At 39.4% G+C, this 226,462-nt stretch overlaps 6 protein-coding genes and 1 pseudogene across 7 annotated transcripts; 2 read left to right on the forward strand and 5 right to left on the reverse strand.

Annotated features, from left to right (window-relative positions):
- Nucleotides 1-17,359: 17,359 nt before the first annotated feature.
- On the reverse strand, nt 17,360-39,754 carry LOC139715265 (uncharacterized). Of its 2 annotated transcripts, none has more exons than XM_071626847.1 (10): nt 39,733-39,754; nt 35,126-35,261; nt 30,786-30,893; nt 29,802-29,982; nt 29,032-29,187; nt 27,928-28,323; nt 26,932-27,198; nt 24,747-24,946; nt 19,463-19,738; nt 17,360-18,263 (listed from the first exon to the last, which is right to left on the reverse strand). In XM_071626847.1, exons 2-10 carry the CDS (start codon nt 35,241-35,243, stop codon nt 17,413-17,415), a joined length of 2,553 nt encoding a protein of 850 aa, XP_071482948.1. In that variant the 5' UTR covers nt 35,244-35,261; nt 39,733-39,754; the 3' UTR covers nt 17,360-17,412. The 2 variants fall into 2 exon arrangements, with proteins under 2 accessions (XP_071482948.1, XP_071482947.1); XM_071626846.1 differs by having other exon boundaries at nt 26,932-27,210.
- A 4,805-nt stretch (nt 39,755-44,559) lies between these two features.
- Nucleotides 44,560-53,576, reverse strand: LOC139715259 (2-hydroxyacylsphingosine 1-beta-galactosyltransferase-like). The gene is made up of 3 exons (XM_071626841.1): nt 52,812-53,576; nt 45,377-45,419; nt 44,560-44,657 (listed from the first exon to the last, which is right to left on the reverse strand). Exons 1-3 carry the CDS (start codon nt 53,574-53,576, stop codon nt 44,560-44,562), a joined length of 906 nt encoding a protein of 301 aa, XP_071482942.1.
- An 18-nt stretch (nt 53,577-53,594) lies between these two features.
- On the reverse strand, nt 53,595-67,223 carry LOC139715260 (uncharacterized). Its single transcript, XM_071626842.1, has 5 exons — nt 66,747-67,223; nt 59,001-59,078; nt 56,566-56,726; nt 55,899-55,965; nt 53,595-53,639 (listed from the first exon to the last, which is right to left on the reverse strand). The coding sequence occupies exons 1-5, from the start codon at nt 67,221-67,223 to the stop codon at nt 53,595-53,597; spliced, it is 828 nt and encodes a 275-aa protein (XP_071482943.1).
- A 1,089-nt stretch (nt 67,224-68,312) lies between these two features.
- LOC139715258 (large ribosomal subunit protein uL3m-like) lies at nt 68,313-160,578 on the forward strand. The gene is made up of 8 exons (XM_071626840.1): nt 68,313-68,364; nt 155,598-155,925; nt 157,418-157,519; nt 157,868-157,967; nt 158,117-158,177; nt 159,025-159,136; nt 159,454-159,531; nt 160,318-160,578. The coding sequence occupies exons 1-8, from the start codon at nt 68,327-68,329 to the stop codon at nt 160,549-160,551; spliced, it is 1,053 nt and encodes a 350-aa protein (XP_071482941.1). The 5' UTR covers nt 68,313-68,326; the 3' UTR covers nt 160,552-160,578.
- Nucleotides 160,579-165,029: 4,451 nt separating this feature from the next.
- LOC139715262 (uncharacterized) lies at nt 165,030-186,644 on the reverse strand. The gene is made up of 23 exons (XM_071626843.1): nt 186,440-186,644; nt 185,670-185,920; nt 184,919-184,930; nt 181,358-181,489; nt 180,334-180,426; nt 179,447-179,533; nt 178,139-178,212; nt 177,294-177,426; nt 176,624-176,697; nt 175,858-175,954; nt 173,029-173,153; nt 172,366-172,453; nt 171,661-171,759; nt 171,221-171,305; nt 170,551-170,614; nt 169,822-169,993; nt 168,930-169,073; nt 168,145-168,320; nt 167,437-167,540; nt 166,584-166,967; nt 165,966-166,073; nt 165,561-165,667; nt 165,030-165,137 (listed from the first exon to the last, which is right to left on the reverse strand). Exons 1-23 carry the CDS (start codon nt 186,642-186,644, stop codon nt 165,030-165,032), a joined length of 2,922 nt encoding a protein of 973 aa, XP_071482944.1.
- Nucleotides 186,645-186,749: 105 nt separating this feature from the next.
- Nucleotides 186,750-192,046, forward strand: LOC139715263 (short/branched chain specific acyl-CoA dehydrogenase, mitochondrial-like; annotated as a pseudogene).
- An 8,246-nt stretch (nt 192,047-200,292) lies between these two features.
- On the reverse strand, nt 200,293-211,083 carry LOC139715264 (aspartate aminotransferase, mitochondrial-like; the record flags this gene model as incomplete). Its single annotated transcript, XM_071626844.1, has 10 exons — nt 200,293-201,034; nt 202,251-202,401; nt 203,688-203,853; nt 204,707-204,857; nt 206,015-206,050; nt 206,877-206,945; nt 208,621-208,708; nt 209,466-209,599; nt 210,326-210,454; nt 210,930-211,083. Coding segments are annotated over 10 exons (1,201 nt in total), but the record flags the coding sequence as incomplete, so codon positions are not given.
- Between the last annotated feature and the right edge of the window lie 15,379 nt (nt 211,084-226,462).

A 226,462-nucleotide genomic window follows, 5' to 3' on the forward strand; every position in this document is an offset into this window, starting at 1 on the left:
GCTATTTGATGATGTTCGGACTGATGTGATAGGAAATGAAATAGCGTTAATCTGCGATCGCGAAAAATATCTCGAGCTTGGATTTTTAACAGGCTGATGTGAAAACGCCTATTTTGTAATTTCCAAGCGCCCGACGACTACCTCATCCATTCAACGAACAGGCAACGAAAATTCCTTCGACGTTGAATTGTGGGTTCATGTAATCATAATTATACCCGCATATCTTACTGCATGTCATGTGGATACTTTAAACAGTAAATATCGTCGTATTCGAACGTCAAAATCTGACCAATGTAGTCATGTGAGTGAGGCGTTGACTGCGTAATACCATTCCAGATGTGTTGGAAACTGGAATCTCATCAACCGCTCCTCTAACATTTTCATCCGAGATACAGTAATTGCGCGATATATCGAGTTCCGACACACTTTACACGACAGAAGTAGGCCTTACGTCTTTATACAGCTTTAAGACATAATTATTTCTATCGGCGGTCTCTGGAGGAACACGTGATCAAGACAATTTTTGCTTTTGTTTCTTTCTTTTTTTTTGAGGGGGAGGGGTCTTTTACATGCACAGACTACACTAAACGACTCTTCAGTTCTTATTCAAATTTATCCCGCTCGCGTATGTAGGCCTACGCCCATGATTTTTTTTTTATCATGGCTACTACTAAAACACTGATCATTCAGTGCTTAATTACGTCGATGCAGGGTAATTTGTCAATCAGGTTGCAATCTTCAGTTCTTGTTGGTCATACCCACTTTTCACACTTTGCTCCGCTTTTTCTTTGCTGCCTCTGAATATGACTGTTTTGTTCGCATCAACAGCACGCTAAAAACGTGTATAAAGTAATGGAAACTTGAAATCAACGTGCCTTTTTCATGTATGATACATGTATTACGAAGGTGTCTTAAGACCAGGGAGGTGCTAGATAAGACCAGGAAGGCAGTTGATCCGTCCATGGCAGGACCAGGTCCATTTGAAACATCTGTCTAGCGCCCTCTTTTCCATAGCGTCCTGCAATGATGTCCTTCATTCAGTGCTCTGAAATTATGCAATTCATTAACTCATTCTGCTGAAGAACAATCAAGATCAACACAACATAATGAAAATTAAACCGGATATCACACAAACAGTAGGCCTATAGTATCTAGCAAGAAAATGTACAGTGACTATGCACTAATTCACACGTGTCATAAACGTCAAGCTTTTCTGTGACAAGGGTGCGGTGAAAGAGGTCGCCTTTTGTCATATTCTCACGCCAAACTGAGGTGTTCTACAACTTGACATCTGGCCCCCTGTTGCTGAGCTGAAGGCTACACTGTTAATTCCTTCAAGGTGGTTCAAGTCGCTTAGACTGTAGCATAATACGCTCGAATCATATCAACTCAGACTCTGGGTAGGGGGTGATGTACCACGCGCCAGGGAGCGAGCACCGACGAGATGCGCCCCGGGTAGTGCTGGCTGCCCGTGCCGCAGCGAATCCGACAGATTTCCTTCTTCTCCCTTTGATTTTACTTGTATTTTTATTTTCGCCCTGAGAATTCAGAGCTTGGAAAGTGGCGAGAAGGTATGCTCGGAGCGCTTCCACTGCAAGATGAGTGGGAAATGTAGGTCAGAGGATATGCCCCATGGGAGCTCAAGTTGAGTGATATTGTTTTTCCTACAAATGATACGTGGTAAGTAGGTCGTTTCTGATGGATCACTGGTCACAGTGGTGAATGCGAACACGATACTCCCAGAGAATAAAATCAAATTTTGGGGTGAAAATTTGAGAAAGGTGATATGCTCAAATAAAGAAAGATGAGCGCAGGATGAAAACATGACAAAAGTAAAAAAAAAAAAGAAAAAGAAAAAGCGTGAAACCAACATTTCCGAGCAGAGTATAAAATAGCTTGTGTTTTTCCCCAAGGAGGGCTTACAGATACTTTATACTCGAGGATCACATAATGACCCGGACGCGCGGCGAGAAGACAACTTCGAAATTCGCCTCGACGAAATAGTTGTCTCGTCGCCTTTCCACTTTCTCGTCATAAATAAAGCACCTCGGCGTTCCCACAAGTCGCCTTTTCTCAGCACCGTTATGCTACGACTTCGATGGTGTCTGTCAACTACGCAAGTTACATGTTTTGGCACGAGCTCATCACCTACTAGTCATACAGGCAACGAGTCATACAGTCCACGAGTCAAAGAGCTCACGAGTTATATAGCTCACGAGTCATACAGCCAGTGAGCTAGACACTCACTGAACAAGGCCCACGAGTTAGACATTAGGCAAATCAGGCCCAAAAGCTTGACGCTAGGCAGATAAGGCACACGAACTCGACACTATGCAAAGCAGGCCCAAGAGCTCAATGTTATATCTAATCAGTCTAAAATGATCAGTATCTTATCAGTCTAAATGTATATATGCAGGAGCCTATGAAGTGTCGAGCTCTTAAACCTTTACGCCCAGTTTCGAACTCGTGGGCCTTTTTTTGCCTTTAATAGTGTCGAACTCATGGGCCTGGCTTACTTGCCTAGTGTCGAGCTCATGTGTTGATATACACCTGTATAGCTCGTGGGTCTGTTTTACTCAGTGTCTATCACAGTTACAGTGCATGGACCTCTTTTACTTAGGTGTATGACTCGTGGAATGACCCGGCAATCATTCAAGCTATCATCTCTGCATCAAAGAAGAGACAGAAAGAAAGAAACAGAGAAGATGTCAACGTTACCTTGAAAACAAAGCCTGTATTTAATATACTAGTAAAGGATTAATCATATAAACAAGATTATCAAGTTTAGTTTCTCCTTGGTCGTAAACTATTTCAATTCGAAGAGAGCACGAAAGCACACCATGAATTACTGAGAAATATGACACATGCAGGTGCATATTTTTTTGACTTCTGTATATGCTATGTTTTGATATGGAAATAAATGAATGAATTAGTAACAGATTATATACGCCTTGATTTGAATGCATAAAGTTCAAAACAAAAGATATCAAGCGTTTTCTGAAACCTGGTTTGTGATTTTGTCTTCTTGTTGGAGGCTTAGAAGCAAGGGACAGAAAATCACGGGCACACACAATAAAAATCATGCCATAGAACTTTTCGTGTTTTTTATTTCCAGCTTTGTCTGTTAAATTAATCTGAGATAATTGTTGTTTTTATATATATATAAATTCAATCTGAGAATTCTGATGTGCATAAACAGGAGGGTGAATAAAAGCGACAATGTCATGAACTGCACTGACATGTTTACAGTGCTACAAGAAGAAGAAGAAGAAGAGGAGAATGAAATGTGCCGAGTGCGTGACAGAACAAACGACAGATATTAGTCTCTGCAATCATGAATAACTCATGAACAATGACATGTTCGTGACCGTACCGGACATTATACCCAAAACGTTGGTTTGATGCCTTTAATTTGCAATGCATACAATACTGTTTACCATTGGGAGCAGTTTATTTAAAAAAAAAAATATATATATGGTATGTTTAAGATACTAGTATCACACTGATGCATATGTGTGGGTCAATTGTACTGTATTGCAAACAAATTTGTAAAAATTTCGCAAGAAAGCCTAAAATATAAGGAAATATCGCTATTTTCTCACTAAACCACAACACTGTAGACGGTTTAGTCTAGAAACATTTCTATCATATAGCTATTGTTCACATTTTCCATATTCAACAATACTTAATATTAATTATACTGATTCAAATTTTCATAATAATTGCTTCTATCCCTCAATCACATCTTAGAACTATTTTGAAGTACTAAAGCTGGCTTTTTTATTCATCTGCAAATGATAAATCTTGCCTTTAACCCACAACCGATGTCGAAACATCACGTTTGACCAGTTTCACCTCCCTGGTTTTGATAGACTCGCTGGTGTAGGTGTGTAGCTATCTAGAAGTGCTACGGTGTTTTTGTTTGTCTGTTTGTTTGTTTTTATCAAACTTTTCAAAACCTTCTTTGTTGTATGTTCTCTTCTTCATTTACTCCTCTTTTTCACCCTCTTCGTCGTATTTTCTTCGTCATATTTTCTTCTTCCTCCTGGTAATTCCCCTTTTACTTTTTCTTGCGCATAAAAAACTTTTTTTGGTTTATTTTTTATCCTTTTCATCCTTGGTGTCTGCGGTTTAATAAGAGGAAGAGAACGATATATCCGACGTTATTGCGACGGCTGATAGGATATTATACATGGATGTGTATAGGCCTATAACTCCACCTCCCTGATATAACCTTACCCCGCCCCTATCCTATCCATCTATCTATACATCTCTTTCTCTCTCCTCCCCTTTCCGTCTCAAGGTGTCATTCAAAAAATTCGTGAAGAGTTCGAACTTCTTCCTGCATTTCGCATAGCCTTCGTTCAAGTCGAGTTAAGGTGATGGTTACTCGGCGACCTCGATCGCGTAAGAAGTCATTTGGTAGCTCTGGACTTGCGATTTTTTCATACTGGACGTCGGGCCAAAGGCACGGTAATATGCTTCAAGGACAAACGATGATAAACTGTCCCGCAGCGTGTAAATTCGGGTCAGTAAGAAAAAACAAAAACAAAACCATCCATCACTGAGAAAATCGCAAAATTAGAAGAGAAATTCACAAACACCGACAAACAGATAAACCAACACACGATCTAATGTTTGCATATAACACTATGATCCAGAGAAACAAACCAGAAAAATGTATAAAAAACGCACTTATTTTCTTTTCCACTTTTACAGGTACATTTTTTTTTGTGTGTGTGTTTACCTGTAATCAGTGCATTTGATTGCATTGATGTGACATCGGTAATAAAATGTGACGTAGATTAAATTGATAACATCGAAGGACATCACCCCCCCCCCAAAAAAAAAAAAAATCATAATTTACATTTTCCTTTCGTGTGGCAGTTTTGTGACATCAATGCGCGCGCTCACAAACAACCTTCACTGTTTATTCTTTTCAAAATCGTTTGTTTAGTTGTCCATTTTTCAGGAACCCATTACAACTAAGCTTATAGTTGAACTCAACACACATCCAATTTCAGATGATAAACAAAATCATCATCACGTCTGTATTAATTATCTATAGAGGCCTATACTACTTAGACCTATTTTAGCATATGGGTCCACGCATTTCTTTTCATTTAAGGCAATAAATACAATCAAAAATAATAGAATCTAGCCAATTATGCAATCTGGTGTGCACTGAATGACCCGTTACTTTTATTTTGCAATGTCGATGAAAAAGCAATCTCACGATACAAAGTATCATAAATCTATGGTAACTTTGTAAATCATGGATTCGATACCACTGTTCCTAGTGTTCTTTTACAAATGTGTGTGTGTGTGTGTGTTGTGTGTGTGCGCGCGCGCGCGTATCCTGTATGTCTGTACGTGTGTGATTAGAGTAGGAGTACATGTATATCCCGTTCAATTCAGCATTGAATTGCCGTGTCAGGATGTATACATTGTATTCATGCGTGCTTCACCACGACTGAACACAGCCAAAGAGCACGTATGACATACTCCCTATAACCTTTGACTCATAACCTCTCTGACTTGTCTTGTCACACAGCGGTATGAATTATGAACTGTGACTGGCTAATCATGGTGGCAAGTGGTGACAATTAACTGATGAACCGTTTTCGATCGCTCTGCGGGAAGGGGATATAGTTTGACGTCATTCTTGACGTCAATTTTTTTTTTTTGAAGTATAGATATTGCAGTGTTTCCACATCGTTTGATAGAGAACGCTGGAAAAACAGGTGATAATTGGTGTCTTCATATTATACAGAATAGATAATCTTTTGTACATTATACTTATATCCAGAGAAACAAACCGAAGAATGTAACGCACTTATTTTCTTGTACATTTTTACAGGTACAAATAATTTGTATGTTTACCTGTAATCATTGCATTTGGTTGAATTCATGTCATATTGGTAATAAAATGTGATGAAAATTAAATTGAAGACATCGAAGGACATCAACCCTCTCTCTCTCTCTCAAAAAAAAAAAACAAAACATAAATAACAATTCCTTTCGAATGGGTGACATCAATGTACGCGCTCACGAACTACGTTCACTGTGTATTCTTTTCAAATCGTTTGTTTGGTTGTTTATTTTTCAGGAACCCATTACAACTAAGCTTATACACGAGTTAAGTTGAACTCAACAAACATCCAATTTCAGATGATTAACAAAATCAGCATGACGTCTGTATTAATTAACTATATAGGCCTATACTATTTAGACCTATTTTAGCATATGGGTCTACGGAACCAAAAACAATAGAATCTAGCCAATTATGCAATCTGGTGTGCACTGAATGACCCGTTACTTTTATTTTGCAATGTCGATGAAAAAGCAATCTCACGATACAATGTATTATAAATCTATGGTAACTTTGTAAATCATGGATTTGATACCACTCATTTATTTATTTATTCATTTATCTATCTATCTATTTATTTATTTATTATGTTTCAGTAGGGTAGCTCTGTCTTATTTTCTGACTCATTCTCAAAGGCCCTACACATACAATACCGCACATCACGAAACTCATACATTGTAGACACGTCACTGTTTCTAGTGTTCTTTCAGAAATGTGTGTGGGTGTGCGTGCGCGCGCGTATCCTGTATGTCTGTACGTGTATGATTAGAGCACGAGTATATCCCGTTCAATTCAGCATTGAATTGCCATGTCAGAATATACACTCAGCAAAAAAAAAAAAAAAAAAAAAAGAGAAAAAAAAAGTAAACGCTTTTTCAAGTTTAGATTTCTCATAGAATATTTGGTTGAAAGCTTATATATTATATTGAAGGTAATTTAAATGGCTATCGTAGCATCAACCTGGTAGGTAAACAAAAAGGGAAACTTAACGCATGAGTGAACACCATTGTTTTTCTCTTCCAGGGCACAAAAGTAAAAATTCCAAAATGGAACAAGTTGTCATTCATGCGTATGTGCTCTTCCATAGAACAATAAGAAGAAACAACAAATTTCACACAAAAAGACATATGAATTAGGTTGCAAAAACAAAAACTTTAATCTCTATGATATCTTTAAAGCCTACAAGACCAATTAAGGCTACAAATAATGTAGGAAAATAAAGCATCTTATGTTAAATTTAAATTCAAATGAAATAAGAGGAGAAAACAAGTAATAATTAACAAAAATGGTACAAATTTGAGCTTATTTTCCAATGAGGAAATTTGTACGTAATGTTAGGTTCTTGATATTGTCACATGGATTTTAAATCACTAGTTTAAAAGAAACAAATAAAGAAATTCTGCTCATATAAAGGGGATGGCTAGTAGCTGATCAGTGGGAATCAGTGGAAATGCTGGGGGATGATTGTTCCAATCATTGTGGGATTCATTTAAGAGTACATTATATATCTATTGTTGTGTGAAAATCATTTGCTTCAGAATGGTCTCATATTCAAGTAATGTGCAGTTTAATCACCCGTTACTGTACAGGCATGTTAACCTGAAAACATTAAACTGCACATTACTTGAATATGAGACCACTCTGAAACAAATAATTTTCACACAACAGTAAATATGATATGTGTACTGTTAAATGAATCCCACAAGGATGGGAACAATCACCCCCCCCCCCCAGCATTCCCACCGATTCCCACTGATCAGTTACTAGCCATCCCCTTTAACCATCTTTATGCTTTTTATTCCCTATGTCGAAGTTTGACTTGATAGAAAATTCTTATTTTTCCCAATTAGTTTCCCATTTCGTTTTTCTTAGAGGTAATGAGACAAAGAAAACAAAATCTTATTTTCCAACTTTATTATTATTATTATTATTCAACTTTTATTGCCTATCATTGTGTTCAACTGGTCTTTTGTTCTCAATGTTACCGTGAAGGGCATTTGCAAATGAAAGAGAACATGTCAATTTTTGCAATTTTTAATTTTGTGCCTTGGAGGACAAAAAAGAATGTGCTCACTCATGCGTAAAGTTTTCTTTTTAATTAACCTATGAACTTAACAGCCAATTAAATTACCTTTAATATGGTATAAAATACATTGATTTTCATCTTCTATGAAAAATATGAACTCGAAAAAGTGCTTACTTTCTTTGTTTTTGCTGAGTGTATTGTATTCATGCACGCTTCACCTCGACTGAACCACGGAGGTGGGAAGAGAACCCACCTCCCTGACTGACCAGAGCCAAAGAGCACGTATCAACATAACATACTCCCTATAACTCTTGACTCACAATATCCTCTCTGACTTGTCTTGTCGCACAGCGGTATGAATCACGAACTGTGGCTGGCTAATCATGGTGGCAAGTGGTGACAATTAATTGATGAATCGTTTTCGATCGCTCTGCGGGAAGGGGATATACTTTGACGTCATTCTTGACGTCAAAGATTTTTTTTTAAAGTATATAGATATTGCAGTGTTTCCATTTCGTTTGATAGAGGAGAACACTGGAAAAACAGGTGACAATTGGTGTCTTCAAATTATACATAATAGACTATATATATTACACTTGTTTCTGCAAAACAACGAAATATGAGTATCCTCGACATGGAGTCTTGGCATCGATCAGGTTTATCTAGTTTATGTTAATATATTACATGTGCTCCGCTGACAACGAGAAAGGGTATACAGTATGTCAAAACTTTCGCACGATGAGCTAAATATTGCAGACGAAGAACATTGGAAAAGTTGCTATAGAAACTCGATGCACTGTACATGTCCAGAGAGGAGGCATCCCTATAGGTAGTTTACGCACGCATAGCTGTATGGTGAGGGGCATGAGCACTCCGTTCATGAGATGGACAAAGACAGCCCTTCATCCTACTATAATACTAGTATCATCTACGTGCATAAATAAAAATGCCTGCTCCCACATCAAACAAACTTTATACCCCTATAGCATTGTTTTCTTTCATCCCAGAAAGGTACTGTCGCTGCAGGAGCTGACGGTATTTCTTTCCTTCCTCATTTGTGAGACACGGTTGCATACCGGAGATGACCAACTGGAGTGCAGATGCCCAAATGCTCATCACCCAAATTCAAATGCGTCGCCAAATTCGCTGTGACAAGCCGAGACCACGGGACTACCTTCCCCGCCCTTCTCGGACCGACAGAGTAGTGTCCGGCCTTGGACGATTTATTGGAGCTTATTAACATCCTACCGTGTTACGATAATCAACGCTGTAAAAAGGTTTTATAGAGAGATAACCCCGGCGATTCCTTTCCCACATTCGGCTAACCCCGTTTCCGCTCACCCCCTCACGCATTCACCATGATCGTGTCAATATGTTTTGACACGGTGCTCGGAACACTGTGCTAACCATGCTAATTACGAAGTTTCCGAAATCTTTGACATTCGTTTCATCACGTATAATAGAAAAGTAAAATCAATAAACGTACTATACTCGTCAATTTAAAACGTTACTCGAAAGATGTTGGTGAGCTGGTTACGAATGTTATCAATGCCTTGTAAGTAGAGTCAATCTGTGTTCTCGAGTTTCGATAAAATGGAATTTACAGTTTTTGAGGACATGTACTGGTCAGGCAAGAATTCGCCAGGTATCGCTGGGTTCAGTTATTCCAATGAGGTACTAATCACCTAGTACCTCACTGGTCATCCCAAGGAGGTACTAAACGAGCTACAATGTACCTCCTTGATCATCCGAGCTTTCGATTCGTTGCTTGGTGAAGCAGCGCAATGACATGTGCGACTTGAGTTGGTCATAAACAAGACGACAGGTGTACGAAACTTCTACCAGAAGTAGAAACGAGGAGGTCATGTAAGACGAAGATGATGACAGCCACCGTAGTTATGTAACGACACGTAAAAAGGTAGACTACGAAGAGCTTGTGTGAGAGAGATTACCATACTATAGGGTAGTCAGGATGACGCCGATAGAGAAATCGAAGGCAGCATGACAACATTCAAAAATCGTAAAAATGGTGTCGATAATCTTACTACCAAAACGTGCTATGTTTCGCTTGGAATAGGTAATCATTGTTCCTCTCTATCTATCGGACATTAAAAAGTCATCTCTACCTGAAAAGTGTTACAGTACTTTCTATGGTGGCATGAAACTGTCGTTGTCCATCTTATGCCGATCTGAGCCTTTTCTGCTGTGAACAATGTTAAAACGCATTGTTGTGATTTCTTTCACAACGGTGAGCAATGAAAGCAATAATAAACCCATGTCTGACCAATGACATAACACGAAGTTGACTTTTGAAGTATGAATGTGGTGGCGCACGACAAACTGAGGCTTGATGCCGCTTGCCCGACCTGATAATGCCCCATGCTCTTGCTGACATCTGGTCATGCGAAAAAAAAAAATTGTTTCCTCCATTTATAGATGTATTGTTCGAGACATCTGATATAGGTAATATATTTGGGAGCAAAGCAAAATGACGAATATTGTGACAACACTTCCCCTACAAGGTTAGTCTCATTGCTGGAGATTCGATTCATGCTGCCCCTTTTTATATATCATCATGCCAAAACTAGAACACGCTTCTATGGAGGCACTCAGAGTTTCTTGATCCACACCCTTAACGTTGTCTACTTTAATATTCATCGCCCCAATCAATATCGTTGTAAGGGGCCGGGCGATAAGTCGTTTTACGTGACCGACGACGCTTTGATAGCTCTCCGCCAAATTTGGATGCACGGAGCGCTGAAAATACGCGCAGCGGGCCATCGCCCGTCGACGGGGCGATCTCGCGTGGGGTCCTGTTAAATCTTTTTGACTGTCGATGTAAACGATACCCGATGCCTACTAATAAGTACTGTTACACACTGTCACGGAAGTCATGGACTTAATTTACAGACTTGCACAATTGTTTTTGCACATCAGGCCCCGTCAAAGACTACGAATAAACATGCGCGACGGGGGCACGACGCGCTCATGGGCCGACCTCTCTCGGGTATGGAAAACAATCATCGCACTATGACACCCGGCGTGCCAGCTACATGATCGGCACATTGTCTGCCCGATATGTTAAAATCATGTTAGAATCATGCAGATTGCACCCACAGCTCTGAAAAAAAGCGGGATGCAGTCCTAAGAATTCGCAGTTTCGTGAAGTTTCATTGTTAGTTAGCAAATACAACTGTACATGCAATCATGAATACTGCATTTTATTATCAGCCAAATCAATAATTAGCTCGTTCTTAAATGCTAATTCAATTGTCATTGAGTTTGCTGGAACATATTTGCTGCTTGCTCATTTTTTCTTTCTCTGTCTCTCACTTAGATTGAAGGCGACAAAGATATCAGTACAGACAGATGTCATGGCGCATGCACAGTTTTGGCGCGCGTCGATTGTGCAGGTGCAGGAATTCGCCAAGATACATAGACAATGATGCTATATACTACAAGATGAAATGTGACGTAGTTCCATTTTCGATACACTAAGCTGCGGTGTCATTGTCAGTTAAGTGTAAATTCAGAGTGCATTGTACATGTATGAATGCACGAACTTCTCAGACTTGCTATATCAAGTTTGAGAATTCTAAGATAATGTAATCTGAGGACGTGTTGAAGACTTCGCGTTGGGTCGGCCTCGGTATCACTTTTACCTGTTGTGCTAAAAATGAACGGACCTTCCATCGTCAAGTCTCGCGATTTATCTCAATCGGGTAACTTGTGTTGCTGTAGCAGACATACAATATTTAAACACTGCGTTTAACTGAGTATAAAGTATTATGTAAGTATGAGATCTTCAGCAAGAAGTGCGTGCTGATAGCTCGATAAATATATATATTTTTTTCTTCTTTCATCATGATGCTCTTGCCGGCTTAAAGTTTTCCAGTACTTTACCAACAGTGTTTTTGCGAAAACTGTCGCATCCAAAGTCGCTGCCGTTTTCTTGAATATTATGTTTGATATTGCAACATGAGAATTTTCTAGTTTATAACTCTCTAACTCGTGTTTACTTCACTTGCTGCACTTGATCTTGGTGTATTCAGGGAAGATGTTTTGTGTATAGAATACACAGTCTCTGTCATCTTGAATGCCGGCATCAATCTATCTTAAAGTAAACTGGCGTAACTCCAGTAAGTTTGAAGGCACACCTTCGAAGCTGAATGTTGAAGTAGCTTTGAAGTCCTGCTCAGTGTGTCCACTGTGGATTCGTCCTTGTCAGTAGGGGCAGGGACACGTCCCCTTATGACTGAGAGTAAATTACGTTTCTCGAGCTTTCCCGTGAGTTCCTCTTCGTCGAAGACATCTTGCTTGTAGAAGCGAGATACATTGTACAGTAGTTCCTCTTCATCGAAGACATCTCGCTTGTAGAAACTCACTCCATTACCCAGAAACGTTGTATACACGAGCGGCAAGGTAACAGAGACTGGTCAATCCCCATTCTTTGACGATTTCGAGGAATGACCCTTTCCCTTTCGAATTCACAAATGTTGTACATATGTATTTCCAAATGTTATGAGATCGATTTACTGAAATGAACAAACTAAACCTATCTGTACAATGTATATGTGTAGCTTCATGTTGTTGTTTTGGTCTCTCAGTTGGCTGTTAGTAGACCGAGGATCGTTGCTACAAACATATAGGCCTACTTTCTTAACTGTATATTTATGGCATATGTACTGCATATATTAATGGTATAGCTGAGTGACATACAGTCAAACCTGTCTATAGCGATCACCCGAGGGAAACGACAAAAGTAGCCACTATAAACAGGTGGCCACTATAGACAGGTCGGTGGCCATTTCAAATTTCAACACTTGCACTGTATAATAGCATAAAAACCGCATGTTATTCGAAGAATACAACAAACAAGTTAACATGAGCACTTATAACATCCGTGTTTGTTTGTTTGTTTGTTTTTTTACAATTTCGTGCGGGGATTTTTCAGTGGCCGCTATAAGCAGGTGGTCGCTAGAGACAGGTGGCCGCTAAGACAGGTTTGACTGTATAATATAGATACTGTATCGACACTCTTTCACAACTTACACGAGACATGCATGCGACAATCAAATTTGAACACTCGCAAATGAGCACATACGCAGTCAAAATACAGTCCTTCCAAATCACACAAACACACAGACAGACATGCACACACACGCACACACACACACACGCACACACACACACACACAGAGTCAGTGGCATAACAACGCTAGTAAGTCGGTGATTGAATCAATCTGCTTTGCAACGTGAAATGCAATGTACCTGTCAATGTCTCTTTTGTGATGGAAAACGTCGAATTGTGAAGCCGGAAGCCGGTTTTAAAATGTGCTACCTAGTGATGCACCGCTACTGTCTACTGATGACGTACACTAAGTGTACACGTTGTACTAATTTTGATGTTTGTGCTATTTTTTTTTTTTTTTTTAGTTGTCTCCGAATCATTCAAAATATTCCACTTTCCTCAGTAGAGCACTTATCGCAAATCGTTCCATATTAAGCTCAGTGTGTGCGTTGAGAATGAGGTAGAACCCTGGACATTCAGCCATGAATAAAGTTAAGCCGCGATAGATAATCGTAAAAACATTTACTGACACGAGTGGCGAAGGCTGACCGCCGAACTTGGATAAGAGGACGACGGACAAATACAGATCAGGTTGGGTGATGTAAATAAAAAAAAAAAGGAAAAAGAAAAGTATAACGAATTCAACGATATCTTTTGACATTTGCACAACTGTGATTACACTCGAGACAGTAACACGATAATGAACCATGGCGCGGAAGTCATAACTTGTCTTCCCTAAAATTGGCGATAAGTGTATCTAACTGTTGCGTAATCTCTGATTCATCTTTCTTCCACTCGTGCCAACTGATGTAACATGCACTCGATACAACCGCGTGAGTTCTAGACGGTACAGAATGCCAAATAAAAAAACAAAAACAAAAACAGAAACATAGAAAAATGCATGTAGGAATAATATGCTTGCTCACACATGATCTCGGTACTGGGCATCGTCCGTAATACATGTACAATACAGTGTACTGTATTTGCCTTTTGCTGTGTACTTTAGTAAAGCCGCTCGATAATCTACGCCAGAGTATCGACTCCGGCATTGCTTGGTTTTTGCAAGCATACAGTCATTGCACTTACAATGTAACAGTAATGTACATTGTATGTGCCATTCGCCAACAGCAGATGTTGTTCGCCAGTTTTTAAAGACAACGATAACTGATAGGTTGTTTGTTTGCTTGTTTTGGAATGTTTGTTTGTTTGTTTTCTGTCAGGAAAATGTATGACACTCGCCGTCTTCGATACCGGTATTGTATCAATCATCGCAATCGCATAGTGTGACATCGTCAGTATGTAACAAATATGAATCGAGAAAATACTCGTAACGAATCGTCGGATACAATACGAGGACTGACAAACTCATGAATTTAGGATTTTACTCTTTCACTACCTGTGGGCAGGTACGCTGTTACGAGTTACTTGCGAAAGAAACTTGAATCATGTCAAACGATAGCTAAGGACCTATGCGTAATTTGGGTTCGTCGTCGCGGACTACAGGATCGTGATCGCGTCGAATGCCAAACAAAGATATATTAATACACTGTTTATCAAAAAAAAAAAAAAAAAATGGTAGCATGGAGCAGTCACTAAGAAAGGGATGGTTCAAATCTTTTAAAAGAAAGACAAAATGGTCAAATCTAACACTGTTTGAGTCCAAAATATTACAGCAACTACATGTGACAATGTGTATGACAACAGAATGTGTGAACTTGATGGCACCACATCAGAGCAAAAACTGGACAAGAAAATTTGACAAAGCCCAAAAATAATTATGAAGATTATCTAATATCCTTGAGAAAAGTAGCTTTGTTTGTGTACATCAAGAATATTCCTGATCTAAAGTGTATAGTAATTGTAGCATTATGCTCTTAAGACAAAATTAGCATTGTACTTGACAAGAAAACTGGAAACATGCCATAATGGGCAATTGTACTACAAGAATAAAAGATAAAAGTTTGTGTAGCTGTTAGAGAGGTGTACCATCTTAGGTCTATTTTGCCCCTTTTCATCAGTCAATCCAAAATCAGTGCTACTATCTCTTGCTCGCTACCTGAGGATTCATGAAAAAAAGAACAAGGAAAAAAATGCTGGTACATGTGTAGAGATGGCTCAGAGAGAATGAAGTGTGACGCTGTTTGGGTGAATAAGGTGTGGGCACTGATCAATTGGTACTGTTTGATAATATTTGCAAGTCTTAACAATAGAATAAGGTCTTCTTTATCCAGGGCAGTCTCTTCAATGTTGCCACTGCTCTACCGCAGGGCCCCATCATTATCATTACCCTCGTGTTGTCAGGTACCCATTTTATTCACCCAGGTCGACAGGAACACTGTAGGTGAAAACATCCTGTCCAAGGACGTAAGCACTGAGCGGGACTTGAACTCGGGCCCTCCGATTGAGAGTAAAGACTTGTCACCTATGTATTGGTCAAGTTGTGGTTTACTGGGTAAGACTACAAGTCCTAGTCTGCTGGTGACAGGGGTTGTATCATTAGGCAAGGCATTCCATCATCGTCATCAGGCAAAGTACTCTATCCTCAATGCTTCGTCCTTCAAAGGTGACTCAAAGCTGTTGGGTGGATCCCATGGCAGCTTGCTCATGAGCACTTAGTGCTTCCTTTGTGACCTCATTAATTACATAAAATCCAAAACAAATCAAAACACACACTCTTACACACCATTTTCATCACACCATCCAGACTGACAGTGTTGATTGGCAAACATTCATTATAAGCAGTGATGATGACATCACAAGCAACTCCTTGCAATATCACACACACACACACACACACACACACACACACACACACACACACCAACACTTGTTTCGACGGACTAAGTTATGATTTGGTAAGACACACATCAAAAACAGAAAAATGTCTTCGATATCGTGATTGAGCAATTGAAATACAAGGGTTAATTTATTACACTCACTAAGCTACTTGTCACATCTTTCATTCAAGCAACATCTAATTCTACACCTAAAAAAAAACTGGAAAGCATCAAATCTAAATGCAATTTTTATGACAATAATCAAAGAGTATCTTGCTGGTTCAAGCTTGAACTTATGCATCTAAGGTGAATTAAGGTATCTAAGACATAATCATAATAAACTGGAATGGATTATGTACAGCACTAAGGACCACAATGAAGACATAAATACTTGAAGCATACAAAAAGCACAAATGCTGCAAATATTTGCCACTTACACAACAAATACATATCATCAATATAATCATGTAGCTGCCAACTTGCCTGGCAAATGTAGCATAAAATTCAGAAGACAACAAAAGGAAACACTTAATGTATCCACTTGCTTTGTGTCACGACATGCTTCATGAGAAAACTCCACAAATATTCTCTACAGATGTTGGTTATACTTTTTCTGGAAGTATATGTATTATTGATCACAGCTTAATAACCAACTAGATTCAAACAAAAACCTACAAATTTCTCCCTTAAAAGGCCTTGCACAGTGTTGCAATGTCACCTGAGAAACAGGGAAAAACCTATTTTCTTTCACAATTATGCAAGAGTTCATATAACTTGTGTAAAAGTATGTCCTAATGCTTTGACAAGTAATTTTCCCAAAGAGCAATACTAAATGAATGAAAATATATACAATTCATTTTCAACAAATCGCAGCCCTCATACTCCTTATATTCATAACTGTGGAATTGTATTTTGGCATACATCCTCCAGTGCATATATAACATATCATATTAATGTTGCTCCACCATAAAAGGTAGAATATGCAGGAATCTGCAGATTTCAAAGATTTAAAACCCAAATTAAGTCTTTGCATCTTGAAATACATGTACGTTCCTTTGTATCATATGTTTGTCTTTTAATGTGGCTAAAACCGAAATGAAGTCTCAGTATGGTATGTACATCTTTCATAAGTTTCTGTAGTTCTGGTATTTTACCTACATACGTGTACAAGAATGATTCATCAGTCATTGACTTCCAGTCTGTCTAGTGACGTAATCAAACTACTACAATTACGCTGAATACCATAATATCACAAGTGTGGTGTGTCAATCCAAGTTTCAAGTAACAAATCAAATCACATTATAACAAGTGTAAACACATCAGTAATAGGACACAGAGATTGCCAGTACGTTGACATCTTCAAAATCTATACATGAAATAATGAAAGTCTTACATGCTGGTTTTCCACATTAGACATACAAGCTTCAAGTGTAGCTTGATTTGCATTCTTCTATAGAAATGGTGAAAAAAAATCCTTGCACAGCAGCAAAGCAATACAGCCTGATGAAAGCAGGATTGCTTTGAATGTAGTGTACATTTACAAAGATGACAAAGTATTTACACAAGACATTACTAGTGAACAAAATTTCAGCATCTTTCTTTACCATAAAAAAAAAAAAATGACAAACTGTTTTTGAAAACTGGCAATTAAAAGAGGCATACTTTGCTAATACTGGGGTCTGCCAGTTGGTGGGCCCATGGGGGGAGGAGGGGGCTGGGCCCTCATGCTGTAGGCCATGCTTTGGGCTTGGAGAGCACTGAACTGTTGAGGGTTCATTCCCCCAGCTGCAAGAGTGTTGGGGTTGAGTCCTGCTGCCATTAGGCTAGCTGCACCTGCCATCTGTATGTTCTGGTGCAGATGGGGTGCAGAACTCTGCAGCTGCTGCATGGTGCGGATTGCCTCGGCCTGGGCACGGGCAATCTGTTGTTGTTCCTGCATGCCCTGAGGTTTGTCGGCAGTAGCCATGCGGATGGGTGTGTTCATCCTCTGGCCTTGTGCCACTCCAGACATAGCGGCCCTGGCTGGACCAACCCCTGGTGGGGCATTTGCAGGTGGGGCCGGCTGGGCCTGCACTGGTACCTGGCCAGCACCGCCGATGGTACGAAGCAGGCTTGGCCCAGTCTGGATCAGGTTATCAAGTGCTTTCTTCACATTGGGGTTATCGAGGTTGAGGGCGCTGGACGCCACCGCAGGGGCATTCTGGGGAGGGGCTTGTGGCGGTTTGGCCACAGCCATCGGCTGAGGGGATTTGCCCAGCATTTGCTGCGAGTTGGGGGTAGCAAGCAATGGGGTCTTTCCTGGAGTGGGAGCTGCTGCCACTGGTGCACGCTGGGCTTGGGAACTCGCAATTGTGGCTGTCTGGGATGACATGGCTGCGAGAGCTGTGGAAACGTTTGTGCGAGAGACACCTGCAGCTATTGATGCTGCAGAGGTATTGTTTCCTATAAGACTGAGAATCTTGGCTTGCAGCGCAGTAGGGTCCTCTCCCTTGGCCTGGGCAGGAGCAGAAGCGGGTGCTAGAACAGTCAAATAAAAAACAAACATTTAAATTGTCATCACATGATTAAAGCATTAAAAAAATAGAATAAGATCCATTTCTGTATAATGTCTGTGTTGTAAAGTAGGAGGAAAATAATATGTACATAAATAATCCTACAAACAAGAATCTTTTTCCAACCATACTACAGTCAATGTGACAGTGGACAAAGCTCACTGGATAAAGAAGCTAAGGAACATGGCAATCCTGGGTTCACGTAACAGACATGCTGAAACGTGAATGGGATGAGTTGTAAGAATCAAGAACTCAGCAAACACTACTTTAGGATGTACAATTTCAGACATGATACAGATCCGAAGAGTCATCGTAATTTCAATGAAGATCTATCACTTGGTCCCACAAAGACTAGGAAAGATATGTACATTTCCTAACATTGTCTAGTGGAAATTAAATTTGATAGGCCTTACAAGAGATTGCATGCAGGCTTGCTTTCAAAAAAAAAAGAAAAAGAGAAAGAAAAAGAGAACATCACGGGGATTTGACCTATTACTTTGTACTTTAAAATAAAAAAAGGATTGGTTCTCTTTGACTGAATTCAATTGAGCCCACTCATTGCATTAATGCCTGTAGAGATCCTTTCTGATGTACACACACACACACACACACACAATCTTGGCCATAATCTTGCGTGATTGCCTGAGTTTAACACTGATAACTTCAGGATGGACAATTCCCATGTCTTGTTTAATTGAAGGTTTGAATTTCCCTGAAAACTGACTTATCAAATCCACACAAGAAAGCCAGCTAGAACTTAATAGTTAAATCAACATTACTTCATGATTGATGGTATATATCAGGAATGCTACTGTCCACAGCATGCATATGAAGAGATCAAGACATTGCAGCCATTCACACAATCATTGTGTGGCAGACTGCTTGCTGCTCCTCAAATAAACCTGCTCTGGAGGTTTCATGGCAAGTGAAATACTCTGCACTGAAGGGATCCTGAGCTGGTTTCATGCTCTCTGCCCCCTTGTTTGAAGGAGGCATCTGGAATGTATGCTAATCTCATTGGAGAAGCAGAATAGAACACATAACAAAATTGGCATGGTACAACACAGCTGACATAGAAGTCTTGCCGTGCTGGGGTTGTTTTGTTTTGTTTTGCTTTTTGGTAATGGTTCCACTCTCAACTTATAACACATCAATTTTTCTCACCTTCGGCCTTCTGTCTTGCAGGGGCACCCTGGTCAAGTGCCATGCGGTCTCGCATCTCCTCAAGGAACTTGATGACGCGGTCAACCTCCGCGAGGGTCAGCTGTCGGCCATCAGCTAAAAGGCTGAATAGCTGGGTCATGGTCAGTTCAGGGGTGCCTGCTTTGGACGTGGCACTAGTCACTGCCAGACCCCGCTTGTCGCGGAGGTCCTGGATGTAGCGCTCAAAGTTTCGTGCCACCAGGTTCAGGGCATCATCTAGAGGCATGTTCCTGTGTTCTAAAGTGTAAAGAAATGTTTGTTTGTTTGACAGTTAGTACAAAAGATCACTGATGACAATCTCCACCTGAAATCAAACAAAAGGTTAAAAAGGCATTTTACCATTTTTCAACACATTACTCTTCACAGACATTTTTTTTTTTTGGTACAAAGAAAAGCACAACAAAAGATATTGCACCCTTGCACAACAGGCAACCATGCACACTGTGATGATTTGGTGAAGACAAATAATGGAATACAATGCATTACCAAAATATCACACATACTGATGTCCATACAGCTTGAAGATTCAACAGAACATATTCAAACACTTTCACACACACACAAATGCAAAATGTTTCAACATAACTTCAAACATTGATTCATAATCATCACTTGCTATCCAAACACCATGCACTCTATGTTCTCAAGTCTCCACATAATGAGAATAGTAAAGGAGCGAATGTCAAAGTACCAGTGATATGATAAAATGTATAAATGCTTTGACAGAAAACAAAAACATCACTTAATAAAGCACACCAGTGGGTAAAGGTTTTATAGTCTCCTCCAATGTCCACACTGAGATTATTTTTTTAATGAACAGCAAATGATAACAAAATCAAGGAAGAAACAAAACATCTTCACACTTTGTTTATGAATTTGTGATAAAAGTAATTTTATTCATACAAAAGAGAGATAGAAGGGCTCAGATTTTCATAACATCACATGACACCATTCCGATGCAGATGATAGAAGTCCATCATCATCAACTTTCCAAGAGAACATAATGCAGTCTAACACCACTCGGGTTCTTGGAAGCTACATTGAAAGTACAAACCCCGAGACCCTGCTCCTAGCTCAAATGGTCACAACATCTAAAACCTTTGTAAATCTTGCACTGCCTTTTGTTTTCCTTGTCTTAGATTTCTTTAAATCATTCCCAGCTACTGCAGCAGAAATTATTTCTCTGTTCTGAAATCAATCTCGAATTCTTCAAGGAGTTTGTTCTTCTTTGTCAGACATTTGATCTGATTTGATGACATGTATGAAGGTAAACACTGAATGTTTGATCTATATCAACAAACTGTGTCCTTCCAGATCTGATGACTTCCCAGACGGATCAACTGCTCTCAAGGTGAAAGTGAATTTTAATAGAATCTATAGACGTTAATCTTAAAGATACACATTCTTCTTCTTTTTTTAACCTCGCCTATACCGGGTAACTGCTGCACAATAATAGAAAGAATATGCGACAGAGATCACATCGATGATTCTTGAGGACTTCTCTTCCACTGTCAGGTCACATCATGAGGTACCTGCTTGAGGAGACTCACATTACTGCAAGGTCAGATACTAGAATCCATGTTTAATACGGTAAATTGTTGGGGTGCAGTGACTACCCCCAGTGATGAGTGTCACATAATATGAGCTACATATTATCTCAGCTCCAACTCACTCAACCAACAAGAGAAATGTGGCCTGTCAATTGCAGGTCCTGTTTACAACACAATTATTGTCGAATCTAAAACGTCTGTCAAGAATAACAGGTTTTTCTTTGTGTGTGTGTGTGTGTGTGTGTGTGTGTGTGTGTGTGTGTGTGAATACTGTCAGCATTTTACCTGTTCATCAATGCTGTGGCATACCATATATACTGTATGTAATCCTATCATAGCAGAACATGTTCATGCAGTGTACCTCTTATCGCTGTGTTCAAAACGTACCGTTGAAACGAAAAGGGTTTGGCTGAAACAAGAAAAATTAGTCGCACCAGATGATGTCATAGTGGGATTCCCCTGTATTTGTACAGATATAACCACTTCAGAGAGTTTATCTGACATCAGTAATGGCTACACAACATGAGAGAGCTGTAATTACTGAATAAATGAAGTAGGGAAAATAAAAACATTAATTCATATTCATAAAGGTGCAGGAAGGACATGAAGGACACACACACAAACAATAAGACAAGCGATACAGGCCTACCCATGTATGCGACTACTGTAAAAGCTGTTACTTTTGTGTACAGATATTTTGAGGCGGCCACGGACATTTTCGCAAGATGTCGTTTTCGCGATTTGACACCAAGGCTATCGTAAGTGCACATAAATGACTGTCTGTTCGCGATGTTTTCATGTGTTGTCAAATTTGTGCTCAGCAGTGATTGGCAAAATTAATGAAAATTATACCCTTGCAAAAATAACAGCTTTTACAGTATTTAATTTCTGCATTGGCCTTTCAGTGTCATTTGCTTCATCTCAAAATATGGCTTCATACTAATTTGTCATTGCGTGTGACTGAAATCTACACATATGCTGACACATATCTTGGCTTTGAGTTATGTTTTTCTTGTTGTTGATTAAAAAAAACCTATGGCCATGGTTTTAGGTACAACAAGTGTCTTCAGCACAACACTATAATGACCGTGTTATATATATATGTGTGTGTGTATGTGTGTGTGTGTGTGTGTGTGTGTGTAATAGAGAGAGAAACTGAACAACAGGCAGACAGTGAAAATATAAAAAGAAGACTTTTAACACACACAATTGTTAGACAGCCTCCACACATACATACATACATACATACAGAAATGTATATTTTGTTTAATTTTGTTCAATTCACACACTCACACCAAGCTGCAGAGTGCAGACACCCAGCAATTTAATATGTATACATATCCATGACATAAATATGTGCAGCCAGTCAATCACTGAAATAGACACAAAAACACATGTGGATACATGAGAAAAATGTATGGACTTTTTCAATGTAAAGAAGTTTCTTGGATGATGACAATTATGAATGAAAAAACAAAGAAAAAAAAGACAAATTTGGTTTTCATTGCTTTATTTTCTTATTTTTATTTGACCCTTTTAACATTATACAGGCAATATCTGCATACAGCAAAACCTAAAGACAAGTCTAGTTTCCCAACAGAATCAACTGCGACTTAAACTTCTTACCTTTCACGTGTACAACTTGCCAACATGAATTCAGCTCAGAATGTAAACTTCTTACCTTCCTTGAGCACCATTTATGTTACAAAAATAAGTCCAGTTCGGAGCTTGAATCAAATTAATTACTACCCATGGTACTTACTTGCTCTGTGAACAATATCCCTTCCAGTGCTTTTTGTCTCATTCATAGATAAAAACAAAGTACTAAGGATGCAAGTCTATCGGCTAACAGACCACAAAGTTCAGCAGTTTTTGCAGTTTCTTTCCTTTTATTCCCCTTATTTTTTTTTACAGTGTGACTGGTTACTTTTTGTGATTTCCCTGTATTTTTTGACCAAATACAGCCAGAAGTCTGTAAAGAGTAATGAAACAAAATGAACACCATCCTTACCTGATCACGATAAAGAATCCTTTAAAGACGATTCTGTATCTGAATGGGGCGCCATATAATCACCGAAACCTTTCACTTGATCCTGGGCTAATATAGGACCAGGCAAGTTCGTGCTGTGAATGTCAATACAACTTACCTTCTTTAGTTTCCTATGCAACAAATACATAGTATTCACACTCTCTTCTGTAAAGGAAGTACCGTAAAGTTCCGTGTATAAGACGCACCCCTACTTTCGGACCTAAAATTAAACAAAAAACAAAAAACACACAAATTTCCACGCAAACATTGTGTGTGTTATACATAGTATTTCAGCTCAAAATTTCCCTAAAATGCAGCATGTATTTGCTTTATTTTTTGTTTCCTTTTAAACTTTTTTTTCACGGTATTCATCGGACATCGGCAAAAAATGGAAGACGCAAAATGCGAGACTTGTTATCGGTACTCACTTGCTATTGTTTTGCCTTTCAATCGTGGTACATGTATCATCAAAGATCGTACTCATGAGTATACGGTACGATCTTTGCATGCTATCGTACATTGATACTACCGTAGACGTGTCTCGCATATTGGCGCATGTCAGAAGCAAAATGTTCATTATGAAAAACATTAACAAGTGTAGCAAAGGGATCGATCGTACGCCGAGACGTACGGTGCATACGGTGCTTAACTCACTGTTGTTTCAGCCGGAGGGATCACCAGTAACACATATGTCTCTTGTACCATGCTTGCATGTACAGTGCTAGCCTTTTGCAAAGGCACGACACGCACACAGAGAGCAATGGACTTGCACACACAGCGCGCAACGGGCAAGCTCACTCCGATCCGATCGCTGTAACTGTACTGTGCACGCTATGCGAGTCCATTGCGAAAGCCCTCTACCTTAGCAAAAAAAGCTAGTGAAGAGCAAAACGAAACGCCATGGGTATGAATACATGCTTGACACATAGTTTCACATCACGATGACATAGGGTCGATCCTACTCTGTATTTTTACAGCTTTTTGTCTATGGCCAGATTGATACTAGTACATCGATAAGTTTTTGCGTCGGTAATTTAGCAATGATACAGAGTACCTGTACATTGCGTATTTTGCAGCTACTAGGTTGGCTGTTTTGGTAGCTTGGTAGACTGATTAGTGATATACATTGGTAGGTACATCATGTATTTAGAGCTGTTGTTTTATGGCCAGATTGATACATCGTTTACTACACTAGGCCGATGTAAGTTTTATCCCGTATTTACAGGTGTTGTGTGTGTCCCAGATTGATACATCGCTCATTTATCAGTAAGTTTTTTAATGATTGCTTACCCTCCGGACGTTGATGGGTGTACATGGCCTCAAGTTGACCTTACAAAAATTAGGTGAAACGTGACAGATTTTTTTTTTCTGTGATTCGACTGTACCCGTGTATAAGACGCGCCCCCCGATTTTTTCATATTTTTCTGACAAAAAAAAAGTGCGTCTTATACACGGAACTTTACGGTATAGTGTTACAGTAGTAACATACTGTTTCTAGGTCCATAGACCTTCAACATGCCTCAATAGCACACACACATGGCAAAGAAAATAATAAACAACAACAACAAAACATCTGACTGACTCAAACACTACTCTTCCCACCAAGAAAAATTCAACAATCACCGAATTTATGAAGGAGAAATGAATATGGTTGCCTCATTCCTACCTTGAGGGGTACCATGCAGAATGTTGAGTGTCACAGATCTGTGGAGCTCATGCTGACTGGATACCATGATTGCATAGAGGGCGCCATTCCGCGTAGCTCCATCGAGGACAGCCTGTATGGAAGCCTCGGGGTTAAGGAACATCATATCTGTTGTGACGTTCAATCCCCTCAAACGGCGTTCCACCATTTCAGCATAGCCCCTGCAATCAAGCAGCAATGAGGTATGATTTTAAATTAAAACGTTTCAAATAAATATCACTAAAAACAACGAGCAATGCAACGAAAGTAAAAATTACATACATTACATGTACAACCTACACACACAGATAAACCATTTAAAAGTTTAAAGTCCAGATTTCAAATGCAAGATGTGCATTGCAACAACTACTGCTCATATCGATCCTCTGGGTTGTGTTCTGATTCAAGTGGCATGTTTTTTTTTTCTTTTCTTTTTTCCCCCAAGCTGTTGCCTAGACTTGGTTCGGCACATCACATCATCATCTCGCCATTGACTGCATTTTCTTCTATTCTCTACCAAGTAGAACACTTCAGAGGGGCATTTCATGAATCGTTTTGTCAGATATTTCGTCTGACAAACTGTTAAAAGCTATGGAAATCCATGCATCTGATTGGCAGAGAGCAATTTTGTCGGACAAAATGCTTCATGAAATGCCCCCCAGATCGTCATAGGCTGAAACAAAAATCAGCCAGTCAGAGTGGTATGTGTATGTCTCCTCCTGCAGAAAGGGTCCTTAACTTTGGGGTCTACTTTGACCGACTGGATTTCTGTAATGTTCTTTGAGCTGGCCTTCCATCTGCAACCTCAAACAGACTTTAAGCAGTACACAATGCAGCAGCACGCTTGCTCACCAGGCTGAGGAAGTACGATCACATCACCCCCGTCCTGGCTAAGTTGCAGTGGCTTCTGAAGTAGACAATTGATTTCAAGATCCTACTGCCCACTTTTAACGTCATTCATGGACAGACCCGAGGACACATGTCTTTCCTAATCAAGCAGTGTCAGCCTTGTCCTGGCCTTCGTTCATCTGGCCTTACTCTCCAGATGCCCATAACACATCTCACAGGATATGGAGACCGGGCATTTTTCCTCTATTGACACTCACCAATGGAACTCCCATCTTTTCTCTGTGTAGCACTTCAAAGCCTCACTCAAGACTCATATTTTTCACCAGGCATTCAATTACAAACTCTTTTGAAGGAGTCTGCACCTTTGAATGTATCCACAACAGCTATTTTATGGGGCTATACAAATGTTCTGGATCATCACAATAAAGAGAACTATGATTTCACAAAGTAGATGATTTCTAGGTACTAGTGTTCAACCCATTAAGAGAAAGAGAGAACAAGATAATGGCTGGAAATGACTACTTAATTTGTAAATAAATATCAACAAAGAAAATTCACAGACACATTCAAACAGAAGATGGCTGATCACTTAGAGAAAATATCAAGGGACATAAAAACACTTAACGCTATGATCCTCCTTGCAATGGAATGGATGAGTAGCCTAAAACTTCGTTCAAGTCATGGTATGCAGAGCTTGAATTACACCGAGTACATGACGCCAATGGACATGATGCTCAACAACCCTTTTCTGGTAAAAGTAAACAGGAAATTGAATAACTCTGATGACAAAAACAGATTTTTCCCATCTTTTAGTAGATCTGCACAATGAAAAAAAAAAAAATGTTTCTTCCAAAATGTGATCTGGGCCTTGTTGTATGAAGACTTAAAATTGATTATAAAGTTGATTTCAACTGTAAGTCTATGGCAGACTGTGTGGTAAGGAAATTTAAAATCGATTTTATCTTTTGATAAAACGGGGCCCTGAAATATTTATATTATCATGCAGTAAGTATCAAGATATTACATCCTAAAACAACAGTGAAAACTTTTGTTGCCAAGCAAAGAAGCATCAATCTCATCAATGTTGGACAAAAGTCAAAACATTATTTTTTTTGAAGTAAATCAATTTCAGCCTGATGCCCTCCTAACTGGCCCTGAGGATGCCTCCCCTAAAATGTGAGATTCAAGGACAAAGTGGGCATGACTCTAATCAAATGAAATTTGAGACCTGATATCTATGAATGAATGGCATTATTGTAGCATGATGAGCTAAAACTATCATATCTTCCATTCTTGCCCCAGTGGGGTGATGCCTCACCTCTGCTGTTTACTGAGCACCAGAATCTCACAGTCCACCGGCTTGCCCATGGCTGGTGGGAGGTAGTCAGGACCAGCCTGTGGAGCAGGTGCAGCTGCTGCAGGTGCTGGGGCCGCAGGAGGTGGTGCCCGCCGGTCAAAATTATCTCCTCTGTCAGGTCTGTCAACTCGGTCAGGTCTGTCAACTCTGTCAGCTCTGTCGGCTCTGTCGCCCCTGTCCAGGCTGCTCCTATCCCGCGGTAGATACGGGTCACGATACGGGTCCCGCCTGTTGGAGAGACTATGATTGGTGAAGCCACCAGTAGAATAACGTCAGGCACAGTGACGCAAGACAAGGGCATTCTACACCTCAAAATCCTTCTAAACTTCTGGCAGGTAATTTGTTTCACGGGGCACAACAAGCAGACTATTCAACACACAAGTTTTAAGCATGAAAAAAAAAACACATAATATATTATTATTTTATTTCATATGCCAGCAGCTTTTATGCAACATCAAGCACATGCAGGCTTTGAGAGCATAGTCTATATATGGCACACTACATTCTGACATGCTTTATGAAGATATATAGGCACAGAGACAAACATGGGCTTGGAAGAAGTAATCATGCATTACATTGATATCTTTTGTGATAATTTTTAAAAAATTGTTATTCTCTTACACAAATCAAAATGCATTAGCTTCAATTTATGCCACTGCACTACATTCCATCTTGTAGAGACTATGCTTCATTCTTTTTGAAGCAGTACACTTCACAGAAAACCTGAAATCAATTTCCTCCAAAAATTGAGCAATACTTTATTGTCTCACCATCCTTGTACAAAAATACAGCAACTTGTTTGATTTACAGTAACTTTTCATGAAAAGTGGAATGTAGTGCAAGCAGAGCACTTCATATTTCAAGAAATTTAGGCTGCACTTCCGCACATGCATAGCAAGGGTTCTTTGAACACAGTGACCAGCAAGTATAGAAGTTGACCACAACTGCTTAACTCACCCATCACCATAGGGATCTCTGTCCCTCTCCTGGAGCCTGTCCCGATCCATGGGCAGCCTGTCCCTCTCCCCAGGTACCCTGTCACGATCTCTATCAACTGAAAGCCTCTCTCTGTCCCCAATTAGTCTGTCTCTCTCCATCCTGTCCCGCTCGCCCCCAAAGCGGTCCCGTTCCCGGTCCCTTTCCCGTTCTCGGTCCCTCTCACGCTCACGTTCTCTCTCATATTCCCTGTAGTATGGGTCGTCCCGGCGATATGGGTCATCACGATAATAGGGGTCGTCCCGGGGATCGCGGAAGTCACGGTCACGCTCGCGCTCGCGCTCTCGGGGAGGGGGAGGGGGCAGACCCCTTTCGTATGGGTCTCGTCTATCATCAGGGTAGCGATCAAAGTCACGTCTGGGGATGAAAAGACATGTAACATCAATGCAATAGCCCTTATCAAACACAACAATTTTCCAAGATGATTACAACAAAGCACCACAGGTGAGAACAACACTATGCCACAGCATACTCCGACCATGCATGTCAGCCAGATGAGATCACTCTAAATGGTAACTTTATTCCCCTACATCACCATGCTGACAGTCTATATGCTGGTGGCGATAGGGTGTCGGCTGACATATAGAAAACTTAAATTAGCTGTGGCTACTTTGTCATCCCACAGACATTTGAAAGCTTTTCTTTACAGAATGCCATCACACATGTAAAAATGATATCATTACGTGTAAGAAATGTGTAAGACAAGCCTCATTGCAGAAGGACAAATAGCTTACTAAGTGAAAACATGGAGTACCCTTCTTTTGGGGGCCACTAAGCAAGTGTCATGCCGACTTCTGGATTTTGTTTGTTTTCTTAAAAATCTGTATAACTCTCATACACATTTCAATAAAAAGTTCCAATGCACCAGAACACGCCATTGAAGGATATTGCATCATGTATAAAAACATGTTTGATACAGGAATTGGAGGCTGCCTGGGAGGAGTAAAAGCTAACTGAAGGTCCACAACATCCTGCAGGTCTTAGAGTCAAGACTTTTGGCTCTATTAAGCATTCATCTCATATTTAAATAAAGGAAACAAACCCTTGTGTTGGTTTTACACATACCTGGGAGGCTCATCCCTGTAGTATTTGTCATAGGGGTCCCTGAACCTCTCATCGTAGCGATCTCGATCTCTGTCACGCATTGGCGAACGCTCTCTCGGTCTAGGTGGGGGATAATCTCTGCCATAGGAGGGGGGTGGTCCGTATGGATCATAGTTTCTGTCATGCAAACACAGGGATAAGATCAAGATGGCACACTGTAGACTCCACACTTTCAGATGCTAAATAATAATTCTTATCAGGGTGTCATTTACCTCTTGCTACAGTGAAAGAGTGATTAGACAAACAACACCTGCAATAGGGCCTACATATTTGAAGATTATTTTTCTTTTCATCATTCAGCAAAACTACAACTCTAAAACTTTTGATAAAAAAAACTGTTCATTAATGTCAATTAGCCTGGAGCACATGTTAATTCAAGACTACAAGTTCTTGTGACTGATTCTATCATCCTCATTTCCTTTGATAGCACTCTGCCATTCTCTACATTACAATAAAATGTTATTGCAAACATACACCAGAATCTTGGTTGGACATCTCAACAGCAACATCCCCCAACAGTAGTTATGACAAAATAAGATTTTCTTCATAAACAATACACCATCAGCATAATCAACCACACTGTTGGATCTGGTCTACAGCATGTGAGGACTGACAAAGTTATTTTCATAAATACCATTGCAGCTGGGGATCAATTGTGATAAAATGCATATTAAGTTGTGAGGAGTTGGAGCAAGCTCTTCTGAAGGATGATAAAATGGGAAGGAACAAACCTGTACTTGTCACGATAGTAGTCATCATATCCAGAGGATCCACCAGGAGGAGGGTCAAAGTTTTCATTTTTCTCTCGCGCCAGCGCTGCTCCCATGGAGTTTGCAACACTGTTAGCGGCGCCTCCTGCGCCACCCGAGGATTTATCCTCACCACCTGGCTTCCTCTTTGCAAGGCTGCATTCTGGAATTATATGATGCCACGATGGTGTCAACGGAGAGAGACAGAATGGGAGGGTGATCTTTGAGATTTGTACGGACACATGGCTCATCATATGGGAATGGCTGTGTTAAAACAACTTATGGGATGGCACTGCGTGTCATGTATGATCAAATACCATCAACCTATTGTCTGTGCTCAGAGAAGTATTGCTCTATTCCCCTTGAATGTAAGTTTCCACTAAAAGATTTTTCTTTCCCTGTTTAATCCATACACTTATGTCAATCTAGCTGGCCTTCGCTTTGCTTTCTGTAACAAATATCATCCTGACATAGTGACAGACAATGTTCATGTTTGCAGTGAATATTACAATCAGATTATGACTTCCTGTTTCAGTCCATTGGAGGAAAGTTTCCAGGTTTCACACATATTCTGCTCATTTCAGTAAAACGATCTTTGCTACAAATCATGTTAAAAATACATAATAATCAAAGTAATTTGCTGGAAAACAGTCACTGTGAAGAAGTTTCTTTTATGCCTTATCCAGGATAGCATCATAAAGATGTCCCTCTAAAATATTTGGAGCAGTCAAATCTGACCAAACAAAGAGGTTCACTACCAATCTTTGCAGATCTATGCATGTCTAAACACGACCTTTAGTGTTCAGCCGCCCACAAAGAAATGTACGAGTAAGTGAGAAGCCACTGACAGCAAAATCTTTATCATCATTCATCATGGTGCCATTGAAAGTACAATATAGCATAATAGCTCTCAGAGCTCTATGTAAAAAGTGTACTTCAATCATCGTCGACATACACAGTAAATACCTATTCTTTTGCCCATAATGGTCTGTCCAGATTCATTGTTGATAGCATCCTGTGCCTCTGCTGGTAAATCATACTGGATAAAGGCAAAGCCTTTTTTCATGAAAACATCTGTAGAAACAGGAGGCATATACAGAAAAAGACAGTTATTCTAGATGATTGACTCATAATTGCAATAAATATGCTTTCAGTTGAACTGTAAGAAAAGAAAAGAAAATGATATGCACATCACAGATGGTTTCTTTGTGTGTTTACCAGAGCAGCAGTAGAAAAAAAAAAACAAAAAACACACACACACACATACACACGCACACACAATTTGAAATACTACGTACATTGATGTTATCTTTATAAAACAAGAATTGTCTTCCACAGTGCACTTTTGTACAGAATACTGATTTAATCTCTTCTGACTCATCGATATAGTTGGGAAGTAATTGGTATAAATCCATGAATTAAACCTCAGATGATTTCATCTGACTTCAGACACATGAGGTTGAATATATTCTTAATGTATGCATCAATTTTTACCCACGCCGATGAAAATCGGCAGGGGGTTATGTAAAGGGTTCCGTATGTTTGTTTGTTTGTTTGTTTGTTTGTTTGTTTTTTTGTTTGTTTGTTTGTTTGTTTGTTTGTTTGTTTGTTTGTTTGTTTGTGTACAAGATAACAAGAGAACGGGTTAACGGATTTGCACGAAATGTTCAGGGAATGTTTGGATAATGACAGGAAAGAATCGATTAGATTTTGGTGATAATCGGTTGACCCTTGCAAATTCTGTGTGACCTTGAAGTTTTGACCCCATGGTATAGTGACCATTCCGAAAATTTCCCGTTTCTCACTTTGCGATTTTCCGCTACCATACGAAGACATAAACTCCCCAACGATCCGACTTCGCTGCTCAAATGTTCGTAAGAATTCCGAAATTTACGTTTAGGCCTATTTGAGGGACTATGTCCTTCTAGATTTATGAAAGTTCGTTCTCCGTCATCACAAACTGGCCCGTATTTTGATGATTTTTCAAATTAACATTGATTGTTTTTTTCGTTGGAGGAGCATTTTGCTCGGTCGCAGTCACACTGCACGATATGCGTGCTCAATGTCAATGCGTGTGCAAGGCCGCTGAAAATGCATCGCGCTCTACACTGTTGGTGCAAAATTGCACCGGGGACGTTGCGGCGCTCGTTGGTGGCCGAATACTGGTGCAGTAGACATTTGCATTCAACCCTTGCATTGAATAATTCCCGTAGACACTAATCATAGGGGTAATTGCCTAGGGGGTACGTAAATTTTGTTTTTCTTTTTTGCTTTTGTGGATACCATCAAAGATCGTACACTCATACGACCTTTGATATTTGATGATTTTTCAAATTAACATTGATTGTTTTTTTCGTTGGAGGAGCATTTTGCTCGGTCGCAGTCACACTGCACGATATGCGTGCTCAATGTCAATGCGTGTGCAAGGCCGCTGAAAATGCATCGCGCTCTACACTGCTGGTGCAAAATTGCACCGGGGACGTTGCGGCGCTCGTTGGTGGCCGAATACTGGTGCAGTAGACATTTGCATTCAACCCTTGCATTGAATAATTCCCGTAGACACTAATCATAGGGGTAATTGCCTAGCGGGTACGTAAATTTTGTTTTTCTTTTTTGCTTTTGTGGATACCATCAAAGATCGTACACTCATACGACCTTTGATATCATCACACTCTCGGCTTGCTATAATCAAAATATCCCGCAAGAAAACGGCGTATTTCTCAATTTTTAGCGCTTTTTCCGCGACCCGTCGCGTAGACAATACTCTTAAAACTGGACTTAGAGTAAGAACCCCAATTTTCGGCCGGCCTCCAATATCCGGACACTTACCACTTATCACAAGGCAGCAAAGTCGACTGTCACAGCACAAGTATATCACATCGTTTCACACACTAGCACACTCGTTCACCACGCGAAAATGCCCGAGTCACCTCCAAAAATCCAGCTAAAATCCCAAATTTTGCCGTCAAAATCGCGGAATCGCCGCGACTTTTCCAAAGCGCGCGCAAATTAGGGCCCGTCTAAAGATCGGTGTCGCCGAAAATGCGCTAAAATTTGAAAAATTACGCCGTTCTGTTGCGAGATTTTTCGCTTATCGCAAGCTCAGAGTGTGATGGTATCCTCAAAAACACAAAAGAAAAACAAAATCTCCGTACGTGCCGATGCAGTGAATAAATGTACAGGGGCTGAATGCAAGTGCAGAGTCCCCAAAATTCGGACACGAACGGGCGCCGCAACATCCCCAATGCAACCTTGCGTCACGAAGGTATGGCGCGCGCGGATTTTTCAGCGGCCTTGTATGCGTACTGAGATTGCACGCGTGTCCGGATTTTGGGGAATTGACAAGGTGATAATATTTGGGGATTTTGTGAAATTTTATGATCGGTTTGAGAAAATCAATATTAAGAAAAATTAGTTTGATATATGTAACAAACATTATCATAGATTTTATTTTGTGGAAAATTTTTTCAGTAGAATAAATATTGCAAAAAAGCTTAAGTGTCCGAAAATTGGGGCTTTTACTCTAATTCGCGCGCGCTTGGAAAAGTTCCGATTCTGCACTTTTGACGGTGGAATTTGGGATTTTCGATGGATTTTTGGAGGAGACTTAAGGACTTTCCTGTACGTGAATGAGTGTTAATACCGTATGTGTAATTATGTGATTTGCGTGTGATGTGACTGTAGAACCAAAGATCGTACACTTCAGTGTACGATCTTTGGTAGAACTCACTGGCTGGTGATAAAGCACACTGGCAATTAAGTGGCCGAATTCTGGTAGATGACCGAATGCACATTATGTTTACCCCGACTTTGTACTTAGGCGTGGGTCTGCCGCCTTTGACGGCCCCTCTCTAGTTTTCACTGAATTGATACCAGGTCAGGTTAAATTCTGTGATTCATTTCAAGCTATACAAGGTGAAGTTCAAGAAATCTGTATTGCCAATGACCAACACTAAATATTTGTGAAGAATGCAGTGGGAATTGCTCTTTGATAATTCAAAAATTGTTTCTTAGATTATGCCAGTTATCCTAATGCTAGTAATGATTTAATACATGAAGTCATTTGTCCCTATCTACCAAATTGCATACTATTCTTTGAACAATTGCAAATACAGTGAAATCTTTGAAACTACCAATGAATGAATCATTACACTGCTCTGTCAAAGTGCCCTGATGTTCAAACTCTTGCTGACAAAAAAAAAAAAAAAAAATAGTGTCTCTTTCACTGAAGTGTTCTCAAATTTCATAATTTCATTGTCCAGTCATAGCTCAAATACAAAGTTGACAAAATATATCCTTTTTGAATGACTGCATAAATACTTGAAACACAGTGACAATGGAATCCAGAGGCCCGTTTCATAAAACTTGTCATCAGTGACAAGTTGTCATAGATGTGACAAGCTACGGAAATCCTTGCATCTGATTGGCTGAGAGCAAATTTGTCATAGAAATATGGCAGTAATCACTGATGACAAGTTTTATGAAACGGGCCCCAGGATGCCATTAGTTTCACTTCCCATAACAGGCAAGGTAATATGTGAAGATACAGGGCTCAACATAAGCGGGGCCCTGTGGCCTGTTTGGGACACAAAAATTCATTGCCAGGCCACCAAAAGAAAAAGTTAGGGTCGAGCCTTCAGATATATAACTATTTTTTTTATTTTTTATTTTTTTGGCTGGGGGGGGGGGGGGGGGGGGGGGGCAGGTATGAATCATGTTCAGCCCGATATATGACACTAGTCTAGCATAAATTTGTATGTGATGCATCTGTCCCAACATTCACACTGGACCACATGTCACAGAACTGGGACTTGTCCCCCCATCCCCCCGAAACAAGTTGGGTAGGGGAACAAAATTTGGAGGGAGAGAGTGACCTTGGATTGTAATTGATAGCTTCCAGCTGTATTCATCAAATGTGTGCATGTGCAAAGTTTGGTGTCATGTAGCAGGCTTGCCCTAAACCCTGATTGTCCCAGTGGCAATGGCTTGGAGACCTCGAAATAACAGTGTGGACAATCAGTCATTATCAAGTTAAGATCTTTGGTGGCTGTCCCCATGGGATCTAGTGTGAACACACACACAGGGGGAAATCTTATTCTAAGAAAACAATGTACACTGTACTATAACTTTGTTTTTTAGTCATACAGCGGGCACTACAATCCATCACAATCAGGGTCACGACACGGAACAAATATACCAGTACCACTACCACGGTACTCCTAAAACTAGATTTTGCACTAGATTGCGCTTTGCATCCAGTGGAAAAGGTGCTCTATAAATGTCTACAATTATTATTTAGCACTTACCTGATATCTTGCCATATTTTGCGAAACGCTCTCTGAGCTCTTCTTTATCCATTTGGTCTGTGGGCAAATTAGCCACGAAGACACGGGAGCCGAGGTTGATTTTTATGTCATCAGCCATCTTGTTTGAATTGTATATCTGTTGACGAGCAGAGAGAAAGACAATATATATCACAACTACAGTCAAACCTGTCTATAGCAGCCACCCAAGGGAGACAGAAAAAGTGGCCGTTATAAACAGGTGGCTGCTATAGACAGGTTATCCAACTTTGTGTGCATTGCTATACATGTACACGTATCATTGTCATATACATCTGTAAGTACTTACATTTAAGCGTATAGATACATGTGTGTATGCACACCGTCACATGTGTTTCATGCATTAAACAATGCCGGTGTTTATGAAATTGTTGCACAGTAGCATGTGTAAAGTCATTACAAAAGCTTACCACTAGTACATTATCATGACTGAATGAGTGCTGAAAGAAGCAGTGGCAATCACTGAACGTTGCCCATGAATGATTGGCACGGCTAAAAAGCAGTAAAACATGCTGAACTATCAGCTTGGCTACGGCTCCATCGGGTCTGTGGCCACTATAGACAGGTTAATATCTACTGCGGGAAACAAAATTTTGTAGCTGCTGGCCACGTTAGACAGGTGGTCGCTATGCACAGGGTCTATAACAGGGCTTTTCTCTCAGGGGGGGGGGGGGGGATTTTTCAGTGGCCGCTAGAAAATAGACAGGTGGCCCCTAAGGCAGGTTTGACTGTATTTCAACACCTTTGATGTGACAACTTTCATATGGCAGGTAATCATTGCTACAAACGCTGCAACATGTTTGCAAGATAGTGTACATTGTACATGTACTACTATTTCAAACCTGGCGTTCATATGATCCCGAAGCGGGGAGAGAGGGAGAGATCTAATCTTTTTTACGATCGACCGTCCACATGTGTCTTGAAATCCCCCGCTGAACGGGGGACAAATCACGACTGGTGGTTTCAGCTGTGTCGTAGGTTATTCGCCACCACATTTTGAGCATTCACACTTCCGAAGAAAACAGCTGCGTGCTCTGTCCCCCGCCAGAATTGTTGCCGGACTCGACAAGCTTTCCGGGGAGCGAGGAATCTCCCATTGAACGTCCACACGATGGGATTGCCGGGGGATGTCCTGGCAAACGGGAGATTCCCCTCGAAGCGGGGGATCGTCTGAACGCAGGGTAAGTAACTTTTCCCTACTCGTACTCCCCGTCTGCTGCATTGCCCTGGGCCACATATGGGCCACCCACCGTGCAATAGGACCATATGTACAGGTTGTAGGTACGCTAAAGGGGCACAATTTGCACAATCATCTGCTCTTTATGCCAACCTCAATACGACTGTGAATTATTGTTAAATCACATCCAAAACATTCATAAATTTGGGGACATTGGACAAACTCAGCAATTTTCCTGTTAAAGTCTTTTAATGGAAAATTGCTCCGTTCTCAAGAGCAGTTCACAGATGCTTGGAGTGTGGTTGCTACTCAGCGAATCAGTATCCCATTATTAAAGCATAGCAGCCATCCAGTGCCACCAGCATGTGCTCACAAATTCTGCACTCACATACTAGGTACAATGTATGTCATGCGATTGAATAGCGAGCGACTACTGCAGTACATGTACTGGTAGTTTCACTATTCTGATACAAAGTTGAATTGTTATGAAATATCAATCATGACATAAGCTGAAACATGTGAGAATGAAATTCTGTGGCCAAAAAATATCTCAGAATTTAGAGGTTGAAATTTTGAGTGGCCTGTGCATGTTTCACGTCTTTGTTCAGACAACTTGGCTGCATACTTTCACCTTCATTTTCAACAATCAAAGGTGTGTGGAAGTTTTGCATTGTTGCTGCGATTTGTAAGAATAACATTATGATGTGTTAATGAAAGCTGAAATTCATCATTTAGGCCTATACCCAGAAAATAATAGCACTAACACGATGATCTAGAATTTAGAGTAAACTGATGAAGTGATGTCACATAAACGCCGTCCCTGTAAAGCTGTAAAAAAATGTGTACTTTGCAGTGCTAGCAATGCATCACTTGTCCTCTGAGGGAGGGCGTCCTTCAGTTACTGAGGACAGTGCCGTACAAGTGTATATAAAGAGTCAGGACAACTGCTAAATCAGTCACCATGTCATTTACTCAGCGTATGTTAATTGTATTACCCATTTCTTTGGAGAGGGTTGGCATGTATGCGCAGACATCTTCTCATATTATGAACAAGCCAAATAAAATCTAATACCGTTACTGTGCCATGTTGTAGTTTAGAATAGTGAGTGCACATTGAAATGACAAGGCTCCACAAAATCTAGACAGAAAGACCCATCTGTCTTGAGGAGTCTTTTACTTTTTTCATGACATTATCGCTTTCCTACGGTAAAGGAAGGGATCCGTGAAGCCAGACACAGTCTCCATGGAACATTTCCCCGACAACCATATAGACAGATCTTTCAGTCAACACGAAATCATGACTTCTCTAGTCTTAAGTTAAAGTTACTAAGTTTGTATGGGACTAGATGGCAGATATTCATTTACTTCCGCCAAGGAAGGAGGTTATGTTTTCGTTACCGTTGGTTTGTTCGTTCGTTGGTTTGTTCGTTTGTCCGTGTGCAAAATAACTCAAAAAGTAGTTAACGGATTTGGATGAAACTTGCAGACAAGGTTTAGAATGACACTAGCCCGACCAGACGCTGTAAGTACGCTGTGTCGCTACATACCTACGTACAGCGACTGGGCTGTGTATAGTTAGAATGACACAAAAAGTAATTGCAAACGATTAAATTTGGGCAGTGATCCCAGAATTTTGGGGGAATTTATGAAGGATTTTTGACATTTTGGCAGGTAGGGTCAATGAACTTGGGAGTTCAGGCTGCGCATATTTCAGGTTCACATGCGCGCACTATAAGGCGTGCTCTAGTTTCTGCTAGAGCGAGGTGCGCCTTGCAGCTGAGGCTTTATGACGTAGCAAAGGCTTCTATATTGGGAAATCGGGCGACTTTCAGCACACAGTGCTATAAGTACGTATACGTATGGGTGGAATCACTGATATCTCTATGGAAGAACAAGATCAGTGGTGGAAATGAGCTGTCTGCTTGGCGGAGGTCTGCGCTGTTTACTATAGGCCCTAGACAGTATTGGCTTGCACTGTTGTGTTGGCCGGGTTCATATTTACCCATAATCATACGTTTTTGTGCGAGGATACATGTAGATCGTGCACAGTGACATGTCACATGGTATAGTAGCCCAACCAGACGCTGTAAGTATGCCGTGCGAATACAACGACGTACCTACGTACAGCGACTAGGCTGTGTATTGTTCAGTCCGGGAAACCCGCTCATGAGGACTGCCCCGCCTCATGAGGACCCCCTGTACGCCTCATGAGGCCCCCGGGGGAGGGCCTCACCGTGCGCAAGCTCGCTCTGAAAATCTCACAGCTTGCGCGCTGTCTGCATGTGCTAATGGGTATGGGGATGCGTGATGTGATGTGACGTCTCGTCGCGGGATTCCAGAAAAAGCGCCCAAAGTTTAGCGGACGGCGGAATTGACGAAGAAAGTGAGCCCATCATACCTACAAAGTGATTAGACTAACAAACTGGAGTACCCACCTACTCTATCAGTGTGGAATAGCAATTTGGAATATAAGAACAAGATCAGGTTAGTACTGATTTTATTTTTCTCGTTACGAATTTGTGTCAAAAGATGTCAGACTTCAGCTTCACGAGGCTGATTCGCGCGCAGAGAGGTGAGAGCCGCAGAAAAAAGCACCGAAAATATTCAGTCGGATCAGGCCGCTAGGTGCGGCAGTCTTGCATTGTGCGAACACGCTGGCGCCCGTGTTTTGATGGGTGCTCTGCATCGGTTGATTAAAACTCGATTTTTGAAGAAAAAAAAACAGACAGGATTTTTTTCTTTTCATCATGGATAGTGGACATGTGTGTGTAACAAAAAATCACCGTAAGAAGTTGCGACAATTTATACGTCAGATGTGAGATGAATAAGAAGTGAATAGGGGTCCTCTTGAGGCCCTCCTCCGGGGGCCTCATGAGGCGGGGCAGTCCTCGTACGGGGGAGCAGTACAGTCCTCATGAGCGGGTTTCCCGGACTGTAGTTTTGTAATGGTATACAACGTATAGTATACGGTTAGACTCCATAATCTAGACGATTAGTTCTCTCCTCTACACAACTGATGGGAACCACCGTAGCACACAATTACAACCTCCCTGATTAGGAGAAGGGACGTAAATATGGCATAGAAGCAGGCCCCTGCTAATTACTAGTAATACATGCTACTAAATCTACAGTAACAATCAACACTCACACGCACACTACACTAGGTCTAGTCACAGTCACACTGTCACACTCGCAGACTCTGCTGACTCGTGAGTGGTACAGCAATGTCAATGACCAATGAATGTAATTGCGTACATGTAACATGAAAAATTCTGTCCATTTGAGCAATAATACACAGCTAAGTATTGACTGAAAATATACATTTACAACACGGCATTATGAACACTGAACGAAGTCATCATTCTATAGTACTTCTTGCAGTAATTTCTCATACCTTGTTTCCTCTTTCTTGGTCAAGGTAGTAGCGGTAGACAATGTATTCTAGTGTACAGTGTGTGAGAGACGCTTGATTGCGTGCGTGTGTGTGGTACGTATGCGCACATGTCCCTGTGCATACAGATCGCGGTTACTGTACATCACACATGACATGCAAGGAAGGCACAGGCGAGCGAGCAGCAGGTGAGCCCACGCGCATGGCCACCTGCTAGTCTTTGCATAAAACCATTGAATGAATATGTGATAAATATATAAATTAAAAGATATATATTTGTTTCGGTGTATCTGTTTAATTTTGTTTGTAAAGATGCCGTAATTTTATGTATTGTCAACATAAGTAAAAAAAAAAAACAAACGTGAATTTTTCTTGGCAACACTGTGGATCATCTCGTACATGGCTGACGTCTGGCAACCCAGAAGAAAGTCTAGAAGATCCACTTATACTAGTAGTACCACGGTATCTAAAAAGTAAAATCTGTGTACTCAGTAACCGATCGTTTCAGAGTACTAGTACTAGCAACTTCTCCAAAGTATACTCTGCTCCAAAGTACTGTGGTACAATTTTTCTCCAGCAAGCTTTTCACGAGACTAGGGATTGAGGTGCACCTCCTGATAAGCATGCGATGAGACAAGTCATCAGGAATTTATCTACCATGGAATTTTTGTGAAAATTATGTTTCACTTTTTCTAATATCAAAGTCATTTCGCTTAGATCATGCGGGTGCTTGCCTAAACAAACATATATGCAGTCCAACAAGAACTTGGGGCCTACTTATCATTCCTAGGATAAAACAAAAGGGAAAACAGGCCAATTGTCTCCATAAATTAAAATGGAGAAATGAATTAACTCAAAACTCTTAACAGGAATAAATATTACAAGTGACATAGATATGAATTTGTATATGATCTGTACAGGGAATCCAGCAAGCTTGCCCATAAGGTAAAGTCATTTCATTTATCCTTTAACCATTTTGATAACATGGAAACTGATGAATCTAAAGTTGTATCATGCTGTTTGTGAGTGCATGGCTGTCTTAACACATAGTTATGTATTGCTTGTTCTCTCAGATACATGTCTACGTGTACAGTATGAAGGCTTCTTCAAATATATTCAGACTGTACAGAGAATTCTGACTGTGCAGTGTATTTCACTATCTTTTAACATCACTGAGCCTTCAAGGGAATACCTGAAAATCAGACTTCACCTCATCAATTTTTAAAGGTAATTGCAGCTTCAAAAGAAGAGAAAAATCTCTATAATGCTGATCCCTTTAGTCCCTCATTCATAAATGTAATAAGTTTTCTAAATGAACTCAGTAGGTCCCTATCTCATGTAGGCACCTACTGCACTGCTCTAACATCCTTGGTATACTGAAGCAGCTCTTACAAATCAAATTGATTCACTTGCCCAGGTCCAATCTAAAACCTACGCACTAGTACCCATCTCTCCATGCTTTTAACATAAAATACACATTATATGCACATGCACAAACACACACACACACACACACACACACACACACATATATATATATATATATATATATATATACATTTGTATTACAATATAACAAATATATGCATACATACACACAGCCTACGGAAGTGAAAGCTTCCAAACTTTTGTAAGTAACCAGCATCTCATCATTCTTCATGCATCTGTATTGAAATATCATTCATGTTGAGTACAGAATGATCAAACTACTGAAATTGGGTAGCCAGAAAGACCAACAAAGACATGTGCAGACATTTGCTCCAATTAAAAATATTTTCCTTGTTTTATTTGGTCACATCCCTTAGGGTCTCCATTTCAATATCAATTACTGTAACAGTGGAAATTTTCGCGGTGTTGAAATTTTCACGCATTTCGCGCAACCAGAAACTAGCGCGAAAATAAAAGCGCGCGAATATTTTTGCTTGCCATACGTTCCTGTGCCTGCTGTCTTGATTCCGCGAAATCAAAAACACGCGAAACTCTTCTGACCCGGCCAAGCACGAAAAATTAGTCGCGCGAAAATATCCACTTTTACAGTAATTGATTCTGATCATATACACTGGTACCTTAACATGATACTGTGTATGCCTCAAAATTTGAATTTGCTTGCAGGTGCACTACCAGAGGACATCTTGATAACTGTGCTCTTCTTTGTAACTGATCATGTTATATGCCTATCTATTATGGATTTGTTTTCTTATTCACATTCTGGGAGAGACATTACAACAATCACAAATTCCCCTCCCCCCCCCCCCCCCAAAAAAAAAAAAAAAAAAAAAAAAAATCTTGCAGACAAGAAGAACATGATGCCCATCTAGTACTGCAAGTCTTCTCAGTTATAAACCTGGTAAATCCCTTTATGCTAGCAAACTTATACTAGTACAGGTAAAACATCTCATATAATTAAGAAATGCCCCAACACTATTTGCACTTTGATTTCATGTATGTCAGACAAACAGCCTGATGAAAAATTTGGAAGTTAAATCAAAATTTATCTGTGAAAACGCTGTTTACAAATCACAACAGGGATTTTTGAAGACAAAATCTGAGCTGGGCTAGCCTTCCCACTACATGGTACAGGTGTATCCCCACACTGCCCCGTTTTATCAAAAGATAAAATCGATTTTAAATTTCCTTACCACACAGGCTGCCATAGACTTACAGTTGAAATCAACTACAGTATATAATCAATTCTAACTCTTCATAAAACAGGGCCCTGGCCCCGTTTATCAAAAGATAAAATCGATTTTAAATTTCCTTACCACACAGGCTGCCATAGACTTACAGTTGAAATCAACTATATAATCAATTCTAACTCTTCATAACACAGGGCCCAGGTCTTTAAGCTAGAAAAACCTACAGATACATGCACAGGCATTTGCTACTGATTTAAAAGGCACATAGACCTGGTGGTTTAGTCGAATGCATACGCAATTGGACCATGTAAGTTTCAGAGACTTAAGCTATCGACTCCTCTTTCATGCTTACACTTTGACCCATTTCCATGAGTCCAAAAGAGTCTGATCCATTGTAATCAGAGGTCCAATCACAGTTCGGCTCGTGATTCGGCTGATGATGACAACTTCAACAAACTTCTTCTGTGACATCATACTAAGAACCACGCACCCTGGCATCACTTCAAACTGCGTGATGTGCAGAGAAGACAACAAAAGCAACGTTACCTAGCAACACCTACGTGCTTCACTCTTGATGACAGCTCAACTTTGGCAATCTTTGATTGATGCTAATGGTGAGGGGCACTATCATCCAACAGTGCCCCCTCAACTACCGGGTCTATGCATCTTTGAAACAAAAGTCATCATATTGAAACATTTGTTTCCTATGGTTCGTTCTATCAACAACAAAACAACAACAACAACAACAACTGGGCTAATACTGTTGTTCATATTCAGCAGAGTACAAACAATTTGGATAAATGACATTTAGAGACAGGCATTCAAAAATCCTGTTTTTTTTTTCTTCTTGAGCAAAAAGTAGCCTTCAAATTAAGACAGATCATATTGTACTTTCAAATTGAAAACAATGCATGACATGTACAATGCGTAATTCAGTGGGTTCAAAGCTACCTGTACGCTGTACCTGTATTTCACATGTTAAGAACTGCTTTATTCATATTCTCTTATAACTCTTATTCCAAAAATGATTTGTATCCATGTCTGTCTTGAAGGGCGATTTTCAATACTTCTGTGCGAGGCCAAGTACAAATTTGATGTCCAGTTTAGCTATTCCACAATGGTAGCAGACCCGTTCTGCATACATTCCCATCTTTGATGATTTTGTCTGACAGTGGCATTAGACATCACAATTACAATACAATGAACTATTAATTGAAAGCTCAGTGTAACAATTAAAGAGACAATTAAAGAAATTCTGGACCTCTTGCCTCAGCAGTTTCTTCAGATGCAGGAAATCTGACCGCTTCCACAGAAGAAGGTCTATTTTGATTGAGTGACTCAAATGTTGTGAGATCTGCCCTAATTTTTTTTTTTCCTGACATAAAATTTTCTTTTGAGATCTCCAACATTTTAAAAATAAGGGCTAGTATAATGAAAAGAAAACTTACTTGCAACCCTGAGAATATGTGCACCATTTTTGTTCACTTATACATAACAATGTATGTTAAATGGGTTTTTAGTTAGGAAAATGACTGCAGTAGTACTTCCAAATCACTGAATTCTGTGTACTTCAAACAATAACTCCAGTAGAATCATCAAATCAAGAGCAAGACAATAAACATTAACTGATGACAATTTCCTTGGATGAAGCTTTTTTTTTTCTTTCTAGATTTGTTTGAGAGTCAAAGGAGATGGGAGGGGAGGGCAGACTCACAAACTCACTATTACTGGTACATTTTCAGTCCAGAGGACTAGAAATGTATATTTGAGTACTCAGACAGCACACATCTCTCCCATCTAAACAAATGTAAAGAAACTGGTATGAGGACATCTACTTATTAGCACAATGATGCATCACTGACCAAGGAGAAAACACAACAGGTCTTATGTACAATGTATAGCAATTCTTACAAGGCCTCTACCACAATCTTGGGTCCTTCAGCCTGTCGGCATTCTCTGATCAATCGGAAAGATCATGTTGCACTGGCAAAATACTTCTCCAATACAATGTCCAATGTCAAAGCTGTTTTCCTGTACTGTGGTCAAGCTTGCATGATCAAATCAGGTATACACGTTCTATGGGTTCCAAGCTGTGAACAGAAAAGAGCATCTGTTGTTGACCAACGTGTCTCTCAACTTTGCCATTGTCAAAGTTGCATCATCCAAGCAAGAGCGTCCAGAGTGGCCCAAGATGTTAATATACAGGTGTTGGCTGCTGTGTTAGGAGTTGACCAAAGCGCTTCTTGATGGTCACCCTCTGTCTGGAGTACTTGTCATCTGGGGAGAATCTTGCTGCAAAGACAAAGGATGATGTGGCACAATGAAGACTATTTGTATCATAATTACCTCCGACACATCATGCTAAGGGGAAATCAAAAGTTCAACTGTGAAATATATAACCTTAAATACAATGTACGCTTTTACACTATACACGTTTGAAAGCCCACTCAGCTGCTTGCACAAGGCAAATGTTCGGTTGAAAAAACATTGGAAATACCACTGCCAATTTAGTCACATACAATACTTACATGTACACTATCTTATTGTCGCTGGGTTGACAAGACCTTGTGTCCCAAGTTTTGGTGAGAATTACTTTTTTGGATTAATGGTCAGATAATCAGTCAAGTGATGTCCTGTCCAAATCCTAGCCATCTCACCCCAAATTGAAGCCACTACGGTATGTCAAATGAAAGGCTATCTCATTTGACAGTCCTTTGGCTGCAATGTTTTTTGGCTCTCCTGAACATTTGACATTTTATAGATCATATATAAGGTCTTGTGTCCCCAGCGTTGTTACATGTACAATTGTTTGTCTTCTTTAAGTAGACATGTCTTTTAAAAAAAATTTCTTTACATCATTTGCTTAGAGATAATACTACTCTATTTTCCATAATGAAAAAAAAAATGATTATAAAAACACAATATCACTAGTAAAACTAAGACCTGAACAAAACCCATTTTAGTGTTGCACATAATGGATTTATAGTTATTTTATAGTTCACGACTCTTACCAGGGTGAGCTGATAACGTTGGTTTTCCTTTTGGATCCACTTTCTGTAAGAAGAAGAAAAGACAAACAAGGTTTAAATCAATTACCCTGGACTGAAGGCAAAGTCCATCATTGTTGTTGTTTTTTTTGTACTGTAATAGTGTAAACTACAGCACAGTGCCACAGATTCACATTGGGAAAGTCATCCACTGAAGTACTGTATATCAGAGACAGTGACGACGGGCACAAAAGCAGATGCTTTACGTCTCCACACCCAAGTAAACCAAACTAAATCTTTTTACGGCATACTCGTGAAATAGGCCCCACCACTGCGTGTCTGTACTAATACTACGGTGGCTCACCTGTTTATAATCGTGATTTCAGCCCCACCGTATGGCGTTCAGCGAGCATATCATCTTTCCTCCTCCCTTTCTCCCGTTTTTTCCGTTGTTCTTTGACATTTTATTCTCGGAAGGACTTCCTAATGACAATGTCCTTCGACTAATTTAACGGCCACTTTAAACGGCATACTCGTGAAATAGGACCCACCCCTGCGTGTCTGTACTAAATTACTACGGCGGCTCGCCTGTTTATACTCATGGATTCATCCCCACCTTGTGGCGTTCATCGGTAGGTAAGCACGGCGGTGGGGCTTTCTTCCACAGTATAATACTCATGAATGCGGCCCCATCAAATGGCGTTTTCCCCACGCGAGATTGATACAGCAGTGGGGCCGATTTCCACAGCACAGCATAGCATCTTTCGTGGTCCCTTTCTCCCGTTTGTTGCTTTGGTCTTCATTTTTTTATTCTCAGAAGGACTCCCTAATGTCCCTCGACTAATTTAACGGCCAATTTAACCATAAAACCCTAACCCTAACCCTAGGACCTACCCTTGCTTGTTAACTGCAAACGCACGGGTGCACGCGCACTGCCACTGCCCACTGCGGTGGGGCCTATTTCACGATTTTGCCATTTAAACATAAATTTTTTAATAAATTTACAACCCTAACCTAAACCTAACCCTAACCTAACCTGCTTGCTATTAAATGCATGGGCCACGGGTGCATGCGCACTGCAGTGGGGCATATTTCACGATTTTGCCTCTTTTTACTCTTCTACAATCTAATAGCTATTTAGGCAATGCGGACACCGAGTACGCAGTTCAGCTCATGAGCCAACCCCAACGTCGTCATTTTCACAGTGCAGGACTACTGTATTAACGTAGTCCCATTCGTGCATATTTGCGTATCATTTTGAGCTTCCAGAGAGGTTTCACTCATCTCACTGACTACTAAAAATATATCTAGAATGATTATGATTTACCTGCAGAGTGTAAACCCGATCACCGGCTTCATTAACATAATACATCAGATACATCTTGATTTGTCACTGGATCAATATGGAGCACAACATGCTCTTTTGCGCTTGTATTGAAGTTGCAACTGCGTACGAATTTATGGAGCTACTGCACAGTAGCTCCATGGTGAATCTAAATATTTAGTATGAATATTCATTGCCAGTGTTTAGGGTACGAAATAATGTACTAGTAGCTCAACTAAGTACATGTACATGCAAGTACTGTCGTATTGAACAGTGTGTTTGAGGTACATACACAGCTCTTTACAAGTAAACGTTAGGACCGAAGAAACACCCAATTTTAATTCAACTTCATTCACTTGATTTTATTTCCATACAAAGTAATGAAAGCAATGTACATAATGCGTACATGAGTGCACAGTTTATTAAGGAACTTTGAAACACACATTTAAGTTTCAACAAAACATGGATACGATATTATATCAACTTTGGTTTTTTTAGATGAATAAACAGGTAAGCAATACAATCCCATTTTGTAACTGATGGAAAAGAGGGATTCGCAAGAGAAGCAAAGATCATGTAACTAGGAGTATAATTTACGAAATTAGGAATGAATCAATCTTTTTTTCCCCTAATGAAGAACTGAATGAGATGCTTCGTTACCGTGCTGTAGGCCCTACTATAGGAAAAAGAAATATCCTCCCTTGCATTTTCTTTGAATTTGGATATTACATTTTCAAATAATAGGATCAATAACTGATGAACTCACTAACTTCATGGCAATTAAAGAATTTGCACGCTTTTTTGCTAATCATATTTCGACAGGTTATCTTATTGCTAAAAATGAATGGTTTTCTGTAAACTTGTCACCTTGAACCTTGAACCTTGAAGTAGTAATCCCTTTCAGCAGTTCCTTGAAACTATGCCAGGCGCGATGGTAGAAGTGTCGTGCGTCAGTGAGAGGTGACATGTTGAACAGGCTGATTTTAAATGTCACTAATGTACAATAAAAGTGACGGTGCATAGTGCTAATAAAAAACATGCATCTTTTCTTAGAGCATGTGTGACCGGACAGGAGGCTGCCGCATGACTCGGATGACTGGAAGAGCAGCCTCTCTGAATGTTAATGGGTTGGTAATTGTGACCACAGGTCCTGGCAGATGGTTCCAGGTTCTAACAGCTCGGGGAAAAAAGGAAAATTTAAACACATCTATGGTCGCGGTTGGAATTATGTATACTTGAGCTTATGGTCATGCCTTCCTATGTAGGTTAGCTGGGAAAATCACATGTGGTAAACATTTTATTCACAGTCATATATCTTGTCATTCCTTAAGAACACTATCAATCTTAATAATATGGCAGTGAAGACGCTCACATCCATGTATAGAATACTAGTGGTAGGCCAGCGGACAGATACTTAGGCATAGCGATTCACATTTCCCTGAATATTTATTCTTAAATTTTATTCAGAATCTCCCGGTCAGTCCACTACACTCCTCTTGAAGTGCATTTGATTATTGAATTTTTAAGGGATGATGATTGTCTTGATACGGCTAAATTCAAATGTTGATCTTTTCGCTGTGATATGAAATGTTAGAGAGCATATATTCTAAAAGTATATATACTCTAAAGGTATTGTAGTCAAAATTCATTTGATGAAAATCGGTCTTGAAATGCCTGCTTTGACATACTCGTATCCAAAAATAAAGTAAAACAAAATTTTCCAGTTGAAGCCGTGGGTCTCATCAGTTCTATCAGGACTTTTTTCTTACTTTTAAAACCAATTTTCATCAAATAAACTTTGAATTCCTCTTAAAATCATGTGCTTTTCATATTTTAGAGGTTTCTCATCTCACAAAAAGTTTGAAATCTGAAGCTCCATCCCAACCAAAGCCATACATCACGCTTTTAATATGCAAAAGCTCCCCTGTCCCTCGTTATTTGGTCACTAATCATGCATTTGTATATTACCTTTGAAATTATTTTTTGATTGAGTATTGAGAAAATCACGCGAACAACTATTTGTTTAGGGAATTTTCTTTTATCTTAAAACAAGTATAAACTATCGTCTTACCTTTTTATTGAAAATTTCACAGATGTAATAGCAAAAGTGTGCCGCATGAGTAGGCCAAGGACAAATTCTAAGAACAACAGCAGCAGCGGCATCAGCAACAACAAAAATAACAACAAGATAATAGGATGCCCGTTCCACACCCTCTCCGGATCCGCTCATGCTCGGTGGCTGCAATATTATTGATTTTATAGAAAGATCAAGTCAGTTACAGAATTTCCTTGGTGACTATAAGAAGACTTTTCTTGTGCAACCTAAATAACTAACCATTATTATAACCGTTATTATAAGTTATGATTTATCATTTTCCCCTTTTCTTTCCCTTGTATCATTTTCTTTTGTTATCATTTGCTTGTATGAACTAATATGCGATGTTGTTGTTATTTTCTCTCAATCTATGTAATAATAATGATAATAATAATAATAATAACAATAATAATAATAATAATAATAGAAAATAATGTAAACGCCATTGATCCACTTACTTTCAAAAGCCAGAAACGAACAGAAAGATCTGCAAAGTGGAGAGAAAAGCAGCTGCACGGGCAGTTTTGCAGAGAGACGGAGAACATCAGCAGTAATGACACATGGTTATGGCTGAAGAAAGGAGAACTGAAGAAGGAGACAGAAGGACTGATCATCGCTGCCCAAGAGCAAGCACTGTCAACCAATGCTCTGAAAGCCAGGATACAGAAGAGAGATGTGGATGCCACATGCAGGATATGCCGAGAAAGAGACGAGACAGTGCAACATATCGTATGTGGCTGTAGTAAATTGGCGCAAAAGGAGTACAAAAGACGACATGACAAACTGGCACAAGTCCTTCACTGGGAGCTTTGCAGAAAACATGAAATACCATGTGAGAGCAAATGGTATATGCACGAACCACAGAAAGTTTCTGAAAATGATCAAGTTAAAATCCTGTGGGATTTCGATGTTCAAACTGACAATGTCATCCAGCACAGGCGTCCGGATATCATCGTCGTAGAAAGGGCTCGACAGATGTGCACAATCGTCGATGTCGCGGTACCGGGAGACAGCAGAGTAGCCGAGAAGGAGAAGGAAAAGATAGAGAAGTACCAAGACCTTGCCAGAGAGCTTCGCCGCCTGTGGAATATGAGAACGAAGGTGATCCCTATTGTCGTTGGAGCACTCGGAACAACGCCAAAGCAGCTGCGACGGCACTTGGACGATGTTGGTGTGCCAAATCGAGTGCAAACGCTCCAAAAAGCAGCATTGCTGGGGACGGCACGAATCCTGAGAAAAGTACTGGAAGTCTAAGGTTCCAGGATGGAACTTGACGTGATATTAATCTCCAAGAGATATCTTGTGAAGATAGAGATAACAATAATAATAGACATTTATAGAGCGCCTTTTCCACTGGATGCAAAGCGCTATGACATATCTCCATGTTTTCAACATATGCGTTTCATAATTTTATATTGTATGTGTAATTTTTATGTCCTGGACCCCACGGAAGACCAGCGATGCCATATTGGCATCGTTGAATATGGCTCATCCAGCTGTTGTTATTTTTACACGAAAAATAAAATCAATCTATAAAAACACACTGCATGCATCCCGGCACTGCACGTGCAGAAAGTGATTGAAACTGATGAGGTCATGATCTTTATCCAGCAACACCATTCCAAGAGGGATGATGCTGAACACGTATAATGATTAGAGCAAAGTAGAGTTGGTACTAAGAAGATCATATTAATTCTCCTCAGGGGCGGATCCAGGAATTCTGTAAAGGGGTGTATGGGGGGGGGGGGGGGCGCAACTAATATTTCTTTATAGCGCCACTTCCGGGTTTCATTTAATTCTTTAGTTTTATTTCTTTTGTTTTTATAGATAAATAAGGGGGGCGTGCGTCTCATGCGCCCTCTCTGATCCGCCACTGCTCCTTTATGGCCGAGACATGAGCTAAATCCTATTTAAAGGTGAAAAATAGCGATTTTTGTAACATTTTCAAATTTTATTCATAACCTTATAAACATGCAGAGGCTGTTCTTGACAACTGGTGTCCGAAAATCCGAGGCTCATCCGACAACACGCAACTATGCAAATATGCAAACTGGGGTCCAGCAAATGATAGCAAAGCTCTAATTTTTTAGGAATGAAACATCCATGAATTTGAATACACTAAGAAAATTGATTTCTTATGTTCAAAAGCATATTTTACCTCCATGACCTTATCCCCTCCGTCTCTGTATAATCACTCCCTCAGAAAAGTCCGCTGTTTCTAATTTTGATCCCCCTCTTATACTCTAATATATAAATGAATATATATATATATATATATATATAGAGAGAGAGAGAGAGAGAGAGAGAGAAAGAGAGAGAGAGAGACAGAGGGAGAGAGAGAGAGACAGAGAGAGAGAGATAGCATTCTTGTTACGAACTGCGATGTTCAATTACTATTACAAAGACCTGCTTTTCCTAGTAATGCAGTCAAGTAAAAATAACGAATAATTACTTCATAATGTTTACAAGTTTTAGAAAATTGTGACAGCAAAATAGACCTCCAAAAGCATACATTGTACTAACATTATACATAGATATACAATGTACTTTGCAAAACAGAATCAAGAGCATGCATGCAAAAGCACCTGCACTCGTGCACTCCTAGGCCTGAATCTTTGTGATCTAGGGGTTATAAAGTGAAGGAAATGTGAAGTTCATGTGGTAATTTCATCAGGACAACGAACGTCTGAGCAGGGAGGTATGAAGGAATCTTTGTATAAAGGGATTGTATAGGGTGAATGAAGTATGAAGTGTGGTAATTTATGCAAATTCTAAAGATTCGCAGCAGACACTGTACAATGTACGTGCGTGAGGTCATGAATATGCATTTTCGATGGTACTGCACTGTCGATCCTCGCTACTTGCTCATTTTCAGACTGAAATATGGCTTTCCGAGGGTGCATGTGTGGAAGAGAGGCAGTAACGATGTCGATGAACATCTGGAGGCGATTGGACGAATTCAGGTAGGCTAGGCCTACACATTATGCCTCTACCTGTTGTTTTATTTTAGGCAGAGGCAATCTAGACGTAGAAACTATGTAGATAGGTCCTACTGTTTTAGAGCTTCAGTCCTTGGGTCCTTGCTGGTGCAGTGTACAGTAACTCACTGTGCACATGTACAGCCCTGTCGCTGTACACAAGTGTCACGACAACACGCCGTGTTGAAGCACAGCGTCTGGTCGAGTGTAGCCCGACCAGACGCTGTTACGCTATGCGAAAACGCTATGCGAAAACACACTGTGTATAGTTCATGAGTTAGGTCGAGTGCAGCAGCGTAGCCCGACCAGACTCCGTCGTGCCGTGGTGAGCTGGGTCGGGAGCTGTGAGGGTTTATACATAACAATAATACAAAACCGATACCAATTGATTTATTGCAGTATATGTATCTCAGAACATTTTTTTTTTTTTTTTGGTCACAAGGTCTACACCTTTTCTCGCTTTGAGAGGGTGTAACCTAAGACTTAAAGGAACTCTGCAGTACTGGTTGAGGTGAAGATTCAACTTGTATCGTTTTGCGAGATATGTAGAAACCACTCTTTGAAATGTTAAAGAACATTCAATTCTAAGGGGAATCAAAAGTTTATTATTTGTATCTCAGAAGATTTTTTTTTTTTTTTTTTTTTGTCACAAGGTCTACACCTTTTCTCGCTTTGAGAGGGTGTAACCTAAGACTTAAAGGAACTCTGCAGTACTGGTTGAGGTGAAGATTCAACTTGTATCGTTTTGCGAGATATGTAGAAACCACTCTTTGAAATGTTAAAGAACATTCAATTCTAAGGGGAATCAAAAGTTTATTTGATGAAAATCAGTTTTTAAATGTCTAAAATATCTAAAAACAAGGTAAAACAAAGAGATTTTAATAAAAGGTATGCACCTGTCACCTTTATTGGGATCGCTTCTTTCAAGCAATTTCTAGGTCAATTTTCATCAAATCAACGTTGAATCCTTCTTGAAATTACATTCTCTTTCATATTTCTTTAGAGGTTTCTATACCTAAATCCTCCCCTCAACCAGTACTGTACATTCCCTTAAATTCTTACCTTGTCCAGCGGCTTGGCGATCGTCACAGTAAGACCACCGACACGGATAAGGTTGGGAGGTAACGGTCTGGGGAAGTCCGAAGACGCATCCATGCTTACTAAGAACAGGTCTTGTTCAGAGATGGCATAAAATGGGTGAACTGAAGAACGAAGTCCAACTTTTTTCTCCATCCGTCGGTAAGATGGAACCATAGATGTTTCGATATATACACGCAAGAATGATGCATGCAAAACATTAATTATTCTTTCACGGAAGGTCATTTCGGGCGAGTATGCACTCATAAGTTCCGGATTAATGGCAAAGTTGAAGCCAGACCCGGCTGCTTGTAGAAAGCCACTCCAAGGTGGCCCTGGTGATATCAACACCATAGTGATATTTCCAGCTGTGTCTCTGTTTTGGTCCAACATTGCCTTAATGTGCATGCCGCACATCCAAGAGTAGTCAGTGACGATAGCATCCATGGAGGCCAGTCTCTCCATCAGTGCTTTGTCGGAAATAATTGAACCGCAATCGTCTACCATTTGATCTAATAGCAAGTCAATCATTTTCATGAATTGGCCAAGAATCCACGTCTCAAAGGCGATGTTGTTGAGTCTGTCAAAATTTCTCTTCGCGATGTCAGGGGAAACAGTGTGATTGAAGATTTCGAAGGAAAACATAGAATACCTTGGGTCCACAGCCCGATGACCGTAGGCCTTGCCGACCAGGAAAGTCACATTATGGCCCCGGTTGACAAGGCTGCGACCTATGGCAGAAGCTGCCATGAAGTGGCTCCCCTCGCCTCAAACTGCATTTATCAGGATGTTAGCCGCGTAGCCATTCTTTGTCTGGATCAATGACCCAAACAGCATCAGCACAATCAAGGACAAGTCTAAATGGAAACTCATCTTTACTCCCAGCAATAGATTGTGAGAAATCGTGCCTATCCCTGCCGCGAAGGAGGAAGCTAACCTCGTGAAGTGTGCCTCAATAATGAGAAGTCTATGCACATCGAGACACACAGGTGGCCGCATTATGCTCATTAATGCGTGACGCATCTTTTTGTCCTTTTTGGTGACGTTTTCTCCTTACACGCTTGACGATGTAAAAGGTAGGCGCGGCATGGATTTTCACCGACAGTGAGGAACAAAACCTAGACACTGTGAGTATCCATGAACATGTGCCAGATTGTTCGAAATGTGGGGGAAAATGTTTATTTTTCGTATACTCGCGTCACAAAGAAAATTGTAGTCAGTAAATCACATACATAGGTGGTAATGGGATATTAAGCGGCGATCGGTATGGGAGGTAGTCTTGGCTTCGTCTCCTTTTCCTTGGTGCGATAAACCAAGAGAGGACGCAGATTTTCTGATTGCGATAATCGTGAGACGGGGCGCGATTTTTTTTTCCGTAACCCTAACGCGTCGAAATTGCCCATTGTGTCACTTGAGCAAAGACTATCAGTGTACAAGTTGGTTTTTGTACGCATGTGCGTGGACTTCGCAGTTAGGCGTTGAGTTCGTACTGTTACACAGTATATATAGAGTACCATTGGCATGGTCGTCTGCTAACCACAGAATCAGATTACTAGTACAATGTGAGAATGGGACACCGTCCTTCAAGCAGAAACATAACAACGGGTTTGTGTATGGGTATGTGTATGGGCGTGTGTCGAGTGTTTGTGTGTGTGTGTGTGTGCGTGTGTGATCTAGGGGTTATAAAGTGAAGGAAATGTGAAGTTCATGTGGTAATTTCATCAGGACAACGAACGTCTGAGCAGGGAGGTATGAAGGAATCTTTGTATAAAGGGATTGTATAGGGTGAATGAAGTATGAAGTGTGGTAATTTATGCAAATTCTAAAGATTCGCAGCAGACACTGTACAATGTACGTGCGTGAGGTCATGAATATGCATTTTCGATGGTACTGCACTGTCGATCCTCGCTACTTGCTCATTTTCAGACTGAAATATGGCTTTCCGAGGGTGCATGTGTGGAAGAGAGGCAGTAACGATGTCGATGAACATCTGGAGGCGATTGGACGAATTCAGGTAGGCTAGGCCTACACATTATGCCTCTACCTGTTGTTTTATTTTAGGCAGAGGCAATCTAGGCGTAGAAACTATGTAGATACTGTTTTAGAGCTTCAGTCCTTGGGTCCTTGCTGGTGCAGTGTACAGTAACTCACTGTGCACATGTACAGGCCTGTCGCTGTACACAAGTGTCACGACAACACGCCGTGTTGAAGCACAGCGTCTGGTCGAGTGTAGCCCGACCAGACGCTGTTACGCTATGCGAAAACGCTATGCGAAAACACACTGTGTATAGTTAGGTCGAGTGCAGCAGCGTAGCCCGACCAGACTCCGTCGTGCCGTGGTGAGCTGGGTCGGGAGCTGTGAGGGTTTATACATAACAATAATACAAAACCGATACCAATTGATTTATTGCAGTATAAGAATCTCAGAACATTTTTTTTTTTTTGGTCACAAGGTCTACACCTTTTCTCGCTTTGAGAGGGTGTAACCTAAGACTTAAAGGAACTCTGCAGTACTGGTTGAGGTGAAGATTCAACTTGTATCGTTTTGCGAGATATGTAGAAACCACTCTTTGAAATGTTAAAGAACATTCAATTCTAAGGGGAATCAAAAGTTTATTATTTGTATCTCAGAAGATTTTTTTTTTTTTTTTTTTTGTCACAAGGTCTACACCTTTTCTCGCTTTGAGAGGGTGTAACCTAAGACTTAAAGGAACTCTGCAGTACTGGTTGAGGTGAAGATTCAACTTGTATCGTTTTGCGAGATATGTAGAAACCACTCTTTGAAATGTTAAAGAACATTCAATTCTAAGGGGAATCAAAAGTTTATTTGATGAAAATCAGTTTTTAAATGTCTAAAATATCTAAAAACAAGGTAAAACAAAGAGATTTTAATAAAAGGTATGCGCCTGTCACCTTTATTGGGATCGCTTCTTTCAAGCAATTTCTAGGTCAATTTTCATCAAATCAACGTTGAATCCTTCTTGAAATTACATTCTCTTTCATATTTCTTTAGAGGTTTCTATACCTAAATCCTCCCCTCAACCAGTACTGTACATTCCCTTAAATTCTTACCTTGTCCAGCGGCTTGGCGATCGTCACAGTAAGACCACCGACACGGATAAGGTTGGGAGGTAACGGTCTGGGGAAGTCCGAAGACGCATCCATGCTTACTAAGAACAGGTCTTGTTCAGAGATGGCATAAAATGGGTGAACTGAAGAACGAAGTCCAACTTTTTTCTCCATCCGTCGGTAAGATGGAACCATAGATGTTTCGATATATACACGCAAGAATGATGCATGCAAAACATTAATTATTCTTTCACGGAAGGTCATTTCGGGCGAGTATGCACTCATAAGTTCCGGATTAATGGCAAAGTTGAAGCCAGACCCGGCTGCTTGTAGAAAGCCACTCCAAGGTGGCCCTGGTGATATCAACACCATAGTGATATTTCCAGCTGTGTCTCTGTTTTGGTCCAACATTGCCTTAATGTGCATGCCGCACATCCAAGAGTAGTCAGTGACGATAGCATCCATGGAGGCCAGTCTCTCCATCAGTGCTTTGTCGGAAATAATTGAACCGCAATCGTCTACCATTTGATCTAATAGCAAGTCAATCATTTTCATGAATTGGCCAAGAATCCACGTCTCAAAGGCGATGTTGTTGAGTCTGTCAAAATTTCTCTTCGCGATGTCAGGGGAAACAGTGTGATTGAAGATTTCGAAGGAAAACATAGAATACCTTGGGTCCACAGCCCGATGACCGTAGGCCTTGCCGACCAGGAAAGTCACATTATGGCCCCGGTTGACAAGGCTGCGACCTATGGCAGAAGCTGCCATGAAGTGGCTCCCCTCGCCGTAAACTGCATTTATCAGGATGTTAGCCGCGTAGCCATTCTTTGTCTGGATCAATGACCCAAACAGCATCAGCACAATCAAGGACAAGTCTAAATGGAAACTCATCTTTACTCCCAGCAATAGATTGTGAGAAATCGTGCCTATCCCTGCCGCGAAGGAGGAAGCTAACCTCGTGAAGTGTGCCTCAATAATGAGAAGTCTATGCACATCGAGACACACAGGTGGCCGCATTATGCTCATTAATGCGTGACGCATCTTTTTGTCCTTTTTGGTGACGTTTTCTCCTTACACGCTTGACGATGTAAAAGGTAGGCGCGGCATGGATTTTCACCGACAGTGAGGAACAAAACCTAGACACTGTGAGTATCCATGAACATGTGCCAGATTGTTCGAAATGTGGGGGAAAATGTTTATTTTTCGTATACTCGCGTCACAAAGAAAATTGTAGTCAGTAAATCACATACATAGGTGGTAATGGGATATTAAGCGGCGATCGGTATGGGAGGTAGTCTTGGCTTCGTCTCCTTTTCCTTGGTGCGATAAACCAAGAGAGGACGCAGATTTTCTGATTGCGATAATCGTGAGACGGGGCGCGATTTTTTTTTCCGTAACCCTAACGCGTCGAAATTGCCCATTGTGTCACTTGAGCAAAGACTATCAGTGTACAAGTTGGTTTTTGTACGCATGTGCGTGGACTTCGCAGTTAGGCGTTGAGTTCGTACTGTTACACAGTATATAGAGTACCATTGGCATGGTCGTCTGCTAACCACAGAATCAGATTACTAGTACAATGTGAGAATGGGACACCGTCCTTCAAGCAGAAACATAACAACGGGTTTGTGTATGGGTATGTGTATGGGCGTGTGTCGAGTGTTTGTGTGTGTGTGTGTGTGCGTGTGTGATCTAGGGGTTATAAAGTGAAGGAAATGTGAAGTTCATGTGGTAATTTCATCAGGACAACGAACGTCTGAGCAGGGAGGTATGAAGGAATCTTTGTATAAAGGGATTGTATAGGGTGAATGAAGTATGAAGTGTGGTAATTTATGCAAATTCTAAAGATTCGCAGCAGACACTGTACAATGTACGTGCGTGAGGTCATGAATATGCATTTTCGATGGTACTGCACTGTCGATCCTCGCTACTTGCTCATTTTCAGACTGAAATATGGCTTTCCGAGGGTGCATGTGTGGAAGAGAGGCAGTAACGATGTCGATGAACATCTGGAGGCGATTGGACGAATTCAGGTAGGCTAGGCCTACACATTATGCCTCTACCTGTTGTTTTATTTTAGGCAGAGGCAATCTAGACGTAGAAACTATGTAGATAGGTCCTACTGTTTTAGAGCTTCAGTCCTTGGGTCCTTGCTGGTGCAGTGTACAGTAACTCACTGTGCACATGTACAGCCCTGTCGCTGTACACAAGTGTCACGACAACACGCCGTGTTGAAGCACAGCGTCTGGTCGAGTGTAGCCCGACCAGACGCTGTTACGCTATGCGAAAACGCTATGCGAAAACACACTGTGTATAGTTCATGAGTTAGGTCGAGTGCAGCAGCGTAGCCCGACCAGACTCCGTCGTGCCGTGGTGAGCTGGGTCGGGAGCTGTGAGGGTTTATACATAACAATAATACAAAACCGATACCAATTGATTTATTGCAGTATATGTATCTCAGAACATTTTTTTTTTTTTGGTCACAAGGTCTACACCTTTTCTCGCTTTGAGAGGGTGTAACCTAAGACTTAAAGGAACTCTGCAGTACTGGTTGAGGTGAAGATTCAACTTGTATCGTTTTGCGAGATATGTAGAAACCACTCTTTGAAATGTTAAAGAACATTCAATTCTAAGGGGAATCAAAAGTTTATTATTTGTATCTCAGAAGATTTTTTTTTTTTTTTTTTTTTTGTCACAAGGTCTACACCTTTTCTCGCTTTGAGAGGGTGTAACCTAAGACTTAAAGGAACTCTGCAGTACTGGTTGAGGTGAAGATTCAACTTGTATCGTTTTGCGAGATATGTAGAAACCACTCTTTGAAATGTTAAAGAACATTCAATTCTAAGGGGAATCAAAAGTTTATTTGATGAAAATCAGTTTTTAAATGTCTAAAATATCTAAAAACAAGGTAAAACAAAGAGATTTTAATAAAAGGTATGCGCCTGTCACCTTTATTGGGATCGCTTCTTTCAAGCAATTTCTAGGTCAATTTTCATCAAATCAACGTTGAATCCTTCTTGAAATTACATTCTCTTTCATATTTCTTTAGAGGTTTCTATACCTAAATCCTCCCCTCAACCAGTACTGTACATTCCCTTAAATTCTTACCTTGTCCAGCGGCTTGGCGATCGTCACAGTAAGACCACCGACACGGATAAGGTTGGGAGGTAACGGTCTGGGGAAGTCCTGTTACGACCAAAATCACTCTGAGAATGATCGCACAAAAGAAACAATCAACTGATGTTCAGGCTGTTTATTAACAGTGATATTGTGGGTACAGACTGGTAATCGGCGTCACATCAGTACAATAATGATCACAAGAAACAAATATAAGTCAGTAATGGAATTACTTACGTAGGCATTACACGCAATATATCACTTACATGCATTAAGTAATCCTTTGAAAGTGTCCAAATACGATGTTCAATGCACAAATGAATGATCCGCGATGCACCGATGAATGATTCCTTCGACGTAAATCCAAACGCAGGTTGCGATAATCCTTGGTATTAATCCAGGTATATGTCCATGTGATAGGTCCACGGTATAATGTTCACAGCGAAATGTGCAGAATCCAACGACCACGTCCAGTCGATGCGTTGAAGGATGATTCACTTTATATTGTCCAGCTAGGAATCCAGCCCGTCACAGCTTTGCTGTAGCAATGTCCATTGACATAAAAACATGGAGTCTATCTCCAATGAAGAAATTCTCCGCAGGCAAAATGTCTCCCAGGCCTTATCTCCACAAACATAACAGGTCAGCAGGTAACACAGGACTGACTATAACAAGTCGCTTCAGAGCCAGAAGTGACGTAACTCTCAGAGCAGAGGTGTTGGGTACTCTGCCTACTGCAGAATTTCTCTGGCTTATATACTATCCATTCACCCCCTTCTAGCACATTCTATAACTCTCTCCAACCTACTAGCCAGTCCAAGTTCCAGGAAACCTGGATGACTCACTGCCTAACTATGTACAAAACATCATTACCAAGAATAACTACCAATCACATTGGGCTACAGGGACAGTGCCTCACTCAGCCAAATATGTTAGCACTTCCCAGAACATTCTGGAAATGGGTGAAATCATTCTAGATTGAGTGAGCTATAATGTTTTTCCTATTCCATGCATGTACTGTATAGCTACATTGTATACCACCTAGAAAATTCTCCACTGATCTGGTCAGCCTGTATGTACTATATGTATACCACATAGAATGTTCTCCATTAATCTGGTCCACCTGTGTACATACACATTAAAACAACCATGCATACATAACTACTAGTGTGTACATTTGTGACACCATCCCCCATGGGAAAAAGAAAGCCTTGCCGTAGCAAGGGTTTCTTTTACCTTCACAATTTCTCATTATTATTTACAATGAATGTGAGGTAAAATCCAACTCAAGCTACAATAATCACATACTATCACATGCCTTTTGGATAGCTGTATTAATTCCATGTTATCTTTTCATGGATACCATTTACAATAATATTGCTTGGATTCTCAGAGCTTATACAATCGTATCAAACTGTTTTGCACACATTAATGAATATGCTAAACACATACACTGGAAATGATATACGGTGAAAACTTTTCACCTTTGATGCTCTCTTCATGTTACACTCTTGACAGAGCGTCGGCAATTACATTGTTCTTGCCTGCCACATGTTTGATTTTGAGTGCATATGGCTGCGTCATCATGCTCCATCTGAACAACCTGTTGTTCTTCATTTTGAACCGGTCTAAAAAGACCAAGGGGTTGTGGTCAGTATAGACCGTGATCTCCCCTTTGCTATTTGTCAAGTACACTTCGTATTGCTGGAGAGCAAGGATGAGACTCAGAGCCTCCTTCTCAATTGTGGAGTACTTCTTCTGGTATGTGTTCAATTTTTTGGAGAAGTAGCTAACTGGTCGTTCAGTGCCTTCTTCATCTTCTTGGAGCAAAACCGCTCCCACTCCTACATCGCTAGCATCTATTGCCACCTTGAATGGCCTTGCAAAGTCAGGAGCTGCCAAAACAGGCTCATTAGCAAGGACTGCCTTTAGTTTCTCGAAGGCTCTTTGACACTCATCAGTCCACGTGTACTTTGCCTTGCCCTTTAGCAGGTTTGTTAGGGGGGTGACTACAGTGCTGAAATTTGGTACAAATTTCCTGTAGAAACCAGCCATGCCCAGAAATCTGAGCAACTCCTTCTTGGATTGGGGGATGGGAAAGCCTAGTATAGCCTCTACCTTAGCTTCTCTTGGCAATACTTGTCCCTGACCGACTACATGCTCGAGATACACCACTTTGGCCTTTGCAAATTCACTCTTTGCCAGATTAATCACCAATCCGGCCTCCTTTAGTCGATCAAAAAGTTGCCGCAAGTGTGTAATGTGCTCCTCCCACGTGTCACTGTACACTAGGATGTCATCAATGTATACTACACAGTTGTCAAGTCCGGCAATGATTTGGTTTGTCAGCCGTTGGAAGGTGGCTGGAGCATTTTTCATGCCGAATGGCATTACTTTGCATTGGAACAAGCCATCTGGTGTAGCAAAGGCAGAAATCTCTCTGGCTTTGTCGGTCAAGGGCACTTGCCAGTATCCCTTTAGAAGGTCTATCTTACTGACATATGCAGAATTTCCGACCCTGTCAATGCAGTCTTCTAGTCTGGGAATGGGGAAAGAGTCTGTTTTCGTCACGGCATTCACCTTTCTGTAATCTATACAGAATCTTTGAGACCCATCCGGCTTGGGCACCATGACGATTGGGGAGCTCCAACTGCTTTTACTCGGTTCTATTATGTCATTGTCTAGCATGTATTGAACCTCTTCCCTTACTTTTTGCAGTTTGCTCGGGTTTAACCTGTAAGGGTTTTGCTTGATAGGGTCAGCATCTCCTACATCAACATCATGTACAGCCAGAGGGGTGCAACCTGGTTTGTCTTTACACAGTTCTTTGTACTCATGTAACAGACTAGTCACATCTTTCTTCTGATTTTCAGGTAGGTAGTTCAGTGCCTCATCTACTTTCCCTAACATCTCTGAGTTAGACAACCTGGCACTAGAGGGCTCACTTCCATTCTCATCTTGAGCTTCCCCTTCTTCCTCTACTTCCTCTTCTACCACCTGAGCTACGCCTACCGGCTGACTAGCCTTTCTCTCATAGTACTCTTTCAGCATGTTTACATGACACACCCTCTGATCTTTTCGTCTGTCTGGCGTACTGATCACATAGTTCACATCATTGAGTTTCTTTTTGACATAGTACGGGCCACTGAACTTGGCTTTCAGTGGTTCACCTTGTATGGGCAGCAGTACAAGAACTTTGTCACCTGGGTTGAAAGTTCGTGCTTTGGCATTTTTGTCTGCCTTTCTCTTCATAGAGTCTTGTGACACTTTCAAGTGATCCCTAGCTACCTCACAAGCCTTTGAAAGCCTTTCACGAAACTTTGACACGTAGTCAAGTAGGTGGACCTCATTATCCTCCGTCATGAATTTCTCTTTGATGAGCTTCAGTGGGCCCCTAACTTCATGACCGTACACCAACTCAAATGGGCTGAAACCCGTCGACTCATTTGGGGAGTCCCTCGTTGCAAACAGCAGGAAAGGGATGCCCTTATCCCAATCCTCGGGATACTCCTCACAGACCGCCCTAATCATTGTCTTTAGGGTCTGGTGGTAGCGCTCCAACGCACCTTGGGATTGGGGATGATAAGCTGACGACTTCAGCTGCTTCACACCCAAACGATACATCACCTCTTGAAATATGCCTGACATGAAATTTGACCCTTGGTCAGACTGCACTTCCTTGGGCAACCCATACCTAGTGAAAAACTGCACTAGAGCATCTACCACAGTCTTAGCAGTGATATTTCGCAATGGGATAGCCTCTGGAAACCGTGTGGACATATCCATGATTGTCAAGAGGTACTTATGACCCGACCTAGTCCTAGGCAAAGGTCCAACACAGTCGACTAGAACCCGACTGAATGGTTCTTCAAACACAGGAATCGGAATCAATGGCGCCGGCTTCACCGAATGCTGTGGTTTACCAGCCACCTGACATGTGTGACAAGTCTTGCAAAACTCAGCCACATCCACATTCAACCCCGGCCAATAAAAATGCCTCATGATCCGATCCTTTGTCTTTCTGACGCCTAAATGGCCGCCAACAGGTAACTCGTGAGCAATCCTCAAGATCTCACCGCGGTAACAGGGAGGGACAACAACTTGACGGACCACCGTCCAATCCTCATCAGCTGGCCTATGGGGAGGTCTCCACTTCCTCATCAAAATGCCATCTTTGACATAATAGCACTCAGGGACCTTTTCAGCCTCAGCCTCAGAACACGCCGTCTGAGACAAGCCTTTCAACTCAGAGTCTGCCTGCTGTGCTTCAACCAAGGAAGACTTGCTAAACAGCCCATCACTGTTAGCCTCGGAGCCTAATACAGCAACCCCATCATTCAAGTCCTTGAAAAAGGTTTCTGCCAACCAAACACCGGAATTCTCCTCCACATCAACAGAATCCGCATCATCTTGAACAGCTCTACGAGCCTGAGACCTAGTCACGACACAATCTGGAAAAATCCCAGGAAATTCCTCCTGCAACTGCTCAGTTTCAGCAACCAGCACTGGTTTCTCCGAAACAACTGGAGACGCAACCACCTTGTCCCCAGCCAAGTCATTCCCCAACAAGAAGTCAATGCCTGCCATAGGCAACTCAGGAACAACTCCAACAGTAACAGGACCAGAAACTAGGTCACACTTCAAATCCACTCTATACAGTGGCACTGACATATAACTGCCATCAACAGTCTGAATCAAGACTTTTGCATTTACTGCACTATCTGGTGGAAAAGTCATACCACCATCCACCATCAACGACTGAGAGGCCCCCGTATCCCTCAGGATAACCACTGGCTTACCTGCCTCACCAGAAGTACATGGGGTCACCTCACCATCAAATAAAAAGCTATGAAAGCTCTCATCCACCTGCTTCATCCTATCTTTGAATTTGGGAGATTGACTTTCAATGGCCTGTGTTTCACTGAACGGGACACTGTTTTCGGGTAGGACACTTTTTGACATGACAAATCCCAAGTCCTTCTTTGTTTTGTTTTGCAACTTCCAACACTGTGACTTTACATGCCCTGTCTTGTTACAGTGAAAACATTTGATGACATTTGCACTTGTACTGGACCCTTTGTCAAATTGAGGCTTTGGTGCCGATGAAATTTCAGAACTCGTGCCTTTTTCAGAACCAGCATTCTTTGGATTACTCAACTGATTTTTGTCTCTCTTGTTTCCAGAGAAATTCCTGAAAGGTGGTCTGTTGTCATTTCTGTGGGTCAGCTCATACTCATCAGCCATCAAGGCTGCTTTATGCAAACTTGTCACTTTGTGATCATCCAAATTTGACCTCACACTGAAAGCAACACTCTTTTTGAATTCTTCCAAAAGAACAACCTCACGTAGGTTATCAAAGTCCTGATCCACTTTCAGGGATCTGTACCACCTATCAAACATCATTTCTTTTTCACGAGCAAACTCAACATGTGTCTGGCCTGGTTTGCGGTACGAATTTCTGAACTTGTGTCTGTACGCCTCTGGCACCAACTCATAAGCATTCAACACTGCTTTCTTGACTGTAGCATAGTCACGTGATTGCTCTTTTGAGAGAGATGAGTACACGTCGGCTGCTTTGCCGACAAACACACTTTGAAGGAGCAAGGGCCAAAATTCCTGTGGCCAGTTCAAACTGTCAGCCACCTTCTCAAATGACACAAAGTATGCATCAACTCTGTTTTCTTCAAATTTTGGCACCAATCGAATGTTCTTGGCCAAATCAAATTCAAAGGGAGCCCTTTCATGAGTTCTTACAGTCTGTGCATGAGCCAATTCCATCTCACGCAATTTCAGTTGTTGCTCAAGTTTCTTCATTTCAATTTCTTTCTCCACTTCCCTTCGTTCTCTATCCCTCTCTCTTTCCATTTCTAATCTCATCTTTTCTTTCTCTAGTTCCAATCGAGCAAGCTCAAGCCGTGTCTGATCAGAAATTTGAGCTTGATCTGGAATGTTGATTTCTCCTTTGAGCTCCATGTGACCAGCTACTAAGTCAAGAATCTCTGCCTTTCTTGCACCTTGTGGAACATCAACATTCAAATGCTGTGCAATAGCAGTCAAATCACATTTGCGTAACCTTTGCAAATCTTTGAGGGACAAATCTGTCCTCTGAACAAATGCCTGAACATCCATTGTACTGATTGACATTGTCACAATGTATTACACACAATATACAATTGAACAACCAACTCAACTGGTATTATGTCTGTACCAATATTCTGGCTTCCGGTACATTCCAAATTCTAAGTTTTGGCTTAAAATTCACTTCTCGGACACAAGCCCCCAATTTTGTTACGACCAAAATCACTCTGAGAATGATCGCACAAAAGAAACAATCAACTGATGTTCAGGCTGTTTATTAACAGTGATATTGTGGGTACAGACTGGTAATCGGCGTCACATCAGTACAATAATGATCACAAGAAACAAATATAAGTCAGTAATGGAATTACTTACGTAGGCATTACACGCAATATATCACTTACATGCATTAAGTAATCCTTTGAAAGTGTCCAAATACGATGTTCAATGCACAAATGAATGATCCGCGATGCACCGATGAATGATTCCTTCGACGTAAATCCAAACGCAGGTTGCGATAATCCTTGGTATTAATCCAGGTATATGTCCATGTGATAGGTCCACGGTATAATGTTCACAGCGAAATGTGCAGAATCCAACGACCACGTCCAGTCGATGCGTTGAAGGATGATTCACTTTATATTGTCCAGCTAGGAATCCAGCCCGTCACAGCTTTGCTGTAGCAATGTCCATTGACATAAAAACATGGAGTCTATCTCCAATGAAGAAATTCTCCGCAGGCAAAATGTCTCCCAGGCCTTATCTCCACAAACATAACAGGTCAGCAGGTAACACAGGACTGACTATAACAAGTCGCTTCAGAGCCAGAAGTGACGTAACTCTCAGAGCAGAGGTGTTGGGTACTCTGCCTACTGCAGAATTTCTCTGGCTTATATACTATCCATTCACCCCCTTCTAGCACATTCTATAACTCTCTCCAACCTACTAGCCAGTCCAAGTTCCAGGAAACCTGGATGACTCACTGCCTAACTATGTACAAAACATCATTACCAAGAATAACTACCAATCACATTGGGCTACAGGGACAGTGCCTCACTCAGCCAAATATGTTAGCACTTCCCAGAACATTCTGGAAATGGGTGAAATCATTCTAGATTGAGTGAGCTATAATGTTTTTCCTATTCCATGCATGTACTGTATAGCTACATTGTATACCACCTAGAAAATTCTCCACTGATCTGGTCAGCCTGTATGTACTATATGTATACCACATAGAATGTTCTCCATTAATCTGGTCCACCTGTGTACATACACATTAAAACAACCATGCATACATAACTACTAGTGTGTACATTTGTGACAGTCCGAAGACGCATCCATGCTTACTAAGAACAGGTCTTGTTCAGAGATGGCATAAAATGGGTGAACTGAAGAACGAAGTCCAACTTTTTTCTCCATCCGTCGGTAAGATGGAACCATAGATGTTTCGATATATACACGCAAGAATGATGCATGCAAAACATTAATTATTCTTTCACGGAAGGTCATTTCGGGCGAGTATGCACTCATAAGTTCCGGATTAATGGCAAAGTTGAAGCCAGACCCGGCTGCTTGTAGAAAGCCACTCCAAGGTGGCCCTGGTGATATCAACACCATAGTGATATTTCCAGCTGTGTCTCTGTTTTGGTCCAACATTGCCTTAATGTGCATGCCGCACATCCAAGAGTAGTCAGTGACGATAGCATCCATGGAGGCCAGTCTCTCCATCAGTGCTTTGTCGGAAATAATTGAACCGCAATCATCTACCATTTGATCTAATAGCAAGTCAATCATTTTCATGAATTGGCCAAGAATCCACGTCTCAAAGGCGATGTTGTTGAGTCTGTCAAAATTTCTCTTCGCGATGTCAGGGGAAACAGTGTGATTGAAGATTTCGAAGGAAAACATAGAATACCTTGGGTCCACAGCCCGATGACCGTAGGCCTTGCCGACCAGGAAAGTCACATTATGGCCCCGGTTGACAAGGCTGCGACCTATGGCAGAAGCTGCCATGAAGTGGCTCCCCTCGCCGTAAACTGCATTTATCAGGATGTTAGCCGCGTAGCCATTCTTTGTCTGGATCAATGACCCAAACAGCATCAGCACAATCAAGGACAAGTCTAAATGGAAACTCATCTTTACTCCCAGCAATAGATTGTGAGAAATCGTGCCTATCCCTGCCGCGAAGGAGGAAGCTAACCTCGTGAAGTGTGCCTCAATAATGAGAAGTCTATGCACATCGAGACACACAGGTGGCCGCATTATGCTCATTAATGCGTGACGCGTCTTTTTGTCCTTTTTGGTGACGTTTTCTCCTTACACGCTTGACGATGTAAAAGGTAGGCGCGGCATGGATTTTCACCGACAGTGAGGAACAAAACCTAGACACTGTGAGTATCCATGAACATGTGCCAGATTGTTCGAAATGTGGGGGAAAATGTTTATTTTTCGTATACTCGCGTCACAAAGAAAATTGTAGTCAGTAAATCACATACATAGGTGGTAATGGGATATTAAGCGGCGATCGGTATGGGAGGTAGTCTTGGCTTCGTCTCCTTTTCCTTGGTGCGATAAACCAAGAGAGGACGCAGATTTTCTGATTGCGATAATCGTGAGACGGGGCGCGATTTTTTTTTCCGTAACCCTAACGCGTCGAAATTGCCCATTGTGTCACTTGAGCAAAGACTATCAGTGTACAAGTTGGTTTTTGTACGCATGTGAGTGGACTTCGCAGTTAGGCGTTGAGTTCGTACTGTTACACAGTATATAGAGTACCATTGGCATGGTCGTCTGCTAACCACAGAATCAGATTACTAGTACAATGTGAGAATGGGACACCGTCCTTCAAGCAGAAACATAACAACGGGTTTGTGTATGGGTATGTGTATGGGCGTGTGTCGAGTGTTTGTGTGTGTGTGTGTGTGTGCGTGTGTGATCTAGGGGTTATAAAGTGAAGGAAATGTGAAGTTCATGTGGTAATTTCATCAGGACAACGAACGTCTGAGCAGGGAGGTATGAAGGAATCTTTGTATAAAGGGATTGTATAGGGTGAATGAAGTATGAAGTGTGGTAATTTATGCAAATTCTAAAGATTCGCAGCAGACACTGTACAATGTACGTGCGTGAGGTCATGAATATGCATTTTCGATGGTACTGCACTGTCGATCCTCGCTACTTGCTCATTTTCAGACTGAAATATGGCTTTCCGAGGGTGCATGTGTGGAAGAGAGGCAGTAACGATGTCGATGAACATCTGGAGGCGATTGGACGAATTCAGGTAGGCTAGGCCTACACATTATGCCTCTACCTGTTGTTTTATTTTAGGCAGAGGCAATCTAGGCGTAGAAACTATGTAGATACTGTTTTAGAGCTTCAGTCCTTGGGTCCTTGCTGGTGCAGTGTACAGTAACTCACTGTGCACATGTACAGGCCTGTCGCTGTACACAAGTGTCACGACAACACGCCGTGTTGAAGCACAGCGTCTGGTCGAGTGTAGCCCGACCAGACGCTGTTACGCTATGCGAAAACGCTATGCGAAAACACACTGTGTATAGTTAGGTCGAGTGCAGCAGCGTAGCCCGACCAGACTCCATCGTGCCGTGGTGAGCTGGGTCGGGAGCTGTGAGGGTTTATACATAACAATAATACAAAACCGATACCAATTGATTTATTGCAGTATAAGAATCTCAGAACATTTTTTTTTTTTTTGGTCACAAGGTCTACACCTTTTCTCGCTTTGAGAGGGTGTAACCTAAGACTTAAAGGAACTCTGCAGTACTGGTTGAGGTGAAGATTCAACTTGTATCGTTTTGCGAGATATGTAGAAACCACTCTTTGAAATGTTAAAGAACATTCAATTCTAAGGGGAATCAAAAGTTTATTATTTGTATCTCAGAAGATTTTTTTTTTTTTTTTTTTTTGTCACAAGGTCTACACCTTTTCTCGCTTTGAGAGGGTGTAACCTAAGACTTAAAGGAACTCTGCAGTACTGGTTGAGGTGAAGATTCAACTTGTATCGTTTTGCGAGATATGTAGAAACCACTCTTTGAAATGTTAAAGAACATTCAATTCTAAGGGGAATCAAAAGTTTATTTGATGAAAATCAGTTTTTAAATGTCTAAAATATCTAAAAACAAGGTAAAACAAAGAGATTTTAATAAAAGGTATGCACCTGTCACCTTTATTGGGATCGCTTCTTTCAAGCAATTTCTAGGTCAATTTTCATCAAATCAACGTTGAATCCTTCTTGAAATTACATTCTCTTTCATATTTCTTTAGAGGTTTCTATACCTAAATCCTCCCCTCAACCAGTACTGTACATTCCCTTAAATTCTTACCTTGTCCAGCGGCTTGGCGATCGTCACAGTAAGACCACCGACACGGATAAGGTTGGGAGGTAACGGTCTGGGGAAGTCCGAAGACGCATCCATGCTTACTAAGAACAGGTCTTGTTCAGAGATGGCATAAAATGGGTGAACTGAAGAACGAAGTCCAACTTTTTTCTCCATCCGTCGGTAAGATGGAACCATAGATGTTTCGATATATACACGCAAGAATGATGCATGCAAAACATTAATTATTCTTTCACGGAAGGTCATTTCGGGCGAGTATGCACTCATAAGTTCCGGATTAATGGCAAAGTTGAAGCCAGACCCGGCTGCTTGTAGAAAGCCACTCCAAGGTGGCCCTGGTGATATCAACACCATAGTGATATTTCCAGCTGTGTCTCTGTTTTGGTCCAACATTGCCGTAATGTGCATGCCGCACATCCAAGAGTAGTCAGTGACGATAGCATCCATGGAGGCCAGTCTCTCCATCAGTGCTTTGTTGGAAATAATTGAACCGCAATCGTCTACCATTTGATCTAATAGCAAGTCAATCATTTTCATGAATTGGCCAAGAATCCACGTCTCAAAGGCGATGTTGTTGAGTCTGTCAAAATTTCTCTTCGCGATGTCAGGGGAAACAGTGTGATTGAAGATTTCGAAGGAAAACATAGAATACCTTGGGTCCACAGCCCGATGACCGTAGGCCTTGCCGACCAGGAAAGTCACATTATGGCCCCGGTTGACAAGGCTGCGACCTATGGCAGAAGCTGCCATGAAGTGGCTCCCCTCGCCGTAAACTGCATTTATCAGGATGTTAGCCGCGTAGCCATTCTTTGTCTGGATCAATGACCCAAACAGCATCAGCACAATCAAGGACAAGTCTAAATGGAAACTCATCTTTACTCCCAGCAATAGATTGTGAGAAATCGTGCCTATCCCTGCCGCGAAGGAGGAAGCTAACCTCGTGAAGTGTGCCTCAATAATGAGAAGTCTATGCACATCGAGACACACAGGTGGCCGCATTATGCTCATTAATGCGTGACGCGTCTTTTTGTCCTTTTTGGTGACGTTTTCTCCTTACACGCTTGACGATGTAAAAGGTAGGCGCGGCATGGATTTTCACCGACAGTGAGGAACAAAACCTAGACACTGTGAGTATCCATGAACATGTGCCAGATTGTTCGAAATGTGGGGGAAAATGTTTATTTTTCGTATACTCGCGTCACAAAGAAAATTGTAGTCAGTAAATCACATACATAGGTGGTAATGGGATATTAAGCGGCGATCGGTATGGGAGGTAGTCTTGGCTTCGTCTCCTTTTCCTTGGTGCGATAAACCAAGAGAGGACGCAGATTTTCTGATTGCGATAATCGTGAGACGGGGCGCGATTTTTTTTTCCGTAACCCTAACGCGTCGAAATTGCCCATTGTGTCACTTGAGCAAAGACTATCAGTGTACAAGTTGGTTTTTGTACGCATGTGTGTGGAGTTCGCAGTTAGGCGTTGAGTTCGTACTGTTACACAGTATATAGAGTACCATTGGCATGGTCGTCTGCTAACCACAGAATCAGATTACTAGTACAATGTGAGAATGGGACACCGTCCTTCAAGCAGAAACATAACAACGGGTTTGTGTATGGGTATGTGTATGGGCGTGTGTCGAGTGTTTGTGTGTGTGTGTGTGTGCATGTGTGTGCGTTGTGTGTGCGTGTGTGTGTTTCCACTTCACATGTCATCGCCATCGCGTTCGGCTTTGCCTTAGGTGGTATTTTTGTAGTTTTGTTAGCCGTCTGCTGACACTTTTCCTGTGTCTCGCGAGACTTGCGTTACTAGGATGCATGCAAACTCGACGTCGTCTTCAATATCTTGCAAAAAGTAAGTTGGAAATCTAATTGAAGCTTGGAATAAATCATAATCAAAGTACAAGTGTATTATATATACGTAGCGACACGTAGCGGTATGTAGGTTAGTGAAGCAACCTTCTTTGTCAAATTTGTAATCTGCTATTCACATGTAGATTAACGTCGTATATCTGTTCATTTTACTCATGTTTGTATTCCCATACATGTATACACTATAATCTTGTATATCTTTTGTGTCATGTGTAATCTTTGAGTATATCGTATTCACTGGTTTGTTATATTGTTATTTATACTCTTTGTTTGCTACTCTCATACCCCGAGAGGAGGTCGGAAGAGTCAATTATATTCACAAAATTCACAAATATTTATACATCTGCAGCGATTGCTATTGCTAAAGGGTGTGTACAGTTCTGGTCGAGGTGTAGATTTAGCTTTTAACATTTTGCGAGATATTCAGAAACCACTCCATGAGATGTCAAAGAGCATGCAGTGCTATGGATAAGGGGTATCAAAAGTTTATTAGATGAAAATCGGTTTTGAAATGGCTGAGATATCCAAAAACAATGTGAAACAAAGAGATCCTAATAAAGTTGTTGCATGTCGCCTTTTATTATTAGCACTTTTTTTTTGATATCTTAGCCATTTGAAAACCAATTTTCATCAAATAAACGTTGAATCCTTCTTAGAGATTACATGCTCTTTCATATTTCATAAGAGGCTTTTCATTATCTCACTTAGGAATGTTCAAAACATGAATCCCTACCTCAACCAGCAGTCCCTTTAACATTGATCATGTTTATTAAGCCCCACAAAATCAGATTCGAAGAGGGCATTTGGTCTTGGGTAACATGGATGAACTCCTAGGTTAATTTGGGCTTATCCTCCAACTTCACAATGATACAGAAAGGCGTAGTAAATAGGCTCCTTTTTAGTTCAGGTTCATATATATCAACGTATATGATTACATTCTCATGCAATAACATCCATGATGAAGATGGGGGAGGGAAGAGAAACTGCGGGAGGGGGGGGGGGGGAGCTATAGTAATCATCGATTTTGATCGATGAAATCTCTCTATAAATGTTTTAATTTAATCAGCTTTAAAAAGGCATTTTGGATCGGCATTTAAAAATCAAAAGATGTGCTATTTCCATCAAAATCAATTCATTTTCCCAGTCCATACATGTGCAAAATTGCTCTAGTTATATCACGGTTTGAATGGCTCTATCAATAATTTTTTGATGTTCACTTTATCATTGCCAACCCTATAGTCCTTCTCATCACTTGCCATCGTCACCTCTATATACCATCACGACCATCATTGAAGGAAACCAAAACCCAAAAAGAAATGTGGATTGAGTGAAAGCAGCAACATTAGTAGAACACATGCAGTGAAAGTTTAAGGAAAATCGGGCAATCGATGCAAAAGTTATGAATTTTTTAATTTTGGATGTTGGAACCACTGGATGCATGACATCATGTGTGGGCAACAACATAAAGAAAATATAAAGAAAACAAACATGTTTCACTTTTCTTGAGTAATGGAAGAGCATTATTTTGATTAACCACTTTCAGAAAGTATATAGGGGGAATGATACCCTTAACATAAGTCAGTATCAATTAAGTTAATGGAATGTATAATTTTATTGATTTTTTTGGTGGAATTCTCTTCATATTTTCTTTACATTGTCGCCCATCATGGTCTCTAGTAGTCTCTTTATTCAGTGATTACAACACAAAAAATATAAAAACGAACAACTTTGCATCGATTGTCCGATTTTTCCTCAAACTTTCACTGATGTATAATGCTACTGTTGCTGCGTTCACTCAATCCATATTGGTCTCATGGGTTTTGGTTTCCTTTAATATCAACCAATCATCACTACCATCATTGCTTTTATTAGATTACCATGCACGACCATAAACATCATTACTATCATTTATTTTCACAACTGGATATCATCTTATCACCACGATTATCACTTGTATTACCATCGTATACATATAACCACAAGCAATATCTTCCACCACTATCAATATTTTTTTCCATGTCATCAATCCACCAACAACTTCACGAAATCTCTTTCAAAGTTCTCAGCATCATCATCATTATCATTAGTCTAAATAAGCATTGCAACTGGCAATATATTCATACTCGATCCCTCCCTTCAATGCGCACATAGCACTCGTAATTGAAATGATGAAGAGAAACGATTGAATATTAAAACACTGATTTGTTGGATTGTTTGTTTGTTTGTAAGAACACTAGCCGCATTCACACGTACAAAATAGCTGGTTACCGAACGCACTCCAAAACTCGAGAGTTCTTGTTATACTCGCAACTTTTTATAAACTTCATGATCGATATATTATAGAAACAAACACCAGGCTTTAACTGGTATCAGATTCCCAGGTGGGTTCATGACTTTAAATGTGTATAAACCATTTGTTGTCGACTGACACCCAAAAAGGGAAGCCATGCGTGATTTGTTGTCTCGAAGTCGTGCAGTATCGTACACATAGAGCTGTGATAGAAGTTTGTATATGAAGTTTATCAATATCAGCATATAGCCATATGTTAACTATGTGTGAGAGAGAGAGAGAAAAAAAAAATCAAACCCACAGCTCCGATTCTCAAGTAAAACACATTGGTATAGAAGAGATTTGAAACGATCGTTTTATAATGTGTTATTTGGCACAAAATTTCACTTATTTTTAATAATATTAATCGATAACCAAATTAAAATCAATTTGCCCGATATTCAGCCAAATTTAAGATCTTTTCATTAAGTTGGAGCAACGAGCATTAGTTCAGAGTCACAGAGGCTACTTTCGAGTTTTTATGAAATACATTCATAGGAAACTGATAACTATAAGTTTGAACGATGATAGCACCCAAAATATCATGGTTACAGTTCGTTATTGAGAAGGTTCGCTATTCAGAAGGCTTTTTATTCCGAAGTTTCGTTATTCCAAAGATTCGTTATTCCAAAGGTTCGTTATTCCGAAGTTTCGTTTTCCGAAGGTTCGTTAATCCGAAACTGAAACAAAGCTCGTTATTTCGAAGGTTCGTAACGGACCCTATTTCATTGTCGGATCAATGAACCTTCGGAATAACGAACCCTATTTTATTTTCGGATTAGCGAACCTTCGAAATAACGAACCCTATTTCATTTTCGAATAAACGAGCCATCTGAAAGCGAACCATATTTTTTTCGGATAAACGAACCTTCAGAATAACTAACCTGCGGAATATCGCCACAAATGTTCGGAATAACATACCCTTTTTGATTTTCGGATTAACGAACCTTCGGAATAACGAATATCCGAAACACACAAATTCCCTATATACTTAGAGGTTTGTTAACCCTAAATTCAAGAAAGGTTCGTTAATCCGAACATTTGTGACGTTATTCCGAAGGTTCGTTAGTCCAAAAATAAAATAGGGTTCGCTATTCCAAAAGGTCGTTTATTCAAAAATGAAAAAGGGTTCGTTATTCCGAGATTCGTTAATCCCAAAAGTCAAACAGGGTTCTGGAATGGGTCATAAGACTTTTTTTGTTCAAAAGTTATCTGGTTATAAGTTACCTTCGGAATAATTCGGATTAACGAACCTTCGGAAAACGAAACTTTGGAATAACGAACCGTCGGAATAACGAACCCTATTTCATTTTCGAATAAACGAGCCTTTGGAATAGAACCCCTATTTTATTTTCGGACTAACGAACCTTCGGAATGACGTCACAAATGTTCGGATTAACGAACCTTTCTTGAATTTAGGGTTAACAAACCTCTAAGTATAGGGAATTTGTGTTTCGGATATTCGTTATTCCGAAGGTTCGTTAATCCGAAAATCAAAAAGGGTATGTTAATCCGAACATTTGTGGCGTTATTCCGCAGGTTAGTTATTCCGAAGGTTCGTTTATCCGAAAAAAAAATAGGGTTCGCTTTCTGAAGGCTCGTTTATTCGAAAATGAAAGAGGGTTCGTTATTCCGAAGGTTCGCTAATCCGAAAATAAAATAGGGTTCGTTATTCCGAATACGAACCTTCGAAGTAACGAGCTTTGTTTCAGTTTCGGATTAACGAACCTTCGGAAAACGGAACTTCGGAATAACGAACCTTCTGAATAAAGAGCCTTCGGAATAACGAATCTTTGGAATAACGAACCTTCGGAATAAAGAACCTTCTGAATAACGAACCTTCGGAATAACGAATATCCGAAACACACAAATTCCCTATATACTTAGAGGTTTGTTAACCCTAAATTCAAGAAAGGTTCGTTAATCCGAACATTTGTGACGTTATTCCGAAGGTTCGTTAGTCCGAAAATAAAATAGGGTTCGCTATAAAAGGTCGTTTATTCGAAAATGAAATAGGATTCGTTATTCCGAGATTCGTTAATCCCAAAATCGAACAAAGTTCTGGAACGGGTCAGAAGACTTTTTTTGAACGTTCCTAAAACGTTTTTAAACGTTCTAGAGGGTTTTCAAAAGTTATCTGGATGTCTATAATGTCCAAACGTTTTTCTGTCGGTCCTTAAAACTTTAGAAAGTTTTTTTAGTGTTATCTTACCGTTTAAAACAACGTTTTTATAACGTCCAATTGAAACGTTTAAATACGTCGAAAACCTTCCACAAGAAGACGTTCTGAAAAAGTTTTGACAAAGTGTTCAAATAACGAACTTGGAATGTTTCAAGAACGTTTAGAAAACGTCTTTGTGTTAGCTGGGTAAAGACGTAAAATTCAAGTCAGTTTTGAGACTCATTATTCACTTCATATTTACGACGTATTAGTGAAATAAAATTTACTTTGCTTTGCAACCTATTTACCACGTCATATTAATGACGTGACGTTAAATTTACGTCAGTTTTGCGACGTCTTTGTGACATCATATGATAAGGTCTAGGAATTATAGTTTTATAGAATTATATCAGTTTGCGACATATAAACTGTCGTCAGAACGACGACAATTTCACGTCAGTCAACTGTCACAAATAAGATTTTTTTTTTTGCTCAAATGGAAGACATAGAGAGACGTCATTATCTAGACTTTAGAAAGGCGTAATAACTGTCGTTTGTTGGCGGTAAATAAGCAAAGAAAACAGACGTTATTATAAGACGTCTCAAACTGACGTCAATAAGTCGTATTGTTGTTTGAACCCATATCTAAAAGACGTCATTTTGTGACGTCTTTCTGACGCCTGGTTGGTTATACGAAGACGTTGTAAAGATGTGTAGATTACTAATTTAAAGTCTTATAGACGAAAATAAACACAGATACTTGACATCATATAAACGTTTCAAACTGACGTGAACATGTCGTATTTTTCAAACTGACGTCAATATATGTCGTATTTTTGCTCAAGTGGAAGTTGTCCCAAAGATGTCATTGGTGGTCATTAGATTCGTCTAAATGACGTGTAAATCACAATTCTAAAGACAAGATTTACATCAGAATAACGTCACGAGCACGTCATCTACACGTTAATTCATGCCTTTTTGATGTATATTGGAAAAGAAAAAAAGGAAGATGTCTGAAAGACGCCTTTTTCACGAAAACTATGTAAACAAGGAAAATGGACGTGATTTTGACGTCATTTTTAGATCGTGGGCGGTTAAGGTCTAATAAAGCGCATGTGAGTACCTCAAAGTACAACCATGATACAAATCTGGGTCCTAGCTGACATTTGGACGTTTCTAAACGTTCTTGAAACGTTCCAAGTTCGTTATTTAGACGTTTTGTCAAAACGTTTTCAGAACATCATTTTTCTGGAAGATTTTCGACGTATTCAAAATGTTTCAATTGGACGTTATATAAACGTTTTTTAAAGGGACACAGTCCTCACGAAATTTAAAAAAATATGTTGTTATTAGTACCTCCATTGAACTACTTTTACCAAAAACAAACTTTAAAATCACCAAATAAGCTCGTACATTTTGGTTGAAAAAGTGTGACTCTGCATGGTGAATATGCTAATGAGCAAGTCTTGGCGGAGAGTCATACGTCGTCGATGCACAACTCTTCCCAGCCGTGTTCTGCTCGTTATCCGTACGCTCCCTAGTTTACCCGGATGCATGAAGACGTCGGTGGCTACTCCGACTCGTATTTGACATTGTTTCTACGTTGTGTGTGTGTGTGTGTGTGTGTGTGTGTGTGTGTGTTTGTGTGTGTGTGTGTATGTATTGTGTATCATATTCGCACGTGTGGACGGTACAACTAGATGATAGATCTACGGTAGATACGCGTACGCACCCCGTACGCGGTTTGCCCTTCGCACTTTTCCAGTCTCAAGCGCAGCTGAAGCCCTACCTGTCGCCGCTCATGCATGTTCTATAGTACGTACAGAGTGTACATATTTAATTGTAGGTAGAAACGATTCTACACAGGCCTGCTAGTACACTACAGGGGCGACCGCATTCAGCGTCGTCTGGTCAGGCTATCTTACATCGGTAGTTTTGCTCGAATCGTGCAGAAAATTTCCCAGGAAAATCCTTTTTTCCGTCCCAGACCAACAAAAGTATCGTGAAAGGTGAGCTGTATGGCTGGGAAATATCGGTACAACGATGCCGAACATAAGAAACTTAGGGCCTACAAAATCTCGAAATCGTGTTGTGACCTACCTGTGCCTGGACAATTTGTGAAGCGATGTTTTTACGTGGACCGGCAGGCTGTGGCCCTCGGTTATAAACCGAGAAAACTCCTGAAACCAGATGCAATCCTGACCATTTGCTCACATGAGTTAAAAAACAGAAACACCTCGAGCATCGACTTCGAAGAGAACCGAGGGAAAAAAGCGTAGAGAGGTAAGAAAAGTGGCTAGCTATGTTTAATTTACCGTGGGCCTGCAGCCGGGGTTGGACTGCAGTACAGTGCCACTGAGCTAGCTGCTGTCAGTGCCGACTGGACATGCACGGCAAAGTGGAGCGAAATCATATCCCTACGACCCCCTGTGTTTATCCTTCCCGGCTCACGTCATATTTTTTTTTTTCGAGGAAAGGCGATTATCTGACTACTTACAGAAATATTGAGATACAAACAATATTTTCTTAAGAATTCGACTTTCTCATGCACAGGTTATCTTCGGTTTGAATGCCAAAATTGACTGGACGGAGTCGAGTGTACTGTGTATTATGTATACATTGGTATGGTAAGGATTTGCGCGCGAGAGTGGTTTCTACGCTAAGAAGTATGCAACACGGACGGAAGCTAGAAAACGACCGTGCCTATTTGATGTCAAGTTCATGGTATATTTGGTTTAAAAATACATATAAATTTATGTTTACAATATTAATTTTTCGTAAATTATATATATCTAAGCTTGAAATATTTTGTTTGAAATTATAAAACCACAAACTTTCACATTATATGATAAAATTGCAACTAATCATTTGAACACTTAAATTGGTTTTTAGAGGCACGGCTGTCAACTTGGTGAGTAGGGCATGCACTACGTAGCATCTTTTTGCCGGCTCTTTCACGATCGCTTGCAGGAATTATTTTTCAAAAATCGCGTACGGAGACAATTTTTGATGTCCAAGCGTATAAATTGGTGAAAGTTTATATTTTTTACTCTTCTTAATTATCAGAACAGTGAAAATCTCAGGACTGCTTCCCTTTAAACGTTAAAATAACTAGAAACCTTTCTAATTCTTTAAGGACCGACAGAAAAACGTTTGTACGTTATAGACATCCAGATAACTTTTGAACAAAAAAAGTCTTATGACCCATTCCAGAACCCTGTTTGACTTTTGGATTAACGAACCTTCGGAATAACAAACCCTATTTCATTTTCGAATAAACGAGCCTTTGGAATAGAACCCCTATTTTACTTTCGGACTAACGAACCTTCGGAATGACGTCACAAATGTTCGGATTAACGAACCTTTCTTGAATTTAGGGTTAACAAACCTCTAAGTATAGGGAATTTGTGTGTTTCGGATATTCGTTATTCCGAAGGTTTGTTAATCCGAAAATCAAAAAGGGTATGTTAATCCGAACATTTGTGGCGTTATTCCGCAGGTTAGTTATTCCAAAGGTTCGTTTATCCGCAAAAATAGGGTTCGCTTTCTGAAGGCTCGTTTATTCGAAAATGAAATAGGGTTCGTTATTCCGAAGGTTCGCCAATCCGAAAATAAAATAGGGTTCGTTATTCCGAAGGTTCATTGATCCGACAATGAAATACGGTCCATAACGAACCTTCGGAATAACGAACCTTTGGAAAACGAAACTTCGGAATAACGAATCTTCGGAATAAAGAACTTCGGAATAACGAATCTTTGGAATAACGAACCTTCGGAATAAAGAACCTTCTGTATAACGAACCTTCTCAATAACGAACTGTAACCATGATATTTTGGGTGCTATCATCGTTCAAACTTATAGCTTTCAGTTTCCTATGACTGTATTTCATATAAACTCGAAAGTAGCCTCTGTGACTCTGAACTAATGCTCGTTGCTCCAACTTAAAGGACAAGTCCACCTTCATATACATAAGGATTGAGAGAATGCAGCAATTATAGTAGAACACATCAGTGAAAGTTTGAGGAAAATTGGACAATCCGTTCTAAAGTTACGAATATATTAAGTATCTGCGCAGTCACTGCTGGGAGAGAAGACTACTACAGTGTATGATGTCACATGCGTACAACTATATAAGGAAAATAAAAAGAGAATTTCACAAAACTTTACTTTTTGAATAAAGTGCACATTTCTTCGACTTGCTATACTGACGTATGCTAAGGGTAATATTATTCCCCCTGCCTTCTTAAAGAGAGAAGTCGAGTGTTCTTTTGTTACGCGAGAAAAATGGAAACATGTTGAATTTTCTTTATTCTTTCGTTATATCGTTGTACTCATGTGACATCACAAGCTATAGTAGTCTTTTCGTCCAACCATGACTGAGCAGAAACTTCAAAAATTCATAACTTTTTAACGGATTGTCCGATTTTGCTCAAACTCTCACTCATGTGTTCTACTAATATTGCTGCATTCACTCAACCCACATGTCTATGAAGGTGAACTTGTCCTTTAATGAAAAGATCTTAAATTTGGCTGAATATCGGGCAAATTGATTTTAATTTGGTTATCGATTAATATTATTAAAAATAAGTGAAATTTTGTTGTGCCAAATAACACATTATAAAACGATCGTTTCGAATCTCTTCAACAAATGTGTTTTACTTGAGAATCGGAGCTGTGGGTTTGATTTTTTTCTCTCTCTCTCTCACATAGTAAACATATAGCTATGCTGATATTGATAAACTCCATATACTGGTAAACTTCTATCACAGCTCTATGTGTACGATACTGCACGACTTCGAGACAACAAATCACGCATGACTTCCCTTTTTGGGTGTCAGTCGACAACAAATGGTTTATACACATTTAAAGTCATGAACCCACCTGGGAATCTGATACCAGTTAAAGCCTGGTGTTTGTTTCTATAATATATCGATCATGAAGTTTATAAAAAGTTGCGAGTATAACAAGAACTCTCGAGTTTTGGAGTGCGCTCGGTAACCAGCTATTTTGTACGTGTGAATGCGGCTAGTGTTCTTACAAACAAACAAACAAACAAACAATCCAACAAATCAGTGTTTTAATATTCAATCGTTTCTCTTCATCATTTCAATTACGGGTGTTACAGGCCATGTGCGCATTGAAGGGAGGGATCGAGTATGAATATATTGCCAGTCGCAATGCTTATTTAGACTGATGATAATGATGATGATGCTGAAAACTTTGAAAGAGATTTCGTGAAGTTGTTGTTGATGGATTGATGACATGGAAAAAAGTATTGATAGTGGTGATATGTATACGATGGTAATACGAGTGATAATCGTGGTGATAAGATGATATCCAGTTGTGAAAATAAATGATAGTAATGATGTTTATGGTCGTGCATGGTAATCTTATAAAAGCAATGATGGTAGTGATGTTTGGTTGATATTAAAGGAAACCAAAACCCATGAGACCAATATGGATTGAGTGAACGCAGCAACATTAGCATTATACATCAGTGAAAGTTTGAGGAAAAATCGGACAATCGATGCAAAGTTTTTCGTTTTTATATTGTTTGTGTTGTAATCACTGAATAAAGAGACTACTAGAGACCATGATGGGCGACAATGTAAAGAAAATATGAAGAGAATTCCACCAAAAAAATCAATAAAATTATACATTCCATCAACTTAATTGATACTGACTTATGTTAAGGGTATCATTCCCCCTACTTTCTGAAAGTGGTTAATCAAAATATTGCTCTTCCATTACTCAAGAAAAGTGAAAACATGTTTGTTTTCTTTATATTTTCTTTATGTTGTTGCCCACACATGATGTCATGCATCCAGTGGTTCCAACATCCAAACTTTAAAAATTCATAACTTTTGCATCGATTGCCCGATTTTCCTTAAACTTTCACTGCATGTGTTCTAATAATGTTGCTGCTTTCACTCAATCCACATTTCTTTTTGGGTTTTGGTTTCCTTCAATGATGGTCGTGATGGTAGAGGTGACGATGGTGACGATGCAAACCGTGATACTAGAGCAATTTTGCACATGTATGGACTGGGAAAATGAATTGATTTTGATGGAAATAGCACATCTTTTGATTTTTAAATGCCGATCCAAAATGCCTTTTTAAAGCTGATTAAATTAAAATATTTATAGAGAGATTTCATCGATCAAAATCGATGATTACTAGCTCCCCCCCCCCCCCCCGCAGTTTCTCTTCCCTCCCCCATCTTCATCATGGATGTTATTGCATGAGAATGTAATCATATACGTTGATACATAATGAACCTGAACTAAAAAGGAGCCTATACTACGCCTTTCTGAATCATTGTGAAGTTGGAGGATAAACCCAAATTAACCTAGGAGTTCATCCATGTTACCCAAGACCAAATGCCCTCTTCGAATCTGATTTTGTGGGGCTTAATAAACATGATCAATGTTAAAGGGACTGTACAGTACTGGTTTAGGTAGGGATTCATGTTTTGAGTAATTTGAACATTCCTAAGTGAGATAATAAAAAGCCTCTTATGAAATATGAAAGAGCATGTAATCTCTAAGAAGGATTCAACGTTTATTTGATGAAAATTGGTTTTCAAATGGCTAAGATATCCACACAAAAAAGTGCTAATAATAAAAGGCGACATGTAACAACTTTATCAGGATCTCTTTGTTTCACCTTGTTTTGGATTTCTCAGCCATTTCAAAACCGATTTTCATCGAATAACTTTTGATACCCCTTATCCATAGCACTGCATGCTCTTTGACATCTCATGGAGTGGTTTCTGAATATCTCGCAAAATGTTAAAAGCTAAATCTACACCTCGACCAGAACTGTATACACCCTTTAACAATAGCAATCGCTGCAGATCTAAATATTTGTGAATTTTGTGAATTTTATTGACTCTTTCGACCTCCTCTCGGGGTATGAGAGTAGCAAACAAAGAGTATAAATAACAATATAACAAACCAGTGAATACAATACTCAAAGATTACACATGACACAAAAGATATACAAGACTATAGTGTATATGGGAATACAAACATGAGTAAAATGAACAGATATGCAGACGTTAATCTACATGTAAATAGCAGATTACAAATTTGACAAAGAAGGTTGCTTTACTAACCTATAATATAGGTTAGTGAAGCAACCTTCTTTGTCAAATTATACCGCTACGTGTCGCTACGTATATATAATACTTTGATTATGATTTATTCCAAGCTTCAATTAGATTTCCAACTTACTTTTTGCAAGATATTGATGACGACGTCGAGTTTGCATGCATCCTAGTAACGCAAGTCTCGCGAGACACAGGAAAAGTGTCAGCAGACGGCTAACAAAACTACAAAAATACCACCTAAGGCAAAGCCGAACGCGATGGCGATGACATGTGAAGTGGAAACACACACACACACACACACACACAAACACGCACACCACACACGCACAAACACTCACACACGCGCATACACATACCCATACACAAACCCGTTGTTATGTTTCTGCTTGAAGGACGGTGTCCCATTCTCACATTGTAATCTGATTCTGTGGTTAGCAGACGACCATGCCAATGGTACTCTGTATACTGTGTGAACGGGTTAACTCAATGGTTAGCAGACGACCATGCCAATGGTACTCTGTATACTGTGTAACAGTACGAACTCAACGCCTAACTGCGAAGTCCACGCACATGCGTACAAAAACCAACTTGTACACTGATAGTCTTTGCTCAAGTGACACAATGGGCAATTTCGACGCGTTAGGGTATTGTCCTTCCGTTCTCTGTCTTGTAGTTGAGTTGGCACTGTGGTACTTGGTAAATTTATCCCGTATCAACTGTCTGTATATTCACTTCCATAAAAACCTGAGCACCAACTGCGGATGCTGGAAAATGTGCCCCCTTATATACGGGTACAACTTGTAGGCTCCCGGAAGGGGTCTATGGGAAGCCATAGCGGGTGTGTGGTGTGCCCCTAGTATAGCCATAGCAGGTGTATGGTACGCCCCGCTATTCCCCACAGGGGTGCTCCTACTACACTCGCCAATGTTGTGGACGTGGAGTCCCGGTAAATAAACTGCACATCCACAATAAGTATTTACCTCTTTCCGTGGTATTGTCCTTTCGTTCTCTGTCTTGTAGTTGAGTTGGCACTGTGGTACTTGGTAGATTTATCCCGTATCAACTGTCTGTGTATTCACTTTCATAAAAACCTGAGCACCAACTGCGGATTCTGGAAAATGTGCCCCCTTATATACGGGTAGGCTCCCGTAAGGGGTCTATGGGAAGCCATAGCGGGTGTGTGGTGTGCCCCGCTATAGCCATAGCGGGTGTATGGTACGCCCCGCTATTCCCCACAGGGGTGCTCCTACTACATTATACAGCTAATTAGTAACAATCTTATTAATAATAACCTAATTAGTACAAATATAGTGGTGGACATAGTAATAAATCCTTCAAAATTCTTTCAAATGCCAAAATTTTATAAGTGATACGGTAAGTCAAATAATTGTATGCAATTATATTTTGGGTACCAGTAGTCAGTACATGTTCATGTACATGTATGCAAATGTCTGCATTTGTAGACTGTAGAGAAGATCATGGTACATACTTATGCACAAATGTGATTGAAAATTGCTGCAAGTGAAACACATTTAACTGATATCTTTATTTTTTCATTGCTTTTTATTACAAGAAAATTGCAAGGTTTATCAACTTACCCAAAGCCAATTTCAGAAAGTGGTATTTGTGCACCTAATTGGCAAACATAAGTTCATTCCCAAGATCAGCTGCAATCTCATACTTGGAAACATCGAAATCTGTAGCATCATTGAAATCTGATGATGGCAGCCAGTATGCCACCTTGTACATGCTACTTGCATACAACTTCTTTGGCATAATCGTGATTGGATAGTCCCCACCGCTGCGTGTCCGTACTAAATACAACCCTACCTAACCCTATACCCTAACCCTAGTCCGCGGGTGCACGCGCACTGCGGCGGGGCCTATGCGGATGGTGGGGACTATATCACGATAATGCCACTTCTCTATCATCCCATTGTATGTTACATGTTCTCTATCGGCTTCTTCCCAAACGTGACATATCATGTGCCCAACAACTCTTCCCTCTAACACAGCTTCAAGTTTTTCTGTGTGTCTGTCGTAGTTTAGGTTTGGAAACTCCTTTTTGGCACCCTCCAGTCCAGACTTCTTCAGCACTCTCTCCAATTTCGTCTTGTCTACCATCTCTTTCTGCTGTTCCTTTTCTTTTTGTCTCCTAACAAGCTCGATCCGTAGATCTTTCTGTCTCTTCCGCCTTTGCTCCCTCTGCATTCGCCCATACTTCACAGCTTTTTTGAGGACCTTCTCTTGACATTCTCCACTAAGGCTATCAAGATAATCAACAGTCTTGTTTTTGGTAGCACGCATTTAGGAACTTAGGAAGCACAACGTAGCATTTGGTGCTTTCTTCTGGGCTGCGCTGTACATTCCAACTATTTCCTCTGAATCTATGTTATGTGAATGGGCTGATTCAACCTCTTTCTTGAGCACATCAGTGATGTCAAGTGAAAAGTACCTCTCATATTGCCGCTCCAACACTTGGATGACTGCCACCAAACAAGCTCTCATCATTGGTACAAATTGTTCCTTGGTAGGTACAGCCCTCAGTTAGGGTGTCATCAACAACTAATGCCTCACCAAAGAAATTTGTTGTTGTCTGAAGGATGGCTGCTGGGTCATCAACCATTGACTTCAACGAGGCTACAACCTCCTTCACTATGTTGATTCCCTCGAGATGGTTCACCTCATTTTCAGCTGAAGTATAAAACTTCTTCATCCAAGGGCCAGTGAGTTGTTTTCCAAGGATACCCAACACCTCTAACTCTACCAGTGCCAGATCACTGCCCAAATCTGCCAGAAGAGACGATCTCAAACCACCAAGAGATGAACTAGTGCTGAGCAGTTCTTTAAAGACATCATGGTGTTGAATGAGGATGCCTGCGTTGTGGAACAGGATGTGCAGCCTGTTGCCCCTATGTCGGGGAAGAATGTTACGTGGGAGGTTGTTTCTATTCAAGAATGTGGTAAATCCCCGTGGGTCACCTTTCCCATCTTTATACCTCATCTTGCTCATCTGAATGATTATGTTTGCTGCTACACAGTCATTTCCATATAGTTTACCTCTTCCTTCTTCAAGCCCTTTCAATGCACCCCTAGCGGATGATGCCATTGTATCTAGTGGGTGCAGATGGCAATTTCATTCATTTAACGTTTTATTCCATTCACTGTTCACCAGACGCAGTGCGGCATGGTTTGCTGCACATCGGTCAGTCATTGACTTTGTGATATTTCCAATCATAGCAGCTCTTGTTTCTTGATAATTTGCTTCTTCATTAAAGAAGCAATATGTCTCAGCCATACTATTAACTGTTTGACAGATATGGTTGGAATAATCCTGTGCTGTGCCGCCAGGAAGTTCATCCACTGCTGCAGAAATACACTGATTTCTGGTTGCAAAGTGAATTTCATTTATATGTGTTCCCTCTTGGGTTGTTGCATCAAACCCTATTGTTGTGTTTTTGTTTGATAAAATAACCTCTGCAGCCTGCAGCTCTGCCACAGCACCTAATTCGGCCACAGCACCTAATTCGCGGGCCATCAGCTCGACTGAACTGCGTTGCGGAACAGCATCAACTTCGAGTCCACTCCGTTTATCAGATTGTCCTATCACAGGGGCGTCACCAGCTTTTTTTCAAGGGGGGTGCGTTTTGACAGTAAATTTAAACTGTGAGATTTTTTTTTAATTGATTTATTGGCTCCTGTGTCATCATGTACATTTACACATACTCTATAGTATATTGTACATATTATACATGTGATTGTATGTATACACGAATCTTTCGCTATGAAGGACTATACGGGGGTACATTATGTGACGGTGTGAGATCCTCGGCGATGATCCATTCCGCTCCTTCAGTGCGGAGGGTGTGGGAGGGGGATACCCCCTCCCACGATAGGAACTTTTTGTAAAAACAAGAGTGTAAAAGTCGCGTTTACAGAGCATAGTGAAAATAAAAATACTATGAAGGACTATTACGGAGGTATATGTGACGGTGTGAGATCCTCGGCGAGGGAGCGAAGCAACCGAGCGGGAGAGGGTGTAGGAGGGGGATACCCCTCCCACGGAGGGACTTTTTGTAAAAAGAAAAAAAAAAGAGAATTGCATAGCAATTAAATGCGAGCGAGCGGAGCGAGCGAGCTTGAAAATTGTGATACAATGTATTTTACAATCCCAAACTGCGGTTTGTAGCTATATTTTTTCGCTTTGGAAATGAAGGGGGCGCACCGGGCGCAACTGCTGGCAATTACTGGCAGCAACATCAGGAGCATGGCACAATAATTAAATGCGAGCGAGCGAAGCGAGCGAGCTCGAAAATTTTGGCATTTCACAGTTTTAAAAATGCAGTTTTTAGCTACATTTTTTCGCTTTGAAAATTTAAGTGGGGGGGGGGGCGCACCGGGCGCAACTGTTGGCAATTACTGGCAGTAACATCAGGAGAATGGCAAAGCGATTTATGCGAGCGAGCTTGAAAATGTTGACATTTTACATTAAAAAAAATTAATTACCGTCTGTAGCTATATTTTTTTCGCTTTGGAAATTAAGCAGGGCGCATCGGGCGCAACTGCTGGCAATTACTGGCAACAACATCAGGAGAATGGGATAACGATTCAAATGCGAGCGAGCAGAACGAGTGAGCTTGAAAATTTTGACACAGTCAAAAAACTGCCGTTTATAGCTATATTTTTTCGTTTTCGAAATTAAAGGGGGTGGCGCACCGGGCACAACTGCTGGCAATTACTGGCAGCAATATCAGGAGAATGGCATAACGATTATATCGTCTGTATCACTTCAGTCAATCAATTTTCCATGCAACGTTTTTGTTACCCCAAAGTTCCGCAATTATGTTGGTTTTTTCAATTTACTTTGTTTTGATTATGCAACCTTATTCTATGTTACCAAAGAAAGTGAAATGTTTATGTTCTTTTCGAAAAATGAAATAAAGTTTGAATTGAATTGAATTGATTAAAATGCGAGCGAGCGGAGCGAGCGAGCTTGAAAATTTTGACATCTTACAGTCTAAAAACTGCCGTTTGTAGCTATTCCTTTTCGCTTTCGAAATTGAAGGGGGTGGCGCACCGGGCACAACTGCTGGCAATTACTGGCAGCAACATCAGGAGAATGGCATAACGATTATATCGTCTGTATCACTTCAGTCAATCAATTTTCCTTACAACGTTTTTGTTACCCCAAAGTTCCGCAATTAAGTTGGGTTTTTTTCAATTTACTTTGTTTTGATTATGCAACCTTATTCTATGTTACCAAAGAAAGTGAAATGTTTATGTTCTTTTCGAAAAATGAAATAAAGTTTGAATTGAATTGAATTGATTAAAATGCGAGCGAGCGGAGCGAGCGAGCTTGAAAATTTTGACATCTTACAGTCTAAAAACTGCCGTTTGTAGCTATTCCTTTTCGCTTTCGAAATTAAAGGGGGTGGCGCACCGGGCACAACTGCTGGCAATTACTGGCAGCAACATCAGGAGAATGGCATAACAATTATATCGTCTGTATCACTTCAGTCAATCAATTTTCCTTACAACGTTTTTGTTACCCCAAATTTCCGCAATTATGTTGGTTTTTTTTCAATTTACTTTGTTTTGATTATGCAACCTTATTCTATATGTTACCAAAGAAAGTGAAATGTTTATGTTCTTTTCGAAAAATGAAATAAAGTTTGAATTGAATTGAATTGATTAAAATGCGAGCGAGCGGAGCGAGCGAGCTTGAAAATTTTGACATCTTACAGTCTAAAAACTGCCGTTTGTAGCTGTTCCTTTTCGCTTTGGAAATCATTAAGGAGGGGTGGCGCACCGGGCGCAACTGCTGGCAATTGATTGAATACTGGCAGCAACATCAGGAGAATGGCATAGCGTTAAAATACGAGCGAGCGGAGCGAGCGAGCGTGAAAATTTTGACATTTTACAGTCCAAAAACTGCCGTTTGTAGCTATGTTTTTTTTTTCGCTTTGGAAATTAAGGGGGGGGGTGCGCCACTGGTAGTCGAGGATGTCGGTTTATGTTCATGATTGGGGGAGGTATGACCAGCGAGGGGGCGTCGAAGTGACCAAGCGGGGGAAGGATGTCCAAAATCTGCACTTTAGAGCATCCCCTAATTGTTTGTGTTTGTGTGTGTGTGTGTTTTATACATGGAAAAGTTGGGAAATAGCCCAGGTCAAGTCTTATTATTGGCAATGCAAGGCATTTTTATATAGACTATAGTATGTAAAGCATCACTCAGTGACTGATCTAGCTTTGATATAACAAAGTGTGAGGTACAGAGGTGTACATTCTACATCACATTGCGCAACATTGCAGCGACTCTTTGCCGTTCGGATGTTCTGAGTACACTGCTCCATCCTGCTTATCATTCAGAATGACAACCAGGAATCACGCTGAATCACAATCTTTTTTCGGCTCCGAGCTTTTTGAACATTCTTTCACGCTATTGATGCCTTTTTAATTATGGTTAAAAGAAATCTTAGAGGAAAAAAAAAATGAATTTCTTGCTCACCCTTTTATGTCAATTTCAGCCAGCTACTAAACAGACCTTCTCAGATCGACCAGCAGGCCATTCAAGATATGCCACAGCGCCCAGTCCTGGCCTTCCTTGATGACCCCCCAATGTTGGCAGAAACCCTGAAGGCAATCAAGCAACTACATGCGGGGAAAGCACCTGGTCCTGACGGAATACCCCCAGAGATCTTCAGAGAGGGAGGTGCAGCCATTGCCATCAAGCTGACCGAGCTGATACAGCAATTCTGGGAAGAAGGATCGGTGCCGCAGGACTTCAAGGATGCCAACATTGTGCATCTGTACAAGAACAAAGGGGACAGAGCTTCATGTGACAACCACCGGGGCATATCACTATTGAGCATCGCAGGAAAGATTATGGCCCGTGTTGTTCTGAACCGCATCTCACACCATCTGCTGGACGACGTGGTCTCTGAGAGCCAGTGTGGATTTAGGAGCAACAGGGGGACAATAGACATGATCTTCGCATTACGGCAGCTACAAGAGAAGTGCCGAGAACAAAACCAGAACTTATACATCCTCTTCGTAGATCTGACGAAGGCTTTTGACACTGTCAGCCGTGAGGGTCTGTGGGCTATCTTGACCAAGCTGGGCTGCCCTCCTAAGTTTGTCAGGATCATCCAGTCCTTTCATGATGGCATGATGGCTCGCATTGTGGCAAACGGAGATATCTCTGACCCATTCCCAGTCTCCAATGGTGTAAAGCAAGGCTGTGTGATGGCTCCTACACTCTTCAGCCTCATGTTTGCTACCATGCTCTTCTGTGCCCTCTCCAAGTGTGATGCTGGTGTCAGTATTCGGTACAGATGTGATGGCCGATTCTTTGACCTTAGACGTCTGAAGGCAAAGACCAAAGTCCTGAAGGCCCTTGTGAGAGACTTCCTGTTTGCAGACGATTGTGCGCTTGCAGCACTGAATGAACCAGACCTCTCAGAACTTGCCACTTGTTTTGCAGAAGCAGCAAAAGCCTTTGGACTGACCATCAGCCTGCAAAAAACAGAAGTGATGCTCCAGCCTGCACCTGGCCTGTCACCTCCTGAGCCTCAGATCGAGATCGAGGGCACAAAACTGAACAACGTGGAGAGCTTCACATACCTGGGAAGCTGCCTGTCTTCAAACTGCAGCATGGACAAGGAAGTCTCCAAGAGGCTCGCAAAAGCAGGAACTTCGTTTGGCAGACTTTGGACACGTGTGTGGGGTGAACGAGGCATCAGGCTTTCTACCAAGCTGGCAGTCTACAAGGCAGTCGTCGTCACATCCCTGCTCTATGGCTGTGAGACATGGACGCTGTATAGGAGGCAAAACCGTGCACTTGACCAGTTCCACCTCCGCTGCCTGCGACGAATCATGGGAATTTCCTGGCAGGATAGAGTCTCAAACACTGAGGTGCTTCGCAGAGCCAAAATGTCTGGGATCGAGGCCCTCATCATGAAGGCCCAGCTCCGATGGGTCGGACATGTTGTCCGAATGGATGATACTCGTCTACCAAAGATGATCTTCTTCTCCGAGCTGGCTTCTGGAGCAAGGAGCATTGGAAGGCCCCTGAAGCGGTACAAAGACAGTCTGAAAACTTCCCTTGTTGCCTGTGGCATCTCAGCCCGTGACTGGCAGTCGCTTGCCTCTGACCGCACCGTCTGGCGCCCAGCTGTCCAAAGGGGTGCAAGACTGTTTGAGGAGAAGCGCCTCAGGAGCTTGGACCAGAAGCGAAAAGCCCGCAAAGAGAGGATCACGGACCCTACTTCTGCTGTGGCATGCCCAACATGTGGCCGCGTCTGTGCGTCCGCCTTTGGGCTCCGCTCCCACCTCCGGCGTCACTGACGTCATTGTCGAACCCGACAGACTTCCATTATTATTATTACCAACCCTTGAATTACCATTTTGATTTTTTTTTTAAACCAGCGGATGGGGGCGGGTGGGGGGGGGGGGGGGTACGTGCCCCCCCCCCCCCCCCCCAGTTACGCCACTGATTGGAGACCTATAGCGGGGGAGGGTGTAGGCGGGTTATCTCCCTCCCATGCGACGGAGCTTGTGTATATTCTGAACTGATAATCCGTTGCACAATGAATGAAATATACCTTACGTATACAGTACGGGCGATAGATAGTAAACACGTGATGTATGTATAGCATCAGTGCTGCCAGAGCCGGGGTGCGATTGTTTTGTTTTTTGTATTTGTCTTTGTTTTGTTTTGTTTTTTGTTTTTTTTTCCTCCTGGTGCAAAATAAAAAAAAAAAATAAGAAGAAAAATTAAAAAAAGAACAATTATTTAGCGTCCGGCGTTGAGGTCGCTTGTTTTTTTGTTTTTTTTGTTTTTAGGTTCTGAAGGGGGGTGCGTTCGCACCCAGCGCACCCCCCCTGGTGACGCCCATGTATCAGCACTGGTATATGATTGTTTGTTGGTGTATTGTTTACAATGCAGTCACAGACATGCATTCTGGTATTTGCAGAGTATGTCTTGTGGTCTACTTTTGCTGATTTACAGGAACCAGCCTCCAGATTATCAACAAATTCTTTTAAGAGCATATTCTCGAACTCCAGTTGTTTGATAGTATCTTCTCGATCTTTCAGTTTTTCTTGTAAGTCTTTGTATTTTTTATGTGATACGGATTGAGCTTTCTTTCTCTTTCCCTTTCTCTTCTGTGTTCTCCTGTCTATCAATTTCTTGTGAGCCCTTTTCAGCCTCAAAAGTTCTGCCTGTGTCTTTGCCAGCTCCGCAGCAACATCATTGGTGCATAACTGGGATTTGAGTTTCTTGATCTGTTTGTCCCGCCAAGCTATTTGATCTTCTTTTCTCTTGATAGCCTGGTTTATAACTCGTCTAGGTGATTTTAACTTTGACCGGAGATCGCTTAGTTGGGCACGATATTTGTCTTTCAGATCAGCCTTAGATTTTGACATAAATTGAAGTCGTTTGTTAAGTTTTGCGTTTCGTGGTGTAAGAATTTCATTTCTTGATCTTGTTGATACAGTACTAGCTGAAGTTGATGGCATTTACTCAAGTGGAACAATGGATGTAGATGGTGTGAGCTTACTTGCAGGTGTACATATATATGGTGTGGGTTCAGGTGAGGAAGATGCTATTGGTGTTACTGCATGACCTGCAGCATCTGCAAGTACATCAGAGGACACTTGGTTTTCAGCAGATGGTACATCTTCAGTCAAAGAAGTGTCTTTAGGGGCTGCTTGAAGTTGGAAACTTTCTTCACAAATTTGTGTGAATTTTTCAAGTTCTTTTTTATTACTGAGTTTCTTGAACTTTAGCAAGGTACGATTAACCAGAGTCTGTATCCTTGACATAACAACAGCTGTTGAATAATTATAAAGTGTCGGACAGAAGAAAATTGGACCGTATTTGTCTCTCAGTATCAGTCCAACTTTTACTTGACAAAATGTACAAGTTCAACACATGTCCATTCTTTAACTCTGTCACAGTGTGGGGTAAAACAGCAAAATGTGATTCGAGGTACACTCTTGCTACACCAGGCTGGGCATGTGGATTGCCAGGTCTGGATTTTTTCTTACGTGGTGGCATCTGAAAAATAAAATACAGTAAAAAGTTTGTAGTCCAAGAAGTATGATTTAATATTTGATATGATATGAATGAAATCTACAGAAAGAGAAAATGAACAAAAGCCCTTGTTCGGGCAACAAAAACAAAATGAAATATTTTGATGATGGTGATAACACTATTCTCAGATCTCATTAACATGATTTAATATTAATAGTTTTTACTGATACTAATAATCATAATAAAATGCCTTTTTCCTGGCAAAAAGTGCCCTTTTCCAAGTGCAAAGTGCCCTTTTTCTGAGTGCCCTTTTTTGCTTTTGCCCCCCAAAACAAAAATTGTTCTGCTGCCCTTGAAATTGCATGGGGGGGGGGGGGGGGGGGGGGTAGGCAATAACCAATGACCGACCGTGAGGAAAGTGTAACCTCCCAAAATAAAATAAATATCACAAAAGAAACCGATCAAAAGTCAGTATGAAAATCTTGTTCACCCAAAACATAGAGGGGATATTTAAATTATTATCTAATAATTATGCCCTAAAAAAAAAAGGCAAAAAAGAAAAAGGGGGGGGGGAGGAGAGGAAAAAAGGGGGGCTCACCTCAAAAAGGAGGGGGTGTCCTCCTGTCCCCCCTCCCAAAAAAACCCCCCAAAAACTGTGTAACTTATTGTGTGTCCTTCAACACCCCCAGTAATTGACTTCCATGTTTAGTCTTTAGATTTCATCTTATTATTTAAATGTTATCCTTCTCTTCATCCCACTCTACAAACAATAACAAAAATAATACTGATTACAATGAAAAGATAAGAGAAAGAAAAAGAAGAACAAAAGAATCATTTATACACATGATAGGATGCCTACAGTATAACATTAAGCATAGCCAGACCCTCTAGAGTACTGTGCATTACTAAATTGTAGAGCAGAACTGCTCGCAAAACATGCAATCCAAATCGTCAAACATCTACTTTTAGAATCATCAAAATCATATTTTTTTACAGTATTGTGTCAAATTAAAGTCTTAATTGTGCATGACTTCAGCCTTTGTGAATCAAAAATTAGTATTTCATACTTAATATTGAGTTTAAAAACACGGAAAATTCATGCATTGATATGAGAGCGAAATGCATGCGCAAACATTTCTACTAATATACATAGCACAAACGCTCCTCAAACATGGTCAAATTTGGCATGACATTTCACATTCAGGCACAAAAAAATACACTTCGCATTATCAAAATGCAATGAAACTTCGTCAAACATACAATGAAATGTTAAATAAACTTCAAACATACCTTTCAGCTTCCTAATACACGTATGTAAGCGGTAAACTTGATCCTCAAATTCAAGACATATGTGCTTTCGAACCAAGAATTTTTCAGCAAATTTCAAAAACGATATGCAAAAATCGAGTTATCGATTATGCTGTCGCTATGATGTAGGTCGAAATAAGACACGATAACCAATGAGAAACCCCCTTATAGGGAGATGGTTCAATATCGCTGTGTATTCCAGACACAGGCAGGCCAGCACATCGCGATCACCGCTACGTGCCGCAATTGTAACGTACCTACATTTAACGTTAATAGGGTACGCGGGACCCCTGTGATTTTCACAGTTCACTGTTCCCTTTTCCCGGACGGACGGACGGACAACCCGAAAACATATTCAATGCCTCCGGCACCATGGCCTGCACCACTTCATGGCGGAGGCATAAAAATACTTAAGGTCCTAACTGTTAGCAGTCTGTTGTTACTCACATATGTTTTTTTTTTAAATTAAAAGTGGAGTAAACGGTCCATACTATCGATTTCATGCACTTAAGTTTTAGTCCTAACGTTAATTGTATTTTTCTTCTGATGGATGCAAACACATAACGTTACACACACACACACACGTATTTGACGTTTAATAGACTCTAGTTAACGTTAGATCTTAACATTAGGCCTAACATTATTACTGTTTAACGTTAGACTAACTATGACCAGCAGCCCTATATCCAGATATCAGTGTATACATGTGAATTAGTATACACGTGGTAACTCTCACTAGATCAAAATCTAATTTGCACAGACTATTACTGTTAGCTAACATTAACTGTTACGTGTCGTTACTAACCGTAAACTAAAAAATGTCTAACGTTAGAGAAAGCTCTATCTGTGAGATTTTACCTAATCATTCAATCTACCATTTTATCACAACTGCTGCATGACTGAGAGTAAGATTTCTAAGAATTGAAGTTATTTACTGCCATAGCTGTCATGACATTCCGTCATGATGCGTTCTTGCCCCTGGCGAGACGGAACGACCCGTCTCGCCGCCCCCGGATCTCCCGTTCCCTTCTCGCCAGGGCCTCCGCCGATGTACACCAGGGTATCCCCGTCCATCTTGAACGAAAGGGCTCTGTTTCTGAGAGCCGTTTTGTTGTTCTCCGTGTATCCTTCTGGATATATTCTGTGCCGTATATACGCCTTCAAACGTGAGCAAAGGCGCTCAAAATCACCGTCCGCCATCTCAACAGCTGATATTGATCTAACTTTGATATGGGTGTACTCTTCGATGAATGCGATACAGATGTAGGCCTAATGGAAAAGTATCAGCTAGCTACATCACATGTGTAAATCATTTTATTTTTTTGCGCCACTTGTTCGAGCGCAATTTAAGTACGAGTCTATAATATAACTCAACTAAAGGGACATTATCAGAACAAAAACATAGGTTTGTCTTTGAAATTATTTAAGAAATGAAGAAAAAGCTTGCCTAGATTTTTTTGGTTTGGTATAGGCACCCACAATAAACAGACTATTGTTTTGTTTTTAATGAGGCCCACTCGCACAACCCGGATAAGATCGGCGGTTGCGGAACGTTTCTGCGTACTGCCTATTGGGCAGTATATTCGTTCCGCGGAACCAATCGACCGACTTCAGCCGGTATATCGGTTCCCCCGGAACCCGGAACGGATCGACCGTGACACCGGCACGAGCCGCACGCCCCAGGTGTGTGTGTGGCGCGCCCAGGCGTGCATGCCACGCATTGGCGCACCGGTCATCGGCGCATCGATCATCGCCCCGCACAGCACAATTGCCTGTTTTAAGCCAGGCACACTGCGCTGCCCGGGCGAACATATTATAAACATACACTGTATATTTCTATGTTGCCTTATGCAACACTGCATTTTGATGGAAGCATTATATGGTGTCTTCCCGTGGTCAGCGTGGAGCATAAGCATTGCTAGAATTTTTAAACACCTTACATAATGACACTTACAAAATACTGAAAATGTAATTTCTTCTCAAACATGATAAATTGAATTGTTTCAAGGATACCACTTCTAAGAGAACAGGGAGTGGGAGAAGGGGAAGTGGTAGATAAATAGATAAGGAGAGACAGGAACAGAAGGAGATTAGGAACCGAGTGAGCGAGTGAACAAAATAACGAAAGGGAGAGAAGCGAGACTCCTACCAAAAGCTACCAGAAACTACCAGAAAAATATGTAGGCCACATGCAAACATTCAACATGGTGCGTTCCCACTACAGACTTTGCTTTGTTTAGCTTCAGACCTGACTCTCTAACCTTCTCATGGAACTTGCCCAACCTTTCATCATGTTGTTCTTTACTTTCCCCCCACACTAGAATGTCGTCAGCTACTACTCTGACTCCTTCGAGTTGACTGAATTCATCAATCATGGCCCTTTGCCAAATTTCGCTTGCCGATAATATACCGAAGGGAAGAACCTTGTAGCAGTATCTTCCGAATGGGGTGTTGAAGGTAGTGAGAAACGAGCTTTGCTCCGTTTATGGCAACTGCCAATAGCCACTTGTGGCATCGAACTTTGAGAACATGCTAGCATTTGGCATTCTCGCTGCCACCTGTTCGAACTTGGGCATTGGGTAATGTTCATGCTGCACGGCCTCGTTCAAATTGTGTGGATCCAGACAATGTGTACTGCGCCGCTCGGTTTCCGTACATACATCATACTGTTTACCCACTCCGTGGGTTCGTTCACACGGGCGATTACGCCAAGCTGTTCCATGCATTGCAATTCTTTCTGTATTTCATCCCGCAGCTTGTGCGGTGTCACTCCTGACACCATGTGATGTTTGTGACGAGCACAAATAAGTATGTCTTGACTCAATCAGATACGGTTACAGAGTGACTTAATTGTGTTCCGTCTTGTACTGCTTCAGACGGCAGGTGGCGCTATAATCACATTACATTACACATACGATCAATGTAAATGTATTGTTTACCATTCGAAGCAGTGATTTAAGAAATCTTCGAACTGTCACATTTGATGCATATGTACTCGTGTAGGTTCGTAGAACTGGAGACGGTTTATTCTAAGACCATTGCTGCTATCACTTATGTTCACAATTTGTGTATTTGTTGCTATCACTAACTCAAATTTCAGAACTATATTGAGGAACTAATTTTGGGATTTTGGTTTGTCTGCGAGTGGGAAGTAAGGTATTTAATTTTGGTTGAGCTTGGAAACCAACGATTTCTTTCTTTTTTCAATTTTGTGTCTTTTAATAGTAGACTTCAACTTTTCCTGCAGGTAGGAATGGAGGTCCGTTTTGATGCCCGCTGGTTCTCCAATCCTTGGTCCACACTCTGTCTACTGTATGGTACCATCGTGGATCAATTGGGTCATTACGTCTCTGTGACCTGCATGGGCAGGAGAAGGAAAAGAGAAAAAGAACACAACTAAACGTGTGTATTCATTGATTAATGCGGCTGGCCCAGTTCTCATACGTTCGAAAATCCCAGTAACGAATTTGTTTACAGCTTCATTACTCAAGTGCCTATGTCAGCACAAACTCACAGCCGAAGAATCTTGAATGACTTGACCGCTACTAGCCTATAATCTAGGCGTAGGATGCAGATTTGCTGTTGCCAAGGACCTTTACTTGCTATTGCGCTAAACATCTGAGGTGAAGGGGCTACTGTCTTTGCCAAATGATACGCCTAATGCGGCGAGACTGCAAACAGCGGAAGCAGGGAGCCGAGACCGAGCGGCACAGCCGCGCCAGTCGGACTCGCGTTCACCCGTTTGTGCTCGCTGGGGCGAGTTAGTCTCAATCTTCAGCCACGAGGCCTTGTCAAAAGGCTAGCTGCCTATCAATATCCACCCATTTTGCTTTAGTCGTTGTGTTATTATTAACTGTGAATCAAAGGCAGGCAGTTTTCCATACGGAACTGCCACCGATTCATAGTCAATTATAAGAAAACAACGACAAAAAAGTAAGACAGTCTGGATGCTCTGCTCTTCTGTCCCCCGTCTCCCAGTTCTATCCCCCGGGTTTTTCGAAGGAAGAGCGACCTTGGCTCGTAATCCCAGATCGCGCACCAGTTTTAATCATAAGTGCGCATGCACGAAGTGTGGATACGACCAGGTCGACCATGGTAAATGTAAACAATTTCGTGACTACAACTCCATCGAGGCCAGTGCAGTGGTACTTTGGTACATGTCATACACTGCGATTTCAGGTTAAAATGTTGACTTTTGCTGATAATAATGTTACAATCATCCGCTGGAAACGTCTGCGATGCTTCAAATTGTATAATTGTCTCAGTTTAAAACTACCGACAATATTAGCATGAAGCTAATCAATCTGAGGAATAATACAATCCCACTCTCATTCATCCTTGATGTAAGCAAGCCCGCTATCAAGTTCGACAATTCAACAATGATCGCCATGCAATTGTTCTGTGCTAATTATTATTACCGTACCGTATATACTGTGCTCGGCTAACTAGCTTCAAGGTAATAGCATGTGCGGGCACGCCTTACGTTACCACGACGATGACCTAGCCCACACATCCCCCAGTGCCCATCTCCTGCACACAGGGGGATGTGTGGATGGTTGGTCATAAAATGAGAAAAATTACTCTCCCTTCCCCCGGGAGACGGGGGACACTCTGAACGGGGTGTACATATCCTACCGAACACGCACTGTCCTTCAACGATACGTCCTTTCTGATGTTTCCTCTTTCCAAATTTGGATTCATCAATTTCTACAGTATGTCAAGGGCCTCCAATTGGTTCAGATTCGTGAAGTTTTGTTTCTACAGCCCACTCGCATACCTCTCTACAGTAATTGTAGTAATCTGCAATTGTCTCCTTACTGGTTGTCACATATTTCTTTTCTGTCTCACTCTGACTGTCTCCTGATGAAATACAGATTTCATGTATTGCTTATTGATATGAAGCTTTATAGTGATGAAACAGTATAGTAATAAACATTTTCGAAAAGAAATATTTGAAGCATTAAACCAAGTTCCTTTCCTGACAGGTACTTGATTCTTCTTTTGCTTACACTTTTGCATATTACATTGAAAACGCAGTTCTGATCGTTTCCTTCCTGCTTTCTTGACTTTGTAAATTGAATTTAAGTTAATACTGCAAGTAGGACATTTTACTTCTTTTGCAATAAGACCAAGTTCCTTTGCAAAATCCAAGGCCGAGTCTTCATCTCTGAGTTTACTGCACAATCTAAAGAAATTATATCCACATGCTTTGCGGGATCCTTTTGTACACTTTGGATTGCTTGATGATGTCTGACCCTGAATCTGAGACTGAGTAGTTGAACTTGAAGAAGTGGATGGTACATCTGCATGAGTGTCAGTCAACGTTCCAACCTGAGGCTGAGGCTGAGGTTGATGGTTGTACTGTATCACTATCAGATGAACAGGTTGCACCGTACATGTCTGTATCATCACTCATCGTTCGGATATTGCACTAAGTCCACATGATATGATGACAACATTATTATAGTTCCAGGAAATTATTAGTAAGTCCAAGTGAAACACACACCAACTCCACGATGCATCATATGAATTAAATCCAATAATTCCGAACTCAAAAAAAGCTGGAAAATTGTCTGCAATAGAGTGGAGAGGATGGTAGCTTCTTCACTCGAGGGGAAGCTTGTTGCACACGCATATGCAGACCCAATGAATGCGACGCCGTGCTGTACCGTGGGTGTATGCATGCATGCATACATGTATTGCATAACCAACTCGTGTCTTCGCAGGTACATCGGTAGAGTGTGAGACTGTGGACCCACATCCCACATGGTTTAGAGTTCTAGCCCACTTGGAGGGTACGTCTTTGCTTTGCTTTATTCCATTATATATTTCAATGTCTGCTTAACATAAACAATTACTAACATTCATGATCACATAACACATTGTTCGAACTAGCAATAGTGGAGAGTTAGAGGTAGATGAATACAGAGAGAAGAGCAACAGATTGACGGAACAAACAAATAGACATCTTTTTTTTCCTTTATAATCTATCTTTTTTTTTTCTTTTAGTACTATAACCCCCCCCCCAAAAAAAAAAAAAAAATACCACGCCCTATTTTTACTCAACCCCCATCAAAAATGCCGCCCTCTTTTAGAATGATAACGAAATTCTTATTGCAGCAAATTAGTGGGGGGGGGGGGGGACATAAGGAACTCTTTCCAATTTCTTTTTTTCATGAAATATGGCCAAACCATATTAAGGGTCTCGGCAGTTTGACTTCATGTAGATAGTATTTACAAATTTCAACAACTTGAGAACAATAATTGCGAAGAACTGGTGTTATGCGGTGGACCAGGAACTTCAACTATGAAGCAACGATGGTTTTGTGAGATAACTCTTCCCATCCACCACTTAGGTCCTTCCTCAGTGTTGTACCAGTGTCGAATTTTCTTGCGCACCAGGCTAAGACATCTTGATTCATCCTCAGTGGTCGTCCCTAGAAGGCTTTCCCGTATTAGAAGTTGCACATTCTCTACAAGCTGTTCTGGTGGCAACTGCCGCCTCTTTTTACAACCATCTTCTTCAGTTTGTACACTGTACCTGGAGAAATGAAGCATAGACCAACTCGTTCTCAAATGCTTGAAGGATATCCGTTGAAGGTTGGAGCTGATAGTGATTGACTGTTTTGATCGATTTGAGTGCATTGATAACAATTTTCTTCAGTCCCGAGTTGTTATATATTAAATAATAATTATAATGATTGTGATTATAATACACCAATGATAATAATTAATAATTATCCTATCTAACAACAATCATATGTATACATGCAGAGGGGCATTTGTAAACATTTGTACTTCAAAGTCAAAACCCAACATCTTCTTCATCAAATTGAACTAATTGAATTAATTTGCCGAATTAAAGCATGGACTTTGTCTACATGTACAGGGTTTTTGCTAATTTTCTGTAAGCAGGTTATTACTAATTCACAGGCAGTTTCCAAATTGGCCGGGGGTCCAGGGGGCCACCTAGGCCCCTGGCGGGGTTCAGGGGCAGCACCCCAGCAGGGGTTCAAGCTGAAAGGAAAAAGGCATGTTCGAGGGCCATTAGTGGCTTAAAATGACACCAGAATTACACTCTCTACAGACTGTGAGAAATACAAAAATACACAAGTTTAGAAAGGAAAACTGCAGGCAAAAATTTTTTACAATCTCCAATGACCATGTCATGATGTGCCTGCTACATCCTATTCCTACTGCTTTACATTTCTAAACACATGAACTATTCTACAATACTTTTTCATGTCATAATATGAACAAAGGGGTATTTTCAAATTGTGTAAAATGGAACATAAATCTGAATAATATTTGATAACACAATCCAGACTTATATCCAGAATATTTACTGAAAAAAAAACACCAAAAAACGACATGAAATTGACATTTGTTTTTGTCTGCGCAGAGCTATACTCCTTGGCAATTTTTAGTCGGGAAACATATAAAGTACGAATTTGAGATAATTGTGCAAAATTCAACTCAAGACTTGTTCTGTTTTTAAATGACTACACCAAAATTACCTTTTTTAAGGCATGAGTATAGTTTTGGTATAATTAGGCAAAATCATGAAAATTTAAAAATGCTCATATCCTCTGAACTTTATTTCCATTGGAAAAAGCTTTAAATTTCCAACAAAATAAGGGGTCTCCCAGCTTCATAGGGTCAGTATAACTAAAGTTATGCTCATTTTCGTGTTGTCATTTTTGCCATATATTGTTATTCATTTCGAGCAAATTTACAGTGACCCAAAGTAGGAACATTGATCTCAATGTATGAATATTGAGCATAATAGCGTGAACCAAAAAACTGTTTTGAATCATCACAACTTTTTAATGATTTCAGGAAATGACATCAAACTTCGAATACTTCGTTGCATGGTAGCATAGAACATTTCCAGATGAGTCCAAGAACGTGACACGCGAATCATCCATCTAATTACGTATTCAAAATGGCTGCCATCAACCTTCATCATACCTGATTTGTATGCAAAAAGTGTAAGTATTCTGTTTATTCAACAAACATTTGAGCCATGTCCTCCCAAAAAGCTACTGCTTTGATTATTTGCAATGTTTCAATAAACAATATCAAAGGTGACCGTCAAAATTCAAATAGGCCACAAAACATTCAAAATGGCCACCATAAATTTAAAATGGCCGTCAAATTCAAAATGGCTACCCTAAATTTAAATGGATGTAAAGAATTTTACAAAAGCTACATGTATGTTATAAACATCACACTTACAAGTTAAATATTGTACACAATGTATTATTACTTATTAATTAATCAGGGTTGGGAAAAAATCACAATATTTTTGAAGAAAAAAAAATCAATTTAATTTAAATCATGATTTTTTTTCGATTTGAATCGATGTTTTCAATTTTTTCCTATGCAAGGCATGAAATTAACTTAAACCTTTCATTTCTGTTAGTTTCTAGCTTACAACATTAACCATTGCTTTGATTTTTGTTAAAAAACGATTTCCAAGGCATGAATTTCCAAGGGGTGATTTAAATTGTGATTTAAATTGCGATTTATATCAAAGTGATTTAAATCGCGCCAACCCTGAAATTCATTGATTATAAATGCTTCTTCTCTTTCAGAGAAACTTGTAAACAACTTTTTAATTATAATAATGCTTCTATTTTTCCCTTTCGTATATGCAAGGAACTTGTTACAACAGGAGAGGACTGTACATCTCTCTCTCTTTATGTGTATCTGGCTGAGGAATGGACTTAAAAAAAGATATAAAGAAATTAATTTAACACTTGTGTCATGTAAACTTAATGTATAATTTGGTAAAGACAATTAAACTCATAGTAAACGTCCAAGAGCTGCCAATATTGAATGTCACTGTCATTCTAATTTTCGTCTTGAAATGTTCATTATGATGCACAGATTTGCATGATTGAAGATTACTTGCCTGTTTTATTCAAAGTACAAAACCATGTCTCCCACCACTAAGTCTGCTACTAACTCAGCTACTGTCTGGTATGCAATTTCTTCCTCAAACTGACACTTGTATTCAGTATCTTTCCCAGATATTTTGACAATTCCTGTTATTGCACCTCTGCAAAAATTCTCTTGCCCATCAGTAACACTGAGGCCCTTGTTTTTGACGATTTTGTAACGCTATTTTACTTAGTGACAATAAGCATCGTACGGAGCCGAATGTTACTGTTTTTCATTTTTGAATGTAGCAATTATCTGACATTTATTTAAATAGCATCTTCCAGAGCAAATGTTATTGCTATTTACTAAAGAAAGTAAAAGCAAACATCTGACTTATTTAATCATCGTACAGAGTTGAATATTATTGTTATTAATTTCCAGACGTAAAAGCAATCATCTAACATTTATTTTGACCAAAAATAAAAGTTATTGTGGAGCCCTGACCAGTATTAGGAATAATCAAGCACTAAAAAGTTAATATCTCATATAATTAAAACAAAAAAGGATGAGATTTTATAATGCTTCAGACCGTCAAATTTTTAAGCAGGACGTTGTTGTTTTAAGCAGATTTTTTCACCTTCAGTATCAGTTGCAGTCATCTCCTTTGCTGGTAGAAGAGCAACTGCACGTACTCCCTCCTCTCGCCACTTCATCACTTGATTAATCATCAAGCTCTTAAGTGGAGTTACCACTATAGTCATGTGGTGCTTTTTGGGATGTATCTATTGAAAAGTACATGAATATATACATTTCTAGTCTATGTGAATATTATAGACAGACTGTACATGTAACTTTAAGCTATCTGAAGTTTTCATTTTGTACGTTAGAAAAATTCTATTTTGCTACAAAGATAACATCTGAATAAATTATGAGAAGTTACAGTGTGTCTCGTGAAGTGTTTCTGCATTGATAATTTGAAATTCAGTCTTCCATGACTATTTCTTCATATTATTAATGTGTGATCTTGCCTTAATCTGCCATGAAGTGTAGTTGAAGCGTGCTTAATCTCTCTATGGGGCCCAGCCAGATGGGGCCTACCAAGTACCATGACATCTATTCTGAAGCTAAAATATTAGCTGACTATCATGAATAACAATTTACTGATCAAAATAGATAGGGCCTACATGTCTCACTATGCAACAAATAGAACTACATAGATTAAAAAAGGATTAACAGAATTTTGATGAACGATTAAATTTGTCAAATTGTTTAATTGTAAGCCAATGAATGTCTGAGGAAAAGTCTTCTCTTAAAATCTAATCAGTATTGCTATTGAGAATAAATTGTAGACCCCCATTCACACATTTTTGTTCTTTTGATGCTGTCTTGCTTGATTAATACCTTATTTGTAGCCTTTCTATTTATGCTCAATCAATAAAAATTCTTCCTTATCTCATAACCATTCTTGCTTTAATTAGTCAATATTTTATAATTCCTATGCCATCAGAGCCTGCATTGCTTAATAAATGATATAAGATTATGATAATGATAATAATGATTATTATCATAATTTGAAATATCTACTCTGCATAGCTTCAGGTTGCTACACTGTATTTACTGCAGAAAATTTACTAAACTCATTTTATCCAAGATTTGGTGATGAAAACCAAAGCAAGCACTCTTGCCAAACCCAGTTGGCAATATTATGAAGGTGTCATTTTGTCTCACTGCATTCTCAATAATCTCTATTTGCTCCACTTTGAACTTAATTCTTGCCTCCTCCTCTACTTCCCTTAGAGCATCTTGGAACTCCATGATAGCTGTGGTACAATCGGGTGTACACTATGTACATGAGGCCGAGAACTAGGAGCAACATTGTACAAAGCCTATATGGCAGTTGACGTAAAACATGAATATTCTTTTGCGCATGCGCACATCATTTTACTTGCGTGATATGTTTAAAATGGCGAACAGCATCTCGAATGGGGGTCCTGGAGATGGTCTCAAAGACAACGATTTGATGATTTATCTTGTTTTCAGAGGTAATGGTGAGGGATACATAGTCCGGTCTAATATTCAACAATATGGTATTACAACATGTGGCTTTTCGTCGCGAATCCAAGTGTCGTTTTGAACGGTGACTTGTTTACAGAATTGCAAGTGTCGCAGTGCACTTGATTACTTCACTAAATTGCATACACGTCGTTGGGGCGCAGTTATACTGGTTACAGTGCTCCATGCCGGGGTTAGTCTTCTGCGGCAATTTATGGAGAATTGCTTCTCCTTACTCTACTACCCCCCTATGCAGGTTATCCCAAACAAAAAAAGAAGATGGTTTTATGCACCAAAATGAAGCTATTTCTATATAGTAGAGCAGATAAGCCGAAAAATTGTGCAAAATTTGACTAAAGCATGAAACTTTCACCAGTGTTAGTACATGTTACGAGATTCATTTTAAGATCGGGAGGTAAGTCTGAATTGACCTCTGATGACCTCCAAAGGTCAATGACCTCAAAATTTGATAAAAATTGATATTTTGCGTCATTGATTAATGTTAAATATGGTAATGATGTACTAAAACTCATTTTCGTTACAGTGAAATTGTCTTCATGTTCCATAGAACCCTGACAGGTTTCTACCTTTGACCTCTGATGACCTCCAGAGGTCAATGACCTCAAAATTTGATAGAAAATGACATTTTGCGTCATTGATTAATGTTGAATATGGTAATGATGTACTAAAAACTCATTTTTGTTACATTGGAATTGTCTTCATGTTCCATAGATCCTTGACAGGTTTCTACCTTTGACCTCTAATGACCTCCAGAGGTCAATTATTGACCTCAAATTATCAGAATGTTGATATTTGGTGCAATTGGTTGATGATAAACATAATGCTGTCCTAAAAATTAATTTGTGTTACAACTGAATCTTTTTCCTATTCCTCAGATCAAGGGAAATTATTTACGCGTCTCTGCCTTTCTGAGGACTGTGACAGGTCAATGACCTCAAAATATCAAAATATTGATATTTGATGTATATTCAATGGTTAACTGTTTACCTGGTGTGCAATCATGCATTATGCTATTAGCATATACTCCATTGTATAAGAAGTGTCTTCTCATTCCACAGAACATTGGTCATTATTTACCCTGAGTATATCCAACTTTGACCTCTAAGGACAATGTGAGGTCAGACTTTTAGAATATCACTAAAAATTTGTGTAGGATTGCAAATATTGATGTTTGGCTTCATTGGTTTAATCCTAAATGTTTAATCATGTACAAATCACGCCTTGACGTTATAATCAAAGTATGTATGCACATTCCACTTTAAAGCATTGGTTCATAGTAACAGGTCTGAGGAATGTGAGCGGTCAATTATTTCAGAAATGAAGCTTACGTGTCTTCAGTGATGGCAGTGACCTCAAATATAATATTTGTTTGGGTAAGTTATGCAGACTATAGCTTGCATGAAATTATATGCAACATTATCCAATTTGCACTGGACAAAATTTGTACGCTTAAACATGGAAGGTGGGGAGAGGAGTACCATATTTTGGGTTGACGCTTAATAGTTTGTGAACAGGCATATGGCAAAGTCCCTTCAACTGGATGAAAGGGTGACAGATGCTAACCAGAAAACAACAGGCCCACCTCATCAACGATGTACGTCACGAGTCAAACAACCCGACTCGTACAGCCCATGAGTTACGCAGCCCACGAGTCATACATCCCGTGACCTAAACACTAGATAAACAAGGTCAATGAGCTCGGCATCAAATATAATAGGCCCACAAGCTGTGCGGTCCGCGAGCTCGACACTCGAGGAAAACAAAGCCCACGAGATTAATATATGTATTACATCAGAAAGCTTAATCTATTCAGTGTAGGTCTTGTGGACCTCCCCCCCCCCCCCCCCCCCCTCCATGTGTCGGATTCGTATGGGCCTGGTTTGCCTAAGTGTCAAGCTCATGGGCAATGCTACCTAGTTTCCAGCTGGCGGGCCTGTGTTGGTCAGTGTCAAGCTCGTGGGCTGTATGGTTCCGGTGAATGACTCATGGTCCAGGAGCATACAGTGACATCATGGACCATTTGGAAGGCGACATACTGTGAGGCATAACATGCATTCCACATGAAGCAACCCTGTGTCTTGCAACTTGCTATTGTCATCCAATTAAGTTTGGGTCATTACGTCAGGCAATTTTGGGCATTTTTTCAATGACCTGTTTAGGAACCTCAATTCCAAATAGGAGTGGAACTACTATTTACTCTAATTGTCCCCGCCGAATGAGTTCGAGCAGGGGACTATGAAACGGGCTCCGTACGTGTGTGTGTCCGTGTGTCCGTCCGTCCGTCTGTCCGTCCGTCTGTCTGTGCGTCCGTGTGTGATCAAAATGTTCAATTTGCTACTTCTCTGTCATTTATGAGCCAATTTTGATTCTGTTTGCTTTATATGATAGCACTACATGGGAGCTTTGAAACTTCTACACAGAATTTCAGTTGTGACCTTTGACCTTGACCTTTGACCTATATTGTACATTTTGCTTCAAAATGCTACTCCTTCGCCATTTCTAACCCGATTTCGATTCCGTTTGCTTTATGTGATGGCACTAGGTGAGGGCTTCAAAACTTCTACACAGAATTTTGACCTTTGACTTCTTTGACCTTTGACCTTGATTTTTGACCTATATTGTACATTGGCTACAAAATGCTACTCCTTCGCCATTTCTAACCCGATTTCGATTCCGTTTGCTTTATGTGATGGCACTAGGTGAGGGCTTCAAAACTTCTACACAGAATTTTGACCTTTGACTTCTTTGACCTTTGACCTTGATTTTTGACCTGCATTGTACATTTTGCTACAAAATGCTACTCCTTTGCCATTTCTAACCCAATTTCATTTCCGTTTGCTTTATGTGATGGCACCACAGTCTGTAGGTGAGGGCTTCAAAACTTCTACACAGAATTTTGACCCTTGACTTCTTTGACCTTTGACCTTGATTTTTGACCTATATTGTACATTGGCTACAAAATGCTCCTCCTTTGCCATTTCTAACCCGATTTCGATTCCGTTTTCTTTATGTGATGGCACTAGGTGAGGGCTTCAAAACTTCTACACAGAATTTTGACCTTTGACTTCTTTGACCTTTGACCTTGATTTTTGACCTGTATTGTACATTGGCTACAAAATGCTACTCCTTCGCCACTTCTAACCCGATTTCGATTCCGTTTGCTTTTTGTGATGGCACTAGGTGAGGGCTTCAAAAATTCTACACAGAATTTTGACCTTTGACTTCTTTGACCTTTGACCTTGATTTTTGACCTATATTGTACATTTTGCTACAAAATGCTACTCCTTTGCCATTTCTAACCCGATTTCGATTCCGTTTGCTTTTTGTGATGGCACTAGGTGAGGGCTTCAAAACTTCTACACAGAATTTTGACCTTTGACTTCTTTGACCTTTGACCTTGATTTTTTACCGATATTGTACATTTTGCTACTAAATGCTACTTCCGGCGGGGACATATTTTACGCACCGCGTAATTTCTACTTTTCCTTGTTGTCTTCTTTATGCTCGATACTCCTTAACACTTGGGCCTGGCCAAGAGTTGTGCCCCCATGCCCAAATATTGGTTGTTTCCAATATGCCGCCATCCGGTTTGCATCATATGTGTGAATCAGGGTACGCTGGCAGTGGGTAATATCACCTGCATGATCCGGTTAAGACTCTCTGCCAGCAAGTGGTGATTCAGTGTAACCTGCTGAAATTGGTCTAGATCTATACCCTCGATCTCTTTTAAGACAGGGCAGCATCTGCGTCTTCAGTGAAGCATGCGATCGGCACACAGATCTCCTCCACGACTAAACTGGATAGACATCCTGTAGTCAGACCAGCGTTCTTATAGGTCCACAGCCACTGTATGCGATCATCAGAGTCTTCCAATGGCAATATCTAAACAGTTTGGGTGAAGGCAAGCTTTTGTCTCTATGATGAGTGCATTGCACATAGAGTACAGGATGCACGAGCTGATAAGAAAGGTTCTTTTTGAATCGCGGGATATTCTACACTCCTTTCTCAGGCAGAGGTTCTGAATTATCAGGTGGTGCTCAGTCTGCACACAGTGAGCTGAACACCTTATCAAGTATACATGTGTAATGATTGTGTGTAATGATATGGGAAAAATGCATGGAAAAATCAAAATACATGTTTATGTATTTTACGTGGAATCAGTTCCTGTTCCGAAAATGCGAGGCTGTATTGCAGGTGGCCTATTGAAGGTGGCCTTCAATTTGTTTTTCAGAGTATATTGGCATGTTTAACAGACTGTAACTCACAAATATGCCTCTTGAAATGTTTTGAAAAACTTCTGCTTGCTTTTACATGAGCGGATGATTATCAGTTGTTTTTTCCGCTTTTTCATTTTGTGTGAAACAAAGTATTGTTTCTCTTCGAAAGATAGCGTGCCAATTAATCTGCACTTACTGTTAGTGCTCTATCGGCCCTATAAGACATTCAAACCCACCTTCAGCCTAGACATCCGTAGATGTTGTGGTGTCGAGCGGGATCTGAACATCTCCCATGAAGCGAGACTTCTCTTTTCTTTTCTTTTCCCCACTAACAATGTGAAACAAAGATATCCGTAGGCATTGTAGTATGTAGTCGTGGTAGAGCGAGACTTCTCTTTTCTTTTCTTTTCCCCACTAACAAACAAGTTTTCAATAGCAGGAAACATAATAGAGGTATTCGCACATACTGTTTACATTTCCCATCACATGCATTTTAGCGTGCCAATTAATCTGCACTTACTGTTAGTGCTCTATCGGCCCTATAAGACACTCAAACCCACCTTCAGCCTAGACATCCGTAGACGTTGTGGTGTCGAGCGGGATCTGAACATCTCTCATGAAGCGAGACTTCTCTTGTCTTTTCTTTTCCGCACTAACAATGTGAAACAAAGATATCCGTAGGCATTGTAGTATGTAGTCGTGGTAGAGCGAGACTTCTCTTTTCTTTTCTTTTCCCCACTAACAAACAAGTATAGCAGGAAACATAATAGAGGCATTCGCACATACTGTTTACATTTCCCATCACATGCATTTTAACATCGGAATTTTCATGTACACATTTTGCCTGGAAAAGAATTACCAAGAACTTTTCAACACAATACATGTTCAAAAGAAGCCATTTGGTTCATATATAATTTACTCGACAGAGTGACTTATAGGGGCCTACTTATCACTCCACGTACTCGAACAGTTTTCGCTAAATATACAAGCGGATGTTCACAAGACTGCAAAGAGTAGAATGATTTGCCCCTTAACATGTCAGACTACTACATCTCTTGAAATATCTTCAAACGTAAATTAAAGTCATTCCTCTTAAATGATTACTCTCGGTCGACGAATGAGGTCCTCGTCTGCATGTCATTGTTGATCTCGTCAGTGTGACTGCATGGGCCGTCCGTTGAGCGGTCTGCCGTCACGCTGTCAGTAGGCCTATTCTCTTCATCACCATCACTCTCCACTTTGTATCAGTCTGACAGGGCGCTTCAACATCTCCGATGACACCAGTTGACTATTTGGAGTTTGTAATTGCACTCCAAATTGGCGTAAACCAAAGTTTTGTGCTATCGTGACTCCTAGTTTTTCCTAATGTCCTGCTGCTCGCCGGTTCAGTCATGACAGTCAGATCGTCATCACATTCACAGCGTAGGTCGATGGTGCATTCGGCGTCGATAAAGATTAGTTGGTTGACTTGGAGGGGGGAGGGGGCATGATGTACCAAGAAAGGGGAACTCCTGACTTTATCTCTGTGGTCTCCAACTATTCTCAAAGTTCCTCAAAATTCCAAAATACTCTGCAGCCTTTGCTTCACTACATAGTGTGAAGCCGCTCCCACTGTGCTTGCCACTCTAACTGATTTCTCGGCTGAGACATGTTTTTTTATAACTAATTTACTAACAAACTTCCTTTCCCTAAAGCATTTCATTGGCTCAATCTTACATTGGGGTGTGGCGTTCACTGGAAATTAATTTCTTACCGGTCAAATGTTCAATTTGCTCCTCCTATTCGTTTCTGTGAAAACTCAATTTTCTATGATTCATCTCAATTTCTGATTAACTCGCCCACTGTCTTTTAGTTTCTTCATTCAGTTGTTCTCTGTAACCACTGGTAAAGACTTTATTGTTTCTTGGATATCAAAATGATAAACCAAATGAATATTAGTGTCCTTATGGCACCAACGTCATCGTTGTTCTGGGTCATTATCCCTGAATTTGTCTTTGGAGTTCCTGTTTGACCCACTCCACTAAACAATAAATGCTAAAATAGAGGGATAAATTCTGGCAGGAGGGCCACCTTCCAGCTCAGAGGGTCATTTATGTTTGGGGATCAGAGGGTAAAAACAAGTCATCACGTCATTCCCCGTAATTTGGCGCGGGGCTTTGGGGATGGAGAGTGCTGACCACTAGCGGGGAAAGTAGCCAACATCAAACTCATAAATTCCTATGACCATAGACTTTTCTTGGAAGAGGTGGTTTTGACACACACACACAAAAGAAAGGAAATAGCTGGAAGGAACATAAACGGTTTCATAAGGGCTTTTTACACTTGTAAATTTTTGCTTAGTCCCGTACCAAAGGTGGGGCTAAGGGGGGGGGGGGGGGGCTTAGCCCCACCGCTTGTACGGGACTATCCTTAGCCCACTGTTTACACTCGTTTTTGCCAAAGTGGGCTAGCCCCACCGATAATCCCGTACTATCTGGCCCTGCAAAATAGCAGGGTTAGCACCGCAATTGCGGTGCCAAGCAAGTGAGTGTAAACAGAACGAAAAAATAATCCGGGGCTAAGCAACGGAGACGAAGTCCGACCCCCACTGACCAATCAGAAACGAGGTAATCAAGTGCTGCCGGTGCGTGCGTGTACGTGTACAGTGCACAGCGTAATCATGAATATTAATGTGGTTTGGAAAGTCCGGGGCTAAGAAATACGAGTGTAAAAAGGTCAGTTTTCTCCTTAGCCCCGGACAAGAGATAGTACGGGACTGATTGGCCAGTGTAAAAAGCTGAAACAATTGATACGGGACTAACGATAGTCCTGGGTCAGAGAAAGTCCGGGTTAAGAAACACAAGTGTAAAAAGGGCTAGGAAAAGGACTGCAGTGTTGTTTTCCTTTACTCTCTATCCTATTCTATTCTATTCTATTATATTTTATTCTTTATTATAAACACGTGCTAGTAGCCATCTGGGCTACAATTGTGTTTGTTTTGTACATCCTCTGAAGGTCACCAGAGGTCAGAGGTAGAGCCTTATCTGTGCTTTTTGGAATATGAAGACACTTTCTTGTAAAACAGGTATATGCTTGTTTTGTACATCTTAACCGTGTTTATCATTAACTAATGACACTACAGATCAATATTATGATATTTTGAGGTCATTGACCTCTAAAAGGTCACCAGAGGTCAGAGTTAGAAACCTGTCTTTGCTCTTTGGAATATGAAGACAGTTTCATTGCAAAACAGATATGCTTGTTTTGCACATCTTAACCATGTTTATCATTAACTAATAACATCACAGATCAATATTATGGTATTTTAAGGTCATTGACCTCTAAAGGTCATCAGAGGTCAAAGGTAGAAACCTGTCAATGCCCTGTGGAATCAGAAGATTTGTAGTACAAATGCATATTTAGTGCAGCGTAACCAAGATCTAAGCCTGTCATTCACAAATGCCTCCAAACATCAATATTCTGATATTTAAAGTTCATTGACCTCTGGAGGTCATCAGAGGTCAAATCAGACTTACCTCCCGATCTTAAAATGAATCTTATGGTATGTACTAACACTGGTGAAAGTTTCATACTTTAGTCAAATTTTGCACAATTCTCGTGATTTTGAGGGCTTAACCGCTTTACTAATAAGACGTGTAGAGACAAAAAAAAATATTAGGCCTACATTGTAAATAGCAAGTTCCCAATAGAAGCTGTATCACTTACAAATCAAGTGACCGGAGGAAAAAGTGAGCTCCAAATCTGATCAAGATTTCCTATTTAAAATTTTGTAATTGAGCCAATGTCAACACTAGGCTTATGAATACAGTAATACAATTATTTTCTTTTAATACCTTTGTCATTGAAGGAATGAATTTGATGGTGCTCCCCAAGATAACCAGCTCCTCGAGTTAACCAGCTCCTCAATCAGCAGCTTCCCACTGGTCCTTTTGACCTCTGGGCTTAATGAGTTCTATTATTTCTTTATATTTTCATTTTCTTCAGGAACGAGCTTTGTGCACCTTCATCTAATATTGCTCTAGGAGGTCTTCAAAATCGTGATACTCAGTTGTCTCATTTTCACCACATATATATGCATTCCAACAACATCTCAATAAATAAAGAATAACCTGAATGATGTGAAAAACCTTCCACAGTGGTCTCTTCTTTGTATTCAAATGTTGGATCAGCCAGTGCTGTTTCCAGTGCCCATAAAAATTGTGTCATAACATACTTTTCCTCCTTTGTTGCAGTCTTTTCTGAATCTACTGCTGTGAGCTAGATATTGCCTGAAAGTTTGTGCGATAGCAAAGTACAGTCTATCCCATCCATCGATTTGACTGTTGGATTTACAATGGATTTAAAAGTGGAAGACATGATAGAAGATTCAACACCTGCCCTGATTGATTGTGTTCCTGTAGGAATCATTCGAAAGTAAAGTTGGGATAAAGACGGGTAAAGAGAACTTAACCCCTTGAGGACGAGTCCCAAGTATACTCGGGCAGGTGTCTATGGGAAATGCGTGTTGTAGCAAAATCAGTCTGTCCTCAATGGGTTAAGGTTGAGACATATCGTGATATCTACAACAAAAATTCACCTAATATTGCTATGAAAGATGAAGGCATTCATGACGATACTGGGCAGGCATACAATTGTTACAATTACTAATACAAGTAAAAAAGAAGAAGAAGCTGCAATTACATGTGTCCTATTTTAATGCTAGGAATAGGATAGGACATCAGTTATTACATTAATAATGAAAAAATACAAATGATTGTTTATTGTAATGATCAATGACTTGACTGTTGATTACAATAGTAATAATCATAATGTTGATAATAAGAAGCAAAGGGAGTAAATTAAAGACACATAAAAAATGAACTTGTTATAAAAATAATAATACACAGACCTACATGATACATCACATCATGATTATATAAGTGCTATTTCAAAGGGGTTTGGCTAAAAAAATTGAGAAATAAAGTTATCAACTTTCCAACATAATTTCTGACTCACGACTGATTGTATTTTCTGTAATTTGAATATGTCTTGAAATGAAATTTCATATTTATCATTCTTATCCCACATTTCTAAAATGATGGAAGGAGGGTGCTCCAAAAATTCTTCAGGCATCAGACTCCTAAGTACAAGACCATTAAAACTCAAATTTTTGCCGTTACTTTCATCAGCCAAATAGCATTTTGCTGTTGAATGTCCGCCCAGACGTCATTGCCCAGGACCATTCATTGTTGGATGTGGTGAAACAAGGTTGCTGCATCCCGCTGAGCTGGACTTGGACCAGAAAACCTATCTTGCAGGCAGGTTCTTATCTGCCCAGAACCCATTTTTCTGGTCCGGCACGTCCGACGTTATTCTTTCATCTTGCAAAAAACGATTCATCAATCTCTACCAGGATGCGGGTACCTCCGATTTGATGTTGATGATTTTGAAAATATTGCACGCAGATGTCATGAAAGAACTGCATCCAGTCAACCGTCGTCCTGTTGGATGGACACTCCGATCTCCTTCATTATGACGTTCTGAGGGGGCCCTCTCGCACAACCACAGTTTGTTGACCAAATGTATGACAGTGCAATAACCTGCCAGAGTTGCAGATGGCTTTTCTCAAAAAAATTTCCCACAAATTATATGTTCATTGTCTTCCATGAGGCCTGAGATGGGCAACGCCATGTGACACCATCAATTGTCTTGTTGTAGGGTCTTTCCTGACATGGTCGGCCACAGAGGGTGGTACAGTCCATGTGTGTAGCAAGTAGTCCATGGTTCCGACACTAACGAACCATGGCGTTGACGTTATATTTGAATCGATGGTCAATCTCCGTTAGAGATATTCCTTCAAACTCTGCCTGGTTCGGCACATTCCTGCCCTAAGGCTGAGCAGCAGCCATCTTAAAAGATGAAAATGATAACTCTCTTGTTCGAAAAGAAGTCTAGGATGTTTCACCAAGGACTGATCTGACACTGGGTTTTTAAGTACAAGAACACTAGACCCTGCAGTAGGCCTATATAGATACCCTGAAAGCAGCTGACCACATCCAGTTGTGGTTAACATGACATTGGGGCAGTGTAGATCATGTTAATTTGGTTGCACATCAAAATTAAGTTTGGCATCCACAAGTTAGATCTGAATACAGCCTATGAGTTTGCAATGAGTCTGACTTGAATTGGTGTGCAACAGTGGTCCACAAGTCGGACACCAGGAAGGAAGGCTGGACACATTGACACCTGTGGTGTAATGTTCTTTTATTAATGTCAAACTCATGGGCCGAATGACTTGTGAGATGACCCTTATACAATGTAGGTTCACTTTTACAAATTACCCCTTGGTGTCATCAGATGAACCAACAGTCATGGACCAAAATATGAGGTCAACATAGCCATACACTCACATGTACTTGCCAACACCACAGATTGAAAAGTGCTATTATACTTATAGGGAGCTAAATTTATTTTAAGGAATAAGAAGTTTCAAGGTTTATAAATGCAGGAGCATGAAAAGCTATGTTCTACCTCCAATCAAGTATAAGCCACTTATTATCCATCTCCTAAAAAGGTCAACTAAATAGTCTCAGATTGTCAAATTAAAAAATGTGATTCAATGCCTTCTCCACCATCCATTGGCGTGCACCCTCATACAATTTCTCCTTGTTTTCCCCATAACACATCTACTATGCCCCATGTCATCTAGCATTGACACGCAACATGCTACGTTATTTTCAGCTGCTAAATTGCTTCCAAGATGGGCCATGTAATTTCAACCGAGTTGGGGTTGTCAGGCTCATATATTCTGCAGCAGGCATCCCCCGCCTGCACCTTGCACGTTATCTGTTGCAAACTAGACGAGCCACTTAGTGGCCCACAGGCGAACTGTTGGCCAATTTTCAGAACTTTGAGAGCTGTCACGCAATTATGATATTCTCCCTTGCAGTATATGTCAACAACCTCCTTACTCCCATTTTCAATGACACTACCCCTGAAAAACGTACTGCCGTCCCTCTTTGTTCTCTCTTCCAAGACTTCCACAACCTCAAAACGTCTAGGTCTCACCATATGAAAAATACCAAGGATTACATCCAACACATATTTAACAGTAAAAACAAAACATGCACAACTGGTAAACATTGTCATGCATTGATTCAGAAATAGATAAATAAAACTAATCTGTTCGATCAATTTGTGTAAATAGTTCTGCCAGCTGGCATATGAAAAAGAAATGTGTTGGAGCTCTCCCATTTTCACTCCAGTGTCTTTGTAGGAACCAACCTGTTCCACATTGGGGTGATGTGATCGGTATACAGGTCTCATTTCACAGAAAAGACTTACTAGTACCTGCCCCAATTCTGTTCTTCGCTCCTCATAAGGCACCAACTCCAAAATGCTAGCATGATTGTCCACTGCAAACAATGCCCTTGCATGATTGCCTGGCATCATCATTCTTGGGACTAACCAAAGCTTGGAGTGAAAGTGATTGCCTAGGTCTTTCTAAGCTTTTTCAAAGCCAGCTTTGAATCTTTGCTGTTTCAAATGTGAGGAGCTTTCTGAAGAAAGACCCCATGTTTATGTCCGCATGAGTTACATCCAATAGATTGTGCATTTGCAGTATTCTACAAAATGTGGACTAATTCTTTACACCTTCAACCATTTCTGCCAGTTCTGTTGCATTTTTACAATACAGTTACGTAGATCACAGAGAATTGCAGAAGGTATCTTTCGCCTTGCAAGATCCAGGAGCAGACAAGCATTCAACCAATGGGATAAAACTGATGAAAAATGTATTTCAGCATTTTTCTGAATTTGTTTGGCCCAGTGTTGTGCCACATATACAACTCTAAGTACAATGAAAACAGGGGATGGGAGATGCAAAACTGTCAACGCAGCTTCCGCTTGGCAATGGCATGCATTAATCGGCCTTCTATGTTGTTGGTATGCATCCACTCTTGCACGGGATCAACAAAGTGATGTTGGTGAATCACCACGTCGTGTGTGTATATCCTGTTTTCTATTTGTTCTATATTTCGGTATGCCCTCCACCATCGCTTATGATATGTGTGCAGGGACTAGTCCATCTTTGGATAATTGGTTCTAGAGTTATCCTGATTTGGTCATTGACGACCTCCATCAGAAATCTCCCTTTCCCCCTCTCTATCGCATGGAATACCCAGTGGCTCTCTCTGTATAGACCTCTATTATATTTGCGATAGAAGAATATGCTCTTGTCAATGTTGATAATGCGAGGCTAACCGTTATTGTCCATTCCTTGTAACTGGCAAAAATTGTTGAAAAGATGCATGCTGTAAACGTCTCTGAGAAAGTTCTCCCAGTCAGTAGCTGTTTTGTCATCTTTAATTCCAGTTTGTCTTTTAGCAAACAAGAGTGCCACATTATCGCATGACAGAATGATACAAAAAGGATCAGTTGCCAAAGTGACAAGTTGCTGGGTTGAAAAAAGCTTCCGTGTCGGATGCTTTTTCTCCATCCACACCCAGAACTCTCCCAGATTTTCCCATCTTGTATGTGGTGATCAACAAGTGTACATGCTTTGTGGCAGTTTTCCCATTCCATACTATTGGCGAGTAGCCCCTTCTCTGCTAGATAGACAATAGCATCATCTTCGGTAGCCAAGTGCGGGAGCACGTTGAGAAGGATGACATCATTGGCCAGTAGAGCGTCATTGTCAAGGATCCTTTCTGGAGGCACATCTTGTAACGATGTAACCCCTGTTCCGTGACCACTTTGCTTGACAAGCAAAAAAAAAACAATTATTTTAATGTTCTGTCGGAGTACAGTAAACGTGTAAATTCTTGCCAAGCACGGTTAATTGCATTAAAGAAGTCCCCGAGAAATATTTTACCATGTATATGATATATATCACATACACTTGACCAAAAACGTAAGTTCCCCCGTAGCATTTTTGGATACCGGCTGCATACGGAATGACGTGCAGTTCCTACACCTCGTCAACGTATCACTGCGCTGTCAATCGACCTGCCACTGGAACTAACTCTGTCTTGCATGTCATCGGGGGTGCTTGCCGACAAACTTGCGGGGCCCGCAGCTGTGTATGAAGGGCTGGTTGCTATGGCTTTACTGCTATGCTGGCGACTGAGGACAGAGGTGCTACTTCCAAAGTATGGTTGGCTAGGGCTGCAACCTCATTAATGTCCGTGGTCTTGCTGGTGGAGGCAAGGATAAGCTGCACATTCCTCGGGAGATGTTGCACAAAGAGGTGTTTAAGCTTGTTTGATTCAAGCTTCTTCTCCTCAAGGTGCTGCTGAGGAGTAGGGTCCCCCAACTCCTCACTGATCAGCAACATGTTCAGCCTCTTCTGCTCAGATAAAGACATTTGGCGAATGAGTTCGGTCTTCAGCTTTGTATACGGCTTGTCCTCGCAGGAAGGCGGGTCGACAGTTAAGTGGGGGGGGGGGGGCAAGGGGGGATCAATAGAAGTCTCTTTGAAAATCATGCCAACTCCTCAACTCTATACAACATACTGCCACATGTTTAAATCTCGTAACAAAATTATATCACATACTTTCCCTCGGTCCTTCAAGTTGAAAAACATGTCAGTGCTGTTTATTGATATTTCTTGTACACAACTGATCTGTATCTAGATGAGCAGAATTAAGGATAAACACATGGGCTGTCATCTTGAAAAGTTTGGGGAAACTGTCTCAAGTGTAATCACTTTGAGAGAGATGGTAAAGAGTGCAGTGTGCTATGATGTGTCTTTGCTGCTGGCAATTTGAGCATTTGTAGTGATGTGCTATGATCTTGGCAATCCTATGCATCTTGGGGCTGGTGTAAAGCCAATGGAACCACATTATGCCACGCAGGGAGGTGATTGCATTTGACCTAGAGAAGTGACGCCGCAGATCTCAGAATAGCTCGTTGGCACCCTCATTCCCTTTTCCGCACAGAGCACCTATTGTACATGGGCCATTCTCCATTTCAAGGGGCTCTTGTACATGTTCAATTAACTTATGAAGATAGTGCGGCCAGCTTGCATATTCCCTGAAAAGAATTCATGGAGAAGCTCTCCCATCTTGACTCCTGTGGCCTTGTACGAAGTAACGTGTTCCATGTTGGGGTGATGGGCTCTGTACACAGACCTCATTTCACAGAAGAGACTGAGCACCTGCCCCAATTTTGCCCTTCACTCCTGTTCAGGCACCAAATGCAAGTTTATGATTCTCCACTGCAAACAATGCTCTTGTATAATTAACTGGCATCCTCATTCTTGGGACTAATCCAAGTTTGGAGTGGAGGTGATTGGCTAAGTCTTTCTCTGCTTGTTCAAAGCCAGGTTTCAAACTATCAGAAATGTTCCAGCTTTGAATCCTGGCTATTTCACATGTGATGAGCTTCTTGAAGAAAGACCCCATGTTTTTGTCCACAAGAGTTGCATCCAGTATAATTTGTGCATTGTCTGTACTGTAAAAAATCCCTTACTCCAGCAGCCATTTCTGCCAGTTCTGTTACACTTTTCCTGTCTTGATAGACCCGGACATACTCTGCCATCGTTTGCATGTCAACCATATTTCTGATGGGTGCATGCAGTCTCTCTTGTTGCATCACAGAGTGTGCATAAAAATTTCCCATCAATTCCAAGAACATTTCCTCACCATTGTAGTCCATCCCCACTGCTATGGCACATCGATGCAAGGATGATCGCAGCAATAACTCCCGGATGAACACCAAAATCTCCCGTACATCAAAATGACTTCCTACGAAGACTGAATACAAGTGGGCTGAAAGAGTTTTCTTGTGAGACCATGAGAAACATAATGCTCACCCCCAGACACGCATTGCAGGCTTTGTAGAGGATCCTCTTCTGGTCTTCGACCTTTCCTATGACTTCTAGATGACCACGTTTTGAGTGATTATAAAAGAGGATGTCATTTTTGATGAGATAATCTTGACTTTGAGGTTGTATGACTCTCTCTCTGTTGTCAGAACAACCAAGTGGATATGTACCACTTTTCAGGTATGAAAAGATGGACGCAGCCACATCTTCAAATGTTATTTTGGCAAAAGGGCCAAAGTACATGTTACAGTAAGCATGTAAGCAGTCGGCAGAATTCAGTTTTTAAAGGGATTATTGGCCGGTTCAGGTGAGGATTCAGCCTTCAACTTTTTGCGAGATACTTAGAAACATTTTTTATAAGATATAAAAGAGCATACAATTCTAAGAGGAATTCAAAATTTATTTGATGTAAATCGGTTTTGAAATGGCTGAAACATCAAGAAACAAAGTAAATAAAGGGATCACAATAAAAGGTGGTTCCCTTCTTGGGTATAAACTTTAGATCACTTTTTTTTCTTGCCCCACGCATAAACATTGGATTCCATTTAGATTTATATGCTCTTTTATACTTCTTAATAGGTTTGTCCTTATCTCAAGCAAAAAAAAAAAATTGTCACCGAGAAATGTTGGAAACCTGCAGCCACATCTCAACCGACACTTCGTTTTCCCTTTAACCATATTTAGGGAGGGGCACTTTGAGCTTGTAAGTATGTCACCAGTCTTATTCCTAGAGTAAGGTGAAATTTCTGTACCTGTAACTCTGAGCGTAAACGTCAGAGACAAAACACACAAATACAATGTGTATGATGAGACTGTTTTCCTGTCCTACCCTTGTGAAAAATTACTGCAGTTACAAGAACTGCAGTAGACTGCAGTACAAGTACTGCAGTCTACTGCAGTTCTTCAATTTCTCTGTGCTTCAATCCTATACTATTCCAACAGATTTTCCCAATTTATTAATATATAGTAAATGTACTAAACCTTGTTACTGATTATGCCCTTGACTTTCTGACTGTCCAAAGGAGGTTTGGCCTGGCCAGATGAATTTTTGCCTCCAGCGAGTGAGTTGTTGATCAGTGCATCTCTGCGGAAGACAGCAAGCATGAGATCACAGGTATACTTGCGGTAGTCGGAGCTGTTGCAATTTCTGAGGGTTCCTCTCACCAAGTCTGGGGATATGGTTACATGGGTCTGCAAATGTGAACAAACATGAAATAGGAACATGGATCTTTACCCCTTTGCTTTTTGACAAAACGAAAATAGAGATTATGCCCTTTACTTTCTGACTGTCCAAAGGAGGTTTGGCGTGGCCAGATGAATTTTTGCCTCCAGCAAGTGAGTTGCTGATCAGTGCATCTCTGCGGAAGACAGCAAGCATGAGATCACAGGTATACTTGCGGTAGTCGGAGCTGTTGCAGTTTCTGAGGGTTCCTCTCACCAAGTCTGGGGATATGGTTACATGGGTCTGCAAATATGAACAAACATGAAATAGGAACATGGATCTTTACCCCTTTGCTTTTTGACAAAACGAAAATAGAGATCCGCATATATAGCTAAATTTAAAAAAAAAAGTATTTTTTTTTTAACTGTAAAGAATTGAAAGTCCAAAGCATTCAATTTTAACCCTAAAAGGCTGGGGGGTGGGGGGGGGGGGGGGTTGGAATCCGCCACCCCCTAGACGTTGAGCATGATAAGTCCGTAACGCGACATGCTACCGCTGCGAGATTTCAAGACTTTTTTCTTTCACTCATTGTGCAACTTTTGAGACCAAATTCAGTGCACTCCCACAGTCCCACATAAAGTCACGAACACACACCTCGTGAAAAAGAATTTGTCAAGCCCAAAATTGCTCAACAACTTTATTTTTAATTCATGGAATTGCCCATATGAAAATGTAACTACAATTTTGTAGAGCACATTTGCCTCTACCGGCATGAAAATTTTTGCGGCGATCACACAATCGTCAGCCAAGATCTGAGAGGACCCCCCCCCCCCCCCCCCCCGGCTGTAAGTGGGGTTGAAATAACCCGGCTGAAATGGGGTTATGATCAATTTTCACATGAAAAGATATGAAAAAATATTTAAGACATAAAATCAATAAATGCCAATACCACTAATACAGGGCTCGACACTAGCAGTGGCCCGGTGGCCCAAGGAAAAATTGGCTTCGGGCCACCAGATTTGAACAAACCATAAATTCTGGTGGCCCATACAGGCAACTAAAATTGTTGTCATGATTGTACATAACTGTATGTTAAGCTGTGTTTTCGGGCACCAAAAACAAAAAATGCCTTTATTTTGGTGGTCGGAAAGGGCAACTGCCAAAAAAGTTAGTGTTGAGCCCTGGCTAGTACACCATGTTCATCAATATATAAAAAGGATTGGGAAAATTTATAATAGTTTGAACAATAGCTGTATCAGCGGAAAGTATTTCTACAACTGTCCCTGCAAACCATTCTCTTTCATGCGCTACAGCTACCCATTCTCCCTGATTGGTAAATTTGTGGGACTCCAAGGTATGGGCACTATCAGTGTGGGAAAGCAAACCTTCTGCTTTTTACTTGTTTTTGCAGATGCTTTACCTTCCCTCTTTCTTTTGTTTTTAGATGGTGCACTGGTCTGAGGATCTGTTGATGAAACTTGTTACTTTTTTTCACATCTTTGTACTTCATTTTTAGCTTCTTCAATTTGTCTCGAAGCTGATCGAAAGTCTGATCGTATCCGGCTTCTTCCATTCTTGCAGTCATATCACGGAACACCTTCTTGTTCCTGACGGTTCCATCCAAGTGTTGCTGGACTTCGGTATCAGACCAGAATCAGACTAGAAATACGTCTGAACATGGCTCATTTCTCGAACCTCCTTGGTATGTGCATAAATATTCTCACACCAGAGAAAAAAAAGATAAAGGTACAAACCTCATGAGCCCTGGCTTGTCTGAAGGCCCTTGTAGATTCACCTCACAGTTTCTTGGAACTGACAGCTTTCCAGAAGGAAAGAAGAGCGACTTGACCTTTGCAAGTACAATATCCCAATCATCCTCCCCTTCGGATTCTAAATCATAAGTTCCTCCTCCGCTGTGCACATACATAGTATGCTTGTACTGCCCATTTTCCTGCATCTATATGCTTCCATGACTTCTGGCTACAAATTCCACCGAAGTCCCACTGTCTTGCTGCTATGTGTCCTTTGCATTAGTTCTGGCTCACATAGGTCCTTCTTTGCTTCCAGTCTGTGGAGGATGCTAGCAAGTTGCTGCTTGCGAAACATCAGCTTTGTTGCCTGAATGATATCCTGATCCATGAGTTGGATGATTGAAGTTGTATTTGGATGTAGGAAGGGCAACTTGGCGTTTGTGAGGTAAAGTTCGATGTGAGATGATGCACTGTCCAAGATCAGTAAAATGATTCTGTCTTGTCGTTTAATCTTTGCATCAATCTTCTTAGTCCACAATTCGAAGAGGTTGCTGGTCATTTACACTTTGTGATTGCCATGGTAGTCCACATTGAGGTTTTTTTTTTGTTGTTGTTGTCTGATCTTATGGGTAACTTGGCTTGACTGACTTACCAATGACAAGTGGGGTCTCTTTCTCACCTTCTGCATATAGCACATAGCATCAATGTGAGACACTCTTTGGAATGTTTCCCTCCAGAACAATCTGCTGCCTTGAAATGTAGGGTGGCATCAATTGAGATTTGAAATATCATCAATATACTGCCCATCACTGCATGGTAACATGCATTTTTGTTTTACTTTTTGTGAGATTTCTTCACCAAACAGTTCTCTACCTAGGCTGTTGAGATGCAGGCCATCCCACTTGCAGAGGGTACTGCAGTTGTGAATTTGAGATTCTTTTACTCTATTGTAATGAATTCACAAGCAGTCCATTCTGCACATAATAATTGGAGTTTGGATATTGTAGTGCACTGACTTCTCATACCGCTCTTGCGAGTTCCATCTCAGAATAATTCCTGATTAAAAAAAACAACAACATAGAATTCACATACAGACTGTGAATAGATGAATCCTCATATGACACTATCCAAATTTCATAGAGTGCCGACACTACAACCTATGCCAGCATTAACGCAGCATCACTGTCAGTAATTGTTGCTTGTTGGATTTAAACTAGATACCAAATGGTCATGATTTTGGTATCTGGCAAGTTGAAGTAAAAACATCCCCAGAGATCATTTCCCCAAACTCCTGTCACCTTCTTTTAGAAATTCTCATTTATACTCTTCAGGAATCTGTAATAGACTTGTTGTCAAGATATTGTTGTCTTCAAGATATTGTTCTCGCCTCCGATTCCTTCAAGCAAGGGTCTATTACTTCAAAGAGTTGTGCTTTGTCTTCTCGAGCAATACAGCATTGCCTCCTAACTTGTTCTGACAGATGTGACAGCTTCAGTTCGGAGAAGTAGCAAAGCTTGATCAAAATGCCGTACCTGGGAAAAATGTTGATTTTTTTTTCTTTAGTATACTGACACATCTCACATCCCATCCCAGCCACCTTTGACTATCACTGCAAACTCAACTTTTTCATCAGGAGGATCAGTGTCATGTTGCCTTAACTCTCTTCCAATTGACAATACACACAGAAAAAAGCCAAGAAAAAACACAATTTTTAAAATGTTTATGTGAGTAATTATTTTTATTAGTTATAAATGGATCCATACATCACTGAAAAGCTTAGAATATGAATTTTCACTTGATGTGTGGAAAAAGATCATTATGCAAATTTTCTCCTCATTTGCATATCACAAGCATAATAGCTGAAATGCCATTTTTCTCATATTTTCCATGTTTTTGTGCAGGTTATACAATTAGAACACCTGAAATGAACATTGTAAGGCATCCCAGATGCAAGGAAAATACCAGAATAATACTTTGAGGGGAAAAAATTTTGTTTTTTGTGAAATTCATATTTTTTATGAATTTTTTTCCAAATCTTGAATTTTCGCATTTTCACTCCAAATCATGTAAAAAACATATATATGAATTGCTTTTGAGTCTAACTTACTTCTAACAAGCATGACAGGCAGCAAGTACATGGTAAATGATTTCCTCTTTATTTTGATAATACAATGTTTACAGTGATTATGTAAATTTGCATATTTATGCTAATTTCCACATCATGAATATTAATGAGGATGACGCTTTCGACAGTTCTCGACATTTCTGAGCTTAACTTCGAATTGCTTTTTAGTCCAACTTCATTGTAACAAGCATGAAAGTCAGTAAGTACATGTAAATCCTTTTCTTTTGTTTGTTATCATACAATGATTATGTAAATTTGCATAATTATGATTTTCTTCTAATTTCCATAATATGAATATTAATGAAGATGACGATTTTGACAGTTGACGACATATCTCTGCTTACCTTCATGAAACTAGCATGGTATTTGGAAAGTTAATATTTCCAAATTATGAATATCAATGAGGGAGATGCTTTTGACAGTTCTCAACATATATCTGAGCTTATTTGTTTGAAAAATCATATTTGATATCAATAAAGTTGCAGTAAAAGTATTATTTTACCATTCTAATGCAATTGTCTCAAAGGAATATACTAGTAATCCTAATGAAATATTGCATTGTCATTCACAATGAATATTCATGACTTGTAATTTCTTTGCAAAATAACATTTATGGAGCATCGTTGTATTCTTGAACTACTCACAAAATAAATGCAGAGTATAAACAGATATAGAAATTGGTCAATGTCTTTCATCTCTGTGCTTACTTTCTGAATTTTTCAAATTGTTTTTCCTTATGAAATCTCTTGAAACAATTACGACTTTTGGTGTAACACAAGTGCCTATCACATCGCACACATATTGTATCTGATTTGTAAGAATTCTTACCCACGCCATCTTCATAACATACTTTACAAGTTCTATGATTTTCATCCATTTCAGGAAGATGATCTTCTTCAAATATAAAAAAAAAAAAATTGTAAATGCCCTTCATCTCTGTGCTTACTTTCTGAATTTTTCAAATTGTTTTTCCTTATGAAATCTCTTGAAACAATTACGACTTTTGGTGTAACACAGGTGCCTATCACATCGCACACATATTGTATCTGATTTGTAAGAATTCTTACCCATGCCATCTTCATAACATACTTTACAAGTTCTACGATTTTCATCCATTTCAGGAAGATGATCTTCCTCATCATTCTCTTTTTTTACTTTCTCAACATCACTTTCCTTTTCTTTTTTCCTGTACACAGGAACACTCTCATCCGTGTTAATTCCCCCAAGTTGTTTGCACAATTCTTCTCTAAATTGTCTCTGGCCATAGCTGGCAGGTCTGTGGAACTTCTGGAAATCTTTCCATTGACAAAACAGAACATATGCATTCACAATCGCTATGTCTATAAAGTGAAAAAACAGTGTCTTCCAATACTTGTGAGTCTGACGGAGAAGATCATATTTTGCAATGAGTTGATCCGATTTATCAACCCCACCCATACCTTTATTGTAGTCTGCAACAAGTTTGGGTTGTCTAACCAATTTTCGATGAAAAACACCATCTTCCTTCACTCTTCACAGACAATAACCAAAGTCAGATGCTGCATGGAAGGACGACATTACACTGATGACTTTATTATCCCTCCACTGCAGGATTACCACATCCTCATCTCTGACCCATCTCATATTCCCTCTTGAGGCTTTTTTCCCCCATTCTACTGATGAATCTCTAAATTCTTTGGGATAACCCTTCCTTGTTATCTTGACCATTCCACATGCCCAAATGTTCATTTTTTTCAGGTCACGGACTAGTTTGGTTGATGTGTAGAAATTGTCAAAGAAGAGCTTATAGCCCTGATGCGAAAGTTCTTCACAAAGATTTAAAACAACATCATAACCAAGTCCATTCTACTTCTCTGAACATTTTTGCCTATATAAACGTCAAAATTCCATGTGTAACCAATCCTAGATTCAGCCAGCACCCATAACTTGAAGCCCCATTTCGTGGGTTTGTCTCTTATATATTGGCGAAAAGCAAATCTTGCCTTTGACCTCACCATACGTTCATCAGTTGCTACACTTTCTTCTGGCTGATAAAGTGCTTTGCAAGTTCTTTTCATGTGATCTAATAAATACCTAACTTTCCTTAGAGGATTGTTTTGATCTTCATTCCTATGATCCACAACATGCAAGAATGCCATCAATGCTTTGAATCGGTCTCTGGCTTTGATAAAAGATCTGGCCCATGACCCATGATAAGGGAAAGAAGTTGCCCAATATGAATCAACATCTGGAAATTGTACAAGTCCCATGTATATCAACAACCCAATCAGACTCCAGAACTCATCAGTGGTTACTTCTCTCCAAGTTCCATCTGTTTGGGCATAGGAGGCTTTAGATGCAATGTTTGCATGAGCATACACATTTGTAAATTTTACAAGATTCTCCACTATTTGGATGGTAAAGAAAAGTTTGAAAAAATCCACTGCCTTTGAAAGTACTTAGGCCAAGCTCCGTGTCCGTATCTTTTCCAACTGGATTCCAGGAGGATTTTTAGGATGAAACTTCATCTGATGCTTCGATGGCGCCTTGGAATCTGCATCTTCATAGGTATGGTACCTCTGTTTCTTTGAAGGACTGTAGAGTGAAAGAAATGATAAATGGATATCAATAGGCATAAAACATATAAAAATGCAGTAAATGTAGTCCACCCTCAAATAACCCCTACCTCCCCCCCCCCCCCCCCCCACAAAAAAAAAAAAAAAAAAGGATGAGAATAAATCAATTAGAATAGTAAAAGAACAATGCGATATTCTGGAAGAATTGTTTATATTCAAATCAACTAAAGTTTGTATCAAAAGAGATCACCCCAACATGTAGACCTGAAATAATGTTGAATGTCTTCCATACAGATACTCACACAAACTTCAGCCAGATCGAGTAATGGAAAGGCTCGATCTAGACTTTGTAAGTTTTTTATGTTTCCATGACGAAAGAGCAGCACACTCGATGCAACAGCAGACACACCAAAAGAAATCTTGTCACTGCAACATCAACATCAACAACTTCCGAAGACTAGGTTGTTATAGAGTCTTCCCATGATTTGATTTGCGTGCGTCACTTTCTAGGCGTAATAAGTTGTCTAAAGTATGCCTGTTTTTCATAAAACCGGACTGTATGGGCGTAATCATGTTGTATTTTTCTAATATCCACATCATTCTCTTGGTTATCATTCGTTCCATGAGCTTTGATAGGAACGAGGTTAATGATATTGGGCGATATGAAGTTGTCAGGTGTTTATCTTTACCAGGTTTGAGTATTGGAACAATAATGGAATGTTTCCATGTCGTAGGTAGGACACCGGTTTCCCAAATATCATTTATTACAGCAAGCAGTTCCTTTTTGTACATTATTGTTAAGTTTTCTATTAGAGGTTTACGTATACCGTCTGCTCCGGGAGATGAGTCATTTGAAGCTGAAATAGCTATTTCAAGTTCTTGCTCATTAAAAAGTTCGTTTATAGGAGACGTGTTGTCATGAACGTCTTCATTGTTAGGAGTGGTATCTTCAGAGTATTGCGACGTATCTGGCTGATTATGATGAAATTTTGCTGCTAAAGCATCAGCCTTTGCTTTGTCATCTTGACAGATAGTATTATCAATATGTAATGGAGGGAATTGCTTAGGATTATTTGATGATGTACTACTTATTGTTCGTACCATTCTCCATATCTGGTCAATAGGAGTGAAACGGTTTAATTTGGAGCAGAACTTAATAAAATGATCGTGTTTAGCAGCTCTGATTGCTTTTCGTGCGATGGCTGCTTTGACTTTATACGTTAATAGATCAGCATAGAGATAAGACTTTTGAAAAATACGTTTTGCTTTATTGCGATCTTTTATCGCTGCGGAGCATTCTGCCGTCCACCAAGGGGTTGAAGGGCGAGAGGAAGTATTCTTACTAGGAATGGCCAACTTGGCAGCATCTAAGATTGATGTAATAAACTTATCATAACATGGATGTGTAGCCGATGTCACTTGGGGATCATCAGTGCTATCTGCTCAGCTCTTTATACATTTTCCAATTTGCTTTCCTAAAGGCAAATGGCTTGAAAGTGTCGTTAGGGAATGTGGAGTGTTGGGGTCTTGATTGACTCAATACATGGAGTTGAGTGTTGATAACATAATGATCGCTTCCTAATAGTGTGGGGTAGTCTGCCATGTGCATCTACTTGAAAGTGAATGTGATATAAGTGTTAGGTCAATGGCTGACGAACTTCCTGTAGAAATGTCAAATCGTGTGGGTGAGCAGTCATTCATGACAATAATATTATTTTCTTCCATGAAAGTTTGTATCATACGTCCATTTTTAGATGTGGAGTTAGAGCCCCATAAGGTGTTGTGGGCGTTAAAGTCACCGACAATGACAAAATTGTCTAAGCAATTATCTAACATAGATATAAGGTCATGTAGATGAATAGTGGTACATGGGTTATAGTAGTTCAAGAGTGAGAAGCAGAAAGATCCAAAGGATGCATTGATTTGCTGCAACTCTAGTTCAGTGTCGAGTGGAATGATATTAAAGGCTATACTCGACTGGACGTAGATGGCGCATCCACCTCGCCTTTTATTTGGACGGTTTCGTGCAGTTGAAATGTAATTCGGTATACTAATGGAGGATGATTCGTTATCCCAGGTTTCTTGTATACAAATAAAATGTGGCTTGTCAGCTAGGGAGTCGACGTAATGGAGAAGCTCCCCGCTGTTTGCCGTTAGGCCTCTAGCGTTCCATTGTAGAATGGAGATCGCCATTACCAAGTAAAAGAGAAGTTTTATGAGTGAGGTGTGATGTGGTAGATTACGCTTCATTTAGCTAGCATGGTATGAATTTCAGTTGGTGTGACGCTTGATTGGAGGCATTTCTGTGCAGCCTCTACGACCAATTGAAGTCTGTTACTTTTGGAAGCTTTCAGGTCTAGATTATTTATTACAAACACAATGAAAGCAATCAGCTGTTTGTGTGACAATTGAAATGTGGGATTGGTTTTATCTGCTTGCGTTTCTTCACATACTTTTTCAACTTGTGTGGATTTTTCAACCATTTGAGGTTTAGGCCTTTGTACTGAGCGTCTTTGTGCCTGTGCTGGGGGGGCGTTGTTCTAGTGGGGGTGGAGGTGTGGGTAGAACAGAGGTAGTCTGGTTTTGAGAGGGCATAGCGTGGGGTTTGGGAGAACGTGGGGGTTGTGGTTGTGCAGGGAGTGGGGTTTCAGTCTGGGCAGGGGCTGGGGCTTTTTTGAGTTGTTTGGCAGCCTCAGCATAGGAAATTTAATTAACGACACGGAGAGCCTGTACTTTCTTGGCCTCCTTGTAGAAGGGGCAGCCGCCGTATGCGGCGCTGTGTGATGCACCGCATCTTAAGCAGGTTGGGGATGATTTGTTGGTACATTTGTCGAAATCATGCTCCCCGCCGCACCTCACGCAGCGGATTTTGTACTTGCAAAATTCTTTTGTATGCCCAAATTGTTGGCAGTTGTAGCACCTCGGGACAGGGGGGATGTATTCGTGTATGTCGAAAACTTCAAACCCAATTTGAACTGACTTTGGTAATGATTTCGTAAAAGTCAGGATTCCTGCTCTGGTAGGGGTAATTGTGTTGTTTCGGGATTTGTTAATACGGCGGACAGCCGTGACACCTTGGTCTTTTTTGTGCATCTAGGAGTTCAGACTCGGGGATGTCAGCTGGTACCCCGGTTATTACCCCTCTCATTGCTGGAGAAGGGGTAGGTCCGGGGACCATCTTGACATCCCTGTCACAGAAAGTGGCAGTTTCGAGAAGAATTTTGGTCTGTTTTGTGTTGTGGCATCGGATGACGAAATGCCGAGCCTTCCTCTGTACCTGTGCCACGGGGCCTACAATGCAGTTTAGCTCTCTAGCGAAAGCAATTGGGGAAATTGAGGTAATTGGTGATGCGTGAGTTGCGGCGACTAGAGATACAATAAGCGTCTGCTTTTTGGTCGTATCTTGGCAGCTTGAATCCTTTTCCGTAGGGGAGCCCACACGCTGCCTTTTCTTTTTGTTTGCTACTTGAGTGAAGCCGTCGCTACACTCTTGGAATAAAGTGTTATCTTCCTCGTCCTCCATTATTGTGGAGGTACTGAGGGGGAGTTACGGGCGAAGATTGCTTTAACAAAAGGGGGATTAGTAGCCACGGGGAGACCGCGGTAAAACAAAGATTGCTGGTGAGAGCCCCGAGGGGCTAATACTACTGTATAGAAAAGATAGCCACTCGTCCAGTGCCAGATAGACAATAAAACTTCACGGGTAATAATAACCCAGCAGGGTAAAAACTCTGTGTTTTACGCTACACTAAGTGTCTTATGGTAGACTGACTTAATTCTACGTAGTTTATTATTTTAGGACAGTATGAAGCTACACAACACAACGCTGAAATATATATACATTAACAGAAAGGAAGTTAGTAGAAACAACAACTTAAAGATAACAACTTAGCTGGCAGTAAACGAGTCTCGATAGAAGAAAATCGGTTCTCTTTCCGCGGCCATGTCAACGACTTTTATAACGATCTCCGAGTGGCCGGTGTTCACGTTTCGTCGTGTGCAGTGGGGTGTGCCGTGAACAAAGGAATGACAGAACTGAAGTTAGCAAACATTTTTGTCTCGCTTCCAACTCGCCGGGGATAGCCGAGGCTATACGGAAACTACCAAATATGGGCATCATCGGAAAGCTGAGAATTTCAGCTTTCTTTTGATAGCTACACAAGCGCAGGCCGATTTTTTACGGAAAAATGCGAAGCGCGAGAAGTTTGTTGACCTTTTTCACCGGTCGTATTTGACTGGCGTTCTCGAAGTCAGACGGAAGAGAGTTAACATGGGAAGGGGTTACCTCATCTTTGCAACAAAAGTTGCTCAGTTACATGAAAGCAGTTCTCACAAAATCCATGTTGCCATTGAAGCCAACTGCATATGTGCTGTCAAAGTGGAACTGTAAGCTCAAGTGTAATCACTTTGAGGTGGATGGTAAAAGTGTGCAGTGTGCTACGCTGTGTCGTAGATGCTGGCAATTGAAGCATTTGTAGTGGCGTGCTATGATCTTGGCAATCCTACGCAGCTTGGAGCTGGTGTAAAGCCAGTGGAACCAGATTTTGTCACGCAGGGAACTGATGGCATTTGACTTCCTGGAGAAGTGGCGGTGCAGATCACGGAAAATCTTGTTGGCACCCTCAGTCCATTCTTGGCTCAGACCATCTAAAGGGTTCTTAAACATATTTAAACAATTCGTGTAAATAGTTCCGCCAGCTGGCATGTGAAAAGAATCGTGTAGGAGCTCTCCCACTTTCACTCCAGTGTCTTTGTAAAAACCAACCTGTTCCACATTGTGGTGATGTGATCGGTATGCAGGTCTCATTTCACGGAATATAGTACCTGCCCCAATTTTGTCTTTCGCTCCTCGTCAGGCAATATCTCCAAAACACAAGCATGATTTTCCACTGCAAACAATGCTCTGGCATAATTACCTGCATCGTCATTTGTGGGACTAACCCAGGCTTTGAGTGAAGGTGATTGTCTAAGTCTTTTTCAGCTCGTTCAAAGCCAGGTTTCAAACTATCAGAAATCCTCCAACTTTGAATCCTTACTGTTTCACATGTGATCCAGGAGCAGACTAGCATTCAACCAATGGGATAAAACTGCCTAAAAATATATTTCAGCATTTCTCTGAATTTGTTTGGCCCAGTGTTGTTGTACCATATATACAGGTTCTCTAAGTACGATGAAAACAAGGGATAGGAGGTGCCAAACTGTTGACGCAGCTTCCGCTTGGCATGCATCAGTCGGCCCTTTATGTCGTTAGTGTAACACCTTTATTTTAGTGTTGATGTTCGATGGCGTATTGACGGTGTTACATTGGTAATGTTATCTCGACATACAGCTCCACAGAAGAGACCATGAGACCAGTTCATATAAGTAGACAACTCCAGGCTCTTTACTGAATCACAGGAGGATTCAATTGTAGAGTCTTCCATGCAAAAAATACACATTGGTTAAACAAAGCACAGGTCAGGAAGATGAAGACATCTCAGGGCGAGGCGACATCGAGTCATCATGTAGTGATGCTGCAAGCCAAGGTAGTCAGGAACAAATTATCAGCGAAATGAAATTGTAAATCTGAGCGTTTGCGATGGCTACCAGTTTAAACCGCTGCAACCAGAATGTAGATGGGCTCGTCTTATCCCACCTGCAGAAGGGCTCGATTAATCGACACACCGCTGCCACCAGAATGTAACACCTTTATTTTAGTGTTGATGCTCGATGGCATATTGACGGTGTTACATTGGTAATGTTATCTCGACATACAGCTCCACAGAAGGGGTCTAGGGCAATTACCCCCTGGGCAATTACCCCGCACCCTTTCCCTGGCCCTAATCCTAATCCTAATCCTGAACCTAACCCTAACCCTATTCCAATCTCCTAACCCTAAACCTAACCCTAACCCTAATCTTTACTCTAACCTTACCACTAACCAGTATTTGGCCGGGGGGTAATTGCCCTCTGGGGGTAATTGCCCGGATACGCCACAGAAGAGACCATGAGACCAGTTCATGTACAGTATACAATTCCGGGCTCTTTATTGAATCACAGGGGGATATAACGCTTAACCCTAACTAGGCCGGGCTATTTAGGTAGATGATAGAGCGTCACCATCGACAACATTGTTGGCCCTTGCTTCCTCACCAAAACCGGCCTTTCTGTAACAATTTGCTATCGTTTGTGGAAGAATGGCATCCCACAATTGCTTGGCAATGAAGAGGGTATCAAGCACAGTGACTGCACCAGCGACATCCAGAGCTCTTCCTTCTTCATCTGCGTCAAGAACGGCGATGATTCTTCCATTTAACTTGCTCCTGTAATGCCCTTTCTAGGTCCGTATCATGCCCATGTCCATGGGTTGAGCCAGGCTAGTGATATTCGGGGGCAAGAACTTAACATGTATGTAGTTTAGTTCAACGTTGCTGGGTTGGCCGAACAGTTGTCAACAAGGAGACATATCTGCCAATTCTCTCAGTCAAGCTGATGATCCCAGTCAGAGAGCCATTTCCTATAAATCTCTCCTGTCATCCATGCATTCTTTGAATTGGTGTACATTACTGGCAATTGGTAAGATCTCATTCCACTTCTTCTCAGTAGCAGGAGCAATGTCCTTTCTTAAAGGCAAAGAAAGCCCTTGGTGATATGAAGCTGAGATTTGTAAACTGAGCCGTCAGCAACACCTTGGTGTTGTTATTGCCTGGCAGGATGGTGGAGTTACACATTACCAATGTGACTCCCATTAACCACCTAGGAGCACCACGTAGATTCATGGTCAAGTGGACCACAGAGCACTAAGTAAGAGCCTGTATGCTTTTCAACTGTTGCACACTGAACCTCCTCCTACTTCTCATTGATCACAGGAGCGATGTACTTTCTTTGCGAGACAAGGAAAGTCCTTTCGCAATGGTGATATGAAGCTGAGATTTGCACACTGAGCCATCAGGCAACCCTTGGTGAAGTTGGACATACCTGAATTTAAAAGTGGATTGACCACTAAGTCATTGACAACAAATGCATAATTTGCTATTGAGAAATTATAAATTTGGATTATTTAATATAATGCATGGATCAACAGTTCATCACATTCAAAACTCAAACAAACAAACAAACAAAACAAAAGCAGAGATGAATGAATAATAATGAATGATAATACATTTGAAAAAAAAAATCAGAATTTTCATTTGGTGTGCCAACTTCAATGGAAAAAAAAAAATCAGCTTTACATCGGCAGAAGATATCATGCTTGTAACCAAGACAGATCATCTACCCATTAAAAAAATGAATTACATGTATTCAGTGACTGTCTAGGTAAGCTTTCAAATTCTACCAAAATAGTAGTTTGCCACCCACTCCCCCCCCCCCCCCCCCCCCCCCGCCCCCATGAACAATAATTTTGTGTGTTGGCCAGAGCAAGGGTATCTTGGAGAGGATTCAGCACTGATGTTGTTTTATGCACCTTCAGTCTCAACAGATTATTGTCTGTGCTTATAGGAATTTGTTCTGAATCTTTCAATTTTCCAAATCCGCAAAATGTTCTGGCAGAACTTGTCCATGCTTGAACCCAATATACCAACCATTTTCATCTGGAAACGTGTCTCGAAGCCTTGATGTAGCACAGGCAGGTATTACTTTTCACTTTCCCTTTCCGGACAAGATTTGTGATTTCATTGCGGTGAATGATCAATAACCTTTCTGAGGTAGGTTATCATGATCACATACTGCTCTTGGTTTTTCAATGAACTGACAAAGTCTACTAATCGGTTGTTTCTATTCTTGTGAGGAAGCCATCAAGCGCTTGGAACAGCAGTGCTCTTTTTGATAAAATCCCTCAGAGATAGAATGTTGCATCCAGGAAAACAAAGTACAGAACTGTGCAAATGATGGTGTAGATCTACTTCTATGTCATGCAGATTATCCTGGAGGCCACAGAGAAGATAATCGCCATGAATATGTATGTTCCACCCATGTGATATCAGGTACGGGGGATACCTACGTGTACAATACCACACAAATAGAGGAGGGATTAGAAATGCATAACAATTTTACCAACCGTTACTCCAAATTTATCATAGATGATATTCTAAACCATTATTCACAATAACATGTCTGAAAACGTTATGTTGGAGTAAGCCCCAATTCAAGCAGAGGGAAACTACAGACATACTCTGTACTAAGATGTATACGTACTACACACAAATTGAGAGAAAAAAGTGTAATAATTGATAACTTACACTCCTTGTAACTTAAAACCTTTCTGAGAATAATTCAGACTACCTTCTCATAAGCTTTATTGTTAGATGCGGTAGACTCTACATCTCTAATCAATCTACTGAAAATATACCAACTTGAAAAATTCAAAAAGCAAAAAAACTAAGTCTTTGACAAATGCATTTGCTATTGAGATATTATAAATTTGGATTATTTAACATAGTGCATGGATCGACAGTTCATCAAATTCACTGGGGATGCTAATGAGGTTCTGAACCCCCCCCCCCCCCCAAAAAAAAAGGAAACAGAAATGCATGAATAATAATGAGTGATAATAAATCTGAAAAAAAATCCCCAGAATTTTCAGTTGGTGAGCAAACTTGAATGGAAAAAAAAAATCAGCTTTAGATCTGCAAAAAATAACATGCCTGTAACCAAGACAGATCATCTACCCATGTAACGAACTTGTCCGTGCTTGAACCCAATATACTGACCATCTTCATCCCCTTCCGTAGAAATAAATGCACTATTTTGATAAAATAAAACATCAAAAAACCCAACACATTAAAGCATATACTCATGGATGTCACCGTTTGCTGGTGGCTTCTTTTTCTGTTTAGCCGCACACTTGGTAAAAAGATATATCCTGACCTTCTTTTTCTCTGTAAGTTTTGCGTATCTCTCCACAGAAAATGGCTCCTCAACTCCTAGGGAATTTGTAAGTGTAGGCGAAATTTCATTGGCAACATAATTTCCCAAGGTGCAGGTAAGGTCATCCAGTGCCAAGTTCCCATTCTTTCCACAGGGAAATAAAAGCGACTTGACCTTTGCAAGTACAATATCCCAATCATCCTCCCCTTTGGATTCTAAATCATAAGTTCCTCCTCCGCTGTGCACATACATAGTATGCTTGTACTGCCCATTTTCCTGCATCTATATGCTTCCATGACTTCTGCCTACAAATTCCACTGAAGTCCCACTGTCCTGCTGCTATGGGTCCTTTGCATTAGCTCTGGCTCACATAGGTCCTTCTTTGCTTCCAGTCTGTGGAGGATGCTAGCGAGTTGCTGCTCGTGAAACATCAGCTTTGTTGCCTGAATGATACCCTGATCCATGGGTTTGGTGATTGAAGTTGTATTTGGATGTTGGAAGAGCAACTTTACGTTTATGAGGTACAGTTCGATTTGAGATGATGCATCGTCCAAGATCAGTAAAATGATTCTGTTTTGTTGTGTCATCTTTGCATCAATCTTCTTAGTTCACAATTCGAAGAGGTTGCTGGTCATTCACACTTTGTGATTGGCATGGTAGTTTTTGTTGTTGTCTGATCTTATGGATAAGTTGGCTTGACTGACTTACCAATGACAAGTGGGGTCTCTTTCTCACCTTCTGCATATAGCACATAGCATCAATGTGAGACACTCTTTGGAATGTTTCCCTCCAGAACAATCTGCTGCCTCGAAATGTAGGGTGGCATCAATTGAGATTTGAAGTTTCATCAATATACTGCCCATCACTGCATGGTAACATGCATTTTTGTTTCACTTTTTGTGAGATTTCTTCACCAAACAGTTCTCTACCTAGGCTGTTGAGATGCAGGCCATCCCACTTGCAGAGGGTACTGCAGTTGTGAATTTGAGATTCTTTTACTCTATTGTAATGAATTCACAAGCAGTCAATTCTGCACATAATGCTTGGAGTTTGGATATTGTAGTGCACTGACTTCTCATACCGCTCTTGCGAGTTCCATCTCAGAATAATTCCTGATTAAAAAACAACAACATAGAATTCACATACACACTGTGAATAGATGAATCCCCCATATGACACTATCCAAATTTCATAGAGTGCCGACACTGCAACCTATGCCAGCATTAACACAGCATCACTGTCAGTAATTGTTGCTTGTTGGATTTAAACTAGATACCAAATGGTCATGATTTTGGTATCTGGCAAGTTGAAGTAAAAACATCCCCAGAGATCATTTCCCCAAACTCCTGTCACCATAATTCTTTTAGAAATTCTCGTTTATACTCTTCAGGAATCTGTAATAGACTTGTTGTCAAGATATTGTTGTCTTCAAGATATTGTTCTCGCCTCCGATTCCTTCAAGCAAGGGTCTATTACTTCAAAGAGTTGTGCTTTGTCTTCTCGAGCAATACAACATTGCCTCCTAACTTGTTCTGACAGATGTTCTGACAGCTTCAATTCGGAGAAGTAGCAAAGCTTGATCAAAATGCTGTACCTGGGAAAAATGTTGATTTTTTTTTTCCTTAGTATACCGACACATCTCACATCCCATCCCAGCCACCTTTGACTATCACTACAAACTCAACTTTTTCATCAGGAGGATCAGTGTCATGTTTCCTTAAGCCATCCTGAAATTCAGGATCTAACTCTTCATGAGCTTTTGCTTTGGCACTGGAATATGGCCACCTCACTGCTGTTCATTCAGCATGTTTCTCTGTTGGTATTTCCTTTGATATGATTCCTGTACATTAATGGGTTCATTTGAACTCTCTCCCACAATAACTGAGCCTGTTGCTGGCTTTATTGATGCATTGAAACCATTGAAAAACTTGGTTTTGACCTTCTATTTAATGCCTGGCAGAGCCATTATGAAATAGAAGGTCAAAACCTGGCAGAGCCAGAGCCAGGCATGAAATAGAATAAACCATTATCAATTCGAAACTACAATACAAGAGTACAGCCTGCATTAAGTTAAAATCATAATTAGAAGAATGATAATCATAAATTCATGACCGTTGGCACCACCTCTGGTTCAGTAGATGGTCGATGGCCAAGTACATTGTCAAGGATGTCAAAAAAAGGGGCATGTCTGCCTCCCTGCCCCACTCTTCTTGTTATTTTTTTTTCACATCTTTGTACTTCATTTTTAGCTTTTTCAATTTGTCCCGAAGCTGATCGAAAGTCTGACGGTATCCGGCTTCTTCCATTCTTGCCGTCATATCACGGAACACCTTCTTGTTCTTGACCGTTCCATCCAATTGTCACTGGACTTCGGTATCAGACCAGAATCAGACTAGAAATATGTCTGAACATGGCTCATTTCTCGAACCTCCTTGGTATTTGCATGAATATTCTCACACCAGAGAAAAAAGATAAAGGTACAAACCTCACGAGCCCTGGTTTTCCTGAAGGCCATTGTAACTTCACCTCACAGTTTCTTGTAACTGACAGCTTTCCAGAAGGAAAGAAGAGCAACTTGACCTTTGTAAGCACAATATCCCAATCATCCTTCCCTTCGGATTCTAAATCATAAGTTCCTCCTCTGCTGTGTACATATATAGTATGCTTGTACTGCCCATTTTCCTGCATATGCTTCCATTGACTTCTGCCTACAAATTCCACCGAAGTCCCACTGTCCTGCTGCTATGGGTCCTTTGCATTAGCTCTGGCTCACATAGGTCCTTCTTTGCTTCCAGTCTGTGGAGGATGCTAGCGAGTTGCTGCTTGCGAAACATCAGCTTTGTTGCCTGAATGATATCCTGATTCATGAGTTGGATGATTGAAGTTGTATTTGGATGCGCCTGTTGCTGGCAGAGCCATTATGAAATAGAAGGTCAAAATCTGGCAGAGCCAGGCATGAAATAGAATAAACCATTATCAATTTGAAGCTACAATACAAGAGTACAGCCTGCATTTAGTTAAAATCATAATTAGAAGAATGATAATCATAAATTCATGACCGTTGGCACCACCTCTGGTTCAGTAGATGGTCGATGGCCAAGTACATTGTCAAGGATGTCAAAAAAAGGGGCATGTCTGCCTCCCTGCCCCACTCTTCTTGTTACTTTTTTTGTCCCCGCCGAACGAGTTCGAGCAGGGGACTATGAAACGGGCTCCGTACGTGTGTGTGTCCGTGTGTCCGTGTGTCCGTCCGTCCGTCCGTGTGTCCGTCGGTGTGTGCGTCCGTGTGTGATCAAAATGTTCAAAATGCTACTCCTTCGCCATTTCTAACCCAATTTTGATTCTGTTTGCTTTATATGATAGCACTACATGGGAGCTTTGAAACTTCTATACAGAATTTCAGTTGTGACCTTTGACCTTGACCTTTGACCTATATTGTACATTTTGCTTCAAAATGCTACTCCTTCGCCATTTCTAACCCGATTTTGATTCCATTTGCTTTATATGATGGCACTAGGTGAGGGCTGCAAACCTTCTACACAGAATTTTGACCTTTGACTTCTTTGACCTTTGACCTTGATTTTTGACCTATATTGTACATTGCCTACAAAATGCTACTCCTTCGCCATTTGTAACCCGATTTTGATTCCGTTTGCTTTATGTGATGGCACTAGGTGAGGGCTTCAAAACTTCTACACAGAATTTTGACCTTTGACTTCTTTGACCTTTGACCTTGATTTTTGACCTGTATTGTACATTTTGCTACAAAATGCTACTCCTTCGCCATTTGTAACCCGATTTCAATTCCGTTTGCCTTAAGTGATGGCACTAGGTGAGGGCTTCAAAACTTCTACACAGAATTTTGACCTTTGATTTCTTTGACCTTTGACCTTGATTTTTGACCTGTATTGTACATTTTGCTACCAAATGCTACTCCTTCGCCATTTCTAACCCGATTTCGATTCCGTTTGCTTTATGTGATGGCACTAGGTGAGGGCTTCAAAACTTCTACACAGAATTTTGACCTTTGACTTCTTTGACCTTTGACCTTGATTTTTTTACCTATATTGTACATTGGCTACAAAATGCTACTCCTTCGCCATTTCTAACCCGATTTCGATTCCGTTTGCTTTATGTGATGGCACTAGGTGAGGGCTTCAAAACTTCTACACAGAATTTTGACCTTTGACTTCTTTGACCTTTGACCTTGATTTTTTTACCTATATTGTACATTGGCTACAAAATGCTACTCCTTCGCCATTTCTAACCCGATTTCGATTCCGTTTGCTTTATGTGATGGCACTAGGTGAGGGCTTCAAAACTTCTACATAGAATTTTGACCTTTGACTTCTTTGACCTTTGACCTTCATCTTTTTACCTATATTGTACATTTTGCTACTAAATGCTACTTCCGGCGGGGACATATATTACGCACCGCGTAATTTCTACTTTTCCTTGTTTCACATCTTTGTACTACATTTTTAGCTTTTTCAATTTGTCCCGAAGCTGATCGAAAGTCTGACGGTATCCGGCTTCTTCCATTCTTGCCGTCATATCACGGAACACCTTCTTGTTCCTGACAGTTCCATCCAATTGTCACTGGACTTCGGTATCAGACCAGAATCAGACTAGAAATATGTCTGAACATGGCTCATTTCTCGAACCTCCTTGGTATTTGCATGAATATTCTCACACCAGAGAAAAAAGATAAAGGTACAAACCTCACGAGCCCTGGTTTTCCTGAAGGCCATTGTAACTTCACCTCACAGTTTCTTGTAACTGACAGCTTTCCAGAAGGAAAGAAGAGCGACTTGACCTTTGTAAGCACAATATCCCAATCATCCTTCCCTTCGGATTCTAAATCATAAGTTCCTCCTCCGCTGTGTACATATATAGTATGCTTGTACTGCCCATTTTCCTGCATATGCTTCCATGGACTTCTGCCTGCAAATTCCACCGAAGTCCCACTGTCCTGCTGCTATGGGTCCTTTGCATTAGCTCTGGCTCACATAGGTCCTTCTTTGCTTCCAGTCTGTGGAGGATGCTAGCGAGTTGCTGCTTGCGAAACATCAGCTTTGTTGCCTGAATGATATCCTGATTCATGAGTTGGATGATTGAAGTTGTATTTGGATGCGCCTGTTGCTGGCAGAGCCATTATGAAATAGAAGGTCAAAATCTGGCAGAGCCAGGCATGAAATAGAATAAACCATTATCAATTTGAAGCTACAATACAAGAGTACAGCCTGCATTTAGTTAAAATCATAATTAGAAGAATGATAATCATAAATTCATGACCGTTGGCACCACCTCTGGTTCAGTAGATGGTTGATGGCCAAGTACATTGTCAAGGATGTCAAAAAAAGGGGCATGTCTGCCTCCCTGCCCCACTCTTCTTGTTACTTTTTTTTCACATCTTTGTACTTCATTTTTAGCTTTTTCAATTTGTCCCGAAGCTGATCGAAAGTCTGACGGTATCCGGCTTCTTCCATTCTTGCCGTCATATCACGGAACACCTTCTTGCTCCTGACAGTTCCATCCAATTGTCACTGGACTTCGGTATCAGACCAGAATCAGACTAGAAATATGTCTGAACATGGCTCATTTCTCGAACCTCCTTGGTATTTGCATGAATATTCTCACACCAGAGAAAAAAGATAAAGGTACAAACCTCACGAGCCCTGGTTTTCCTGAAGGCCATTGTAACTTCACCTCACAGTTTCTTGTAACTGACAGCTTTCCAGAAGGAAAGAAGAGCGACTTGACCTTTGTAAGCACAATATCCCAATCATCCTTCCCTTCGGATTCTAAATCATAAGTTCCTCCTCCGCTGTGTACATATATAGTATGCTTGTACTGCCCATTTTCCTGCATATGCTTCCATTGACTTCTACCTACAAATTCCACCGAAGTCCCACTGTCCTGCTGCTATGGGTCCTTTGCATTAGCTCTGGCTCACATAGGTCCTTCTTTGCTTCCAGTCTGTGGAGGATGCTAGCGAGTTGCTGCTTGCGAAACATCAGCTTTGTTGCCTGAATGATATCCTGATTCATGAGTTGGATGATTGAAGTTGTATTTGGATGCGCCTGTTGCTGGCAGAGCCATTATGAAATAGAAGGTCAAAATCTGGCAGAGCCAGGCATGAAATAGAATAAACCATTATCAATTTGAAGCTACAATACAAGAGTACAGCCTGCATTTAGTTAAAATCATAATTAGAAGAATGATAATCATAAATTCATGACCGTTGGCACCACCTCTGGTTCAGTAGATGGTCGATGGCCAAGTACATTGTCAAGGATGTCAAAAAAAGGGGCATGTCTGCCTCCCTGCCCCACTCTTCTTGTTACTTTTTTTTCACATCTTTGTACTTCATTTTTAGCTTTTTCAATTTGTCCCGATGCTGATCGAAAGTCTGACAGTATCCGGCTTCTTCCATTCTTGCCGTCATATCACGGAACACCTTCTTGTTCCTGACAGTTCCATCCAATTGTCACTGGACTTCGGTATCAGACCAGAATCAGACTAGAAATATGTCTGAACATGGCTCATTTCTCGAACCTCCTTGGTATTTGCATAAATATTCTCACACCATAGAAAAAAAGGATAAAGGTACAAACCTCATGAGCCCTGGCTTGTCCAAAGGCCCTTGTAGCTTCACCTCACAGTTTCTTGTAACTGACAGCTGTTACGACCAAAATCACTCTGAGAATGATCGCACCAAAGAAGCAATCAACTAATGTTCAGGTGGTTTGTTAACAGTGATATTGAGGGTACAGACTCGTAATCGGTGTTCACATCAGTACAATAATGATCAATAGAAACAATTATAAAACGGTAGTGGAATCACTTACACGTATTACTGCTAACTCTCAAATCATGAGGTCCTTATAATTCCCTGGAAGTCCAGATACGATGTTAGATGCACAGATGGATGATCCTTGATGCACCGATGAATAATCTGCGATGCACCGATGACTGATACCTCCGACATAATTCCTGAGGCGCTGGCTACAATAATCCGCGTTATAAATCCACGGTATGGGTCCACAGCGAAACGTGTAGAATCTAATGTTATGACGACAGCGTCCAGTTGATGCGTTGAATGATAATTCACTTAATAATATCCAGCTAGGAGTCCAGCCCATCACAGCTTCACCGTAACAATGTCCGTTGACATTAAAATGGAGTCTGTCTCCAATGAAGGCAAATTAATTATTTGCAGACAAAATGTCTCCCAGGCCTTATCTCCACAAACATAACAGGTCAGCAGGTAACAGAGGACTGACTATAACAAGTCGCTTCAGAGCCCGAAGTGACATAACTCTCAGAGCAGAGGTGTTGGGTACTCTGCCTACTGCAGAATTTCTCCGGCCTTTATTTCCATTCACCCCTTTCTAGCTCATTCTGTAACTCTCTCCAACCTAGGGCCACACATTCCTGAACATACTCGCAAGTCCTAGTTCCAGGAAACCTGGATGACTCACTGCCTAACTATGTGCAAAACATCATTGCCAAGAATAACTACCAATCACATTGGGCTACAGGGACAGTGCCTCACTCAACCAAATATGTAAGCACTTCCTAGAACATTCTGGATTGAGTGAAATACAATTGTACCTTTCTAAACTGAATGAGTATAATGTATTTCCTGTTACATGCATGTACTGTAGCTACATTGTATACCACCTAGAAAATTCTCCACTGATCCGGTCAGCCTGTATGTACTATATATATATCTATACCACATAGAATGCTCTCCATTAATCTGGTCAACCTGTGTACATACACATTAAAACAACCATGCATACAGTACATCATACAGGTAGTACATAACTACTAATGTGTACATTTGTGACACAGCATCTGAATTCTATAGCAGAAAAATGTTGTCTTACATTTGATGCAAAATTGGTACCCTGGGGTACCAAATGAAAATTCACCATTTTGTTGAATTATTTTTTTTTTTTCAACGCTGTACCCTGGCTTACCAAAAAATGTGTCAAAATATTTTTTAGTATTATTATGCACAAAAATGTTTTCTTAGTTGTGATTATGCAACAATTAATGCATGCAACTAATGATTATTTTCTGCTCTGTTATAATCTTAACTCTTTGATATTATTGTCCCCGCCGAACGAGTTCGAGCAGGGGACTATGAAACGGGCTCCGTACGTGTGTGTGTCCGTGTGTCCGTCCGTCCGTCCGTCCGTGTGTCCGTGTGTGCGTCCGTGTGTGATCAAAATCTTCAATTTGCTACTTCTCTGTCATTTATGAGCCAATTTTGATTCTGTTTGCTTTATATGATAGCACTACATGGGAGCTTTGAAACTTCTACACAGAATTTCAGTCGTGACCTTTGACCTTGACCTTTGACCTATATTGTACATTTTGCTACAAAATGCTACTCCTTCGCCATTTCTAACCCGATTTCGATTCCGTTTGCTTTATATGATGGCACTAGGTGAGGGCTTCAAAACTTCTACACAGAATTTTGACCTTTGACTTCTTTGACCTTTGACCTTGATTTTTGACCTATATTGTACATTTTGCTACAAAATGCTACTCCTTCGCCATTTCTAACCCGATTTCGATTCCGTTTGCTTTATGTGATGGCACTAGGTGAGGGCTTCAAAACTTCTACACAGAATTTTGACCTTTGCCTTCTTTGACCTTTGACCTTGATTTTTTGTCCTATATTGTACATTTTGCTACAAAATGCTACTCCTTCGCCATTTCTAACCCGATTTCGATTCCGTTTGCTTTATGTGATGGCACTAGGTGAGGGCTTCAAAACTTCTACACAGAATTTTGACCTTTGCCTTCTTTGACATTTGACCTTGATTTTTGACCTATATTGTACATTTTGCTACAAAAATGCTACTCCTTCGCCATTTCTAACCCGATTTCGATTCCGTTTGCTTTATGTGATGGCACTAGGTGAGGGCTTCAAAACTTCTACACAGAATTTTGACCTTTGCCTTCTTTGACCTTTGACCTTGATTTTTGACCTGTATTGTACATTGGCTACAAAATGCTACTCCTTCGCCATTTCTAACCCGATTTCGATTCCGTTTGCTTTATGTGATGGCACTAGGTGAGGGCTTCAAAACTTTACACAGAATTTTGACCTTTGACTTCTTTGACCTTTGACCTTGATTTTTTACCTATATTGCACATTTTGCTACAAAATGCTACTTCCGGCGGGGACATATATTACGCACCGCGTAATTTCTACTTTTCCTTGTTGTACATATTATTGTTAGTACTGAATGGAGATGACTTCAATTTGTGAGAGACCTTGAGCTAATAATGTTAGTATTACTCCATCTGCTCTCTCCTTGTTCTTGCGCTGGGTTTCTGCGCTTGCACTTGCAGTGTTGTCACCACCTTGGGCCATTCAAAAAGCATCAAGAATTTCTGCGATCTTATCCTCGCCAAGCTTACCTACCACCCTTTCCCTGGCATTCTCTAGTTTACCTCTTCTATTGAGTTTCTTGTGTTTTTTGTGAGATTTGAGTAGGTCCTGGTATCCGCTGCTAGCACGGCCATCACTGCACGCAGACGCCATGACTATGGCTGTTGCGTTGGCGTAATGCTAGCATTCGTGCTTAAAATTACTTAGCGCAGTGTACGTGTAATAATCAATTGCAGACGAAGTTGGCAGTCTACTGCTGAGATAAGAAAATCATTTAAATGAAATATTTTTAATGATAACATTAGAAATCCACATAAGTATTTTATTAATCTAAGAAATAAATTCCAATTATTTAATTTGAACCTTTTTCTTTCGCATTTCATCTCTTATTATCGGCCATTCGCGCACGCGTAGAAGATTATAAAGATGGCAGCTCCCATGATCAAATTTTGAAGAAATACAGTTGATTTTGGGGTGAAGTTTCTGGGCTTTTGGTGATTTTTTTTTTTTTTTGGTGAAAATTAAAGTTACGGTAGATGATGTTTACAAAATGGTGTGGTGCTAGAAATTACTTTGAAAAACACCTATGGTGCTAGTTCATTGCGACAACTTTGCCGTATCCGAATGCGGAATCGGTGTATCTGAATTAGGATACGCATTATAAATAATGGGCATGAGATGACGCTATACAACGCAGTACACCGGGTTACAACGGTACCCTGGTGTACGGCGTGCCGAGTCATTTTACGTTCTGCAAATCTAGTAGTAAATCTGTACAAAACAACCTCTCAGGCAACATTTACTGTAGTGGAAGCAATTCATGTTTGTTGATATGTCGAGAACTTGTTTTAAAATTTTATAGAAAACTTAATTGGTCCATAACCAAAGCTATGATTGAAGTCATGAAACGTAAGAAAGGCATGATTAAAGTCTAATATTGTACAAAATGAACAATTAGAGTGATGTCTTGCCTGCAATAGCAATTTGTGTTCATAGTGTGTTTCAATGTAAGTTCATTGATTCCACCCTAACTTTATCTAATGCACCATTTTTGGACGACTTATTTTACCTGCCAGCAATCTAGCTTTATGGTAGTACAATAGGCCTGGACATTCAGGCTTGCACCTTTCATAAATATTGATACGCCTGCCATTATGTTGAATTACTAGGGCAGTACTTACATTAGCTGTGTTCAGAAGGAGGCAGTTTTGGTCAGAGTAACTTCGGAGGATAGGTCGGAGTAGTGCCCGTCTGAACAAGGTCGTGGTATCTTCCTCCGATCAGAGGAACTTACCACGACCTCTTCCTCCGAAGGAGATACTCCCAGTTTTCTCAGGAGTATCTTGCTACCATGACTAGCCGGTCGGAGTAAATTCCCCGTGCGGACAAGCCCTCGGAGTATCTATGAACTTACATGCCGTACGTCCTAGGTAAAACTTCCCGGGTCAAATCGCAATGTTGACATTGTGCGACTACACGTGTGCGTGTAGTGCAATTCTAACCTAGTAGTCGATCGCGACGAAGAAGCTAGCGCTCATGCAGAAATTTTCGTCATCAAGAATGGAGAAGACAAATGCCATTGGTAAAAAAACAATCGCATGTTCGACGAGGGCGGCACTACCACTTCCCAAAGTTACACCGACCCTCGCACATAAATTGGTCGGAGTTTCTTCCCACGACCGTCGTGTGGACGCAAGGGTCGTGGTAAGATATGCATTAATATAAATTTTAATTGCCGTGCCATAAATGTTTACTCCGACTAGAAATATGTCTGAACATGGCTAGTTTCAGCAACGGCAGTACCAAATGTTAAGTATTTGTAACTTTTGAACAGATTGCGTGATTTTCTTCAAATTTCTCTGATATGTGCTACTAATATTTCTGCATTTACTCAAGCCATATATTAAAGCTCTGTACTTAAATGTCAACCTCATGTGGTACAAAAGATATGCCAAGCCATGCACAAGTGACATTTTTTGAAAGATGGTCAATGTCACTACATTGAATGTTAAAAAAAAAGAGCAAAGTTCAGTTTATATTTTACAATTACAGGTTTGTTATTATGCATGAGTGAATATACCCTGTAAAATGGGGAAAATGACGCTTGATATCAATCAAGTGAGAGGATTGTTGTTGTTTTTGCTATGTGATGAAGAGTAGTTATTAGTTATTAAGGATTTATTATCACTCCCCCCCCCCCTTTTTTTTTTTTGTTAGATTTACAAAATTGGCTAGCAGTATTTCTCTTGCCAGGACACAATCACTCCAGAAACTTAATGTATAGATGCAGGAGCCTTCTGTCTAGAGGAGGAAATACCTGCAACAATTTGTATCTAACTCGTATGAATAATGTGAATATGTTACCTTTTTGAAGTGCACTCTTATCTCGGATTGTCTGAATAATTTTATGAATTATGAATGGTAATGTAATGTGTGTTTATTCTTTTCTATGTGACATCAAAATAGGAAAAGGGTGCACAGTTTTCTTCTTTATAATTTGCTATCAACATTACTGTTTACGGTAGGCTATGTGAGTGACATTAGCAACCACAAAATAAGTCATAATGCCTTATGTAATGTATGAAAACGGAGATAATTTGGTTTTAGAAATCTGCCATGATTATTATGAAAATATATACCAATAATACTTTTTAATTGCCGTGCCATAAATGTTTACTCCGACTAGAAATATGTCTGAACATGGCTAGTTTCAGCAACGGCAGTACCAAATGTTAAGTATTTGTAATAAGAATACCAGTAGATTGGTGTGCGCCTGGTCTAGGTAGCCCCACTCAAATTGGGCTCTGTAATATTTCCTTTTGCAAAGTGTTTTATGTTGATTGTTTGGTACCTAATATGTAACACTTTATTTTTGTTGTCATCAGGGTTCTCCTAGACAATTTTGGTGCATCCTTGGTGTTAGATTTGCTATATTTTCCTTATACTTTATTTCAATGTCATTCTGCTACCCTGTGCCACCATTTTGTACATGGGTAAAGGTACCCATTCTGTATATTTTGCTTCAGTGGAGACTGATCCCTGTGTAGACATACTCTTGTATTCAGTGTGTACTGACTCTTGTTCTTGAGCAACCATCAATGGAGGAGATTACCAAGCAGCTTGTCATCCATTCTTGTGAGCGGACACAAATTCCTGTGTAGACAGACTCTTGTATTCAGTGTGTACTGACTCTTGTACTTGATCGAGCAACCATCAATGGAGGTGATCACCAAGCAGCTTTTCATCCATTCTTGTGAGCTGACACAAATTCCTGTGTAGACAGACTCTTGTATTCAGTGTGTACTGACTCTTGTACTTGAGCTATCATCAATGGAGGGGTTTTGCAGGTGGCTTTTCATCTTTTGTGCAGTTCTGTCACCATTCAATTCATCCGCAGAGGATCAGTTCATTCAGCCTCTGGACCTCTTCAAGTGCGTGAATACCACCAAACATGACTCGTGGAAGTACCATGGTCATCCAATTGCATACTACAGTAACCACCATGCATGTTTCCAGCTTTCTATCTTGTTGTGTGGGGACATACAGCTGAATCCTGGCCCGACTCAGCTAGACCATCACCAACGTGACAATGTAAGCCTACGTGTGCATCATGACTCTGATCCACCCCATCGTGTAAGATATGATGTTCGCGCACTAAACGATTTTAACATAGGTACCGACCAATTTCTTCACCAAGATGTCTGGCAAAGGGTCTGTGAGCTTGGCATCAGACGACGTCGTCGTACACATCGTGGTCGCAGAGCTCACAAACCACATATTTCATCTCGTGTTTCAACAGATCGTCAGACAAGAACTACAGTAAGTGACAAATCCTCTGTAACTCGTATTGGTGTTTGGAATGCTCGCTCCCTGAGCAACAAGTCTGCGTACATATGTGATTTAGTAGTTGATGCCAAGCTCGATATTCTCGTTATAACTGAGACTTGGTTAACTGGTACACAAAGAGACAATCTGATAATAGCGGATCTGAAGGTCTCTCTTCCAAACTTTGATTTTGTACACTGCCCTCGAACGAATTCCAGAGGTGGCGGCATCTGCTTGCTTGTCCGTTCATCTGCACGTATTTCCATAAATGACACTTTCACGTTCTCATCATTTGAACTCCTTGATGTCACAATCAACCTTTCTCACTCATCTGCTCTGAGAGTATATGGCATCTACAGACCACCTCCTTCTGCTAAGAACAATTTAACCAATAACTTATTTCTGTCAGAATTCCCTACACTTCTGGAATCAGTGGCAATCGATGACTATCGTTCCATTCTGCTTGGGGATTACAACATACATGTTGACGATTGCTCGGATAATTTGGCTGTATCTTTTCTAAGCACCATTAACTCTCTAGGATTTCAACAGCATGTTAAAGAGGCAACTCATAAAGCTGGACACACATTAGACCTAGTTCTAAGCAGAAAAGTTGACAACATTGTATCGAATGTTAATCTTGTCACATTTCTGCCCTCTGACCACTCCGCCATCATCACCACTCTCAACCTCAGAGGCCCAGTGAACCCCAAGAAGCAGACTACCTCCAGAAATCTACGGTCTATGGACCTCTGCTCCTTTAAAAATGACATTGCTGCATCACTTTTCCAGATCAGAGAGCCAGCGTGTCCCTCCGAGGCTGTCCTGCTGCTCAACTCTCATGTAACAAGACTTCTTGATAAGTACGCTCCGCTCAAGACTAGATCTGTAACAGTGCGGCCAAATAATCCCTGGTACACGACAGAAGTGAAGGAGGCTAAGAAGCGTAGACGCCGTGCAGAGCGCCGCATGATCAAGTCTGGTCTTTGCATTGACAGAGAGCTGTATCGGCAAGAGTGTGAGTCCTACTACAGCCACCTTGCCGACGCCAAGTCAAGGCACCTAAGAGAGGAGATTGCTGCTGCAGACACCAAACAACTTTTCAACATCATCAAAAGACTCACAATTGCACATCCAGATTCTTCTCTTCCTGACCATACTTCAAATCCTGCACTTGCCAATCAGTTTGCTGAGTTTTTCGACAACAAGATTAGTACCATTGCATCTTCATTCCCGGTGTCTCCTGAAATCTCTCTCTCTAATTCCTCTCGCATAAATATAAACACTGAGTGTGTATTTTCTGAGTTTGGTTTAATCACTGAGTCACAAATGAAACGTCTCATCAATTCTCTTCCGTCCAAGTCTTGTTCTCTTGATCCTCTCCCCACATGGCTACTAAAAGAGTGTCTGGATGAATTTCTTCCTGCAATAACTCACATTCTGAATCTCTCGTTGTCATCAGGCGTAGTTCCTAAGCACTTCAAAAGGTCGCTCATATTGCCCTTTCTAAAGAAACCCAGCTTAGACCGTAATGATTTGAATAATTTTCGCCCCATTGCTAATCTGTCTTTTCTTGGTAAAGTTCTTGAGAAAGTGGTTGCTCGCCAACTCAGAGATCATCTTGATGAACACCAGTTGTTTCCTAGTAATCAGTCTGCCTACAGGCACTTCCACTCCACCGAAACCGCCTTATTGAAGGTACTCAATGACCTCCTCTTAGCAGTAGACAAAGGCCATGAAGTTGCTCTTCTGCTTTTAGATTATTCTGCTGCGTTTGATACTATCAATCATGAAATTCTCCTTAACAGATTGGAGACTAATTTTGGTCTAACGGGAACAGTCTTGAGATGGATTGCATCTTACTTACACGACCGCCACCAGATGGTTACTGTGAACGGTGCATTTTCTCAGTCGTTCCCTCTTAGACATGGTGTCCCCCAGGGGTCTGTGGTTGGTCCTTTACTATTTCTTCTATACACAGCCCCTCTGTCTTCAGTAATCAACTCTCATAACGATATTTTACATGTTATGTATGCCGACGATACTCAAATCTACATAATCATACAACCAAATACCCAAGTCGAAGCACTCTGCAAGCTTAGTAGATGCGTTGATGATATCAAGCAATGGTCTCACGATAATTATTTGAAATTGAATTGTGTTAAATCGGAATTTTTATATGTTTATTCTCAGTTCAGGCGGGGTAGCTCTCTAACAGAATTTTTCTTTGAAGATAGTACTATCCCCATCTCTCAGTCCGTCAGAGATCTCGGAGTTATTGTAGATAAGCATCTGAACTTTCAACAACATATTAAGAATTCATGTCGTTCTGCTGCTTGGGGTATTTGTAAAATTGGTAAAATACGTAAATTATTGGATCAGTCTTCCACGGAACGTCTCATTCACGCATTTGTTTCCTCTCATCTTGACTACTGCAATTCCCTTCTTGTTGGTCTCCCTGCTTCAAGTACTGCACCACTTCAAAGAATTCAAAATACAGCTGCTAGGCTTGTGACCCTTACAAAAAGATCTGACCACATTACTCCAGTTTTCCAATCCCTCCACTGGCTCCCCATCCATCAACGTATCACTTTTAAAATCCTCCTTATTGTTTACAAGATATGTAATAATCTTGCCCCATCTTATCTTAAAGATTTAATTTCCTTCCGCTCCTCCACTTCAACCCGTTCTCTTCGTTCTTCCTCCGCTCTCCAATTATCACGTGGTCCCCGCACCTGTACACGTTATGGTGATAGGGCCTTTTCAGTTATTTCCCCACTTCTTTGGAATGAACTCCCTTTTTATATTCGTAACGCTGAAAATGTTGATAGGTTTAAGTCATTGTTGAAAACTCATCTGTTTACACAACCTTAATTTTGCTGTTGTTGTTGTTGCTGTCGTTATCATAATATGTACATAATGCTGTATTTTGTTTTTACGTTATATATATTATTTTTCCCCGATTTGATGCGCTTAGAAACATCAGTATTAAGCGCTATATAAATGTTATTCATTATCATTATCATTATCATTATCATAACTTCCATAGGTATATATGAACTATAATAAATAGCAGTTAGTCTTACATTTTGCATGTACACCTGCCTGCTGTTTGCATTTGATTGGAACATTCCATATCTTAGGAAAGAAAAAGTTCCATTGAACCTTATGTTCCTATTTTGTTAACACTCTGCTGATATTGATGTATGGGAGATGGGTGAAAATACCTATGTTTTTCCTTTTCTATTCACCAGTTGTTACCATTTACTGTTTTTTTAGGGTTGGCAGGTATGAAATTGTAATTACACAGAAGTAGCAGTTTACAATACCACTCTCTTTATTTTGAGTCTAAATTTATGAACTACTGTATGATGAGCTGGGATGAACCATATGGGCAAGCTCAAAGCATAACTGAGTAGGGAAGTGAGTGGGGCACTGTTTTCATTATAATGCTCTGTAGCCTTGCGATGGCAGCTTTTTTAAGTAGGAATTATCTATCGCAAGTTTTTGGCATGTCATAAAATTCAAATAAGCTGCATGGACAACGCGATAGCAAGCGTCGACGGGGACAACTTCATCAGGAGTTTATCAAAACATTCTGCAGACAGCAAGCATTTGGCAATGATTCCATTGCTTGATGGAACTGTCAAAGACTGCTGAGACGCTAACATGTTCAACATAAAGAATGTGGATGGTGACTGGGTCACCATTTTCCTGTGACATGCCATCCAGTTTTTGAAGCGGCAACTGATATCAGTGACTACCTACCACAACTGGATGGAAGTTTTCAACAACTTTTCTTCAGACAGCAGTATGTGATAACAACTTAATCACAAGATGGAACTGCTGTTGACTGCAGATGAGCTACATGAATGTGTATTGTAACAAATTTGTGTATTTTAACAAAGTTGTGACTGTGTGACCATGCATCTTCAACATGCATGCAGCTCTTGCAGCAATTATGTTCAACTCATCGATGGATGTCTCCTGGAGACAGCAATACATGAGCAACGACTCCACATTTTGATGAAAGTGCCATGGACTGCAGACATGCCAAATGCTCAACGATGGACATAGTGAGTGGTGACTGGGTCACTACCTTTCTTCAACACGTCATCCAGATTCAACAGTGTGCTGCAGTTTGTAGTATCATCTGCATTACCACTCCATGGATGTGCTGCACTTCCAACACATCCCTTATCAGTATTGACATGGTCATAATTTCTGCAGCAATTTCATCCCCATGGGATATTCATTTTGGCTGTGGACATGCAAGCAATTCAACAGCACATCCACAACATTGTTTTCTACAACTCCATGGTGTGTCTCATGTGGCTGGACTGTTGTGGCAACCAACTTGTGACTGGGTCACAATTACTCTTCAAGGACAACATCACATCTCCTTTGTGTGGTAGAGCTTGATAGCAATATCTAGCATCCTCTCGTGTCAGCCAAGTGAGTTTTCCATGTGAATTCAAGGATAATCCACCAGTTCTTCAATACCACCAATCATGCTGCTAGAGCAAACTTTTATCTTAGTGATCAAGTGTGTCAGCTGTGCTTATAATGGACTCGGCACTTAGTAAGAAATGGATATGCAATGATTTAATTTTGTACTGAAAAGCAGAGCTTCGTATTGAGACAGTGCTTCACTGTGGTTTCTGATAATATCACTTATATCATAAAAATGATATCTTTGCCAGTTTTATTAGATGTGGTATTTAAGAAGAATTATGATCAAAGTCAAGCAGATGATTACTTAAACCCAATGGCATCACATTCTCTCATTTTTATTCTTTTCCCTTACTTCATTTTTTTTTTCCTGGGTAGTTGAAGAAAACTAAATGTCTCAAGAGTCCAAGCAGAATTTTATACAAAAATAATCTGAGCTTGTTAGAGACGTGTGTAAAAAATTGTACAACTGAAGTTTTATGTCATGGTGTATTTTAAGGTAATCTTTGAATAATTTTTATTGAAAAAGAAAATGAATTGAAGAGTTTTCTTTTACTGTGTCCTGCAAGATGTAAAATGAAATATGAGATAGTTAGATTTTAGTGTTTTCCCTCTCTGTTGTATTTTTTGTTTTGTTTTGTTTTGTTTTGTTATGTTTTTGTTTTTGTTTTTGTTTTGGTTTTTTTTTGCAATGAAGTATGATTTGTCACTCATGCATGGATTGCTCTTAGGAACAATAAAGGAATCGAAGAGTGTCTTTCAAGATGTGAAATGAAATACTATACAGTAAAGTCCCCCCCCCCCTCAGTTGCTTTTTTTCAGTGAAATATTTCACTCATGCATAGAATGTTAGACACATGTATAAAGACTGTAACGAACAAGTTATCATGATTTCAATCAGTAACCTTTTTAAGACTTTTATACTATTGATTATTGACTGGGTGATTAAGTTGATTGAATACTGGTATCTGGCCCTGATGTGAATGGATGTAATCATGCTTTACACAAATTTGTCTTGTATTAAGTGGAAGTATCACATGTAAATATCGCCTGTTTTGAAAGCCAGTTATGCTGATAAAATTTCTATTCCATGCTATATTGTATGGTATATGCATTTCATGTGTTATGTGAAGAATGAATAAAATGATATAAAAAAGAAGTGGCACTGCAGGATTGGGAAGAATTATATTTCTAACTGATATTTTCTGCTCATTCTCTATGCATTGCCATAGGTTGCTGATTCCAGCAGCAGTGTCGGCATCCAGTGGGCCGGTACGGCACTACTACCCACAAGCTCCAAAGAGAGACCTATTCAAGGAGAACTATGAACGTTACAGGCAGCGGCCACAAGAGGGCGACCTTACGGAGGAGAATGAAGAGTTCCTCTACAAGTGGAGCAGCCTCAAGAACATGGCAGGCCCCAGTCCCCTGAAGCATGCCCCCTGGCCCAGGGGTGAGTGGACACCCGAGTCCAAGAGAACCGGTGTGGTGGCGGTAAAGCTGGGCATGCAACCCCTCTGGACAAAGGCAGGCGCCATGGTACCTACCACTCTCCTGCAGGTCAGTGAAATCATTTTGTCTCCCTCCCAATCTCTCTGTCTGTCTCTCCACCTCACACACACTCACACACATGCACACACTTTCCCTTTTATAGCTGTAAACCATAGGTGTTATGAATTATTTTTGTTCTCGTTGAATCTATATTCATGTTGAGAGAATCTGACTTCATTTAGCTCCAATTAAGTCCCACCGTAATTAAAGAATTGAAAAAGTCCCAAGTTTCTGTATGATTTAAGTATTTTAATGGAAATGGATATCAGTAACAGTATTACTATCATGAGTTTGAAATAAAAAAAGAGGGAAATCATATTTTCAACATGTTTATCCTGAAGTGAGTTTGTCTATTTTTGTCACATGCTTCAAAATATATCCTTCCCTATGAACTTAAAAGGAATTAAACTTGTGATATCTTAATGATAGTTTTCCAAACGAAGCTTTACTTACTCCTGTGGAGCTTTATTAATTCTTATTCTTTGTACATGTTTGTATTTTATTATGCTTTTTTTATTGTTTGGAGGTTTTTGTCAAAAGTAACAATGATAAATGCCCCGTTTGCATTGTCATTTAAGGTAAAAGATATGTTTTCCTGCATTGCTCAGACCTGTAAAAAGACAATATGTGACCCCCTACAACAAAAGGATCTTAAAGTTGGGGAGGACACTTTTCTGAAACTGGCGTGACATTATTCCCTTACTCTTCTACTTCAAATTCATATATAGTACAACTCATAAAAGTACTCCGTTGCGGAGATATCGATGAGTTTGTTAGTGCATGTCAAGTAGCTGAGGAAATTAGAGTTTCAAGAAAAATGCCTTCAAAGTTTTCCTTCCGATGCTATTATGATCAAGGGGAAGCAAGACAGTTTTCACCGCTTGACAATGGAAGGCATGCTCCTAGCGACCTCCGCGATGTTCATTCAAGCTTAGTGCCAGCAGTCTACGCACGACCAATCAGTAGTCAGGATGCCTCGCACTGACCAATAAGATCACTCCCTTGTTGCTAGGGGCGGAGTCTAGCTGCGGCGCTAAATCCAAATCTTCGGACACGTTTCTTTTCAGCTGAAAGTCAGAAAATCTTGGCCCAGAAAAACGCTGATTTCTTGCCTTTCCTTTGATTGTTTTGGCCAATTTTGATTATGTGACTTCAAACTCGATTTTCTCGGCTCAGCCGTCAGCAAGTTTAGGATCCTTTTGTTTTAGGGGGGCCACATCCCATGTTGAGGAAAGTGGCATAGTACATCATGATATGGGGGGGGGGGGATGTAAGAGGGTATCATGAATTAATCAAGTGTTTGTTGCAATCCCCAGAGCAATTAACTTTCAATTTACATCCGCCCTTTTACCTTAAATTGAACCAACATTGTGTGACCAAATTAAATGATCTAAAAAATGCATCTGAGTTGATCAGAAAATGCATAATTCATAAGCAGTTCATAGTGACCGGTGAATAGTAATGAGATTTAGGACCATTCTTAAATCACTGACTTCTGCAGGTCCTAGAGTGTAACGTGGTGGACTTCATACCAAAAGGTCTGGCAGATACTGAGAAACATGCCTTGATGATCGTAGCAGCCAAGAATGCATCTCCTTATTATGTAAGTATATTTCTTATCCGATGATTAGTGTACTGCTGATGATGTCGAAAGCAGTAACACCAAGAATGGGAGTAATTAAGAAGAAGATGATAATGGTGATTATTACTATGGTCGTATCTATTCTTTTTTTTCAAGTGAACTTTTTTTGTGCAAGACTTAGAACACAGAATTTAAGTTACCATCACAGATATATACAAGAGTTGTCCAGAGGTAATTGTCAGGAATCTAACTCAAATGATATGTTGTATATGCTGAACATGAACGCATTTCTATGTATATTTTTAGATCTGATGAAATAATTGCTATATTTTTTTCTCCTCTTTTTTTTTTCTACATGTGATCTTACAGAAAGACGAGGAGTACGCTGAGCAGTTCAAGAGGGCCAGACTGCCAATCAAAGAACACGTCACTGGATTCCAGGTCACAGACGATGCCGCTCTCCAACCAGGTCTCAACTTTCATTCATATGTGTGATATTTTCTTAAACGTATGTAATGTACAATTGTATATCTAATGTTGCATGCTATTGCAGTGTCTGTCTCTCACTGGTAGTAAATGCAGAGTTTCTAAGTAGTGTTTGTTTCATTATATCCTCAGGTACTCCATTACTTGCTGGACATTTCAGACCAGGAATGTATGTGGACATTGCAGCCAAGACGTGAGTAGAAATATTCTTGTCGGTGCAGTGAATTTTACCAAGTCCTTGAACGAAAAAAGAACTCTCTACACCAGTAAAGCTTCCAAAGTTTATGAAAATGTTGTCGTGACATATTACAGTAGAAAGCTCTTCAAACTTTTCGGGAACTTGTAGATTGTCCAAGATTAAAGGCACTGTTTAGCATTGGGCACAAGTGACTTTCAAAAAATGTTTGAGTTATCACATTTGATGCATATGTATAGTTCAGTTGTATCTCAAAACATCCTACCCTATAAAGATTTGGCTATAAAGACACAAATATATGGAGATATTAATTTTCTCAATATGCCATAACTGTAGAAGGTTTATTTTAGGTACAATGTTGATAAAACTATTATTCACAGTTTGTTTAACAGTATTTACCATTGATTGTACTGATTAACAATTGTACATTAGCTGTGTCTATCCGTAACTCATATTTTGAACCACTGAAGCTGGGTGATCTTCTTTTTACATCTGATAATGGTAAATAGTGACTTTAATGCTATCTCTTACATTCCTAATCAGTACAGCTAAGTCCAGCTAAGCACAAGAGCAGCATTTTGAAAGAGTTGTTAGGATACAGTGACAACCATTTGAAAGTAAACATATGATATGCAGGCTCCTGTAACTAGTCATTGTGCCTTGTTACCTGCTTGTTTATGCCATATAAGCATATTCCTGAGTAGATGTCGGGACCCTCAATTGGACATTGGATTTAGATGTTAAATGACAATGTGTAAGTAGGCACAATTAATTACATTATTCAGTATCATTTGTAGCAGGTAGAGTTTATTGTTGATGTGAATTGTTCCCTTCTCTCTTCTAGGATTGACAAGGGTTTCCAGGGTGTAATGAAGAGATGGGGGATGAAGGGGCAGCCTGCCTCCCATGGGGCTACCAAAACTCACCGCAAGATGGGTGCTTCAGGAGGAGGAGGGGTAGGTCGAATCCTGTTCCGTCATAGTCTCTAAATCCTGTCCTCTTTCTCTACTGCAATCCGTTCATATCCATCTTCATAAAGACATTATTCTTGAAATGGCATTTTTTTGTAGGCTAGGTTTCTAATCAAACCAGCCCTCATATGTCCTCTGGCAAAGGATCAGAGTGATGTCGATTACGTAAGGTTAAAAAATTACCTAAAATAAATTGTATTTAGTGTTTTTATTACAGTTTACAGTTTAGTCAAACACTTTGAATTCAAGATTTCTTTTTGTTGCTGATGTAACATATTTGTGTAATACAATTCCTTTATTAGGATCCTGGAAGAATATGGCCTGGGAAGAAGATGCCTGGATTCATGGGCAACAGACTGAGATGGACAATGGGTCTGAAGGTAAAGACTATCAGTAGTTAATCTAACTTCTTGTGAGATGGTGTGTAGCGAATTAGATGTCAGGACCTACATGTAACAAACTTGTGAATGTGAGATTCAATGCATGAATGTCATGAAAGAGTTTGTAGAGATTTCTTCAGCACAGAGCTTTTAATGATTTTGAACATAAATTGTCATTGAATGACCTTTTGGTGTATTTTTTTTTTTTTTCGGAATGTGTGAGGTCGAGTTTCTATCCATTTTGCATGCATTTGGCAGTGAATTCTTTGATGTGTAACTGATAAGAAGGTAGGACACTTCACCAATGTGTTTACAGAGTTGTTTTGTGTTGCCTCATTTCAATCATGCACAAATGTCAGTACTTGTGTGAATCATGACTGTAAGTAACAAGTGGTCAGGATATGTCTAAAATGTGCATTTCTAATCTTCCAAAGGTGGCGTTCAATTATTATTTTGAGTTCAGTGGCACAGAAGCCATGTGAAGCTGAACGTGAAGCAAAAGTTCCTTTTGTATGCATGTACATTCAATGGATCTTCATATTGTTTGACTCTATGTGACTGCATATCTCTATTTGTTGTGAGTGATGTTATGTCCAGAGCTGCCAACCGTTCCAAAAAATTAGTATTTGTTACAAAAAATCAAAGGAAACACAAAAATGTGAAAACGCCCTCAAAAGTATGTATTGTCTGAGAAAGAAAAATAATGATGAAGGGTAAAATGACAAAGACGCATCGCGTTACTCAGTGTGTCATGTCTCAGACCCATATCTCTTTGTCTTCATTCAGATTCTGCGGGTTAACACCAAGCACAATGTCCTGTACGTGAATGGAAGCATCCACGGACGAGTGTCTGGCTTTGTGAAAGTGAAGGACTCTCTGATCCACCCCCTGTCTGCTGCCCCACCCTTCCCTACCTACTATCCGGACGAGGAGGTGGGGGAGGACGTGTTTGATGAGAGCATCCACAATTTCACGGACCCGAGCATAGAGTACGAGGTCGACCAGGAGGAAGAGACATGAGACTCGGAACACTGAAAACAGGACAATTGAAATGGGAATGTAACTGACAAAGATAGGAAAGACAGTAATGAGCTTCCAGATTGCCAGAGACTGGAGAGATGTGTGTAGGGGTAGTGATGTCATCTGTGGTTCTTAAAAGTTTGAGATCAGACAGACATACTGCTGCCATGAGTGGAGCGAGTGATTAACCGGTTGAAGACTAGTCCCATGGATACTCGGATAGCAGTCTATGTGAAATGCAAAAGCAGCTCGTCCTTAACGGGTTAACGAAGAAAGTATGGTCAGTTGTGGACATGTTCTCTGGTTTCATTGTGCTTCAGTGTCCATGCAATGGGTCTGCCTCTTCCAGTGAGGAGATAGCACCATAGAGCCAGTGTATAGCAAATCCTACCTCTTGTGGAATTGGCACACTAACCAACAGAGGCCCTGTCAAGAAGATGAGCATTTATATTATAACTGTGATTATCTTCTTTATTTTTTTGTGGTAAAGAAAATCCTGTGTGATACAACTAACTTTTGTTTATGCATTCTTAATGGGAAGAAAAATCAAAACCGAAACTACCCAAGTAAGATAGAATCAACATCAGATGGAAAGTGTTTTAACCCGTTGAGGACGAGTCCCAGGTGTACTCGGGCAGGTGTGTATGGGAAATGCTTGTAGCAAAATCAGTCTGTCCTCAATGGGTTATCCCTGTAGACTGACAATCTTGAACCCCAGTAATTTTGCTACCATGATTTATGAAGGGAGATAATGAATATTAAACTTACTGTCATTGGTCAAATTTGCATTGTTCCATACCTTGCTGATTGTGAACTCCAGGGAAAACTAAAAATGAAAGCCTACTCAACACCAATGACTGTCAAGACCTCTAAAGTGGAGTAAAATATCAGACTACCAGTAGATATTTGCAGGACTTTGTTGCTGTATTTGTCAGTTTGCCATCCTGCCGTGCAAATCACCTCCTATGGAGAACGTTTAGAGGATTTTGTCATCACTAGTCTGAGAGTGGTTTTCATGTCTTCTTTCAAGAATTAAATATATGGGAAACTTTGCATTTTATACATCCATGTCCTAAAATTTGACATGGACTTAAGCACTCCTCTCCTCATGAACTGAGTTATGCTCTTTAAAGGGATTATATAGTTTTGGTTGAGGACTAACTTTTGGTTTTTTACATTTTTTTTTTTTTTTAAGATGATGATAAACCTCTTATGAAATATGAAAGAGCGTGCAATTCCAAGAGGGATTCAACTTTTATTTGATGAAAAGAGGATTTTAAACGTCTGAGATATCCAATCCTAAGATCAATCCTAATAGAAAATGGAACCCACCTTTTATTAGGGCTGCTTTGTTTTACTTCGGTTTTTGGATGTCTCAGCTATTCCAAAACCAGTTTTCATCTAATAAACTTTGAATTCCTCTTAGAATGGTTTGCTCTGTATTATCTTATAAGTGGTTTCTTGGTATCTCGCAAAAAGTTAAAAGCCATATCCTCCTCCCCCAATACTCTACCATCCCTTTGACCTTTATAATCACCATCTTTTGGACCTCATTATGACAACCCATTGTACACCAACCACTCACAAGAAAGTGGGTTCATAATACTATATTGACATTCTTCCATTGTGTTGCAATATGTCAGGCAATAAATGCACCAAATAACTATGAAATGCTGTTGTAATTTCTTATTTGCATGATGATGACTTTAATTACATGTGGTCATTTCTGAAGTATGCTGGATATTACACAGATGGATTGCATAACACTGTAACACTGGCACTCCAATCAAACACTCAAGAGAAAGACAAGTGGGCTTTTTTACAATGAAATATTAGAGCAGCATGCTCAACCAGACTTTCAGTCAACCATTTCAAAGCATCTGATATTCATTTGAAAGATTGCATAAAATGATTATTGTAAATCTCATAGGAATAGACATACCCAGCTCTTTTTCTGCACTTTATATACTTTCAAAATTTATACGAACAGGCCAAAATCTCTGCTGTGGCAGCAGACATTCTACATACAATTTTACTTGCAATTTATCGCAGAGTTATGTATATTGACTTTAGGTAAATAGAACATTTTTGAAGTCATTAGCTATAAGGAAATAGCCCCCTTCCGAAACTTTCAGCTTGAATGATATAAAAAAGCAGCATATAAGCGGATGCAACAGAACTCTGATGATTAGTGTGAATGAGACATTCTGAGACAGTCAATGAGATAGTGATTGCATAGTTAAATATCTGAAGCTCATTTTCCTAGATATCTAGAGATCATCCTGAGTAGATGAAATTGTAATCATAATGTCACTTTGTAAGGTTCACTTATAGTCTTTGTTGGATGTCACTAATGCTATACTGAACTGCAAGATGCTCTTCCCTTGGAAACCCCCTCATGACTGAAAATGACTCAAAATAATTGTGTGAATAAAAAGTGTTCAAAATAATGATAATACATTTGGACACCAGTTTTGCCCATTTTTATGCCTCCGCCAACGAAGTGGCCGGAGGCATTATGTTTTCGGGTCATCCGTCCGTCCGTCCGTCCGTACGTCCGTCCCGTTTTGTTTTTGTTGATATCTCAAGAACCGTGAGGTGGTTTTGCATCAAACTTGGTATGAGAGTATATCCTGGGGGGATGATACTTTGTTTGGATTTTAGGTTCACGGGGTCAAAGGTCAAAGGTCACAGGTTATTTTGTGAAAAAAAGGTTGAAATTTCATGTTTTTCTCCATATCTCGCAAATGGTTCAAGGTATCTTCATGGAACTTAATATATATGCATGTACCGATGGGCAGTGATTATCTAGGTCAGGGGGTCAAAGGTCAAGGTCAACTCCTCAAAATATCACTACTTTCCCTATATTTACGCAGTGCCTGAAGGATTTTTTTACAACTTGATGTATGCATGTATAACCCAATATATATTCTGTGAGAAGTTTCTTGCCAAAAGGTCAAAGGTCAAGTGAAAGTGCTAAATTGCACTTCTTCCTCCATATCTCAAAAGTAACTCAAGGTATTATCATGAAACTTACATATTTATGCATGTTCTACCTAACAGTGATTCTCTTTGGAACTGAGAGGTCAAAGGTCAAAGGCCAGGTTTTGATAATACTATTTTACCATTTGATACTGAAATTATACTTTTTCTCAATACTTGAAAGTTACTCAATGCATAAACTTATAAAAGGGTCAAAAGTCAAGTAAAAATCATCAGTTCCCCCAAATACCTGCACTCTGACATTTTAATCATTCATCCAATTGAACCTAGTTCTAGGAAAGTGAATATTCAGCACATTTGTGGCAGACCTGTCATTTTTAATATTTTGCCAATTGTGTGAAACTGTCATCACACGTTGTCAAGACATTGTACTATAGACCTATTAGGAGAACCATGCACTATGGCGGAGGCATACACCAGTCGCCGTAGCGACATTTCTAGTGTAACTTGTTACATGATTACTCACATTAAAGTTTTTATCATCGCCCCCCTACCTGTAGTAATGACAATTGCTGGCTTTTGATGAAAAGGCTCTTCATGTAAATTTGATGACACATCAAATATTTTCAAACTCTTCATGCATATATTTTGTTATCATTTACTTGACATTCTCAAATATTTACTACAAACCAAAGCAGATGATCCTAGGTTACATTCTAAAATAAAACACAGAGGGACAAGATATTGCACATAAAATTGCTCTTAACTGCTACGTTTCTCCGGCTTTGGCACTTGCAATGAAGAAGAGAGAAAGATGTGATAACTCTTCACCTGTAATAATGACACAGTTTTTAAAACATCTACGAACTATGGAAGGAAAATGGGGAGTGCTTATGAAAGCTTTCATATGCTAACTTCTAAATCAAATGCAAACTCTAACATTATGAAGTCATTCTTGCGTAAATGCACACAATGAATGACATGAAGGCCTATATGTAAAGCTTCAGCTCAGGTAAACTGCATGTAGCCACAAAATTACCAACAGGCAAGAGTATTGTTTGTAATTCTTCAATGGTATGCCTTTGCTTTCCTGACCTCCTTTCTCTCAAACACATTGATTAAAAAAAAATCATACAAAATGTGCTATGAAAATGATTGTTTCAACATGAGATCATTTATAGTATATATACTTCACAAATCTGTTTCTGGGATTCCATTGTTTCTCTCAGGTACTCTGTTCCCTTTCGAGTAAAGTCGTGTAAACCTTGGAGTCCGAAAATTCTTCAGAAACGGCTGATTGTCTCCTTTAACATTTGGGTCTATGCTCCACATGTGCATCCTTCCACAATAGTCTCCAAGTTTTTCTCTTCTCATTTATCGACCCATTTCCATCTACAGCATGATCGCAGACCTGAGTGTAGTATAGTTCTGATAATGAGGATTTCATCGCCTGATGAGAGTAGGGTAGTATAGGGTCACGACACGAGTCCAGTGGAGATGTTTGAAGCCAATCCCAGGAGAAATTAGCTTGTCTCTCAGGGTAGCTCTATCAGTTCAGGCTCTCCATCGTGATATGTTTTCGTCGTCCCTGTCTTGTGCCGCAGTTCTCGCACCAGTTCATTAATCCTCTTGTAGGTTGCAGTCTGTCGATGAGAAAGACAAAAACTTCTTGTAAATACTTTCTGTCCATATCATTTTGTCAAAATTAATGATAATATTGAAGGGTGTTTGTGACACTTTGTCTTAAATAGGACATCACCTGATAGCATTTTCCAGAATATCCTGTAGAACAGTGAACAACTTCAATTTGTACATGAAAAGCATGTTGTCTTGGTCAAATAAAAAGTTGGTATAAATAAAATCAATGTTCAAAATCATTGACAACAGACCTCACAATATCAATGAAAACATGAACTTTGGGCAAGCATTTGAGGAAAGTTTTGAGCTTTGCTTGTGAAATCATTGTGAAGAGAGATTTTATTTTTTACTATAGAACTGACACATCTGAATGAACAACATCTAGAGTGTTATCACAATTGATGTCTGTCATCACAACATGTGCTTACCTTTTGGTTGAGAACCAGGAAAATGTCTGTAATGCTGACTACCTTGCCGTGTCTCTTGTTGGCATGGAAATATCGCTTGCCATTAATGATGCCATCTGTATCACCAACTGGAAGAAAGAACAGGCAAGTAAAATGTCTTAAAATCAAGATTTTAGATCCCTGCATCATCCTGAAAATAAGGCACATGGAGTCTCCTAATTCCATTGAAAGATATTTCAGAAACATCATTTTTTATATGGGAAGAAGACAGGCATATTACATCAAGATGATCCGAAAAAATTTCTGTGGTGTTGAGCATTTCACCTAGAGCTTCAAAATTCTAGGCAGAGCTGTTCAACTATGCTCGATCTTATATGTATGTTCGAAGAAGAAGGATAGGGGAGAGGCTGAAAGAGGTAAACTAACCTGGCTCATCCAGTCGTAATCCCACTTTGATCCGATGGTCCACAGGCTCCTTGTCGATCTTGCCAACAAACTTCACGATGCCCGTCAGGAAATCACTTGGCTTCATAGCTAAACACACAAGAAAAAGACAAAGACACTTAAGTAATGCTGTGCATACTTCAATTGTTTGATGATACATTAGTTGATAGTTTTGGTGGTCAAAATTTATGGTTTAGTATTCTTAATCATTCTATAGATTTACCACTCACATTACACTACTACCAAAATCTCCAGTTTCCATATTATTTTGATTTCAGGAAATAAGTAATCAAGTAAGTGATGTATCAATACCTAGATGACAAATTTTCCAATGATAGATTGAAGATGTAGTACAACATCCACCTGTCTGTCAGCCAGAATCAAGGCAGTAAACCACTGTGAATTTAACCACGTATACATCTTAGCTGTAGTGTTTTGATATCATTGACCATAATATTCCAAGTTTCCTGAGACATTGAGTTTCCTCAACAGCTTGGCCATGTTAAGCTGTAATTGCAAGATATAGACCCAAAGAGTTTATTATGCTATCCCCACTTAAAGAATGTGAAAAAGAATGCAAAGTGAATATGGTTTACTTACATATGATTTTTGAGCCGCTTTTCTTCACCCTGACCCGGTCTCCAACATGAACAAATTGCGCCACCATGAAGTCGTCCTCGTAGAGCTTCGTACCCCTGGGTAAAGCTGACTTGTCGTGTCTGATGATTCGAGCCATGCTGGTCTTGGGCCGGACACGATGGTGGGATCTAGGGGACCCAGACCTCTTGTTCCGTGGAGAGTAGACACCGTCCGGCTCGTAGAGGTCTGGGACGGTCAGCATGTCGTCTTCGTGTCCGTCATTCTCCAGGAAACGCAGGAAATTCTTGTGGGAGGTGTCGATGGCGCGAGTGGCCGGCTGACGCTTTGGAGCTGAGGGGTGCTCTTCCTCATCGGAGCACTCTTCCAAGATGGACACAGCTGGCCCTGGGCTGACCTGAGGGAGTAGAGAAAATACAACATGAGTGATGATGAATCAAGATTGAACAGGATGGATGGAAAAAAAGTATCCCATACTTTTTCTGAAAGTAACACATAGCAATGGGGTATTTACAAAAGAAATCCATGCCATATTACTAGTAATAACTGTTACCATCAGAGTTTCCCTCTCTACCCCCTCCCCCAAGTTGTTATGTTCAAATTTTGTAATTTGCAGAGGTTGCATTGTACAGTGTATCTTGTTGCCCATGATTCCATAAACTTTCAGTGGTCAGAAGTTTATTCTGTCCAAGATATTAGCTATAATTTTAATGCAGGAGTAATGAAAACACAAGAAACCTTTTGAGTTGATATGAATTGCTTAGTCTCTTTTACTCTGGAAAGGAAAATTAGTCATGACTTCTCAAATTTCAACCACCTGTATAGAGCCCAGTGGAAGTGGTGCTGCTCTTTGGACCATGATATCTTACCTTTTTGTGGTGACCATTGGTCTGAATGCCTTGTGTCTTCTTCGGGTTTTGGTAGAGTGGACAAGAAGGGTCACTACAAGACCGTAGGGCACTGGGGAATACACAAATATACAGAAAGAGTGAATATGAACATTTTCATTAAATTAGTGTCAGACAGTGGCAAGAGAATTACAAATGTTGCTACGGGGTATAGAAGTTGACACTGATAGATCTATCATGAAGTAACTTCAAGACTGCCAAGCTCCCTACCAGCACCATAAAGTAGATCTTTAATGCAAAATTGAGAGAAAAAAAAAATGTGACTGAACAACTTTCAAAACTGTGTGTAGACTAATATCCCTTTTACTTCTTTTTCTAACATGTGCTGAAGATGCTTCCATCTTCTAAACTGTCAAATTCTGATAAAGCTGCTAGTCTTTCTGCTCTCACGGAAGTTCACTGCATAAGTGCATCTGACACTTCTAACTGCTATGTCACATTGGTATAGAGGTACATGTCAATAACCCAAAGCAATGTATGAAAGAACATTATCATCATGCACAATTATGTAGACAAATACGAGTAGCAAGAAAGACCACCTAGATATAGCAGTTTAAAGGTGAAAATCAGCAACCCAAGCTAGGACAAGAATATGGAGAAAAACTGGAAGGACAACAAAATCAACTGACATCATCATTAATACAACATGTACTCACAAATTGAGGGACTCTGTTGACTTCCTGTTCCCAGTGGCATTAGCCAGCTGCTGGCATTGCTTGATGACCAGGCGGTCTTTTCCTTCCAACAGCTTCTTCAGTGTCTCCACCTCACACTGAGCATGCTCCAACTCTGTTTCCATGGAAGCGAGACGGTCAATCTCATCCTCTAGTTGCTGATTGGAGGAGATGGAGAAGAAAATGTTTAGAATTAGTTTAAGAGAGAGAGAGATAGTAATAATTTCATGGTGTCCAAGCTGGTGCATCCTTCAGATTCATTGGCTACATGGCTGGCCCATCTTGGGTCCATATTCGGTCTGTTGAACAATTCAATGACTCATTAGCAAACATACATGCACAAACGACACACAATGTGCATGAGCAGTCCCTTTCTGAGTGGGAAATGCCAAGAGAAAACACATTTGGTTGGGATTTTGCTTGCATCCAGTTTTGGCACACTGAACATACAACAGCCACATAGAGCAAATAAAAAAGAACAGTGCATGATGATACACTGGTTGCAGGTGCCATGATTGAATAAGACTAGATTTGCTCAAATCAATTAAAAAGTTTCTTAGTTCATTGTGAAGATATAAGGCAACATTGTAACTTCTGGAATTATATTGTACGGCTTTGAAAAATGATAGGGCAAACACATGTATTAAAATGTGTAAGATTAATTGATTGAGTAGGACAAAAGGTTTCTACTGCTTACCTCCTCCTGCTACTGCTAACTATTGTGATGATTTAAAAAAATATCTGGATGCCACAGCAGCCGTCCATACCTTGATGGTGGTCTTGTTGTCTCGGAGGGTATACCGGGCATGGCTGAGCTGGGCCTTCTTCTCATCTAGGACACTTTGCACTGCATCCACCTTCTCATCCGTAACAGAGAGCTCCTTCTTTAGTGATGGTATCACACTTAATTCCTGCAGCACACAGGATATGAGAGTCATGTGATGTTGTCAAAGTTTTGTCTTCTTTTTTTTCTAAGTTTTAACCCCAATATTCTCCCTCTACCAATCTGCTTGCCAACTTTCCCATCCTCCACTAAGTGTCCATCTTCTGTCCTTTCTGCTATCAATCAGTGTACTTTGTATAGTCTTTTTCTGCTTTATTCATACAGCCACCTGTAGATAAGCTCATGCCATTCATCTACTGCTATTAGTTGCCACAGAGAACAATGAGTTAGTGTCCTGAACCCATTCCACCCCTGTGTTTCTTTTTGACTACTTCATTTCACTATTTACATCATGATATCTTTTGTCAATGAATCTATCTTTCAGGGATGTGAGAGTTCAGAGTTTAATCTGATATCATATTTTTATTCATTCATTATTTATTTTTTACGTTACCCAAAACCTACTTTTCCAATTTGGGCAATTGAATTTTTTTCAGACTTTTTCATAAGTTTCAGATTTTTCCTGATTTTTTTTTCTGCAAATACTCTCACACCCCTGTTCTTTCTACCTCCTCATTTGCTCATCAAATGTATATTTGCATTTTCCCATATCTACCTGATTACACATATATCTTTATTTCCTTCTGTTCAGCTCCTTATCCATTCATCCTCCAATCTTTTCATGAACTTTTATCATGCATTCTCTACTAGTAATCTCTCCTCAGATCTGTCTATCCACCCTTCTCTCCTTCACCTAATGCTATCTCAAATCATACCTTTTCCATCTGTTCATTCCTCCTGATTTCTACTCTCAGCTGCTGATGTAGATCGGCCACCTTGTCTTCCAACATTTCTCCTTTCTCCCTGGATTCAATCAGGGCCTTGTTCGTCTCATCCAGTTTTGCCTTCAGTTGCCGCATCTCAAAGTCCTTTTCTCTCACTGTCCCCCTTAAAACAGAAGCAAGCAAGAATATACTTGCAGGCTCACATTCATGCTATGCTACAGCGTAGAAGGTTATGAAGTTTATGAATAACATACATTTTTTGTATCTCCTGTAAGACAATTGTTTTTGGTTCTGCTGTTCCTCAACTGTTCCTCACCTTGGAGTTGTTTGCTTCAGAGTGAAGGTATTTTGATACTCTGTAATAGTACTAGTTATACCTTGCACACATTAAGACTATATTTCTCCTGAAGTCATCACAGATTACCACTAAATACAGATGAAAGAACAAACAATTTTTGGGAGAAAACAAAAAAAATGTAGCATTACCATCAAAAACTGAAAGTTTCTTTGCAAACCAGAATACAGCAATCAGATAGTTTTAACCACTTGACATTTTTCCCCACTGCCCAGACTGAAAAAGTATGCAGTCGTTGAATTCTTCTTTCCCACCTAATTCCAACGGCCTCATTGGTTAGATGTGATGATGCCATGAAAATCTTCACTGACTAGGGAGTTTCTTCTTTCTGACTGTTTAAAAATCCTTTTTACATCAAAACTTACTGTGTAGATTTTAATATGTCTCTCAAGGATTCCAGATTCTGCTCTGCCTTGTCACCTTCAGCGGCTAAATATAAAAATATAATCATTTTTTGTCAGTACAAAGAGTGATATTCAACCTTATACACATTTTCTCATACTGCAGGAAGATTTGCTACAGTAGGCTACTTCACTTTGACTGGGATACAAGCATAAAAAGACGACTTTCGAATAAGAAAATAACAGTGGTTAAAAAATAAGTGGTATATGGCTTGCATGTCCATACTAACGTTCATGAATGTAACATGAAATTTTCATATAGTAATCAGAAATCAAAACATTAACACATTTCATGTAACTCTATTTCTGACAATGTTTTTTTTTTTAAATTAAAGTAACTTATTTGAAATCAAGTAATGAAACAGGAAATACATCAAAGTATATGTACTACATAGAAGCTTCATGAAAGAGTATACTGGTAAAAATATGACCACTCCATAATCCAAGTAGAACACATTGTTGGATTTAATGAAGTACATTCATTTGTGTCCATTTTTCATAACATGTCTCATACAGAGATTGATGATAATGTGAAGATTTTGCATGAGAAATTATATCAGTGTCTTTCTTACACATGGTTTCATAATAATACTGAAAACTTGATAAGAGACTATTCTAATGTATCGGTGAATACCTCTTGCTTCAAGTCCCTGCATCTTTGTGTTCATTTTATCTCTCTCTCTCTCCATGGATTCTATCGTCTTGCCTCGCAGGTTATTCTGCAAGAAAAAAAAATCAAGAAAAATGCAATGCACATAAATTAGCACATAAGAAATTTGAAACAAAAAATTGCCATATCCTACACACAAACCATTATCTTTTGTCATTTAACAATAATGTTGCTCAAAGCTTGCAGAAGGATCAAATAATAATAATAATAATAATAATAATAATAATAATAATAATAATAATAATAACAATAGTAATATTACTACTATTACTACTACTTACTAATGATAATAATAATTACTGTAATCCATCAAAAATGTTGCTGTGTTTCCATTTTTTCTTTCCTTCTTTCTTAATCTTTGTTACAAATTAAATCACTCTCATCATGTGTATTTTAACACTCACCTCAGTTGTAGTCTTCTCCAAGGCTTTTGTTGTTTTTTCCAGAGCTTTGGCATTGCTGTTGTTTTCTCTGGATACTATACTTAGTTTTTCCTCCAGTTCCTGTAGAATATAGAACACATCCATTAGAACATGATGTTTGGCAAAGAGAAAGCCAGTGAATAACTCATCAATCTATTGAACATTTAATTTCCTAAACATTTTATTAACATAATAATATCTAAGTATCAAATTTATTCTAGTCTATTACATGTGGCATACTTCTAATCATCGTGCTCAAATTCTTGATGACCAGACAGCACTGAAAATCTCCCTCTTTCAAAAGTACATTCAAATTAAGTTAAGAAGCCTGCTCAAATCTCCTGCACATCTGGATGACTCTACATTAAATATCAATGTGACACGGTCATCATCCAAACAATCAGGCCTTGGACACTGAGCACCAGAAATCCTGTGTGCTTGAAAATAAATATATGTGTGGCTCAATACTCTGATGTACCATTATTCATTAATTCATTATTTTTAACAACATGGCACTTCATTCTTAGAAGCAGCCCTTCTGCATAATGATAGCTACAAATGTACATCCTGTCGCATTATTATTTCTACGGATGAAGTGTCATATTGATCCATATGATCTGCTACTAGTATCTGTGTTCCTGTCCTCTACAAATCAAATAATTAATAACTGAGCCCAGTTATTCTCACCTGTCTCCATTTTTTCTCCTTCTCCAGCTCCTTCTTTGTCCTTTCCAACTCATCAGCAGTTGATGTTAGAAGCTCCATCTCAACTTCTCTGTGTATCACAAAAAAAAAAAAAAAAACCAGTGGAAGAGTATCACAATAAAGAGAAGACACAGGCATAATCATTCAAAATCATTCAAAATCATCACTGAGTATTTTATTCATGCAATATTACATTATCGTTTTTGGTTGAGTAATAGAAAAACATGTAGGACCTCATTTTTATACTCTTTTTTCATCAGATCGAATCTATATTGTTTCTTGACCACAAAGTGATAACAAGGATAGTTACATACATTGTATACTTCTATTACATGTGTGAATTTCATAGCAATTCATGCCGAGATATTTTGTAGATAATCAATGAACTTGTAAGTCCCATCGTGCAATTACCTTTACAGCAAACAGAAAGAAGAAAAAAAAATATATGCAACTTTGTTACAAAGCACTATTACAAATACAATAGCAAATGGAAAAAACATACACACGGCAAGCAAACAGATATTGTACAACAATGCAAGTATCTCTGTCCCATGTTTTGTTTTCCAGGCTGCATCTTTCTACCATTTTGCCCCCCTTTTCACACCAAAAACCAGAGACTGGTCTCACCAAGGAGCTTACACTAACCTGTCTACCAGTCTCTCTTGCTGCTGTGTGATGTACTTCTTGGGCGGGATGCGAGAAGACTCCCCAGTCTGTTTGTTGAACCAAAATGAGCCTACATTCCCAGTGTACAGGTGACACCAGTCATGCTGAGGAATATTGACATTAAAAATCAAGTTAAAACTCAAGTACAGTATTATTGCACATCGATCACTTAGTACATATTCTCGCTTCAGAATCACAACACTCTATCTACTTACAAAAATGTATGGAATACTACATTTTATTCTGCTTCTTAGGTGGTGATATGAATTTATATAAGCCTATATGAAGGATGTTCATTACTGCTGTGAAAGATAATATATGTCACATACTCGTTCTTAATATTACATGAAATATGTCATAGATTAACACTCATGAACTCAGAAGTCATACATAATGCCAACGATTTGATCTTTGCTAAAAAAAAAAATAAAAAAAATAAACACACACAAAAATAGGACAAACAGCTTACTTTCTATTTTACAAGTGTCAAAGTTAACATAATTTATTAGTTCAGACTTATAGATAAGAAGCATATGAACATTATTATCCACATATGTGATTATCACAGATTTGAGTGGGATAAGATGCAAAAATTAAACTTACAAAGTCAAATATAACTGATTTTGTCCAACAAGATAAAGATGAGAAACAGACAAAAATGTTGGTATGTTAAAACTCCTGACAGCTGCATGTCATGTCATGTCATTGTACACACTGCTCCATTACCATACAACTGTGAAACAGATGTGGCTGACAAACAACACAAATGCACATGGACAAACAACTGCCGAGGGACTGACAACTCACGCAGTCTATTCCCATACTCATGTAGAGTTACCACAGAAAACTTTGCACTGTACCCAGTACATTAATATGACTGCTAGGCATCACAAATTACATAATACTCAATGTTACATAGTGATGAAATTATGACACAAAATTATGAGGCGATTACCTGCTATTAAAGATAAGCTCCTTATTCGCTGTAATTTGAGTCAGGCCTGTGATACTCAACACACACGAGCTATTCCTCCTAAGTCCCTTTCATAGAGCTTTCAGATAATCGACAATACTGATCCCCCTCAACACAAGGACACACCACCCTTAGCAACCACTATGGTCTTGTCACACAGCCTCAAATGATTAGAATCTTGTAATAAGACAAACAAAAGCTACTCAAAGTACATTTGTAAAACATTGAAATTCACTTTAACATTAACCTTATATTTGTATGCACGATTGGCATACATAGGGTCCTAGTTGTTTGTTTGTTAGGCAAGATATTTTAGTTTCGTTTCAAAGATTGGCATATCAAAGAAATGAAAGGACTGAATGCAGAGACTAAGTGGAGAGGGAAGGTCCCTATTGTTAGCCTTTGAGGAGCACGAACCATAGCTTCTTTTATTTACATGACAATAGAAGCACTTCAAAGGGAGATAAAGCTGGCTGTCACAATAGTCTAAAGTTCGTTTACGGATCGAAAGCCAAAATAGGAATCAAGGTTTCATTATACTGAGGTTAGAGAGCTCCTCGGTAAGAGGGGATAAGATTTCTCAGGGAGGATTTCATCATCCGTGGATTGCTATTGAATTCCAGCTCTCCTCTTTAAACACCTACAAAGCCTTACACATATAAAATCCTACTATCCATATAATCCTCTCTTATAACCATACACTGACAGGTCTCTCTGGTGTACAGATATAAACACCCAGCCTTCCTCGGCTCTCTTCCCTGATACACATGTTATCTCTGCCGAGGAGGTTATGTTTTTATCTTCATTGGTTTGTCTGTATGTATGTTTGTTTGTTTGCAAAAGAAGTCATAAAGTTATTATAATATGGATGGAAATTTTCAGGAAAGGTTGATCATGACACGAGGAACAGGTGATTACATTTTGGTAGTGATTAGGATCACCGTTGTGTATCCATGTTTTATTTGTTGTTGTTTTTGTGGGGGGATTTTTGATCCAACAATCCAACAATTTTTGTATAATTGGGGAATCATGTCTGCAAAGGACGAAATATAACACACATCAGTGCACTGATCGGGAGCATGAGGTGCAGCAGGAAGCTAAACTAGAGACACTAGGAATGATTCTTTAACATTCCAAGAAATACGACCATCTCTAGCACATGTGTATATAGGTGGAAATGAGCTGCTTGACGGAGGTCTGCACTCTCGGAGTGCTTTTCTACTTTTATCATGTTACCTCTCGTTGACAATCAACATTACATGTGTAACACACCTACAACTATTCTAACACAGTTATCTTTCTGATAATTGCTAAAACTGTCAGCTGTTACATATCTTCACAACATTTTCATAAACTCTTCAAGGACTTTTTGACTGTATAAAATGATTATAGTGTCAATTATAATCATTTTATACAGTCTTTTTTTCTGACTTCACGACAAAATCATTTAACCCAGTTCTCTTGCTATGTCAAGCAAAATGTACACAGATGAACTCTACCAAAATGTTCAAGCAAAATGTACACAGATGAACTCTAGCTAAATGTTTGACATTTTTAAAAAATGTATTACTGATCTGAAAACCTCATGTATCACAAACTTGATGAGATGCTTAAGGGCTTTTTGAAAACAAATCAGCACATGGGGTTAACTCAGTCACAACCATCTGCAAGTTGTTGGCATACAATGTCAGAGATATTTTCAGCTGGTGGGATTGATAGGATTATACAACTGTCAACAGCTGAGGGTCCCTTTCACACAAACCACGCAGACAAGGTAAATATTACAGAATTAAGAGCAATCGGGGAAGAGACTCAGAATTTGAAAGGAGACTTACCGGATTTGGATCTCGAGCCCTGAACACTGTCAGAATCAATCTCTTGGCCATTGGCACGAAGAATTGGTAAGGCATCTTGATCAGCCTACCAGCTTCACTGTAAATAGAAGACAATGCATATATATATATATATATATATATATATATGTATATATATATATATATACATGTATATATATGTACATATATACATATATATATATATATATATATATATATATATATGTGTGTGTGTGTGTGTGTGTGTGTGTGTGTGTGTGCATATATGATAGAAGAAAACTCAAGAAATGAATCATCCTGTAAATCCAACAGTTTATCAAATGATTGACAAAGGGCTTGGAGCCCGAAAATGTGTGTTTCAAGTAAACTGTTGCTATTGACAGCATGATTGTACATTTCCTGAGTTCTGTTATATCTTTGATATTATTATACCAACACGTGGACAACGAATTACTTAACATACATATGTACATGTATATATATATTTTTTTTCTCTCTGTTGGTCATTGTTCCCATGCATAGCTTCAAGACTTTCCATTCTTTTTAAAAAGTTATACCTACATTAAACAGGTATCAGAGAGTTTAGTATTTCTTTCTTTAAGCTATGCATTAATTCCTCTATTCTCCATATATTATTGCGTTTTGAATGATGACATAAAATCAGAGAATTCCAAGCAATGTTAGCTGTGTTCATCTCTTATCAGGAAGGAACATTAGTGAATATAACTGATACTACTGCTTGCGTTAATTTAATCTCAGAACTCACTTGGCAAAGTGGGTGGCAATCTGACCCAAATCTTGCTCTGTCAGCTGCAAGCCAAAGTCTGAAGATATAATAATCTGCAAAGAGAACACTAAACTCAATTAATTGTTTACAAATATACTAATAACTTTATGTCAAAATCTTATGTTATATACATGAATAGATACAATGCCAGTTCTAGAAACTCAACAATAAACACCTTGTAGCATTCACACTTCAATCTCAAATTATAATGAAATAACTTGTGGGTGTTCATGCAAGGAAAGTAAATAATGACAAGTTACAAATAATTCTGATATCAGAACAGGTCACTTGCACTTAATTATGTAAATTATCAATCATTTTTAAGTTGCTCAGTTCTTTGGAGATCTTGACATTACTACTTATATAACTTTTTGTCCATTAATTAACTATGTTACCTAAAACTTGATTGTTGTGACATAATAATTATTTTACTAAATAAGCACTCACTCACCCCCTCTCTCTCTCTTCTTTAATACCTATTTATACTATACCATCTCCATATTTAATTGTACAGAAATCTAGTTTCGATATTCATGGATATAGTTTGCAGTGATCAGTATGTGACCTACTTGTATAGAGTCACAATAAATTAAACAAACATAATAAAAATCAATGTTGGTTGGATGGATCGATTGATGTTTATTCATACCCGTAGGAAGTCATTGATATTAATCTTGCCATCATTGTTCATATCAGCGACCTCAAAGAGATCAATCAGGGATCTCTCAAAGAGATCTGGCTCCCTGAAATGCCAAGCATCAAAATCCAGTGGTCGCGTGTCCCTATCAGGAGAGGAATAAAGCAAATAGCAGTCATTGCCCAACGGTGTTTGCTGCTATAATTACAAGGAATGATTAACACAAAGATAAGAAATTGTATGCAACTTTTCAGTGCATGTGAAATGAGATGTAAAGCTATCATTCATCATTATTGATTTGCTTTCAACAAATTACAATAAGGTGATCAATTGAGGGAGAGGGCTACCGGTGCCCACTCGTGATCAGTAAGGAGAGAATGGAATGATTTATAATCAAATGCTCGGCACTGCCCTGTGCAGCTAATCAATTCCTAGTGTGTTTGCTCAACAGTGACTATTCAAGGAGGGGGAAAATACATGATGCTTCATAATTGTGACACACATGCTCTTCCTGACCTTGTCTGACTTTGATGCATAATGAACAATCATCGATTAGTCAAAAACTGAAAAAAAAGCTAGAAAGGAATAAAAAAAAGCAGGTTGCATCTCAACATCTTCTTGAACAAAGAGAAAAGCGACAAGATAATGATACAATGAGTTTTTGATGGTAAGATGCAGCGCAAATCAATACTTTAAGTTTAGGAATATATATTTTCCATATTGGTATGCCCAAAATGGTATCACATGATTACTAATGGGGCTTTGTTTTGTGAGAGATTTGTTGGTCAGCGGAGCCAATGTCTGTATGCTTTAAGGTTTGAAATAATGTTTCATTAAGTGTTGATTAAATAACTAACCTTGTTTCTCCTGTTTCCTTGTTGAAGTAGAAGACTCCATTCTTTAACCCTTTATCTAGCACTACCCAGTGGTTCTGGAAGTGACATAAATGAAGGTGAACTTCAACACACACCATGATAATACAATTTACAGAATACAATGTGTAAATACACAAGTAACAGAAGGCATGGAAGGCATGCTGAGACTGGGACAATCACAATGCCTCCAGCAGTATATATAAAAGCATATAATTTTCTGCTGATCAGCACAGTAAGTTCACTGAGATCATAATATCAATATTGGAGCAGAAGCACATTAAAAGATTTTAATCATGACGACTTACAGTAGAAAGGAACGGCATGGTTTCAATAAATAGGCTGCATGTACAAATTTCTAGGAGGCTATGCAGAAAGAGATGACTTTAAAAACAAACTTGGTGTACCTTCGTGTTTATACATGCCACTTAAATCTTTTCTCAAGCATGCTAACTGGGATGGTGCTCCACACTCAGTCATGAAAATATTTTATGTGGGAATGAAATAGCTTTCCAAGCAATTTGCTTTTCATTTCAATTTCTGGAGGGAGCCAGGGAATACACAAAGTAAGCTTACTGAGTGATCTACAAAATGGACAGGATATTCATAACATACAATGCCACCTGCACTTGTTTACATGCACCTTCTTTTGAATAATTGTACAAACAGTATGGAAACATTACATCTTTCTGGTTAGCATGTCTCATACTTATACAAAGAGGAGTGTAATAAACCATCTGTAAAAATCATTGACTAATTAACCAAAAAGGTGCTGAAGGGACACTCAGATATTTCTTTTTCCTCGAAATATTTGTGTAGACGGTTATTTTTCAAAGCTTTGATTAGATTCTGATGGTGATTAGAATGGTACTTGTGATGATACTAGATTAATTGATATATTACAAATAACTTAACTAAAGTTAACAAATTATGAAAAGAGTACTTTTTCAAGATTCTTAGTGCCATTTTAGGAAACATCAAACTTTCGCTCATAATTCTCACGGTTTAAGTACACTGAAAATTGATCAAAACATATGAATTTATATTCATGTTATATGGAGAGATTATATTCATAGTAGATCGCTGTGCGCTACTATATCACCATAGCTAGAAGAGAAAAAAATGATATAAATGAATTTTCCCGATATTAATGAATTCTCAACAAAATATACAAGAACAAAAGCAAAGAAACAAAACGTGATTTTCCCCCCCCCCATAAAAAAAAAGGAAAGAAAGAAAAGTTTCAGCTGATTTAGAGAGATGCAGTGGTCTTTAGGGAATTCTTGAACTCACTTCCGAGTTGGAATCCTTCTTGTTGAAGAAAAATTTTAAGAGATGGATCGCAAAGGGAAAGAACTCATCAAAGGTCATCGGACAGTTCTGCATTGCAAAGGAAAGAGAGACAAAACTTAGTAAAGAATGATATATATAAATATGAAATAAACTATCAAAGGTAATTTGACTGCTTCCTGCAAAAGATGAAATCATAATATGAAAGCTTCAGGCACAGGGTGTATCAAACTGAAACAGATTTAGGAATGTATGTGATATAAACTTTTTTTCTAAACTACTTTAATTCACGTTTATTCTTTTTCCCCTTCCGGTATCATTTTTCGTCGAAGGTCTGCACATGTCAGGGTCAATGTTAACAATAGTGTTCATAGCTCAGTGAGTATAATCTTTAATAAGCCCAAAATTTTTATCTTATATCTCAAATATATAAATTCAAGAAGACATATTACATACTAGTGTTATATAGGCATGGTATACAAGGTCAATCACTTTCTATTGTCAGAGAGTAATGTATACTTATTTCCACGTTTGTAGTTTCTACCAAAGAACACGTGACTTGTAACTATAACTAATCTTTGTAGATTTGTTTTAATTCCTATTATCCATCAACCCATACATAAACACACGCACACACACACACACACCCACTCATATTGTTTATACATACTGTGGTGTATCAGTGACAGCGGTTAATTTTATGTGTCCATTCCCTCGCTTCATCAGCGTCATTGCAAATGGTTTCCATGCCAACGGGAAGCTAATTTCCCATAAACAAATTAGTAGAGGAGCTTTGGCAATGAGCCGCCCAACGAAAGGCCACAGGAACTCAGGTGGTAGAGATACATATTGTATATTCATTTGTTATTAACAAGATGGAGGGATCCTACCTTGATGTTGTCTCTACCATGACAGACATCAATCATTAACTTCCTAACATCCTCCTTGGAGAGCTGGAGGTCCAGACGAGGGGAGTTCATGATCTAAAATGGAGAATAACAAACACTATCAGATGTATTATCTATAACATCATTAAACGCACTCTATGTATACTATATTCATAATTTCAATATTGTGGATCATGAAGTACATAGAGAGACTCCTATAGCTCTGGTGCGCACCACCAGGTGAAGCTTTGCCCAGCTTATGTCAAGTCTTAGTGCTTGCCTCATTCAGCGCTTACCTAATGATAATAATGCTTGCCTAATAATGTGAAAAGTGTGTGTCATTGTCTATGTAACTTATTGTGAAAACAATGATGGATTATGGATTGGTGACAAATTAAAGTAATACCTGGCAGGGAGTCAAAAGTGCGGTTCACAAGGAAAGCCCGCATCACTTACACAAAATGGTGATATAATTTGCACATTATTCAGAATTAATTGATTTTCGATATCCATTCTATTACATTCCAGGAATAATGCAGCAATCTAGGATTTTTGTTACAAGCACTCAAATATTCAAATAATGGCAGTAGTTCTATTCTATTCTATTCTTTCTGTCTTTCTTTTTTATCTTGATTGTAGGTAACAGCAGTAATATGAAGTAAAGAACTCTAGTATATAATGGCCATGGTTATACAAAGCAAAAAGGAAGGCTGACAGGTTGAATAGAAATAACGCTTCGGCCTGAATCTCTGGTTTACTTTAATGTTGAGTTTTTCACTGGTTGTATGTTGTTTTTCTTTTCTCTCTTTTTTTTTTTTGGTATGTTTGTCTAAAATACAGTTGTTCATAATGATACCAGCAAATAATTCCAGAATCATTACCTTCATAGGCCTATATGAAGATAGAATTGACAGGAAATACATGAGTGAAATACATGTCCACACACACCTACATAGAGGAAACGAGAAGAATCAGTATAAGAAATGATACTAATAAAGAAATAAACCTGGAAAGTGAATAATCTTACTATTCCAAATTCCTTTCGGTTGAGTTTGCCATCATTGTCCCTGTCGGCAGTCCTAAAAATAGTCCAGGCAAGCTGTTTGTCAGGCTCATTGAACTGGGTGCACTTAAACCGCCGAGCACGACGCTTCTTTCTCTATACATAGGAAGGTATGTGAGAGAACACAAAATATGACATTATTGGATTGCAAATTTCAAACACAACAAGTACTCTCAACAAAGACCCTCTGCTTCAAAAAAATACTGTGGATTCTCTTATTCTTAAAATGTCTTTGAAAATGTTCATACCCTCTCAGGAATTAATATCTTATGGGGAGGAGGATAGAGCATAGAAAATTTTTAAAAAGAACTGCTTGTCACAATGGCTTACTGGCGTATAGAATTAATTCTTTCAAATTTTGACAAATTAACCCACAAGCCAGCTGTACATACATGTACATTCACACTTGTTCAAAAGGGCCATCTTCCTCTTTGTTTTGACAAAAAAAAAAGTTTTACAAGAAATAAAAGCAAACCCTGCTGCACTCTTGTTGAAATTTATCATGATTTCAGCTTATGGTAAACTAATCTTATAAGTCGGGTTCTTGGTTTAAAGATCAGTCTCTATATGACATCTTTTATTTTTTTTTCGTTCAACTTACTTTCCGAAGACTTATTATTGAACAGAATGTCAACATTCAGGAATTACCTGATATTGCAAAACACATATCCTTATTGTTATTCCAACACATGTAAAGGAAATCTGCGCCTTGAGGTGTTGTTTCTTCTCATTTTTAGGATCCAATTTTGAAGGTATATTTATTAAGAATGCATGTCACGATGACTGTGTCTTTACATACTGGGGAAAAATCCTACAAATACTTCAGACTTTTTTTCACTTTTTGCTAGCACATTGAAATGATGACTATAACTATTTGAAAAGGCTCCTCTTTCCGGTAATGTACCACCACCATCATCATCACTGCCAAATCGTCATCACCAATACCACCACCATTTTTCCATAATGTCAACGCTGTTGTTATTAAACCACCACCAAATTCCTGATATCAACACCAAAATCGCCAATACCACCACTGATATTCTTTGATATCAGTGTTAATACTACCAATCCCACCACCGTCATTTTCTAACACAAATCAATATGATTATCACCGATATTTATATATACGACCATTAATGCAACTGCCAATACCATTGTCAGCCATACCGCTGCCATCATGCTAACCATCTACACCGTTTTAATCTATATTGTAAACATTATCACTTCCACCACCATTGCCATCACCTTTCGATAAATTTGCTGCAAAAATGTAGGGATCTATACCCCTAAAAAGCTTTGAGTAAATTAGGAAGTCACTTCAATTCTCACCAACGACCAAACCAGTTTCAACGTTCTGGGTATAGAGTGCAATTAACAAAAGGAGTTAATTGCAAGGCACCATAAAAGCATCACACAGGCTGATGCATTTAATAATTATGATAATGGTTTCTTCTAATAAATCCATTGATCATTGGTTTTACACCTAAATGGATCCCCATATCCTTCCATTGTCATTAGCCTAGTGACATGCAATATGACTTCGGCAATTATCTCTGCTTGTCACAGTCAGTAATCTTAACAAACCCCTGCACAATATGAACTTATGATATAATAATATTTGGTCAAGTCATTGGTGTTTGTTTGGATTACCAGTATTCAGTCAAAGGCAGTTGCATTCTGCGTATTCAAATGTATCATTTCAAAATTTGACTTCTTGTCAGATCCCTAGCTTCAGGTTTATCTATTTTACTTCAAGTTATTTCAGTTAAGAGAAAATACTTTTATATCTGAGATTGGATCTGCAAACTAAGTTAATTATTTTACAGTTTGGGGATTTGTTATGTGACAAGAAGTGATCAATTACAGGCCAAAATCACGTCATTCTTCTCTCATTAAGCTGACAGTCTACATTGACTGTGTATTTCCATTGCAAGCACATGAAGTGTTTGAAACAAAGTTCCTGCGCATTAATAAATAGCAACATGTAAATCATGCATCCAAGAGTAGGACAAAACATTGGCCATCAGCAGCAACTTATCGATAGAAATTCATAAGTAATGGCTGAACAATCTTGAAAAATGCTAAGTAACAGTTTCCCACTATACATGTATATGCATATCAGACACTGTGATACATAAACAGAACTAAGTGATGCTAAGTAAAATAGAGGAAGATGATTCATAAGCGTATAATTTGAAATATGACCAGAAATGATCAAAAGATGACTGTATCAAAGCAAAAAAACAAAAACAAAAACCAACCAACCAACCAACCAACCAAACAAACAAACAAACAAACACTGAAGAATATTTTGACATGCTGCAAGTTACAGAAATGATTTTCTACACAAAGATATGGTTTGAGATTGCCTAATACCTTCAACAACTGCGTGGACAATACATCCGTGAAATATGAAATAAGCTCCAGAGTGTGCATACATGTACATTAACGAAATCCTGTGCATATGTCATGTAAAAGATGTGCAGAATTAATAGATGTGCCTTACTGTTACACAAAGGAAACAGAGCTTATCTATCAGTGTTGTGTAGAGTGCTGCAACACAGGCGACTCCCGTTATAACAAAGTCCTTGGGAGGGACAGTTTTCTTTCATTACATCAATATTTTGTTCTAGCCGAACAAATTAAGTACGTGTAAAGACATGTAAATAATGATTTTTTGGACCTGAATGTTTGCTTCGTTGTAAAGAAAGTTTGTTATGACCGTGTTTGTTATAATGGGAGTGCTCTGTCTGTATACATTCCAGATTGTGAGTGCATTATCAACCTAACCTCTCCAAACACTTTTAAAGAGGAAATCGACCCAAAAAATGAATAGACTTCAAAAGAAAAAAATAAATATATTCCCCACAAAATGATGTGAAAATATATCAAAAAAAAAAGAAATCAGAGAAGAGATAAGGAAGATATGACATTTTGAAATTTTAGATTTCTTTCTCTTTGAAAACATTTCTTGACCAGTCCTCATGAATGTTCAAATGAGCGAGTGGATAATATCATACCCTCACAATAATAATGTAACGAATTTTTCATGTATATGTTATATATGAAATTCGGCGAAAATGCCATTATTAGCTAATACAAGTGAAAACATGTTCTCATACCAGGATAAATCAGAGTTAATATCTGTTCTCTTTTATTTTGGGTGGTTTTAAGGCAAGATTTATATCTCTCATTTTTGTGTGTGAAATGAATGAGAAATTGTAAGAGCATGGCATCGCCAACTCCCTGAATTGAATATATTCATGGTCAAAACGTATTTTCTACAAAAATTGAAATTTCAAAATGTCATATCTTCCTTATTTCATATCAGATTTTTGTCATTTTTTGTATCGTTTTTTAAGTTTTTTTTTTCTTTTGAAGTGAATTTAATTTTGGGGTGGGTTTCCTCTTTAAATTATTAGGATACCATGGAATAAAATCATATCTGTGCAACTCAAGGAGAAAAGACTATTACACTAGAGTCACTATAAAAATGATAATATTACGACTGTTTTAGGTACAAACCCGCTTCTTGGGCTATGTGATGCATTAATCCACGGAAGAAGAAACCAGTCACAAATATAAATGTATTTAAAAATCTCAGGTCAGCTTTTGAGTTTCACAATCACAGAACATTCAGAATCAATAAATGTTAAAAGTTAGAAATGCAACAATTAAAGTCAGTAATATTACGCTGTCAACATGATCATGGAGAACAAATGGATTAAATCACAACAACAAATGCATTGAAATAATGTATAATGACAGCAGACACAAACAAATATTTAAGTCAAACACACTTTAGATTATAAGTAATCATGGTATTGTCGCAAAGTACTGTGCCTATATTGTCTAACATGACGTTCCATCATTCCATCGCACATTATATCCTGTAGTGCTAGTCAACACGATGAATGATATGTTATCATATACTTGTATCATCACTGCAAACAATGACGTTAGAGCACAGATCAAGGTCACTGTGTTTAAATTATCATAGCTGACATAGTATGCGCCTGAGGCACAATTCACAATGTTCACAAAGTTTATTTTTCTATGTTATATAGTTGCTGCGATCACAGAGTTAAGTCCTTATACTCAACACCATTTTAGTATATCCTTTACATTATTATCTAAATTTTGCTACTTTGTGCTGATTCTCATTCTTTAAGTCAAAAGACAATGCACAGAAATGGTTAGTCTTACAGATGGTTAGAGATTTCGGACGGATGTATAAGTATAAATACTAAGAATGAACTTTGAACTCTTGACTGACCTCTCCAAACTCATCCAATTCTTCATCATCCACCTCCACTAAGTCCTTGATGGGTGGGAGTTCCCCAAATGGGTCCACCAACCTCCTCTTCCGCACCTTCTTGGGAATCTCAGCCTGGGGATCCCCCTGAGGGTCACCTGACAGCTGTGGGTCATGTGACCTGGGTCTTACAGTGGGGATATTGCCCCCTTCGTCCCCAGATGTAACATACCCTGCAGTATCCCCTCCAATGTCTGCATCAGTCTCACCACCTGCTGTATGGAGCAAAAATGAAACTTCAGGTGTAGAGAGTCTGGCATATAGAAGACATATGTTTTTATAATATTATAATTCTTGAAATCAGATGCACTGCTTGTTAAACTTCACTCTTGCCTTTCAAAAGGTGACGAGTTGTGATATAAGTTATGGAGAATTATATTTGGTTTAAAACTTGAGTCAGCTATGACAACTTTGAACTTTCATCACCTTTGAAGAGAATTATAGGTGTGATTATAAGTCAGTTATCTTTTTAAATCTGCTCTACACTAGACATCTCTGTATATATCTAAAATAAAACATTTTGTGCGATATGACTGTGTTGCAACATAATGATATAAAAACGTGTATGTTGCTACACACAGGCACGTACAACTGTAAAGGGTTGATCGTACTGTCCATAGCATGAGACTCAATGTAAGTAATGAGTAACCTTGTTACAAAGAGTCTTCTTCTATGACTCACATTTGAAGAATTCATAAGCAGAATTTTTTTTTTCTCAGGCACATAATTACCTTCATCATCACCATGCTCATCTTCCTCCAGTATCATATGTAACAGGTTTTCCCCTCCAATGGCTTCCTCTCCCCCCTCAGGCCCAAACTGGTCTATCATCCAATCAAATCGTCCATCATCAGTTTGGGGCTGACCCATTCTTTGGTGGGGATTATCACCACCAGGCAAACCCTGAGGGGCAGATTTAGTCGCTTGTCTTGACATAGTTAACTTTAATGCCTCTTCTTTGCGTCTGTGCTGGTAATTAACTTGCTTCCAGCTCTGCCATGATCATTTCCTATTTATAAAAGAATGAAAGAAATGCAAATAATGGGTAAACTGACAACTTTCTTCCCCTTTTTGTGATCCACGTAATAAAAATGAATAATCACGTAAATCAATGTGCACAAACATTACCCAACTGGTCAGTGCCGATTAGGCCTACTTATGCAACGTTCCCACTATCTTGTGATCTACAATCTACCATCAGTATACAGATGATCGTAGATCTTATCAGATCTTGAGGTCAGTCGTGGCAATTGCATTGATCGTAGACAAGTTTTGTGACTGTTCGAAAATTGTCTATGATCATGCGCGATTGTCACACTGATCTGATTTGTAGTTATTGTTTATTGCAGCATTTTGTTAGTATTATTCATGTGCACAGACATCTGAAGTTTGCGAGTGAATGGGAAGTTCTGTTTACTCAGTCTAAGAAAAAAAGCAAGGATCAATATTATCAGTATGATTGATTAAACTATAGGAGCAATATCATCGGGAGACATGATTTCAGTCGCGCTTATTGCGTGAGCTATGAAACATTTTCAATCTACTCCTTCACTCTTCCCCTCCCCCCCCCTTCTCTCTCCAATCCCTGTAATCATGATGACCGTGATACTTCCACATCGACATGTAGAAAATCTCTTTTTGCATACAGAAATTGCGGTTTTTAAGTCCTCACTACGCCTGCTTCACGATCAAGACCAAAAAATCAATTTCAAAAGTGACGCAGATTGTGATACACATACACAGAAATTCTGCGATCAGCTGCTATGCCCAATGGTCAATAGATATCGGCAACGTACAGTAGCGTTAGCATGACAGCCAATATCAAACTTTTCTGCCAAGATCATCAACATGATTGTGACTTTCGTTAGTTGATTCCAGTAAAGACATAATCAAAAGTCGTTTGTGATCGCAATAGATTACACCAATGTAAAAAAAAAATAATAAAAAAAATAAATAAATAAACGAAAACACCTCATTCAACCTCACTCCTACTTCCGACTTTTCAACATCACACATCAAATCTCATCAAATAATTGGCTGCCAAGGACATAGCACTCACATCATACCATGCAATAATCTATTCCATTGTTGATCCCGCCACGACAAAAGAGCTTGTCTAACTTTATGCTACAGAGTACACTGACGTACACACTGACAATGGACGTTGGTTTAATTACACAGCTCCTGTAGGTCTCTACTGAGCTGTTACTATGGCAACCTCACTATGGCTACACATTCATCTTCATTAAATCAGCAGCGAACGCAGACAAAACTTGTTAATCTTGTAAATGGTGGTCTGTCAATTATTGATAGCAAGTTACAATCTGGAATACTGGGGGGGGGGTACTTTGCTAGCGAATCATATCAAAGTGAAGTACATTGCAGTAGCACTGTACAATAATGCACAATCCTGATGTAGTCACGGAAATTGACATAATGAGTAGAGTCAATGCACATGCCTGCAAAAAATGGACTTTTAAATTTGTCAAAACTGAAAAATTAGGTGCGCCATTCAATCCAGAAATAAAATTTCTGAGTTTTGTTACTATCGTACTCAGAAAATATCGAATATGATCAAGAAGTCATTATCTAATGAAATGATTCATGTGATGTAGTCTATGTGCAAAATGTCATGGCGACAAGGCATATATGCGAGATATGGAATTCAGCGTTCCTGAGTTTCAACCTAAATTTGCTCAGTCAAGATGGTGTCTGATCAAGGAGTTGATATTTGAAAAATGATGCATGAGACGAGGTCTGAATGATTGTGTGCAAAATATTGACTGCCATAGATAACCCGTTAAACGGTCATATTCCACACGATTAACTTTGATCGATGTTTTTATGATAATGGCATTATCAAATTGAATAACTGTGTATAATTTCGAGAGAAATTTAATAAGCTACAATATGCTGAAATCTTGTTGAAAATCGGGCGGCGTCACTTTGAAATTTCACGTACTTATTTCATACAGAAATTTCATTAATTCAGCTCATTTTGCCATCCTTGCCGACCCATCACATGACATACGACTTGTCAGCTTCTTGAATATGTAACAAAAATGAAGGTCATTGTCTACCTTTAACGAGCTATAACGGATTTAAGATATTATGTGTACTTTTTTCGCACATTTGCACTGTAGATCGCCAGTGACGCACGCACAAAATTTCAATTTTGATGGACCCGTTTGACGTCACATGTCACCAAGTCGGATAGACTTGAAATTTGATTAAATTTCCAGTGATAAGTATTGAAACCGATTCCATTCAAATTCATTGGCAATTACGCAAATAGGCGCAAATGACGAGCGCACAAAATCTTAAAAAGGTCAAAATGGTCTGAACCGCGTATGCAAAATAATTTCTCGGTCGAAAGGACGTTTTTTTTTTTTGTTTTTTTTTTTTCGCGCAAGCGTATACGCTCACGTAGGAGTCCGTCAGGGCAATCTTACATTGTACACATCAATATGCGAATTGAATAAGAAACCGTGACCCATGCAGAAAGTCTGGTAAAACTTAAATGTCAGCTAAGTCACATTCAAAGTACTCCTTTAGAAGACTGGCGAAACGGCTCTGTGAATAATGCCACACTAATCCATGCTAGCTTCCCTTGCCCTGTGGTCCATGGTTCCCTCTCCGGACTTTCCCTTCCCCACCACTCACCTGAACGAGGAGGAGAGCATGACGAAGGAGGCAGTGGCCAAGTTTGCCTGGGAGAGGATCGCGCTCTTCGTCGTCGAGATGGTAGCGATAAAGGGGAGACACACCCAGAAGTTTTGGAATGGGTCTTTGAGAACGGCTTCGTGGGAATAGAAGTGGAACCCGAGTAAGGTCAAGATCGGCGCTTCCTGTTAACATCCACTGTTTATATATTCTGCCTCAGCATGTGTTGCGACATCCACAACACTCTCATCATCTGGGTCATCATCATGGCGCTCATGAATTACGACACCAGGAAGCAGAATGAGAATTCCTTCCTATAGTCATTACAGACAGTGTGGGCAGTTTTTTTCAATTTGAGCAATCCTTCGGAAGTGATGCTTTTGCCATGTGAGATGGAGAAAGACTGAGACGGCTACATCATCAGCGATCTGATCTCAAGTGCCACTATTGCCAAGATCTTTTTGATGTGTGTGTGTGTGTGTATGTGTGTGTGTGTGTGTGTGTGTGTGTGTGTATGTGTGTGTGTGTGTGTTCGCTTGTGCCAACTTAACACAAGGAGACCAAAGCATCACATCGTTCCTGGTTGGCCGTGACAAAATCGGTAAGCAGGTGAAACTATGAGATTGGTATCATAACTTCTCCAACCTGGCCAATCTACTTTGAAAATGTCAGAGTACCAGCCAGCAATGTTCTTGGTGAGGTCGGCAAAGGCTACATTGGACTAGCTCAGGGCTGTATGGATGCCACGGTCCCCATAGGCGCCGGAAGTGGGGGGGGGGGGGGGGGGGGGGAGGGGGGCAGGGGGGGCGGCCGCCCCCCCCCAATCCAAAAAGTGGGGGGCAAAACGCATTTTTGCCCCCCCCAAAAAAAAAAGCCCCCCCCCCAAAAAAAAAAAATAATAATAGTAAAGATAAATGAATAAACAAATAAAATAAAATAAATATGTATATAAATGAATAAAAGGAAAAAAATATGGCTACAAACGGCAGCTTTTGGACTGTAAAATGTCAAAATTTTTAAGCTCGCTCGCTTCGCTCGCTCGCATCCAGCAGTTGAGCCCGGTGCGCCTCCCCCTTAATTTCTAAAGCGAAAAACATAGCTACGACGACAGTTGTTGGACTCTAGAATGTCAAAATTTTTAAGCTCGCTCGCTTCGCTCGCTCGCATTGAATCGTTATGCCATTCTCCTAATGTTGCTGACAGTGATTGACAGTAGTTGCGCCCGATGCCCCCACCCCTTAATTTCCAAAGCGAAAGATAAATATAGGTACAAACGGGAGTTTGGGGACTGTAAAATGTCAAAATTTTTAAGCTCGCTCGCTTCGCTCGCTCGCATTGAATCGGTTATGCCACTCTCCTAATGTTGCTGCCAGTAATTGCCGGCAGTTGCGCCCGATGCCCCCCCCCCTTTAATTTCCAAAGCGAAAGGTATAGTTACAAACGGGAGTTTTTGGACTGTAACATGTCAAAATTTTCAAGCTCGCTCGCTTCGCTCGCTCGCATTGAATCGTTATGCCACTCTCCTAACGTTGCTGCCAGTAATTGCCAGCAGTTGCGCCCGATTCCCCCCCCCCCCTTAATTTCCAAAGCGAAAGATATAGCTACAAACGGGAGTTTTGGGACTGTAACATGTCAAAATTTTCAAGCTCGCTCGCTTCGCTCGCTCGCATTGAATCGTTATGACACTCTCCTAACGTTGCTGCCAATAATTGCCAGCAGTTGCGCCCGATGCCCCCCCCCCTTAATTTCCAAAGCGAAAGATATAGCTACAAACGGGAGTTTGGGGACTGTAAAATGTCAAAATTCTCAAGCTCGCTCGCTTTGCTCGCTCGCATCGAATCGTTATACCATTCTCCTAATGTTGCTGCCAGTAATTGCCAGCAGTTGCGCCCGATGCGCCGCCCCATTAATTTCCAAAGTGAAAGATATAGCTACAAACCCCAGTTTTTGGACTGTAAAATGTCAAAAATTTCAAGCTTGCTCGCTTCGCTCGCTCGCATTGAATCGTTATGCCATTCTCCTAATGTTGCTGCCAATAATTGCCAGCAGTTGCGCCCGATGCGCCCTCATTTATTTCCTAAGCGAAATATATAGCTACAATTAAAACTCCAGTTTTGGAACTGTAGAATATCAAAATTTTCAAGCTCGCTCGATTCGCTCGCTCGCATTTTATTGTTATGCCATTCACCTTATGTTGCTGACAGTATATAATTTGTCGGTTGTTTCACACCGTCATTCCACAATCCATGTGAGGAAAACTTACAATGTTCCTCAATGACTGCGTTGTTGAATGTATCACATTCCGTAATGTATTGTAGTCCCATTATTGCTCACGCACACACGCACAAGCATACAGACCGTCAAAATTACTTTATGGTTCCCCCCATGTTTCGACAAACCGTACGCCACTTTACATATATACATATATATATATATATATATATATATATATATATATATATAATAGATGTCTGTGCGTGTGCGTGTGTGTGTGTGTGTGTGTGTGTGTGTGTGTATGTGTATATTGTGTAACATATGCATGGTCTAATCTTGAGCCCCTTCCAATGTTTGCCCCCCCCCCCCCCAATCCAAAACTGCTTCCGGCGCGCCTGACGGTCCCATACGTCATGGAGAGGGAACAGTTTGGACAAAAGCTTTGGGACTTTCAGAGCTAGCATGCAGCACCAGGCAGTACACGACTGTGACACCACAGATCGACGCAACGCGCACTTATGATCTACATTTGTATATACAGCGCCATCAGGTTACATCAGAGTATGCGATTCTAAGACGAATTCAAAGTTTATTTGGTGAAATTTGGTTTTGAAATGGCTAAGATATCCAAAAACAAAGAGGTCCTAATCAAAGGTGGGATCTACTTTTTATTAGGACCTCTTTGTTTTGCTTTGTTTTCAGATATCTCAACCATTTCAAACCCAATTCTTATCGAGTGAACTTTGAATTCCTCCTAGAATTGTATGCTCTTTAATATTTCATAATAGTTTCTAATTATCTCGCAAAAAAAGTTAAAATCTGAATCCCCAATCTCAATCAAAGCTATAAACCTTCCCTGTAATAGAGGACATTGTTCAATTCCATTTTCTTGCTCAGAAAGGGATGTGTTATAGGCTTACTCCTGCATGACATAATGCGGTCTTGATACATCTGTAGTCCTCCATGCCCACCCCATCCCACCCACCCCCCCCCCCCCCAAGAAGGAGAAAATGAAAGGGAGGCAGAATTTACTTCAAAGGGTTTCGTATATGTGTAATATACACTCGCTTTATATCTGATCCAGCAGTTTGCTTGCTAAAATGTCCCCCAAATATCACAGCATGCTCTGCAAACATGCATTCACAGATCAAATGCACCTCTTATTTAACAATACCCTCTCATACACCAAGAGCAATGGTATACCAATATGATTTGGAAGAGAGCCATGGAGTGTCATTTATACCATAATGAGGGGTGAAAGTCTCAAACACAATGGAGCATTGGAAATTTGCCAAGAAAAAAATGTCAGTTATAATGCTGAGACAGAACATTCACATTTACAATCTGTACATGTACAAGTATGATTATGCTATGTACATGTACAGTTATATTGTCGGGGAACTGAATTTTCGATATGGCTTCAATAGGCCAACTAAACTAATAAACTTGAGCGTGACATTTAATTGGTGCGTAAATGATAGACGTTCTCATCTTGTAGGCATACAAAACATTGATGAACATGATAAAGTCTTTCCGGAACTAACGATACTACCGTAACTAAACAGAGACTATATACATAGTATATGAAATATTAGTATGCCCATCATTCTCACCGTCCCGTAGTAGTCTGAACACCAACGTTTCCCAGCAACATTATACATACAATTTCACCTTTCAGCACTTTGTATTCTATGGTTACCCATGCACACACTCCAGTGACACTGACATAGTCTCTGTACTGGTTTTGATAGGCGAAGCACAACAACCCAACACTGTCAACTTGATCGCGGATGACAATCAACAAACGGTTCGTCCGCTCGTGTTCGCGGAGGGGCCACTTCTTAAAAAACTATTGACGAAAAACCCGGTGTCATTATACAGGCAACATTCATTAGACCGCTTACAGGATATCCTTTCCACTGTTTAGACCACAGCATCGATTTCATCCGAGTTGACCTTGGGAATATATTGTCTGCATCTTTCTAATCCCTTTTGTTGTTTAGAGGAACTTCTCGACTTGGTTGAGCGACTTCAGTGATACAACTCCATGTTCCGCAGAGTGCAATGAGAACGCAACCGTATGATTAGTCTAGAATTTTGATCTCCCTCATGTATATTACGATCACTTTACAACATGATCTCTAGTACATTTTCTTCCATTACTAAGGGAATATCAAATTATTCGCCAATATTATGTTTATACAAAGCATATTTAGATGTACCTATCTAGTGTGCTGATGCTATTACAAAAGTTGTATCTTACACTCCATAGTAACTCATTCATTCAGTCTGAATACAATAGACTAACTGCCATGCGATCGCCTAATAAGTCTATTCAACGATTTCACAATAGGGCAAAGGGTCTCACTCGCTTCAGGTCTGTTGTCATAGCAACGTACAGCTATCGGCAATGTCTGTGCAGGCGAGCATGATATTAGAATGGCACGTGGGGATAAAATGGGGGAAATAACTCACGTTTGTTTGGCGGATATACCACGATGATTAGATCACGGAGGAGGCGTACAGTACACTGTATGTAGCGGTTGTTTAAGTCCACGAGGTTATCGTACACACCAAAGAAAATGCTTTAGTCGTTCATATAAATTTTTCTCTCACAGTCTTTTTTTCCCTTATTTCTTTGTGCTGTTTATCATCTCCGTACTTTTTGTGACGAAACCATAAGCATTTTGCTAAAAGCATATATAATTACACACACACACACATACACACATAATGTATATATATATATATATATATATATATATATATATATATCTTTCTGATTTTGGATTTCATTACTTTAACAGAAATATCATACTAGCTATACAACCACTAATTAGATAGAGCTGCAAGTTTGTCAGACGATTGGGAAATCAAAGTCGGTTGGTTAATAAATGTTGTTTATTACAACGCAGACAAGAGGCATTATGCCAAGGGAACGCGAAAGCGCTTAATCAAGGATGAATCAATAAAAGGTTCGAGTTACATACATGTAGAGGTCTGTACCATTTAATAGAAACTGCCATCCAATGCGAAGAGTGATTCAATGCTTACATGAAAATGAAATTAGCATTTTTGAATTAAAAAAAGAGAAAACGAATTATATACGTATATTCTAATTCAGCGTCACCGATTTGTTTTTCACATCTACATGTATTTTCAAGCTCTTGTACTTACGCGTTGGTTTGTTTGAGTATCTTATCAGGACTTTTAGATATCAAGTCATTGAAATTTCAAGGACTATTTACAATGTACATTATTGTAGGTCATAATAAGTAGATTAATTGATGAAGATGTAAGTTAGGTAGGAATGCAATACTAAGATAATGACAATACAAACTGAAAAAAATGTGAAATAGTCAGAGTGCTAACATTAGCCAATATAAAGTATATGTGCATGTGACTTATACGGAGAGAAATACAATGTAATTATATTCTAACACTTACTCTCTGATGATATTTTGTAGAATGCAGTGTAAAATCCTGGATCCCGACCGGTGTCACGTGGCCAGCTGAAAGAGATACAAGTTATCCAGAGATCGCCAGAGGTGTGATGAAAACTCAAAACAAAATGATTTGTCAAAACATAGCCACGCAGGGGGGCTGCACTGAAATGGTCTAAGTCTTGTCACACTCTGGTATGACAGCGACTTGTAGTAATTCGTGACGATTTACGATAAGACTTAAACCAGCTCCTTAAATTGTATTGAAGTTCTCTCTATGCACGCCAGTAAAAACAGAAATATAGTTCTCCAGCAGAGGAAAGCACTTTGCCGGTATAATGTATCCGCATAGGAAAGTTAGCTATCCTCAAGCGAGTTGGTTCCTATGGTAGAGCCGCCGCACTCAGTTGCAAGTAGTGGTATGTGACGGTGCAGTGAAGCAGGGCAATCGATGTCAGACCACTCAAGATCGATTCAGGTGAATCGGGGTCCAGTGAGAGGGGGGACTCACTCTTTGTTTGCAATGGACGAACAACAATGGAAAGGACCCAAACAATGGACACTGTCCACAAAGAAGTCATAATGGATAGCATTGGTAGAACGTGGTGTGACAATGAATGGAGAGGTACAGAACTAGTAGCAGAGTCAACAATCTGTCGGACTGTAAATGAAAGAATGGTCCGTTGTTCAAACACTGTCTATTATGACTGTTCAAAAATCTACTTGGTAAAAGTTTATCAGCTAGAAAAAGAAATGGAGTAAATTACACCTGAGGCTCAGAAAAAAGAAAAAAACAAAACAAAACATTTGGATAAAATTCCAGTTTGTATTTTCGAAAAACAGAATCGCACCCTGCAGGTAGACACTGTTGGAGATGTAAATTCAAGATCTATCTAACTTGTCATTCGAGAAAAATCTAAAAAATTTAAAATGGCACAATTCGTGTCGAGTGGACTTCAGCGATTAAAATAAAGTAATATTTTATCAGATTTGCATTCGAATTAATGAGAGGGCGTTCAATTTCAAGCAATTTTCGTCAACGCTCAGCTCTCATCGTTCATTTTAGTGCTTTGATAATTGAAATACGCTGCGATTTTAATTCCCTGTAGATTTTATTTCATTCCTTACAATTTGGAAAGAAATCCCTTCAATTTTGATAACGGAAAGTTGGCAGCAATTGTATGTCAGCTGAAAAGACGTTCAATTTCGTCCCAATTTCAATTTCATTTTCAGGCACTCATCTGTGAACTTTAAAACATTTGAATTCAATGAACATAAACAAGCTATATATGTGATTCATACCGTAATTCATAAACGTCAAATTCTCATTTTTCTCTTATGAATAATTTGATGATCTAATTATTTTCACTTTAAAGTTTCGTTTAATCAGTTGATTTTAATCGTTTGTATCTGTTCTTTCTAAACTTTCCTCCATTTTCACTTTATTCATTATCAACAATACGGATTGAACACTTACCGAATGATCATAGCTTTTTTTAACAGGTCCAGATCCATATTTACATTTTGGACCCTTGAGTTGGTATATAAATATATGCGCTTATATTTTTTTGTCATTAATTTTTGTTTTACCTTCCTCGTGCCTACATTATTCGTTGCTCGACATGTTGTTGTTGGTTTTTTTTATAGAGCTTATCGACTGCTACATAATATAATCTTGCTGGTTGTCAAATGCTTCAGGTATTTACAGTTACATCCATATCCAAGATATTTATGTAATCTGATCCTCGAGCAGCTTCCATAGTCGTGCATAAAGGAAATGTACAGTATATAATTAAGCAGTGCATGAATGCGCATGAAAGTTGTTGCTTCGGATGACGGTTTGTCGGAGGAATGAGAAATTTCAGTTTAAGTCAAAGGTCCCATTTCAAAGTACATTAAGTTTGCGTTATTGGTTCAAACTGATGAGCTACTACAAAGAAAATAAGCACTAACGAAAAACACTGCCCAAATGGTGTAAATGCTTGCCTTTTTGTGAATTTGAATTCCTCAATTTCAACTTTCATTACGGCGGTGCTGATGCGAATTTGAATGCGAATCGGGTGCAATATTTGAACACGCTTTTTACACGTTCATGTGAGAAATTCATGAAATAAAATAGCTGACGAAATTGAATTGAATGAAATAGTTTTTTTAATGTAAATCTCGGTGATCATTCAAATTCGCTCGAGCACGCACGCATACACGTACGCACATACGTGGGGGTACATACAACACACACACACACACGCACCCGAAGTTCTCAGATACACATTGGATTGTCGCGGAAATTTCCGTCGGTTATCTTTCGAGAGAGTTTTCGTGTTCTTGAAACTAAAATCGTCTATAAGCAGGTATCAATCTGAGCAAAATCGAATACTAAACCGCGAAATAAAACACCACCCAATATAACTAATCGCCTATAATAAGGCCTACAAAGACAATTCTTACAAAAGATATCTATTAATGCATAGGCCCTAAACAGTTTCCCCATGACTATGGGTGATCTTGGAACGCATTTTACATTGGTGCGAGGGACTTTTTGTGATAGACTGGTGTTTGATGGTTACCGTTATTGGCTTGTTTTAGTGTGTCTGAGTTTGTTTCTGTTCTTCTTTGCGTCTGTTTTGTTTCCTTTTGCTGTATTTTTCTTTTCAGGTTTACCACACAGGTTGTCAGGCTGCAGGCACTTTGCATACCGATAGTAAGGGACACTCACTGTGTTTGCACATATCGGCCTTCAAACGTAGATGGTGTTTGTTGATCTTCATTGTACTAGAGGTAAACTTTTGTCACAGGAGTGCCATGTTTGCAACTTACGAAGATGGGCATCCACTCCGTTTGGTTGATGGATTTGATCAACCTTGGAATAAAGGAAGATACACAAAAGCTCTAGACGTGAAAATACATCTTTACGGCCATCCCCCTACCATCGGGAAATTATAGTCTTCAATGATATCTAAATATCAGTGCTTTCTAACTTCCTGAAATTCAAATTCCTTTGAAGTGTCCTAAAAAATCTCCATGGTAACTCGAGGTCACATGATCCTTAAAGCAAACTGATGCCGAATTCTATTCAGAGAATATTGTAATTTAACAGTGTGTGTATAAAGCTTGTAAATACGGTTCCATGACCTCTGCTCCTGCGGTAATACTGCTCCCAAGAAATATCTGCAAAATGTAGGCCAAACATAAATTCTACCCACAAACATAACCCTAACCCAGGGCTGCACACTATCCCATTTTTTTTCTACTGGTCCGACCCGTCTGTCGGACTAGTAGGTACCCAGAATTTCTATATTTTACTGGTCCATCCCTGAAAAAGCTGCTGGTCCGACAGTATTTTTTACTGCGTAACCCTAATCCTATTAAATCCTCGCATCAAACAAAGCCTAAAACTCTATCACAACCCTATAAACCCTAACCGTAACTCCAAGTCCTTAGAGAAAATAAGACCGGAGCAATTGTCGCAGGAGCAACTGTCATTTCACCATGAATATTGTGTATTCTTGTGCTTTGAAATATTGTTTTGTGTATATTTTCCATGTTACGTTCTGTATATATACACATTATATGTCTAGGTTTATGTATTTTTAAGAGATGTGAAATAAATTGAATTGAATTGAACTGAATTGAATACAGGAAGTTGATCAGTTATTGCTATCATTACACTGACGTTGACAATGTTAGGCATATTCTGTTCACTTGTTGGTGTCAATACCTCGTAAAATAAAATACACTACACAGACATACAACAGATGATATCCTGGTACTCGAACACACATCAACATACACACAGATGCACATACACACAAACACATGCATACACAAACTTTGCATAGACACACAGGAGATCTGAATTCAAAACTAAAACACTTTGATGAGCACACAATATATTGGGTATCCTTCCCTCAACATATTAGCCCAACATACTTACAGTAGCTTGTAGTTTCGTCACAAAAAGCAACAGACTAAAAAAAAAAATGTAATAAACAATTAAAATGAGAAACAATTTCTTTGTTTGTTTCTGTAAAGAGCTATGTTTATTCCAATAATCAAATTATTTCACAGACAGCATTCTACGTGTGACCTCCATTTGTCACCTTTAATAAAATGATTAATTCCTTGAAGCATGTAACTGTGCCACAAATAATTTACGCCATGATATCAGTACATGTATAGTGTCTTAAAAAGGTGAATTAAATTCAAACACATGTCAAGCAATCAAAGGTAATGTGGTGAGACTAAGCCTGTCTACAATACACTGCACATCTCTGGTCAGCAATGCTAAAGGATAGTACAGGACTAGCATGTAGCAATACCCTTTTTTTATCAAAAAGTTGCTATCTTATCTATCTGTGCTACACTGCCCTTGAAGGTGAAGAAATTGAACCAGTCATACTTTCTTGTAGCTGTAGCATCATAAATTAGCTTTAAAAATGCAGCAGTGCTTTATGTATGAAAACTGATGGATGGATGCAACACAAAAACCAAACAAACTAATGTCTTCAGCACTTGCATTGTGCAGGACAGCTCAACTCATCTTCACAATGAACTCGAGCACTCAAGAAATAAAGCATAAAATTGAATCCGATAAAAATCTCTCAATTTGTTCAAAGCTCTCTATATACTGCACCACACTCAGTCTCACGTCCACCAAAAACTCTGATCCACTTCCATATTTTCAAAATAGGAGATGGCATATGTGCCCTAAACATGTAACCCATCACATTAAAGTTCTGATAGATTATGATGCCATGACTTGCTTTCATTCACATAATGCCTAATAAAACAGAGAATAACCAAACTATCTTTGTGTCAGGAGGGATAATCTAACAATATCCATGCAACACTTTATAATCACAGAATATTCACATGAGGTTCATTCTCTATACATGGCCACATGCCCATTCAAATAAAGAATCAATCACAATATATGAAAACAGAGTGATATGAAATAAACATGTTCATGATTGGGTTTGACACAAGTGAGGCTTTCAGTTCTGTTTGAACACTGTGCAATGATGCATTACATGGCCAATAACCAGATCTGGAACCTCAAAATTCTCTCTCAATTTGAACTGTCTTACACTTGCTCCAAACCTACATTCAAAATCTGTTGGGTCCAAAGGCAAAGCTAGTACTCCCACAACATTCAACCATTGTGACATTAAATATCAGTTTAGAGTACAGTCATGAGAATTTAAGAGCTTGATTTACAAGTATTCAGAACACTAGAAGTTAACAAGTGCGACGCTTAATGGATCAATTTCCTCTTCTGTTTTGTTTCTTTGTTCGTTGTTGCTTTTGCTGTCATGGTCATACAGCATTTTTATCACAAAGATAGGAAAAACACAAATCTCTTATTCAACGACCTTCTCGTCACATGTGCTGGGTCAAGATTTCTAGAAAAAAAAAAAAACTTGCAAAGACTCTTTATAATGGAGCTTGCAAAGCATATATATAAAAAAAAGACAAAATTAGCAATTTAATTTGCATGTTACCTCCAAGTTCATTCTCATAATTGGGATTGTAAACTCTGGGCCCTACCATTCACCAATATTTACAACTTGCAATACACAATTGTTTTGTTTTTGTTTTTTTGTTTATGGCAAAGCTATCAGGGGGTATTGGGATTAGGCAAACTGACTTCAAATAATACAAGGATCATCATTACAAAAAATAAAATTCATTCATAACAGACCCATATTGAGATAGATACTCTCTTCAATGAGAGAGATGGCTTGTCCTCAACAACTCAGGACAAGCTGGTCTCAATTATTTACTCATGATCATGGTACTCAACGGTATGTCTACTGTGATAAAGTTACTGATTTATTTGTTTGTTGGCAGCATGCACGTGGACTTTGTTTCTTCTTTACGCTTTCACTTGGTGACCTCATGCATAGCGTGGGCCAGATAAGCGTTGTTCTTTGATGACACTCCTGCGACAGAGATACGGCCATCTTTTGTCAGGTAGACAGAGAATTCCTTGGTCATCCGTTCAACCTGGGTGGACAGTACACATAGATTTATGACAGCATTTAATTCAGGAGTGAGTCTTTAGCTTGTGATAAACTCATACAAAACAGAAGAGAAGAAATACATGTATATATACTACAAATATGTAAATTAAGAAAATCCATACTATCTTTTGACAATTGGTGGTGCAGGATCGTGCTAACAGTTATGGAAGATAATCTAGCCCAGTGAGAAAAGCCACCTTGAGAACAAAGTGATAACAGCAAAAGATAATTCAATGCAAGCAAAATAGACAAACCAGCTGATTAAGTTCCAATTATATCAATGTCAGTACATCAGCTTCTATGGTGCCCTATGTGCACCTCGGGATAGCCATCTTTGTCACGTGACTTCAATGTCATGTGACTCACTGGCTAACACATTTCTACACATGTTGGTTTAGGCGGCAAATGGTCCACAGAGATATACTGTAAAACACGATATTTTCGCGGCATGAAATTTTCGCGAATTGAAGCCAACAGTCTTTTTCGCAGCATGAAATTTTCGTGAATTGCCTCTAACATTCGCTGAATAAAGTGTAGACAAGAACTTTCATGTGCATTTTAATTTCGCGAATCCTGGCTCTCATGAAATTCGCAAAATTAAAATGCATGTGAACATTCCTAGTTTTACATATTGTAAATTTTTTCTTTTTTGAGGCTACTCTTTACCAGTCCACAAACAGGAATTAACTCTTACCATTCTGATATAAGTCGAAAAAGTTTCTCTTTTTTTTAATGTCTCTTCTCAATGCCCTAAGTATCAGTATTTCTCACAGTAACTCATTATGACTCATAGTTCATGTTAGTTTGGATGCAAGTAATGCTTCACATGTGTCCTTACTTTCTTAACAAAATCTTCCATTGCTTCTCACAATGTCTATGACATGTTTCCTCATGAGGAAGCAATAATTAATTTTTTCAATTTTTTCAATGCAATATCACTTTGCAACAGCTGTCTTCACATAGTTGCACTCACTACCTGTACATACAGTCAACGTTGCGTAAGTTGAATCTGTTTGGACTGAAGAAATTTCTTTGACTTCGAGAAAATTAAACTTTTAAGGGATTAAACTCGATAGAATATAAAGAAAAGAGGACATGAAAGGACCTTCGACTTAGACGATTATTCGACTTATGCAAGGTTGACTGTACTGCAAACTGTTCACAAAAAAGAACCATTCACCATCCACATGCACCCTTACCTGTTCTGGTTTGAGTCCAGTGAAGCAGAACATTCCAATCTGGTCGGTGATGTGTTGCCAGTTGTGGGTGGAGCCCTCACTCTTGAGATTGGCCACCAGCTGCTCACGCATGGAGATGATACGACCAGACATCAGTCGCAGCTCATCCAGCCTGCACCAATCAAGATGCAAACCAACAAACAAGTAAAGAAAAATATGTAAACAATAACCAACTAAAAGGCAGATGGTAAATAGTACGTATATCAGTTCGTATCAAGTCAGTCAGATTAGTTGAGAATAAAGAGAAAGACATTATATTAAAGGGATCGTACAGTTTTGGTTGAGACCTAATTTCAGGTTTGTAACATTTTTTGGTGAGATAATGAGAAACCTCTTATAAAATATAAAAGAGCATGTAATTCTATGAGGAATTCAATGTTTATTTGATAAAGATTGGTTTTGAAATGGCTGAGATATCCAAAAAAGAGCGATTCTAATAAAGTGTGGGACCCACACGTTATTACGATCGCTTTGTTTTACTTTGTTTTTGGATGTTTCAGTCATTCCAAACCAGATTTTCATCAAATAAACTTTGAATTCCTCTTAAAATGGTATGCTCTGTAATATATCATAAGTGTTTTCTTGGTATCTCGCAAAAAGTTAAAAGCCTAATTCTCATCTCCACCAATACTGTACCATCCCTTTAATGATCTTTCCATGGGGAGGTACACCATACATTGACTGACACCTTAATGGTTGGATCATAAATGTCAACAATCTATCATCACACACAGAAAAGTATATATTTTTTAATATGCTTCATATCATCCTATTTAAGGATCAATTTCAATTTCAACTGGTAGATAACGAACAGCATATTGTTTCAGGGTTAATCAAATGACGGCACTGTGCCAGAAAAGTGATTAGTCACATTGTAAACTACTTCATACATTTGAAAAAGGACTTCTCAAAGTGATGAATTTACAGATAAATAGCTACAGTAATTGCTACAAACCCTGACTTTACATCTATTGGTGAATGACATAGAGGGCGCTCTTTACATATCACTTGCATACAATATAGTACAAGGTTTCTGCTCAGTTCATTTTGCTAGGTAAAGCTTGTCATCTAAAGATCAATCAAGATTTGCTTGGTATGTGCTGCAAGCACATGTTACTTACTGACTTGCCTATGCTTATTTTACAGAGATTTAAGAGAAAAAAAATGGGGAAAAAAGTACATAACAGGTAGCCAACCAGCTGAAAATTAGTTGAACAAACTCAAATTTCAATAGATATTATGCTCAATGATATATTTAAAGTCAGATTTCTCTCAGGTAAATATTATTCTAAAATGAGATTTTAGACTGGAAACCCTGTAGGGAAAACACTTACAGAACGGATATCACAAAATATTGTTTGAGCTGTGAAACTCCATATACTAAGTACACAAACTCACCACAAGCTGTAAAGGTCTGGTGTGTTGAGGATTGTGGAAGCAATGCGAGCGCCATTGACGGGTGGGTTTGAGTACATCGGTCTGATCAAAATCTTGATCTGAGACTCAACACGCTTGGCTTCTTCTGGCGTTGAACACACTACTGTGAAAGCTCCGACCCTTTCACCTTTGAAATTGGACAACAGAAATAGATAAATAGGTAAATAAATGCTGTTTGTAGATTACCTTCTCCAGCATAATTATTGATGTGACACCTAAGTAACAAGAAAAAGTAAGGAAGAAGACTTTGTAAATGCTTGGGTTATATTGATGGCTAATGAGTAGAGATAAAATGTTAACACATGGATTTAAAGGGGTGGCTTCACAGGATTACATCAAAGTAGTCTAATTTCACCTTCTAGCTCATTGGTGGTATCAAATGATCTACTTTTAAAATCACATAGTAATCAATAGTAATGCATTTTGGACAATAGTTTCAATACTGGTATCTCCTATTTTGCAGTCTGGAATATCCCTGGCATTTTAAATGGGTTCCCTAAAATGATAGTTCCCTATAGAGAATTACAATTCTAATCTTTCAGCATGCTGAAAGTAAGAAGATATATATGACAACACAATGACATCAGGTAACAGAAATTACAAACTGATCTAAAATATCATTAAATTAGAATGAAATAAGACTTGTCACTTAAGATCCAGGTCTTAGATAATGCAAGGAGCTAGGAAAAACCATCTGTGATGACATGTCCATGGACTTGGCGATTCACGAAAGTTTTATGCTGCAATAAAGGCAGTCAGCTCCAATTTACTGCTCCAAGTTTCATGCCGCGAATGCTTCTGGGCCCTGTTTTATCAAAAGATATATAAATTTCCTTACACACAGGCTGCCACAGACTTACCATAGAAATCAACTATATAATCAATTACAACTCTTCATAAAACAGGCCCCAGGTTTTACTGTCACTACATCAGACCTCTGACATAAAGGCAAGCTGTGTGTTGAATGTTTCATCACTAACCATAGAGTCCCATGTTCTTGGCAAATGACTGTGAGAGGAGGAAGGTATGACCCTGATCCACAAAGTAGCGTACAGCCCAGGCATCCTTCTCCAGACTCCCGGAGGCAAATCCTTGGTAGGCCATGTCGAAGAACGGCAGGAGATTCCTATCCTGGAACACACAGGAAGCAAAGGATCAGATCATCAGGAAAAGGAGGCACACTGACAAGCAAACTATCGTCAAAAATGGATCTCACTCACATTCTCTTCATGACTCAGTGTTCCTTTGACGACAGATTTGATCAAGTGAGGGTCTGAGGCTAACCTTAGAATAATTGTCATCATTACATGTAGGAGCAAAAGGCAGGTTCACGCATTTGCCAAAAATACCTCGTATGACTTATTGATTTCTGATGAAGTGATATCCTAGCTTGATCAATTTATCTTTTGTGCAGTCGACTGGGATGTCTCCGCTTCTAACACAATCACTATGTATATGGACACTCATTTACATTTGGCTCAATTCACTGATATTGACCACTGACCAAGGAGTGACCTATGTGCACAAAGGAAATACTTCTGATTTACTTCTATGACTCACATCAATAACATTCTCACTGGACTTGCTTCATAGAATTATGACCAGGAGACAGCAAATCAACTTAATTTTGGTGGCTTTTCACTTTGACCTTTCTTCCTTAGTATTTAAGGCAACTGCTTGTTTATTCATTTAAATCTTCTTACCTGATATTACCATTGGACATTCCTAGTGAAGTTTGGGCCAAGGCATAAAGATATGGTAGCATGACAAAAATGGCCACGGCCTGAATCAAACTTATCTAAGGCTTTGCATTAAGTTATTCAATTATCTGATAACCTTGTAATTCAGTTTATCATTTCCAATCATCACGTAAACTTTCAGCCTTAATGTAATTTGGATGAAATCTTACTTGTTACTCTGTGATTACCAGGTAGATTAAGATAACTTCAAATATCTGATCTTCAAGCATGTACCATGTGTCGCAAGCAACTGATAAATGCATGGTAGTTTGTCACATATCTATCAGGTGTTTGTATCACATAATTGTGGGAATGTCATCTACCTATTCTCATCATTACTGTTCCATTCTTGAATTTTTCACATGCAGTATAACAAATATACTGCATTTGCAAGAAAAACAAAACAAAACAACAGGACTAATACATACTTTCTATTTGTTTGTTGAACATGTAGATTTCTCATTCACATGGAATTCACACATAATTTGTAATTTAATTGCTACACTTCAAAGTATATGAATACAGAAACATTTTGATATGTAGACTCACCTTCACAAGTTGTGACATCTCTTTCCAATGTTCTTGCTGTTGACAAAATCAAAGAAATACAAATTAAATGCATGTTTGTCTGTGTTATAATTTGAAAGTAGAGGGTGATCACAGCACCATGTTTGATATCCAGTTGTGTAATGCATGCACATACTAGTGTGTGAAATATCAGCCTATTTTATAGTTGGTGTGCAACAAAATTATTCAGTTATTGAAATTACATTATGGTGTGTAACAACCCTTTGCACTACAAATATACTGCTCTTGTCTTCATCTATTCTTCAAGTACTGCAGAAGTTGAAATCTTTGATGATACTTTTATATATCAACTATAATAATAATAATAATAATAATAATAATGATGATGATGATGATGATGATGATAATAATAATAATAATAATAATAATAATAATAATAATAATAATAATAATAATAATAACAATAATAATAATAGTAACAATAACAATGATAATAATAATAACAATAACAATAATAATAATAATAATAATAACAATAACAATAACAATAACAATAACAATAACAATAACAACAATAATAATAATAATGATAACAATAATGATAATAATGATAGTCATCTATGGCAGTCCGTTCTATCTGGTTCAGGTGCATGACATTAAAAAATACATCATTAGATACCACATGGATAGCTAAACTTGTTATTCTATAGTGTGTACAAAATTGTTTTTTCATAAATTATGAAATTGTTGTCCATGTTATTCAACATTTTTGAAAAGGACAGTTTTTGCATTCACATTTAATATCAAAGTTTCATTTACTCAGATATGATTTCATTGTGACCCAAGATAATTCAAGATGATTCAAGATAAACAATGCACAAACCTTGGGGTCCACACCAGTTGGGTTGTGGGCACATGCATGGAAGATGATGATGGACCTCTCTGGTATTTTCTGGGAGGATCATGAAAGAGTCAGACAAAAAAACAAAACAAAAACATAACACCAACATGTGAATGCTGTTGGGTAAACCTCTACTATCATACATTGATAATTCCTCCTTTTAATTATTATCATCACGAATACAGTGGAGTTTTATAAATGATACATTTTGACCTACAGAAATGACAAGAGCACTTACTCATAACATGTTCATACATTTCATTTGCATTTAAACTTCAGTCTGGGGGTATCAGACAAAAAACAAACAAACAAACAATATTGGATGTAATCTATCTGAAATGATTACACTTACTATGATTTGTTCTTGAACTGCACAAGGACATATCCTCATGTGTGAGCCATCTCCATTAACATAACATTTCTTCAGAGTCCTGTACTCAATACATCCGAGACTATCCCTTTCCGAACTGGAAGTTGTTTTTACAGAATGTTAGTTATGTAAAGTCTGTACTTCCTCGGACTCACAAAAATTAGAACTTGTCAGGGAATCTTGCCTTTAATGATGTCAGACCAATTAATTAGTAACAGAAATATGCCAGCAGACTCAGAAATGTAGTAGATATCTCAGAAATTTTGTAATAAATCTATCTTTGTTGCTATTGTTGGCAGCCCACTGGCATAATTATCCTCACCATTAGCATTACAGTGCAGCATTAACCCTAACTTACCTGGGAGGGCATAATGGCCCCCCCTCGACAAATTCCGCGACCATTCCGGCGCGCAAAATTTTTTGACCGCACCGCTCGCTGACTTTTTACTTTCAAGTCTCGCGCAACTTTTGAGACCAAATTTGTCACGCCCGGGCATACCGTTCCGAAGCCACGCCCCTTCAAAAAATTTTCGTCAACCCCAAAATTGCTCAAAAACATGATTTTAGTATAATTATGCTTCAAAAAATGTGTATGAGAAATTCTGCTGAAAAAAACAACAAAAACAAAAGTTCGAAAAAGCAAGGAAATACATAAAAAATTGATAAAACAATAAAAAACATTAATTTTGATTTTGAAATTAATTTTGATACCAAATCTTTCTTTACGCACAAATGTTTGGAATGTCACTAGGAATATTTACACCAAAAATCAGCGTTCCATAAGCTTTTATAAAAGCCAATTACAGACGAAAATGAAGTTTTTGCATATATTTGCATAATTAATTGATTTAATATAGAAAATGCAAATTTTTTGAAAATTTAACTGAACAGTCTTGTTGATTACATCCGGCTTTATGTTCATGCAAAATTTTGCGGCAATCGCGCGATCAACGGCCGAGATCTGAAGGGGGGGCCATAATGCCACCCCCGGAATTCAAGCTCGCTAAATAGCCCAGGGGGGTGTTTCATAAAGCTGTTCGTAAAGTTACGAACAACTTACGAGCGACTGGTGATCAGTTTTGATGTGCTATACTTATCAGAATTTCCATAATTCAGCACGAGAACTGATCACCAGTCGCTCGTAAGTTGTTCGTAACTTTATGAACAGCTTTATGAAACAGGGCCCAGGTAAGTTAGGGTTAACAGTGGTATGCTACACCTCGTAATAAACTGTGTGTTGGCTCTCTCTCCAGTGTTTGCCTTTTTTTCTCTAAAGGGTCCGGCAACTATCATTACTCCAGCATTATCATATCACCATTTTTACATTAATGAATCTATGAATTGGAAAAGACCTACCGAGATGTCCTCCATGGCACCAGCTGCATCAAAGCCACAGGTTGCCTTGTCATAGTAACGATAGCTTGCCACATCAAGACCAGAGTGCCTGATTCAAATCAAGATGTTCATCATGAAATAAGGTTAGAGCAAACATCACAAAGTTACACAAATGCACACAAAAATAAAAAATGGCACTTGCCATCATACAGAATTATCAACTGATTTAAATAATATATATTAGTCTAGTAATATGTGTAATCCAAATGGACAGGATTTTAGCAAACAAGGGACTTAAAATTTGTGGTATGATGTCTTGAAATGTTACTGATAAAGTCCTAACATTGGAGAGTATGCTTACAAATGACAGGTCACAAACTGCAGTAATGGTTCTGTCAGAAACAGCACAATGCATACAGCAGTCGCATAGACTGATATTTTTGTTTGTAGTCTACAATTCTCAGGATTGGTGGTTGAAGGAAGCACATCACGTTTCTGATGATGGATTGTACTACAAAGATGTTATGAAGACTTCAAAAACCCCAAAATATCTCGTAATATTTGTGATAAAGAAAGTCTAACACAATAGCTATTCATAATTCTCAGGTTGAAAACTTAATCAAAAGTCTAAGTTTCAGATCAAAGATTCTTTCCAAAATTCGAGACTGCATGCAAGAACTTGTCTACCATGGTGACTATGTCACTGCCAGACAAAGAAGCAGGCAACAAGTTCACATCTCGTTGGGTTGCCACTTTTCTAACCCTCAAGTATTATATCCATATGACACCACAGACAACAACGCAAACCTCGCTTGATAATATTTGGCATCGAGCCCAACGAAGGGTTCTCTTGAGAGTGGACTTACTTGAAGATAGGAGTATGGTTTCCCCATGACGGAGATGGCAGGTAGACAACTTTGTTGTTAGGGAAGAACTTGTTCAGGAAGGAGCCCCCAACACGCAGTGATCCAGTCCCCGAGATGGTTTGTGTTGTAATATTCTAGACACACACACAGCAAAGCAATGGGGTGTTTCCACAAGTTCAAAGCAGAGCATATCTCCTTGCTACAGAATAGCAATCACAGAAATGTGATAGGGACATCACTATTTCTAGTTGATCTTCTACGAATGAGCATATTCCATTTCTAATTCACTCAGGTACCTTTTTGAACTTTACATATAAACATTGCGAGATATCCTTGATTGATTTCATTTATATACTGTAAAAGTGGAAATTTTCGCGGATTTCGCGCAACCAGAAGCTAGTGCGAAAATAAAAGCACACGAATATTTCTGCATACCATATGTTCCAGTAGCTGATGTCTTGATTTCGTACCTGGCCAAGCGCGAAAAATTAGTCACGCGTAAAATATCCACTTTTACAGTATATGGAAAAGAAAAAACCCACTATGGGTAACTTATGAGAAAGATCAAAAACATTCCTATTCATTAACAACTACTCGCCTGAATTTCACCTTTATTATCAAATACCTAACTCTTTTCTTTGTTCTGGAGTTACTGATGCAATAAACAGTTTTTTAAGGTACTCCCACTTCAAATAACCAGAAAATGAAATTGAAAAAAAAACCAGAAAAGAAACAAGACATACCAAATATTGGGTTGCAGCAAGGAAACAAAAGGGCACAATTGACAAACCACAAATAGTAAGGAACATGAGTGACTTCTCTTTCTCTGTAACTCCAAACACATCTATGCAAATACCTACCCTTCCTTCTGAGATCACAACACTGTCTTCTCCAAGGGCCAACTTGGCGGCCCCTTTGGCAAAGTCTGGCAGGCCTGTGATACCGAGGTATTCCTTGTCAAGCTTCTGACCCTGAAGGATTTCCTCTGCCTGGGATCATCAACAAGTAGAAAAATAAATCATCATGATCTGTCATTTGTCTTAGCTCTTGAGGTTGGACTGCACAATATGATTATTCATGTACTTTTCATGGTCACATCAGACCTCTGCCTTTAAAAGACAGTAAAAAAAAAAAAAGATTTCTGTATCACATCTACTGGCATACATTTGTACAACTGACTTACAATGACAACATGGCTCAATACAGAAATAACAAGAAAGAGTACTGTGCTCCGTAACTTGTTGAGTTTCTAAAAACCAACAAAATTATCAAGACTCTAAACTTGGAAGCTACACTTTCTTGTTGTTGTTTTTAAATAATCATATTTTGAGACCTATCACATAATTGAGCCATTCTCCTTGCACATTTGAACCAAAGGAATTGAGGCCAACTACCACACAGAGAAGCCAAAGAGCCATTTACATGTAGCATCAAGTTTATCTTGCTCACTGGTAAAGAACTAACCTTGCGAACAGAGCTGAGGACAAATGGTTTCCCCTCATCATCACGGTATGCTCCCACACCAAGATTGATCTTGCTGGGATTAGTGTCCCTCTTGAAGGCTTCTGTAACTCCAAGAATGGGGTCTGGGGGTCCCATCTCAACTCCATCCCACCAGCTAAAAAGTTGAAGGCAAGCATACAATACACCAAAAACAATACATAAGAAAATTCAAGAATTAAGTCTAACTGTTAGAAATTCTAGACTGGAGGCTTGTGAAGAGTGATTTGTTTTGAGCAATGACATGAAAAATTGTAAGCCTATATATTACATCATCATCAATACCTTAGTTTCAACTGATTGAATCAAGAATCAAGACACTCCCCTTCCACACCATTCCTAACCCCTCAGCCTCCCCCACCACTGCCACTTTATCTTTGATCAACTGGGTTTGGTTGGTTTGGTTGGCAGCCCTGTATTTAACAAGGTATACATGCAGCTATACAGCTATGACAATGATTTAAATTATTCAGTATTCATCAAATGACAGCACACTGGCAGAGACAAGGTGTCACAAATATTTAGGGGTGAACATATCATCAGATTTGTCTTGGAATATGCAAGTCGATAGAACATGTGCTAAAGCCAACACAACCATACGATTTTTAAGGCGAAACTTATACGATTGTATACACATCAGACCCTTGTGAGACCATACAATACTTGATTACTGTTCAACAGTCTGGAACCCCCACACTCAGACTTCAACAGTTTGGAAGTTGTGCAAAAGAGCGGCGTGATGTGTTAAAAGGGGACTGTTCTAGGCGCAGTAACACTTATATCTAAATATGAGGCATGAGCTTGGCTGGGAACTTCTGCAACACCGACACAGGGTAGGACGCATCACCACATTCTGTGAAGAGCTTGCGGGTCACCTATCCATCCCAGTTCGAAAAGCCCTGCATCTGGTCCGAAGGGTTCTCTGGAGGTCACCTTTTACAAGTTAGGTGAAGGTCCCACCGCCACCGGTATATCCCAATCACCACTAGCCCGACCAGACGCTGTGCTACACAGCGTCAGACAGACAGGGCCTCACCATCAAAGTTGGGAACCACAACGCAACTACAAAACTTATTACTTATAGACATTAGTATGTCACTCACGTAATGTGCATGCTTATATTACAGAAGATACATATGGCCTTTTTTACGATCAGTGGTGTAACTTTTGTACTCAGAGGGTCAAAATTTCAAACAAAATATTTTTTCATTATTCTATTTGATTCTTGTTTGAAAGTATTCAAATTTTTGAAAAAATAACATTTCAGACCTTAAAGCTGAAGGGTTATTGGTGTAATTTGAGGAAAACCCTGGCACCTGAAGTAAATTTAAGCAAAATTTTGCTTTCATGAATTGCACCATATTGACAAAACTCTGTATTCAAACTTTACCATGCAAAGTTTATATGGTTAACAACAATATATAGTTTGTGAATCAAAACTATTTGAGGGTTGAATATGAAGTGAATTTTTAAAAAAATACATGAGATTTATAAATTTTTGCTAAAAATACCAATTGACATGTAATTCTTAAGATTTTAACTATTTATTGGAGGGCAGGCCAGGTCAAACTCTTCCTATAACAAGTCTTCAAGAAGGGCTACCTTCCTATGTAGGTTAAATGAAATTCCAATCATTTCTTTAAAACTTGGATTTTTCACACATGGATGTTTCGGAGGTGACAGTTAACATATTAGAATGTTTCGGAGGTGACATTAATATTAACACCCACTTTTTTTGAGAATAAGTGACAATAACACAAAAACTTCTTCTTTTTATCAATGTTTTTAATAATCATAACTTGAGAACAAGAAATTAACTCCTGTTTCAAGCAGATAAACCACACAAAACAAGTGTTTTTTTTACACTTCATTAATTAGCACGGGTACCGGTAGTTTGCCTTCCATTTGGACGAAGGATGTAAGCTAAATATTGTAATCTGAAGAAACATGGCATTCCATTTTCTACCTTAACTTGAGATGAAGGTGTGAGATCATTTTAGTAATGTTTCTTCGCTCTCAGAACATTTTATTCCACAACACCAGGGAAGAATCACTTCGTTTCGGAGGTGACATTCAATGTTAACATTGTGTTCAAATATTCATTTACAGTAAGAATATGATGGACATAAGCTAGATATTGTAAGCTGAAGAAACATGGCATTCCATTTTCTACCTTAAATTGAAATGAGGGTGTGAGATCATTTTAGTAATGTTTCTTTGCTCTCACAACATTTTATTCCACAACACCAGGGAAGAATAACTTTGTTTTGGAGGTGACATTCAATGTTAACATTGTGTTCAAGTACTCATATAGTATGTCCCCCCAAAAAATTTACAATTAGACTTTTGCATTGATAGCACCCAATATGATTAAGTCAGCTAAATTCTACTTTGGGGTCTTAAATTATAACATCTTAGCTCTATTTTGCAGAAAGCCCCAGTCAAATTGGTTAAGTGATCTCAAAGAAATGTGGATTGTTATAAAGGATGTCAGGAGTCTGATTTTTCCAAGTTCAGCACTTCGATGCTCTTGGAACTGCATATTAATGTGTAAACACATGCAGAACTTGGAGGGAAGGGATTCCTCAAAGGCTCTGCTACAAAAATCCTCAATTCTCTTTGACCTCTGAAGCAATTGAATGGGGTTTTCTGTAAGGTGTGGGCAATGAGTTATAGTTTCAATCCCTCAAATTGTATTTTAGATTGATTCATTATCTTTAAAGTTATCGTTGCGGAGGGTACCACTGTAATTTTTTGGCGGGGACATACGGTATGAATACCAAAAGCAAAAATTCTTATTTTACTTGTGTACGTTTTTGTTTGCACATAGTTTTATAAATAGATTAATTCAAGGATGTTCATGAATTCTTCATCATCCTTGATAGCCACCATACAAATGTTATACTGGTGAAAGGTGTTTGGTTCATGTGGGATAAATTTTCTATACACCAGATTCATTTAAACTATTGACATTACTAAAATATATTTTACGTATCATTCTGAATTGATTGAAAATTACCTGAAAATCATGCATATTTAACAGTCACTTTTGAGAGTAAAAAGTATAAGATAAGAAAAACCATTTTAATGTTTTTGAGGTGACACAACACAGAGACAACCCAACTTCTCAGGTGTTAACTATTTAGTGATCATTCATGTCTTTCCTCATGGCTTTAATTTTCAAATAAAAGCTCTTTCTTTCAGTTCTTACTTGTTATTTTGTTTGGTTATTCTCTTTCATGATAATGGATACCAGCTCATATTTTGTTTGAGATTGTAATTCATACTAATCTTTAACAGGTTTTTACAGTTGGGTTAAGAGAACAGTTTGTGTTTCCCAGCTGAAGAGAGCAGTATAATGCTTTTCTGTGAACTTGAGGGGAAAATTTGTTTTGTTACAGTAATTTTCCCCATCAACTTCACAGAAGGTCCCGGACACAAACTGGTCTCAAATAAACCTATAAGGGACCGAAACTGGAAAAGGACAAGTTCACCTCAATAGACATGAGGGTTGAGTAGATACAGCAATATTGTGTAAAACACATCAGTGAGAGTTTGAGGAAAGTAAAGGCAATCCGTTCCAGAGTTATGGATTTTTTAAGTTTCTGCTCAGTCAAAGCTGAATGAGAAGACTTCTATAGCTTGTGATGTCACATGTGTACAAGGATATAGAGAAAGTATCAAGAAAATTCAACATACCGGTACTGTATTTTCACTTTTCTTGCATAACAAAAGAACACATGACTTCTCTCTTTTGGAAGGCAGAGTAAATAATATTGCCCTAAAATACGTCAGTAGCAAGTTGAAGAAATGTGCACTTTTTTTCAAAAAGTAAAGTTTTGTGAAATTCACTTATATTTTCCTTATATCGTTGTATGCATGTGACATCATACACTGTCGTAGTCGTCTCATCCAGCAGTGATTGCGCAGATACTTTAAAAACCCATAACTTTTGAATGGATTGTCCAATTTCCCCCAAACTTTCAATGATGTGTTCTACAATGTTGTTGCATTCACTCAATCCACATGTATATGACAGTGGACTTGTCCTTTAAGAAACCATTTTCTTTTCCTTGAAATTCCAGTACTTAAAGCCAAATTCTAAGACAAAACATAATTACAAAATAAGGTAAACACCTCATCAAAATTATACTGAAATAGAACTACAAATCTTGTTTTTTGATCTTTCCCTTTCCAGTCCTGGGGACTTGTTCCTCTGTTCACTTTAGTTGTCACATAACTTCAATAATCTTAAAAAATACAATGTCATATACAGTTGGTTCAACTTGGAAAATGTAATAATTATTGTCATATTAAAAAAAAAAAATCACATAATTTTGTTTATGATCACCACGTTGTACATGGAAATACAACAACTAAGAATTCAAGAACAAGTTGTGCACCAGCTATAGGCATGTGGCCTTTTTGTGGAGTTTGATTATTTGATTATTTTTTTTTTTACATTTTTTTTAAAGATTGTGGACTAGGGCATGCATGAACTGCCACATGTATCACTTTGGTATCAAGGGAATTCTGGAGAGCTATGTACTGTATACAAAAGTCACTTCTGTTGTGATGATTTTGTAGATATTAAATGTATTAGAAAATGTTAATAGATAGTGAAAAGGAACTGAAGTCTTGCCTTTCACTATCACATAACAATATGGTGTTAACAAACAATGTCACCTCCGAAACACAAGAAAAAGCAACCTACATGGAAAGCTGTGATTGGTAAATCTTCACAACTAAATCGCTTGTTGGAAATCAAGCTTCTAAGATGAAAGCATCTATATGTTTACTTAACTAAAGCAGGAGAATTGATCTTGATTACAATATTATATATACAACAGATGGGTGTATTTTGTGCATTCTCATTGTCAAAAAAAGTAAAAAAATGTAAATTTGCCCTAAAACGTACAGTCTAGTGATAAAAAAAAGAGTGCGAGTGTTGTAGTTGATTTCTCCACTTTGAGACTTATGTTATTAAAATAAATGAAACCATTGGTGTACATGTTACGGTTTCTCTTCAACAGAAATGAACAAAAAATCTTGTTAGCAGTGTTTTGTCACCTCCGAAACAGTAATTTTTAGTTTTTATTGGATCTTTTATCAATCTCTAGAAAATTCTCACTTCCTGTTGCCATATTACTATTGTCATCCAAAAGAGATTCCTGTCAATTGGACAGAATCAAACAAAATTGCTTTGTCTTCGAGAAATTATCAAATATAATATGCTTGTTGTTTCGGAGGTGACAATTGTTTCGGAGGTGACAAGTGTTAACGGAAAATTGTAAATTGCTCCGAAATGAAAACAACAGGCTATATTTCTACTACCTTCCTGCAGATATAATGTGAGGGGATATGTCACATTTTTGCAAATGTAATGTATAACTGATGTCAAGAATAAAAAAATCAAATACATAAATCTGTTGTCTCGGAGGTGACAGAAATGTTAACGGAAAAGTTACATAAATTTATAAACGCTCACCAAAAAATGATACGTTATTTGAATTAAATAATTTTTGGATCAAAGTTAAGTCAGATTGATTACTATTCTGTTTTGATGGAAATTAGCAAAGTTGAATTTTATAATTGTGAACAAGAGCCAACTCAAAAGAGGGGTTAATTGTTAACGGAAAATGTCACCTCCGAAACATAAAGTTTGGACAATTTCAGTATTTAAAGAAGACAAAGCAGAACCTGGTAAACATAATAGTTCTTAATGTTGGATACCTGTCTATCACAACAGCAACAAAAATAATGAAAAGGAATAAACAATTTAATTTGCTAGCTCTGACAAAAATACTATGTCCGAATGAGTACACCAAAAGTGTTGGATTTCAAGCATGTAAGTGCCTGCCACATCTGAAAGAAAAAGAGAGGAAAGTTCATTAAGGTACCCAAGGTAGACACTGTGGGTGGTAAGTTTATGAGAAAAAATAATGCATATCTGTCGGTGTATAAGAAAGTTATACACCAATTAGTGCCAACACTGTGTTTTACACCACTGATTGTAAAAATGGCCATATAAGTCCATAGAGCCCTCACAATAAGTCCATTGAACAAAAAAAAATGGCACTTTCTGGTGCAATCCCCGACTGTTGGGGATCATGGTTGCAGAATTCTAAATGGCGCGTTGACAACTACGCAAATGCAAATTACTGTATGCGTGTGCGTGCGTGGCTGGAAGTGCAGCGATCTACTGCGTGCGTGCGCTCTTTGGTAGCAGCACGGTCGACAGCGTGACCTTTAAAGGGATGGTACAGTATCGGTGGAGATGAGAATTGGACTTTTAACTTTTTGCGAGATACCAAGAAAACATTTATGTTATAGTACAGAACATACCATTTTAAGAGGAATTCAAAGTTTATTTGAAGAAAATCGGGTTTGGAATGACTGAAACATCCAAAAACAAAGTATAACAAAGCGATCGTAATAAAGTGTGGGTCCCACACTTTATTAGAATCGTCCTTTTTGGATATATCTCAGCCATTTCAAAACCAATTTTCATCAAATAAACGTTGAATTCCTCATAGAATTACTTGCTCTTTCATATTTCATAAGAGGTTTCTCATTATCTCACCACAACATGTTAGAAACCTGAAATTAGGTCTCAACCAAAACTATACTTGTAATCCCTTTAAAAGTGCATTCCCAATCGCGTGAACTCCTGATTATCAGATGTACAGTTCGCACATGCTGCATATAATCTTCATTTTCAGTAAGTTGTGAAATGTACATGTCAATATCGATAATATAGCTAGAGATAGTGTCATTGATTACATTTAATGAGTTTGAGGTGACAAAAAATGTCAAGTATCAAAACATCAAAGTGATCGTAAAGCGATCGCTGAGCTCTCTTTGTGTTGTGGGCCATTCCGGTACAGCCCTGTCGCTATTATATAGCGAGTGGGTTGTGTATAGTTAAAGGTGCATGGTCCCGCTGTTTTAGTCAAATGCGTACACGGGCGCACGGCACAAGTTTCCTATAGAGACCTACAGTATCCGTCACAATAAAGTTTCACTTCTAACGTTAGCTAACGGAGATTATCGTTAGCTAACGTTAGCTAACGGAGCCGCCGGGAAGTCAGCTAACGTTAGGTATCGATAACTAACGTTAGCTGACTAACGTTAGCTATCGATAGCTAACGTTAGCTATCGATATCAACTAACGTTTGCTCATAATGTAGGAGTAGTGAGGGCTAACGTTAGACGGAGAATTTCGTCTGTTCGGAGTTTTATTTTACTGTTCAGTATTACGGTCCTCCTCCGAGCTCCGGAGATCGAGACACACGGAAGGCCGACATAATTTACAACGCTGGATGCACCACTGTCCCTACACTGACTATACGGACGTGATAGATCGGCAAAATTAATCTTATTACATTGTATGTATTATCTCATAAACACATCGGCAATCACGCTCACCGACTGTTCGAAAAAGCGAAGATTTGGGTGTAGTTTTCATGGAAAACACAGCTACCAGCTCGCGCTCGTCGACACTGTTTGCAAACTCACGATGCATACAGATACAGTACAAAATCGTACACTCAACGATCTGTCTTGACAGTGAAATGTTCATAATGTATAACGTGTTGAGTGCAGGAAATCCCCTTCCCACATACTTCCACCTACCTGTACCAAGTACTAGCTCTGCCAACAGCATGTGTGTGTCGTGTAGTCACGCGCACGTGCGGCGCTTCTGAACTAGTAACTGATTACGGGCGAATCGGTTTCCGTGCTAGAGCATCCCACCTGTTGTACAATGTACTTAGCCTTCAGTTTGTATCATTATGTAATTTGGAGGGGGTTCCGTGAAGCCAGACGTACCAGTGATGCCCACGGAAAATATCCCCAACGATAATAATACTGATACAATGTCAATGTATTTCGGTAGCCCAGCGACCTCCGTGATATAAAGTAGCGTTCCGTGTACTGAAAAACATTATCAACGTTTGTATAGGACTAATTTTTTTTCCCATAATCTGTTATTGATTCCATATTCAAAACAATTTCACAACAAATCAAATCACATGTATTACAAAATCCACGATTTAGCATGACATAATTATAATGAAATCAAACCAAGCTGTACTTTCAGCAGAAACAGTACATTCGTAAAGAATGTACAATGCACCAGAGAAAGAAAACATCATACACTGCTTACTTACTTTCGTTAAAATCAAATCGAACTGTACTTTCAGCATGACAGTACAATGTTAGGCCTAATGTTAGAACTAATGTGAGGCCTAACCGATACTTGGGGTGAAAAGCGGCGGTTCGCCGGGCAGACCGATCGAGTGTATCGCCATTTTATTAGGTGATCCGAGTATTTAATTTTTTTTTTTGGACATTTCCCTGTCTTTTTTTTTATTTCGATGTCGTTTCCGATCTTCATTGTGAGATCGGCAAGCATTTATGTTTAGCTAAGGCATTTTTTCTCTCTCTCTCTGCTGAGAAGATATCGAAGCGTGGATGAGCGTCGGTCCCGTAATTTTGAAATGAATTCTATACCTCTCAATGTGCACCAACACTTTATTTTTTTCTCTCTTTACGATCGCCAAGCTATTAAAAGTGTTTATACTGAGTATTTACTGGACATTATTTGCAGGTTTTCCGAAGAAATATAATTATAACAGTATGACATTTATTTATGCGCGCGGGTACCGGGTGTAACTTGACAGTAAACGTGCCTAGCATGTTCAATACGCTGTTAATCTTGCAGTTTATTTATATGCTACGGTAGAATGACTGAATATTATAAAGACTCACTTTTAATTGCAAATAGTTATGTTTATACCTATACCGAGAAAAAAAAAACTTTCATTTTCCTTTTTCTATTAAACAGTAAACGGCATGTATGAAATACAAAAACCAAATCAGCTAACGTTAGAGAGACAAAACTACATGTCTACCGGGTAGCCAGCGAGTTTTTCTCTGTGTAGGCCGAATTCAGTGGGTTTTATTCTGCAATTGCATTCGCTACGAGGTTTTGGTATCATACATTAAAGTAGAAAAATAACAAAATTCAAATGTTGATAGTTGTAAAATATTTCATTATGCATGCTACATGCAATTGACACGCTTCATCGTGCTTGAGACTGGAGAATACGGTTGTGTTGCCATTATTTTCGATTCTATAAGTTCCGTGCACATCGCGTTCGATACGCGGATGAAGTGCAAAGATTGTGAACATTGGTCTTAGATTGATATTTGTACTTACTTATAACTCCACACGTTCAAACCTTCATCGACGTAATGATTCATTATAGCATCACTTTAATTTCATTTTGTCTTCTTCTCTTAAACTCAGTTAATGGCAATGCCATGTAAGAAAAGCAAAAACTAACGTTAGCTAACGCTAGCTAACGTTAGCTAACGTTATTCTCTACTCTCAGGAAGTTCTGCACTAACGTTAGCAAACATTAATTTTGATACTGAAGCATGTCAATTCGTTCTAGAGCATATACATAATGAAATATTCTTACAAGTATCAACATTCGCATTTTGCGATTTTGTCTACTTCTATGCATGATACCAAAACATTTTGAAGCAAATGTAATTGCAGAATTACAGACCATTGATACCAAAGAGAAAATTCGCTGGGTATCCGGTAGAGACGTGCAGTTCTGGTCCCACTAATCTAACGTTAGCTAACTAACGTTAGCCATTGTGGTTTTTGTTTTTCATACATGCAATTAACTATGTTTAAGAGAAAAGGCAAAATGAAATTAAAGGGATCGTAATATTCTCTTAATGAACGTTTGAACGTGAGTAATTTATATTTGTGTACAAAATTAATATAAGACCAAAGTTCACAATCTTTACGCTTCATCTTCGTGTCCAACACGATATTCACGGAACCTCGCAAAAATTATGGCAACTCAATCCGTATTCTCTACTCTCAAGCACTAACGTTAGCTAATGTTAACGTTATACTGAAGCGTGCCAACTTGTTCTATGAGAGCACGCAAAATGAAATATTTTTACAAGTACCAAAATTGGCATTTTGCGATTTTTGTTTACTTTTATGCATGCTGTTATAGAACAAGTTGACACGCATCAGTATAGATTAGCTAACGTTAGTGCTTGAGAGTAGAGAGTATACGAGGTGAGTTGCCATTATTTTTGCGAGGTTCCATGAATATCGTGTTGGACACGAAAATGAAGCGTAAAGATTGTGAACTTTGGTCTTATATTTGTACACACATAATCAGCATCCCTTTTAATTTCATATTGCCTTTTCTCCTAAACATAGAAAAACGTATGATAAACAAAAACCACAATAGCTAACGTTATAGCTATAAACGTTAGATCAGTGAGACAGAACTGCATGCACGTCTACCGAGTACCCAGCGAATTTTCTCTGTGTTATCAATGGTCTGTATTCTGTAACTACATTCGCTTCACAAGATTTTGGTATCATGCATAAAAGTAGACAAAACAAGATTTCGTGAATATCGTGTTGAATACGAGATGAAGCGTAAAGATTGTGAACTTTGGTCTGATTTTTGTATGCACATGTAACCAACACACGTTTAGCATCACTTTAATTTCCTTTGGCCTTTTATAGTTAATGGCATGTATAAAAAAAACAACAACATTAGCTAACGTTAGCTAACGTTAAAGAGACAGAACTGCATTGTCTGTACCGGGTATACAGCGAGTCTTGTTGTTATATTGGTTTTATTCTGCAATTACATTCGCTTTACGAGGTTTTGGTTTAAGGCATAAAAGTAGACAAAATCGCAAAATGCCAACGATGATACTTGTAAAAATCATTTTGTTACTGTGCATGCTCAGAAGAAGTTGACACGCTTCAATGTTATAGAGATATGACATGAGAGAATACGGGGTCTGTTGCCGTTATAATTTTTGCGAGGTCTCGTGAATACGCTGTATCATGCTGGTTACGAAGATGAAGAGTAAACATTGTGGTTTTTTGGTCTGGAGTATACCATATTAAAAAAAAATAAAAAAAACTTAGACACGTTCAAAAGTTCATTCACACTAACAGAATTATATATTAGCATCACTTTCATTTCATTACGCCTTTTTTTTTTTCTTAAGCATAATGACATGTATGGAAAACAAAAACCACAACGTTAAAGTAGAGAGACAGAACTGAGTGTCTGTCCCGGTTACAGGTTGTTTCGGCAAATTTAAAAGAAGGTTAATAAGGACATGCTTACCGAAACGTTGAGATAGAGAAGGTTCTATTCAGGACCAATCTCCTATCCACGAAAGAATTCAAGGCGTCCCTTGAAACCATCCGCCTGTAAAAGATTAAGACCTCATTGTCTCCGATCACGCAATGATGATGCCACTTCGAGATGCACGATGAAGACAATTTGAATCGCGGCGACCGTTTGTTGACGAACAATAAAAACCTCGGCAAGCGGGAGGGGCAACGAACAAAGGATTGTCTTAATGACTTGCTATAGAGCTTCTCAATGGCAGGAAGAGAGTGTGACAATGGATGCCACCTGTTACGATCCAGGGATGATGAACATGGGATGTAAGTTTTTAGAACGTATTATGCTTATAGTATATAGCAAAGTGAGATACACATTATAGAGAGAATGAAACGTTACCGTTTTTATCGGTAATCGGTAATGATAGACATCATTGAGACTACAGTCATGTTGATATATAACAGTATATATATATATATATATATATATATATATATATATATATATATAATGAGCAAATATTTTCACTCGGATGTTTTATATATATATATTCATAATTAATCTTGCGTGGTCTAATATGAATACTCTTCAGTTTAGAAAACCAAGAGAAAGTTACAATGTATTAAGACAGTCATAAGTAAGTTGGCGCATCGACACGTAAACCTTTTCAGCTTATTCTAGATGTTGGTGACACAACATTTGCTCCTGCAACAGTTGCGCCGGATTATGTTAAGACTGTAGGGCTTTAGATTTAATTTTGATATGATGATTTGGACTTGGGTTAGGGTTATATAATGTTTGTAGGTAGAATTTTGATTGGATTAGTCTAAGATATTTCATGGGAATTAATGATAACAGTAGGCCTAATAAAATATACTGAGATGGATTTTCATCTTTATCTGTTGAATAACGCGAGCGTGAGCGAACAGATTACAATTTACAACGAGTATAATTTCTGTCTGTCCGTAGTTCATTTCCAGAAATGAGGTATCAAGTCCTGTAACCCATACCTATACAATTGTACTTTCGAAGCAAAATCTAGTTCGTATAGTAAAACCGTTGTCAAGGACCTGTGTGAGGAATGTGCTTTCAATCCGTCTTTTGTCGTGTGTTTTTGTCGAAAATGCTAAACCATTATCGTTGATCGGGCGATGCGAGAAAATTCTCCTTTGAAACCGGCAGGCTTTTGTTGTTGTTTTTGTTTCTTGTATACAAGGACTTTGGTTTTGTTTCTGTTAAAGTCCGAACGTAATTAGCTGGCCCAGTTGATGCAGGGAGTTACAAGCTATATGTGACTCTTTTGAAATCGGCAGACCTTTAATCAATGTGCAAGATTTAGCGTCTTCTTTTAATGGAAATCCAAGGAGGTAGGCCTTTATCACGGCTCGCAACTAAGATTTTTGACTTTGGATGATCTTGGTACGCGATATCAGCGTTGATTGACAAGGAAAGACACCTTTGAATCTCGCCAAATCATGCCATTACATGCAGTAATTAAATGAATTACAAGAAAGGCAATACGGAAATACATTGTACATTTAAGTTTGATTTCTGCTGTGCTTGTTCATTTAAAAAGTAATTGAACATCACGACAAACTACATGTAAATGTTTATGAATTTAAGAAAAGACATGAAGACAATACAACTTTGCCAAACTAATATTGAAACTACCTCCCTGTTTTGACATTCCGCGCGCCTTATATTCTCGCTGATGAACATGTCTAAAAGCGTCGTCCCCCCCCCCCCTTGAATATCACGAAAAGATTTAGAGTTTCATCGTTTATCACACGCACAACATTGATGGTTCAATCTCGTGTTGTTGCAAGCGTTGCGGAGATGAAGCGAAGAAATGCGTTATCACAGTCATAATGTACATTACACTGCATATTTTTGTTATACCTATCATGATGAAGAAAGAAGATTGCACTGTTATTTATTGACCCACCCCCCCCCCCCCCCCCCACACACACTCACACGTCCACATTGTTCACACGTTACCCCAAAATATAACGTTTTACATTTTAAAGACATGGCCACCTCTGCTATATTGTCTATGCTGTTTATAACTCTGACCAGCTGATGTGGCGAGACTGTCTTTGCAGAGCAATAATTCTGATGCGGCGAGACTACGAACAGTAGACGCGAGCGAAGCATCCTGATCCACTTTCACTGTTCGTACTTCGTAGTCTCGCCGCATCAGACGTGTGGCTCAGCAAAGATAAGTCTCGCCGTATTAGATGTACATAGCGTAGCAGCAAATAATAGCTGCATCCTCCGCCTATAGGCCACTTCTCGTTGAGTTTACTAGTATTACACAGGCGCAACGTGTGGAAAAAAAAATAATCATCGTACGAACGACGGATGATGCACATCCGCAAAAGTAGTTATTGTCTGAACAAAAAGAATTTTCTGCGCTCCAAAAAGACATTTCAGAGTCGAAAGAGTCATAACTACCTGCATTAACTGGGCCAGCTAATTACGTTCGGACGTTAAAAGAAACAAAACAAAAGCCCTTGCACAAAAAAGGTCTGCCGATTTCAAAGGAGAATTTTCACGCATCGCTTCAACATCGGACAATGGTCCAGCATAGACAAAAAACAGCAGAAGTCGGACTGAAAGAGACATCCTCACACAGGTCGTTGACAACTAGATTTTGCTTCGAAAGTAAGGCATGAGTTACATGACTTGATAGCTCATTTCTGGATTATGAAGAGACAGAAATTATACTAGCTCAAGTAACTGCAATTCGTTTACCAACGCTCGCGTGATTTAACAGATACGAAATATCCATTCACCATCTGATTATTTGCTACGTCTCCACTTAAAAAAAGTATACAACATGTACATTGAGGTATATTCTGTATAAGTTAGAAAGGTTTACTGTCGACGCGGAAACTTACTTTTAACTGTCTTACTTTCAATCTTCTTTATATTTACCATTTCAAAACTTAAAGTAAACTCACCCACGTATAAGGCGTAGATGCTCTAAACACATTACGACATAATTTATGCCAAAGTACGCTTTCATCTTTCACGAGAGCTTTTGTGTAAGCGAATGCAAAACTTTTTGGGGCGGGGTTGTTTTCAATTGTTTGCTATAGTCATGCGTTATTTTCAGGCTGTTTCATTTTTCAATTTCATGGATTTTAAACATCGTTTTCTTTAAGTATTCCAGTTCTCTCCCCCACCCTCCACCTCACTGAAATCAGAAAGTCTACCATAAATCTGATCGATAAATACAACGTGGCATTTAGCGATCATGGTTATGGCAGATCACGGTTATGGCATACTCGATTAAGTACACTATAATAATCGACTGATATTTCGACTATGAGCCAAAAGAAAGGCTCTAAAAGTAAAATCATTATGTTGCTTAAAATTGTGATTTTTGCAATGATTCTTTTAACTCAACTCACTTAGCTAATTCTTGGATCGACATTTCCAGGCTAATTACACGCTGTATATTACCAGAACTCCAGTGCGTGCATTCTTTCGTCTGGCACCTGATGGTCCGGCACCTGCTTTTGTGAAAAAAATTTTCACAAGGGTTGGGGGAGGGGTGTCAAGTTTCTTCTATCTGAAGAGACCGCATACAATCTCTTTGCGTTTTCCCCTTATTCTTTGGTTCTTTGTGTTGTGTTTGTGTGCTTCTTTTTGTTGGGTTGTTTGTATTTTCTTTTAATCATTCATGGGAGGGGAAAGAAGAGTAAAAGAGGGAGAAATGAAATAAGTATGCCACGTATGTTGTACACCAGCATCACAATCATCACCATCACTTCGATCCTTAGCCTTTTTTCATTCAGAAACACGACCACCATCATCACTCGAGAAACACACCGAAGCAAACAAATCACGTAACAAAGTACCAAGAACCTTCCCGACAACAACACAAACGCTACAAAGATCAAGCTGGATAAAACTTCGTTCAAAGTATTTTGTTAGGGCTAACGATCCACTGTATACACAAACGTATTCTGAGGACTAGTCTGAGCTAACGTTAACCCAAGTGATTGTACTACGCTACTATTATTACGTTACATAATAATAGGGTTATATTTATAGGTTTGTGAATTTATAATTACAGTATTTATGATAGTGTAACACCGAGGATCGTGAACTGATTTAGCGAGATATTGCCGATTTTTTTTCTTTCCGATTATTCATGATCTTGAATATTCAACGTGAAATCGGAAAATCCTTTTTTTTTACTTATTTTTTTCTTTGCGAATGCATATTAGAAGTTCCCCTTTTTGACTAAATATAGGCCTAGTCTTCATCGCTAAAGCGTTTTATTGACAATAC

Source organism: Diadema antillarum, unplaced genomic scaffold, assembly GCF_040938485.1.
Source record: "Diadema antillarum isolate AM-2024a unplaced genomic scaffold, OU_Dant_1.0 seq00003219_RagTag, whole genome shotgun sequence".
In the NCBI taxonomy this organism is placed as follows: Eukaryota; Metazoa; Echinodermata; class Echinoidea; order Diadematoida; family Diadematidae; genus Diadema; species Diadema antillarum.

What these genes read in the sequence shown, in the direction of transcription:
- LOC139715265 (XM_071626846.1), bottom strand. Translation starts at nt 35,243, where the DNA reads ATGGCTGATGACATAAAAATCAACCTCGGCTCCCGTGTCTTCGTGGCT. An exon ending in GTGCTCAGTAAACAGCAGAG is followed by an intron (nt 24,947 to 26,931) that starts GTGAGGCATCAC and finishes GCTTGATTGCAG; the next exon opens with GGGCTATGCTGAAATGGTGG. An exon ending in TCTGCATGGTACCCCTCAAG is followed by an intron (nt 19,739 to 24,746) that starts GTAGGAATGAGG and finishes TTTACACTTTAG; the next exon opens with AACACAGGAACATGCCTCTA.
- LOC139715259 (XM_071626841.1), bottom strand. Translation starts at nt 53,576, where the DNA reads ATGGCAGCTTCTGCCATAGGTCGCAGCCTTGTCAACCGGGGCCATAAT. An exon ending in TCGCCAAGCCGCTGGACAAG is followed by an intron (nt 45,420 to 52,811) that starts GTAAGAATTTAA and finishes TTCTTCTTACAG; the next exon opens with AAAGTGGATCCAAAAGGAAA. An exon ending in AACGTTATCAGCTCACCCTG is followed by an intron (nt 44,658 to 45,376) that starts GTAAGAGTCGTG and finishes TTGTCTTTGCAG; the next exon opens with CAAGATTCTCCCCAGATGAC.
- LOC139715260 (XM_071626842.1), bottom strand. Translation starts at nt 67,223, where the DNA reads ATGAGTTTCCATTTAGACTTGTCCTTGATTGTGCTGATGCTGTTTGGG. An exon ending in TCGCCAAGCCGCTGGACAAG is followed by an intron (nt 56,727 to 59,000) that starts GTAAGAATTTAA and finishes TCATTGATCCAG; the next exon opens with ACAAAGAATGGCTACGCGGC. An exon ending in TCGCCAAGCCGCTGGACAAG is followed by an intron (nt 53,640 to 55,898) that starts GTAAGAATTTAA and finishes TCATTGATCCAG; the next exon opens with ACAAAGAATGGCTACGCGGC.
- LOC139715258 (XM_071626840.1), top strand. Translation starts at nt 68,327, where the DNA reads ATGTCGATGAACATCTGGAGGCGATTGGACGAATTCAG. An exon ending in TACCTACCACTCTCCTGCAG is followed by an intron (nt 155,926 to 157,417) that starts GTCAGTGAAATC and finishes TGACTTCTGCAG; the next exon opens with GTCCTAGAGTGTAACGTGGT. An exon ending in GTGGACATTGCAGCCAAGAC is followed by an intron (nt 158,178 to 159,024) that starts GTGAGTAGAAAT and finishes TCTCTCTTCTAG; the next exon opens with GATTGACAAGGGTTTCCAGG.
- LOC139715262 (XM_071626843.1), bottom strand. Translation starts at nt 186,644, where the DNA reads ATGTCAAGACAAGCGACTAAATCTGCCCCTCAGGGTTTGCCTGGTGGT. An exon ending in GCAGGGACTTGAAGCAAGAG is followed by an intron (nt 170,615 to 171,220) that starts GTATTCACCGAT and finishes TTTTATATTTAG; the next exon opens with CCGCTGAAGGTGACAAGGCA. An exon ending in AAGCGGCTCAAAAATCATAT is followed by an intron (nt 166,074 to 166,583) that starts GTAAGTAAACCA and finishes TTGTGTGTTTAG; the next exon opens with CTATGAAGCCAAGTGATTTC.